Below are 288,358 nucleotides of genomic sequence, written 5' to 3'. Positions count from 1 at the left end.
CCTTTACAATCACCATATATGTAGAGCAAACGCACCTTCTTCCGACGCGCGAGAAGCCGTGGGGGAGGGGGAGGGAAGGGAGGCGACGTTTAGCTGCGGCACCAAGTGCCTATTTATATCACAGGCTACGGCAACAGTCACCAACGCCGCACGCATTTTGAGCGAACGCGGGCAAAACGCCGATGGCGTCGACAACAGTTGTGCGTGTTGCCGATGCTGCTGCATGTCCAAGTTTATACAGCTGATAAAGCTAATATCATTACTCCGTATAGCTCTCTACAAGTTTGCTATCGCAATTGATGCTTCGCCTTTCAGGTGAAACTGCGACCACTTTTTTAGTGCTCATTTATCATCACAAGAAAGTTGGTATGGCACCGCTTCAAGCGTTCAAAGACGTTATGCGCATGCCCTTTCACGCCATGGGAAATCATTCACCGAGCTTATGCTTGTAGTGACACTAACCAGCGTTCGCCGTATAAAACAAATCGCACCTGGAGCACGTCGAGCGTTCCGCGACTACGTTCGCTGCGGGCCGTTGCCATGGTAACGAAACGTTGTGGTTGTTTTCGCTTTTTATGGAACGCGGGCCTCTTTCGGATTGCATTGGCTTGTCCATCTGAACATGAAAACTATGAACCTTTCGCAGGCCGGCCCAATTATCATGGTGGACATTACGAACTCCGTCGCGTCTGCAAGGGTATTCGTTTGACGGGCACTCGAAAGAAGTGTCGTAGCTAGACAGAGTACCTAAAAAAATTCTGCCCGTTTTTTGAGTAGCATGTGTCTCCCGCTGAGGGACGTGTAATGTGTGTTCTCAGAAAAAAAAAGGAAATGGCTGCGGCTTCGTTCAGCTAACCCTGGATATGGAAGGCGAAAGCTTGGTTTAGCCTGGTTAAGTCTTGGTTTCACTTGGTTAACCTTTGATTTAGCTGTAATTATTATACTTCGGTATACACTAATCATTATTGCAGATATAAATTATTAAGCCGACAGGAGGAGGAGGAAACAAGTTTATTAAGAGAAATTTCAGGCCTTTGTAGGTGGCCGTTTGTCTGCGGCGACCTCTTCCGCCCAGGCAATGATTCCTTTTTGTAGCTTTTCTTCTGGGGACCGTATTAGTGGCTCCCATGTCGTTTCTGATGGAACTGGCAGAAGATCTCTGAGTGGGGGAACGCCCTCGCATTTCTCAGAGGATGCGACTTTGGTTTTCTATGGCATTTTTGTCGCAGTTTTTGCATATTTGCTCAACCTCCCCATCTGTGATAATAGCTAAGCGATGAGGAGTGTAAGGGTGTTAGTTTGAATTCGGCGGGTGATAGTGGCCTGCACTCTCGTAAGGTTGTTGTATGGTATGCGGTATATTCTCCTGTGCTCTTTATATAGATTGGTAAGTTCGTTGAAGGAAGTCACTACCTCTCCCATCGGGGGGTCCGGTTCGAAGGAGAGTGTGACCTGGTTTGTTAAACCTCGGGCCACTTCGTGCGCTTCCTCGTTACCAGGATTTCTCGAGTTAGGGGGAAGCCAGAGAAGATTGATTTTTGTTATGTCTTCCTGATTGAAGTTTCTCTGAATCTTGGCTGTATTTAGTCCCACACTGCCCCTCATATATCACTTCAGATAACTTGTGAAGCTGAAAATACCGCTCTTAGAGTCGCTAGACAGTAAGGGTAGTTGGGTTCATGATGGCCAGCACTTTGACCACTTCTTGGGCCACTTTGATTGATGCGGCTCTAGTTGAGGCCACTTTTATGATTATAGACTCTTCGTCCACGGAATTCGGGGTGTATGGGTCGTGTCCCTGGATGGTGGCATCGACCAAGACTGCGGTTTGGTCTTGCTCGTGCTTTTCGCGTAGTTTGTCTGATCTGGCTTTTCTCCTGGCGTCGTGCCTGCCAGCGAGGGTGTTATTAGGTATTCGCTTGATGATTACGGTAATGTCTGATTGCGGGAGATAGTGTGTGCTCTGCCTCGCGTGGTGTATATGAGTTTAATGTTTAGTCTACTTAGGATGTGTAGTCCCATCATTGTGTCTGATAGCCGTGTTATTTGTGCTGTTTTGTGTGATACGATCAGCTCATCTTGGGTGTTGTGCACTCCAAGTTGGAGGAGCTTCTAGGTGCTTGTAGAAACTGGCAAACCTAGGGCCCATTTGGACGCTTCTCGAATTATAACCTCGAGTTTATCTTTCTCTGATTTCCTGAGATGATAATAGGGGAACTAGTAGACTATGCGCCTGATTAAGAATGCCTGAATCAACCTACAAGTCCAAGCGTTTTGCGAGCCGAAGGGCTCGCGCTTCCTCATTCTCCGACGCTAGCTTCGCGCGCTTGGCATTCCAGACCCTCTCCAGTGAAGCTGTTCGCGGTGCGATATCCGCGGGGTGGTCAGACTCCGGTCAGACGCCGGCCGAGCTTGGCGCGGTGAGTCACGTGATGCGTTGCCACGGCTACGGCGCAGCTGCAGTCAAATGAAGGTCAAATTGCTGGCGGCGGCGAAACTCGGCTCGTCTAGATTAGTTAAGCTCTCGCTTTAAAAATTAAAAAAAAAAATGTAGACTTGGTAAAGCACTGCCTCTGTTTCTTTTTGTTTTGCCGAGCTATTTCGTGCTCCGCGAGTTCTTGGCAAAGTTATTGCATTTAAAAAATATTTACGAGTTTCTTGCGGAGCTCTCTGAAGGCAGTCGTTGCATTCGTATTAAAGCAATGCCGTTACGGTGAATAGAAACGCCCGAAAGTATTATATGCGTGTTTTCACAGTCGCATGGGAGAACTGAAATATTGACCGAGTTTATATTTAAAGAAATGTGCAAGGGTAGACATATGTTAGTAGTGATGTGCAGGTAATTGTGCAAGAGGGTTAAAATATTTAAATCCCAATGAAAATTGCTGAACGCTCGCTTCTTGGGGTTAATAAACTCTTACCTTATTTCACTGTTGCACGGAAAAAAACAAAAGTTACGACAATATTTTGAGAAAATCGTGATGTGTACCGAAAGCCTGCACTGTGCAGTTCGATTATTTTCGTTAGAAATGTATATTTTGAACCAATATCTTGATAATAGAAGTTTGAAGGAGATATCAAGGGCACTGAAGATCCGCCGTGTCATACTTCAGCGGATAATTGCTGAAGTATCGCACAGTCTGTTCTTGCAGCTGGTGATTGTAGATGTGATTCTCTTGGCTTTTGGAAATCATGAATTATGATATTTTATACCTTTGATGGCCCCCATTTTTTCGCACAGATACAACTGTCATAGCCTTATGAAGCGATGATTACGTGGCCAAATCACGCACACGACCAGAGACGCCCGCGTCCATAAATGTCACTGCGCTCTTTGCATCCGTGGCTTTAAGGAACCACGTTATATATATAACAGTTACACAACATATATATATATATATATATATATATATATATATATATATATATATATATGTCGCTGTAACTGCGTCGCGGTCGAATCCAATGGCGCGGAGGGTAAATTTGACCAGTGTTTCGCGAAGACGGCAAACGTGCTGCATCAAGATAGTGTGTGGTACATTTGAAACCACATACGAGGATCTGACCCAGGAGAATTTGCAAGTACACATCACTGTGCCCAAATAAAAAATTCGCGGATCACAAGCACATTGGGAATCGATTTAAGCGACGCTTTGTATGCTGTTTGGTTTGATTGAGGATAATTATCGGTGATGTTGGTCGTAAATGTGTCATTTCTTCAGTGTTTAGTGCAATACGAGAGAGGTGAGTTGATGTAAAACGTTACATTGCGTGCACCAGTGCTGTTTGTCTGCGTTGCCCACAGAGCACACAGGAAGACGTGTTTGCTTGAGGCATTGTTGTGCGTGAATGTTCTTAATGTCTGAGAGGGTTGAGCATTATCATTGCCTCACATGGCACATCGCTTCATCGTAGAAGTGTTAAATTTGAATTGAATTATGGGGCCGTACGTTATTCAAATAAAAATTATAACTGTATGTGTGCGTTGGACACATACATTCGCGGTTTACACCATGTTTTGCTGAGTAGCGAAGACACTCCTGCTCTGCGCGACGCTTCTTTCGGGGCTTAGGTGTTTTCCACACTGAGTGGACACTTCGAAGGGATTTTGCTGTTGCGTGTTTACGTGCTTCTTTTGCAGACGGGGCCAACACGCTGCTTAGACGCCAGCTCAAAGCGCCCAGTTCAGGCTATGGACGACTGTAATGTGTACGTTATCACAGCCCTGCACCTGAGTTTTTCAGCGAAGCTGTACACCTCTGGTTGGTCGGGAAATGCCGTGGGGTAAGCACAAAACGCCATACCCCATACCACCTGTGCGATAGCTTCGCCGAGCTGGGGGGGAGAGAGTGAAAGCCGAGTATAAAGACAGCATCGCCCAGCATAGCGGATGCGAGGTGGAGACGAGGATTGAAGGAATGTGGTGGTGGGACGCGTAGAGCTGCTGCCATAGAGTTTCTCACCGTAACACCTTGAGGGTAATCTGGCGCCACCATCTATGCGAGTTTTTTAAAGGGCGATGTGCCGTGGTGGGAATGATGGGATGTGTGTTCTGCGAGGCTTGTGTTGGCTGGTGTTGTACGAGACTTCGTCTAAAAGGGCGATATGGCTAGACAAATGCCATGTTCTTAAAATAAAATCTGCAAAACGCTTTCATTCGACCCATAATAAACCTCTCAATAAAATTTAAGCTTTACAATGCAGAACCAAGCGAAGGAAGGCAAGAACAGACGACAAGTTGCTCGAAAGCGAGCGAGAATCTTTTCGCCTGTCCTTGCACTTTAGCGGCCAGCTGATACTTTTTACGTTTTTTATAATTGTACATCCACTAGTAAGTCCTCAATATAAACAAAACATGTTTTTGTCTAATAATAAAGCTAGGACAGCTTTCTACGTGCTGTTCCAGCAGAAAATAAAACATTGTCACAGACGTAACGCTGCTAGCCAGGCGCGTCTTCAAGGCTTTCTGGCTCTACGAGAACGATGCCAATCCGAAGTCACAATATACCGTCATTCCCATGGATACCACAGCTACGGTGGCTAGAAGGGGGAGGTGAGAGCAACGGCGGCGGCGGAGTGTTGCAAGCAATCATGACAGCAGCGGCGGCGCTGCAGTCGACAGCAAGATCGCTCCCCGGGCACGGAGGCACGGCGGTTGGTGCGGCGACTTTAGTGTTAGGCCGTTTTTGTTAGCAATTGTGGTCGCAAATTTGACATAACTAGCCTTAAGCTAATGCATATCGCACCCTTTTAATGGAGGAGACAATAAACGACCAGCAGCTATCCTCTGATGAGTGGTTAAGTGTTAAAGATGCATTAGATTCGGGCACGTCACGGCCGGCACAAATATTTTTAGCTGGTGTCGGTCGCACGCGTTCTACATGCTTTCCCGAATCGTCGGGAGTGAAAAAAAAGTTATTTCAGCTAATGCGAAGAATATTATGCCAGTGGTGTGGGTGAAAAAAGCTGCACCAATTGCTAGGCTCGCAGTGAAGAGCTCCTGAGGTCATATTACTGCGCCGCACTGCATCCTGCTCGTCAAATTATTTAATACCAATATATGATGCTTTAGAAATCATTCCACATAGGAGTTAAGTAAACAAACTTATTTTAGTAGCTAATGTGATGAACTAGAACGGTGGGGACCATGAAGAATACTCAAAAGGACGACAGACAGCACTTGATTATATGACCCAATATACAGGGTGTCTCAACTATGATGCAATAAGATTTAAAAATATGCAAATGCCCCGTAGCTGTACAGAACCAAGGCACTGTTGTTTGCCGTCGCTTTTAGATACTCAGATTATTTTTGCATGCCGCCTAATTACATAATTATTCTTAATAAATAATCAACTTATCAAGTATAATTACATGAAAAGTGTCAATGTGAAAATTGCAGAGCAACTTGAAAAACAATCGTTACCGCTTTCTGTTGCTCAATACGTGCTACATAAAAGTGTTTTTCCGAGCGTGAAAGAAGCCCGCGAATATACGCAAAATTGCCGCGCGACTGGCCGCACGCGGCCCTTGGCTCAATACGTGCTACATAAAAACACTTTTATGTAGCACGTATTGAGCAAAACAAAGTTGTATCGGTAGTTTTTTCAGTTGCTCTATAATTTTCAAATTGACAGTTTTCAACAAATTATGATATTCTAGAAGTTGAATAATTAGGACTAATTATGTAATTAAGCGGAATGCAAAAAATAATCGGAGTACCTACAAGCGACGGCAAACAACATTGCCTTGGGTCTGTCCAGCTACGGGGCATTAGGATATTTTTAAATCTTGTTGCCTGATAGTTGGGACACCCTGTAGATGATTCAACGGGGGTTCGAAGTGCAGCTCGGAGATCTTCGAAGTCCTTGTATGCACGGGGCACGAGCCGCTGCCACGCTTTAAGTGCCTTATTGTCATCAGGCACCGAAAAAAAGGATTTTTTTTTTCTGCTTTTCGAGCAGAAACATAGCCTGTTGTGCTGCCCAGCGCAAAACAGTGCGTCTGTCGTTTCATGCAACTTACCATGGCTTCTTACGGCATGGCAACGTGTAAAAATATTGTTACCCCAAGGAGGTAAAACTGCACAGCGTGAATGCGAACAGAAATGAGTCGTGGAGCTAAAAGAACCAAACAGAACCATGCAAACCGAGTGCACTCGCTAGCTCCGGCAGCAGCCAAACTACAGCGGAGGCATCGAAGCGTCGACGCGCGTGCCACCACTCGGCATCATGAATCACTGCAACACGCAGCGGGCTCTCCGACGGCTGCGTTGCTCCCCCCGCCCCTTCTAGCCACTTTGCGCATATGCGCATACTTTGCGCATATGAAGCGGAGCGCCCTGCTTTGAATCCTTTCTAATGCTAAGTTTAAATATTTTTGATGCGGATTCCATACTATGCTACCGTATTCTAATATCGGTATAACCAGGGTTTTATAAGCAGTTAATTTCACCGAGGTAAGGGCTGTCGCTAGCTTTCATCGTAAAAATCCGAGTTGTTTGAACGCGCGTGCGCAAACGTTATTGATATGTACGTCCCACTTCAACGATCTTGTTATTGTGACACCTAGATATTTGACTGAGTCTACTCCTTCCAACGAAGTATTCTTTAATTTATAGGTTAAATTTAAGGGCTCTTTTTTACGTGTTACAGTCATACACAGTTTTCTGTGTGTTAATTGGCATGCCCCATTTTTTGCACTAGGTAACGATGTTTTGTAGAGTCTTGTTAAGCTTTGTCTATTCGACAGTTTTAACAGGTGTGTATATGACGCAGTCGTCCGCGAAAATCCTTATTGTAACCCCTGGTTCCATACATGTATACAAGTCATTAATATATACAAGAAACCCAGAACCGATCCCTGTGGTACACCAGAAATAACGTCCAGATAATCTGATTCAACATTATTTACGGAAACAAACTGAGACCGATTCGAGAGGTAGGCTGCAATCGTTGCAACAATCTTGGGATTATTACCAATTGATTTGAGTTTGAAGATTAGTAAAGTGTGTAGACGTGGTCGAAAGCCTTCGAAAAATCGACAAAAATTGCGTCAGCTTGCAGTCTTGAATCGATTTTTGCGGCAAAGTCGTGCATAATTTCTAAAAGTTTCGTAACAGTTGAAAGCCCTAACCTGGAGCCGTGTTGTCTGAAGTATAATAGGCTATTTTCTTCTAGTTAAGTTACGATAGCCTTATTTATTATATGTTGCATTAGTTTACCACATGTGCTGGTTAGGGATATTGGCCTGTCTAGAAGCTGCTTGTTTCCACCTTTGTGAATTGGCACAATTTTTTCGCACAACCCGTCCGCCAGAAGCACTGCCTTTTCAAGTGATGCATTGAAAATTTTATGCAGGAAAGGGAACAACTGACCCGCGTATCACTTGAGGAAGGTGCTTGATAAAGTATCAGGGCCAGGGGATTTTTAACCTCTATTTGTAGCAGCAAATTCAAAATGCCGGACTCTTATCAGGATTTCAGGCATTCCCGAATTGTACTCGGACAAGGGCATATTGGGGACGTGGGCACGGGAGAAGACCGACTGAATATATGTATTGAATGAGTTAGCGATAGTCCAAGCATCCTCAACCACTACACCGGCAATGTCCAATTTGATTGCACCATTTTCCAGTTTTGAAATATACCGCCAGAATTTCCGCGGCTGATTTGTCATGAACTCAAGTAAAATATTAGAAAAAAAGTTGTCTCTCGCGCTTCTTCACATTTCTTTTAGTTCTCGTGAAAGCTGGCTAACCATAGTGGAATTATGTTTTTTCTTGCGCATCCTTTGCACCCTTCTTTTTAGGTGTATGATAGTTCTTGTAATCCACGGCGTTCTCCGCTTTATTTTTCTGAACTTGGTAGGAATAAAATTATTTTCCTAGTGTACAATCGCCCCTTTTAATTTTAACCATAGGTCGTTGGCGTCCAACGTATTATCGTAAAAATCATCGTCCACAATTCCTAAAACATCAATGATGCTTTCATCATTTGCCCTTGTGTAATCCTTAACCAAAATTCTGGTGTCAGTACTAGGGTGCCTTGCACCCGTGCCAAGATCGTCAACCGTCAATAAAATCATTTTATGGTCGGATATACCCGGTTCTATGCTAACTTCAGCGGTTAAAGGTGCGGACACAAAGGCAAAGTCTAGCACTGAGCACATTTACTCTTCAATGCGTTATGGTTCATGCACAAGTTGAGCTAGCGAGAAACTCTGCATGATATAAAAAAGGTCACAACTTTTTACTTCTTTACTGCCAATTAACAAGTTATCCCAATCAATGCCTCCCAAGTTAAAGTCTCCAGTGAGAATAATTTGGTTCTTTGGTTGATGTGGTTATATAAGAAGTCGTATAGTTCTTCAAGGTAACTGTCCGGAGCGCCTGGTCGTCTGTAGACACCGCCTATTAGTAAATTAACATCGTTTACCTTTATTGTACACCATGCGCTTTCATGATCAGCGATACCGGTTTCTCGGTGAAAAAACAAGTGCCGCTTAACAGCAATGACAACGCCTCCACCACGACCGTGCCGATCTGTGCGTATAAATGCATAGGAGGGAGGAACCACCTCAGAATCATGGATATCTGAGTTCAACCACGTCTCTGTAAGTATGATTACATCTGGGCCGTACAACTGCAGTAGTTCCTCAAAATTTTTCAAGTTTATTGACAATGCTTCTCGCATTAAAGCTCAGTAACGTCAGCCGTTCAGTACTTTGTATTTGTCATTCATTAGAAGTGCTAGCATTCGCTGTCACGTGGGGTTTCGAGCCGTGTAATGGCTCAATTTTGTTCCGATCGTTATTCCAGACGTACAGGTTTTCATTAATCCTTAATTTGTCAAAGTGTAGACTGACTTTATCGCCGTTATCCCGACTACCTGCCACGGCTTTCCGTAGCTTCTTGCGTATTTCACGAATGTCAGCGGAAAAATCTTCAGAAATTGAAATTTTCTTTCCTTTCAGTTTGAAACAATTGCGAAGAACTGCCTTTTTTTCTGTAAAATCAGAAAAACGTAATATGACTGGTCGATCTCGACCTGGCTTTTTTAAGCCACTTCGGTGCACACGTTCCACATTTCTGACCAGCACGTCTAGAATAGTATGCAGTATATCTTTAGTTACAAACGATTCCGAGGCTGCAGGATTTCCTTTATCGTGCTCTTTGATGCCATATATGACGAGGTTATTGCGTCGGCTCCTATTTTCCAGGTCATCAATTTTTCTACATATCTGAGCAACTGAGCACAGTTGCTTCACACTTGTCAACTTTCTCGTGATATTGCTGGAGTGACGAAAGGGTCGCTTTAATTTGTGAAAGCCTCTGCTGCACATTTGACAGACCAGTTTCTAAGGTCGAGTGCGAAGTGCGGATTTCAGTTGCAGCCCGCAATATTTCATCTAGTTTATCGGGGCCCGCATTTCGCTCTACGTCACCACTCAGTTGCAATAGCATGACATTGTTGCGAAATGATTCCAAACTAAAAAGCAGTGCGCACTGTGGGCTCGGCAGCACTACCAGACAGACATCATTGCTCTTAACGCAGGCACAAAAACACCATTTGTTACCAACCTGTACGAAGAACAGTACGAAGTAAGTCATAGTGCTCCGGGTGGTGCCACCAAGCCCACTGAGTCGCGCGTGGCTGCTCGGCTTCCATTTAAGCTGGTCCACCGATGTTCCAGGGGTCGCTGGTGAGCCAAATGAACGATCCAGGTGTGACTCAGCCGGCACGAAATCCATTTGACGTGAGCGCATCGGAATCAATGCTGGCGATAAGCCCAGTGCAGCGGAAATGGGTTGTGGGATCGACGCAGTTGACGCCATCGCCTTTGCCGAAACAGAGAAGGAACCAGCGCTGCATCCACGCAACCCCAGCTGGATTTGTACGAAGAACAGTACGAAATAAGTCATAGTGCTCCGTGTGGTGCCACCAAGTCTACTGAGTCGCGCGTGACTGCTCGGCTTCCTCTTAAGCTGGTCCACCGATGTTCCAGGGGTCGCTAGTGAGCCAAATGAACGATCCAGGTGTGACTCAGCTGGTACGAAATCCATGTGACGTGAGCGCATCGGAATCAATGCTGGCGATAAGCCCAGTGCAGCGGAAATGGGTTGTGGGATCGACGCAGTTGACGCCATCGCCTTTGCCGAAACAGAGAAGGAACCAGCGCTGCATCCACGCAACCCCAGCTGGATTTGTACGAAGAACAGTACTAAATAAGTCATAGTGCTCCGTGTGGTGCCACCAAGTCTACTGAGTCGCGCGTGACTGCTCGGCTTCCTTTTAAGCTGGTCCACCGATGTTCCAGGGGTCGCTAGTGAGCCAAATGAACGATCCAGGTGTGACTCAGCCGGTACGAAATCCATGTGACGTGAGCTCATCGGAATCAATGCTGGCGATAAGCCCAGTGCAGCGGAAATGGGTTGTGGGATCGACGCAGTTGACGCCATCGCCTTTGCCGAAACAGAGAAGCAACCAGCGCTGTATCCACGCAACCCCAGCTGGATTTGTACGAAGAACAGTACGAAATAAGTCATAGTGCTCCGTGTGCTGCCACCAAGTCTACTGAGTCGCGCGTGACTGCTCGGCTTCCTTTTAAGCTGGTCCACCGATGTTCCAGGGGTCGCTAGTGAGCCAAATGAACGATCCAGGTGTGACTCAGCCGGTACGAAATCCATGTGACGTGAGCGCATCGGAATCAATGCTGGCGATAAGCCCAGTGCAGCGGAAATGGGTTGTGGGATCGACGCCGTTGACGCCATCGCCTTTGCCGAAACAGAGAAGGAACCAGCGCTGCATCCACGCAACCCCAGCTGGATTTGTACGAAGAACTGTACGAAGTAAGTCATAGTGCTCCGGGTGGTGCCACCAAGCCCACTGAGTCGCGCGTGGCTGCTCGGCTTCAATTTAAGCTGGTCCACCGATGTTCCAGGGGTCGCTGGTGAGCCAAATGAACGATCCAGGTGTGACTCAGCCGGCACGAAATCTATGTGACGTGAGCGCATCGGAATCAATGCTGGCGATAAGCCCAGTGCAGCGGAAATGGGTTGTGGGATCGACGCCGTTGACGCCATCGCCTTTGCCGAAACAGAGAAGGAACCAGCGCTGCATCCACATAACCCCAGCTGGATCTGTACGAAGAACAGTACGAAGTAAGTCATAGTGCTCCGGGTGGTGCCACCAAGCCCAAAAGACTGAAGCGAGATCTAGGGAAGCTGAAGTCAAGCATCGCAGAAGAGAAAGCCCGGAGTTTAGATTAAGGGAAGACAAGAGTTCGTGTAGGCGAAGGAATGAATATCTGGATACTTGTGAACGTGCCCGGTTGAATTCATCGGGATACTCCGCAGAACATGGTGAAGAAATCCTGAGTGCCAGGAAACTAAGTGTGTAGTTTGCCACTACTTTAATAGGCTTTCTCCAGCTCCACTGGTCTCTGGTGTTTGCGGTAGCAGAGCCACGCATAATTTTGACAGCGAAGCTGTATTCCTCTTGTTGTCGGAAAAATTCTAGTGTAAACACAAAACGCCACGTTAACGAGTGAAAGCACACAGCATATCTTTCTTTGCAACCAGGTCTACAGCATATATATATATATATATACACTTATATATGTATACTTAGTGATGCGTCACCACACTTTCATATATAAAAGGCAGACCCATCTAGGATCTCATTCAATACATTATTAGACTGCCATGGGCAGACCACGGAAATAAAGACACCAGACGAACAGCGTGAATACAATGCTCGACCATGTCTGTTGTTTGATACAGCTTCGCTGGACATTCACGTTCGCAACGTGAGATGGCGGCCATTTTTTTGCTGTCCCACACGGAAGTAAGCACATCAGGTGCAACACGCATAAACTGTGACACGCTGGCGCTGCTGTACCGGCCGGGAAGGATAGATGGATGGATGCTATGAGCGTCCCCTTTGAATCGGGGTGGTGGGTTGCGCCACCAAGCTCTTGTTGTTATTAAATGATGTTATTAAACATTTATTGGCGAAGATTTCCTACTTTGACAATATCTATCTATCTAGCCGCCTACGATTTGTGCTCTCATGGTCGTTTCGTTAACTTGGTATGTACCAAAATTGCCATACTATGACAACAGTATATTACGAACATCAATGATGTCGTGACGCGAATGTTATGACGTGCCTGTCATGTAGGTCATGAAACAGCCGCCTACGTCTTGGTGCACTCATGGTCGTTTCATTAACTTGGTAGGTACCAAAATTGCCATACTATGACAACAATATATTACGAACATCAATGATGTCATGACGCGAATGTTATGACGTGCCTGTAATGTAGGTCATGAAACAGCCGCCTACGTCTTGGTGCACTCATGGTCGTTTCGTTAACTTGGTAGGTACCAAAATTTTCATAGCATGACAGGAGTGTATGCCAAACATAAATGATAGGTCATGATATAAATGTCATGACATGCGTGTCATGTAGGTCATGACAATGATCCAGCGAAAGAGATTAACACTCAAAAACCACTGAAATAGGTTCGGACGTGGGTACAAAGTGAAGGAAACACTAAAGAATGCTGGTAGAAGTCATAGTCATGAGCATGACTCAACAAAAATGACAATGACTCAGCGAAAAAAGATTAACACTCAAAAACCACTGAAATGGGTTCGGACGTGGTACTAAGTGAAGGAAAAGGCTAAAAGTTGATTGTCGAAGTCATAGTCATGAGCATGACTAAGGTTTTTGCCTTAAGGTCTCTTAGGTGTAGCTAAAGGGTCTCCTGAGGACTCATGACTAGAGACCGGATTTTAGGCAAATGCCTTTTTTTGTTCCTTGCGCTCCTATCACCCCCGTTTGATATATGAGCATGAATTAGAGGTTAAGAAGGGCTTTTATAGTGTTTTATAGTGCCTATAAATGCCTATTTTGGTGTTTGTGCCGAAATGCCAGAAATGCCTATAAATGCCTATTTTCAATATCGGCGCCTATATGAACACTATTTAGCCTCAAGTTTCGCTTTCGAGTCCAGTTAGAGACCGTTATTCATGTTACCGGGCAACATTGACTGTTCGGAACACTATGGGGTTCAACCTAGTCCTTTAGTTCAACCAACTCCCGGAAAACAACTGCTAGCAGCATTGAAATTGGACGCGCCGGCCACCATACGCCGCCGCGCTGACATTGCGCAAGCGGTTGGCGAATGCGAAACCGCGGAGAGCCGTCAGCGGAAAGAAGAGTCAAGAGCAAAAGAAGAAAGAAAAATGTGATGTGCACGCGGCGTTTGTTTTGTTTGTAATTTTTAAGGTGTTTACCACCGTCGGGCCTTCCTTCTCAGCGTACGAGATCATTCTCAGTGACAAGAGGCACAATTTTGAATCCAAAAATCTGAAGATGGTGGTAGTTTGCTATTGTTTCCACAATCTTCACATTGATTCTCAAAATACGTTCCGCGTGCTCTCCAAACAGATTTCTTCAAACATGTGCACTTCAAATGGGTGCAAGTGTATTTAGCAGTGTTGGGACATCTTGCCAGCACGATTCGGATAATGTCATTGTAAATGAGAAAATTGCTAGGAGTTGTACCTAACAGTCCTCATGTAAGAACATGCTAAGAACTGTAAGAACATGTAAGAACATGCTAAGAACATGTAAGAACTTAATAAATCGTAGTCTCTCTTGCATTTGCTATTTGTCTGTTTTTGGTGTGTCTTAATTTAATTGCGTCAGTCAGACGTAAAGTATCGTTCTTTTGATAATTATTGCCAGGTTTCAAGTATTCTTTTTCATGCCTGTTTCACTATATGCGACGCTCGAATACAGTGGCCATTGAACATGAATATGAGTAGTGTGAATGAAGCCAATTGATCGTCATTAGTCCAGCAGTTTTATGGGACAATTTCACGGCTATGTTCAATGTTGGCGCCTTTGTGCCATCGTAGACAATAACATTTCTTGTTTGCATACCGTAGATATAGGCGCCGCACGTCTTCATTTGAAATTATTTGCATTGACGTAAAACTTTATTGTGCCTATATTTACGACGTTTGAGGCCTAAAACGTTATTTTGCCTGCCTATTTTTGGCGCCTAAAACGCACTTTTTTAATGCCTATAGATCCGGCCTCTACTCATGACATGAATGTCACGACATGCGTGTAATGTAGGTGAATAAAGAGGCGCCTACGCCTCGGTGCTCCTATGGTCGTTTCGTTAACTTGGATGGCTCCCCGCACACTGCTTCGCATAACGTCGATTCCAACAGGGAGTGTGATCTGCCGGCTTTTTTGCCAAATGTTCTTCGTTTATTTTTGAGAAAACACACAAATACAAAAAATTCCAAGCATCAAGCTTTTTCAACCATTACTCGGAACTCTGTTTCTGTACGTCTCCATTGTTTGTTGTCTCTCTACTTTTCTGCCACCAAACCTCCAACCGCCTCTTACTAATCTCAATAGCGGACATGTTTAATTTCCCCCTGATATCCTTGCACGCAAGAGTTTCAAGGTCGGAGAAGCCAAGAGTGGCAGCTGTATAGATTTCTTCATATACAATAAAACATGTTCCATGGTTTCCCTAACTTTACCGCAGCAAGCACATGCATCTTCACACTTGGTTAACCTCGCATTATAACTACGCGTTCTAAGGCATCCTGATCTTGCTTCGACAAGTAAGGAGCTTCCCTTTCAGTTATGATAAATTGCTTCTTTCCTGATTCCGTTTTTTTCAATTGAGGTAGTTAGTCATAGCAGGTTTCTTTTCCATTGCCGCCACCCATGACATTGTCTCAGCTACTTTCCACGGTCATCGAACGAGACATGTTCACGTTTATCTGTGCGCGCGTGACACCGTGCTTGTGTATTTAGTTACTAAATGAATATTTACAACTTTATACGGTTCGTTAAACTACTATCTTTGCTTCGTATAGCTCTCTACTAATTTGCTATCGCAATCGACGCTTCGCCTGTGGGGCGAAGCTGCGACATTTTTTTCGAAGTTAAAATAGCGATCGCAAAAGAAAATCAGTGTTGCAGGACTTCCAGGCTTACTATTGAATACGGACAACCTTTTCTTTCTAATAAAGGCGTAAGGTTTAGTTGCGGAACGATAGCGCATCTACCATGTCTGTGCAAGACAGGTCTGTGCGAAAGTGAAACTGCGTCTGCGTGTTGACATGGCAAATTATTCATCGTTCAGCACGTACCGGCGTTGTGTTCCTAGAAATTGGTCCTCTCAATCTATCTGTTTCTGTGATTGGCACAGCCTATATTATTAACGGCAAGCTTCTAATAGATTCGTTAAGGAGGTTAGCGAATAGGATGGAGATCAATGACAGTGCCACAGAGGTTTCAAAAGCAACTTCACTTTTATTCGTCTAGAATAATGCAACCAATATATAGGACCAAACCTAACTTGTTTCGATGGATGAAAAGTACTATGGCCAGCACACAGTCATAATGTACAGCAACATATGCGACACCTTTTTACAGAATCATTTGCACTTCCGGGTGACACCATGTATTCATATCCATCAGTAATCAGACAAGACATTGTCCAACATTAGCATTTAGAAAACATTAGACTTACCAATTTAGCTTCGCGTCGGACACTCAGAGCCTGTGTTACGGAGAGCGAACGAGCATAGCACGAAGTTTCTTCGCGGAGCGTTCCGCATTTATCGGCACGACGAGACACAGCGCGTCAGATGCCACAGCCGGGAACGTGCACGATAACAAAAAGCCTCCACTCACACGTTTCGCTAATGAACGCCGTGCGCTAGGCCACGCAAAAAATTAAGTGAAGCGCCCGACATACTTTGGACAAACACGCTAGGAAAAAAAATCGTATGAAGCCGCCGCGTTCAAGTGGGCAATGCCATTCCGCAAGACATAATAGCTGGTTTGCACAGTTTTGCCAAGCTTTGAGCCCGAATCACTGGTTGGTAGGGGTCACCAAGAACGAACTAAGAAATTGGGAAATAGAAACAAAATTAACAGTTGTTGTTCTAGTAGAGGAAAAATATTTGAAACGGAACATTTAATCGTATGGCAGATTCGGAGTGAAAATCCTCCAACATTTTTTTTTTTCGCATAGGTTTGCTCGGTTCAGTGTTTGTCCCCCCCTCACCTAGTGTTGCTTCAATAGTGCACAACTAACTGATACTCGTATCTCTGGTGATAGGTTTTGGCACGCTGTTCGTTCCAAGCTTCGCGAACTGTTCAGATGGACCTTGACTACACTGTACCTCACAAGTCGATTGCAGCAATGCGGAAGCTGCAGGGCTCCTTAGCCTATAGGAAGGCCTCTCGAGATGTGTTCATCCGCGTCGCGTCGTCTGCTCAGTGACTACTAATTCGCGGTATACGACGTGCACACGCAAAGGTCCTAACACGTCACGCATTGCTGTAACGTATTGACACGTGTACTTGTTCATCCTTCACCGGTAACCGCTTTTCACATTCTAACAAATGTTAAACGTTATAACTCGGCGCAGGACGCATCTGCATGTATCGGAAGTTTCTCGAAGGTTATTGATGCTTCTATCCATTGTCTGTTGTCACCGACGCTTATGTATTCTGATTCTATGAGCGACGCCAATTGCCTAGTACTTCCTTGAAGACACGCGGGCACAAGGGCTTACCCTGGAAGCTTCGATGAGTCATGTATAAAAGCCGACGCGCTTTGCCGCTGATCAGATTTCGACGATCACCGACTGTATTCGCCGCTATCGTCGTGCTACGAGTGCAATTTGTTTTGTGGGCACAGGTTCGCCAAATAAAAAGTCCGTTTCGTCATTCACAGTATTGCGAATGTTTTCTTCACCATCAATACTACGTGACAGTATTTTCTATCCAACAAAAAAGCCGGCAGATCCCGCGCTCTGTGGGAATCGATGTTATGCGAATAAGCGTGCGGCGAGCCTACCAAGTTAACGAAACGACCATGAGAGCACCACGACCGTAGGCGGCTGTTTCATGACCTACATTTCACGCATATCATGACATTCAGGTCACGAGTCCTCAGGAGTCCCTTTAGCTATGCCTGAGAGACCTTAAGGCGAGAGCCTCAGTCATGCTCACGACTTCGACCGTCGCCTTTTCCTTCATTTTCTGCCACAACCGAACCCATTCCATTGGTTTTTGTGTTAATCTTTTTACGCTGAGTCATTTCCATTTTTGCGGAGTCATGGTAAGGGCTATGACTTCTACTATGATCCGTTAGTGTTTCCGTCATTTAGTACCTACGTCAGAACCATTTTCATTGTTTTTCGAGTGCTAAACTTTTTTTGCCGAGTCATGCTCATGACTATGACTTCTACCATCATCCTTTAGTGTTTTGTTCCTTTAGTGCCCACGTCCGAACCGATTCTAGAGGTTTTTAGTGTTATTTCTTTTCGCTGAGTCATTGTCGTTTTTGCTGAGTCATGCTTATGACTATAATTTCTGCCATCATTATTTAGTGTTTCTTCCACATAGTGCCCACGTCCGAACCCATTCCAGTGGTTTTTGAGTGTTAATATTTTTCACTGAGTCATTGTCATTTTTGCTGAGTCATGCTCATGACTATGTCTTCTGCCAGCAGCCTGTAGTGTTTCCTTCACTTAGTACCCCGGTCCCAACCCATTTCAGCGGTTTTTCAGTGTTAAACTTTTTTCGCTGAGTTATTGCCATTTTTTTACAGTCATGGTTATGACTATGACTTCTACCATCATTCTTTAGTGTTTCCTTCACTTTGTACCCACGTTAGAATTCATTCCAGTGGCTATAGAGTGTTAATTTTTTTGTTGGGTTATTGTCATTTATGCGGAGTCATGTTCATGACTATAATTTCTGCCACCATCCTTTCGTGTTTCTTTCACTTAGTCCCGTCGTCCGAATCCATTCCAGTGTGTTTTGAGTGTTCTTTTTTTAGCTGAGTCATTGTCATTTTTGCTCAGGCATGCTTATGACTATGAGTTCTACCAGCATCCTTTAGAGTTTCATTCTCTTAGTACCCACGTCCGAACCTATTTCAGTGCTTTTTGAGTGTTGTTTTTCGCTGGGTCAATGTCATGACCTAAATGACATGCATGTCATGATACTCATGTCATCACCTATAACTTATGTTCGTCATACACTCCTGTCATACAATGCCAATTTTGGCACCTACCAAGTGAACAAGACGGCCATGAAAGCACCAAGACATAGGCGGCTGTTTTATGACCTACATGACACGCATGTCATGACAATGATTTTATGACATATCACTTATGTTTGCCATATACTCTTGTCATAGTATGCCAAGTTTGGCACATACCAAGTTGGCGAAACGACCATCAGAGCACAAAGTCGTAGGCGGCTAGATAGATACTGTCAAAGTACCAAATGCTCGCCAAGGGAGGCTTTGCATATAAAACAACGCTCCAATATCGTCATTATTCAGACAGTTACGCCTGGAACTGTATTCCGCTACTGAAGGATGTCACCCGTGTACGCCTCGTACTTTCGGCAGTGCTGCAAGCGACTTGTTAGAAAGGATACAGTCAGTCCTTAGACATTCTCTCTTAACAGGCTTTCCGTGACAGTAAATAATATTTCCTCTATAACGTACGTTAATTACATGGACAGGAAGAACAGTGTCTGCAAAATTGAGGGGTGTTGTTTCAATCAAGCCGGTACTTTGTGTATCATGCCTGTAGTGCAGCCGCACTTTTTATTGCGATAGCAATTATATGGACACTAAAAAGCAGATTTCTGCCGTCGGCATCGCCGTCGCCGTGAGGTGCCGTATGACGTCAATGGAGATGAAGTCGTCGCCGCGCGCCGAACGCTGTATGTGCGAGTGAAAGGGCGCGAGGGGCGCGCGCTTTCACGGGGAGTGAACGCACGGAGGAGAACAAACGCGCGTTCTGCGCCGTGCTCCCTTAAGGGCTGCAGAAGTAGGCGTCTCTTTCCTCCTTTACAATCACCATATATGTAGAGCAAGCGCGCCTTCTTCCGATGTGCGAGAGGCCATGGGGGAGGGGGGGGGCAGGTGGAACGAAGGGAGGCGACGTTTAGCTGCAGCACCAAGTGCCTATTTATATCAGAGGCTCCGGCAACAGTCACCAACGCCGCACGCATTTTGAGCGAACGCGGGCAAAACGCCGACGGCGTCGACAACAGTTTTGCGTGTTGCCGGTGCTGCTGCATGTCCAAGTTTATACAGCTGATAAAGTTACTATCATTACCCCGTATAGCTCTCTACAAATTTGCTATCGCAATTGATGCTTCGCCTTTCAGGTGAAACTGCGACAACTTTTCAGAAGACATGGTTCTGGATATTGCCAGACCTGAATGCGGGAGATATTCATGTATCCTGATCGGATCGGTGTCAGGACTGCGGACATTTTAGCTCAATTTCCGACAACGCTGCAAAATCTGGGATGTTTGTTAACAATGGACTCCTTATTTCTGTCGTGAAGCTGGCTTATCCACAGAAAGGCTGCCTGTAAGGAGAAGTCCGCTTCATTCCCTCGGACGGTCGCGGTGCCCATAGAAATCCCATTTACGAGGACAGATGCTAAAACTTTGTTTGACGACATCATGCGCTCCGCTAGGACAAGTTACGTGCCTCACCTAGACCACGTTCGTTGCCACCTTCATTTATTTGATTTCGAGCTTAGATACATAATACCACGCCACATCCAAGGAATCCACGCTAGCCTTTTACATAGATGGAGACTTGGCACAGCACTATCGCCACCTCATTGATCATCCGGGATGTCCTGAATGTTAGAAATGCAGCACATGCTTTGCGCGTGCGCTTTGGCTTAATCTTAGCCCTTTCAGACGTTAATTAGTTGTGTTGATTGAAAAACATACTTTCAGCACATTTCTTAGAATCATAAAAAGCTTACAGCTGCGGAATAGATCCGCAGTGATCAGTTCTTTAGTGAGTCTTGTCATGCGAAAACTCACTGCAGGAACATGATATAAGCGAACATCAAATATGTCATGTCGACCAGACTTGAAAAGCACCTATGCAGCCATTAGATAAATATGACTTGCGCAACACATTGTGAAAAAACAATGAAAGAATTGAGCCCGCTACATGCACTGACATACTCACAACAAGCAAAATACCCAACCTCCATGCTCATTTTACTAAAACAATTTGCCGTGTAATTCAGCACTACTATTTCAATCAAGAGCGTTTCAAGATGTACTGGACGCATTTCAAATATGCTTACTTTTAACACTGCTTTCCCTGTTGATGCACTATCCAGGAGTACACAATTGTGTACACGGCATCTGAAAGGGTCAGGCATGCATCGACAACTGTCTAAAAACATTTCTTTCGGTCATGGGGAAAATACTCCGCGTGTCACGTAAGCATGGCCAATGCTGCATTAGTGAGAAAAAATGAAATGAATGTGCAACTGTAACAGGTGTTTCTATAGTCTTCTTCCATCTTCAATTCATGCTCTTATCGTCTCCAGTATCCTCCTCCAATTTTGTTACACTTGCCCCTTATCCCAGCGATGAAATGCAGGCCCTTTTCAATCATCGAGTTTACATTTTTGTACAGAATTTGTTTCTCTGTACTCGCGGACAACTTTTTGTGGAAATGAATGAAAACTACAGGAGCTTCCGCACATGTGTTACTGCAGAGTTATCCGGGTCTGAGTTTGACAGCACTTTCGGTGCCTAGGAAGAGATACTGAATCAGCGTACCTTCCACGTGAGACGGTTTCACATTTTTTTATATGTGGTAGAGAAAAATCGGGAAGGATGCAACGCTATTTCTTTCTGTTGATCAGCCTCAACTAATGCGAATGAAAATGTGGCACGCTTTATTGCGATTAGCATTCTTTACCTACGTCAGACAGTTGGAATGGATGGATGGATAAATGCACGCGTGGATAGATGGATGGATGGATAACAGGGGGAGGGAAGCGCAGTCGAGGACGGCAGAAAACTAGGTGGGGTGATGAAGTTAGGAAATTTTCAGGAGCAAGTTGGAATCAACTAGCGCAGGACAGGTGTAATTGGATAGCACAGGGAGAGGCCTTCGTCCTGCAGTGGACATGAATTTAGGCTCATGATGATGATGATGATGGATGGAATTATCCCTCCTTGATGGATATTTCTTCATTTATTTTTAATACATACTGCGAACACGAAGTCCATTCAGGGTGGATAAAATACAATATTAGAACACAAGTAAAACAATGTCAATACAACAAAATGCTGCAACAATACGGCAATAATGTTGATACGAAAAGCAAACAATCGTGATACAAGTTTCATAAAGGCAAGTCATTCCAGTCATTATTGGTGCGTGAAAAGAAGGAGCATTTAATAGGTTGGACCGGGTAAAATAGGGGGTTTGAGCATTTTGGTGATGTTGGCGAGTAGGTCTTGTTACTACCGGACTTACATACAATGTCGGGTCGAGTGCCAAATTGTTAATTAGTAACTGAGAAAGGAAGTCAAGCCGTAATTTTTTTCGACGCGATTCAAGTGTAGGAATATTATTATACTTAATTAGTTTAGTTGGCGAGTCGCTTCCGTATGGACAGATCCATACTTATATACTCGTATGGATCTATCCATACGAGTATATACGCAGAGCAGCCCTTGATGGCACGAAATTGCAGGCTGTGAAGCATCTACCATTTGAAGTTCTTGTTAACTTAATCTTGTTTCGTATGAAGTTTATTACAGCCGACGAGGTAGGTGCAGTTTCGCTTCTAGTTCCGTTTAACCGAAGTTCACAAAAAGAAACACTTTGTTTAAATGAAGTTTGTTAACATTGTTTCTATGGGTGGCCAACCAAAGTTGGCATCGTCGTCCCGTTTGTCCGACAATTCCGTTTAAGTGAGTTTTGTTTATCCGGAGTCTACTGTACTTTGTAATTACCAGCACATACTATTATGACCTTTGTTTCAGGGTCTGCAATACCTTTACATGAAATTATGTATATCTGACACACTTTGGAGTGTACTTCATAGTGTCAGTTGGTGGATGTTGAAGTTGCTGTGGGGCAAGGTAAGAACACGTTTTTATCGTGCGCTATATTGCATCGAATAACGTGACGCACATCTATTGACAGTGTATATTACACCGTAAAACCAGGCGTCAATCTAATAGATAAGTTTTTATCATTTTTGCCTAGCCATCGACGTCACACCTACAAGAAGTTTCTATAGCTGTGAGCCAAGAGAGAAGGAGAAAATCCCGATTGTGAAAAATAATTTAAAAGGGTTCCTCAGAAAACGCCATTACATTGGCTGCCGTGTGCAGTAGGTGACGGCCCGCCTTAATTTGTGGGTAAGTGCTTGGAAATAGCGCTTCCAATATATTTGCCGTCATTTAGTGCAGCACTTCTTACAGTGTACGTGGTAAGCGAATCGGCTACAGCACAGCCGTTCGGGCCCCGGAAATCCTGGAGCACCGCTCTGGTGTCTGCTACCAGACGCGCCCTTCAGACCAGCCGTGTTCAGGTTGACCTCTCAGATTTTATGTAGTTTATCAAACTTTCGCTACCTCGAGACAGTTTACAGACGTGCTACCCACGATATTGCTTGTAGTCGAGAGAGACAGTTTGGTAGCGGTAAGCGTCGTAATGGTGCATGAGCCAGGAAATGGCTGCCAATTTCTGGCTGCTGAACTGATTGCGAAAGCAGCATCTCATAAGCGCATGCGCTGAGAATGTAACACCCGATTATAATGCGAAGCAGTCGGTAGCTACGTACCCAGCTTTTTTTTTGCGTCTTGGTCGGTCGTCGGGGTGGCTTGCGAAAATGGTGTGTATGTCGTGCTGGCGATAAGACAAAATGTACGAGTAAATGTCCGAAGAGGAGGAGACATATTGCAAACGGTTATCGAACCTGGGACCTTCCGCTCTGAAAGTTGACGCTAGACCACCTGCGCCACCACGTCACGTAGTGATGCGTGAGCGCTGAACTAAAGAGCATAGTTGGACTAGTCAGCGCTGTTGCTCTTGCTGCGACGTCGTTTCTGGCACAAGAAACACGAAAACGCGACAGGGCTAGCGCTCTGTCCAGGCTTTTCTTTTTTTACGTTAAAAAGTGTTTTTCTTGCAAGAAACTAATGACCTCTAGCAGCATTTAGTCACAGGGCCTTTGCAGTTTGTACAACAGAGATCTGAAACAAGAAAGTCGATGAAGGCTTTATCGACTATAACGGCAATCAAAGCATAATCGAAGCAATCGAGCATGAACATGAGTACTTATAGAACTTTGAGTTGTCGCGGATGTGGACTTGGCCGAGTGACAATGAGTGCGAGTAGACGGTAGTATATGAACGTGAGTTCATAACTGTTCGTGTGGGTAGACCTAAGTAGGAACGTGAGTAAACCCGCGGTAAGTAGGCCCCCGCTGCGTCGACGCTTGCCGCCACCGCGCGCTCTTCGCCCGACGCGAAAGGCATCGCCGACTAGTCACCGGTGCCTCCGGCGAAGATGACGGTGGCCTTCCGCGAAGGGAGCGTGGCGGAAGCTTCCGCGCTCGCCATCTCGACCTCGCCTTCGTCCCGTTCCTCAGTAAGGCTTAACCGGGCCAGCTCCTGGCTCTGTCGGTTCACGAAGTTGTCCTCGTACGATCGGTGACGATGGGGCATCGCCGCGGCGGTCAGCGTCACCACGGTCGTCTTGCGCTGCATTCGAGCCGTCTTGGCGGGCCTGGCACCGGAGCAGCACCTCTTGATAGGGCTCAGCTCGGGCGGGGCGCCCGAGGAGGAGCCGGCCTCGCGCAGGTCCTGCTCCAGGTTCCAGCCTCGGAGGTGCAACTCGACGCCCCTGGTCAACAGCCGAGTGTCTGGCGGACGCACGTCGGCGCTGTCTCCCGACGCAAAATGCCTGCAGCGGTGAAGGATGTCATGCAACTGTGTATAACAATAGGAGCTGTCTGGTCGGGAGTCTATATTTTAACCCTGTAATGCAGAACGTATGATATTTTCAAGTAGTAGTGGCGATGAAGAAAACAGCAGCGAAACTGTGAATGACGAAACTATAGCTTTTTATTGGGCGAGCTTGTGGCCAGGAAAATAGGCTACACCCAAAGAACAACGATAGCGGCGAACAGAGTCGGCGGTCGTCGAAAACCTGCTCAGAGGATAAAGCGCGTCGGCTTTTATACTTGAGTCATCAAAGTGTTCCGAGTAATCACTGGTGCCGGCGTGTTTTCCAGAGAGAACTGCACAATTCGCATCGCGCATACATGCAATCAGGTTACAGAATGTTCGGTGAACATGCAATCAGGTTACAGAATATTCGGTGACAACAGACAGCGGATAGAACCATGGATAATGAAACTTCACTCGAGAAACTTCCGATACATGCAGACGCGTCCTTCACTGAGCGATGGACGCGCCGATGGAGGCGTTTCACCGTCTAACGCTTGTTGGACGGTTAAACGTGCTCACCCGAGAAATATAAACAAGTAAACTTGTCAATATGCATGCTACTCCAACTTAATGTACCTAGTAATACCCATTTAGGCATAGGAAGCCTTTTCGATACGCTGGAGCGAGGTCCGTTTAAATAAATATTAAACTTATTAAACTGATTATGCTTTGCTGAAATAATATTTCACGTTTCAAAACTGTACAGTTGTACTCTCTTTGGTGAGAAATAAACGTGCCCAGTTACGCTCATTTCCCTACTCACAAATGGCCGAATTACCGGACAAGATCTTGTAATGTGTGACGTTGCACTGGTGTAGTGAAGCTCCTATTCAGGCGTGATAATAAATGCAATTCAACTACATTCAATACATTCAAATAGCGGTTTTGAAACAACAATCAATAAGGTAATTTGTGTTTTTAATTCTGGATTTTGCTGGGTTAGATGGTTTGTATTATGCTGTGTGTCCAGCATAACTTTCACGAGGCCTGCATATGGAAACGACGAGGGACACCGCTGTTGTCTCGTGCGCTTTCAGACTCCACAATGAATAGAGCCAACTGTCCCAACGAAGACGACAAAGGCCTAACTATAGTTGTACGCGTGCCGGCGCGCGAAAGCTCGCGCCCATGCCTCTCACGCATGCGCAGCTGTTACGGGACCGATCGAACGCGTCGAAGCGCGGCGAAAGCACCGATATCCTCTCCAGGCAAATATCGATGCTCTGGATGCCTCACCAAAATACGAAGCGATGTCTACCAGGACGAAAATAGTGGTGCAAGTGGGCGCGCGCTGGCGCGCGTTTTGGGTAGGTGCAAACCGCCATTTCAAGCGAGGCACGGCAAACATTAGGCGCGCGGGCACGAGCCTTTGCGCGCCGGCACGCGTACGTGTAGTTTGGCCCTTAGTGGTGACAAATGACAGAATCTACGACGACGCTGTGGCGGCTCACAAGATGTTAAGCAGACAATGTATTCTATAGATGACGCCAAGGCTGTCTTTTCTTTTTTTTACCCTTTTTGTGTCATTTTTTTTTGGGGGGGGGGGGGTGCTGCACTTGCTTGTTCGGTGTCTATCCGTGCTGGATATACAGTGCAACTGCAGTTGCACTGTATATTATATATATATATATATATATATATATATATATATATTGTAAGCACATTTAACGTACTTCATCGTTCTCATTTGTATATAGCCATCATCATCCCTGTTTCTCTTCTTCTTCGTGTTTGAGCCGCGGCCGTGCCGGTGGAATAAACGGGTCTGCCAGTGCTGCCTGTCCTGGTCGTCTTCCGTCTTTCAAAGTGGTGGAGGTGCCGCTTTCGAGAAAACCGCTTTCGCCACGCCGGTCAGACTTTATGAATTTAATGTAATGCCATTTGGCCTGTGCAACGCTCCAGCCACGTTTGAGCGTATGATCGACACTGTTCTTCGTGTCCTTAAGTGGAAGACCTGCCTCTGTTATCTGGATGACATCGTTGTTTTTTCTTCCAGCTTCAGCCAACACCTGCAGAGATTAGACGAAGTCCTCCAATGCCTTTCAGATGATGGCCTCCAGATTAATACTAAAAAGTGCACATTCGCCAGCAGAAGCATCAAAGTGCTGGGTCACGTCGTTTCAAAAGACGGCGTCCAACCTGACCCTGAGAAGATTGCTGCTGTGCTTCAATTCCCTTGCCCATCAAATAAAAAAAACATTGCGCAGCTTTCTCGGCCTGGCGTCTTACTTTCACCGTTTTATACGCAATTTTGCTACAATAGCAGCTCCTCAACATAAGCTCCTGGTCACCGGCGCCTCTTTCACATGGTCCGAAGACTGTGAGTCAGCATTTCAAGCCCTTAAGAAACATCTCACTTCCGGACCGGTGCTTCGCCATTTTGATGAGAGGGCACCCACTATACTCAACGCTGACGCAAGTGCGCAAGGCATCGCAGCAGTGCTCCTGCAACGGGGTCCCGCGTCTAAAGAGCAGGTTGTGGCGTATGCTAGCCGGACCCTTTCGCCATCTGAACGGAACTACACGATCACTAAGCAGGAATGCCTGGCTATTGTTTGGTCCATTCAGAAGTTTCGCCCGTATCTCTATGGTCGCCACTTCACCATCGTCACCGACCATCATGCTCTGTGTTGGCTGTCATCTATGAAGAACATGTCAGGACGCCTGGTACGCTGGATACTGCGCTTACAAGAACATGATTTCACGATAACGTACCGGTCTGGCAAATGTCATCATGATGCAGACGCACTGTCTTGATCCCGCTTTCGCCTTCTATCGATCGTGCCCACTCCCCATCTCTACCACGTCGCTCTGACGCTACGCCTGCCGCCTACCAGCTCACGCTAATGTCACTGGATCAAGCTCAACTTTCTTCACGCTCCGATTTATCTTCCCTTCAGCGCGCAGACTCCTACTGTCTAACTCTCATTGATCGCCTTCGCGGCCTAACTAAACCACCCAATAGCCGCTTGCGACGCAAGCTTCGACCTTCAAGATGGGGTGCGTCATCGTTATATTTATCATCCTACGGGTAACAAGTGGGTCCCAGTCATACCTCGCTGCCTTCGTCTTCCAGTTTTAGAAGCATTTCATGATGACGTTGCCGCCGGCCACTTAGGCTTCCACAAGACCTACGACCGCATCAAGACCCGCTGCTTCTGGCCTGGATTGTCCACAACGGTAGCCAAATACGTTGCCTCATGTGCGTTGTGTCAGCACCGCAAACGCTCCACATCCCCGCCTGCCGGTTTTCTTCAGCCTCTGCCATGTCCGACCGAACCTTTCGAGTGCGTTGGAATTGACTTATACAGTCCCTTGCCGTTGACGCCCTCCGGTCACCGCTGGATCGTCACAGCGGTAGACCGCTTAACAAGATACGCCGAGACTGCGCCTCTTCGATCTGGTGCTGCTTCTGAGGTTGCTGACTTTTTCCTGCAATCCATAGTCTTGCGCCATGGTGCTCCTCGCGTTCTTTTGTCCGATCGTGGCAAAGCCTTCATGTCCCACGTCCTCGAGGAAGTCTTGCGGCAGACTAATACGAAGCATAAAACCACTTCTACATATCACCCGCAAACCAACGGCCTTACTGAACGCTTCCACCGAACGCTCTCTGACATGATTTCTATGTACTTACGTCCTGACCACACAAACTGGGACAACATCCTTCCCTGTGTTACATTCACTTATAATACTGCGACACAACGAACTACCGGTTACAGCCCTTTCTTCCTGGTGTATGGACGATCTGCCTCCTCCGTCTTCGACACCGAATTCTTTTTCTCTCCTGCTTCGCCTAACACCTCCCTCCCAGAAGAGTTTGCAGCTCGACTCGCGCATTGCCGTGAAATTGCTCGTCGCAACACCGCCGCTACCCAAGAAGAAAGAAAACGTCGCTGCGACAGTAAACGCCGCGACATCGCCTTCCATCCTGGAGACCAAGTCCTCCTATGGACGCCGGCTCGAACCCCTGGACTTTGCGAGAAATTCCTTCACCGGTACATTGGGCCCTACACAGTCCTACAACAAACTTCCGCAGTGAACTATCTAGTCACTCCGCTTCACTCCGTCAAGGACCGCCGTCGTCGTAGTACAGAAATTGTTCACGTCTCCCGCATGAAGCACTTTATTCCCCGTTCAGCCGATCTTTAGATTTCGGCCAGGTTGGCCGCTTCCACGAGGGGGGGAAATTAGTGTAAGCACATTTAACGTACTCCATCGTTCTCATTTGTATATAGCAATCATCATCCCTGTTTCTCTCCTTCGTGTTTGAGCCTCGGCCGTGCCGGTGGAATAAACGGGTCTGCCAGTGCTGCCTGTCCTGGTCGTCTTCCGTCTTTCTATATACATATATATATATATATATATATATATATATATATATAGTAGTAACTGGATTTTTCAATGGGCCAAGCGTATTTAGGAAAGTCAGAAGCACAACTTCGCGGTTATCTTAGGTTTATTATTTTCCCAACAGTTTCGGTCGGTGGACCGGTGAAACACGCTTAACAGCGACCTTGCCCTCTGCTTTGTCTGGCACGACCAGGTCTTGGGGTCTTTCCTTTAACTCTCCATTCTTTTTTTTTTTTTTTGCATGTTCAATTTTGTCGTATATCTCTCTATCTCTCCTTTCTCACCTTTTTTTGGCGCCTTCTTTCTCTGCCTGAAGATATAAAAAGACTGTTGCAAGATTTTCCTGTATCCCTTGAAAAAGGTCGGTCCACCGACCGAAACTGTTGGGAAAATAATAAACCTAAGATAACCGCGAAGTTGTGCTTCTGACTTTCCTAAATACGCTTGGCCCATTGAAAAATCCAGTTACTTCTACAGCAATGGCTGCCAACTACTCCACTTCCAAGCGGTTATCTCTTCGCTTTCCTCGCATTCCGATAAGTTGTGCCATAATCGGAGACTCGACCATCAAGTACGTCCACGAGAACTTCAACCCCGTCGAACCCGGAACACCAGGTTTCGTGTGCTACAGCGGCGCAAGGTTCCGCGATGTTCCAGGTCTCCTTCAGCATGTGGCACCAACAGTGCCGAAACTGGTGCTCCATGTGGGAACCATAGACATTGCGGATAATGGAGCGACGCAAGCCCTGGAGGAGCTGACACAACTCGTGAAGAATATTCGCCAACAACGACCACAAGCAGAGATCTGCCTGAGCCTGCCACTGCCTCGAGCCCTCAACCGCCGCCGCCACGGAGCGAACAAGCGGTTCGTCCACTGGTTCAACAGAGAAGCGTCCCGATATGTGAACCAGGTGCGCCGCCTCTGCCACCGAAGAGAGCTGGGACGCGGGGTCTTCTATCTAGACCACGTCTTCCAAGAGATGCCGCCTTGGAGGGTCCTGGCCGCAGACGGTCTCCATCCCAGCTTTGAAGGCGTGGCGATGCTGGCGCTTCATTACAGACGCCTGCTGACCACCAAGACAAGCCGCTGGCATCCACGCCAGCAGACTCTACCGCCAGCCGGCATGGCGACCACCGCGAGTTCCGGCACTCCACAGCGTGCCACAAATGTCGACTCGTCGCGCACACCACCACCCCAGGCCCAGAAGTCCACCACCCCTCCAGGACCGCCTCAGATGGCCTACAACCTGCGAAGCTTTGCGGACGTCACTCGGCGACCGACGCAGCCACGGCAGAACTGACAATTTCAGGGTTCAGGTACGGTCCGCTCCCCTAAACCACGGTCACGTGCATTTCAGCAAATCAGGAAAACGATTGAGAAACGCGTAAAGTACAATCTTCACAGCACGACGCTTAAGTCATATGCAGCTTCTAATTTGGTACCAAAAGGCTTGTGTCTAAAGCTAAATCCGGCAATGACAACACTAGATCGGCATGAGCGGGCACAGTGGGACAAAACACTCCATGAAGCGTCGCTTAATCTCATGAAAATAATTATTGACCACAGTGAACGCAAATCTCACGAACTTGAACAAGCTGAACACTCACTGAAATGCAAATCAGATCTCAGCGAAATAGAGGGAAACGACCTAGTTGAGTATGAAAATAGGAAAATAGGGGAGACAAAAGAGCGTAAGCGTCGGAAGTTAGAGCGGGATGGCATACCTCAGACGATTTCCATCAGCGCGAACGTCCCTGCGACCACCACAAGTAATAACAGCGTAGAAACAACGGTAGTTAACCTTTCATCTGCCCGGTTAACGGCCTCCGAAATTAGTCTTCTTGCTAAAGGCCTTACATTCTGTCCGGCAAGCGGTAAATTTAATGAGTTTCAGTTTTATCAGGATTTGGATAATTTTGCCAGAAATCTTCGCTTGCGGGAATATTTTCATGATAAACCCAGCCGAACAGCATTCCCCGGAGCATCAGGAACAAATTGGTCACCACCAGATCAGAGGGACAGATATTTGGAAATGTATATATCCGCCGTCCAAAAAGATATCATGAGAGCATGCTCAAAAGTGAAACCCTTTCGACAAAACTTGTCGTACGAAGAGCGCAAATCGTTGGACTCACTGAGCCGTCGATCAGATGTTGTAATTAAACCTGCGGATAAGGGTGGCGCAATAGTAATATTGGATAAGGTCGACTACCTGAAAGAAGGATATCGACAATTAGAAAATAAGGAATTCTATACGGAACTCACAGAGGACCCCACTAAATTGTTCGAATCAGAAATATGCCGCGAATTAAATTCACTGCACAAGGAGGGGAAAATATCTAAAGATATGCTTAAAGCAATGCTGCCGATTCAGCCAGCCCCTGGTCGTTTTTATTTGCTACCCAAAATCCACAAAACTAACCACCCCGGTCGCCCTATTGTCTCAAGCAACGGCACGGTAACAGAAAGAATTTCAAGTGCCTTAGACTTCATAATTAAGGACATAGTCCCGACCATTCCATCTTACATTCAGGACACCAACCAATTTCTTCGCACAATAACTGGACTAGAGATCCCCGAAGAAAGCTTCCTGGTGACAATGGATGTAATATCCCTATACACAAACATACCACAAGCAGAGGGCATTGGCGCGACAGTCAACGCTTACATGAACGCAAACACGCCTGTAAGTCTAGACGAGGACACGCTGTCAACGCTACTGCGGTTAGTACTAGGATACAATAACTTTGAATTTGACGAGAAACACTTCCTCCAGATAAGCGGAACGGCAATGGGCACGAAGATGGCTCCTAATTATGCGAATATTTTTATGGCATCACTTGAAGAACCTTTTCTTGCGGCCAGACCTTTGAAGCCGCTCATCTACAAAAGGTTCTTAGACGACATATTCTTTATTTGGCACCACGACGAAGAAAGTCTCCTTAAATTTGTAGCAGATTTTAATTCAGTTCATCCGTCAATCGCTTTCACTTACAGCTATTCTAAATCAGCTGTAAACTTTCTTGATGTCACGGTACAAATTAAAGATAATCGCATATTCACAACCTTATATAAAAAGCCAACAGACCGCCACCAATATCTTCATTTCAAAAGTAGCCATCCACAACATTGCAAGAAAGCCATCCCGTATTCACAGGCCCACCGATACCGCCGCATCTGCTCTGACGAGAAAGACTTCCAATGTCATGCAAAGGAACTCAGAACGGCCCTGGTGGCGAAGCACTACCCGGAACGTATTGTTGATGATGCTATAAGCCGAGCACAAGCCTTAGACAGAAATGAAATTTTGACTGGCTCAAAGCCCCGCCATCCGAAAAACCAAACCAACCTTATCCTCACCTACTCATCTACATTACCGCACGTGAACAACATCCTAGCCAAACACTTTAATATCATTCAGCAGAGCACACGTTTGTCTTCAATTTTCACAGAGCCACCCCGAGTTGTCTATCGCCGGGGAAGAAATCTAAGAGATATCCTCGTCAGAGCTAGGACAACCACGGTTCAAAACATAGAATCAGGCTGCAGACCTTGTGGTAAACCCCGCTGCAAGGTCTGTAAGCACATGACTTCAACCTGTCTTGCTAAGGCTACTTCCTCTGATTTCGCATTCAAAATTAAGGAACCTCTAAATTGTGACAGCAGCAATGTGATCTACATGCTCCATTGTGAAGTCTGCGACCAACAGTATATAGGCCAGACTGGAACCGCGTTCAGACTCCGTCTAAACAACCACAGAGCTCACACCCGCGCACTACCACATCTCCCATTCTCAAAGCATATCAGTCTGCCTGAGCATTCATTTGATAAAATACGTGTCACTCTTCTCCAGTCAGGCTTCCGCTCTTCTCGTGAACGGGAACAAAGAGAGTCATATTTTATCCACAAATTTAGAACAATCACGCACGGCATAAATGAACACATGGGAAACCTCTCGTTTCTTTGTCCATAAGTTAAATTAGCTAAAATCAGAACTTAATCCCCGCATGGGCAAGCCGAACACGTGTGTGATGTCGAAAGAATGCCCACTACCGCAGTGGGGGAGCGGACCGAACCACCCACATTATTGTGCCTTGCTTTTTAATTTCATGCTTATTTTGCCACGCTGTTACTATTATATTTGCAGGTTATTTCTTCTTGTTTCGTGTTTCTCGTGTTTTGCCCTTGCTTTTCAATTTCAACTTCATGCTGATTTCGCCAGGCTGTTACTGTCATATTTGCAGGCTGCTTCTTCGTATTTCGTGTTTTTCGTGTTTTGCCCTTGCTTTTCAATTTCATGCTGATTTCGCCACGCTGTTACTACATTTGCAGGTTATTTCTTCTTCTTTCGTGTTTCTCGTCTTTCGCCCTTTACTTTGTCTGGCACGACCAGGTCTTGGTGTCTTTCCTTTAACTCTCTTTCCTTTAACTCTCCCTCTTTTTTTTCTTTCGTTTTTTTTTTCATGCTCAACTTAACATGACAGGCGTGTCCATCAATTGTGCATGTGAAACACGCTTAACAGCGACCTTGCCCTTTGCTTTGTCAGGCAGGACCAGGTCTTGGTGTCTTACCTTTAACTCTCCCTCCCTCCTTTTTTTTTCTTTTTTTTTTTTGCATGTTCAACTAAACATGACAGGCGTGTCCGTCAATTGTGCATGTGAAACACGCTTAACAGCGACCTTGCCCTCTGCTTTGTCTGGCACGACCAGGTCTTGGGGTCTTTCCTTTAACTCTCCATTCTTTTTTTTTTTTTTTTTTTGCATGTTCAACTTTGTCATATATCTCTCTATCTCTCCTTTCTCACCTTTTTTTGGCGCCTTCTTTCTCTGCCTGAAGATATAAAAAGACTGTTGCAAGATTTTCCTGTATCCCTTGAAAAAGGTCGGTCCACCGACCGAAACTGTTGGGAAAATATTAAACCTAAGATAACCGCGAAGTTGTGCTTCTGACTTTCCTAAATACGCTTGGCCCATTGAAAAATCCAGTTACTTCTACAGCAATGGCTGCCAACTACTCCACTTCCAAGCGGTTATCTCTTCGCTTTCCTCGCATTCCGATAAGTTGTGCCATAATCGGAGACTCGACCATCAAGTACGTCCACGAGAACTTCAACCCCGTCGAACCCGGAACACCAGGTTTCGTGTGCTACAGCGGCGCAAGGTTCCGCGATGTTCCAGGTCTCCTTCAGCATGTGGCACCAACAGTGCCGAAACTGGTGCTCCATGTGGGAACCATAGACATTGCGGATAATGGAGCGACGCAAGCCCTGGAGGAGCTGACACAACTCGTGAAGAATATTCGCCAACAACGACCACAAGCAGAGATCTGCCTGAGCCTGCCACTGCCTCGAGCCCTCAACCGCCGCCGCCACGGAGCGAACAAGCGGTTCGTCCACTGGTTCAACAGAGAAGCGTCCCGATATGTGAACCAGGTGCGCCGCCTCTGCCACCGAAGAGAGCTGGGACGCGGGGTCTTCTATCTAGACCACGTCTTCCAAGAGATGCCGCCTTGGAGGGTCCTGGCCGCAGACGGTCTCCATCCCAGCTTTGAAGGCGTGGCGATGCTGGCGCTTCATTACAGACGCCTGCTGACCACCAAGACAAGCCGCTGGCATCCACGCCAGCAGACTCTACCGCCAGCCGGCATGGCGACCACCGCGAGTTCCGGCACTCCACAGCGTGCCACAAATGTCGACTCGTCGCGCACACCACCACCCCAGGCCCAGAAGTCCACCACCCCTCCAGGACCGCCTCAGATGGCCTACAACCTGCGAAGCTTTGCGGACGTCACTCGGCGACCGACGCAGCCACGGCAGAACTGACAATTTCAGGGTTCAGGTACGGTCCGCTCCCCTAAACCACGGTCACGTGCATTTCAGCAAATCAGGAAAACGATTGAGAAACGCGTAAAGTACAATCTTCACAGCACGACGCTTAAGTCATATGCAGCTTCTAATTTGGTACCAAAAGGCTTGTGTCTAAAGCTAAATCCGGCAATGACAACACTAGATCGGCATGAGCGGGCACAGTGGGACAAAACACTCCATGAAGCGTCGCTTAATCTCATGAAAATAATTATTGACCACAGTGAACGCAAATCTCACGAACTTGAACAAGCTGAACACTCACTGAAATGCAAATCAGATCTCAGCGAAATAGAGGGAAACGACCTAGTTGAGTATGAAAATAGGAAAATAGGGGAGACAAAAGAGCGTAAGCGTCGGAAGTTAGAGCGGGATGGCATACCTCAGACGATTTCCATCAGCGCGAACGTCCCTGCGACCACCACAAGTAATAACAGCGTAGAAACAACGGTAGTTAACCTTTCATCTGCCCGGTTAACGGCCTCCGAAATTAGTCTTCTTGCTAAAGGCCTTACATTCTGTCCGGCAAGCGGTAAATTTAATGAGTTTCAGTTTTATCAGGATTTGGATAATTTTGCCAGAAATCTTCGCTTGCGGGAATATTTTCATGATAAACCCAGCCGAACAGCATTCCCCGGAGCATCAGGAACAAATTGGTCACCACCAGATCAGAGGGACAGATATTTGGAAATGTATATATCCGCCGTCCAAAAAGATATCATGAGAGCATGCTCAAAAGTGAAACCCTTTCGACAAAACTTGTCGTACGAAGAGCGCAAATCGTTGGACTCACTGAGCCGTCGATCAGATGTTGTAATTAAACCTGCGGATAAGGGTGGCGCAATAGTAATATTGGATAAGGTCGACTACCTGAAAGAAGGATATCGACAATTAGAAAATAAGGAATTCTATACGGAACTCACAGAGGACCCCACTAAATTGTTCGAATCAGAAATATGCCGCGAATTAAATTCACTGCACAAGGAGGGGAAAATATCTAAAGATATGCTTAAAGCAATGCTGCCGATTCAGCCAGCCCCTGGTCGTTTTTATTTGCTACCCAAAATCCACAAAACTAACCACCCCGGTCGCCCTATTGTCTCAAGCAACGGCACGGTAACAGAAAGAATTTCAAGTGCCTTAGACTTCATAATTAAGGACATAGTCCCGACCATTCCATCTTACATTCAGGACACCAACCAATTTCTTCGCACAATAACTGGACTAGAGATCCCCGAAGAAAGCTTCCTGGTGACAATGGATGTAATATCCCTATACACAAACATACCACAAGCAGAGGGCATTGGCGCGACAGTCAACGCTTACATGAACGCAAACACGCCTGTAAGTCTAGACGAGGACACGCTGTCAACGCTACTGCGGTTAGTACTAGGATACAATAACTTTGAATTTGACGAGAAACACTTCCTCCAGATAAGCGGAACGGCAATGGGCACGAAGATGGCTCCTAATTATGCGAATATTTTTATGGCATCACTTGAAGAACCTTTTCTTGCGGCCAGACCTTTGAAGCCGCTCATCTACAAAAGGTTCTTAGACGACATATTCTTTATTTGGCACCACGACGAAGAAAGTCTCCTTAAATTTGTAGCAGATTTTAATTCAGTTCATCCGTCAATCGCTTTCACTTACAGCTATTCTAAATCAGCTGTAAACTTTCTTGATGTCACGGTACAAATTAAAGATAATCGCATATTCACAACCTTATATAAAAAGCCAACAGACCGCCACCAATATCTTCATTTCAAAAGTAGCCATCCACAACATTGCAAGAAAGCCATCCCGTATTCACAGGCCCACCGATACCGCCGCATCTGCTCTGACGAGAAAGACTTCCAATGTCATGCAAAGGAACTCAGAACGGCCCTGGTGGCGAAGCACTACCCGGAACGTATTGTTGATGATGCTATAAGCCGAGCACAAGCCTTAGACAGAAATGAAATTTTGACTGGCTCAAAGCCCCGCCATCCGAAAAACCAAACCAACCTTATCGTCACCTACTCATCTACATTACCGCACGTGAACAACATCCTAGCCAAACACTTTAATATCATTCAGCAGAGCACACGTTTGTCTTCAATTTTCACAGAGCCACCCCGAGTTGTCTATCGCCGGGGAAGAAATCTAAGAGATATCCTCGTCAGAGCTAGGACAACCACGGTTCAAAACATAGAATCAGGCTGCAGACCTTGTGGTAAACCCCGCTGCAAGGTCTGTAAGCACATGACTTCAACCTGTCTTGCTAAGGCTACTTCCTCTGATTTCGCATTCAAAATTAAGGAACCTCTAAATTGTGACAGCAGCAATGTGATCTACATGCTCCATTGTGAAGTCTGCGACCAACAGTATATAGGCCAGACTGGAACCGCGTTCAGACTCCGTCTAAACAACCACAGAGCTCACACCCGCGCACTACCACATCTCCCATTCTCAAAGCATATCAGTCTGCCTGAGCATTCATTTGATAAAATACGTGTCACTCTTCTCCAGTCAGGCTTCCGCTCTTCTCGTGAACGGGAACAAAGAGAGTCATATTTTATCCACAAATTTAGAACAATCACGCACGGCATAAATGAACACATGGGAAACCTCTCGTTTCTTTGTCCATAAGTTAAATTAGCTAAAATCAGAACTTAATCCCCGCATGGGCAAGCCGAACACGTGTGTGATGTCGAAAGAATGCCCACTACCGCAGTGGGGGAGCGGACCGAACCACCCACATTATTGTGCCTTGCTTTTTAATTTCATGCTTATTTTGCCACGCTGTTACTATTATACTTGCAGGTTATTTCTTCTTGTTTCGTGTTTCTCGTGTTTTGCCCTTGCTTTTCATTTTCAACTTCATGCTGATTTCGCCAGGCTGTTACTGTCATATTTGCAGGCTGCTTCTTCGTATTTCGTGTTTTTCGTGTTTTGCCCTTGCTTTTCAATTTCATGCTGATTTCGCCACGCTGTTACTACATTTGCAGGTTATTTCTTCTTGTTTCGTGTTTCTCGTGTTTTGCCCTTGCTTTTCAATTTCAACTTCATGCTGATTTCGCCAGGCTGTTACTGTCATATTTGCAGGCTGCTTCTTCGTATTTCGTGTTTTTCGTGTTTTGCCCTTGCTTTTCAATTTCATGCTGATTTCGCCACGCTGTTACTACATTTGCAGGTTATTTCTTCTTCTTTCGTGTTTCTCGTCTTTCGCCCTTTACTTTGTCTGGCACGACCAGGTCTTGGTGTCTTTCCTTTAACTCTCTTTCCTTTAACTCTCCCTCTTTTTTTTTTCTTTCGTTTTTTTTTCATGCTCAACTTAACATGACAGGCGTGTCCATCAATTGTGCATGTGAAACACGCTTAACAGCGACCTTGCCCTTTGCTTTGTCAGGCAGGACCAGGTCTTGGTGTCTTACCTTTAACTCTCCCTCCCTCCTTTTTTTCTTTTTTTTTTTGCATGTTCAACTAAACATGACAGGCGTGTCCGTCAATTGTGCATGTGAAACACGCTTAACAGCGACCTTGCCCTCTGCTTTGTCTGGCACGACCAGGTCTTGGGGTCTTTCCTTTAACTCTCCATTCTTTTTTTTTTTTTTTTGCATGTTCAATTTTGTCGTATATCTCTCTATCTCTCCTTTCTCACCTTTTTTTGGCGCCTTCTTTCTCTGCCTGAAGATATAAAAAGACTGTTGCAAGATTTTCCTGTATCCCTTGAAAAAGGTCGGTCCACCGACCGAAACTGTTGGGAAAATAATAAACCTAAGATAACCGCGAAGTTGTGCTTCTGACTTTCCTAAATACGCTTGGCCCATTGAAAAATCCAGTTACTACTATATATATATATATATTATATATATATATATATATAGTGCAAAAGAACGTCACCGGGGCTCGGATGCTTGCGGGAGGAGTGATGTGGAGGAAGAGGAGGTGGGCAGATAGCAGAACAGCTGGCCCAGGAGCGGGTGGACGTTATCTGCACGTTATCTCATTAAAAGTTATTTTTGTATTTTTATATTTTTGTAGTTATTTTTGTTATTTTTGTTTTTTTTTGTAGCCGGGGGACCTTCTCCGTCGGCGTCACCGCCTCTGGGAGGCGGCCCTGAAAAGTTCGGAGCTGGAAGATCAACTCTGGGCCGTCCGGCAAGCCGAAGATGTCGCCCGAGTCCAAGGACTTCGAGCCGACGCCTGAGGCCACTAAAAGCAAAGTGCCAGCACTTAAAATAAAGTTTATTTCTTCTTCTATAATCTTTTAAGCACTCTGGGACACGGGTAGCTCAGTAACATGGGACATTGGTAATTCTTGCTCGCCATATATCATATTTTGCATGATCGTACTTTCTCGGGTTCATGTTGCGCACGGCTATGCTGTATGCACGACGAGCCATACGTTCCGCAAAAAGAACGCGCCATATAGTTCTTGTTTGCAATTTCTGCAAGCTTTATATTCACGAGTCTAGCTGTTCGTAATTTGGCCGACGGGATTATAATCTCCAAAATTTTCCAACTGGTTCCTTTATTCCCAGCATGCATCTTTCTGGTGCGTAGTTCGGCGAATGGGCACAGTCGTAACGCACACACGTTCACAACATCATAGAAATAACCAAATTTGACGCACGACAGATTGTACTTAGAACCGTGGTTGGTCCACGTAAACCGAAATATGTGCAGAGACACTTTCCAACCCTTCGCATTGCTTGTGTCAGGAGGAACGCCAACAGGCTTCTAGCGAGTTACCCAAAACCAGTGCCCAGAAAACATTCCAACAAATGCAGACAGTCCGAATGCACACGTGTCGAACCCCCCTATAACGAACTGCTTCGTTAGCTAAAATAATTACACATTTCGAGTAACTTGTCACTTACAATGCTAGAAATGTATTTAGAGCAGCCGGAGCTATGCGCAGTAAGCGGTAATGTTGGTCGGCGCCTTTAGCTTCACCTCCACTTCGAGAAGAGAACTCTGGATGCGTCAAATTGTAAGGTCATTTCCTGTAATGTTGCATTCGATCATGTCAAGCCTCTCGTGGGACGGTCGTGCAAAGCCTGCCGACGGGCGCGCGAGAAGTCCACGCACTCCGCCGACCCCAAGCTAAAACACTTTACCCAAGCCAAAAAAAGAAGGCTCTTTGCACCCGAGTATCCACGCCACCAGGTAGCGCTAGCATCCGAACACTAGCGCCATCTCTTGCACTACTTTGACACTACGCTGACTCATCCGGCGGCGCGCAGCTACGCCGGGAAGCCGGATTACAGGAGATGCGAGAGCCAAGCGGGGAAAACAACATCAGGCGGCGCTAGGAGAGTCGAGCGTCCCCACAAAATTCGCCACTCTAAATAAATTCCCGCGCCCTAGCGGCCGCGTCGAGAACCAATCGATATAGGCTCAGCCGCAGGTTATCACATTACAGCGTGCGCTAGAACGTTGCCTCGTAGTTCTCAAATCGTCGTGATGCCGCCGCGCACGCACAAGCCCGAAAAAAAAAATAATGTCGACATAATTTAGCTGCGTGCCATTATGCGCGTGATCGCCATGTAAAGACAGCAATTCATCACTCCATCATTTCCGAAAGCAGCACACGACGCGCAAGTGCTTTCACTTTTGTGACGCACGCTACGCACAAACACTTCCCTTGGTGTTTATAAACAAGATCCGGGATTTTATGGCGTCTTTGCGGAAGAACTCTCCCCTAAAAAGTGAGAGTGAAAGAGTCAACAACAAAATCAAACGGATATCACCGCTCGCTTCGGAGCTCGGTTTAACCCGTATCTAAAAAGATGTCTCTCTGTGAGTGTATGACGTAGTGCGTGACGTAGTGTGCGCCTGGTAAGGCGACCAAGGGGAAAGGTTAGGCGCCCCTCGGCACAATCGCGATCGTGCCTCTGTTCATCATTCCAGTGTAGAATTTCACTTCTGTTGTTGTAATGGGGAAGCCACGTTTACGGGGGTATGAGCCATTGCTTAGGGCATATGTTCGTCTTACGTGACGGACAGATTTAAAACAGAGGGAACATGCGAATGTATGTGCGTAGTTATCGTCACGATGACCACCGATCAGGACAATAAATATGTTCCGACCTTTGTTCGAAACTCTGTGTCACCTCTGTGTCATGCGCTAAACAGCTTCGCTGCTCATCCACCTTCACAGAGTGGAATGGCTCATGATTTTTTTAACCTTCGACTGGCTTGAAAAACGTGTGCATGCACAGTGGAACGATTTCCGCGGTTTTGTAGCTGAAATTCTTGAGAACGATCAATCGGCAGCAAGGATTCTTTCGGCTTTGATGAAACATCTCGATTCATCGCCGCAAACGAGAAACGTGAGCCCAGAACCAAGCGAAAGAGTCACCGTGAAACTAGATGTCGAAGCCATCTTTGTTTATTTGGACAGTGTTGCCAGCACAAGTAACGGATTCTGGAGTTGGCAACAGCGTCTGACAGTTGGATACATTCAATGTCCACCTTTTTTAAAGCAAGTTATTGAGCATTACTGTGGCTAGAACATTTGTCGGCTCGATATACGTATATAAAGCATAGTTTGTTGTTAACGGGTTTGACTGTACGACGTTCTTTGGTAACCACATGTACATTGAAACCGTGCTATTTGTCCGGTAACTCGTGAAAAAGATAGCTCGATGGACTGCTGGCAAAATTTAGAATTGGGTTTCAAAGATTATGGAGGCTTATATACATTTTAGTTGTACTTCTCATATGGGGCGTAGAAGAGTCTTTAAAACAATTTCCATGGGACCGCCCATCATGCGAAAATCGCAGGCTTACCCTGGTAACAGCTTCAGGGAAGTAAAGGGCATGCCTTTCACAAAAGAAGAATTTTTGGGAGATTTCTTCCCAAGCACCACTTTCGAGATATACGGCATGAAACTGCGCATATCTCGAAAGGCATGAAAAATGCGCTGTTTTTCCACTCCCTTTCTAAAGAAAACGCTATTTCATGCATAGAAGCACGAAAGTTAATAGAACACGAATGCATTTTGTCATACACCTTGAAAATTAATATCTCGACACTGGCGTAGTCTTGAGTAATTTTGTGAGTAGTGTTATTTAGTGCTAATCTGTTAATTATTCAATTAGGTATTTTGATTTTTCGTACAAGCAACGGCTTCCTCATCGAATAATTAAGATCAAGTGTTCGAATTTGGCCGTTGCCACCGGCAATTTCAAAAATTTGGTAGTGCTAAAAACAAGAACCGTGGACATGAGCGGCTGGACTTGTTCACTCGAGCATAGCTGAACACATTGCTTCATTATCGCATGGGTTTTGGACAATCTGTACTGCGAAGAGCACTCACGTAGACCAAGAGGCGGAAGCGTAGTACTTGAGCTGCGTAAAAGTCACGCAATTGTCCTCGCCGTGTCAACATGCGACCATGCGCGTCTTGCAGAATTTAGTTAGCCTTTCAGAATCGCCAAGAAGTAGGTATTCCGGCCAGGGATAATGTGGACCAAGCGCCTTCCCGTGCTAGGAAAATCGCATTGCTTGTTGTAATCGCGCTGCGATCGGAACTTTACAATTTGAGGGTAAACAAATATGAGTTGTAATCAGCGTTGTTAAGCAAGTATAATAGTGAAGTGAAAGCCCACTACACACTGCTGTAAAATTCACTGTTCATTCCACTGTTCAACGGACACTGCAGACAAACGTGAGACGTTTCGGTAAGGTGTTTCAGTTTGCAGCAAAACCTAGCGGAAGTTTAGCGTCTTCGTCTCACTTTAGCGATACACTACAAAAAAAATATGACAGCACTGTTTGTAGAGACTGATATACAGGTCAGTATTGTTATAACGCGCGTTTACTCACGTAACACATTCTATATGTGGCTGTATATGGTGGCGTTATACTGCCAAAGCTTTTGACAAAACTTTCTAGCGTGTCGGATACTCCAGTAAACGCCATTGCGTTTGCGTAATACCGGGTTGCCAGATACTGGTAGTTGCCAGATACTGGTAGACATCTTGCGACGCTTTTTCTAATCACATCTTGTTGCCAGAGTGTTACTGTCGAAACATAAGAAGATATTTAAAATTGCGACGTGTTCACGATTACGCCGCTGCCAAAAATTTACACCAGCAGCGAAGTGGAATAATCTTGCTCACTGCAATTATAGCTTTGTGTTTGTCTGTTAGAGCTTTGCGTCCCCAGATGGCAGTACCAGCCCGGTCGCTCACGCTTAGTCCTCTGGCATCGCGGTAATCCGGAAACATCATTTTGTTTACGTGGATACCGGATACGCTGAAACTCTCTATTACCTGAGGCGTCTGTGAGGGTCCGGAAATCGCCGGCGGCTGCTGAGACGGGGTCGGCGCTCGGGTTGAAGGCGCGGTGGTAAGCGCTGTCTGGGTCAGGGAGGTCAGCTTGACGTAAGCCGGTGAGCACATGGAGGGAAGAGGTGCCAGTGGTTCGTCGTGGCCTAAACCCCCCGATTCAAGCAAAAATATGACGTACGCCCAGAACATGTCCATTGGCTCCGTGCTGACGTGTTCGCAGAGGTTGTTAGGGCCTGCGAAAAGCGCGCCACCAAATAACAAGATGGTTTTGTTGACCGAGATTTTGCGTCGGGCTCGCTGGCGATTTCGATATGATCTGCGCTCTTCTGGCGAAGGGAAGACTTGAGCGGTCGTTGCCTTACAGAGACAATGAAGTGGACTATTATGTTGCGTTAGTAAACTGCACTTGTACAACAGAAATACGACCGCTTCTATCACGAGAGAATGCTTGGAAAGCAAAAGAAAGAAGAAATTGCATATCTCATGCCTTGTTGAAGATGATGTAATTCGGAAAGGAATAAGTACACCTCATTCTAAAGGAACCGATGAACTCGAACCAGCAGGGTTCGAAAGCTCCACCGACATGGCTTGTCCGTCAAGCAAATGCTTTGAATTTCGCGACGTCCCCTTGACGTACTGGCTTAACTTGGCGAGGCCTTTGAAATCAATCGATCGTTTTCAACAAAATATTGCGCTATAAGGAAAACAGTTCACCATTCTTCTGCTTCTGCGCCGATACCTATTGCCTTTTGCGTTTAGAAGAACCGACATTCTTTAAAATTTACGCCTAATAAAGGCAGGTGCAAGTAAATGAAGATGCAAGAACCTCCGAACCGACAAACATGTTCCCCGCACCACTATCGCCTGACGAGTTTTTTGGCAAATAAATAAACTGTATGCACGGATATCAAACAAATTCCATGTAATCACCGTTATTCCCGCTGTCGCTTAACAATTGTAGCGCCGGAGTTGGCCTCTAGTAATTTAAGCAAGAAACTGCAAGCGAGGACTCTTATCGGCAACTTACCTCCGGCCACCAGCAATCTCCGCGAGTCCTCCAGCACACCGCCCTGCTGTGTTGGTTGTGCCAATAGAACATCTACGAAAGTCTGCAGCCGCAGCTGGAGCTCTTGGTCCTGCTGCTGCTGCTCCTGGGAGTCTTGCAGTGGTGCCTGCAGAATGTGCAGCAGCTGCTGCTGCTGTTGTTGTGGCGGCTCTTGCAAGGACTGTTGGATCCCGGGCTGCTGCTGCTGCTCGTCTTGCTGTATATGCACGAACGGCTCGCCCGACAGCGACCTCCACGGCTTCTGGAAGCGATCCACGACGGCCTCCTCCATCGCCGCCACTGTTGGCTTCGACGCCATCGCCGCAGTCAGGGATGTGGTCGTTGTCGCAGAGCAAGCTGGTGCCGTCGGCTGCGCGTATTACGGCGGCTGCTGTTTCAATCATACAAAGACCTTGCAGCGTGCACCACGGCTCGAGCTCACATTGAGCCAAGAAAGACGCAAGCATTCGGGCCGAGGGCACGTGCAGTGTGATCAGTCCTGCAGCCTACGTACCGGTTACTCTTTTCTTTCGCGCTCTACGAGCCGTGGCCTAGCATATCCTGCTCCCACGGGAGTGACATCTTCCATTGCGACAATCTAACGCGCTGGACATTACCGTTCCGGTAGTCACCACTACGATCGCACACAAGTACATCTTCGAAGACGTTTTCCTGCCGAGGATCTACTAAAGACAGGAATGCCCTCTTCCACATCTAGTCGCGACCATCACCGACTCGTCGCAATTTGTCCGTGATTCAAAGGTTCTTTTTTTCTCCATCTGAAAACTGTTATGATACCATTATCCATATGTTGAATACCAACCACTATCATCGTCTACAATCAAGCAGGTTTGAAGCATACAGTCCTACGGCATTGGCGGCGGTGTCGCCCACCTTGAGGCATCACCGAAAGCACGTACCGGTTGTAAGATCATGCTGTCCCACACGCTAGGTGGCGCGGCACAGGCGATGACACTTGGCTTCTGCAAGGCCTGCTTCTCCGTTCTCCCCGGCGCCGGCCTGGACGCCTCGTCGTCCCGCTGCTCACCTTCGTCGTCTGTTGGTAGAAACATACGCGGCAGTCCTAGGGGCATTGGCCATTGGCGTGACCTGCGGTCAGACCCGACCAAACAGTAGAGAGTTTCCCACTAAAGTTGCCAGCCTCCGAAGAACGCACGCAATCACATTTGGAAAGCATCTTTGAAAGTCAGTTTAATCCTGAAAGTGTGCTTGCTTGCTCAGATTTCTCGGGCACATGCTTACATCAGTGCCTCCGTATCTGTGGACAAAGAGTCCATTTCTCTAGTTCTATCAGGTGAAAGCTTCTTTTGTTTGTATGAAAGAAGGGGAACCGAAGGGCTCGATTTTCTTTATCATTACCACATAAAGCCGGCGGGAGCCGAACCCGCAACCTCCGCATTATGCGACCGTTGCACTACCAATTGTGTGTGGCGGGTTCGGCTCCCGCCGGCGACAAGTAATCTTTCCGTCCACTATCATTTCCATTTTCGTCACTACTTTTTACATTCCAATTTCAACCACACCTAATTTCCCCGATGCTTTCCTTGGCTTCATTGCCTATTGGCTTTATCTGTCTTTTGCTTGTTCTAAAGTATGCTCTACTAACACATTTGTACATGTAACATGTTTGTACAATATATTTCCACTAACATGTTCAACAGCACGTGACGGTTACTAGACTTTATTTCTTTTCATTCCCGATTGTGACGTCATCTAGTGGCATCTTGTTTTAAAAGTGCTGCGAGACTAATGGTAAATCTTTGAAAAAATGTCGCAGTTTCACCCGAAAGGCGAAGAATCAATTGCGATAGCAACTTAGCAGAGAGCTATACGGAGTAAGGATAGTAGTTTTATCAGCTGTATAAACTTGCACATGCAGCAGCACCAGCAACGCGTAGAACTGTTGTCGACGCCGACGCCGTCTTGCCCGTGTTCGCACCGAACGCACGTGGCGCTGTTGACTGTTGTCAGGGCCTCTGGGGGCGGCTCGGATAGAGAGAGAGATAGTAAACATTTTAATAAAAAGAAAAGGTAGTAAGAGTGTGGGAGGGACCCCTAGTACATGGTCCCTAGAACCATCTTAGCGACAGCACGGGCCCGTTGAACTAGGGCCCGGCGGACCTCGGGAGGCCCGTCGTGGAGGGCATCCTCACACAGCTCTTTGGTGCGGAAGGGGTGCAGGATGACTGGCAGGGGAGGGAATAATTTTGCGGCGCACTCCACCGTGACATGGAACGCCGTGGGGGAGCTGCTACAGCCCGGGCAAGAGTGTGCGTAGCGGTCAGGGTAAAATTTATGCAGGGAGAGGAGGTTGGGAAATGTGCGTGTTTGGAGTTGGCAGAGTGCCACCTCTTCCATTTGCGAGAACGACAGCGGCGGCAGACCCATGGTGTCTATAGCTCATGTATAGTATTTTAATAAGTCTCTGTGTGTGAGTGGGGAGCCAACCTGATCTGGACTTCGATCCTCGTCATGCCGGGCAGCTCGGAGGGTAATTTCTCGAGCGACCGCGTGTGCGCGGTCATTACTCGGCATTGAGGCATGGCCAGGAGTCCAGAGCAAGTGGATGCGTTGTGGGGCAGATGTGCCTGTGTTTGGTGACTGGTGTAGTATGTGGAGAGCCACCTTGGAGAAGCCGCGTCCCGTCAAAAAGGCGCGGCATGCTTGCTGGGAATCGGTTAGGACATGCACCTCCCCAGGAATCTGGAGAGCCTGTCGCACAGCAAGCGCTACTCCAAGGACTTCTCCGTGTCCAGGTGTAGAACCCCGCAAGGAGGCGGCCGTAATAAATGTTTCAGCGCCATCCAGCACTACCGCTGAATACCAGTTGTGGAACCGCGCAGCATCCGTGTATAGGCGATTTGTCTCAGGGATATCACCGAGCTTGCGCAACAGGTAGCGTACACGGGCGTACCGGCGTTCCGCGCCATGCTCAGGATGCATGTTTCGTGGTAGTGGGTGCACCTTTAAGTCTGTACGGACCCAAGTCGGAATAGTGATGGCGATGTCCTCCTCATAATTGTGCAACACTGGATGTCCCAATCTCGAGAGCAGGTGCCGCCCAATGGGCATGAGCAAAAGACGTTGTCTTTGAATGGCCCACTGAGCTTCCAATAACTCACCGAGAATGCTATGCGTCCCTAGGGCTAGGAGACGTTTCGTGGCGGTGTAGTGTGGGAGGCCGTGGGTGAGCTTGGTCGCCTTTCGCAGCATCGTGTCGACCCGTATCTGCTCCGACTGCGTAAGTCTGTGGAAGGGAAGGTAGTGTCTAATGCGACTGATCACGCAGGCCACCATCAGGCGCAGTAGGTACCATTCCCGTAGACCTGAGCGCCTGTTGGAGACGCGCCGAATTATGCCCAAAGTCTGTTCGGTCTGCCGGGACAAGAGAGATACAGTGTAGTTCGCCTTCCCGTTCGCCTGAACGTGTAGTCCAAAAATGCGAGCACGGTCTACATGGAGGACAGGAACGCCATCCACGTGCACCGTGATTTCGGGTGGAGGGGTAATGCTACGTGCGCGGATGAGAACAAGCTCGGACTTTTGTGGGGCAGAGGACAAGCTGCCCTATCGTGCCTAAACGATGACGATGTCTACGGCCTGCTGCAGTCGATCCTGAATGGTCCCGTCTGACGCTCGCGTCATCCAGATCGTGATGTCGTCTGCGTAAATCGCATGTGCAACATCGGGGATCTGGTCGAGCTGCTGAGGTAGTCTTGCGAGGGGGTCATTCCACGAGAGATCAACACGGGTCCAAAAATTCGTATTTTAGATTTCATTCAATATATTATATTTTGTGGGCATATCACTCGGTAGTACGAAAGTGAACTTGCATTCTTTGAGAAATGGATACTTTAGGAGAAAAAAATATTGAAATTCTTCAGGTGGAAGGCGCCATTTACATGCACCGGGCATTCTCGCAAATTCAAAACAATGTCAAATACAAACTATTACGGCTACAAAGAATGCATTTTCTTGTGTAAAACGTATATGTAAAGAAGAGTCAGCAAAAGTTGTTTGAGGCTTCTGTGCAAAACGGAAGTGTTTAAAAAAATTCTTAATTTGCTACACTTTTCGAAAATTGCTATATTTACGAATTTTTATCTACTAAACTAATGAATGTAGACTTTTAAAATTTGGTGCGCTATGAGACCTTAACCTGTTTAACGATTGTGCTGAATATTGTTGCTGTAGCACAAATTTCCATTTTTACAGTTTGCCTCAAATGTGAAGTATTGAAAAAATGAGCACTATTTAAAAATCAAAATAAAAAAACCCATCGTCAATTTTTCTCAAAATTTCGTAAACAGCTGTCCACAGACACTGGAAAAAGAACATTAAAAAACATCTTGCATTATTTTGTTTTTAATGACAATATATGTGGTAGAAATGAGAGCTTCGCTGGGATGCAGCAAGGTGCTAAGAAATAGGGACATCGGGGTAAAAAGAACGTCCATTAGCCTCTGACTTGCCTAAACTTGGCCATGATTGCGACACAAGGGCAGTTTTGGTAAACTAGTATTACGATTGCAAGCACGTAGTTCTCGAATGCCTAACTTTCTGACGTAAATTGTGCTACTGGGTCATCGTTCGCGCCCATATTAGTGCTTTCAGATGATGCTCTTCTGAAAATCGTCTCTTTTGAACGAGTTGGTAGAGTGTAGCAGAATGGGGAGTGGGTCCGTGGGAGGCGGTGGCAAACAGGTGGTAAAGCGAACTACGTTGAAATTTGCTGGCGGTGTGGCCGCCGCCTTAAGAGGAAGCTTTAGCTTGGGTGCTCCTATCTAAATACATGTAAAACGAGAATTCGTTTTTCTGGGAAACCACTGCACCACATTTGATGACGTTTGTTGCAGTTAAAAGAATAGTGAAACTCTAGTGGCTGTTGGTTGCGATTTTTTTATTTAAGTCGTCAACTACTTAATAAAATTGACAAAATAGCAGAGCTTCACAAAACGAAACTATCAAATTTACAACTCTAACTCAGCAATGAAACATGATATCATAATCTTGTAAACTGCACCGAATAGAAAATCTAAAGTGTACAACATTGCTATATTCCACATGGCTTTAAAATAGACTACTATTTTGTGTGTAGAACTTGTGCAAAATCCTTGTAAACTATGTAACAAATTCACGTAAGAATCAAATTGGCATATCAAATTTGTCTGCTTTGAATGCTCTAACAGATGCCGTTCACAGGTCTGCGATATCTTTTATATAGGTGCAGAGCTACGAATTTGTAAACTTCGTGCTTCTATTTTTTTCAAACTTGCCAATTCTTAAAAATTACAGTTAAACAATGCAGGCCAGAAATCGACATTTCGCGTCCGACAGTCACTAGAATTTACCTTTCTCTCTCATGTGCAACAAATTTAAGTAAAATCGGCCCAGTGGTTATCTCAGGAAATCGTTTCTGCGTTTTACATGTATTTGAATGGGCGGCATCGGAGTTGGGCCCGACCGAAAGCTTCCTCTTAAGTGGAAGCTTTATTAGATTCGCTTCATTAGATCTGCGTGATCTGGCCCTCTGGATCAGTTGGTCTGATTGAAAATGTGGAAAGAGCCGCCATTACTGCAGCGCTTCGTAAACTAAGCATGCTATCATCCTTTCGGATTTGCCAGCGGTGCTCCAACAATTATCCCGTGCATTGTATGGTAGCAAGATCGGCCGACAGTCATTGATGTTAGCTAAGGAGCTCAGCAATAGGCATTTCATTCTCAAGTTTCAGTGGATACCGCCACATGTTGGACTTGCAGGCAATGATGCAGCAGATTAAATTAAGAGTGCCAATGAATCACCCCTTATATAAAGACTTCTCAGCACTTTGAATATCACCTCACCATCCAGGAGTGGTTCAAGGAATCCGTCACGCAGAATCTATACGCTGTTTCATAGAATAAGAACTAGTTCCGCCAACACCCCCCCCCCCCTCCCTGTTAACGCGGAACAGTTCATCTGTGCCTGCCAATACTTCAATAAAAACAGAAACGCCCTGCTTGAGGCTTCGCACAGCAGACCATTATCCTTAAGAGTGTGCGGAACAGGTAATGTGCCCCAAAACACATAAGTTTCGGAGAGAGGATGTGTCACGCCTCTGTCCACCTGTTCAATCCCCTTTTTAAAGAGGCGGTAGAAGAGAGCAACCGCTGGCACTATCTGCCAGCTAAATAAGCCCTAACCAACACCATCGCCCCCCCCCCTCCCATCACCGTATCTTAGGTTATACTGTATAATGACGTTTCCGACGGAGCCATGGCGAGTACGAAATTTTTAGAGAATTTTACCTGCCGTAAATTTTGTTACTTGCGTATATGCACAGGCAGTTCACCGTTAAATCCGAAATTATCTGCGCTGCAAGCTACGCACACTTGTTAAATAAAACGAGCCATGTAAAGGTTGCTCTGTCGACGTATCTTTACTCACATTCAAGAGAATGAGTATTGTACTAAACGGTATTTTATGCATAAGTATTGACCATAAGGGTAAAATTACCCTTGTTGCGCAATCCTGGCCAAGTTTAGGGAAGTCAGGGGCTAATGGACGTTCTTTTTACCCCGATGTCCCTATTTGTTAGCACCTTGCTGCATGCCGGCGAAGCTCTCATTTCTACCACATATATTGTCATTAAAAACAAAATAATGCAAGATGTTTTTCAATGTTCTTTTTCCAGTGTGTGTGGACAGCTGTTTACGAAATATTGAGAAAAATTAACGATGGGTTTTTTTTATTTTGATTTTTAAATAGTGCTCATTTTTGTCAATACATTTGAGGCAAACTGTAAAAATGGAAATTTGTGCTACAGCAACAATATTCAACACAATCGTTAAACAGGTTAAGGTCTCGTAGCGCACCAAATTTTAAAAGGCTACATTCATTAGTTTAGTAGATAAAAATTCGTAAATATAGCAATTTTCAAAACGTGTAGCAAATTAAGAATTTTTTTAAACACTTCCGTTTTGCACAGAAGCCTCAAACAACTCTTGCTGACTCTTCTTTACGTATACGTTTTACACAATAAAATGCATTTTTTGTAGCCGTAATAGTTTGTATTTGACATTGTTTTGAATTTGCGAGAATGCCCGGTGCATGTAAATGGTGCCTGCCACCTAAAGAATTTCGATATTTTTTTCTCCTAAGGTATCCATTTCTCAAAGAATGCAAGTTCACTTTCGTACTACCGAGTGATATGCCCAAAAATATAAAATATTGAATGATATCTAAAATATGAATTTTTGGACCCGTGTTGATCTCTCGTGGAATCACCCGAGGGTGGTGTTAAGAGTGGGGGGCAGAACTGGTCTCTGTGGGTTGCCGTGACCTGTGAGGCGAATCGTATCTGACCGATGTGGTCCTATTCTAATGGTGGCTGTTCTGTCCCGCAGAAAAGAGGGCCCAGGACGCGGCCCGAGCTCAAGGCATTCTGGAATGATTACGCCTCTCCAAAGCTGTATTTACACATTAAATATGTTTATTCTCTCTCTCTCTCCCGCAGAAAAGAGCGAATGTAGTTATACATGCGGCCGCCGCAATGTGATTCTGCAAGATTTCGAAGAATCAAATCGTGTGCCACGTTATCGAAAGCTCCTTTTAGATCAAGGGCGAGGATGGCTCTCGTCTGGGCACGGAACGGAGGGCCGATCACTTCTTTCTTGAGCTGTAGAAGCACGTCCTGCGTGGAGAGATGTGCCAGGAATTTGAACTGTGAGTTGGAGAAGAACGACTGTCGTTCGAGAAAAGGTTGCAGTCGCCGCAAAAGCATGTGTTCCATTACCTTCCGATGCATGAAGTAAGGGATATCGGCCGTAAATTTGCTATGGCTAGGGGCTTGCCTGGTTTGGGTATTAGCGAAATGCCAGCATGACGCCATGCCTGTGGGAGCGTGCCCTGGCGCCAATGATCATTGAATGGGTTTGTCAGATGATGGAGGTCTGAATCACTGAGGTTTCGAAGGGTGGAAAATCTGATACGATCTGCGCCTCGGGCCGTGTTTCGATGGAGATCTTGAAGTACCACGCGAACCTCATCGATTATAATGTCCGCGTCGAGTTCCTCATTAGATTCTTCTGCGTGCGGCAATTCGGATACTGTTGAGGTGTGCCGGTAGGGATGAATCTTTTTTTCTATGTCTTTGAGAAGAGCAGCCCGATCGTCTCGGTACTTATGTATTAAGGTGTGAAGGCGATGAAATGTTTGCGTCCTTGTAATGGAGGGATCTATGAGTGCGCGAAGTATTGACCATGTTTTCGCGGTGGCTAGGGTGCCTGAAAGACGCTCGCAAAAACCTCGCCACTTGTTTCGGACGAGTGTCTCAGCATATTCTTGTGCCTCCTGCGAAATTTGTGCGATACGCCGGCGAAGCTTGCGATTGAGGCGTTGTCGTTTCCAGCGTCACGTGAGCCCCCTACGTGCCTACCACAGACTGCAGTAGGTTATGGTCCACGTCCGGGTTGTGGTAACCAGTGTGCGCGTACACGCATCTAGGTCAGCAGAAGCGGACTCGAGCCAATGCTCGTATCCTAGACCTTCAGGAAAATTCTGTCGATGCTCCCTGAACCACGTCCAGTCCGTGATGCGCACTTTCCGCTCGGACAGTGAGCACTCTGCAGTGGTAGGGTAGTGGTCAAGATGTCTAGATGTTCGTCGAGAGCGACCATGTGCAATCACTGATCCTGTATTTTTGGAAAAAGTAAGGTCAGGGCACGTGTCACGTGTGACGCTGTTACCCAAACGTGTTTGGTGCCCTGGGTCTGTATGTAAGGTGTATCTCAAGGTACATAGAGTCGAGTTCCATTGGCTTCAGATTTGCGGTACCCCCAAAATGTATGCGGGGCGTTGAAGTCACCGCACACGAGAAGGGTGCGCCCAAGGCGTCCAAATTCTGTTAGAAGGCGATGAAATGAGTGTGTGTGTAAGCGGGGAGAACTGTACACGTTAAGTATGAAGAGACTGCAACTGTTCTTGCCCTGTGCAATGATTTCAAGAATTAGGTGTGGGATATCGATGTTTATAGTGTGATAGTTGCACGTTAAGTGTTTTGATACCAGGGCTACTACGAGTGGAGAGGTACGCTTAAAAGTGGTGAAGCCGGATAGAGAAGGGGAGCAGTTTAGTTCCTGTAGGAGGATAATATCAGGAGGGTGTGTGGACATAGCAGCGTACTGTTGCAGGGATGCCCTTTTCCGACGATATCCTCTGCAGTTCCACTGCCAGACCACGATCTGCTGCTTGCTAAGGGTCGCCATCATCCTCGTGAGAGGAAGCCGCCGGGCATGAGTATGGATGCAATCTTCTTGCACCTGTAAGGGGTGTCTGGGGACGCGCGGACTTGGAAGCCGGCAGGGGTGCGCCTATGGAATCCAAACGGGAGACTAACTCTTCGAATAGGGCGTGTCCGCTCTTCTGATGCATGTATGGCGCTTATGATCTCCTGCCGGAGCGCTAGAGACTCGTGCCGTGCGCTCTCTCTAGGTGCCTGTATTCTGGCATTTGTGCACTATATTGCTGCATCCAGCTGTGCCTGCATGTGAGCGTGGCGCGCTTCCATGTAACGGCGTAGGCGCGCGATTTCGGGGAAACGATCGGTGTGGGTGTTCGGTAGGGGAGTAGAGGGGGACGTCTTGTGGGGTGAAGGTTGGGGGGAGCAAGCTGTCGGGGATCCCGCGGGCAACTTACCGCCCGAAGTGCCGCCTTGGCATTGGTGCTCTCTGGGGCCCGGGGCTGCTGATGGTCCGGGGTAACTACCTATGTTGCCGGCTTGCTTAGTAGCGCCTTCTTGTAGGGCTACGGGGATACCTGAGATGCCGGGGCAGTTTGACGCTTCACCTGGTTGCGGGCGGAGGACGACTGGGAGCGGGATCGGGAACGGCCGGGACTTGGAGTTTGCCCGAGTCTTGGGGCGGGATCTGGACGGCGTCTTTGAACGTGACCGGCCAACTTTCTTGAATGACGTTCCAGAAGCAGGGCTTATGGCTGATGGAGGAGCCGCATTGGCGGAGGCCTTCAATTGCCGCTGTTCATCTTCGATGGCTTTTTTCACCCAGGCTCTGTTGAAGGGTTGGCACCTGCGTTGCGGGCGCTTCGGTTCAGTTGTAGGATGGTCCCCTCCACATGATTTGAACCGGGGAGAGCATGGGTGTGATGTGACGGGATTCTCGATGCCGCACTGTTCTCAAATAGTGACGTCCGGTGTGGAGCAGTAGTCGGCTCGGTGTCCCAATTTGAGGCACGTTTTGAAGACTGGCTGGCGGGGACGGTGTGTGTAGCAGCGGAGCTCTGCCCCAAGAAATCGAACGAAGCGTGGCACAAGTAAGCCCTCGAAGGTGACCAGTGCATTATTCGTCTGACCCATCATCCGGGCCTGTAGTATCTGGATTCCAGATGCTTGCATCTCTTCTACCAGCATATGTGAGGGGGTGCCTGGTTCCACTCCCGGAACGACACCCTTGCACGAATCATCAGGGGTGGATAGATATGCAGACACCGGGTAGGTGCGTTGGCTGATTGACAGTTCCTGGATATTCCGCAGGGCGTCTGCGACGTGCGATGATGGGGTGCGTATTACGGCCAGGTTTTATTCTGGCCGGGTCCTTAGGATGAGGTCTCTCTGGTAATTTGGGCTCACTGCGGCCGCTGTCCAAAGCGCGGGGGCCAACGTTGGTTGGGCCATTTATCAAATCTGACGCCTCCGAGAGGCCGGATGATAACTTTTTCATCTCGGAGGGGCAGAGGAGGCAGGCGCTTTGGCCCGCTCTGCCTGGGCTCGGCGAAAGGGTGTGCAGAGGCGTTCTGACGGAGCGAGGCCGTTTCGTGGGCAGCTGCGGGCCACCTTCCAGCAGGCTCCGTTGTAGGCTCCATATTCTATGGTGTCCGTGTCAATGGCTAAAGGTCGGGAATCCTCGTCCATGCCCTCCCCCGGTTGCGAGTCATTCGTTTACTCTGTGATGGGAATGCTGGCAGCGTCGCGGTGGCTCAATGCTCCGATAGTTGCTGCCTTGTCGGCGGTTGTGAGCGTCTCTTCGGCGTCGCTAAGCATTGTTGGCACCGTTTGCTCGTTAGAGCACTCTGAAACAGTGCATAATAGCGGTAATGACGTTAGACGCTGCCTTGCTGCAGGGCCCTGGTTGGCAATGTCGTCAGTAAGAGCGCGAGGTGGAGTGGTGCCTGCCGTGAGCGACATGCATCGATGTAGCCATGCCTAGGTTGAGCAGACGCCAGTTCCGTTAGGTTTATTCGGGCGTTCCCCGCGTCGAAATCTTTAAGGCTCGTGAGTTGATGGAAAATGGACTCACAGTGACTCCAGTGGTATCGGGTAGCGCCGGTCCACTAGGTGAGTCGTATGGTGTGGATGAATCGGGCACCGAAGTCGATAAAAATCCATAACACAGATCCGAAAGAGGAGCCCATGCGAAAACACGTCCGCACACCATGGCCTCCTAACGGGGACCGCGGCTCGGAGGTTTTCGACAAGATCAGAGCGGGAAACTCGTCGAGCAGCGTCGGAAGTCTTTACCACCTTCTCACCTCGCAACTTTTTTATATAAATACGCATTTGGTGCCGCAGCTAAACGTCTTCTCCCCTCCCTCCCTCCCGTCCCCCACGGCCTTTCGCACAACGGAAGAAGTCGCGTTTGCTCTTTATATATGGTGATTGTAAAAGAGGAAAGAGACGCTTAATTCTGCAGCCCTTCAGGGAGGACGGCGCAGAACGCGCGTTTGTTCTCCGTCGTGCGTTCGCTGCCTGTGAAATCGCGCGTCCCTCACGAGTGAGAACCAAAAGACAATGAAGCCAAAGAACGCATCGGGAAATTAGGTGTGGTTGAAATTGGAATGTAGAAAGTAATGAAGAAAACGGACATGAAAGTGGACGAAAAGATAACTTGTCGCCAGTGGGAGCCGAACCCGCAACCTCCGCATTACGCGTGCGGTGCACTACCAATTGTGTGTTGAAGTCTGGGACCTTACGGATCATAGAAGCGTATTCATTGGTGTGAAAAATAGTTTTACCCGTTGGTTGACCACAACGTCTCTCCTTTCTTAGTCTAGTGGGAACCACTACGTTTAATAACACGTCTAACTACAAGCGAAGCCTAAGCGCAGCCGAGGGTCTGTAGCTATCGCTACTCGTCTAGGTTTAACCAGAGCTAAACCACAGTCAATGTTTTCTTCTTCTTCTTTCTGGGGTTTTACGTGCCAAAACCAGTTCTTATTGTGACGCACGCCGTAGTGGAGGGCTCCGGATAATTTTTGACCACCTGAGGTTCTTTGACGTGCACAACAACGCGAGCACACGGGTGTTTCGATTTTCTAGAGATACACTATGACACCATGGTCTGTAGGCCGTTCTGTGGCTGTTGTTTGTCGAAGTTAACTTTATTATTGACCTCACCGTTCCCCTCCGTGTTCATCTACCTGCATATCTGTCTTTACCGATGCATACACTGTTGACAGAACTACGCATTATGTCAGAGCGAGAAAAATGCAGCAAGAAGTAAAACATTTTTTTTCTCACTATCCGCAGCTAATTCTTCTGCGTGTGACACCGGTCGAACCGAAGGGCCACAAAAGAATTAGTTGCGGACAGCGGAGAAGTCCTTCACCAGCCGGCAGTCGTTGCTGACTGGCTGATTAAACCACACGTGGTTTTCACTTTACTGAAAAAAATTGCCAACATAGAGTCCAGACGGCGACTGCTTACGCATACCCGCACACACGCACACACCCACCCACCTGATGCTGTAGTTGAGGCCCCAGAAGAAACTCCTGGGCCGAACCATCCCGTACATTCCGGACGTGGGGCGGAGCTTCTTGAACCACTTCTGGTATAGCGAGTGACGCACCGAGCTCTGCGAGGGGTATCGAGGTGCCATTGAGCGAGAGAGACTTATTGTCACACCCATTCATTCACCTCGCTAGCATCCCCGGGCGATTTGCTCGCGCTGGGAGAGAGGTCAGACGCATTGCTACCGACCTCGCGTCACTCGGCGTCAGCTCCCTGCGCCTCGTTCGGCGAGGAGCTCGAACGTCATCCTTCGCCAGAGCGTACTCGTGATTATGGGTTTGTCAGGCTTTGCGCCGTTTGCGTTGCGGCCCAACCTCGTGAAATATAGACCACACTTGGCATACGCGCTTGACGTACGCAGGAACGGGACCATATTATATCATATATACTAGTATGCTCTACTTGGAATTCCGACCAATGATAGAGTAACATTGTCCGGATAACCTATTTTGTGTAATTGGCTCACGCAGCCTGGACGCTGAAAGTGAAAGATGACAGATGAGAAATGACAGAAAATGACACACACGAAGGGAACCCGAAGTTTAACGTTCCAGCTACTTTGGATTCCCAAAACAGTACTCAAACTCCTTAGAACATTCATATCCATTTTTTTTTCTTTTCACACTTCTAACACATAGCCTTTACGTCAACAACCCTCCCACCTCCATCCTGGTAAATGTATTATTAAAGTTCTCCAGTAAATCTCTCCCATATAATGTGGAAATGCCCCATCAAATAGCCCCCGCCACCTCAAAGCATTAATTAGTAGCGAAGAGCTGTGGGAGACTGCCCTGCGCAGCTCCGATCCCACCCTGCAGGAGCGAGTCCTGAGGTGGGCTGAGGAGGTAGCGGAGGCCTACCACGACTGGTAGGCCGACGTCTGGCAGCAGAAGGTGCTAAGACTGGAGCACACAGCCCTCCCTCTCTCCCCCCCCCCCGGCCCCTCCCCTTTCTTAAAGAGGGAAATAAAAGTTTATTCATTCATTCATTATTAAAGTTTGCACCACCAGTCAAGACGTAAATTATCACAGTCATAGGCCTTCTTTCTGCATTTCTTTATATTTCCACTTGCTCGCCAGCTTATTTGTACACATAAGTGCTCGTTGGCTTATCTGGCTCTAGGCCTTTCGTATTAACGTACCGACCCGTTTACAGCAGCATACATCGAGGAAGTGGCGGGCAGCAGAAAGGCGAAGGTGCCGATCAAGCGATGCCTTTCGCAAAAAAAAAGTGTGCAGCCTTCAGTGTGGCCGCGCATGCGCCAGGAGGTGCTATGCGACTACGGAAACTTCTGTTAGCAGCGAATAACGCAGGTTTCCATGCATGGCGTATAGCACCGTGTAACGCTTCTTACAACCTATCAGAAGTTACTCCTATCTGCTGTAACTCAAGTCCCTGTATACGCTTAAACAGAAACCAAGCATATCCAGGAACTTTAGCTGTAACCGCTTAGCGAGCGATAAGTGGCAGTGAGTAGTAGTCATTGACAAACGCAGCCAGCAGCTAGTAGCATGCAACGCTGTAGGCGCTGGGTTATCCCACGATGCGCTATCAGCACTACACGGCCATATGTAGTGATAATAGCGCACTTTCGTTTGAACGAAGGAGAATACAATTCCTTTGATTCTAATTTCATTGATTCTTTACGCGCTTTGGGGCTTATCTTGACCCTAAAACTGGATCCGCATGGTCAGACTTATGGCCCGTTCAGCCCGCTGACAACAGTCACGTGGCTGAGCTGTAACGAATCGCGCCGCTAGCAGCTCGTCTGCGTCGTTTTTGTGTGTGATGTGATTAGTTGGCGCTGAGCTACGTCATGCTCATCCACTGGCTGAATCGGCAATCCATCCGGCCGTGTGAATCCAGCTTAAACAACGATCGCGCGTGCGTTTCCTGTATTAAACAGTATGCGCTGGCTACTTTCCTGTCGATACAATCAATGTCAAACGTTTGCACTCATTCCACCCGTGACCTAAAAGTACCGGGCGGGCCGCGTTAAAGAAAGAAAAGGCACGAAATATCAATGACGATTGTTGTATGACGATTCTCACTGACTTGAAAACCTATATTGGTAGTATGTCAAGTATGACGGCCGGTATCTCTACTAAATCACATGAATTTTCATAATCTATGAAGACCATATAGAGAGGTTGATTATACTCCACCGATTTATCGCTTACCCGATTGATGACATGAACATGATCCATCGTAGAATATCACTTCCAGAAACCCGCCTGCTCTGTTGCTAGACTTACGTGTTGCCCTTATTCTATTAGAAATTATCTTGGTGAATATTTTATACAATACTGAAATTATGCAGTCATAGAGGCATCACGTAATCAAGGAGTACAGGACGGATACGTGAATATCTACGCCAATACCTACAAAGATTCCTAAGCTACCTTGGTTCTCCACAAATAAAAAAAATATTGCAGTGGCTTAGCTCGGCTATGCCAGGATATACGTAGCGTTAGCAAAGGTTCAGCTGATTATTCTTAGCTTTCCTGGTTGTCTAGATTGTCAAGGATTAGCTTGATTGTCATGCTTACTGCTGCTCCAATGACACACGCGCCACGGTTTCAGCCCACTGAGGCGTCGCCGCTAAACTCAACGTTTCACGCATGGTACTACTCAGCGGCGTCAAGTCTTTCATGTGCCATAGTCTTTCGCACACGTCGCACACATATCCAAACGGATTGTTTACGAAGTCCGTCTGGAAGGTCCGAGTCGCACTGGCGCTTTCGCTGAGTTTCACAGTATATTCAGTCGATCGGCGAGCCTTGACGTCATCGACGACGTTTTGTTGTTGCTGCAGGGGTGGTCGGGCACGTCGCTCAGCCTCCTGGCGACGCCGCTTTGCTAGACGATCGTCCGTTTGCTCCAGTGTCTCCGCAGCACGTTTAGCCTTCTTCTGTTCATTCCTCCTACGCTCAACCGCTAATTGCCAGGCAACTACTTCGGGATCCGATGAGTCAAGCTTCTCCGTTCTTCTGCGCTGTTGAGCAGCATTTGCGCTCTCCTTCTCCATGGCTATACCACACTGGCAAACGCCAGTCAGAAGCGCAGCGGCTCCAGCGCAGTGTCAGACGGCGACTGCACAGCGAGCGCGCGCCGGCGCCAGTGCGTCTACCACGGCTACGACGTCACTCCTCTGAAATGCGCAGACCGGCGGCGGTGAGTCGCGCGCGGCGGCGGCGGAGTGCGCGAGAGGTGCCGGCTCCGGTGGCTCCGGTGCGCAAGCCGTGTGACATCACTGATCCTTGCGCATGCGCAGCACGGCTCTTGATGTGCCGCGCGAAACGGGCTTGGCTAGGCCATTGTAGCTCACGCTACAAAATAGGAAGTTGCCTACCAAGAAAGGGGTCTGGCAAGGAGACACAATCTCTCCAATGCTATTCACTGCATGCTTACAAGACGTATTCAAGCTCTTAGACTGGGAAGGCTTAGGAGTAAGGATCAACGGCGGATATCTCAGTAGCCTTCGCGTTGCAGATGACCTTGTCCTATTCAGCAGCAATGAGAACGAAGTAAAACAAATGATTGAGGACCTCAACCGAGAAAGTGCAACAGTGGGGTTGAAGATTAACATGCAGAAAACAAAGATCATGTTCAATTGCATGGTAAGGGAACAACAATTCAGAATCACCAGTCAGCCCCTAGATTCTATGAATGAATCAGCTTATCTAGGTCAATTATTCACAGGGCACCCTGATCATGAGAAGGAAATTAACAGAAGAATAAAACTGACTTCGAGTGCACAGGGCAGGCACTGCGAAATCTTGACTGGGAGCTTACCACTGTCGTTGAAAAGAAAAGTGCACAATCATTGCATGGTGCTACCGTATGGGGCAGAAACTTGGAGGGTAACAAGGACGCTCGAGAACAAGTTAAGGAATGCGCAAAAACCGATGGAACGAAAAATGTTAGGCCTAACGTTAACAGAAAGGAAGGGAGCGGTATGGATCAGAGAACAAATGGGGATAGCTGATATTCCTTTTCACATTATGAGGAAACGATGGAGCTAAGCAGGCCATGCAATGCGTAGGATGGATAACCGGTGGACAATTAGAGTTACAGAATGAATACCAAGAGAAGGGGAGCGCAGTCGAGGACGACAGAAAACTAGGTGGGGAAAACTAGGAAATTTGCAAGCTCAAGTTGGAATCAGCTAGCGCAAGACAGGGGTAATTGGAGATCGCAGGAAGAGGCCTTCGTTCTATGGTGGACATTATTTATATAGTGATGGTGATCATGACGATGATGTCAAGCATTCTTGTCTTTTAGACTTGTTAAATCTACGCAGCTGAGTGCGCTTCTTAAGAAGTTCACCATGTACAGGTTTTCACCGACTTAGAAGCTTCCTTCACTATATCAAACTCTGTATAAGAGCTCACTGTTCTTTCCACACATTTGAAGGCTGTGGGTTTCGCTCAACTCAAGTAATGATGAAGAGATCACCTCATAGCGCTTCCGCAAACACCCGGATGTCAAGAGATGCGGCACATCATTCGAATAAATTAAAATTGTAGATGTTTAACCGCGCAGACATACAACATCAATGAAGTCACCAACTCACAGCTGATCATTTCTCAAAGGTCACTAATACGAATACATGCGCATGCATATCACAGCAACATACTTTTCAAGAGATCACGTATGCCTATCATTTTGCTTTCTCTTGCTTTTTCTAGTCTTTGATCACTGGTCTTTCTTTTATTTAGAGAAAATGCAAGCGATCGATAAAGAGGCAGGTGGACGAGTTGACGCGAGTTAAATTACTCCAGCCGGCTGTTCCACACAATGGGAAAGGGAAACAAAAATCCATAAAGGGCAGTTACGGATTACTTGCAATTAAGAATACGAAAAGACAGTGGGGGCCCGAATGTATCCAAGTATGTGCACGGCTGCGTCTATTCCCACCTGCAGCTACAAGGTCTATGCATCTAAAGTGTCCGGATAAAAGAGAAGCAGATATTTCGAAAACGCCATTTAGGGTGCGCACACATACTGCAAACACAGATGGGGGAAGTGGCTACCAACAACAGTGACTGCAATGAGTGCGATAGTTGGTTACTTCGCTAAGCACGATATGCACAATTAGAATGGAAATATGCGTTATCGGTTTCCGCACACTGCCGCGACTCGAGACCCATGCGGTGTGTGCAATCCAGACAAGGGATACTGGAATGCCACGAAACTGTTTTGGATCGCACCGATGGCTTTAAACTTTATCTATTATGCATTAGGCCCAATGCAGGCATTGGACTTATGAAGAAGACTGAAGCCGTGGGGATGCTATCAAGTTGCGGAGGATTGCTTTACTGGAAACTAAGCAACCGAGTCGCTTACCTTCCAGCTGCTGATGCCCTTCTCGTCCTGGAGCCTGTAGTAAGGGTATCTGTTCCTGGAAGTGAGGCATGTCACGTGATGTAAAAAGAAAACAATATAGAATAGGCTCGGCTCATTTTCTGCACAAATAATGATGCTTACCAACTGCGGGGTATTGGCCAAGAAGGGGGGTTAGATGGGAGTTAATTGTTTTAAAGATAAAAAAGACACGATATTTGGAAATAGTGCAAACAACAAGAGACTGGTTACAGCAAGAGTGATGGTAGAGCATAAAACGTATTGCTTATAAAAAAATGAACCGCTAATTTATCACACCTAATTTCGAATAGAATGAGCGATATCGACAAGGATGTGATCATTATTTCAGGAAATGAACATGGTTGGCTAGTCAGATAATCATGTTGAGACAGTGATCTTTAGTTAGGGATTCTGTTATTGGTACTTGGTCAGTCGGTGGTTACATAGAAAATGCGCTCGCGCCAAGTGTACCTGTTGATATTATCTGCCGGCACGGCATCCAATAATACTAGAGCACTGTTTGATCGTACGCCAATATATTCGATGTAGTACACTCTATACACATAAGCTCGAGCGGATAAGTTTCCTATGTACCAGCACACACACACAAAAGAAAGTGTACCCCGTACAAAAAAGTATAGTTTGCTGGGGCAGTTCGCGTTCTATTCTAGAGGCAAGCAGCGCAAATAGAATACTAATGTATAAAGTAAAGCAGACACAGCTCTACGGAAGACATACAGGCATTGGGTTCATTTTCTTTTTGGTCGTGTGATTTCTTCGCGCTGCTTTACACAAGCACAACTCACGTGACATAGTATCTAGGCGAAAACGAAGCCCTCTTTTCTCGGTAAAGTCTATTTCTAAATGCACGCATTCAAAAGATTCTTAGTTTTTGGTTTCTTTGTCTTATTCGTTTGCAAATCAGATGACGGAGATAGAGAGCGAGAATGGGAAGATTGTTCGTTGCCGGGCTTCTTCTCCTGCAAGGCGGCTGACTCGGCTAGTTGTTCATTCACATCGAGTTCGAACAGCTCAACTCGAGTGTGAACAGCGTGCCCGTGTTGACCCTCGCGCTGTTCACCATTGATTATGCTGCAACCGAGCACAAGGTGAGGCGTCTGAGAAAAGGCAAGCGTTCAAGTGGGAACGCGGCGACTCACTGCAGTGCGGCGTAGACGTGCGTCACTCGCAGCATCCGGTGCGGGCTCTCGTGTATGGCCTGTGCGACGAGCTGGACCAGCTTGACCGAGGGTCGGCGCACCACCGTGCCCAAGGGCAGCAGCGAGGACCAGCGGCCCGATTGGGGCTTGCACACGACGCGCTCGTCGCCGTCGACCGCCCCGCGACGGCGCCGGCGCACTGGGGTCGGTCGGGGAGTGCGCCCTCCTGCAAAAACACACACAGTCGCCGAGTCCTTTCGGCATGTATACGACATTGCTCTGCCAACACAGCGCGAGAGCGTTCCACACACCGGCGGAGAAAAAGCAGGATGCGCAGCATTGTGTTACTCTTTACATTGCCCGTGGATTGTCTGTGGGCATCGCTTGTAGCCGCCATTTTTCTTCCCATGATTGTGTTCATATTTACGTATACTTGGAGCAGTGATTATGTAGATTTTATGAGACGGACGCAAGAAAGGTTACCAAACGGACCGTACACTCACGGAGGGTTTATTTCGCTAAGTGAGACAGAAATGTAAGTGCACCGACAAAGGGTCAAGCGCCTTGTCAACTTTCTTGTGTCTGTACCGTACACGCTACCGTTATTGCTTTAGGTATGAACCGGCTATCCCCCAAGAAGACGCTCTGCTATAGACACTGTTCAGTGTACTTGGCAGTTGGTCGCTGCTCTGGCAACGACGCCTGCTTAGGGACTCACCGTGGCGTCGATGCGGTGGTGGGGTAGGCGGCTCCTCACAGCTGTCATACGCGTGGTCGCTGCACGAGGCTGCCGGCACGCTGCCCTGCTCCGGGTAAGCAACGGTCGCCGGGTCCGGAACGATCTTCGAGACGTACATGTCGGCCTGCTGCTCGATGGTCGACTCGCTCTCCTGTGGTACAACACGGAGGGGGGGGGGGGGTGGAGCCCGAAGAAATCAACGCATGTCCCACCACACTTAAAGGTGAGTGAGCAAAATTTGCACCCGATCTGGCACAGCCATGAATAACTGATAGCGGCATAGTACATCCTGATAGCAAATTGTGGTAGTAGAGTAGTTCATGAAGTTTTTCCATCTGTTCAGACGTACAGTGCTGTCCAGTGTAAAATGAACAGCTCCATTGCAGCGAGAGGGCCAGCTCTACCTGCAAGTAGCGGTGGCAGCTATGTCGATTAAAACGACAGGCTTGGGTGCCCAGAAATATGCCAGCGCTAGACACCACATGTGATCTGCTGCAGAGCTGCCCGATTGTGCATTTGCTATAAAAAACACAAAAAACGCGCGCTGAATAAATGTTCTCTTTAGGAGTGGACCACTTAGTGGCTTAGTAAGGACTCCGCTGGCTTTTGCTTAGCATAAATGTAGCAAGCTACACATTTTTCTCTCGTAGTAACAGAGTCTGAACTGCACATTCTGCAGTCTCAAGGCTCGCTGTCATGCGGAGATGTGAAAGGGGGCATAAGGAACTTTCACACTATGTTTTTTCTTCCGCACCATTAGGTACAATAAAACAAAAACGGAAGGAAAGAAGCGCTTCGTCCTATGGCCTACTACCATTATATGTAAAATGGGTGCGTCTGTTGAAAATTTATGTATAACAACATTCTTCCATCTCTAGCATCATTGAAAGCAAGCACACACATTAGGTATTTCATCAAGTTTTAACAAGCTTTTTGTTGCGTGCACAGGTAGATAAACGTGAACTCTAAAGAAACACGTATCCTTTCACCGATTCTGTTTCTATTTATTTTTAGAATAGAATGTTCATTACTGTTACAGAAAATCAAGACGACCATTCGCTTTCTTAGATTCCGCATTGGAAGAACCGCAATGGCACGTACGGGCGATGCTGCGGATTAGTATTGTCTTGCATTTGTGCCAATTTAGCACACACACACATAAAAAAATTTTGCAGACATTATAGGCAGTTATATGATTCAGTAATACTGTAGAGTAATATCATTTGTAATGAACAAATCATCCGAGGACACCTATGCACTTCCTATAAGTTGTGAATGCGAAAGCATTACAACTTACATTACAACATTACAACGCTGGACGGTCCTTCGTGTTATGAAGTCCTCGCGGGCAAGCGAGCACGTTGAGGCGATTGGCGCTTTTCGATGTGGCCTTCCTGAGGTGCAGTTAGAACGCAAGTGAGAGCTTGCGCGGACAAGGAACGCGTGCATAGCGCAGTCTTCCGAGAGAGAGAGAGAGAGAGAGGGTGAGGTGGCATCCAGGCGATGCCCTCTCCTCTCACACAACACATGGCATGCTATCGCGATAGGAGGCATTCCCTTTCATCCGGTCTGCTCCATGAAGGCGCGCTGAGACATGGCGTCCCAGCCAGTGGGAATTTATATGACGCATCGCTCCTACAAATTACAGGCGCTCAATGAGGAGACGCAGCTAACGGGCCAGAGTGAGCACACCTGCTTTACATGGGCTCCGTCTGCAACGACCATCTTGCGCGGACCAAGTCATCGCAGTACCATCATTTTGGTGCGGATTGGGAGATATCAAGGTGCGGAACCGATGGATATAATTTTCAAGGCCGTAAGTGCTACTCTCAGGCAATAATTGAACTTTTATTGGTTGAAGTAGAGGCCACCGAGCTAAGCCTGCTGCAATATGGGTCGCGCCATAGAGAATACAGGGGCGCGCTAAGCCTGGACGAGGTTAGGCTTAGATACGGGAAAGAAACGAACCGATATAGACCGACTATGCCCTTCCGGCAGACCAGGTGGGTTTTAAACCATTTCGCTCGCCGCGAACGAGATTTTCTACATCGAATTGCAAGAATTTTCAGCAAGAACAGACCGCGCGAGTTCCGATCTACCGTGGACGCATGATGATATGAACTTGAACTCTGAGCTAGCCTTGAGCTAGCGGTACTTGAAGAAGTTGTAGCGAGGGAACGTAACTGGAGTTCCTGCGACTGCGGAGATTTTCGGAGAACAGCGAAACGTGAGTCATCATGACGTTACTTCCGACGTGGAAAGGAATGCACTAGAAAACAAAGCGGTAGAGAAGCCGACCTTCCGAAGAAGACTGCCTCCGCAACCGAAGAATGACATCAAAGTGAGAAATAGGCATAAGATAGCACTAATTTTTCGGAATTTCACCAACCATGAAGTGGCGCGAGCTGTCGCAGCAGCGTGTGGCAACTACGACCTCCTTATAATACCTCCTTATAAGGCTTCGCATCGGCACGACGATCATCATTGCTAGCACACCCAGGGAGGAAGCCGCTAACCTCTTGGGAAGAATGACCGAGCTGACCCTTAGCAGCAAGTTGTACAATGTGAACGCGTGCGTGACTCCTCCGGACGCATTGGTTCGTGCAGTCGTTCACGGCATCCAAGCGGGTACTCCACCCGAGGTCCTTATGGCCCAGCTTAGGGTCCACACGCACGGTGTCAAGATACCACAAGCCAGAATGTCAGGAAAATCTAAGACTGAGGTGATCACTTTCGACAGAAAGGTGGTATCGAGTTTGTTACTACTGTTACTACTACTCTACCGCCCCACAAGGCAGATCTGCGACGTCTGCCTGAAGTTGGGGCACCACTCGGACGTTTGCCCAACACCGGTATTGCGTACATGCCGAAATTGTGGACTGGGCAACCCTGAAGGTGTACGTAATTGTGCGCCCAAGTATGCGCTGTGCGGGGAAACGCACCCCAACGGTGCTCGTAAGTGGAGAGATCGCCTGAAAAAGGCGAGACGTTTGCCCATTATTGACCAGAAAAATGGCGACGAGAGGAATTATCGGCGCAGCCGTAAGGACGACAGGGATGGAGGAGACATGAGGCGGTGGTTCAGCTCCGAGGGAAAACCTCGGCGAGCCACTGCCGGTGCTGATCCAGGTTCCGGTCGACGTCGACAACGAGGCGCCAGCAGAACGACGAAAGGGACCCGAAACAGGGGAAGGAAAAGAAGATCAAGCAGACTCGCAAGGTAAGCTGGGCTGCAAAAGCAGCCAATCTCACTGCTACGGCCAACACACAAAGCACACAAACCACAAACAATTGTAACGAACGCGCAAGTATTAGGTGGGAGCTGGAATTTGCGCGTGCCAAATGCAATGAGTTGACCCGCACGTAGTCGAGCTAATGTAAGCCACGAGAGACAGGGGATCTAACGCAGTAGGCCCGGGAAGAACGTACTCGTACACCGAGGTTCGGAAGAAGGACACCAGGGAAGACATGCATCTGCCACAGTCAAAACCTCCGAGGGTCGAACAAACGTCAGCCGACCTCATGCAAAATATTCCGCTAACAATACAGCTGTTGCAACAGCAGGTACAGCAGCAGCAAGAATGAACGCAGTCGCAACTTACCCTGCTGCGTGAGGTGCGACTTCAATTTCAACTTTCCGAGGTAAAGAGCGCGGTGAGAAAGAAGTACCACTCAGAGAAAGTCGAGGAAGAAGCGTATAAAAGCATTCATTCAAAACAGCGAGCTAAGCGAATCAACCCAGTGCTGTCAGGACCAGCCATAATGGCCAGACACGTTAAGGAGGACACAGAAAGACTAGAAATGTGGCAATGGAACTGCCTCGGCTTCCGTAAGAAGCAGATCAACTTGAAACAATACGTGCAAATAATCTTCGTCAGGTGCGATATCATAGCCCTGCAGGAGACTGGCTGCTCTGCTAGTCTAACGGTGTACGATGCATTCTCGAACCAGACAGAGGGAAAAGCTACCACCCTGGTAGCGAAAGCGATGAGGTGATTTAACACCCGATGTTAGACTCGGACATCGAGCACGTGCTAACCGAGATCATACCGCGCAAGAGAGGCGAGGGAAGCGTATTCGTTCTGAACGTGTACAGCCTGCCCAGGCAAAAGAACCCTGACTTCAAGATACTGATCAAAGGAGCAAGCACGGCAGCTAATAACAACAGCTTGGTTATCTTAACAGGCTCTGCGCAACACAAGAGCAGCGGATATGTAAAGGAAACAAGCAAGGGCAATAATATTGCTCAAGCGGCCCCACACAGAGACGTGGAACTAGTGAGGTACTTTACGAAGTTGTCTAGACGTGGGAACAGTGCCAGCAGATATACGTGCCCACACCTCGCCTTTGCAAAGAACAACAACGAAGTGTGTTAGCAAAACACGGAACATCGGCAGTGATCACTTTATCCTTTAAATGTCCATCGCCACTGCGGGAATCCGGAGAAAATTCGAACAGGCGAAAATAACGAATTGGAACGCTTTCAGACAATACTGCGAAAAGGATCCGATTCAAACTATCGAGAAATATAGCAGAGGGATCCAAGCGGCCTACGAAAGGGCCACAAAGGCAGGGAGAAGGACGGACACGACCCCTGAAATTGGTAATCGTCTTCTCCGCCTATGGGAAGCTCACAGAAGCATGACTAAGAGGTGAATTAGACAGAAAGGCGACAGAAAACTAAATTTAAAAATCGCTGCGGTCACGGCCGAACCAGAGCAATACGAGCAATTTCTCTCTTAAGCAAAACTGGGGCCAACTCAGTGACTCGCTCTAGAGAATGCTGGGGACTGCCAAAACTTGGCCGCTGCTGAGGAACATCCTCGACTCAACCAAGTCCAGAGCAGAAAACAAGTCTCAGCAGAAAATTGCCCTCAACTACCCGCGTAGTGATGCGGAGTTACTAGACAAAATCAGGTAGCGGTACTTTGGGGTCGCGGACACCCCCGCCATCGCGGAACCGCATCGAGGCGTCGAAAACAATAAACTCGACCGCCCCATTATGCAAGAAGAGGTGTATGCGGCGGTCAAAATGACCGTCAAGAACATGGCAGCACAAGTAGTAAAGATAGACAACGCTATTATAAAAATTTATGTGCGGAACATCTTAAGTGCACCACGAATTTCCTTAACGAGCACTGGGAGGTGGAAAGAGAAGCTTGTTAAATTTTGGTTTGGTTTGGTTTGGTTTGGTGCCTATAGATATAGCACAACCCACTACGGGGCATGGGCCATGAATCGGGCGACAGTGGGTATTAAAAGGATGAATACTTAAATATGATTTTCTTACTTAAGGATGAAATATTCAATGAATTCTTATCGTTAATAATAATTTTCATACTATAGTATCTTAAAATTTGAAGTTAATATTTTTTTTTCTTGTTGTAGAAAGTAAAACACTAAAATTAGCAAAGCAATCTCCTTGTTTCCAGTACAAAATTAAATATGGTATCACATACGTCCCTATTTAAGTGTCCTAGTTTGGACGCCCCCAGAGACAGATAGGTAGGGTAAAGGCTAGTCAAAGTTGGCGGAGGGGACCATCTAGAAGTCGTTTTCTATGCCCGGTGAACCTACGACACTCTATAAAAGAATGGTGCATAGTTTCTGGTTCATTACAATAAAACCATTGAGGGGAAGGTGCCAAACAAGACCTATGAGCATAGAAATTAAGCCTTGGTATTCGGCAACGAATCCGCGCAAATGAAACTTCAAACTTTCGTGTTGGACACCATCTGCTGTTCCAAGGAAATCTAAAGTACTGAAAATCGGAGTTATTTTATGCACATGATATGGGATGCTCTTCTTAGACGAAAATATTTTTAAAACTTGCAGTAGTGACGTATGCCGAAGATCTTAGGATCCTCAGTACCGGGTCTTTAAGAGATGCCGCTGCTAGTGCTTCCGCTGACTCGTTTAAAGTGAGCCCCACGTGCCCTGCCACCCATATCAGATGGATGAGGCATAAATGTTAAGGAAGGGATGAATCAAATTCTCGGAGAATGATAGATGAATTGGGTACTTATAAAGCAGAGCAAATAGACAAGGCGTCGGTAATGATTTCGGCTGAAAAAAAAATGTGGGAAGTTTTCGTAGAGCTAGGATGATCGCCAATAATAGTAGCATAAAGTCGGGTAGTCGAAGAGACAAATGCCAACTTTATGTTGCCGAAAAAATGCCCACTCCTGCCTTCTCTTCACTGACAGAAGCATCTATGATCATCATCATCATCAGCCAATATTTTATGTCCACTGTAGGACGAAGGCCTCTCCCTGCGATCTCCAATTACCCGTGTCTTGCACTAGCGTAATACAACTTGCGCCTGCGAATTTCCTAACTTCATTTTCCCATCTGGTTATCTGCCGACCTGGACTGCTCTGCCCTTCTCTTGGTATCCATTCTGCAACCCTAATGGTCCACCAGTTATCCATCCTACGCATTACATGGCCTGCCCAGCTCCATTTCTTCCACTTAATATCAATTAGAATATCGGCTATCCCCGTTTGTTCTCTGATCACTACCGCCCTCTTCCTGTCTCTTAACGTTAGGCCTAAAATTTTTCGTTCCATCGTTTTTTGTGCACTCCTTAACTTGTTATCGAGCTTATTTGCTAACCTCCAAGTTTCTGTCTCATATGTTAGCAACGGTAGAATGCAATGATTGTTCACTTTTCTTTTCAACGACAGTGGTATGCTCCCAGTCAGGATTTGGCAATGCCTGCCGTATGCACTCTAACCCAATTTTATTCTTGCTTAAATTTCCTTCTCATGATGACGGTCCCCTGTGCGTAATTGACCTAGATAAACGTACTGCTTTACAGACTCTAGAGGCAGACTGGTGATTCTGAATTCTTGTTCTCTTGCCAGGCTATTGAACATTGTTTGTCTTCCGCATATCAATCTTCAACCCGATTCTTACACTTTCTCGATTAAGGTCCTCAATCATTTGCTGTAATTCGTCTGCATTGTTGCTGAGTAGGACAATGTCTTCTGCAAACCGAAGGTTGCTGAGATATTCGCCGCTGATCCTCACTCCTAAGCCTTCCCAGTCTAAGAGCTTGAGTACTCCTTCTAAGCATGCAGTGAATAGCATTGGAGAGATTGTGTCTCCTTGCCTGACCTTTTTCTTGATAGGTAAGTTTCTACTTTTCCTGTGGAGAACCAAGGTAGCTGTGGAACCCTTGTAGATATTTCCTAAGATATTCACGTATGCCTTCTGTACTCCTTGATTACGCAATGCCTCTACGCCTGCTGGTATCTCTACTGAGTCAAATGCCTTTTCATAATCTATGAAAGCCATATAGAGAGGTTGAATGTACTCCGCAGATTTCTCGATTACCTGATTGATGACATAGATATGATCGATCGTAGAATATCCCTTCCTGAAGCCAGCCTATTCTCTTGGTTGGCTGAAGTCAAGTGTTGCCCTGAGTCTATTGGAAATTATCTTGGTGAATATTTTATACAATACTGAAAGCAAGCTAATGGGTCTGTAATTCTTCAATTCTTTAACGTCTCCCTTCTTATGGATTAGTATAATGTTGGCGTTCTTTCAGCTCTCTCGTCCACTTGAAGTTGTGAGTCATTGCGGATAAAGGGTCGCAAGCTTTTCAAGCATGGCATCTCCTCCATCTTTGATTAAATCTACTGTTATTCCATTTTCTGCAGCAGCTTTTCCCCTGGTCATGTCTTTCAAGGCCCTTCTAACTTCATCGCTACTTATAGAAGGAGCCTCTGTTTGGGCACTGTACAAAATGAAAGTAGCCTGGCTGTTTTGGGCACTGTACAGCTCAGTATAGAATTCTTCCGCTGCCTTTACTATGTCATCGAAATTGCTGATGATATTACCATGCTTATCTTTCAGTGCACTTATCTTGCCTTGTCCTATGCCAAGCTTTCTTCTTACTGATTTAATGCTGCGTCCATAATTTACGGCTTCCTCAATCTTTCCCACGTTATAATTTCGAATATCCCTTACTTTCTTCTTATTGATCAGTTTTAACAGTTCAGCATATCCATAATATCTATGGATATTACTGCATTTATTAGGAGGTTCTCGAAATGACCATCTAACAAACCTTTTAGGTATTGAAAAGGCAGGAGCTTAGCGTTATTGGGAAATATATCATCCAACTCAACGCTTACTGTAGCAGTAGGTAAATTTTAAAAAGCCGCATCACGGATTGATATTTGTAATGGCTCTAATGCCTTCTGCACAAAAACTACCTGGGGAAAATGCACTCTGGACCATTGATCCTCAAAGAATGCAGTCGATTCTCGAACAAATGCATAGTTTGTTCAATTATGTTTTGACTGTCAGTATACGAAATCGAGTTTGAAGATAAGGCAGGTGAGTTTCATGATAAAGAATATTATTCGCTACAAATTTTGGAAGGCCGAGATATAAACATGGCGATTCGCGTTTTAAAAGAACTAGAGGGCGTAACATATAAGTAGGACCTCCAGAAAATAACACGCATACAAACTCTCGAATGGGGCAGCCAGACATACAATAAATCAAAAACAAGTTCTCCATGAGCATTCCAAAACCATTGCTGCTGACTCTTGGTAATGAACTAACAGCGCGTGCTCATTTAGATGCGATGTATTCTATGTGTGTCTGCCAGTTAAGCTTTTCTGTGTCAATCATTCAAAGATATTTTAAAGATGGTACCTGCGGAATAATTTCCTGGCCATACGACAGTGTTATTCGGACAGGAAAAGTTAAAGGTGTAGTGGACAGTCTGCTTCGCGTCCGCAAAAGAACAAAAGCTCGACATCATGGTGCCTCGGTATTCGGCTTTAGCCACAGGGACGTGTTTGATGCCGTTTGTGATTTCATTCAATCAACAAAACGAATAAAATTTTAAATCAATACTTTTACAATTAGAGATATAGCATGACATTTATATTATAAAAAGTGCAGTATAGGAAAATTATTCTGTCTTTTCTGATTACTAAATTGCACTGTAACAGTAGTTTCAAAAACCGTATCTAAAAGTTCAGGTGCCCAATTGTTGGCCAATCCCCCGGAGTGGGTACGAGCCATGTGCTGAAGATATCATCATTATCATCATCATGGCCGCCACATCAGCTTAGTTGCCAGAAGAATAAATTGTTTGCTTGTTCCGAGTCTTCTGTTCTCACAAGTTGGTGACCTCGGACGCTTCCCGCATCGCAGCTATTCGTCCCGCCGCTCCTTATCGACGCCTTGGATTCGAACTCCCAAGACATTGCCACACCTTCCATCGCCACACTCAAGCTTCCCGAGTTCTCGCCCGCAGATAGTGAGCTCTGGTTTCTCCACAGCGAAGCGCAGTTCCGCCGTCACCGCATCGCATCGCAGGCTATGTCGTGAGTGTGCTCAGCCCGAACACCACAGCTTTGATCCGCCACGTTTTGCTCACTCCCCCACCCGACAACCCCTACGACATCCTGAAAAGGGAGTTACTACGACGCACGACCAACTCCGAGTCGCGACGCATTCAAAAGCTTCTATCATCGGAGGAACTTGGCGACCGAAAGCCGACCGAGCTGCTCCGCCACATGGCCCTGCTACTTGGAGGCAATTCATCTTCAACGGACTCAAAAATCATCCGCGAGCTCTTCCTTCAGCGTCTACCGAATCAGGTACAGATGATTTTATGTGCCTCACCTACGGCAACGTCCATTGAAGACTTAGCAACCACGGCAGACCAGATCATGGATACTTCCCATCATTTCGTATCTGCCATCGACCGTTCTCAGGCGCCAGTCTCGAGTCCGTTACAGTTAGAGCAGCGCTTTGACGAACTCAGCGCCTCAAACGCACAGCTTGCTTCGCAAGTGCATCAACTAACTACTGCGCTAGCTACCTTGCGTTTCTTTGCGGGTAGAGACCAGTCACGTCATCGCACGCCCAACTAAAGCAACTCCCGCTATTCCAATGCCACTGTTTGTTGGTACCACGCCCGATACGGCACTCGTGCACGTCAGTTCCGTCCACCGTGTAACTTTTCGGTCGGGCCAGTCACTGATGACAGCAAGTGCTACCGGCCCTACGTCAAGCCGTCTTTTCTATTACACCGACCGCGTAACGAAAGTTCGCTACCTTGTGACACTACCGCAGAAATTTGTGTGCTTCCGCCTACCTTTGACGACCGAATACGACATCGCAACGACACGTCCTTTCTCACTGCGGTGAACAGTTCTAATATCAGAATGTATGGCCAGAAATCAGTGACTCTTCATCTCGGACTGCAGCGTCCCTTTCGTTGGCTGTTCACCGTCGCTGACGTCCGCGGCCCCATCATCGGTGCCGATTTTTTGTGAAAGTTCAACTTGGTTGTCGACCTACGCTAATGCCGCCTGCTGGACTCCATGACAAACCGGTCGGTACAAGGCATCACCACAACTGCACCGCCCTTGCGTCTCCTACAAGCACACACCCAGGTATCGACTCCTTAGTCCACCATCCTAAATGAATTTCCACAGTTATTTCAACCCCCCCTCACCTGATCGCCCAATCCTGAACAAGGTCACGCACCACATTGTCACGAAAGGACCACCAGTGTATGCCCGACCCCGCCGCTCAGCACCTGACCGCCTGAAAATTGCAAAACAGGAATTCGATCACATGCTCGAGTTTGGTTTCGTTCGGCCTTCTGCTAGCCCTTGGGCGTCCTTTTTACACATGGTTCCAAAGAAGACAGGTGATTGTAGGCCATGCGGAGATTACCGCGCGTTAAACAAAGTGACGATTCCCGACCGATATCATATTCCTCACATTCACGACTTCATCGCTTCGCTTCACGGTTGCTGCATATTCAGCAAAGTGGATCTAGTTAAAGCTTACCATCAGATTCCTGTGGAGCCTTTCGACATTCCTAAAACCACGATCATCACTCCAATCGGCATGTTTGAATACGTCCGCATGACCTTCGGTCTCCGAAATGCTGCTCAAACATTTCAGCGGTTCGTTGACCAAGTGCTACGTGGGCTCACTTGTTGTTTCGTCTATTTAGACGACATTCTCGTTTTCAGCCGACCTGCTACAGAACATGAATCGAACCTGCGTAAGGTCTTCGATCGTCTCCGTCAATACGGCCTCGTTATGAACGTCTCGAAGAGCGAGTTTGGCGTCGATTCCCTCAATTTCCTCGGGCATCGAGTTGATCAACGTGGCATCCAGCCCATCTCACTCCGCATTCAAGTCATTAAAGATTACCCTCAACCATCGACCACAAAGAAATTGTGGCAGTTTCTGGGCCTCATCCATTACTACCGCCGTTTCGTTCCTTGTTGTGCATCCATCTTGCAGCCGCTGCACAGTCTGCTCTCAAAAAAACCCAAGCAAACACGAATCTACTATAGACGAATGCTCCCGAAAATGCTTTTGCCACTGCCAAAAATGCTCTCGCTTCCGCCACTCTTCTAGCGCACCCGAGGCCAGATGCGCCAATTTCGGTTATGGTGGACGCGTCCGACATAGGTGTTGGCGCTGTTCTCCAACAGCTGGTTGACAATGCTTGGCAGCCCATACATTTCTTCTCGAGGAAGCTAACATTGCAAGAAACTCGCTACAGCACTTTCGGCCGCGAACTCCTGGCAATCTACATCGCAGTCCGCCACTTCCGTCATAACCTCGAAGGTCGCCGGTTCTTAATTCTCACCGACCACAAGCCACTGATTTATGCTATTACTTCCAACAGTTCTTCGCACACGCCATGTGAAATTCGCCAGCTTGCCTATATTGTCGAGTTCACCAGCGGCATTCGACATATCAGTGGTGCCAACAGTCCCGTTGCTGACGCCCTGTCACGGATTGACATCAACGCATCTCAAGTCTGTCGTTCCGGCATCGACTTCCTGCGCCTAGCTACTGCTCAGCGCACAGACCCCGAACTTCCGACACTCCGAACTGCGAACAACTCCCTGCCCTTCGAAGAGGTCTTCCTACCTGGCTGCGACTATACCGTCATTTGCGACGTGTCTACAGGTCGGCCACGACCGTATGGCCCACAAGAATTCCGACGACAGGTTTTCGACGCTCTACACTCCTTGTCGCACCCAGGAGTGCGAGCTACGCAACGTCTTGTCACCTCCAGCTACCTTTTGCCCCGTATGAATGCTGATGTCCGTTGCTGGGCGCGGTCGTGTATCCAATGCCAGCGTGTCAAGGTCAACAGACACACCGTGAGCACGCCGGGTCATTTTCCACCACCAGACGTTTGTTTTGGCCATGTTCACGTCGACATTGTGGGTCCGCTACCACCGACCGCGAACCAACGCTACATACTCACTTGTAACTACAGATTTACCCGGTGGCCGTAAGCAACGCCGCTAAGCAACATCGCTGCAGAATCTGTTGCGCAGGCTCTTGTGCACACCTGGATCACTCCTTATGGCGTGCCACACACCATAACGAAAGATCGAGGGAGACAATTCGAATCGTCCCTCTTTCGGGCTCTCTCCCACCTTCTAGGCTTAACACACATACGAACTACGGCTTACCACCCCAGTTCCAACGGCATGGTGGAACGCTTCCACCGTCAACTGAAGGCATCACTGCGTGCGCAGGACTCAACAATGCCATGGACAGAGCGCCTGCCTCTGGTTATACTAGGTCTTCGCACCGCAGTGAAAGAAGACACACAGTGTTCATCTGCAGAGCTGGTTTTCGGCCCGACACTGCGCGCACGCGGCGAGTTCTTTGCCTCGGCACCGACATCAGCTGAGCTACACTCTTACGCCGACCGCCTGCTAACTACTATGGCTACAGTCGTACCACCGCCGCTTCATCGGGATTGCAAAACCGTTCATATGAGCCCATCATTACTTGATACCAGCCATGTCTTCATCCATCACGATGTCACTCGCACTCCACTACAAGGACCTTACGACGGACCTTTTAAAGTCCTCAAGCGCGATCCTAAGTACTTCAGTCTCCTTGTTAATGGACGCAAAGAGACAATATCTATAGACTGTTTGAAGCCAGCTCACATGGACGCTGGCAACGCCATCTCCAGCACATAAACCGCTCGACGGCAATGCCTTCATCGCTAGGGGGGGGGGGGGGGGGGAGCCATGTAGTGCACAGTGTGCTTCGCGGCTGCAAAAGAAGCAAAGCTCGACATCATGGCCGCAACATCAGCTTAGTTGCCCGACAAATAACATGTTTGCTTGTTCCGAGTCTTCTGTTCTCACAAGGAACAAACAATGATTGCACTTTTGTTGCTATTTAGCGACATTTGTATTCCTTTTGGCGAAATTTCAACGTGATTCAAATACGGCTTCCAAGTTTTATATAGCCTATTTATATCATTTTATACCGAGAAAAATGCGATAATATCAGCGTATACCTATACATGTACGTCATGAGGTGTAGCGAAGTGATTTGGCAAGATATTAAATAATGCGGGGGAATGTACTGCACCTTGAGGTACGCCCATTCTCTGTAACTGTGAGAAGAAACACCGTTTTCGTAGTAATAAAATGCTCATCCGCTTAGAAAATTTTGAATCCATTCAATTATATACTGATGAGAGATTCACACTTTCGAGTCTGTTGATTAAGGTACTGTTGTCGACACTGTTATGCGCCTTCGCAATATCTAATGTAACTAAGGCCACGTACGGGTTGTTGCAGCGAGTGAGTTGAATTCTACTCTCCAAATCAACATGAGCACACCAAATTGAGCAACCAATGTACTGCACCTTGAGGAACGCCCATTCTCTGTAACTGTGAGAAGAAACACCGTTTTCGTAGTAATAAAATGCTCATCCACTTAGAAAATTTTGAATCCATTCAATTATATACTGATGAGAGATTCACACTTTCGAGTCTGTTGATTAAGGTACTGTTGTCGACACTGTCATGCGCCTTCGCAATATCTAATGTAACTAAGGCCACGTACTGGTTGTTGCAGCGAGTGAGTTGAATTCTACTCTCCAAATCAACATGAGCAACCGGGCTGGAATGCTTTCTGAGAATCACTTAATATTTCGTTCTGGCCTATCCCCCTATCTATGTGACCAAACAGAACTCTCACGATTCACTTTACGAGATTTCTGCGGACAACCTCTTTCTGAGGTTTTACGTGCCAAAACCAGTTTTGAATATGACGCACGCCATATTGGAGGGTTTCGGATTAATTTTGGCCAACTGGGGTTCTTTAACGTGCACTACAACACAAGCACACTTGTGTATTTAATACATGTTACTTCACGCTTATGGAAACTGTATGAAAGGATCGTTTTGGTCAGGCTGCAAAATTACATGGAGGATAACGACCTGACGCGTCACACGATGTTTGCGTTCCGGACCAAGCTATCAACGCCAGACATTCTAATCCCCATCAAGGAGAAAGTTCTGACCAAAATTCCAAAGTATGGAGAGCACGTCGTCATGACCCTTCTGAAAGGGGGCCTTCTAAAACGTTAGCCGACCATAGGGATGGGGGACCTGAGGTCGGGCACGTTCAGGCTGCCCAACAAGGGCATGGCGCGAGGGTTCCTGATATCACCCCTTCTGTTCAACATCGCAATGGTTGGCCTGGCGGAGAAACTGAACACCATATACGGCATTTGGCATGCAATAATGATGTGGATGATGGAGGGCTGGCTGGTACTCAAAGAGAGATTCCAAGCAGCAGTCGCCGACTATGTAGACGGTTATGCAAGGGCAAAGTTGCTATTCTGCTCGCCCGAAAAGTCGGAAATAGTTACGGTGCCCAGGCCCAGACAGGATGACAAGGTAGACCTAACAGTCACGATGGCCGGGGCCGCAACGGGAAGTACGTAAAAATAATAAGGATCGTGGGAATGTTGATTGAATCTAACCGGACGGCGGATCACACAACCTGACTGCTGTCTGGTTCTGCTGCCCAAATAACAAGAATGATTACGCGCATCTCAGATAGAAGAAATGGATTTTAGGAAGAATACACCCTCAACATGTAAGAGCGCTAGTGGTGAGCAGAGCCACCTACAGCTTCCCCTACCAGCACCTAAACAAAAGGGAAAGTGAACAAGTCGAGCCAATCCTCAGGAATGCTTATAAGACAGCGCTCGGTCTGCCAACAAGAATGGTAACCACAAAACTACTAGACCTCGGCACAAAAGTACCTATGATGAACGCAGGGAGGTGCAGCTTGCCTCTCAAAAGGTTAGATTTTATAGCGTACCACGGCAGGATGAACCCTCCTCCAGAGACTAGGTCACCAGGACAGCATACGAGATTGAACGTACGGTAGGCATACTGGACGAGATCAGGTCTACATTCAAGGTGGCTCCTATTCCTAGCACATGTATTCTGTCGGTTCTCATGGCATGTGCAGAACCAGGGTGGAACCCATAGCCAGGATGTACCATAACAGAAAGAACACCGTGTACGTAGACGCTGCTACATACGTTAATGGGATGGACGCAGTAGTGACGATGATGTAGTCAAGGAGGCCGCTGTCGCTCTAGCGGTTGCCTATGGTGACAGGTCCGGGCGTTCGCTAGTAATTATCAGTTTGTCAGGGCGCCTGCCGGGGATTCACTAATGATACAGTAGGCAGGAAAGAAGCGAGAACCTTAATGGCTGTTGGCGAAAGTAAAGAAAAACACCGGATAATTTGGGCCCTGCGGCATTTGGACATTGCCGGAAATCTCGTGGACGATCTTATAGCACGAGGATATGCCAGCCAATAGAGATCAGAATCCAGAGGTAGAGAAGCGGTGACGCGTAGCTACGGGAACATTTTGGAGTACTTCTGTGGAACTAGAAAGCGATATTCCTGCGAAGCAAAAAATTTACACGCAGCAGTCAGTATGGTGACGGCGGCTACAAACAACTCCATATCCATGTCTACTTATTAACCTTAACATACATCGAACCATACACAGAAAAATTTGTCCCTGGTGTGGCGATAAACCCCCAGTGTACCATACAACATGAGGCTGCGCAGTCCTGCGAACCGGATGACCAGATTTGGCTGGTTGAACGCCCCATACCGGCAGCTAAGGCCGCGGGAGTTTTGGACAGGGGACCCACCACAGGCTTTCTGCAGAAACCCTCCTCTCAAACAAATAAAGTTTATCCTCTCTCTCTCGCTCAATGAACCAGTCGACGCTTTCGCATCGAAAATTGTTTAGCTACATTGGAAGAGGCGCTGCCAAATTGAAGTCCTCATGTTGACACTTACCGCGGTGACGCTCTCCAGCGGCACTTCTTCGGCCGTTTCAGATTTAACGCGGCCGCCGTACCCGGTTCTCAGCGGGGTAGCAGCAGCAGCAGCAGTCGCGACGAATGCTTCTGCGGCGGCACGCGCTTGGCGAGTTGGTCCTCGCTTGGCGCCTGTATCGCCGGTTGCCTTGCGGACGCGACCTGCAAAAGGTATCGATGGGCGTGCGCACAAATGTGATTGAGCCTTCTAGTTGAGGTGTGATGGACACGCGTCTGCAAGTTACTTTTCATGAAAGAGCGTAAGATTGGGCGAGTTGGTATTCCATGTCTTGTACTTAATAGCGCATAAAAAGGGGACGAGGCACAGATGGACGACGCGGACATGGATGGATGATGGACGACGCGGACATGGACGACGCGGACTGTGTCCGCGTCGTCCATCTGTGCCTCGTCCCCTTTTTATGCGCTATTAAGTAAAATACATTACTTTTCATGTTGTCAGAAAAGCGCGCAGCGGGAAAGGCGGCAGCCTCTCCTCACGCGTAGTGGCTATGAGGTGAAGCAAGCTTTCAAGGCAAAACTTGCTTTCTTCGGTTTAGATGTGCTCTGAACAGCCGTCCGTTGCCTGTTCAACACACTTCTCCCTACGCTCGAATACCACGGCTTTGCAACATTCTCTGATCGGCTCGTTTTAATTATATAGTGCGGAGACCATCACAAATAGTTGTCAACGTCAGTGATGGCTATTTCCATCAAAATCGGCGAATGGCGAATCATAATGGCGAATGAGGACCTATACACACACACACACACACACACACACACACGCGCGCACGCACGCACGAGCACACACACATGCGCACACGCACACGCACGCACACAAATACACACACGCACACACATATACACACACACGCACAAACACGCCCGCGCGCCCGCACACACGCGCATGCGCGCGCACGCACAAACACACAAAGGGGGAGAGAGATAGAGAGTGGCGCCTTCTTACCAGCAGCTTCATTGGGACCACCGGTAGTTTTACTCTGTAGTAAGTACGATCAAGTTGCTAGAATATCTGCTTCACTCAGAGAAAGTGCTTTGTGTTATTGGGTGGCATATTTATGCAAAATAATTGTTCAATTCCACTTCACTTCTCGGAAATGAAAATTGATGATTCGAAGTACTTTCGCAATACGATGGCGGCAATACGATGGCGGCAACGGCGGCGGCAGAATGTTGCAAGCAATCATGACAGCAGCGGCGGCGTTGCAGTGGCCAGCAAGATCGCTCCCCGGGCGCGGAGGCACGGCGGTTGGTGCCGCGCGTTTCGTAGCGGGCGTTTTTGTTTGCAATTGTGGTCGCATATTTGACATAACTAGCGTTAAGCTAATGCATATCCTACATTGTTAGTAGAGGAGACAATAAATGACTAGCAGCTATCCTCTGATGAGTGGTTAAGTGTTAAAGATGCATTAGATTCGGGCACGTCACAGCCGGCACAAATATTTTTCGCTGGTCTTGGTCGCACGCGTTCTACATGCTTTCCCGAATCGTCGGGAGTGAAAAAAAAAATGATTTCAGCTAATGCGAAGAATATTATGCTAGTGGTGTTGGTAAAAAAAGCTGCGCCGATTGCTAGGCTCGCAGTGAAGAGCTCCTGAGGTCATATTACTGCGCCGCACTGCATCCTGCTCGGCAAATTATTTAATACCAATATATGATGCTTTAGAAATCATTCCACGTAGGAGTTAAGTAAACAAACTTATTTTAGTCGCTAATGTGATGAACTAGAACGGTGGGGACCATGAAGAATACTCAAAAGGACGACAGACAGCACTTGATTATATGATCCAATATACAGGGTGTCCCAACTATGATGCAACAAGATTTAAAAATATGCAAATGCCCCGTAGCTGTACAGAACCAAGGCAATGTTGTTTTCCGTCGCTTTTAGATACTCAGATTATTTTTGCATGCCGCCAAATTACATGATTAGTCTAAATAAATAATCAACTTATCAAATATAATTAGATGAAAAGTGTCAATGTGAAAATTGTAGAGCAACTTGAAAAACAACCGTTACCGCTTTCTGTTGCTCAATACGTGCTACATAAAAGTGTTTTTCCGAGCGTGAAAGAAGCACGCGAATATACGCAAAATTGCCGCGCGACTGGCCGCTCGAGGCCCTTTGCGTGTATTCGCTGGCTTCTTTCACGCTCGGAAAAACACTTTAATGTAGCACGTATTGAGCAAAACAAATTTGTGTCGGTAGTTTTTTAAGTTGCTCTACAATTTTCACATTGACAGTTTTCATCTAATTATAATATTCTAGAAGTTGAATAATTAGGACTAATTATGTAAATAAGCGGAATGCAAAAAATAATCGGAGTATCTACAAGCGACGGCAAACATTGCCTTGGTTCTGTCCAGCTACGGGGCATTAGGATATTTTTAAATCTTGTTGCATCGTAGTTGGGACACCCTGTAGATAATTCAACTGGGGTTCGAAGTGATGCTCGCAGATCTTCGAAGTCCTGTCTAAGGCCTTGTATGCACGGGGCACGGGCCCCTGCCACGCTTTAAGTGCCTCATCGTCATCAGGCACCGAGAAAATAGATGTTTTTTTTTCTGCTTTTCTAGCAGAAACATAGCCTGTTGTGCGTCTGTCATTTCATGCAACTTACCATGGCTTCTTACGGCATGGCAACATGTCAAAATATTGTCACCACAAGGAGGTACAACTGCACAGAGTGAATGCGAACAGAAATGAGTCGTGGAGCAAAAAGAACCGAACAGAACCATGCAAACCGAGCGCACTCGCTAGCGCCGGCAGCAGCCAAACTACAGCGGAGGCATCTAAGCGTCGACGCGCGCGCCACCACTCGGCATCATGAATCACTGCAACACGCGCCGCGCTCTCCGACGGCTGCGTTGCTCCCACCTCCCCTTCTAGCCACCGTATACGATGTACATTACATGTACTCGGATATTGAAGCATTTAACTGCACCCCCCCCCCCCCCCCGTTCTAAATGCGAAACGAACCCGATACTCGTGTGTTACAGAGGATTTTTTAGGCTGACTAGGTATCAAGCGTTGCCACGCATTGTTTATAAGCGTGGATGTAATAGCTTTCGAACGTGGCTACTGGTTTACCACGCTCGAAACGTTTGCTTCAGATCGACTTCGACGAAGATAAACGGTTCCTGACTGCAGTGCAAGGAAATATATGCTGAGACAGAGTTGTCTAGGTCACGCTCCCTTTGTTTTAACAGTAATAAACAGCAACACAGGAGAAAATTTATATTTTAATATTCGACATTGACAAGTCGATAGATATTTATTGCAGTGGTTTTCTCGCTACATTATGTTATTTTTTACACCACCGCCTGCATTGCGGCGCTCTTCGAGTGGCATTTTGCTCGGTTCTGCATATTTCTGAGCATCGCCTCGCATTGTTTGCGCAAGGCAAACCGCTGGGTAGAAAGCAAACGCGTCACGTCAAGAAGCTTTTCGATCACATTATGGCATTTACGCAGTTCGATGATACCGCAAAGTCTCTCAGCTTTGTGATATCATCAAGTTCACGTAGTGGGAGTGAAATTATCGCGCATTATTCGGTGCAGCCAGACAGCACAGCGCTTGCTGTCGCTCTTTCCGCTTAATTGGTATCGCGAAAAGCGCTTTCCCGGGCTCCCGGTGGTTGCTGCACCCGAAAGCGCAGCACCCGGGCGTTACCTTTCGTTTTGTGTTAAGTCCACGAAAGTTACATATGCCCTAAATTAAACAAAATGCTAAATCTGACCTCGTCGATGGCTCATATGCTCGGCGTGTGCGAGCGATGCCTTTGTCTGCTTGTCCGCTCCGGCGCGGCGTGGACCATCTATGGCGGAAAGTGATCACCTGACGGCAACTGACCAATCGGCGAAGAGAAGAGGCTTGCGGTACGTTCCAGCTCCCAGTGACTTTAGGACCCGTGGGCTTTACGCGCTACGCGCTGTAGTTTTTTTTTGCGTTCAGTTTCCACGCAAGGCACTTAAAGTGTATTTACCTTCAACAGTGTGGTGCTGCATGGGGCTTACCCATCTCTGAACGTTGTCTTTGTGCTTGGGCAGCAAGAGAATGCAAAAACTACCGCGTCAAACTCATCAGCGTGGACTAGCTCCGGTGCTAGAGTTCGGAAAATGCGGTAACTGTGCGTGCGTAGAAACGCGCCAAATGAGCCCGCGAAAGGAAAGAACGTAAAAAATGGTATTCGCTGGGTATGCACAAGCAATAGCACCATGCTTGCAAGAATAAGAGTAACGAAAAAAAGTTAATTACTCGCGAAGTCAAGTGAAATACTTACGCGCGTGCAGTGACCGCTTCGCTCACCACTACGCGCTTTTCACTCACGGTCAGTAGTGGTTTAGAGCCATATGCATATGTATTTATTCATGATTCTTTTAGCCTCGACAATACTTTATTACGAACAGAGCGCAGCGAGAAGGTGTAATGGAAGCAATAGAAAGAGCAGAGACGGCCCTAACGCCGCAATATTGTTGGCTTATTTCGCTTCCGCGATAGCGTACACGAACAATTCTTGCTGTATACGTTATCTCTTCAATATAAACTTCGCGCACGATGTACCTTAAGGTTCACCGTGAGCGAAGCTTGTTTCAAATTCAGAAATTCGAAAGAAAAGCCATTGCAGCCAATAGGTAAACAAACATAAAAAGTAGGTAAACAAATATATCTTTTTCTACATTGAAATGATTAGATAGCTACTAATGGCCTAGCCATTTACTCATTTGTTATGTAAAAGTTATTGCTGCAGTAGCCTTGTTTTAATAATTCGTGAAACCTCTCTGAAATAACCAACATGTAACTTCTCATGATATCATAGTTACTGCTTCACGTGCGATTTTTTACGTAAACTAACAAGCATTCATGGCGCGTGATGACGTTTGTGCTTGCATTATATTGAGTGGAAAATCGTCTCGAATATTACAATCTTTAATGCACTACAAATATCGCTATTGATTCTACATATCCCTAAAATAGTTACGCTCAATAACAGTAAAACATGAAAAGTTTATGTTCTGGTGATTAGTTGCCTCTACAAGTACGTAGTTATGGATCAGTAAGTATATTTGCTGTGTACGAACCAGCGAGCATACGCAATAAATATTCCTAAAGTTACTTTCATGTTAAATTTCGCTTAGTGTTTGCGCTCTTGCAACACAAGAAGGCGAAAGACGAGTTGCAAATCCGTAATGCATCACGTTCGTTTTCCGATGTTCGCTCGTAATTATGAAATGAGGCTTACGTACACAATGTTGCACTGTTAGCGTTTCATTTATTTTGGTTTGTCTTGTTTTTCGCCGCCGTATATTTCTCGCGTACCTTTTACCTACATGTCGTGGTAGCTCAGTGGCTTTGGTAGGTTGGACTGCTAACCTCCATGACGCGGGTTCGATTCCCGGCCACGGCGGCTTACATTTCGATGGAGGCGAAATCCGTAAAACACCAGTGTACATAGATTTAGATGCACGTTAAAGAACCCCAGGTGGTCGAAATTACCGGAGCCCTCCACTACGGCGTCTCTCATAGTCATATTGCGATTTTTGGATGTAAAACGCCGGAAATTATCATTAATATTATTACCCTTTACCTGTGATCTCAGTATTCCACGATATATGGGTAAGTTCAACACGTTGAGATCGAGATTGGCATTCAACACGTTCTTATCGTCACACCCACACCATCAGAGGGATTTGTGGCCGAAGAATGCGGGTTTGCGCCACTCGTCATATTGTTATCGTTAATCGTGACGTGAATGCCAGTATGTCAAGTTACTAATGCCATGACCCATCAGTCATCTTAGTCACACATGTGTGCCTTTCCACGCTATACTTTGGTATATATACCGAGTGAACGAGACGCGAGAGTTACGCGCTTTGCATTTATTTTTGGTACCGCGGCCCCACCGGCGGACACATTCCGCTTCCCAAGAGCCTGTTAAGTATTTCGCCCTAATACAGAAACAGCAGAGTGCGGGAGGCAGTCTTGAAAAACAAATCGAATGCATGAAATAAAAGAAAGAGATCGAACGATAGGGCGTAAAACCGTAAGCATGAGCTAGCCATATCTGCCACGTTCTCCTGGTTATCATCGCGATCTCCCGCTTATTTTCTTCTGCAGCACGTTCACGTTGCTCAATCCATGCATAACTAAATGAAGTAAGTGCGCGGAATGCGTTGCTCAAACAGCCGCGTAAGCGCGGACCAAGCGAGCTAGAAGGATATAGATAAAATACCCGTATTCACAGTCGGCAAGCGCGTTCTCTGCGGGGTGAGTCATGGCGGTATTACCTTGCAGTGCCGTGGTACTTAATATATCCCAAATAATCGCGATGTTGGCTAATAGCAACCAAAATTTAAGGCTCGTAGCAGACACCCGCCCCCTTGGAGCGGCTTCCGCAGCGGAGAAAGCCCACGGGTCCGGTACAGCAGCGCCGCGGCGCGAGAGTTCACAAGAAAAGGTCCTCGCTCCTCAAAAAAAATTAAATTAAAATTAAATTATGGGGTTTTACGTGCCAAAACCAGTTCTGATTATGAGGCACGGCGTAGTGGGGGACTGCGGAAATTTGGACCACCTGGGGTTCTTTAACGTGCACCTAAATCTAAGTACACGGGTGTTTTCGCATTTCGCCCCCATCGAAATGCGGCCGCCGTGGCCGCCGTGGGCTCGCTCCTCAATTTGAATCTTATTCAAATTGAATTTGCAGGAGACTTCTTTGTGGGCGTGCAAAATTACCAGATGGTTCAAACGGGCGTGTCTAGTCGTCAACCGCGAGTACATTTTCAGTCGCCGAAGGCAAGAAAAGGACCTCTCGGATGTGGTCGACGAGACCGGTATGGCCAACGCAATTTTTTTAGCCTGGCCATTTCCGGCAAAAGGCTTCGGAGGTGTTCGCCCTTGCTCCCCGTAAACATATGCACGACGTACTCGGATGTCATCAGGCTACATAAATATGAGCTGATGATGATGATGATGACGATGTCCACTGCAGGATGAAGGCCACTTCCTGCGATCTCCAATTATCCCTGTCTTGCGCTAGCTTATTCCAACTTGCGCCTGCGAATTTCCTAACTTCATCACTCGACCTAGTTTTCTGCCGTCCTCGACTGCGCTTCCCTTCTCTTGGTATTCATTCTGTAACCCTAATGGTCCACCGGTTATCCATACTACGCATACATGTCCTGCCCAGCTCCACATTTCCCGCTTAATGTCAACTAGAATATCGGCCATCTCCGTTTGTTGTCCGATCCACACCGCTCTCTTCCTGTGTATTAACGTTAGGCTTAACATTTTTCGTTCCATCGTTCTTTGTACGGTCCTTAACTTGTACTCGAGTTTCTGTGTTAACCTCCAAGTTTCTGCCCCATATGTTAGCACCGGTATAATGCAATGATTGTACACTTTTCAATGGTAAGCTCCCAGTCAGGATTTGGCAATGCCTGCCGTATGCACTCTAACCCAATTTTATTCTTGCTTAAATTTCCTTCTCATGATGACGGTCCCCTGTGCGTAATTGACCTAGATAAACGTACTGCTTTACAGACTCTAGAGGCAGACTGGTGATTCTGAATTCTTGTTCTCTTGCAAGGCTATTGAACATTGTTTGTCTTCCGCATATCAATCTTCAACCCCACTTTTATACTTTCTCGATTAAGATCCTCAATTATTTTTTTTAATTCGTAGCCAGTGTTGCTTAATAGGACAAAGTCATCTGCAAACCGAAGGTTGCTCAGATATTCGCCGTTGATCATTATTCCTAAGCCTTCCCAGTCTAAGAGCTTGAATATTTCTTCTAAGCATGCAGTGAACAGCATTGGAGAGATTGTGTCTCCTTGCCTGACCCCTTTCTTGATAGGTAACTTTCTACTTTTGTTGTGGAGAACCAAGGTAGCTGCGGAATCTTTGTAGATATTTGTGTTCTAATAATAAATAATGAATGAATTTCCCAAGATATTCACGTATGCCTCCTGTACTCCTCGATTACGCAATGTCACTATTTCTGCTGTTACTTCTACTGAATCAAATGCCTTTTCATAATCTATGAAAGCCATATAGAGAGGTTGATTGTACTCCACATATTTCTCGATTACCTGATTGATGACATGGATATGATCCATCGTATAATATCCCTTCCTGAAGCCAGCCTGTTGTCTTGGTTGGCTGAAGTCTAGTTGCGGTTATTCTATTAGAAATTACCTTGGTGAATATTGTATACAGTACTGAAAGCAAGCTAATGGGCCTATAATTTTTGAATTCTCTAACGTCTCCCATCTTATGGATTAATATAATGCTGGCATTCTTCCTGTTTGCTGGTACACTTGAAGTCGTGAGGCATTGCATATAAAGGGCCGCAAGCTTTTCAGGTATGATCTCTCCTCCATCTGTTATATAAATCGACTGTTATTCCGTCTTCTCCAGCCGCTTTTTCTTGGGTCATTTCTTGCAAGGCCCTTCTAACTTCATCGCTAGTTATAGAAGGGGCCTCTGTATCCTGTTCATCACTATACTTCGAATGAAAGTAGCTTGGCTGCTCTGGGAAATTTTACAGATCAGTATAGAATGCTTCCGCTGCATTTACTATGTCATCGAAATTGCTGCTAATTACCCTAGCTGCATATCTTTCAGCGCATACATTTTGTCTTGTCTTATATGCCTAGTTTTCTTCTCACTGATTTCATGCTGCATCCATACTTTACGGCTTCCGCAATTCTTCCCACGTGATATTTTCTAATATCCCTTACTTTCCACTTGTTGAAGTTTTGACAGTTCAGCGAATTATATCTGATCTCCTGCATTTTTGTGTACATCTTCTTAATCGTCTTTTTCATCCTCGAGCGTTCTCTGTCTACGTTGTACCGCTACCTATGCAACTGCTACATGACGTGCCACTTGGTGTTATAATATGTAGCTGCAATGCAAAGTGCGCACTTATCGACGCTACGCGGCGCGCATCTCACATCACGTGACTCACTCTCACGAGTGAAGCCGACGGGAGCGGACGTGTCGAGTTGAGGTGCCATTTCAGCGCAGCAGGAGCAGCGTGCTAAAGAGATAAGTTTTGTTATTTATATTTCACTTTTTGGTTTTTTTTCAGGAGGGTTAGCTTAGCCAAGTAATCTTTATAAATTATTTTAATGCTTTTTCACGTTCTTGGTCTTCTCGCTTAGATAAAAGTAGGTAAAGAATAATTGTTTTTTTTTTTTTGCTACATCTACGCCTTGTTAGTACGAGATGATGGTTGGTATTAGGGGGAACCCACGCGTGCGTTGTTCTGAGTGCGAGCGTTCCTATGCGCTGGAAAAAACGCGGTTTAAGTCAGCACGCGAAGCGAATGGTGCAGATTTTATCCGTAGGATGTGTGTGCTAGGGTCGCGGCTAGACCGCATAGAGCAAGACAAGGATAAGTTAGCTAAGCGGGTTGGAAAGCTAGAAAAGGAACTTAAAATTGAGCAGAAGCAGAGGAAGGAGGCAGAAGAAGAGCTAGCTAACGCAGAAATCCAGCTGAGCGCCACCATTCTGCAAAGCAATGATGAACGCATCGAGGCGAACACCGCGAACGGAGCTGGCTCCGATGCGAGTGCAGAGACAGCCGAACCCGCCACGCCGGGAAGCAGTGGCGGAAACGTCAGTGATAGTCACGAAGGGGATACCACTGACGCGGCCGGGGAAGAAAACAACGCCAAGGGCAAGGATAAGAAAGGAGGGGAGGGCATTGTGACTTCGGGGGCAGCTTTTGGCGGTGAGGGGAAAGGAAAGCGTCGAGTTGTCTTAGTTGGGGATTCCAACATGCCTAAAGTAGAACCGGCGATAACAGAGAGGGTAGGTGCAGGCGAACGAGTCCAGGTTAGCGCGCTTCCGGGAAAGCCGATTAGAGAGGTGATAGCGAAGGCCAAGGAACGCATGTGGTGATGATGATGATGATGATTTATTGGCATCCCCTTTGAAACGGGGCGGCGACAAATAGTCACCTAGCCTGCTTGATTTAATCAGGTATACTATACATGTTCTTTATCTTGCATTTTTGTATACCTATCATTATTTTTCTTTTTCAAAAATTTACCTTGTACCGCTGCCTATGATTTTAAGAGATCAGGTCGCATCCATCTTTTCCCTACTTTTTTTCCACCAGTACTCTAATCGTCTCTTGCTGATCTCTACGGCTGATCTGTTTATGTTTCCTTCCACTTTAAACCCAAGCGCTTCTGGGAGTTGCACGTTACCTACGGTTCTCGCTGGGTGGATCCCGTCGCATTCCATTAGGATGTGCTGAGTGGTCTCTGGATCTTTACTGCAGCATACACATGTCTCATCTAATTCCGAATATTTGTTCCGATATGTTTTCGTCCTTAGGCAACCGGCTCGAGCCTCAAATAGCAAGGCACTGCCCTTTGTGTTATCGTACAGATTTTCCCTTCTAATTTCTTTCTTCTCATTCTTGTAAATCTCCATTGTCCTTTTCGTTTCCATTCTTTGCATCCAATTCACGGTCTCTATTTCTCTCACTTTCTTTCTGATGACCCCTGGTTGTCTATTTACAGTTTCGATTGTGTGGGACACAATGGAGGAGAGACACCTAGTGGTGATAATGGGTGGAGTGATTGACGTACTGCACGGACAAGGAACAGGGATCACAAAGGGGTCACCGACCTGCGGAATGTTTCAAAGGAAGTACAAATCACGGTGTGCACGGTGCCAGAGGTTGAAAGGCAGGGTTATGAAATTGAAAGGGCAGTTCTTGCAGTAAACATGGAAATTAGGACTCTAGCTAAAGCCATGAATTTTACGATCATTGACATCAACCGAGAAGTGCACCGAGCAGGCCGCGAAGACGCTTTTGTGCGTGACGGGATACATTTTAGTGAAAGTGTAGCAACACCGGTCGGACGTCGATTCGCGGCACGAGCTGTAGCTTTTTTATGCGGGCCCCAGGCAATCAGGCAGGAGGATTAAGTATTGAACATAGCGAAACAGCAGTAAAGGGCAGAATTAGGTGACCAGGGGTCACGAAAACACGCAGAAAGGATAAGAATAGAGAAGGCAAAATTTGCTACATTAACATGCAGGGTGGTCGCAAGCAGGAAAAATGGCTGGAAATTCAAACGCAATTGAATGATGAAGCGATTAGCGTGTACGCCTTGACCGAAACGCATCTACGAGATTTGGAGCAGCCGCCTGTTATTGACAACTTTGTATAGGAAGGGTGCAACAGAATTACCGGGTCAAGGAAAGGCGGAGGCGTAGGCGTACTAATTAGGTGAGGTCTGAAGTGGCGAAGGGTAAACGAGACATGTAAAGAGCATTTATGGATTAGTGGGACATGGCAAGGTAAAAAGACGTGGCTGGGAGTAGCTTACCTATGGACAGGTAGTGATAGCAGAGACAAAAATAAGGAATTGGTTGATTGCATTAGAAGCGATATTAATGAGTTCAGTAAATCGGGCCAGGTGATATTAGTGGGAGATATGAACGCGCACATGGACGATTTAGACGGATATACTGTTTACAACGGCTCTCTAGTGCTGGATCTGTGTGATGAACAGAACCTTATAGTAGTTAACAGGGAGAATAAGTGTCATGAACAGGTAACGTGGCAATGCGGCAACGGGCAGTCATGTATCGACTACGCCTTAGTCTCAGAAATGGTCTACGAACAACTAGACCAAATGATAATAGACGAAAATGGAAAAAATAGCCTGGGAAGCGATCATAGACGTTTAGCATTAAAGTTTGGGCGAGATACCAGCGCAGAACATGAACCAATAGCCTCAGAGTTTTTAAAAATGAATGACGAGCAAATAACAGAGATCGCAAACAACATAGAGAAGAAAATTGAGGCTTTTCCTACAGCAGTCTGGGAATATAAGGAACTGGTGAAGGTTATGCAGCATGAAATAAGGCGGACACGGCAAAACAATTGTTGGATTGGAAAGAGGAAACCACGTAAGTGGTGGAACAAGGAAATTAAACAAGCTATAGAAGAGCGTAAAGAGGCATCTAGGGTTCATCGAGAAGCCAAAAAGTTGGGATTACAAGAAGAAGAGGTGCTCCTTAGATGGAATACATACCGAGAAAAGAAAAGGGCTGCGAGTGAGCTCGTGCAAGAGAAAATTAAATGCGCAAGTGAACGTTGGGTGCATAACATTCACAAAAGAGACAAAGGCGCTCAAAAAAAATTCTGGAACCATATAAAAGCACTCGGAGCTCCAACTATAAACTCGCAAACGGCTTTAAGGGATGAAGACGGTAGCATCTATGAAGGCGATGATGCGCTGCGGTACATCACAGACGTTATCAGGCATAACTTCGGCACGGGAAAAAGCGTAGTTCAGACAACAGATCCAGCAACAACAGAGAGGCCTGAGAGATCAAAATTTTGCATAGAAAGTTTTTATTGGAAAAAGGCAGCAGAAAATGTCCCTAACAACACGGCAGCAGGACCCGATGAAATCCCAATACCAGCTAATGAAAAACCTCGGTCCAAAAAGCAAGGCACTGCTGACTAATGCCATAGAGCAAGTGATTAGAACAAAGAATATTCCCGATGGATGGCGTGAAAGCAAGATGAATCTCATCTACAAAGGCAAAGGAGATAAGGATCACATGAGCTCGTACAGGCCAGTTACAGTAACGTCGGTGATATATAGAATGGCAATGCAAGCCATAAAATTAGAACTGTCGAAGTGGGTGGAGGAAAACGGTGTATTGGGGGAACTACAGAATGGGTTCAGGCCAGGCAGACGCTTAGAAGACAATATATTTGTACTAACTCAGTGCATACAGAATTCAGTAGCTCAGAAAAGACCTTTATGGATAGCATTTCTATATATTAAAGGAGCTTATGACAACGTAGACAGGGAATTGTTGTGGGATATTCTTCAATACGAAGGCATAGATGACGATTTCGTGGAGCTGCTGAGGGAGATATATCGAGACAACCAAGTACAAGTGGTATGGGAAGGCCGAAAAGGAAATGAAATGGTGGGAATTCACCAAGGATTGAAGCAAGGATGCCCTCTGTCAGCATTGATGTTCACGCTTTACGTCAAGGGCATAGAAAGACGACTGGAAAACAGCGAATTAGGTTTTGATTTATCCTACATGCGTAATGGACAAATGGTGCAACAGAAGGTCCCTGGACTGATGTACGCAGACGACATTGTGCTACTAGCGGACAATAAAAAAGATTTACAGATACTTGCGAATATCTGTGGGAACGCAGTGACAAATCTAGGCCTTAAGTTTAGCACAGAGAAATCAGGGATTATCATCTTTGATGAGCACACGGGTAACTTCGTGGTGTCAATTCAACAGCAAGTAATACCCATAGTGAAGCAATATAAGTACCTCGGCGTAGACATAAACGAAGGAAAGAATTACTCAAGCAACCACCAAGATAATCTGAAAATAAAGGGGAAGCGGAATGCAGCAATAATGAAACACAGAGCACTATGGGGCCACAATAAGTATCGGGTGGTGCGTGGAATCTGGAAAGGAGTAATGGTGCCAGCGCTAACATTTGCAAATACCATTATATGCTTAAAATCGGATATATTGGCGGGTTTGGAAGTTAACCAAAGATCAGTAGGCCGGTTGGCTTTGGGGGCACACGGTAATACGACAAATGAGGCAGTGCAGGGTGACATGGGTTGGGCCTCTTTTGAAGTCAGAGAAGCACAGAGCAAAATTAGTTTTGAAGAAAGGCTCAGGAACATGGATGAAAATAAATGGGCGGCTAAAGTGCACAAGTATCTCTACATGAAAAGCGTGGACACAGAATGGAGGAAGAGGTCAAGGAAGTTGGCAACCAAGTACAGGATAATCGAAACTGTAAATAGACAACCAGGGGTCATCAGAAAGAAAGTGAGAGAAATAGAGACCGTGAATTGGATGCAAAGAATGGAAACAAAAAGGACAATGGAGATTTACAAGAATGAGAAGAAAGAAATTAAAAGGGAAAATTTGTACGATAACACAAAGGGCAGTGCCTTGCTATTTGAGGCTCGAGCCGGTTGCCTAAGGACGAAAACATATCGCAACAAATATTCGGAACTAGAAGAGACATGTGTATGCTGCAGTAAAGATCCAGAGACCACTCAGCACATCCTAATGGAATGCGACGGGATCCACCCAGCGAGAACCGTAGGTGACGTGCAACTCCCAGAAGCGCTTGGGTTTAAAGAGGAAGGAAACATAAACAGATCAGCCGTAGAGATCAGCAAGAGACGATTAGAGTACTGGTGGAAAAAAAGCAGGGAAAAGATGGATACGACCTGATCTCTTAAAATCATAGGCAGCGGTACAAGGTAAATTTTTGAAAAATAAAAATAATGAGAGGTATACAAAAATGCTAGATAAAGAACATGTATAATATACCCGATTAAATCAAGCAGGCTAGGTGACTATTTGTCGCCGCCCCGTTTCAAAGGGGATGCCAATAAATCATCATCATCATCATCATCATCATCATGTGACAAGTGGCACGATGCGATGCTAATGGTGATGATGATGATTATAATGATTCATTGGCATGCCCTTCGAAATGGGGTGCTGTCAAACAGTCACCTAGCCTGCTTTATTTAATCAGGTATTCCATACATGTTTTTCATGTATGTATGGCGCAGGCCTGTCACTTTTTTTCTTCCGCAAGACAATCCAACCATTCACGGCATGGAGGAAGCAAACCCCAGGAGAGGCCCTGGCCAGCACGAGCGTATTGGAGACGGTGTGGCGGAAGTCACGTGCTGTTTTTCGCAAAGGAGCACTGGGACGGGTACCCCAAATGTCAACGTTGCCATGACAACCGCGCTCCTGAAGCTTCGCTGCTGCTCTCGGTCTCTGAAAAGTGAGGTAAGATTTTTCCGCCGGTGTCTTTCCCGCAGCACCTTTTGTTGGCGAGAAAAGCTGACTTTGGGGTTTGGTGTGTAAGCTTGAAAGTTGTGTTTTGGGTCTGTGAATATGAGTGTCGGCCAGCAATAAATACACTCAAGCAATCACGGCGCGGGTCTTAGTTGTCTTCTTCAACGTGCCACGGAAAAACACAGGAGCGCGTCTGCTTCACGAAAACTGCTACAGAAGTTTTGTAGGCTTTGTTCTGACGCGCGTCAGCAGCACACACTTCCGACGGCTCGTAACAATGCAAGTTCAAAGTTCGCGCCTATCAGCTCCGGCAAGCTGCAGAACCCCTCCCTGATTGGAGGCGCAAAGAGAGGTGGCACACCAATATGGCTGCACTTCCGGCTTCAAAAAAGTGACGTCAGGGCCTCTCCTGTTTTGTTTCCTTCCTCCATAATTCACGGCCAATAATCCGCCATAGTGGATTGGAGCCTGGCGATAGCTGCAACGGACACCGGCGGTGGACAACATCGCCAACCGAAAGGTGCTATTGGAATGAGCCCATAATAGCTTACGCTGTAAAACGCGATAGGCTTGCTTACACAGGTAGTCTTCGTCCGGTTCCTCTTCGCATTCCATGTAGTTAACCTCCTTCTGTTGCCGTCTAGGGTAGCGGATATCGGCGGGAGAATCGCTGCCTGTAGAAGCTGTAATGAATAGAATATTAGAAGGGTGTAGGACGCCTGTTTTTTTTTTTTCGGTGTAACCAAAATTTTGAGTGCATTAAAAAATACAAACAAGTTGCGAGCTCCTTGTGAAAGTTATTAGCGCATGCGTAAACGTTCTCATCTGGAAGCGTACATACAAATCAAAGTTAAGCTCTCTTTGATATTGGCATACGTTGCTGACATGATAAATAACCAGGTTTATTTGCGGAAGTATTATAAGTTAACGAAATGCTGCCACTTAACTCTTGTATCTATTGCTTTAGGGCGCATGTTGTATACTCGCTCAGTTGAAACGAGTAAGTCTCGAGGCGGGTTCGTTTTAAAATAGAGTCATCACCTTAGCACAGGATGCGAGGCATCTGTCACCGTGATTTATCATGAAGTATATTGGGTGTCCCATTTACATTCGTCCCTCAGTGAACAAAGAAGGGTGATCCGGAAAGTATTGTATGAAACGCCAACGTATTTCGACTCATACGCTGTCACGGCTATACATGCCTGAAAAATATCACATGTAAGGCTCTGTCAGGTTTTAGTCAAATTTAATACGTCTTATACAGCTGACTGACTTCAGCCGCCCACTTGTAGCATGTATCCTGAAGTAAATTTATGAAGGTGACTTGGCGAATTTCTCGTTACGTCACTGTTCTTTTTCATTTGTGCGCAACTGGTGCTTGTCTTAAGTGGTTCTTCCGAATGTACTAAATTCCCTCAATGCCACATACGAAACGTGGATATTATGTAAAATTTAAAATATCAAAATAAGCAGCTGGTATAACAGCTATATAGCTCTGTGGTATACGCATATGCGCACTTTTATTATCCGGTACAGCACATAAGAAGCTGTTCCTCGTGGACACCGAGCAGCAGTTCGCGGCTTCGAATCCCGGCTGAGGCCGTTGCGTTCCGGTTGCGCCAGGCATATTTGGCCATGATGCCAAAACAATCGTTTACTGGTAGCTTCAGGCTCTCATTAAAAAACATTCCAGGTGGCCACAACCTGGAGGCCTGCGCAATAACGTTCTACATATATAGTTCGTTGCGAAGCTTTGTGATGTAAGGACGAAATTCCTAATCAGTGAATCAGCCAAACAATAAATCAAATTTATGACGTCAAAGTTGCGCCACTTCAGCGGCACACACTCACAGATTGGCTTGTCAGTCGATTCTCCGTCTCTGTCATCGCACTCGGCGTAGTTTCTCTTCTTTCGAGCACGGCTAGGCCGCTTGCAGCCAGCGTCGCTTGCGTCGGCGCCTGCAACAAAGTGCGCGCACTTGGAATTATTACCGTGCAGGTAAATTCGAAAGTGTTTTAGCACGCGTCCATATACCCGAACTCCGATACAGCCACCGTCTAGCACAGCCGCACGCCAGTTTTGAGTGTGTCAGCTTAGTTATGCCGCGACTGCACCTGTCGCAGTTTAGCTGCACAAACCTGATATGCGACAGAGACTGTAGCGGTATGCAAAAACAATCTTAGATTACATTAGTTTAGCGTGAACTATCGCACACTACAACACCCAAATATACAGCCGTGGACTAGGTATTTTAAATTTTCATAGGAAGGTGAAGATTTGAAGCAAACAAAAACGGACCAGTGTGGCAAGCTATACTGTGGGAATGCACAGTAGATAATGGGATCTCTTGCATGAACACTGGAGCAGTTACGCTTCTTCGGAGACAGTCTCGCTATGTTTTAGACCTCACGTTCTCTGGAACAAACGTTGTCATGTCATTGTGGTCAACGATTGACTGCGCCATAAATATAGTGACCACCTGCCTCCTCTTCTTTTTTTTTTTTTAAGTAGTAGGCCCGTTAACCTCTCCGGAGCTTCATAAGAGGTTTCATTAATTAGGCCCGTTTTAAGACTTGTTTGAAAGCAGCGTTTAATTCAATGAGGCATAAGAGCTGAAATCAAAAGGCTGATAGTTTATGCTCAGTATTGAAGGATTCCCGAAAACGTTCTGAATTTGCAATGCACTCGAGTGAAATCGATAGCCCTAGTAAATGGTGGAATGATGACTGCACTAGATAATATTGGCGGAGAAAAGTTGCGTGGAAAAAGCTTCTAGACAACCAGTGTCCGACAAACTGGAACGATTACAAATGCAGAGCGACCACCTTTAAACGTAAAGTTTCTAAAGAGAAAAGCCGAGTATAACATCACGAATTTTGATTTATTCTCCCAAACACGCCACAAAGTGGCATTGTTCAGCTTTCTGAGATCACGGAAGATGATTCAACCATCAAATATTTCTGACTCACTTGTTCTCACGCCGAGTGAACTTACTGAGTTCTTGGAACAAATTGATAAAGCCGCTTTTCATCTTGTCTCCCTTGTCGGCCTTTATTGCTTGGCTCTGTGGGTGATTTCGAGGAGGTGTCATTAGCAGAATTGGCCTCAGTGGTTGTAAGTTTCCCCGCTGCTATACCAGGTCCGGATGGGGTGGCCACCGCAATGATAAAAATGTTGTATAAGGACTATCCTGATGACTTGTTGGTTCTTATTATTCAACCTATAGAGAGGGCTTGGATATCATTTCAGCGGAAACTCGCGAAAGTAACATAATTGCTCAAAAATCAAGGTAGCGGATACACACTGGACAATATTCGGCCTATTTGATTAACTTCAAACCTTGTTATAAGCTAATTGAAAGAATATTACACGTCCGAATCATGAAGTTAATGAACACCAGAGAACTGCCGAGCCCTTTTCCAAATTGGTTTTAGAACAGGCTTGTTGGTGTGCGCACGCAGACATAGAGAGCCAAATTCATCTTGCACGGCATCACAGACAATGTGCTGCACTGGTCACGCTAGATGTCGCCAAAGCTGATGACAGTGTCGAGCATTTCATATTGTTGGACAGAATGAATGCACTAGATCTTCCCGAATACTTCATAAGATGGACAGTCGAGTTCTTGAGGAGGAGAGAATTCTTGTGTTTGGAATGGTTTCACTTCTAGAAGATTTAGACCCGGGGTGTGCCTCAAGGGGACGTTTTGTAACCCCTGTTTTTCATTATAAAGGGTATCCTAGCTATCACGCAGCTCGATTTTAAAAAAGAGGAACGGCGTTACGCGAAGCAAACCTAGTGCGTATTGTTTACAGTGCAGTGGAGTAGCCGCCGCTAACTTTTTCGTTGCTGAGATTTAATTAGCTAATCGTAATTAATTATCTAACTCGAGAAGTATTGCCTTAATTATCAAAGTGTCAATGAGAAAATTGAAGAGCAACATGAAAAACTACGGATACAGCTTTCTGTTGCTCAATACGTGCCACATAAATGTGTTTTTCAGAGTGTGAAAGGAGTCCGCGAATACACGCAGAATTACCGCGCGACTGGTCGCTCGAGGCACTTTGCGTGTATTCGCGGGCTTCTTTCACGCTCGGAAAAACACTTTTATGTAGCACGTACTGAGCAACAGAAAGCTGTATCGGTAGTTTTTTATGTTGCTCTTCAATTTTCTCATTGACACTTTGATAATTAAGGCAATACTTCTCGAGTTAGATAATTAATTACGATTAGCTAATTAAATCTCAGCAACGAAAAAGTTAGCGGCGGCTACTCCACTGCACTGTAAACAATACGCACTAGGTTTGCTTCGCGTAACGCCGTTCCTCTTTTTTTAAATCGTGCTGCGTGATAGCTGGGACACGCTGTATTCCTTAGTAATATTCCTTGTCATGCTGACGTAAACATAAAAATCTAGGCAGATGATATTGCATTTTTTGCTTCTTCAGACGACATTCAGTGTTTTTACAGATTATTGCAAGGTTATCTTACCATACTTGAACAATGGCTCGAAGGAATTCACCTATCTCTCAACGTTAACAAGAGTTCTGTACTGGTCTCTCCGATAAGGAGTTTAGTGTATCTATCTCTCTGTTACAAGAACGAATTCATCCCTCAAATTGAACAAACCAAGTACCTTGGGGTGATTTGTGACAGTAAACTCAATTGGCTACCTCATATTGAGCATGTTACTACTAAAGGGGGCCGTGCCCTTGGAATATTATGACAGCGGAGGAATAATCGGTCGGGAATGCGAACAGACAAGCTACTAATGATATACAGCATGTATGTAAGGCCAATATTAGAATTTGGGTGTGTTCTCTTCTCTGGAGGCCGGTGCCGCTTACAAAATTCGTCCTTTATTCTAATAGAACGGCATGCATTCCGCCTTTGCCTTGGCCTCCCCACATTCGTATCGAACGCTGTGCTGTACTTGGAAGCGCGAGTGCCTTTGCTAGTGGCTAGGTTTCGACTACTAAAAGTCCAAACCTTTCTGCGACTGCATGGGTCACATTTTAGAAGACAACAGACAGTGTTTATTAGTCAGCCCTCTTTATTTTTAATGTCTATTAGCCCCGTTTTCATACGCCACAGGTGGTTCCTGCGCAGGCACTACTCGAGCCCTTGAATGTTAAACTCTATCAAATAACTATCAAAGTCTACTAGCGTCCCTCTCGAAATTATTTTCGATAACATCTTCCCGAATAATGCGAAATTTTTATCTTCACGAATTCTCAATGACTTGCTGGATGATCACTTGAGTCATATTCAGATCAACGCTATATTAGCTACCGATGCCTCAAAGAACAACGAAAAGGCAGGTGCAGAAATTTTTCGTCATTCGCTTAATTGGTCCTATTCAATTAGAATTCCTGATTTTACTCCTATCTATACAGCAGAATTTTAGCTGTAGTTTTAGCACTACGCAGATTGAACCCCTCTCATTCATCAGTAGCTATTATCACCGACTCTCTCTATGTTCGTCGCTTGCAACGCGTAGTGACTCAAACATTTTGCGAGCATTATATTTCTTGGCCCCGTCTCATTTGCATTTGCTTCGCTTAATTTGGGTGCCTGGGCACAAAGGTTTGCCTTGGAATGAATGTGCGGACACATTAGCAAAGGCTTCCCTGGGTGGTCCTATAAGTACCTGTCGTTCCCCCAACCGCCTATATCACTGCCGCTAGGTTTAGTAGATTAACTATTATGAGCGTGATATATAAATCCAGTGTGGCTTCGCATTTTTACTACCACCACCTAATATTACATTGGAGCCGTAAATTCTGCCCAACACGCAAATTAGACATTACACTAATGAGGCTACGCTGCCGCATATCGACACTAAAGCTTTACACACGTAGGGCTGGTCTGGCGGCATCTCCTTTGTGTATACAGTGCGGGGAACCAGAAACTATTGATCACTTCCTCCTGGCATGCCAGCGATTTTCCTCAGTAAGAAAAAGGCTGCTCGACGCCCCTATCAATATGCTTGGACTCAGCATGAACGTCCCCGTATTGCTTTCGTCTGAGCTCCCACATTGGAGTAGAGTCACCCGAAAGTTTGCACTGCAATGCAACACTTTATTCATGATTCCAATCGCCTGCCTTCCTAAAACAGTAAATTACAATAATTAACTATTTTTTTCGATTCACCTTAGCATGAAGACTGTTCCACTTTGAACACAGATCATAATGGATCTTACCCTAATATTTCTGGGGTTTTTTTCTAAACTTTTCTAATCCATTTTCTCCAAACCGCCCAATTCTTGACCGATCCCTCACGCTGAGTATGCGTCATTTGTACTGTGGATCATCATCATAAAAATGGTCGAACAAGGGGTGTCTCACGCTGGAGCCAACACCTCGACAGTGGGTCTCGCGACTGCCGTCCAGGCAGGTCGTGAGTAACGTGAAAGGATGATCTTGAAACTTGAAAGCGAAAAGCTTTCCTTAATTGGCTCTTTCCGCCATTATCGTGGTCGGCCGAAAGTTCTCCGCCGATAGAAGGAGGTGATGGTAGCGTTGCAGGGAAGAAAAGAGGGGTTGCCACGGAGGTGTACACAGCGGAGAGGAAGTTGCAATGGTCAACGGGGCAGAGGGGCAAAGTATCGTTAGGGCCTCCAGATGTTAGAAACAACCGAAGTATTTTCACAACGAGCAATGTGTTAGAAAAGTCACTCAGAAGTGTTAATTTGCAAACCTGCTAAGGGGAATGCTTACTCTTGTGGTCGATTGTATCGCCAGCGACGAACTGCTTGTTGTCCGTGAGGAAGGCGCGCTCTTTGACGGGAGCCGTCAAGGTCTTCTTGCGTGGAGCGAGTTTTACTTCACCACTCTTTTCTTTGCCCTTGGCGCCAGTTTTGGGTGCCTGTTATTAAGCACAAAAATAAATATGAATAATAATAGGAAGAAGGTACACCTACATTAACGTAAGTATTGCATATCAACAGAAGGATGTCTTCCGAAAGCCGTATAGTAAAAATACAGGCCAGTGGAGGGGGGCACAGGGCAGTCATGTTCAAAGGGGTCATCGGAGTTGAAAGATATTCTATACACTGCATATAGGGCTGCTACGAAACACCAGCCTTTCAGATTCGTATTCACGGAATAAACATCTGTTGCGCGCTACCAAAAAGTTGACAGTCGTGGGTGTGAGTGCCTCTATCTTAATTAAGGTGCCGTTAATTAAGGCACTCTAACCCACGACCTTTGTTGGTGGCACAATGTGGCATGTTGGCACCATGGATTTCGGTGCCAATGAATTTTGGTGCCATAACGCCGGGCGTCGGATTTTTCGACCCATGAAGGCTTTCGCGCGCGACGTCGACACCAGGTTCTGTATACACCTTTCTGCCGTTTACATATATACAACCTGTTGCAGCAGCTGCTTTTCGTAATGTTGCAGTCAGGCGCAGAAGAAAGGTCCTGCATCATGTGCTCTAGCAACAGCCCAGAATGAATTACGGCAACGTCCGAGAAATAGAGCTCTGCATGGTTGGAAATGCGATTGCCAGGCGCATGTGTTGGTAATGCGCCGGACTTGTGCGTGCATCACACGTGGCCATATAGTTCACTGTGCTCGAATATGTATTGTATTGTGTAAAAAGCAGTTATTCCTCAGAATATATTAATTTTGGTGGGTTCATTGCATTGTATATGACTGATTCTTTAGTCGGATTTCCATTAGATGTGTGCTTAAATCGTTGCACAATGTAGACATTTTTTTTTCTTTCCTGCTTCGTACAACTAGCGCTGCCATATTGTACAAATAAATAAATAAATTAATTAATTAATTAATGTCACCGTGTCGTCCGAAAGGTGAAGCACTGATAACGATAGCAAAGTATTAGGTCTGTGGTTTTATCGGCCATTTAAACTGCAGTAAACGTTCGCTTACTAATTAAATTACCAAGCATGATGTCGAGCGCGCACAGGCGAACATAAACTTATCTCACTCGATGACCGCCAACACTCGATGTGACAATGGGGGCATGATGATGAGAACCAGCCATTGGGAGCGAACGATTCGCGCTGCCTCTCGCTCAACGCCTCTTCAAAACTTGAGCTTACGCAACCTCCAACTCTAGGCTCTCGGGAAGACAGCGCACATGAAGCGACTAGCCATCTATGGTATCCCAGTGCTTTGCACCTGCCGCTGATCACCTCCAATATAGGGCGCGGGGGCCACAATGCGCTCAGCCTCACGGACAGCCATGCGGAGCCAAGTCACGGTTAGAGGAGCAGACGCCCGCTCGCCTGCCTCCCCCCCCCCCTCCCTCCCTGGCTCCTTTTCGCGAGCTTTATCACGTTACTGCGTGTTCGACTTGATGACGTCACACCCGCTTGATGGCGTCACATCCAACATTGGACAAGCGAGAGGACGGCTCGCATCAGGCCACCGTCTTTCTCGGCTCACGTGCCCACTCCTGTGCACGCTTTCCATCGCAGACAACGGATGAGGCTTGGGACGTAGTCTTACCGCACTTGGATTTTATACGGAACCTCACGGCGACGGTGATAGTTCACCTTAAAGGGCCCCTAAACCACCCAGAGGTCGAAATTTAGTTGTGTTGCAGTTCTGCACCGGTCCACAACGAACACGTAGCCGCGAGAATTTTTGCGCGTTTGATGACCGCGTTTGATGATCGAAACACGGTCCTCACTCGTTTCGCTCTTTCCTTCGCTACTCTCCTCGTCGGCTGGTCTTTCCTCCTCGCCGAGTGCTCCTCCAAATGTCACGTGACATACGTCATCGCCAACGCGCTTTTCAAAACATCTTGCGGTTAAGGCACGTCCACGCTAGCGGACATACTAGCGGCAAATGTACCGACGGCGAACCGGCCTCCAGTGCCGTAGAACGTCTGCCGCGCGAGAGGTGTCCAAAGTATACTGCAGTTCCGCCGGCGCACCACCCACCGCACGACTGACGGGCCAGTCGCCGACCGCGAAGCTGCACGCCTCCTCCACAGGCGACGAAAACATCGGCTGCATGCAGCTTCTGTTCCAAGCAAAATAATTTCCACTAGATAAAGCGATGCATAAATTGTAAATTTTATGAAAAACAAAATCCATGGTCTAATGTTAAACACGAACGAGAGCTCCGATACTTGTCTAACTCAGCTACCGTGCACGGCTAGCGACGGCAGACGACCGGCTCGGCTGTGCTCACATCGCAGCTAGCCGACGGCGCCGCTATAATAAGCGTATTTTCTTCTTTGTGTACAATTATTGTGAAGAACAACAATGGAGACGAATTACAGCAAATGATTGAGGACCTTAATCGAGAAAGTGTAAGAATTGGGTTGAAGATGAATATGCAGAAGACAAAGATAATGTTCAATAGCCTTGCAAGGGAACAAGAATTCAGGATCACCATTCAGCCTCTAGAGTCTGTAAAGGAGTACGTTTATCTAGGTCAATTACTCACAGGGGACCCTCATCATAAGAAATAAATTTACAGAAGAATAAAATTGGGTTGGAGTGCATACGGCAGGCATTGCCAAATCCTGACTGGGAGCTTACCACTGACGTTGAAAAGAAAAGTGCCCAATCATTGCATTCTACCGGTGCTAACATATGGGGCAGAAACTTGGAGGTTAACAAAGAAGCTCGACATTAAGTTAAGGACCACACAAAGAGCGATTGAACGAAAAATCTCAGGGCTAACGTTAAGAGACAGGAAGATAGCGGTGTGGATCAGAGAACAAACGGGGATAGCCGATATTCTAGTTGGCATTAAGCGGAAGAAATGGAGCTGGGCAGGCCATTTAATGCGTAGGATGGATAACCGGTGGACCATTAGGGTTACAGAATGAATACCAAGAGAAGGGAAGCGCAGTCGAGGTCGGCAGAAAACCAGATGGGGTGGTGAAGTTAGGAAATAAGCGGCCGCAAGTTGGAATACGCAAACGCAAGACATGGGCAGTTGGAGATCGCAGGGAGAGGCCTTCGTCCTGCAGTGGACATAAAATATAGGCTGATGATGATGATGGTGATAATTGTGAAGAGCGACAGCAACGGTAAGAAAATATTGTGGCTGGTGAGCGTCGGCGATTCATTCCAAAGCGCCGTCTGCGTTAGCATTGAAGTGGACCGGAGAAGGCCTAGTGACGATATCGGCGCCGTCGAGCAATAGGCGGCGGTGAGGCTGCCGCACAAATGGGTCCCGGTCTCATCCGCTCTCACCCATCCCGGTCTCATCCGGGGGGAGGACTGACCAGCTTTCCGAACCTCACCCATGTTTGCATATATATATATATATATATATATATATATATTGCCTTTAATAACAGTTACACTGGAAACTTCGCGTGACTTCAAAAGATTGTTCACTGAAGTGACGAGCTTCAGCATTTACAAGACCTTAGAGTGGAGCACTGCACGGGCCAATGTTTTCAGCCCGGGCCCGGCCCGGCCCGTTTTTACCTTGGGCTGCCCGCCCGAGCCCGATCAAAACTTTTATGGCGAGACCCGGGCCCGCCCGGGCCCGGAAATAATCTACGTTACCCGCCCGGCCCGGCCCGCCACCCCTTTACCTTAAGCCCTAGCCCGGCCCGAGCCCGACTCGAAACCGGCCGGAACCCGGCCCGAGACCGAAAAATAATGTTTTTCAGAGTTGAGACGCCCGAGAATAACTCGCTGCACGTTACATGCACACCACCAGAAAGCCCGAGCCCGGCCCGGGCCCGGGTCAAAAAGCACACGCCTTGCCCAAGCCCGGGAAAAAAACTGTTCTACCCAGCCCGGCCCGTGGGCCGGGCCGGGCCCGGGCTTTCGGGTAAGCCCGAGCCCGTGCAGTGCTCTACCTTAGAGTAGGAGACAGTTCAGTTATACAGCCAGAGTCCCCTCGCACCACCAAGAATGGCGTCTCTTGGTTGAGCCATGCGACAAGCGGGTTCAGTTAAACACGTTAGGGAGATACATGCGTTTTGTGCGTATTAAGTAGCATAAGTACTCATCTATGAAAAAGCAATGTAACGCCTTGTAAAAGATTTAATACAAAAAATACCATCAAGAAATCTTTTACCTGACGAAAGGTCAGTCATTGAGAAGATAAGACTTAACATATATAAACATTAAACGATATATAACAATTTCTGAACACAACTTATGACTAGGATTATTAGCATAAGTATAGTGATCGTTCGTGCACGTGATCTGGAAATGAAGTGGTCGGCAATCTTAATCACATTGATTTGTGGGAGAGTTCTTTGTGGGCGTGCAAAATTGCCAGATGGTTCAAACGGGCTTGTCCAGTCTTCGACCGCAAGTACATTTTCAGTCGCCGAAGGCAAGAAAAGGACCTCTCGGATGTGGTTGACGAAACCGTATGGCCAACGCAATTTTGTTAGCTCGGGCCATTTCCAGCAAAAGGTTTCGCCGGTGTTTGCCCTTGCCCCCCGTAAACATCTGCACGACGTCCCCAAATGTGTGCAATGATGCCGACCTTTGCTGGCTTAAAATGTCAATCAGCATATCTCTGTGCAAGATCAGGCGTACTGGTTCAAGGTCGTCACGGTAGAACTACGTTATATATGCCTCGTCTTCCTTCCCTATGACAAGCTGCTCAATGTGGGACTTATGCTGCCACATATCAGGTGGATACCTGTTGTTTAACGAAGACAGCACTGTGTCAAGTACTTCATAGAACCTCTGGCGGTACATGTCACTCGCTGAAAGAAACACGTGAGCTGAGGAACCTTCTTGATAGCGGCGTGGAGTGTTCTTTCTCCTAGCGGCTAGAACACACGGGTCCTCAACTTCTACTTTTCCTGCGTCTGCCATACATATGTGGGTCACGCGCTTCATCTTGGAGTTAATCTGCGCCGAGTTCAAGCTTGGGCCATCCGAGATGGCTGGTCCCTTCGCGTGCGCTGTCTCCCCGCGCGCATAGTGTTCTTTCCGCTGGTGCTTATACGGTGGAAAATACGCTTCCTTTTCAGCGTCAGACGGGTTCTGGCGAAGTACTGATAAGCGAGGTGCCCACTACTGGTTTTGTCGTTGGTGCTGATGCTGTGTTTGTAGCCGGTGCACATTGCAACGTCCGCAGCCGCGGTAGAAGCAAGCTCGACGCCTGTTTTCTATTTCTCCTTTTATTGCGACAGCAATTGTATCAGCACATCAGGCAAATTATCGCTGTCGTCGCCATGATATTTCGTATATAGTCCAAAAGCCATATGAGTGAGCGACCCATACTGTGGGTGCGAGACAAAGCCCGTAACTCTGAGCCGTAACACTTGATGGACATTATCTTCCCACGCCCTCAATATTCGGTTTAGTTGGAGGTAACGTGAGAAAATGCACGCATGGGGAGGAGAGCACGTGTCTTCTCATCTAGACTTGCTGCAGCTGAAAATTACTGTGTGCGGTTGACGCTTACGCGGCCCGCGTGCCGTATCCAATTGTTAGTAATCATTGGGGGTGCATTGATCAAGGGCTAGCAGGGTTAGCCGCTAACTTCATGCATGCTGTCTTCCTTCTTGGGCTGTTTTTCCGCGCCCCAAGTGTTGCAGGTCGCATAGCCTAAGTTAAGAGACAGGGGTAATTGGAGATCGCTGACAGAAGCCGTCCTGTAGTGTACATAAAAATATGCAGATGATGATGATGCTGAATGTAATTTTTGAAGTCGCGGTGAATCGCATGGCTGTACGAACCGTTCGCCCCCGCTGCCGGTGTTCATCATAAAGCCAGCGTTGTGATAGCGACTGCTCGTGGTCATCCAGCGAGATATTTACACGCTTACATGGTCGGTGCATTGCACGGTGTTCTTTATTTTAATTAGTAATTAAATGTTACTAAAATTCATATAGGCAATATAACCAACATACAGACTCGTGTGAGGGCCGCACTTTTTTGCGACAATTTTGACGAGCCTTACATGGGACCGGGCCATTTTATCAAATTTTTCCAACTACGAGTATGAAATCCGCCGTAAACCTCCGCGATCGCCTCCTCGCCCCATCTATAGTTGTGTACAACTTTAGAAGGCAGCGGCATTTTCCCCTCAAAGGCGGATGCACACGAGCATCCACCAATGGGCGTGCACTCTAAACTGACGTCATGACCCCGCCGACAGTGGACTTGGCAGCCCGCGCTTCGAGCCGAGTCGCGTCAGCGGGACTATTTTTTTAGTCGCGGTGGACATCGGCTGCTGCGCTTCACTGGTCAGGGCGGGGCGGCTCTCCCTCTTCTTAAGTTATAACCGACTTTTTTTTTATATAGTTGCGACGCGCGAAAGTACGCTGCGCGGGAAATTTCGCAGTGGAGCGCGATCGGAATCAGCGGTGAACGCGATTTCTTCTCGGTTGGATTAAAAAATATATATATTTGCTTTCAAGTTGGGGGTGCGGCTCTTACACGGATTTATACGGGAAGAATCTTTTTCGTGTAATTGTCCTATGCTTCGCTATCATTAATACTGCTTCGCCTTTCCGGCAAAACTGCAGCCTCTTTTTTTTTTTTTTTCTGAGTCCTAGTTGAAGATCTGCTGCGTATGACTGCTATTGATTCTGATTTCGAGTGAATCTGGCTTGGCCTGACTTTGGTTACTAAGGTAATTATATATATTTATGACCTCTCCATGCACGTTGCGATGTTTCGATCCTCAATATATGTTGTATATTATTATAGGGGTTTTTTTTTTCATGAGTCACCAGCATTACCTACAGGAAAGAGAAGCAATGCTGAGGCCCATATCATTCACGTGTATTTCACACACCGTTGATAAAAGACTCTGCCGAAGAGGTCACTGAAGTCTGCAGGTATTTTTCAGTCTCAAAAAAGTTCGCAAAGCAATCTGTAGCGAGTTGAACATACAGCAACATATTGATTCTCTAGACATAGGCTATCCATATCATTAGAAATAATTGTTAGTTGGGTACCTTTTTCTCTTTCAAAATATAATAAATTTTGTGCTGTGTACACAATGAAATATAATGTGTCTGTGCATGGTGTTCACACTGTAAATTAAATTAACATGTTGAAGTGAAAAAATACGGATGAGGGAGCCGTCATTGGTGCTTCTAATGCGCTAGTTTTTTCTATTGCCAGGATGTTCACAAATAAAGCGAAAGTATGAATAAAAGCCGTGCACGTCCACGTTAACAATGAAGCAGTTAGCTTTTAGCCACAATAACATTTGAAGGGAAAATGTAAGAGGCAACCAAAAAAAAACAATAAACGATTTGGGTAACAGGACTCTGGTAGGGACATTTTAGGAGCGGGGGGGGGCAGCGCCCCCCCCCCCCAGAATACTTTGGAGGGGGCTCGAACCCCGGAGCCCCCCCCCCCGTAATCGGCGCCTATGCGTGGTTATAACGCGGACGGGCCTTAGCCGCAGCGTTTCTCGGCTACCCGTTGTTGCTGCGTGCCGGCCCGTGCTCATGCGAGGCGTGCCGCTATGGACCTTGTGTTGCGCGCACCTTTAGAAAGGCCAACACTGTCGCACTCTGTTCGCGCAGCTAATCATACCGTCAAGCACGACTGTGTTGGAACGCGACCGATTTGGCACTTGCGTGGAGGGTTGTAATTACCGATTTTCAAGGGCGCACAAGCGAGCAACACGACAAGGAAGAGCGGGGAGCGCGCGTACCTGCTAGCAGACAAACCGGAAATCGTAGGTTTTTGCTCGACCAATCGACATCGTCGCCCTCGTTGACATCACGACGACCGCTGGGGATACCGGAAAGGCTCGGAGAGGACGACGGCATTGTTTTTTTTTTTTTTTTTCGTGGCGCGCCCGCGGCGCGTAGCGCTGCAGCGTTTGGCATCGTTGATCGTGACTGAATTCTGAACTCGATTCGTGTGTTTACTTGAAATCTTTAAAACAGATCGGAGGTGGTTTAGGTTCATACAATTGCTGTGGGAATAATATATATATATATTTTTTTTTAATCTGAATTTCCTTCTCTCTTGCCCACACAAGCGGAATATAGCATAGCCCAAAACCAAAGCACCCCTTTTTCGAACCTCTCCGTGCCTTTCTCTTCAATAAGGTTTGCACTTTGGTGTGCTTTGGTTTTGGGCATTAATCGAATAAACTTGTGAAAATCCTGAAACTGCGGAAGCTTTCAGACAGAGAATTTGCATTAACCAAACAGCACAATTGTTTCAAATTAAGTAATTTTGAGCTCTTGGAAAAACAAACTTGGGAGTCTGCGCCCAAGTGCGAACATCAAGCCTTCGATGTCTATAGTAAGTCAAGAAATACGGATGCCATTCTCCGCGAGCACCTGTGTGGTTTTCTCGAGGAACTGGATTAGTCCGTCGCTTCAAGCTTGCAGTGCTTTCGCTTGTCATAAGATTTGAAATATAATCAGTTTGGAAAGGGACAAGACTTACAGGGTTGCTAATTTCCAAATTTTACCCGCCGTGGTGGCTTCGGTGTAGCGCTGCTAAGCACGAGGTCGCGGGATATCAAATCCCGGCCGCAGTTCGATCGGGGCCAAATGGAAAAAAAATTGCGGAGGCCACGCTCCGCTGTGCTGAGTACGGTGAACGCCACTACCAACGCCACCCAACGCCACCTAGGTGGCGTTGGTAGTGCTTCTTGATGCCAGCGTCCCTTCGAATGCTGGCATCGAGGCGTCGTAGTTGCTGAGACCACCGAAGCGTTCACTGTCGGTGCGCGTTAGTGTCATAATGCAGTACTTCTCTTTTCTGCTCGTAGGCGGCGGCACCGCCCCGAGCAAGAGCGCGGGTACACGGAGGAGTGTTAGATATATAAGGCGCGTCTGTGTAGCTCTCTGCAAATGCGTTTGTGGCGCAATGGGTTAAACGCTCGGCGATCTATCGTCGCCGACCGAGAGGTCGTGGGTTCGATTTCCAAATTTTGCATGTTTGTGGAACTTTTTCTTCTGGTTTCTTTCTTTGTATTATGTTCTATGACGTATTTCCGTGACGGAAATACGTCAGTGAAGTCTTGGTGGACCCCGGAATAAAACACTTTCGTGTTAAAACAAAAAAAAACATCAGCTCTTCCCCTGTCGAGAAAATGGGGATAAGCGAAGCTTGTCGTTTGTGTATCTGACCGTCGTGGTGATTTACTTTTTTTTCTCTGTCTCTATCTCTCTTGATCTCTTTCGCTCTCTCTTTCTTTGTTTCTCCCTTTGTGTGTCTCTCTCTCTGTCCCTGGTATGTGCCATTGAGCTTGGACCCTTTCTGCACTATCGTCAGGATCAGGCCACTTTTCAGCGTGACACCACCACCACCACTTGTGGGCCTATAAAGCTTCGCTTAAAAAAAGAAAGAAAGCGTACCGTCCAATTTTGGCCACCCCTGCAGGTGGCCAAAATTAAGCCGGAGTTCCCCCACTATACGGCGTGCCTCATAATTATATCGCGGTTAATTTTGGCACGTAAAACCCCAGAATTTATTAATAAATAATTTCCGCACTTGTGCTAACAGTTCATCCCAAAAGGCAGAAGAAAACGCGCTTAAGAACCGTGTCCTTACCTGTGCGGTGTTGGCCGGCTTCTTCGGCTGTTGCTTTTCGCTGCGCGATTCTGGAACCAAACAATCGTTTTACGATACGACAAAGAAGAGAAAAAAACACACACACAGAGTATAGACATCTCCCTGTTTGCAAACAGCGTGACGTCAGTGCGGGGGCCCCTCCCCAATGCCGCGCCTCCGAAGCGGGCGCTGGTTGGCAAAAAACGTTCGTGCGACCTGTTCTCTCTGCAGAAGAGCGCTGCTTGTATATCAACTGCCGCGGTCGTAAGCCCGGCATATTGCAATTTTTTGAAGTGACAGCATTTACGAACTGTGCTTAGGAAGTATAATCGTCCCCGTTTTACCGGTACAACAACGTAGCGTTGTTGCCAAGTGCATGGTTCCCGTAAATCAGCGTGTGGTGATTTCGTAAAAGTGCGCCTCTTCCATAGATCAAACATTCACAAAAATGTATTACTCCTCGAAAACGAACATTTTATCACAGATTGTGCACATTTTCGCGGTGGCAAAGTGCTACTTCGCTAAATGACTGGTCTTCGAACACAAATTTGCATTGCATTGTCGTGAATGCACTGATTTGCGCCCCATTTACACTGTACCAAACGATATGCAAGATGAAGTTCGTCTACAACTACACGGCGGCTCAGTGGAGCCGTACCAAGTAGCAGCACCTAAATGCAGATGAGGGAGAAATGCAGAAAAAACTTATTAGCCTGCTTTAGGAGTATGGTAAGATACCCTAGGCGGACAAAATTAATCCGGAGCCTTTCGTTACACTCTCCCCCATAAGCCGCTGTGCAGCTTAGGGATTAAACAACACAATTTAATTTTAATTATTAGTCTCGGTCATGTGAATGTACAAATCAAAATCTGGCATAAGTACATGATCCGTTGCGCGCTAACTTCGCAGTGTCTGCTGCACACTTTGCTGCTGTCAACTTTACAAGACCCAAGTTTTGCATGTTTATGTGCATCATCACGGCATAAAGTCCGTACCATGAAGGTGAATGCACCAATAACAAAAAAAAGAAGTTCAATTTCACTTAAGACCCGTGAGATCTGCGTTAAATCAGGGTCGTTAATTTCAGTGGTTTGCCCTTAGGGCATTCCCCGTGGTTAAATGTATACACACAGCTTCGGCAGCGGTCAAAACATCGTAGAAGTTCATTCGTAGCCATGCCTTTCACTTGATAATTTTTTTTCTGCACACAGCGCGAATGGCCCCGAAATACATGCGCTCACTAATCATCGCGTCTCATTCACTCTCACCTGTCCAATAATTACGGTTCCTTAAGTTCTACTGGAGCCTGATCACTACGACTGGTTTTATTACACGCAACACGCGTCCACAGTCTCGCAAGCGAGATGTATTGCTTATTGCGTAGTACAACACGTGCCCGCACACACACACACAATGTGGTCCGTTTCCCTACGCTAAGATGAGCCGATATCGTCGCTGTTCTCGCCGCACACTTTTCCACAAATGTGGCACACATCCATGGAAAAGCCGATATTTTTCATTGCACAGTCCATCGCAGACCACCACCAAGTGGTTCATGTTCGCAAGTAAAAAAGGCCAGCGTCGCCACATTTTCATCATGCAGTTTACCACACGCCGATGATCTCATACACACATTGATGCTAATCTGGCTGGCAAGAGAATTGTGGAGGTTCACGTAAAAATAAAAAATAAATAAAAAATTACACCATCTTCCCGTAGGGGAACCCTGAGTAGTATGCGATGCAGCCATGGGGTCGACTCAAGTTCCCATTAGATTTCAGTTCGTCGTTTCCGTTAGGTTGAGGTACGTAGCTACCGGCTTCGCAAGCCCGGAGTTCGGGATCGGCCTGTCGCCGCTGCCGTTTCGTGGCAGCGGCTCGAGCCCTCTTCTCCGCGGCGCCGTCCACGGCGCTGACACTGGCGTTGACGCTGGCGCTGTCCGTGGCACTCATCGCGGCGTTGCGGGAGGAGAATGAGAGGAGCGGAGCGCGCGTCATTACACCACGAGCTACAGTGGCGCCCCCCAGCGGAGTGTGCAGGGCCTACCGTCGCGCCTCTAACCTAAGCTGCTTCGCATTATCGCGCGCGGAGCTGCAGGTGTTGCCATTCATTGAGCAATCCGGAGAGGAGAGGAGCGTCGGAGAAGAGATGAGATGAGACAAGGAAAGGAGGGGGAGGAGGATGCGCATGCGCAGTGCGGGTGTGAGCACCGCACGGCGGATGGATGGAAGGAAGGAGTGACATAGCCCCGACCATAAGCTGCTTTGCATCTAAAAAATACAAACACGCGCCCACGTGGCGCCCACCTACACCAACTAAAGGGCGACTGCACCACGCAGAAAGCCGGCGGCGGCTGTTTTTTGCCAACCAGAGTCACCGCACGTGCGCCGGTGACGTCATGATGTGACGTCGCCGGTGCGGTGTGACGTACCCCAGGAGAGGTCTATTGGCGCCACGTTTACTGCAAGTTCTTCATATTTATATTTGTATTTGCGCGCGGGCACTTGGAGATATGTTTCATGACAGGTGTAGCCGCAGTGTAAACAAAACAAAATTACGTTAACTGTACAGTGGATGTGCTAAGGATATCCAGTGGATGTCACTGGGGTAGAAATATAAAATATATTTACTCGAGAGAAGAATGGTTGCCACGGACGTGATTGGCGGACAATAATCTATACGAAGCCTTTACAGGTTCCTCATAAAACAAAATGATCGAATAGATACATTTATAAAATGCCCGCAGCAGTTTGCCCTAATCAGTGTAGACGAATGTCCTAAGAGGCCGCAGGCATTTTTGGGGCGACATGCTAGGAACGCATCGGTGGCAAGCTTGAAACAGCTGCGCGAGAGTTAGCGGTGCACATTCACATTTTCGAAGTACATACGAGATAAAATACTCACGAGCGCTGCTCTTGGCCACTCGATTTGGTGCCACCTGCTTGGACTTCATAAATTCCGGCATGGCCGGTTTGAGGTCTGAAAAGTTCAATGTTATGAGTAAAAAAAAGAAGCAAGTGGCCAAGGCTAGAGTTCCAAATATGGCATTTCATGGGAAGAAGCTCCTTCGAGTTCGCTTACCCAACGCATTCATAGCATCGTAGTCCCTTTTCATGTTCGCGTATCGCTCCCTCGTCAAATCCGGCATCTCTGCCCACTCTTGGTCAGTGAAGTAGCAGCGGAGTTGGCGCAAAGATTCCTTTTCGGACATTGTTTAGCAGATATAAAACAACGCACGGAACAGGAGCACCGACGGGAAGCTGCTAGAATGGGTCGTCTGCTCGGAGGTTCGTCCGTTCGCGCCAGAAATATAACGCCGATAATCACACTTATTCTGAACAAAATTTGTTATTAGGTTTCTTACAGCTACTTTTTTAATACCTTAAATACTTTAATACTATAAAATTATTAGCGCGAAGTAGTTCTCGTTGTAGCCACTAGGACAGGTATCCGCAGTCGGAAGTAGAGTGTCAAACAGGACGCGGCAGTTTCGCTTTTGTCTGGACGTTGCGTTCTGTGGTTGCACCGGTTGCACTTGGTAGGGGCATGGGTAAACTGGCTGTACGTACGTACGTACCTGAACAGTGTTAAATAGCTCATTCATTGAAAACATTTCCAGTACCTGCGCAACCGCGATGTGCTAAAACTCGGTGCTACCAACTGTCGTGGTCAAACCCATCTACTGCCTCCTTTGTTCTTCATCGTATACAGGTAAAGGAACCCGACCGCATAATACCGTGCTTGATTGGCAGTGATGTCTTATCATCATCGTCGTCTTGTTTTTGCACGTGTTGCCCTCGCAGATGTTTTGGTTTTGTAGTTGCGAGCGGGGGGCACCGACGAATCACGACTTTGACGGTTCGTCCTTGGGAGTTCCTTCCGCGTCACCTAGTACTACAGGAAACAAAACAAATGAAAGAACGTTTGCGATTCTCCGTCCCAGTGCATATTGTGTGGTGCTAACGATGAGGCTCCGAACACGGGGAAATGCCTACTCCTTCGTGTAGCGGGCTGACTGCGCTGTGGCCGCACGTCCCAGCCTTGCAGGACGTCGCTTCAGGACGCTCTTGACAACTAGCGCAGCTAAAGCGGGTGATCATCTGTTGTGTTGTTGATGAGCTCGTCGCCCGAACTGCTCTATGAAGAGCGGTAATTTGTGCCATGGTGCCAACGAACGTCTCGGAGCCTCGCGGGATGTCTTGCCCGTCGTCGCCTTTGATGCCGGCTGAGGACGGTTGCAGGTATGTCAACCTCCCAAGTTTCGATCTGTATAAATAGCGAAGGCCCGTGGATTGCGGTCCAGTGCTATACCAATGCGGCAAACTTTGTAGATACTCGTGTGTCGATCGTTCGTAATGAGCATTGAACGCATGCGCTGCAACTCGGGTATCGAAGCTCCTTCACGGGTCCGACGCGCTGTTAATTAAATGTGCGACAGTTATGCGTGCGCAAATTGTTTTTTACGCACTAGCAGTTGAGCGAGTTTTTAAATGTGCACCGCAATGAGTGTGTGCAAAAAAGCCGTTACGTGAAGCTTCACGATTAAACCTGGCATGTTCTCTAGCTTTGTTTCCCGTCAGCGTCAGTGTTTAAAAATGTTTTGCATTGGCTTTCGTGACCAAGAAATTGCCCCTTCATTTAGTTTTCGTATGTGAGCGTTTATGCAATATATTGAGAATTCTGTGAAAGTGTGACAGAAAAGCACTGTGTGTGCTTTTGATCACTTGAACCTGTAGCACAGGATTGTAATTTATTCATTTGACAGATCCCCTGATGAGCATGGAGCGCAGCCAACCTTGCAGCCACCACCACAGGTAAGAGTGCATTGCACGGACAACTGCGTGTTGCCTTGAAGCTTGCTCAGGCAGTTGAAGAAAAGACAATGAGCAGTAAGGGGGCTGGAGGGCAGAAGAGAATAAATAAGTCAGAAATGGCAACATGAAGAGTACTCTGTTTATTATAGGCAGGCTTGTTACATAATTTGAGGCAGAAGAGAATAGAGAAGTTACAAATGGTGCTACGAAAAGTACACTGTCCGTTTATTATGTGGGTCAGGAAAAGCCTTCGTTTATACATATATATGCATAAATGAGTTCACAGTCTACGCTTTTGGAGGTGAGAGGTGTCTAAATGGAAACACGTATTGTGTGTTCACTGTATACAGTGCATAAGCAGTGAACTGGGGCCATGAGAGTGACAGTGACAAGATGCAATTTGTTTGTGCATAATGATGACGAAATGACTGGCTATGTTTGCTGCTGAGTTGTAATGCAGGTATATGTAGTGAAAGATGTCTATATGTTAAGTGGAACACTTCCACATACAATTCTCACAAGAATTCCAATGCAAGAACTTTTTCTTTTGCCTATTGAGAAAAAAGTCTGGGCCTTACATGAGTAAATACAGTCATTGGTGTCTGAAGGAGTTATTCAGATAGGAACAGCTTATTAGACACAGCTACACTCAAGGACTATGAGAACTTGATTCCAGCCATGGCTCAACACTAGTAGTCCGAGCTTGACTTTCTCCTGGGGTTAGCCAGAGAGAGCGGTCTCGTGCTCAGACTCTAATCCTGTAACTGAGGCCCTGTTTATTTCCCTCTCCTCAACCCCTTCCGTAAAACTTATGCGCTTCCTGTGCTCTTCAGTCCACTAAAGAATATCACTACCTGCATAGCTGGTACCAGCGAACTGACCGTGTGACTAGCCCGTTGTGAGCACTTACAAAATTGACGGGCAGGAAGGCAAGTCACTGGTTCGACTCTTCGATGGTGGCACGTTGGTTTCCCAGTCCTTCGCACAGTCACTTCTACAGAGCATCCTATACAGCATAGAGAGCAGAGACCCTGGTACACACGTAGCATGTTAACTTATTCTGTTTAGCTGACGATCCTAGATTTAAGGGAAGGGCAAGGCCTTCTGCTTAACAAGTTTCTCCATCTGGTTAATCCTTTATGGATGAGTGCTGCCTACAGGCAAAAACAAAAAATTTTTTTTTTTAAGTTCCGGTTTTGAGTACACAGGTTATTGGCTAAATGTCTTTGTTGTTTGTTGGACTAGACCAATGAAAGCAGAGGATGAAAAAGAACTTTGTCCTGTTGAAAGCCTGGTCAGACATGAAAAATTGATGCAACATGCTCAGCTTCAGTACAGACAAGTATGTAGAGGAAATGCAGTGTGCACCTCTGTTTCAAATCTGACAAGAACTGTCCTTGCAAGCTCCATGTGAAACCATAGGTGCCTTGGGGCAGTGGCATAGCCAGGTGGAGGGGGGGAGCATGACCAGGAGCACTTCCACCCCCCCCCCAAAAAAAAGAATTTATGGCTATGCCCCTGTCTTGGAGTAAAGCTGATTTTGATGTGCTGCCTGGAGTTGGCCCGCAAGAAACAAACCTTCTGCTGATAAAGATTCCGTTAAATTTTTGTTTGTTCGTTGACTATCCTTATTCTCAATGTATTTTGCAAATTGCGACAACAAATACATTTTTCGTTCGGATATTTTTATGTCTTGACCTTAAGAAGAAGCTTGAGCTCGGGCCCAACTTCGATGCTGCCAATGCAAATACATGTAAAATGCATAAATGCATTTCTGAGATAAAACTCATGAAATTTGGTGCAGAGGTTATAGAGAAAAACGATTCCTCCTTTGCCATGTATTAAAATAGGTACCCCCGAGCTAAAGCTTCCTCTTAATGGGGTCCAAATTTCTGGAGTCCCCCACTACAGCGTGCCTCATAATCATGTCGTGGTTTTAGCATGTAAAACCCCATAATTAAATGATTAAATTACCCCTACGCTAAAGCTTGCTCTTAATGGAGTTAATGGTTTCTTTTGTTGTTGGACCTTTAAAGGGACCTTGTGTTGTACCTTGATAGCCTTCGTAGAAGGGGAGCAGGTTTCAACATAGGGGCGGAATAGGCCTTCAGAAAATGCAGACTGAGCATGTCACATGAGCTGATTGCCAGCCTAATTCTCCAGAAAGTCTCATGAATACCTGCCAGCTTTCTTGAATCATTTGTGAAGTTTATGAATTTGTGCTCGTATTAGCAATGTTGCATCAAGTTGAATGCATGATTGTTTTTTACAAAAAGGTTTCACTCGTTGGTCAGCGAACCTTCCATCCGAAGTCTTCTGATGATGAATGCAAAAGGGGTGCTTACATTAAGCAAGTTTACACGGACAAGTTCCTGAAGCTGTCACTAGAAATCTAATATAATCTAACGGCAGTGTGTTGCTTATCACTATTTGCTATGCCAAGTTTGTGGCTGCTTTTGTCATGCGTTCAAAGTTCAATCATCTTTAACAAAACTTGTGTGCTATCCCCTCTTTCCCCCTCTTTTTAAATATCATTTCAATGATTGAATTATAAGGTTCCCAGATTAGCAGGTATGCTCTTGATGCACAACATGAGGCTTCTGACTTCTTCCTGCTTTGCATCTGTTTCACGTTTACATGCAACAGATGATGTTGTCGAAAACTTGCTTTTTAACGGACTTTTCATCGTGCGAGTCCTTTTTAAAGCTCTTCTGTGCATGACTTTTCTTATTGATTCTTTTGCTGGTTGTCAGAAATTCAAGCAGGGCAAGTATTTTTTCTGTTCACACTTTATTTACTTTTATTTTGATCAGTGGTGGTGACTGCCTGCGCCGACACTGGATGTTCTAGAGCTTCTACCAAGGGCCACAATATCGCAGCAGGTGAGTTGTGCATTCCTGACTGTGATTCAGTTTCAGAGGAGACAACCTGTGAACTTAGGACAACTGAAAGTGGAACAAGTTAGTGAGGAGTCATGGGGGTATTGAAAGGCAGGTGTGCAAACACAATCATAAGGAAACGTTCGTTCCATTCTCATCACGTCCGTTTTGCACAGCTGCCTATCAGCACGAAGAACCTCTGCAATAAGGTGTGCAATGGGGTGAGTTGGTTCAAGTTCGTGATGAAAGCAGCTGCAAAAGAAGTGCGTAGGCGTTAGTCCAGAACTTGTCCTATGCACTTCGTTTATCTGTGTTGCCGTCCCTTTTGCACCGTCTTTGTAATGAAGATGAACTTCTGAACACTTGTGTTACAGCCACCACATTACAGCAAGTCTTCATTCAGTGGTGTTACCCTCTGCTATCTGCCAAGAGACATTTGGGCAGATGGGTTGAGGGATAAGCAATAAAGAATAATCAGAATGTGACCTTTCAGTCAGAAATATAAGAAGACACTTGCCCTTTTTATATGAAGCAATGCGCTGAGTATATGTGAAAGTAGATTTTCTTGACGAGACTTAACATACTAACCGAAGATAGGGGCATGAAATCACGTGAACAGCTCGTGGTGTCTCATATTTCAAGAAATGGTTTGCTGCTTTTTCAGTGAGGCAATCTTGGAGAGAGCGAATTCAACTTAACTAGCAGACTTCTTTAAATCTATGTATTTTGTCTGGATATCAACATATAGCGTCAGGGTGTCTAGTGCCCTGGAAATCCTAGAAAGGTCATGGAATTATCAGCAAACTTTTCGTTTTACGGACATTGAAAAAGAAACAGAATTTCTTGGGGGTCCCTCGGCAACTCTTATGGATTCTAAAAAAACCTATGTAGAGAAACACATCTGGAAATCCATAAGAGCTTCCTTTGCAGCTGCGAGCTACTCTTATATGAATGACAAAACAGTGGATTCTAGGATAAACGAAACTTACTTAAATAGAAATGCCTGATAAGCGGTACAGTGGTATCAACTTTGGTTGGCCACCTATGGACTTAATTTTGGCAAACTTCAGCTAAATGGAACCCATGTTTTTGTGAACTTCAGGTAAATGAAACTTTAACCAGAACTACTACTTACATCATTGGCCTATGGAATAGCAGAAGTCCGCCAAACATGTAAAATCGGGATGCTATAAATCAGGCAGTCGAAGGAAAGCTTATGCAAATTAAAGATGTCAAAATTGCAATGGTGTTTCCATCATGAGGACTTCATTATAATGATCCTTGAGCAGGAAGAGATCACTAAGGAGTAGGTAGGATCTCACAGTCGGGCTGCACTTACTGCTTTGCTCACCCTGCCAGGTTCACCTCAGATGATGCCCTTGTTACTTGCTTTGGAGATGCAGTTGAAAATATAATGGGTGAAATTTGTGGCAAACACTATGGTTCTATTGATGAAGGCATAAATATTACTGTTACAATGCGTGTTACTGTTCGGACCTGATGGTAAAACATACAGTTGGAAAGTCTGCAGTGCCATTTTTAATGCGTGGAGTGCACATAATTATCGGGAATTTTATCGCACTTGAACACAACCTTGTGCAAAGAAGCTACAGCGAGACTGCATTCAAGTCACATTTTTTCACCATAGTCATATCAAAACATTCTGATGCTTTTCAATTGAAACGAATCTTGGCAATTTTTGTGCCGTTCGCTTAATTGAAACTTTGGATAAACAAAACTTCTTTCTCTTCGAATTCCCTTTAAGTGAAGTCTATTGTATTTATATTTCACGAAACTGTATGTCTACGACTAAAAACATCCAGGTATTGCCAGTGATGGTGCAGAAGGGCCAGGTGTTCCACTTACCCCTGTCCCGCCTCGTATCTTGCCGTCTGTTGGGTGCAGTGGCTACACTGCTGGAGCAAATTGTGTAAGTGCTCCATCTATCTCTCACTTTGCATTTAAATACCAACTGAATAGAAATTTCAGTTTGGCTAAATTGGTTATAATTGAGTAGTTGTATGCTAGCAATGGTAATCTTGGCACACCTGCAGGTGAAAGGTAGCGATGCACTTATATTGAGACAAGCGTTCTCCATATGCGCCTTTTTTTGTATCTCAGCTCTGTTCATGTTCGTGGTTCTGTTCATTGGTGCTGGCTGCAGATTGGTTGGCTCCGAGTTTTTTTTTTTTTGTAATGGTTATTGGACGCAACAAAGTTATGTTCCAAATGCGACATTGTTATGTCAAGACTATCTTGTAGTTCTTCATCTGTGCTTTTGTAGAAGAATGAAATGTTTGCTTGCAGCCTAATTTTTCTGGTTGTGTTCAAAAGAGTGGAGAAGGAGCTGTTGCCGCTGGCAGAGTCCCTCTGCCGGGACCCTGATCCGGACTTTCGGGCCAGCAGTCTTGTTAGCTGGATACTCTCACTCGGTTCGTCGGGTGAGTGTCTACTGCTTTCCATTATGACGGAGTTCAAGGGACACTGAAGAGAAAAGTTATTTCAGCTGTATTTACAAATGAAGCTGTGCTAGCAAATTAGCTTTTGTGAATTACCCTCAATTTAACGACGAAAAGACAATGCCACCCTTATTGTGAGAAGAGGCCAGGTATGGGCCGGAGAAGATGTAAAAGTGGAAGACGGGTTGTGATGCTGCCTTAAAGTTTCTGCACCATCTTGCCATGATATCATGAATTTTGACGGCATCTGCTCAGGCCTAGTTAAATATTTATCAGTAAAGATGGACTAAATTGTATGCTAAACCACTCAAGCGCTGAACTTTCGAAAAACACTAAAGCACCAAGTTTACAAACGCATAACTCGGTAATTAAAAACAGATATTGCAGTTCTGTAAATTGCATCTGTCAGAGCAATCAGGATTGGACAAATATCATGCGTGAGTTTGCAAGCTTAGGTGAAATTAATGCAGCAATAATGACGATTTTGTGAAAGTCCTACTCGCATATCAGTGGTAAATTATGCATTGGTGTGTGATACTACATCAGTTTTGTCTGCTCTAGATATCTAAAAAGTTGCGCAGAAATGCGATGCACGTAACGTTTTATTGCCGAGTTACAGAGTTGTAAACTTAATGCATCAGTTTTCTCTGATTTCGCAACCTTCAAGAATTTTTAAAAAGTAATTAGATCATTTTTAGAATGTAATTAGATCAGTCAATCAGTCAGTTTTATTTTTCATTTAACAATGGAGGAACGAGGGTGAGGAAAAAGCTTCAAAGTGAGAGTTTGAAAAATGCTGACCCCCGGCAGTAAATGATAATGAGGCAGGGCAAAAAAATAAATACATGCCATAGAACAAAATAAAAAGTGATAAATGAAGGTGCGGCATGTCATCATGCATAATATAAACACCACAGACCCATGTATCTAATGAATGCTTAGACTTACACTGTGCAATAAATATATACTGTGCATACTTGTCAACGAGAACTGAGCTATGGCAACGATGACAATATAAGTTTAGTACAAGTTCCACAAGTGCTTTAACACATCAAAGTAAAAAAATTCACAAGCTGTCAACACAAGGAACCTTAATAATGCACTCAAGTTATTACTATAAAAGTGAAATAAATTCCGTATTTCGACGATTCTATTGACGCGCCCCCGAATATAATGAGCACCCAATTTTCATAGGTTTATAGTAGGAAAATAAAAGTGCCACCTGAATGTAACATGGCGCCTGATGTATAAAACAAAAATATAGCATGCCCCTCAAGTTCGAAAAAAAAAGAAAAAAACATGCAGTATTTACCTTCACAGAAGGGAAACTGTTGAATGAGCTTACATAATGCAAGCAGCGCGTCGTCACCACTTACGCTTCGTTGGCCACAGAAACCAAGCACACAGGTGAGTTATTGCCGAGTGATCGCATATCAATCAGCCTTGTCAAAGTGTGTGGCCAAGAGTGGTCCTGGCGCTTTGTGCAGATAGTGATCTTGGCACTGCACCAGAAACGCTGGCAGCCGTGTACGCCAGCGCACCTGATGCCGAGCCATGGGAAGGCGAGAAAGTGATCCAGTGTAATCTCATTACTACAAACACCACAATAACAAAATTTTAAGATAAACAAACTTTTCAAAAATCCCCCGCCGACTGCTTATAGTCAGTTCCAAGAACTAATATTCCGAAATCTGGGGATTCTTAGATTTCTATGTATCCTTTACGGCAGCCGGTACAATAGGCTAGCAGACAACAAGGCACAAAAAGCAGACACCGCAGCATGTGGGTTTGGAAAATCAGAGACCATGTAGTAGGAAAAAAGAACGCCGGAATGGGACTTGTTTTTTTCTCTATTGTGGAAGCGACGATGCATCAGGTTTCGTGAGTGCATGCTCTACCCAGACAAGTGTTGCCTAGCAACGGAGGTGTGTTTATTCTTCCGTTCCCTTTTCTTTTTGTGCATGCCTCATCTTTCTTTCGCACTTGTTTCTGCGGCTGTACCAGCTACGCACGTGGAGAAATGTAACCTCCATGCTCACGGGGATGCTATGTGGTCACACTTTCCAGGCGGTGTCGTTTACACAGCACTTACACTTTGGAATAGTTGAGTTGTCTGCCTCAAGCGATACAGTTGCGGTGTCCACGGCAAGGAACGCGAAACACATCAAACAAAAAGAAACAGTACGCTTTATAATCAACATGGAGCATTTCGTTGTCGGAATTTTTCTCAGCGTCAGTGTCTCTTTTGCCTGCACCACTCTTTATACATACAGTGCTGCGGTGGTGCATGGCGGCAGAATCTATAGAAAATAGCAACAGTGTGGGCTGAGAGCCAACAGCGATGTTTCGGGGATAGCTCATATGGTGACAACTATGGGTTGATAGGTAAAATAGTTAATTTTGTGGTTTTTCACTGTAAAGACCTTTCAGAATAACGAACAATTTGTCGCAGTCCCCTGATGTTCATTATATTGCGATTTCACTACTCACTCCACTGCGAAAATTAGAGGAAGACATGGAGCTAAACAGGCCACATAATGCATTCAGCAGCTGACAAATGACCTATTAGGGTAACAGTATGGTTGCTAAAGGCATGGAAGTACAGCCCAGGATGGCAGAGAACTTAGTGGCGCGATCAAATTGGCAAGTTCGAAGGCATTGGATGTACTTGGCTGGCACAAAACAGGAGTGAATGGAAAGAGGCCATTGTTGCACAGTGGACATGATGTAGTCTGATGATAAGGATGAAGCGATGTGAAGCATGTGTTCTTCAGTGCTGTGTTGTGGTTCTGTGGTTCCAGGCTGGGAATGACAAAGCAGTACCTGCTGCCTTGTCTGACAGAGTTGTCCTGTGATGCAGACAGCGCAGTTCAGCGCGCAGAGCTGGAGGCTACCGTCACTATGCTGGGCCTGCTGGATGACGGTATGTTTTTCTCACAACGGTTACTGTCACGAACCCTTTTAGCTCTCAACACATCCATGAGTTCATAATAGCAAAGTTTGTGTCATTATTCATTTCATTGTGTCTTCTGTACTTTTTCACTCCTTCTTCAGCCAACTTTCACGCTTCATTCAGCTAACTTTGGTACTCTTCTGCTTGTAGTTCCATGCCGGGACCATCTAGTGTCGTTTTTTCGGTGGAGGCAGCATTCCACTGTAGAATTGTCTTTCCTGGCTACACAATTCAGACCCCTCTGCCGTCTGCCAACAGGTGAGAAAGCACGTGGCTTTGACACTCTTTGGTGGGCGAGTGTGGGCCCAGGCCCCAAACTTGACACAACTGTCACAGTGAATGGAGGCTGAATGCTCTGTATTTGGGGCAAGGATTTTAGAGTTATGGGACATTACATTTACACATAAGCATTGATTACGCACGGCTAGAGTTCATGCCGGGTGAAGCTCTCGTGTCGAGGTGAACTAATGGCTCGCGATCATCACAATTCGTTCTTTGAAACGGCCCTTAGCTGAAGACCATGCCGGGATGCGCGCACTGCACTGGTGGTCACAAAATTACATAGCCCAGCCTGGCACTGCAATCCTCATGACTGGCTCACGAAGGCATCCAGAGCTGCAAGCTCCAGGTTAGGACTAAGAGAAGATGGGAGCCTTAGTCCAGGAAATGAGGGCTCGGGACAAAACCGGAAAGCGACTGGAACCACTGGTCCAATGAGACGCATGTAAGAAAGAGACGCAGGCACCGCTCTTACTGGAGACGGCTCTCTGGACAAAATCCGGGGCACAAGAGGCTGCTGTCATACAAACTTGCCATGACTCTCCAGATTTTAGAATGTTTGGGTAGGTGGCTAATCCTGGCGAACCTGACAATGAAAGAATGCAGACGGCGTGTTCTCTTTATCGTCTGCACTGGCCGCACTCCACCCGCGCGGAGTCGTGATCGAGTTACATGATATGCGGTCCTTTTGTCTGTCACGCAAATTGACCTTGCGATTACCCATCTGCCATAAAGTTGAGATAGCCCTTCTGCATTTTGGAAAAAAATTGGATAGCAAACAAAACTATTGCCATAAAGCACTGGTTCACTATTAAACTGAGAACTTCATTTGTTTTCAGTACAACATAATGTCACTAATTCATTAGCTTCATAGGGAAAAAAAGCACTTTATTATATTCAACAGACATTGTATTGATAAAAAAATAATTTCCAGACCTCCATATACTAGAACTGAGCTCTAATTACGGCTGGCATATGGCTTTGTGGTTCCCTTTAATAAGAGTGGGTAGGTATATCTTGGTTTCTATGTACCTAAGTTACTGATTGTGTGCTACATTCTTGTTATGCAATGCTGGGAGACTCCCGAGCATGCGCAGTACCATATTTTGTTGCCCAAAATTTGTAAGCATTAAATTTTGTGAAACATATTTCGATATTCGATATTTTTATTTTTTTATTCGATTCTATATTTGATTTGACATTTACTATTCAGTATTTGCACACCCCTAAAAACAACACTAACTAGTACAATGACTATTTGTAACTTGCTGTCACAATGTTCAGTAATGGAGCAAACATTTTGATAAGGGGACTTGGTTATTTTCTTCTACAGCTATTGCTGTTGCAGTGGCCATTTGTCCCACATCCGCAGCCCGTTTAAGTGCAAGGCTTATTTTATTGCATAATAGTGGTGGCTGAAACACGTGTTATCTTGTCGCCCATGCTTCCGGAGAGCCTGCTGTCTCGTATCAGTGCTCTGGTAAGCCAGTGCCAGTGGGTGCTTCGGAGTTGGCTTTTGGTTTCAGACACTTCCAATTAAAGGGTCCCTAAAACGGTTTGGACAAATTTTGTAGATGCGTAGGGTACAGCTACAGTAAAACATTCGCATCACAATTTAAGTTAAGTCTCTCATATTAAGAAAGCTACGGACGATTACAAGTGGCCCTCCTCCCTAGCCATGCATTTCCTCCTCAACTCGTTCGCCGAGTGATCGGGGCTAAGCTCCGCCTTCGCTGGCTCTGCATCATGTTGTGTCATGCTTTTGTCTATTTCCGGTTGTCTTGGAGCCAGCGCGCGAAGGCTCTCCAACCTCTCCGCTAGCCGCCCGCCCGTCGATCCCCAGCAAGAGCGATCAAACAGCGTGTGTTGCGAGCATTCTGTCGCAACGCCGAGCGTGTCCAGTATTCCGGTAACCACGGGCGAGCTGGGTGTTTTGACGGATAGCCAGAGGCGTAAACAAAAGCCCCTCCATACCGCTGTGATGAAGGAGCTTCGTAGACATGCGTGAGCGGCCTGATCGGCGTGCATGATCCACCCATCTGGAGGCGCAGAGCTTAACCACCCAAATACAGAGGTAAAATTTCTGTAACCAAGTGTAAAACATTTTAAACATATAAAAAGACAATGTGTTCAAGATTACGCTCCTGCCAAAAATTTGAGCCAGAAGCAAAGTACAACAAACTTGGTTACTGCTGTATTAGCTGTGTGTTTGGTTGAGCTTTGTGCCGCCAGGTGGCTGCACCGTGCAAGCAGTTCACGTTTGCGCCTCCGTTCATCACTTAAAACGAAGTAAAACGGCCAGTACACTTGCTCTTGCAATACCGGACACGCTAAACTCTGTTGTGACTGTAGCATAGCAGCGGCAGCCTAGCTGCCGTCATGCAAGAAGGGAGACGTTGCCGACGAAGTGTTTAGCCGAGAACAATGCACAAGAGTTTATTGCACGCATATATAAAGCAAAGGGGAAAGGGGGGGCATCTGTCGAGCGAACATAGAAAACTTGGCGCATGCGCATTGACAGCACGTATTTGACGCGGTGGTTTGATACCGCATTTTACATTTCTTCCCTCTTAAAAACGCTGCACTGGCTTGCGTGATCTTGTGGAGCGTCGAAGAGGTTGTGTGGTTACTTTGTCCGCCTCGGATGCCATGAGTGTTGGAACAACAGGTCCCTGGTGGTCCACGTCTGGAAACGCTTCTTGGGGTGAAGATTCCCCCGCGTTGTCAGGGGTTCGCACATGGCTGTTGGCAGAGTGGCGGTGCACTCGGTGTAATGTGTCTGCTGATCGTGCCTGGGTCGGTGCCCGGTGGTTCATCTTGAGCAGATTAAGTACGGGCACGCACTTGATCGCCGCACGATTGCTTGAGGAGTCTCCACTGTGACCATCCGTCCTCCCGATGTCGCTGTTAGCCGTCCTGGTATCCATTTACCATTTGACCCGTAGTTGCGGACATGTACACCGCAGTCCATTGCAGGCAACCACTCGTCATTTTCTTTTGAATTAGCCACAGTCGACGCAGGGAAACAGGTGTCCAGGCGCGATCATATCTGGTACCCCAGCAGCATTTCCGATGGCGACTTTCCAGTTTTCTGGCGAGTGCTCCTGTAATTGAGCAGCAAACTGACAAGGTTATGCTCCAGCTTTCCGCCTCTCATCTTCCGGAGACCATCCTTGATATTCCTGACTGCCCTCTACGCCACTTTGTTTGACTGCGGGTGATAGGGGGCGGTTCTTAGGTGCGTAATGTTGTTCCTGTCAGCAAGCGTTGCGAATTCCTGGCTGCTGAACTGCGTTCCATTGTCGGATACGAGGGTTCTTGGTACACCGAAATGGCTAAATATATCCCGCAGGCAGTCAGTGGTGGTTGCTGAAGTAGCCTGGTTCAGTGGCACCGCTTCTATCCACTTAGTGTAGGAATCCACTACCACAAGAACCATTTTGCCTTGTATTGGCCCTGCAAAGTCGACTTGAACCCGCCACCATCTCTCCTGCGTTTGCGGCCAGTTTAATGGCGGGCGGCATAGGCAAATTGTCAATGTAATTGTGGCATTGTGCTGCCGTGAACTCTATTTCGCGTTCCTGGCCACCAGAACAAAGACCGCGCAACTGTTTTCATTGCCGAGGAGCCCTGATGCGTTTCAGGTAATAATTGTAACAAGCGCTTCTGTGCCGCAACAGGTATGACAACACGATGTCCCCAGTACACGAGGTCGTGTGCTAGAGATAGCTCCAACTTGCGATCAGCAAAGGGGACTAAGGAAGGGTCAACCCGTTCTGCACCTTTCGGCCACCCAGGGAACACGTTTTGCTCTACGCGAGCTAAGGTTGAGTCATTGGTGGTCAGCTCCTTCAGCTCGCGTTGTGACTATCCCTTCATCCAGGCTTTTCAAAGGAAGTACGTACTCTTCATGGTCAGGTTCTGTAACAGAATCAGAGCACCGCAGCGGTAGTCTGCTCAGTGCATCCACATTCAATAGCAGCCATCCTGGAGCATATTCGAGCTTGTAACGGTAGCCTCCTAGGTAGAGGGCCCAGCGTTGAATGCGAGCTGCGGCCATGGCAGGCGTCTGGCGGTCGGGCCTCGGCAGTCCTAAAAGTGGCTGGTGGTTGGTAACCAGGACGATCTCTCGACCTAAAAGATAATCCTGGAATTTAGTCACTCCAAAAACAAGTGCCAGTGCTTCACTTTCTAATTGAGAATAATTTCTTTAGGCTTTTGTCAGGGTTCTTGAATGGAACCCGACTGGTCTGTTGGTGCTTCCAATTGTGTGAAAAAGAACAGCGCCTATCCTACGAGCGGATGTGTCACATTCCAACTTCAGTTGCCTTGATGGATCGAAATGCACAAAGACCTCGGGGTCCTTAAGACACTGTTTTGCCTTCCGAAATGTAGATTCCTGTGCGGACTTCCACTGCCACCGCACATTTTTTTCTAACAACTGGTACAATGAGAACAATGTCTGACATATTTGGCCAAACTTTTAAATAGAATGAAATCATCCCAAGGAACGAATGCAGCTCACTTAGGTTCTCGGGACTAGGAGCATTTATGATAGCATCTACATTCTTCTCAGTTGAGTGAAGGCCGGCTCGGTCAATACGATGACCAAGATAAGCGACAGATGGCTGGCTAAATTTACACTTATCGTATCTAAGCTTCATGCCGTGGTCTCTGAACTGTTCTAACACACTTTGCAACCGTGCTCTGCAATCTTCAATGCTTTCCGAGACTAGAATGTCATCCAAGTAAGCCTGAACGCCAGGTAAGCCAGACAGTATTGTATCAATTTTGCTTTGGAAAATTGCTGGAGCGGAGGAAATGCCAAACGGAAGCCTATTGTTACAAAACAGGCCTTTGTGAGTGTTAATAACGCAAAGCTTCCGAGAGTCCTCGTCCAAAAGCACCTGGTTATATGCATCCCGCAAGTCGAGCGTACTGAACAACTGGCCTCCTCCTAATGACACAATGATATCTTGAATTACCGAAAGCGGGTACTGGGGCTCCGTGGCGCAAGCAGGATTTAGAATGGCTTTAAAATCGCCACAAATTCTGACTGAGCCATCCTTCTTAAGAATGGGTACAATGGGCGTTGCCCAATTCGAATGCTTCACTGGAGATATTACACCCAGCGACACTAACCGGTCAAGTTCTTGCGATACTTTGTCACGTAGAGCATATGGAATAGGTCTCGCCTTACAGAATTTGGGAACAGCGTTACCCTTCAGCAGGAGGCTGGCTGGTGGTGCCTTGATCAACGCCAAGGTTTCCGAAAAAACGTCCTGGTATGTGTTGCAAATGGAATTGATGCTGTGGCAGTTCACTTGACTCGCCGTCGCCTCGCCTTCGCACGTGACTCGTAGTACCGGAACACCCCCTTGTTCCAGGAGGATTAGCAGATCTCGGCCGCACAAGCTTGGTCCGGGGTAGTCTAGAACCACAAGGGAACAGTCAACAGAAATATTGTATTTCACACAAAGTTGAAGCTCGCCCATCACCGGCAATCTTCCATTGTAGCAGGATAGCTTCACATGCGAAGGCTTCAAGCTTGGTCAACATTTGCGATGTTTATCAAAAAGCTGTAGCGATATTACGCATACCGGGGAACCTGTATCTACTTCCATGGATAAATCCACGCCTCTCCAACTAAACGTTCGTCGAATTGATGGCTCAAGAGCATTCTTTCGTCCAAACTTGCACACTATCGCTGCTGTCCTCTTCCAAAGCAGCGTCTTCCACCACTAAAGCTTTCGCGTGAGGGACTCGCCGATTGGTGGCAACTTCGTTACCATTGCGGCTGCGACACATTTTTGCCAGATGACCCCTCTGACCGCAAGAGTAACACCGGGCTTTAGTCCATCTGCAGCTGTCATGTCTAGAACTGCCATACCTTCCGCACTCCAATCGTTCTGCGCTTCCCATGCTTGAACTCGATGGTAGCTTGCGACGTGCTTCCACTTTAAGCACAGGCGGTACGTCTACAGACATTGTCCTGGCGTCTTTTTTGGCTATATGCGTGCAATATGCGTTTATTGCACGCATATTTAAAGCAAAGGGAAAAGGGGGGGCATCTGTCGAGCGAACATAGAAAACTTGGTGCATGCGCATTGAGAGCGCACGCGTGACGCGGTGGTTTGATACTGCATTTTACAACAGTGGCAATCCTTCGATGTGAAGTGACGGCCGCAAACGCGTAGATGCTGGCGCTGTTTGGATACCGACCATCCGATGCGCTGCAGCCACTCTGCTCGTCTGTTGCCTTGCAGCGGGGCACGATGTCGCAGCTTAACATCTCGCCAATCGCTATGTTTGCAGCCCACAACGCAACAAGGGCAAACCATGGTGCTCGCAAAAAAGAAAGAACAAGACCAACACTGACCACACAGCTCTCGTCAACACGGAGCACATTATAACACAAGCAGACGACACTTGCTGTGGGCCAGAAGTGCTTTTAGTGTAGTGATACATCTCCTTGTGCATTCTCTTTCTGTTACTTTCTTTTTATAGAAAGAAATTAACTAACATCTCAACTATTACGAACATTTGTTCACCATAATGTTAGAAAAATTAGCGATGATGGGCCGTGGGCAGTCAATCAGATAGCTGGCCCAGTGACGTGTTATGGTCAAATCGTGTCACTTGGTCTAAAAACTCAGCCGATCGGCGTGCTGCGATCGGTAGCGATGTACGTTTTTAGAACCTTACAGTAAATTACATGTCTTACGTGGAGCAATTAGATGCATCAATTAATGATCAGAAGGACCTACTCTAACGACTCGGTACATTTGTACAAGATCGTCAAAATCGTTTCAGGATCCCTTTAAGTTCACTGGAAGGAACTTGGCATCGCTGAGCTCCGAAGGCGTAGCCTTAGCGATTAGGGGGGCACCACTCCGTTGCAGCCTTTCAGTTTCCTACAACAATTACATGAGGGACTGGGGTGCTAGGGTCCATCGAAACTGCAAGTATGGTGGTTCAGCGTCCATGGGAATGATAGGCCAGCACATGGATTTTACTAAACTTCATCATTGTGGATTCCTATGACATTGTGTGTTTGCAAATTGACAATTTTGGAGAGTTCTGCGAGGATGAAAAATGTCAGGATGCGAGAGAGTTGGGAATCCCTAAAACGCTTTGCTTTGTGCTTTGATTTGGATAAGGTGTGGGGTCTCACATGTGCTCTTGGGACAAAGGAACGACAACACAGTAGTGCATACAATCAAAAGGGCATTTATTGCACCTTTCATACACTAATGCCTGCTAGCCGAATTACTACCCATAGAACATTCACATGGGCGCGCAACAAATCAAGGAAGTTCGACTCACCGCGACTGGATAGCGAGCGAATATGTTCGCCCCATGCTATGACACCATCGCCTAGTCATTCACGTGTACGGTCACACGAACGATGGCAAGTTCGAGCAATCTGTGTTCATCCATACTGGTGCGCTGCTCCTAGCCTCACGAGACGGTCTCGCGAAGCGTGGATCAGCGCACGCACGGAACGTCCGCATCGCTCACTGATCCCCAATGAAGAGGAAGCACCTTTTCCCTTTTGTGCCCAAGTAACCCCGCCATTAGGGGGCATTAGCAGCGCGACACTCGCGCCATCTCTCGAAATGCGCCGCAACCACACTGGCCGTAAAGCCACGCAGTGAACCCGGATTACAGGAGACGGTAGCCATGAGGGGAAAAAACATCAGGGGATGCGTGAGAGTCGCGCATCCCAACGAAGGATAAAAAGCATTAAAACTGAAAAACTTAGTGTAGTTTCTTACAAGCCTTCTTGTCGGTGGCATTTGACAGGTGCCGTCTCACGTAAGCCTGTCTTCCAGAATTGTGGAGAAGGATGGCTGGCTTGTGGGGCTCTGCCGATAGTTGTCCACCACCGGATTGTGTGTATCCAAGAGCAGTCCAGACAGAATGCCCACTTCACAAGCTGCCGGCTCCCGGTGTCGTTGGACTTGCACCCACTTCTTTCCTGTCGCTTCACGATTGCTTCCTCCCCATTCACCTGCCAGTAGGTGATGCCATGCCTAGCTCGAAAGCGACTTATCCACCCGTTGGAGGCGGTGAAGTCGTCAATCCCAAGAACTTTGGCAACTTCGAGTGCTTTCTCCTTAAGCACGCTGCCGTCGAAGTTAACTCCGGAGGCCCGTGCTTGTTTAAACCACTTCAATAGCGCCTCCCCCAGCTCCCCATGACAGGCTCCACGAGCTTGCTTTGCTGCGCCGCTGAATACCATGGCGTTTGTCTCGATCTCTTTCCGCTTCGACACAACGGTATTCACAGTAGACGCTGGCAGTCCAAGTTCATTCGCTATGTCGATTCGCTTCCTCTTCGGGTTCCTGTCAGCAGCCGCTAGGATATTCAGCTTGTCCTTAATCGACAATGGCTTGCGCTTCCTCGACGCCATGCTCGGCTGCATGCTACCGCTACCGACCGCAACTGTCACGAATTGCGCACTACTAAGCTGCGTGTAGCCTTGCACTAAACCTTGCGTCAGCCACCACCAGCAGAAGCGGTGCGACTGTACAGCTAATTTTAGTGCGGCTAGTGCGGCGGAGCCAAAAAAATAACTGCACCTGCGCGTTAGAATCAAGTATGACACTAAATCTGCGGTACCATTCGGAGAACCCAAAACTTGCATGCGGTACTGGCGCAAACAGAAGGAGAGGATTTTCGCAAGCAAAGCAACACGGTAGGGTTTCAGTGGACGGAAACAGAGTGTCTATTCTGTGACGTTCCAGCTGCCACCAGCAGAAGCGGCACGACTGTACAGCTAATTTTAGTGCGGCTAATGCGGCGGAGCCAAAAAAAAATAACTGCGCGTGCACGTTAGAATCGAGTATGACACTAAATCTGCGGTACCAATCGGAGAACCCGAAACTTGCGTGCGGTACTGACGCAAACAGAAGGAGAGGATTTTCGCCAGCAAAGCAACATGGAAGGGTTTCAGTGGACGGAAACAGAGTGTCTATTCTGCGACATTCCACTTCAGTGATACAATCGCGTTGGCAGCCTATCTTGAAAGCGATCTGCGACGGGGAGTCCGCCGCGTGCTGTTTTTGCCGCTTAGTAGTTCGCGTTGAATTGAGGGCCAGGTTGCGCAAAGGTCATTTCGCTCGCCGCTGTTGCCGCGCTTCATCACTTCGGGTGAACGAGCAATAAAGAGAAGTCGCGGAGGGGGGAAATTGAGCACTGCAGAGAAGCCGCACAGCGGCCGTCTGCCACTTAGTGCTTCACAAGCACATGAGAGCGACCTTTCTGCACACCTGAATGATAATTTTTCGCTGCAGAACGTGTCATACGACTGCAGTCTGCCGCAATGCTGAACGTTGCTGCCGAATAATCGTATTTTCCAGGAATGTATTAACCGGAATCTATTAACACATGCCTCTATGGGGTGATGTTTATTTTTCGCGATTGTGAACGTAGGAGCCAGGAAATCGTATTAAGCAGCAATGTATCAGCAAGGTTCTACTGTAGTAATTTTTGAGATCGAATCGAATACTAATGCCCTTCCCCACCATGTTGTATCTATAAATACTCTCCGTACGTTCATGGCTGATCTTCTGTTTTGCCAAATTACCCTTTTTGTACAAAATCATCATTTAACGTGTGCTTTTCATTGCATACAATGTATCTACTTTTTTTCCTCAAATGTTTCAGTAGTTATTATGCTGCATTGTCCATTTCCAATGTTTATTCTGTTTTGCCAAAATAATTCTTTCGTATAGAAATTCATCATTTATTGCATGTGTTTGTTTGCACAGTGTACCTACCATTTTTGAAATGTCTATCCCATTGGTTATTACGTTGAATTATTCGCTGCATGACGTGCCCCACCCCTTCTGTAACACCCCCTGATAAGGGGCGTTTAAGGAAATAAACTGAAGTGAACTGAATCGAATGAGGCCAGAACCACATCAAATATTGAATAGTTTTTGAATAGCTTTCGCATAATCAACAGCCATTGTCCCAATTAACATAAAGTGGTGTTCACATCCTAGTATTCGTGAAGTTAGCACATTTCTGTCATTACATAGCACGTTATGAAGCATTGCTTATTAAAAGCACTAATGGAGCATTAGGAGCAAACAAGTAGTTTATTCGCATACACAGGACTCTTAAGAGAGTGCGAATAATCGCTGTATAGCCTCTAAACTTTAGCTACCTATAAGTGACCTAGCCTGCTCTATTATGCATATTCTTATGTTTTATGGTTATACTACACCCATAGGTGTGGAAATTTAACATACTGTTGCTACAATTTTGTTTCATTGGGTACAAATAATCTTTGAAAAGTATTTAAAAAGCATCCAAAAAAATATTCGCATTTACGAATAGCGAATATTTCATTCCAAGACCAAATCGAATAAGACACTATTCGATTTGTTATTTAAAAGTTTCAAATATTCACAAACGCCTAGTTAAAAACCTTCAAGGCACATAATTAATTGCACATGTAATCAGCGATGAGATGGAAAATTATAACCTTAGTAAGATAAAAGGCCAATTGCAATGAAAGCTTGCTTTTATCTAAATTGTTGATAAATGTGTAGCATATAGTACAGGAGAGCGTGTTCATACGTAAAAAAAACGCCACAAAGACGTACTAACCGAGAAAACTTGCGATCCGAAGTCACTAAATAATTTGTCAAGCTCAACTGTAGTTGATATCTACGTAATTCGATGCATGGCACAAATTATTGCTGCACAAGACGAGATGCACATTATCTTTCTTGCATTGCATAGTGTTTCAAGACAGGAACGGGGAACTAAAATGCAATTGAGCTGGTTGATAACATGGGAATACGTACAATGTCACTAGAGTGAAACATGACTCTCTTCGCGCCACCTTTAGCAGGGAACGGCAGTCCATTTTGGTTATTGCCTATTAAAGGCGTGCAGTACGTTTCCAATGGCACTATGCCCCATGCACTGTGAAACAGATAGGTGAATAAGCTTATCGCAAAAGGTTGGCAGTCTCTGCAGGATGCAATGACCTGGGAGGAGATTTGCTGGTACCGTAATACGAAACTGAGTACGCGCCAGCATTATCACACGAGACAGGCAGGCGAGTATTGTGGGGAAGCGGGTGCGACGGGCAGCTACTTTTCTCGATTGCACACGCCTTGCGCTTTTTCTGATTTACACGGGATCTAGCAGTCGAAAAACGTATCATACGATTGCACTTCGACGAGGTACTGAATGCTGTTGCTAAACGATCGTGTTTTCTCATTACGTATGAACCGGTGAAATTTAACTCTCTTGATTCATTAGTTGTGTTCTCGATTGGGAACTTTGGGGACGGGAAATCTGTACGTAAAGGGACCACGTATCAACAAGGTTCTTCTGTACCAGCAAAGCCATCTTGGCAATGCTGCAGGGCTGGTGAATGTCTTATTTTTTTTTATTAGCAGCACTTAAATAGCACTTAAGCAGACAATGTGCGCACCTGGTGGTTAATGGATATGACGCAAATCCCAGATAATGGTCTCTGGGATTTTCAGCGTGCCGCCAGCGTTGCCTAATCTATCAAGTCACGCTGAGTAGCTACACTTGTTCTGAACGTTGCGGATACTGTGTCATTTTTGGGGAGCTGAATAGCAGCATTTTCATCCAGTTTCGCTTTAAAAAACATATTTTCGCAAGTTTTTCATGACTCATCCGTTCGTACTTCAAGCGTAAAATTTTGCATGAAGGCTGCTCTATATATGTGTTTCCGGAAACTATGCATTTTAAGCTGTCCAAAATTTAGTTGCAGCTGGCCTTTAAGCGACAGGAGGAAGGTGATATTGATTGGATATTGCATCAGTGTCTGATCTGAAATCCTATTTGAGATACAGTCGTCGACGGATTTTTTGGACTCCAAATATTTGGGCTTGTTGGATATTCCGGACTTTATAAATGCACTGTCAGGGTTCCCATAGAGCTAATGCATTTTTGCGACCCATTTTTCGGACGAGTTTAGGCACCAAAGTTCGATTTTCCGGACTAAATCGTTTGTTCCGAGCCACGCTACCTGTTCTTGGAGGCCGCCATGTTGGATTTTCGCCGACTTGTCCAGGCCTGGCTTTCAGTGGCCCGCTCCGTGACCTCCCAGATAAGGACACGCACGACGTGCGCACCATCCTCTCATCTCGGAGGCCATGTTCACTCTTTCTTAGCTGTTCTAAAGCTGTAGGGGACCAACACTTTTTTTTCTTTCTTTTTTTTCGGTCACCACTAGCAATAATCACTTTCCGAAATTCGTTTTTATTACAATTTTTTGTTCAAGTTTGTTTGCTATTTTGCACTTGGTGTCTGCGCCTCGGAGACGTGTGCGGCTTTGCATTTGCGTGATCGGCGCCACATCCTGTGCCTTCGCGAGAGCCAAGCGGTGCGAAGCGTGGCCTCTGCAATCAGGTCTGGTCATCCCATTTGGCCAGTAGCGCAGTTGATAAAGCCCAGACCACACGTATGTTTGTGGACGTGCGTAAGCTCGCATCTACGCACCCTGCACCTGCCGCGCCTAGAAAGGAATGGTGGTTTGCATCCACAAATACGCGCGACAGCGCGTGCCCACTGGCCTCACTTGTTGACGCCTTGGCAGACGCCACTTCGTATTTCATTGTTGACAGTGTTTCAAAATGCTTCGATATCTATAAACGTAATTGTTATATTTCTAGAGCTGTTAGATAAGCACAAAAAGTGAAGAAGAAGCACTTTCTTGCATGGTATAAATCTGCTTAACTGAGAGTTGAATGTACCGCGCCGTTGCTGCATAGCCAGGCGCGCCGATGTGAGGCAGCCCAGGCACGCAATAACTGAGAGGAGCTGATCATCGAGATTGCGCCGCGTTTCGACGCGTACGAGCTGTGCCGCACCGTCTGCGCATGCATGGGCACGCGGACGCGAGCTTGCGCGCATTTGCAAGCGTACGTGTGGTCTGGGTTTAAGTGTAATCTTGCTAACTTCGTAATGGCTCAGGAACGGCACGCAGCCTCCCTGATCAGCTCCGACAGCGCCCCGTTGCTGATTCGTTACGTTGTGATTCGTTGGTCCTTACGGAGTTAGCAAAGTTACACTTCTCTGCTAAGCTACGCGCCGAATGGGACGGCTGGAGCTGATCGCAAGGGCCACGTGCGAAATAACGGGGCTCGTTTATTTGACCTCCATGTCGATCTCCGTTAATGGAGATCGCCAATGCCGTGATGCTCTTGTCGGCTGTATGCAGAGACGACATCAGTGTTGTGCAAATCCAAGCAAATCTGATCTCCAAGCATAGTATTAGGCAGGGAATTATTAAACATCTTTTATACCACTCTAAGCCAAATAAATTTTCTTTTTTGGAGTGAACGAGTTTTTTGGACTGTTCGATTTTTCAGACTATTTTTCGGTCCCCGCAAAGTCTGGGAAATCGGTCGGTGACTGTATAGGGGTTAGGGGTAGGTTTTCACTTTCTAGAGTGGGGCTAACTGGTGGTTTGTTCGCTTAACAGAATTGATGGTACTGCATTCATGGTTCTTTTCACAACGGCACCATTTTAGCCACTGTTGATTGTGCAGTGAATCGTTGCATATTTTCAAGACATAGCCTTCACGAGGATCGAAACTGGAATGGTAGCCCTTGTGGTTTGAAGTAATTCATTTATACAGTGTATGTTTCCTCTCTTTCCTCTTCTCTTACTGCTTACCAAATGCTCAGCTCTGCTGAGGCGCTATAACGTAAAATTATTCCAAACTTCTGACGTCAAATTTACGTAACCACCGACGCAAGCATCGGGCGGTAACCTGCAGCGTTGTCTGAACAACCCAATCAAACACTCTCCTCGTTTATAGGAGGTCACATTTGTCGCTCTCAAAACCAATAACATTGTCTACACTCAGCGGTTTTTCTTGTCTAATTGGCTGACAAGAGGCGAGAAGCATGCTCTAGTGGAGAGGGTTTCGATGGGGCCGTGCCAGCACAGTGAAAATAGATAACCACATGAAGAGGGTGGTGCCGGCTTCTCCAATTGGTCCGCTTCGCCTTACTTAGCTTGCGGTGGCTGGTCGAAAATCGCGGCGGCGTGCAACGGAAGGATAAGAATGCTGCTAAAATGGATCCTCAGCAAGGAAGAGTTGGCAGAGTGATGTATACATTCCAAAAGGGCTCAATAACGTTTTACTGCCATGCAGAAAGGTTTATCATGCGCATATAAATACATGCTCACCGGCAGTTGCGAGTAGTGAGGGCCTGAGCGATCGGCGGGCAGCCATCTTCTATTCCTTTCAGAACGGGGCAGTCTGTGCCTATTCAGAAAAATTTATGTTTTGTACGGCATATTAATGCATTTTTTTCACGTACACGTCACTTTGACGTGGTGAGTTTTCACGGTTTTGTGAGGTCACGTGACAGACAGGCGAAGTGGGCGTAGCGAGAAAACAATGTACCAATAGCAGAGGGCTAATGGTGAAAAGGTGTTGAATCAGGAATGATTATTTTTCTTTTGTGTGGTTTAATCATGCATAATTAGTGTGTACACATTATATCAGATGGGGAGATATCGCGGTTTTCGTGACATCGCGTGACAGACACGCGAAGTTGCGAGTGGCCCGAAAATGTTTTGACCAATCGTGGAGGCTGATTGCAGAAATTGGAATCAAAAGAGTTTGGCATCATTTTACGTTATAGCGCCCCTGGTGAGGACAAGTCGAGAAGGTAATCGCAAATTTCCTTACCTTCTTTTATTTGTTTTTCAAGCTCTGAAGGAGTACTGACAGAAAATTTTTATTTCGTTTTTGGGCAGCTGTCAACCCAATAATTACACTGTGGAGCTTTAATTATTAGAGAGCGCCAGTAATTAATTGCATTACATTACCTTATGGCCCAGTGTTTCTGGCATTGTGCCAAGCTCACTATCTTCACAGCGTGCTAGGAACGCTTTCAGATGTCTGTCGAGTCACACGAAATCTTGCGGAGGTGATAGTATCACTGAAAGTGATCTCTTGAGCACATCATCCCTTAATAAATATTTTAATATATGTATTTATTTATATTGAAAAACCTAGAGAGCCACTAGGAATTACATAGGGGTGGATGAGTAGAGCATTGTTTTCATAATTTATGTCAGAACAGGGAGTTTTAGCATGTCCGGTATTCCGGCAAATGCAGGTAATTAGTGTGGATTGCCAGATGAGTGGGGGCGTAAAGTTGAGTGGCTCGAGTGCTGCAGGCACCTGATAGTGCAGAGTAACGTAGTGCTAATATTGCACTAACCAAGTATATTCTACTTTGCTGCTGGCAAATTTTCGACAGTGGCGGAATCGTGAACATGCTTATGCTGCTTTTGAAAGATTACACCAGCAGGGAAGAATATACTTGGCTCTATGTTTGTCTAGTTGAACTTTGTGTCATCAGGTGGTGCCTCCAATCTGGCCGCTTACATTTACACTCCTGCTCATCAGGCAAACCGCCCTCACATGCTGGAATACCGGATACACTAAAACTCTCTAGCGGCAGTGTTATCAATAGCACATGGCTATAGATTGGTTAGCGATAAAAGACACTACAGTACAAAAATCAAGATGTGGTGCAAACTTCGTCACTGTCAAGGCAAGCGAGAAAAAAAATTAACATAGGAATCAGTAATACTAAATACACATTAAAGTATTTCCGAACAGAATACTACAAAATAGCTAACTAGAAGAACTGATTGCATAAATAAATAAATATACTGTCGAACCTGGATATATCGAACCCACAATAACAAATTATTTTGTATAACGAACTGCAGTAAAATCCCCTTGAAAATTTTTGTATAAAATTTGTATTTTATATATGAAACTTTTTTTGTGATCCCCTTCATATTCGATATATCCAGGTCCTACTGTATTAGGTAGGTAAAAAATGATAGTGCAGAAAGAAGTTACCTTTGCTCTGCAAAGTACTCCACCATGGGAATGACTGTTGCATGATGCATTCATCGCCGGAATCTGCTGCACATTTCTCACTGTGGTGTGCCATTTTGTCTTGGCAGCTCATCAGAGTTTTGCTTACACTGATTCCCAAAATGCGTGGGATCTCCATGATCCTTTCTTTTTACTTTGAACTTTCAAGGCAATCATTTCGTGACAGCGTTCTCTATTGCTTATTTTTGTGCCTGTCTTGCATCCCAAGTAACCACGGACATCCGGGCAACGTCCGACGGACGTCCTTTTTGGATATTTTGGACGTCCGTGGGATATCCGTGAATGTCCAGCGTACGTCCAAGGGACGTCCCTGGGAAATCCAAAGGTAACCGCTTTGGTCATCCGTAGGACATCCGACATGGATATCCAACACGGATATTCACAGGACCTTCAAGGTATATATAGATTTGTGTGCGCACACCTTGAAGCATGAATAGTGGAATGCATTCAAGCACCTATATATTGTTACAGAGCGACGAAGAAGACGTTTGGTCATGACTTGAAGAAGACGACGCTCTGGACTTCGCGAGCTATGATCTTGTCAGCCGCTGCCATACTTGTAAATACAGTGTAAATATATTTCTTGCTTCTTTTCCCCGTAACATTTTTGGTGGAGGTGCGGGCTCAAGGACAAGACGGATTTACGCAGCGGGCGCTCCTTGGCTGCATCTACCATGCCAGCTCAAGGCGAGGATGCTTCGGGCTCGTCGGCCCCCACGCCAACCGTCATTCTGGCACAACCGCGTGACCCCGGCTCCTTTTCCGGCACTGACAACACGGATGTTGAAGATTGGCTTCAACTTTATGAGCGGGTGAGCAAGAGCAACCACTGGAACCAGACCGCCATGCTGGCTAATTTGATATTCTATCTCGCGGGGACGGCACGCGTCTGGTTTCAGACCCATGAGGAAGAACTTACCACCTGGGACATTTGTAAACAGAAGCTCACGGATTTGTTTGGCAGGCCTGTTGGACGTCAGCGCGCCGCTCAAAAAGACCTCGCTTCGCGTGTCCAGACGTGCACCGAGTCCTACCTCACATACATTCAAGATGTGCTCGCTCTGTGCCGCAAGGTGGATCCGAGGATGTCTGAAGCTGATAAAGTGGCACATGTCATTAAGGGCATAGCAGATGATGCCTTTCACCTCCTTGTGTTTAAGGATTGTTCTACTGTACAAGCCATCCTTACCGAATGCCGGCGATTTGAAGAGGCCAAGAGCCGTCGCATTGCCCACCCATTTCCCCGCCTCCCCAACACGGCTGCTACGTCCACCTGCGAAGACCTCCGCAGTCTGCCTACGCCCAATCGCTCTGATGACATCGTCCACATCATCCGGCGTGAAATCGAAGCCGCATCTCCTATGCCAACCCCAACCCTTGGCTCCGACAATTGCCCGGCCACCGTTTCCCTGATCCAGACCGTCGTACGCCAGGAATTGGCCAACGTTGGCTTGACCAACGTCTGCTCCATTAATCAGCCTGACTACGTTTCGTCCACCTCTGCCATGCGCCCTCGAAACGTGAATGCCCCTCCGCGGTATCGCAACCCGGCTGACTGGCGCACTCCAGACGACAGGCCAATATGCTTCACTTGTGGCCGTATCGGTCATATTTCACGTCACTGCCGCTCTTCATGGAATTCGACCCCTTGGCCATATCTCCCATCCGACCGTCCTCCTCGTGCTACTTCTCGCTTCCCACCGCACACGCAACCAGTAACTCCTGGCGACACTTCTCGGCCCATCCGTTCTAGCCGCTCTCCTTCGCCACATCGCCGCTTCTCCCGCTCGCCCCCATCGCGTCGGTCACCGTCCCCAAGCTCCTTCCGGCGCATGCTTTCGGAAAACTAACGGGTGCAGCACCTAGAGGTGATGCTGCTATACCGACCCGACGCCAAAATCCTCTTCTGACCCTGCCCACACATCGTAACCGCGTCAAAGTGAACGTGGATGGTGTACCTGTTACGGCTCTGATTGACACTGGCGCGCATGTGTCTGTGATGAGTGCTCAGCTTCGCCATCGTCTCAAGAAAGTCCTCACTCCTGCCCCGTCGCCTGTGCTCCGAGTCGCCGACGGGGGAACGCCGGCCGTTATTGGCATGTGTCCAGCTCATGTGAGTGTCGCCGATCATCATACTTCTGTTTTATTCTATGTCCTCGAACACTGCCCTCACGACCTAATCCTGGGACTTGACTTTCTCTCAGCCCATTCCGCCTTGATAGACTGTTCTGCTGGTTACGAGATGTTACGAGAAAGCATCTTATCAACTTCGTGTTGGATGATGTCTCGCTCAGTAGGAGAGACGCGGTAGGGTCGCCGATGGATTGGACTCGCATCCCCGGTGTTAATGCGATGTTTGACAACAGATGTTTGCCCGAGAGGATGGTCTCCAAGGTCGAATAAGTCCCAGTACGAGGCAAGGAGGCAACGTAGTTCATTGGCACATTGGGGCGGAAGGTCGGGCGCAATCATTTTCGTTAGGGCATTCAAGTCTGAAGGGGCAGGAGGCACAGCAAGAGGTGCACACGAGGAGCCGTCAGCAGTTAAACTCGAAATGTGGCAGTCTCGGGCCGGCGTGATTTGCACAAGTGATATGCCGCGCGGGAGAACTTGTGCACAAAGTCCAAAGTTCACTAGCGGAAGACAGGACGTGTTCTCCGTAATGGTAATGACGGTGTGAGGAAATGCGACGTTATGCGAGAGCAGGACATCCGGATTAGGGGTTACGATGTAGTCACCGTCTGGAACGGGCGGAACGGGTGAAACACCTATGTAGGAAACGGCAAGGTGAGGGAGGCGAATATGCTCTGTGGAACATAGCCGGATCGGAGCACTATCGAGGGGATCAATAGCAACAATATATATATATATATATATATATATATATATATATATATATATATATATAAATGCACTGGTCGGGTGCTTCAGTGCATTTCACTGTCACTGCTCTGCTGTAACTAAACGTACAAAATAGGCCCACACAAGCTTCAAAACACAATCAATATTTTATTGCTAGCCTAAACTTAAGTCCAAAATGCACACATGAATAATGTTCATAACAACAAATATACTCGTCGATAAAAAAGAAAGTTGACACATCCGGATATCATGACTGAAGCTAGGACAGCGCGAATACATAAAAAAATCAATAGAAACTCCTTTCAGCATGTTAAACAGAGTAACAAATATGGGAAAGACAACACCATTAAATGAGGTGTCGTTCGATTATCACATTTACTTATTTGTACTGTCAAACCCTACGACGATTCATTACAGGCACAAGCTTTAGAATAAAGAAAAGAACAGTTACAAGCAAGAATATACGTGGCAGAAACCACAAAATGGCAGCACAGTACATAGTGTGCGCCTACCTCCTGCTCGTCGCGCGGGACCCTGTCCGGCACACGCGTGTCACATTGCTCCCAAGCAGGGAGCGGCTTCCCGCTGGCCGACGCGCGCCTTCGCGCACTTTCTGGAGCCTGCACATTCAGTTGCGCGGTACCGACCGGCAAACACCACGTTTGCACTGCTAGGAAATAAACAGTTGTTTCTTTACGAACATGTGTTGACTTGCTACTCGGGCCGTTGACTGCTGGCTGCCGGTGCGAGATCCGAAGTCCTCAAATACAGCATTTGTGTGCAGTGGCGCTTTCTTTCGCGTGTATGGCTTTTCACTCACTCTAGGGCTTGATGGCACCTGCAAACAAAGCACATTCCGTTATTGTAATGGCTAAAATAGAGATCGATGTAGCCGTCATACCACAACAGCTGAGCAGGCGACTTCGGGAGGCAGTGAAGATGGCAAACGAACCGACAGTGCACCGGCCGCATGGGCACTTCGCCGCCATTGAGACGATGGCTTTGCCTCGGATTGGATTGGATCGCAACACGACACTGAATCGTCGCACAGTGTGCTTTGCCATGGGTTTTTGACACATCAACGTCAATATAGTTTGTTGAAACATTATTATTAATATATAAAATTAGACAGTGAAACAATTACTTGTTTTAGGAGTAAGTGGTGTCGTAAAACTAAACATTTTGGATGTGTTTCCAGCTTCCAATGAATTCAATTAGCGAAAGCGTAGTAAAAGTATAGCCTTAGAGATTGGCAACTACTACATGGCGCCTGTTTTATTTTTTGCTTATGTAATCATTCATGCAGCCAGCGAAAACATAGCCTTTGAGATCTGTTAGGCGGCTGAGATCAAGGTCGCGAGTTCGATTCAGGTCATGGCGGCTGCATTTCGATAAGGGAGAAATGCAAAAACGCTCGTGTACTTCGATACAGGTGCATGCTAAGGAACCCCCAGGTGATCAAAATTATTAGATCATGGTCCTGGCAAAATAAATTCGAGAATTTGTCCCAGTTACAAGTTGGAGGGCGGGGCTCATAATCGGCCTTTCCACAATGATGGATAGTTTTAGTACACTCGCTCCATGTTCCATAATTAGTGATTTCTAGTGGGCGATTCAATGTTCTGCAAGTTTTCCATAAACATAATTTTAAATGTTACTGTACTCATGATCTAGGCATGTAATATAATAATGTCAATTGCTGTACGGAGAAAAATTGCACAATTTTTATGCTAGAGTGGGTTTGTCCAAATATTAAATTTTCATAATTGTCATCTTAAGTTGCAAGGATAGGTCAGTTACTTGTTTTGCCTTGCAAAAAGAGCTCCAAGCATCTGATAGAGTGCAGAAACATGCAAATATTAATTACAAACCTATACAATTTCCAACCATAATTTTTCATATTAGGACATCAATCCATCCATGTCCTAACTTATGTATGTCCTAGGCATGCACATTTATGTACAGCCATGACGATCAAAATCGGATGTCCCCTGGGCATCCGAACGGGATATGGACGTTCCTTGTACGTCCTATGGACATCCGTGCTGGATATCCTGATGGATGGTCATTCGGACTTGTTGCGGATGTCCCACGGATATCCGTGGTTACTTGGGATTTTGCTGTGGAAAAAGTGGGGCTGTAATTCCAAATATAAGGCTGGTATTAAGTCAAAGGCCATTTTGTGTGTGGTGGCGCATGGAAATTGTGCTGCTGGAAGGCATTTCTGTGTTGACGAAGTTTGCGTGCATTACTGGCAGAAGCAGTACGACAAGCTGCTCACTTGGAATCCCACGTCGCATCTTTTGTGAGCTGAGGACCAGAAAGCTGTGACTGCTTGCAAATGGTGGATGTGCAAATTTAGTGCAAAGCTAAGTTATCCACAGCTCTTTCTTAGTCGTTACCTTCTCACTTTCAACTTTTCCTTTTTCAACAATGCTCCCATGAAATTCACCCTGCAAATTAAACCCCCCCGCCCTTTTTAAAATTTGCTTTGTTTTTTAAAAGGGAATTCAATTGCAAGAATGCTCGTTTGCTTAAATTTTAGTGCACGTTAAAGAACTTCTGTTGGTCAAAAGTAAACCAGAGCCATTTAAGCATCCTTCATAATGCTCACTGTGCAGTTGCTCGCCGAAAAATCCAACACTTCAAAGAAAAATTTTTAAATAAACAATTCATGAGAAAGTACAAGAAGTAGCAGTTTGACTTAGCAGGCCACTGCATTCTTTTTACGTTTTAGGACCTGGTGCAGTTCGTTACTGCAGAATCGTTCGAGGCCGTGCTACTACCCGTGTAGCAGAGATTATGTGGAGACCCAGACTCATCAGTGCGCTCTGTCATAGCTGGTGCAGTCATTCAGGTACGATCTGTGAATGACTCTCACCTGTGCTATTTTGGACTATTAGTTCCTACCATGTTGACTGCAGTGCATTAGAAATTAGCAACATCAGCTTATCGGAACATCCCACTTGCACAGCCTTAGAAGTCAGTTAAAATGGCTTTGATTACAGCCTTAGGGTTACAGCCTTAAAGCTCAATTGACATGGCTTTGCTCTTAGAGCTTTGGTCTTAGCCTTAGAGCTAAGTTGGCATGTCTTTGAATACAGTCTTAGAGCTCGGTTTGCATGACTTTGATTACAGCCTTAATTTTTACAGCAAAGACGTTTAGGGGATTTCTATAATGATTTTGGTATGGCGGTGTTGGCGTGTGGCGGCATGATTGGTATCAAATGTCAGCCACAGAACAGCCAGTAACGCAGCCTGCATGACAGCCCAGAAGTGGCCGCATCTCCAAGCCGTCACAACGTGCAGCCAGGCACAGGTGCCAGCTGAACCACCACACCATACAGTAACATGCGTCAGATAAGCGAGAAATATGGCATCCTTGGCTGGAGTCGCTTTGGCACTGCGGCAGTGGAGCGCTAATTACGCAATGCACTTCTCAAGTGTCACGTTCACTACGTGCCAGATGAATGCGCGAGCCATTAAATCTGAGTGTGACTGTAGTGCCCTCTGCGAGAGGCATGCTGAATTCAAAGTTCAGCAAATGACAATTTACAGCGGTCAGTTGTCACTTACACATGTCATGATTCACAGCAAGAGAAACGAGTTCAAGCTTTTATTGATGCCCTATGCTTAAAACGTCAACTGACAAATGATTCTTGTCATTCGAATGATTCTTGGAGAACTGGTTCAAACTGTGCCCTCAGCACCTTACATGTTCCGAAGTGCCTTTGAAACTGAAAACAAACAACGAAAACCAACGTTGCAGTATCATACACAAAACCTGATGCTGCTCCTTCGTACCTCCTCATCATCGTGAGATGCCACAACATCGGTGGCGAAATTGGCCACCTTTGTTGGCTGCTCTCGTCAGTGCTCCTGGTTAGCGGCAATAATCAGTTGTGTCATGTTTGCTGTCTGATGAACTACTGCATTCTGGCAGCAAAAGCAGCTTCGTGCAAGACGAGGCTTCCATCGTAACCTTGCCTGCTACAAAGTCGCGCCGGAACTGAACGGCCCACTCTTTTCATCATCTGCTGACATGCACTGCACGACAGGATCACATCGTGCTCCACCGTTGATCTCCACGATGCCGTGCACTCTTCTTGTCCTCACCCCAGCCGAATGTACACCACGACACACATGGGGCCCATACAAACGTGCGGCACCACACGAGTTTATGAAAATGGCACAAGTACCATCAGCCAAAGATGCCAATAGTGAGGCATTTGAGAACGCTCGGGACTGCAGAGGAAATGTAGCAGATGTTGTGAAGCATTATCCAAGTTTTGGGTAGATTTTGGCCACTGACAAAACAGACCCCTGACTTCTAAAGGGTGTGTGAACTCGCTTATACAGCTTTGTTGTCTTTGATGTATAAGTTGCTTGTGTTCGCATACATTTGCGAAGGTTTGTGTTGTTTTTTTCCTGTCATTATTTTTTTAGGGTCTTCCTGTCCCCGATTCCTCACCCTTGGCCTTGCATTTGCAGCTGCGTTTGTGTGTCTTCACACAAAGTACAAGGGCAAGAATAACCCCATCAAACTGCTAAAGTACAGCTTTGCATTCTTGCCTCGTCATTCCGTTTCATGAACAAACATCAAATGCCTTTTTCAATGCTCAGGAACCTCTGCCTGTCATTTGCTTTTGAATGAAGAGAAACAAGATTGGCAACCAATGCAGGTAATAAAAACAATAAGGGGCCACGGCATCATTGGATGGCCATGCCTCTTGCTGACCCAGACTTGCAAGCTGCTCACGGAGGGTCTCCTGGCAGAGAGTCTGTCGGGCCTGGTGCAGGCCCTGTCAGAATCTCGTAACCGCTGTTCTCCCGGCTGTTGTGGCTGAGACAGGTGCTGCACGGTAAGTGCCTGAGTGATCTACAAAAACCCATGTTGTGCTGGTGAGCTCAAGGTCGCCGGTTTTGATCCTGGCTGCGGCGGCTGCATTTTGATGGGGGCAGAATGCAAAAACCATTGTGTACTTATTAGATTTAGGTGCATGTTAAAGAACTCCAGGTGGTCAAAATTATACTGGAGCCTCTCTACTACAGCATGCCTCACCATCATATCATGGTTTTGGCACGTAAAACCGCAGAATTGTTTTACCCATCTTTTCTTTTGTACATGTCTGTTACACCCTGCCACTGTCCGATGTATACAGTGGAACCATTCTTGTTGATACAATCCTGCGCAATACATTTTCGGGACGATAAGTCTTTTTTTTGTGCGTTTCCCGATAATACGATTTGTAGGATAATACATTGGACGATATGATTTTCTGATGAATGCTTTATTTTTCAGTTCTCGTGAAGATCATGTCACATGGCGCACAATTTGAGACGTGCGTTCGCAAGCAGCCACGTGTAATTTGACCATCTGCGTCCGCGGCAGTTTTCATTTATTGCTTCAGTATTCCTTTGTGATGGCAGTGAAGTAGCTTTTTATTGAAATTGTGTATAAACACACTTTGTTATATTAAGGTGCTAATTACATGGTGTTCGATGGACAACAACGTATGAAAAGTTATACTTCAATATATCAAGCGTTTTGTTACTTTGAATTTCTTAACAGAGGTTTAACTGTACAACTACAAGATGACAACAACGGCAGTGGAGACATCATGGTGGTGTCAACAACAGCGTGATGGCACATTGATGATATAGTGCCAGTGGCATGAATTCATCATCTATGACACGTGCAGGAGGATGAGAAAAATGATGGCATGGGATGACGACCTAAGTGCCATCACAGTAAAATGTTACATGTGGTATTTGTATTGCATAACAAACACACGATAGATGGATAAAGCCTCATGTGAATGTCACAGCAAAACAGAACCGGCTGGATAGACACGGCTAACCCTGTTTTGGGCTTTCAATTGTTGTCGTAGCACAAAGTGCTGAATTCTGCCGACTTTTTATTTTCCTTTTTTTTATTAGTATTATTTTTTTGCACCGCAGCAGCACTGCTGCCTCCTGCTTACAAATTTTCATGCTTGCATGGACCATGGTCTCAGTAAAAAAAATTTATTTGACACTTTGAAGCAGTTGTCTATAACTATGGCTCAACATAATGTTTGCATTTAGTCAACCCCTAGACTGAATAGAACAATAAAGCCCCGCAAATTAATCACTTGTGAAAACTCCTGCACGTTCTTTCTCTTTCTGTGTCCTTCTAAATTTTGTGATCTGATACCAATATGCTGTTGAGGCTCTTTGTCATTTGCTTAACTTTTTCATTTTCTTGGTAGTGCTTTTTTTCAGGCTCATCACTTGTAAGGTAAGCATCTGTTTGCTTGCCTGTTCGTTTTTTCACCATCTTGTGATATTGCAGCGATGGCAAAGGGTGAAAAATACTGGTGATGGTATGTCTAAAAAAATGTCACTCTTAATTGCGCAAAATTATGTCCACAAGGACAAGCAACGCTCTGATCATGACAGTGGCAAGCGCTCTTGTAGGTTTTCAAATCTAAATTTGCAGGTCAAGTCTATCTGTTAATTTTGCATGTCCCACCGTACATTCTAGAGTAATCAGTGTGCTCGTGTACAGCCTTTGTCGAAAATGCGCAGGCTGTGACTCAGCCACTGCTTCAGTGGGTGTGGGGTCGTTTTGGGGCACTCTTATTGTTGGCACGTGCTTAGGCCGAGGTTTCTTTAGCATAAGGAGATAGCCACTCTGGCCATTGAAAACCCATAGATGAATGAGTTGTGCCATACGCTGAATAGTAAGTTCACCATTTGCTTTAATAATTTCTCTTGCACTTCTCTGCTCACCGGTGTCGCTTGTCTTGGCACCTGGTCGAAAGGCTGTTGCCCCAGCAGGGATGCCATCCCAGCTCCACAAATGTTGCGGAGCCAAGTCCACTTACCACCAAACAAGCTGTTACACATTTCTGCAACCACAGTGCACCGCATGTGCATGCGGCCAAAACATAGTAGTACATCACATACTGGAAGTACAAGGTGCACGTATAATATGTAATTTGATGTAACTGTTCGTTCACAAGCTGTTGCTGTAATATGTGAAATACTGTATTTATTTGGATATAAGGTGACGTTTTTTTCCCCAGAATCTTCGTGCTCGAAGTCAACCTTGCCTTATACGCGAGGCTGATAGATTCAGTTACTGTTTCAACATGGCGGCAGCAGTGGCACATTTAGACGGCATTGCAAGTTCTAGCAACTAATAAACGTTGGCAGGTCACGAAGTACTGTACTTTTGTGCCTATAACCCACACTGAGAATTCGTAAAATGTTACAGTAAAGGCAGGGTGCGGGTTATTGGGAATTTTGCCTTGAGGTGTAGCTTCACGGCAGTGCAGTGCATGCTGCTGTAAAGGCGCACCGCACCATAAGGTGAAATTCATGCTGTCATGAAATCACACCTCAAGGCGAAATTCGCTATGACCCACACTGGTATTTCTGGCAATCCTCACCTAGTCTTAATAATCCATTGGCTACTCTATATCACCTTATATTAGTGTGCTTACTTAAGTTCTTTTCTCAGGTCCCCCAACTGCACCCCCACCTTATAAACATGACTGTCTCATAATTGAACAAATCTGGTTAGCGATACCATAGAAAGCGCCGCAGTTTCAAAAACAACTGCTTTGCAAAATGCAGGGAGTGAGACTCCTATGACCACACTAGTTGTGCAGTTTCCGTAGCCTTGCCTGTTATCTGTGAAACAGTGTAGTTGGCATGACTTGGCTGGGACTACACAGGGACCGCTACCATGTCGACTGGCCGCTGCCGAGAGTCTAGTGGCTTTCCTGCAGTGCGGCACCAGTGGTTGAGAGCAACTCCTCACGGACATTACTCGAGGTGCATCGTTCATTCCTTAACTGCCGATTACGAAGTAACTCATCGTCAAAACGAACATCCTCTGGAGCCAGTAACGAGTTAACCTGTCGTGAACTTTCTGCAGTTTTTGCGCATTTGTATACCATGTGCAGTTTCTTGTAATTTTGAAAAATAAATAATGCCTAATGTCTTCTGCTATTTTTTTCTCCACTAAAAATTTAATAGGCATTCCTGGTATCGTATTCTTTTAGAAAAGAATTGGCTCAAAATATGCAAGTCTAAAAAAAACAAACTCCACACTTCTAAAAACTTTTTCAAAATTTGTTACAGCAGTTAAATTAATGGACAACTGCAATAAAATTTTGGACCGTGTAGAACACCTAGTTTCATAGAGAGTAGAGATAAAGCAGCCTGCATGCAAATTTTATCATTTGAAATATAAGTGCATCTGTGACAAAAAGCTCACAAAAGTAATTGCTGGTAATGCAGAAGCAAAAAAAATAATACCAGTGTATTTTGCAGCATGTTTTATTGATGGATATTTTGAAAGTGGTATGATACCAATCTGAGGACTTCAGTAAAGTATACATAACTTTACTACAGCTTTACCTCAGTTTCATAGCTGCAGAATGTGCTGTAAAGGGACTAATTCGAAAGTTTGTTAGTGAATCTTCATCAGATTCTTGGACATTGTGATCTGTCGTGCAAGTAATGTGCGCCTCTTCTGAACACCTGAAGCCGAATTGTGCTGTATGCTCCATACAATTTTTAAATATCTCTTCGAACTAAAGAATAAATAAAGCAGGTATATTATATGTGTTTTGTGCAGTCTGAAACAAACATAGTCCTGTAGGCCAATGAAAAAATGTTTGTTCTAAGAAGAGAGAACTAGTCGTCAAGCATGCCTTACATTTTCTCTCACAACCTACCCTGTGGTTCCTTGATGGTTAATAAGGTCTCATCATCATTATCTTGTCTGTGTGCAGACTTGGCGGAAGGGTAGAGCTGCCGCAGCCGACTCATGTTTGTGCACCTCTGCGCCCACGTCCAGGACAGTCGACTACTAACGCAGTGGCAGTTTTTGCAACACCTGCACCGACTGCCCGGTCAGGAAGAGTGTGTGTGTATGTGTGCGGCATGGGACTACACCACACGGACACCTTTGCGACCACTTTCTGATCCATTTGCGACACTACATTGCCATTTTTGTAAACTGCAGCTGAGGATTTCGTGGAGAGCATACGATGTCAGGCAGGTCACTGCCTGGAGCAACTGGAACCTCGATCAAAGGCAGAGCAGCAGTCAACGACCTCGAAGACTCACCCGGCCAGCACTAGGAGTCCGCTCAAGGTGAGGAAAGCTATGCTGTGCTCTGAAAGTGCGTGCAGTAGAACCTTTCATTGATATGTTTTAAAGGTACACTACAGAAAAACACTCAATCAGTTTTGATTCACAAAGTATTCTTCGAAAACTCAATTTTCTTTTATTTGACAAGAATGCGTTAATTATTTACAGGGAGAATCAAGGTCAAAGTTACATTTCTTAAATTTCATGCCGAAACTTCAGCGCCGGTATGTCGGTGGGATATCACGAATTTCAAGGTATTTTTTCATATGCAAATCTCGCTAGCTCAGTAAAAGTTTGCGAAACTTGCCAAATTCAATCTGTATCTCCTTTTTAACACAATTTACTCCATTTTTACTGTTAAACAATTAACTAGGCATTAGTAGAAGCCATCAAAATCCGTGATGTCACAGTGTGCTTCTGTGGGAACTTCAAGGCAGTGTCATCACCTGTTTTAAACCGAATACCTTTTTGTCATTTAACACGAAAGTGTTTTATGCCGGGGTCCACCAAGACTTCACTGACGTATTTCCGTCACGGAAATACGTCACACGAACATACACGAACATAATACAAAGAAAGAAACCAGAAGAAAAAGTTCCACAAACATGCAAAATTTGGAAATCGAACCCACGACCTCTCGGTCCGCGACGATAGATCGCCGAGCGTGTAACCCATTGCGCCACAAACGCATTTGCAGAGAGCTACACAGACGCGCCTTATATATCTAACACTCCTCCGTGTACCCGCTCTCTTGCTCGGGGCGGTGCCGCCGCCTACGAGCAGAAAAGAGAAGTACTGCATTATGACACTAACGCGCACCGACAGTGAACGCTTCGGTGGTCTCAGTACTACGACGCCTCGATGCCAGCATTCGAAGGGACGCTGGCATCAAGAAGCACTACCAACGCGTTCTCGCAGAAGCACTACTAGGTGGCGTTCACCGTACTCAGCACAGCGGAGCGTGGCCTCCGCAATTAGCTCTGAAAATGTTTCTGAAGTTGATCGCGGAGGCTGCAATTACGACGCGCTGTACGCGCTGATTTGACTCGGTGACGATTCAATTACGTGCTTTGTCTTGCGCGTTGTATTAGTGTGTCAGTTACGTGCTTCGTCTTTCGCGTTGTGCTAGCGTGTACAGCGTAGTGCAGCTTCCATATGCACGACGGTTGCTCATGGTCATCGACGTTGGTAGTCGTGATGGAGGAGACGTGCCACCAGGCGTCAGCGTGGGTGCATCAACGCCTAAGGGCGCTTTAGCCACAAAACACCAATAGACATTATATATCAATGTGCAATAAACATTACATTACTTCTGTGAAGACACGTTTCACTTTCGTGTTCTATACCGATTCCTATATAAGAGGGATCAACCACATATTTTTTTTGGCCATTTTCATGGTTGCTTGAAGGTTGGACTCGGCAAGGAAAACGTTCATTTGTTTGCTTGCTCGTTCTTTCTTTATTTCACTCACTCATTCACTCACAATCATTGTCAATGATTTCTGCACAGCAATTTCTTTTTATTGCTTTATGAGCAGAAAATACGTCATAGTGGCCTTGAAAAGTTCCCTATCTCTGGCGACGGTCGTCCGGGTGTTGTAACTTGAGAATCGAATGTCTGAGCACATGAGATTTTGCCATTTTTGTGCCTGTGTGTGTAGAACAACAAAGAAAAATAGTATGCACTAACCGTTTGGTGAGCAATGAGTGACTACGGCTTAAGCGGTGAGCCAATAAATGGGGCTCAATGGGGGCTGGGTAGGGGAATCTTCGAGGCTATGTTTAAACCACAATTACATATTAAGCAGGTACGCATTAATGAGGTTTGACTGTAACTTGCGACTACAGCTGAAATTTTATCTGTAGCGTTCCTTTAATGCCATGGCATTAAACTGGGCAGTCATAGTCTTCAATGCTGTCGTTGACCCGAAGCTCGCTGTGCCCCCATTGGTTTCTCACAAACATTTTGCATTGCTACATACCCCACCATTGTTCCTCTGCCAGTCGGGGGCCTCTTTTTGAGTTTTAACAATCTTCACTTTTCAGCACAGAAAAAGTTATTGAAACTTCCTAGGTTGTGCCTTTGATTTAATTATATAGCAGAATGCAGTCATTCTTTACCGATAAGAAGTTAAATAGAGCTGAGTACATTCTCTCTGCATCAGTGGCATCACATCGCGTTAAGCATACTTAGGGGTAATTTCACCACCAGCCTTTGCTACTTGCTGATTTGCTATTGCAAAATCCTCTATAGTGTTACTTTAAGAGGAAGCTTTACCTCAGAAGAGAGAGAGACAGAAGAAATGGGAAAGGCAGGGAGGTTAACCTGACGGGAAGATCCTGATTGCTACCCTACGCTGGGGAGAGAGGGGAGGGGGAGGTACTATAGGATCACCTGTCTAAATGCATGGTAACGGAGAAACGCTTTTGCTCAGTATCCACTGTGCAGAATTTGATTAGGTGTGTCGCATATAAAGGAAAAATTTCTAATTTGCCGACTGTAGGAAGTGGATGATACAGTAGACTTTCGTTAAAGGGATACAGACACAAAATCTGAAAATTTTACGAGAATGCTGAAAATGAATCCTCAGTGTGCGATTACACCGAAAAGAAGTAGTCACTTGGCTCATTTTTGAGCCGATGGCTTTATTTTTAGCATTTTCGTGAGCGCGCGCCACACCACCCGACCCGCGAGAGTTGGAAGGCATGATGTCGTGACACCATCGTCGGACAGCCGGCCGGCCATGGTCATTTGAAGGGCACCATCGCCGCCATCACGAGCATGGATTCGAGTTCTGGTGCCTCTACCAGCGATAAATACACGTCTGAAGACGAGGCCCATTCCAACTTACCAACAAATATAACCGCTTACGGTTACGAGGCTTCCGCGTCAAGCAACGAAGAGCAGGTGGCTGTGGACGTGCCGGTCAGGTTTTTGCGAACCATAGCTCGAAGATCTCGCTCTGCACCAGACACTTGGACAAGAATTATTTGTCATTTCCACTGTACACTTACTTCTCCAAGAGCTCACCCAGGCAAAGCAGCTGCGGAGTACTTCAACACTGCGTGGATGACTGAATAGTAGTTTATGCCGTCGGCATGAGCAACTGCAGAAAAAGTCTGCAAGTGAGCAAAAACAGTACCGACCTCTTTTCGCCTCCGCTTTTTAAACGCACCGCTGATCCTTTCTGCCTTGCGTTTTCGTGAGAAGACCCAGGGCACAGCGTCAGCCTTTAGGCATTGCCGAGGCGTTTCAGCCCAACCGGGCTGGTCACATAACCATCGACGAAGTAGTCCGCGCAAATGAAGTCATTTTTAGAGGTCTCAAGACTGGGCGTGATGGCTGACAGGCAGGTATTCAAAGTTTACGCACCTTCTTATCTCTAGGAAACGTGTGCGACCACGTGTCACGTCCGATGATGCTGTTATAACAGCCTTCAGTGCAGCAATGTCTGGGCATTTCCTTTCGCCGCGACGACCGTGGAAAAGCCTTTGTTAGATGCACCACCTGTGTGGAGCGCCAATAGGAATAATGTTTCAGACGGACCACGTGCGAAGATTGCCGACGGGGATAAACACTGCAAGGGACCAACACCCCACGAAAGACTTCGACGGCTGTGGCTGACCTTGGCCGCGCGTGGTTATGACGTCAAATTTGAGCTTCTGTCAGCGGCTGCTTGGAGGCAAGGCGCATCAGAAAATCACAAGAAAACGTTGTTTTGCATTCTTTTTTTCAAAGCAGCATGTTGTATTCGTCATTTTCGACAGTTCAACTTTTGTTCCGACGAAAAAAGCCACCCGCCAACTTTTGTGTCTGTATCCCTTTAGTTCAACTGTGGTTAATTCGATTTTCTGGCTAATTCGATCCCGACCAAAGGTCCTGGCTGGGGCCCATAATTTTCTATGGGCTCGAACTTCCGTTAGTTTGATCTCAAAATTGTCCTTTGCCGGATAATTTAAACTCGATATGTCAAGTTCAGATGTGTTGCAATACTTATTTATATGAGCGTTCAATACATTCTATGTACGTATGTACATATATTTGTTCTTTAATTACGCGTCGTGCACCGAGAAGTGTAGAAAAACCATCTTTGTTTTGTGAAAGCAAACGGAAAAGAAGGCGGTAAGAAGAAAAAAAAACAGAAAGTCAAGGGAACGTTTAAAGCCATCAAAAGAGCGGGGTTCTATCTAAAACTCCGTAGGCTTGTCATTAAACTTATTAGGCGTCTTGATGCTCGTACTGTGACCAAAGACAGCACATGTGTTTCTGTAAACTAAGGAACACATGCTATGTCCCGTAACAGTGGCACTTTTTCCTGCTTGGTATGGTTCACTTCATGTCATGTCTGTATTGCGGTGAAGCTAACTTAAAAGACAAAGACTGCCATGTGAGTCAATGGCATGCTTCGGAGTTTTTTTTTCAGCATTTTTTAAAATTCAACCCATTGCATAATTCTACCCGTTTCGTCCGTCCTGTCGGAAGTCGACTGTACGTATTGCAATGCTGTAAACTGCACCTTTTGAGACATCTGAAGTAAGACAAAAATAATGTATTTATTGATTATGTAGGGGTGGCAGTTGCCTAATTTTCATAACAACAACATTCAAAGTGTGCTAAACAGATGACGCATGAACCTCTTGGTTAGCGGATATGTTGAAAGTCTAAGCACGTCGTCTGTGAGATTTTTCAACGCTGTGCGAACCACCACGGACACCTTTTAATCTTGACGGTCATGCTGAGAAGTTGCATTTTCTCACTCATGTGTCACTTCCATCAAGTGTAACAGTGATGTTCTCTTTTTCAGGTTTGGTATCAAAAATGTCTACTTTTGCAACCTTTTCTTGACGCGTCTACTCTTATTTCAAACGTAAAATTTAGCACTGAGGTTGCTCTATACCTACAGATTTCTAGCTAGGCTTTCTTACGCTCTCTAAAATTTTGTTCAGTTAGCTTATAAAGTGGTGTTGTTGGTGCTCATCAGTGCTTTTGTCTAACACTTTGCATTCACAGACCATGGCCCTCTGCGTTCTCAAGGGTTCTTCATTGGAGCATGATTCTTCTTCAGAAGTACCAGTTAGACATGAAGCTCCATGTTTTTTTTAGATAAATAGTGCCCGCTGGCCACATTCTCTTCCTTTCTTATATTTTTTTTCTTTATTTCATTAAGGGTATACTGATAGTATTATGACAAGGAAGTCTAGCACGGCTATGGACGACACGAAGGACGCCGACAGGAAGACACAACAGCGTAGGTTTTTTCCAGGCACACCAGGAACAGCATCGAGCCCGAGCCCCACTTCAGTAGCGCTGGCGATCCGGCTGCGAAGCTCTACACGACGCACTTCTTCTTCCTTACAGTATGAAATGAATGAAGGCAGGAGAAGCACTTGTACACCGCGTGAACTTCAAATGATTTATTTATTCTGCAAAAAGCATGAAATATATTTACCAGGTAAGACCAAGACAGCAAAGTAAAAGGTCGGTTGACCTTGAAAACTCGCAGCAGCTCTGTGGTCACGCAGACCATGCCGAAGACCCATATGCCACCATCTTTAACACCACCATAATTTTGGCGGCTCGGTGGTGGAATCAAGGCCGCCTCATGGAATCATGAGGCGGCCTTGATTGTACTTTTGCTCGCCACAAAGAAGGCACTCGTCAATTTGTGCTATGTTCCCGGGGCCACCGAGTGGACGTCGCGCCAGCAGCTTGTCCCTCGCGACCTCATGGGGGTAGTTCCTCCAGTTGGCGATGGCATGCTTCGATAGAGGAAACAGCCATATTTCTACGTTTTTGTTCACGCGGTACGTGAGCCAAATCATGTGCTGCCTGGAGAGGTGGTCGTTCGGATGGCTTAGGTGATCCGTGTTGGCAAAGTAACTTCCTTCGCCTCTCTGCCAGAGCAGTGCAGCGGTACCGTGTAACTGCGAAAACGGCTTTCGGCACCTGTTGCACCGGAAGGCAGCGCAGCGTTCATTCTGAGTCTTCCTATATAATGTGACCACTTCGCCTTCGTAGCTTGGTTGGTCCGGGTTGAACCCCAGGAGCTCGCTGGTGCCCCAGTACTCTGATGACGACGCTGGACCTGGCCTGGGGCTGGGGCATGGTGGACAAACAGTGCTTGAAGCCGGAGAGAGCCGAAGCGATTGCACGAACTTTTCCTTCGTAGCCCAGTCACACCAGTCTGTGCTCGGAAACATAATTTGCCCACTACGCTGACTCCGCAGACAATGGCCTTCACCTAACTCATCACACAGCCAGCGCACTGATGTTTTGGCACAACAAAAATGAACGACATCATGCCCTGTGGGAGGCATGTAGCTCTTGTGCGCACACCCACCACGGTTGGGCCACACCCAACTTATTTTTTGGCAACAGTGATGTGGTGCGAAACTGAGAGGCATCAACAATCTTGACCGCTGAAATAAAACATGCACAACGCATTGTCATCGGTGATGTACTGAGCACAACTATTAAAAACAAAGCGTCAACTCTCACGTGCTCATACATATATCTTCTTAGGCTGTGATGGCTCCACAACTCGGTTCAATGTCTGCATTGTGGTGACGCAGCGCACAGCAAATAATTATCGGCACGCCATTGTAGCTGCTTGCAAGGCGTCAATGCACCGTGGTGGATGATGATCCTGAGCAGTGCGTAGTGTGTTCCAACAACAACGTATTGCAGTTGTAGTTTGAGATGGCTGCTCTGTCATCGCTGATGTATCGGAGCCACAGTGTCGTAAACACGTTCAATGTCGAGAAACGCTCGCTTTTCAAGACCCAGTGCGATGGCATTTCTTTATCACAAGCACGGCACACTAAACAGTAGCAACACCTTCCTGTGTTCGAAGTATAATTTCCTAACCGCACACAAGAGCCCTCACTCGCCAAATTGCGATTGCTGCGCTGTGGTTACGATATCGTTCTGCGATCGCTGTTAGCAGAGGCTATGGACAAGTACATTGGAGTGAACAACACTCTGAAATTCTGCGTGCATGAGCATGGAGACACCTTCACTGAACAAGCGATGGCAAGCGATGAATTGTGTCGCTGGGCAGCATGCTCTTCGCAATGCATCGCGGAGGCTTCGCGCACGCAGATAAACTGGTATATTTTCACTGTGCTTCATCACTGCAGACCCTAGAATACCGTACAACCATTTTGCAGCGACAGCTGTTGCTCCCGTCTCTATGGCTGGAGTGTCGTTCCAGTTGGTAAAGCGGCGGCCTTAATAGCCGCCTCAGTGAAGCGCAGCGCTGCATTGCCATTTCCCTAATAGGCAGGGAATGGACGGATCATTGTCATGACTGACTTCATCGAACATATCAATACAGCGCCCCTGGCTACTGCTCACCGTATGAACTCCCTCGTGCGTGCGACTGTCTAGAATGTATCTGCTTCTAAGCTTTCGCCTCATTGTTGCCACTCACGGTAAAAAAAGTGCAAAATTTAATAATTTGCTCAATCTCTATTTCGCATCACAAATTTATAGCATTCGAAATGAAAAACCGATACTTCAAGAAATGTTAGTTATTTTATTTGTTGTATTTTAACGTATTCGATTGAGGGAAAGTGTAGGTGCAAGAATGCACCGCATGTGCCCTGTTCGCATTTAACGGAGGATAGAAAGATAATGCCCGAAAGAGGAGGCATGCCCTTGAGACGCCCGCGAAAGGCGTGGCAAGCGGTTCACGGCAAGTGTGCAGATAGACAACGGGACAGTGACGGTATTGCTAAATGTATTGGTGATGACGCCGCACGGCGCTCAACTAAAGGTTACTGCTTGTTTTACTACAGATTGCCGGAGCTGGGCATTCCGATGTTTTGGGAAGAATCGATCTTCGTCACATACATCGCCATAGAGAGCAAATCCCGGAAGACTTAGTTTTGGACTGGCTGCCACCAGGAAGCTGGGGCCCATCATCAGCTCTAGGCAATCTCTCGGCTTCTTGCGATACCGCCTTTGGTATAAAAGAAGACTGCCAGCCACCCGTCCTTTCACTTGGCATTGGTGACGACACTGTGTGGCGCTCAACTAAAGGTTACTGCTTGTTTTACCACAGGTTAGTGCCCATTGTACATATACATTTACATTTGTATTTATATAGTATCGTCGCCAATGCCAGGTTTGAGTTTGTGTGAAGTTTGAGTTTGTATTTGCTTGATTCGTGCACCTGGCTGCTGTATGGTAGCATTGCCGATATGGCTAAGGAACTCGCAAAGCTAAAGGAAGAGATAAGGGGTGAATTGCTCAAAGAAATTAGACAAGAATTCAAAGCTTTCAACGATGCATTGGAACTTGACCCCAGGAATGAAATCCGGGAGGTGCGCAATGAGCAGTGCCAAATGAGTAAGAGCATTGACTTTTTGCATGAGTCAATCAAAGAAATGAAGCAAACGCTGGATTCTGAGCTCTTAAAGAATGCAAGTCAGGCAAACTAAAACGACGAACTACGTGCTAAAGGTGCTGCACTGGAAAAAAAAGCAGAACTTGAAAGACGACTCACACATTCGGAGCAGTACTCACGAAACGCTAATCTGGAAATACAGGGTGTTGTGAAAAAAGAAGATGAGGACCTTGCTATTACAGTAAAACCCCAGTGATACGAACCCGGCTGGTACGAATTTCGATGTGATATGAATTCGTAACATTCCCCGGCCGAAATACATTGCTCACAATACGAAAAAAATTGGCTGTTATGAACGTGTTGCTGCGCCGCTGCAGATCATATGAACACATGAGCAACAGCGGCGGCGGCCGAGCCAGACTGGCACAGACAAGCCGGCACAGCGAGATCTGGGCGGCATCCATAGTAGCCAAGCAACCGACTACGTCACGCGGCTGCGCAATCTCTCATTGGTCCCCACGTCGAGCGGACCGGACCAGATCACAGCCTAGCCTATGCTTAGCTAGAAAGTAGACGAGGACCGCTGCTGCAACGACGACCGAGGCGCAGCCCTGACGGTCAAAACACTCCCTGCACTCAACGTGCTCAGGCGTTCAGTGGCATGCGAAAACATTCGCAAGATCACGTGCACGCACTTATACACCTTTCAGAAGGTGATTGTTGACGATTTGGGCAAGAAGAAGACATCCCGTTGATACATTTTTCAAGGGACTGCGACAAAATAAGAGAAAAAAAGCCGCAGTTTCGCCCGAAAGGTGAAGCAACGGAGCAGCAGCAGCGAGCGAATTGACCTTTGCGCTGTCTCTCGCTTCAACGTGAATAAACGTCGAGGGCACAGTGCATACGAAGATACTGGCACTAGGCGCACTTTGTCAACATCGCAGATCTTTTGACGATAAGGTCCGTGCGGGTGTGCACGTTGCAGATCGGTTTCAGGATACGGCACCCGAGCGGGTGCGTCGTATCTGCAACGTGCCGGTCGCTTGTTCCAACGCATCGGTCACTTGTTGCAATGTACAAGCTGGCTGCACCGCTAAATTTACGTGACCGCCACATTCAAACGCAACGTAACATGCAAGAACATTATAGATTGGCAAAGTATCACGGGGAACGCCCAGTAATTCGAATGCGAAAGCATTTGACGTGGTTAATTCAAACATACCGCGCACTGACAATGCTCTCAGCAGCGCGCCAAATCACGTGGCGGCGCCTCTGACCGGCATTGCTCCGACACCGCCATCGAGTAAAAGCTTATTCGAGACCCCACAACGCCTCGCGGAGAAAAAAAGAACCGCGGCGTCACGGCAAGGTCGGCGTTTCTGCGTGGCACCGGAATACGCATGTACATGCCGACATCAGCCAACGCTGCAGCTGCAGCGCAGAGGGAAGCAACGGCAGAGGCCCAGTCCGGCCAACGCTCGCTTCAACGGCAGAAAACGAAACTTCAGGGAGCGAGCGCTCGGGCCGGCGGGAGCGTACGGAGGCAGTCGAAGGTAAGGGGGCTATGAGGGTGTTGAGAGGGAGGGCGAGGGGAGCCACCCAAGCGACAGTTGCGGAGGCCAAATCCGCTTCCCTGCTGCCCTCCTCCCTCACCTGCGACGATTCCTGCGGGCACCCGTCGCCGTGTCGCCTCTTCCTCTTCACAACCACAATCTCTCTTGCTGTGCCTGCGCTGCCTGCTCCCTGAAGTTTCATTTTCTGCAACGGACAGTTTTGTGGCCCTCGCTCGATATGTGCTTTCGCGCCGCGATATTTCACGAATCGCACCATTCGTACATGTGCTATGGTGCACGAATATTTCAAAAATAAGTCCTTTTAATCCGAACAAATTTTTGGGCCCCTTCGAGTTCAAATTATCGAGATTCGACTATACATGCAAGTCATTGGGATTTAGGTCGGGACTGCGAAAATGCGATGTAGCAGCCCGGAAAACGCAGCAGCGAGGAAGGTATCAATTGGGTTCCACTATTAGAAATGTTGTCTGGTAAAAATAAATTCATTTTTCTTGATATTGTGTATGTTTTGATGATACGAATTTCATGTGATACGAATATTTCACGCGACCCTGCGAGATTCATATCACCGAAATTTTACTGTATATTGTCTGATATAGGCAATGCGATCCATGAGCCTATCAGTTCATCTGACATTGAGTGCTATCACCGTGTTCCAACTCGCAACCCGGATAAAACAAACATTGTTGTTCAACTTAAATCTAGAGCCAAACACGACGCTGCCTTGAAAAAAGCAAAGAAAACAAGAATCACGAACAGAGACCTAGCATTAGAATCTACGTGCCCCGTGTACGTAAACGAACACTTCTGCCCGCCGCTAAAGAGCCTGCTTGGCATGGCAGTGAAAATTAATTATGAACATAAATTGAAATCTGTGGGGACCAGCAACGGGAAAATCTATGCAAGGGAAAATGATAGCTCTAAGGCTGTGAAAATATCGGAAGAGCGTGATCTTGCTAGGATTAAGTCTGCTGTTTCTGGCACTACTGGGAACACTCGCTGAAAATGGCCATGGAATATCATGATTTCATCTTGCCGCATCGTTTGCAGTTGCAACAAAACTCCAGCATTTCCGTTCTGCACTTGAATGCTCGATCTGCAGCCAATAAACAAGAAATTATTAGTAATTTTTTTAATCTGTTCTCTTTCAAGTTCGATATCATTATGCTAACCAAAACATGGTATCATGACAGCAGTGTTAGGCTTTACCTTGATGGCTAGCTATGCTGATTTTGTTTGAAATCGAACTGATAGGCGAGGAGGGGGTGTAGCAATCTACGTCGCGTCAGGATGGAAATGCGAACATGTATCAGAATTTTGTGTAACATACGACTAAGAAATTTTAACGCTTAAGCACTTATCCGATATAATGTTGGTCGTATATCGCTTGCCAAATGGAAATATTTATGGCTTTCTGAATCTTTTTGATAATTTACTGGAATATGTTGCTGCTAATGAATTTCGGCTTGTCTGCGGGGGAGACACTAACATTAATTTTCTTGAAAATACAGCTGCCACATTAGAATTTACTAATAGACTTAGCTGTGCAGGATTTGGTAATCTAATTAGTACACCAACTCGTGTTACGATGTCTTCGTCTACATATCTTGACATTCTTATCACGAATATTGGCACTGTTGTAGAGCATGCTGGAACAGTGGCGTCGGACGTCAGTGATCATTGCCCTGTGTTTATGACATATTTTATCAATGTGAGAAAAAGTAGTGCTTAGTCAAATGTGTTTACAATACAAGGTATGACTGATAGAAATATGGATCTTTTTAAAAATGACGTTTGCAATTAGGACTGGTCTTTCCTATACGAAATAAGTGATGCAAATGCCGCGTATTCCAAGTTTCTTTCTGTGTTTCTCCAAATTTACAGCACACATTTCCCTTTCAAAAAAATTACGCAAACCAAAAAGATAAGAAAACCTTGGATTACGCAGGAACTTTTTAAAAAGATAAAACACAAAGATAAACTCTGCCATAGATTTCTTACTACACGCGTGCCTGAGGCCCTGACACTGTTCAAAAAGTACAGAAACAAATTAAATACAGAACTGAGACGTGCTAAGAATGCTTATCATGAGCGTCTGTTTGCAGACGCCACGAGTAAACCTTCTGATACCTTGTGGAGCATTATCAATAATCTTCTTGGTCGCAAAAAGCATTCTACCTCACCAGACAAGATAATCTACAATAACAATGAAATATCAGGTTTAGCACTCGCAAATCATTTTAATAAGTACTTTGCAAGTATAACCGTGCCACACCAAACGGAGCAAACTCCGCCCGATACTTCATCATTTCTTTCCATTTCGAACAGTCTATTTTTAAATCCCGCAAGTGAATCCGAGGTATTTTGCATTTTTATGAACCTTAAAATATGAAAGCTCTTGACATTGATGATTTACAGATAAACCTATAAAGTATGTTTTAGAATACATCACTCCAGCTTTAACGCATATATTTAATCTAGCTTTACAGTCTGGGGTGTTCCCAGAACAAATGAAAATGAGTAGGGTAACTGTACTTTTTAGAGGCAACAGAAATGATGTATCAAATTCCTGACCCATCTCAATCATACCAGTGTTTTCCAAAGGATTAGAAAAGATTATTTTTTCTTGCGTGTCAAATTTTTTCGACAGACAAAACGTTCTATCTTGTGCTCAGTTCGGCTTTCGTAAAGGCAGGTCAACGGAAACTGCTTTGCTCACTCCTAAGGAACATGTACTAAAAACATAGAAAGAAATCTCTTCACTTTGGCACTATTCATCGACTTCAGCAAGGCTTTCGATAGTATAATAAAATTTTGCTATGGAAATTATCACAGAATGGTGTTAGAGGTACTCCATTAACATTGAGTCCTACCTTAGTGATCAGAAACAATCAGTTTGCATAAAGCACGACAAGTCGTCTTTCCTTCCTTTACTAAATGGCGTGCCACAAGGGAGTGTATTAGGTCCTATGCTTTTTAATACGTTAATGACATTATTAAAATTGATACAACTGTAAAATTTATCATATACGCCGATGACACTATTCTTCTTATTTCTGGTCCCAATTCACATTTTTTATTGGAAAAATGTAACGATCTACTCACTCAGCTATCTGAAGTGTCAATTGCTAATTGCCTTAAAATAAATCCTACGAAAACTAAAGTAATGTTATTTCGCGCAAGAAATAAAGCTCTTACTGGTAATCAAACTCTAGTGTGTGCTGGTAAAGAAATGCAAATTGTTGATGAACATAAAATATTAGGTGTCACTTTTTCTTCGCACCTTACCTGGGATAAACATACTGAAAATATCTGCAAGAAATTGTCTGCAATCACAGGTGTTTTGCCTCGATGTCGATGCCTTCTTCCAGCCAAAGCAAAACTAAACATTTATTATGCCTTATTTTTTTTCACATTTAAATTATTGTAGCTTAGTGTGGGCGACCACAGGAAAGACGAACATTATGAAAATCCTTTCTTTGTAAAAGAAGGTGATTCGGCACATTGACAACATGGGTTTTCTGGACACAATGCGGCCAGCTTTTCTAAAACATAAAATTATTAAAGTAGGACATCTATACACTTTTCAGCTTCTAAATTCTTTTTACTTCTCAAATAATGCTTTCAAAAATTTCTTGGTGTCTGCTGCATCATTGACATCTAAATTAATTTCTGCCAATACGAGAAATAGCGACATGTGGCATGTGCCCTGGTTTCTTAATAAATATAGCGTGCAGTCATTACAACCTAAGCTACCATATATAATAAATAAATATGAAGGTACATATATTTCCTCATCCAAAGAACTTCGAATGCATTTTGTAAACATGTGATCACTGATTGTTTATCAGAGCCCATTTGTGTTACCAATTTGTAACCGTTACACACATATATTTCTTTTTTCAGATGTATTGAGATGTTATCCCGTCTTTGGTCTGTAGATTATCTTCGTATCGTCCACTGGCAAAGGCATAAAGTCTGTGTTTCCTATAATGTGGCATGTTTCCCGCAAAAGATTTTGTTGCTCCGGCTTGCTGCATTCGTTGTTGGTCTGCTTTCTCGGCTGTGGGTTTTATATGCACCTGAATCGTATTTCCTCTCCTCTCCCATGTGTACCATTTTTCCTGGATGTTTATTGCCTTTCCACTGTTCTCGTCATATGTCCACTCTGCTTCCAGTTGTTGCTGAAACCCACATATATTTATTTTTTTAGATGTATCGGTACGTGGAATTACCGTCATTTTTTCCTGTTTGAAAGTTTCACGCCGCGCTAACGGAGCTAACCCTACAAGAGTAAGTGGCCAGCCAAATGCACGTGACCCGTGGCTCGTGAGCTGCCGCTCGCTCTCTTCGAGAGCGACTCGGCGTTGCCGCTAAGTATCAGTGACTGACGCATCCGACACAGCAAGAACTGCACATGAACTGAACCAGGAAAATAACAGCGTATTGAAATGCATGTGGATACGATACAAGAACATCAACAACTGGAAGCGGAGTGGACGTATGACAAGAACAGTGGAAAGGCAATAAACATCCAGGAAAAATGGCACACATAGGAGAGGAGAGGAAAGCCGACTCAGGTGCATATAAAATCCACAGCCGAGGAAGCAGACCAACAACGAATGCAGCAAGCTGGAGCAACAAAACCTTTTTGTGCGAAACATGCCACATTATAGGAAACCGAGACTTCCGCCTTTGCCAGTGGACGACACGAAGATCATCTACAGACCAAAGGCGGGATTACAACTCTCCAAATGGACATTGGTGGCAGTGACACATGCCATGGGCCGAGCTAGCAAGTTGTCCCAAAAAGACTTCTATGACAACATCCAGATTCAAGTGCAACATGTCGAGAATATAATCATCGCAAGTACACCTAACAAGACATAGCCTACGACTGCTCCTCAAGATTACCAACATCCAGCTTGGAGGATCCATTTACGAAGTTAAAGCAAAAGTCAAAACACCAGAGGGCATCAGCAATGGCGTAATCTACAACATCCCGCCAGGAACGAGCGAAGAAAAACTACTTCAAGGGCTACGGGTATCCGCAAGATCCACGGTTCTCGCAGCACGCATGCTGGGAAGATCATCAACAGCCTTTATCTACTTCGACGGACCGCACGTCCCATACAACATCATATATAAATGCTGTGACTACCGCTGCAAACCATACAGGAAATTCGTGCAATACTGCCGAGCCTGCAGGGAACTAGGGCACCGGCAAGATATCTGCCCGAAACCCCTTATCAACTTCTGTTATATATGCTCGATGGAAAATCGACAGGAAGATCATGACTGCCAACCCAGCTGTAAAATCTGTCAACAACCCCTTGAGACAGCAAGAAAGGAGTGCCGACATAAACTCAAACCAAGTCCACCACCGTACAAGATTAGACTGCATTAGGAAAACAAGAACCAAGAGCAGCAACGCAGATGGAACTCAAATTCCGACTCCGACTTTCCGGCACTATCCGAATCAAGCAGTAGCTCACTACACAGTCCACGAAGATCCAGAAGTGACTCCAAATCAACAGTCAAGCAGACGAAAGAACCCGATCAAGATCACGGTCCGGATCACGTACCTGCAACCCACAAAACCGAGTCACGTATGCAGATGCTGCAGGGGGAAACACGAGCACAAGAACCCACGGAAACCGAACGAGATCTGCGAGCACAACTCCAAAATCAAGAAGCCCTCATTGACAAGCTTATACAAAGGTGCAAAGAACAAGACACCGCCAAACAAGCCTAGAAACCTCAACGAATGCCCAACATCCCACCACTCCTTACGGAAGAACGAATCAAGGAAATTGTAACAATGGAGGTCCGGAAGCAGATACAGGAGGCCATGACCACTTTTGCAAAGGAAATAACACAACAACTCCAGCAACATATCACCACTCAGCTTGCCCCTATCCATGCTTCCCTCCAAGACCTCAGCAACTTCATGTCCTATGCCAAGCAGAACCACGTAACGAAAGCCACAGTAGAAAAGTTACTCAACAACACCGACACGGCTCGCAAGAAAGCACGTAAAGACCTCCATAATGCTGCCAGACCAGAGTCCATGGCCTGGGGCGATAACGATGTTGATCAAGATGGCGAGTAATCCCAAGAAGAGATTCCCACAACTTCCAATGAAGCTGTGGCAATGGAACTGTCGCTCTATACGAACCAAAAGAACAAACCTCCAGGAGCTGACCAAACAGGAACAACCAGATGTCATCGCTATCCAAGAAATTTATCAGACCAATCTAAGCATACAGGAATATGATACACACACCGGATCTCAGAGAACAGCCATCCTGACGAAGAAAAGTCTCACCACGCAAGATCACACAATCCAGGGAACAACCGTGGAACATACCCTAGTGGAAGTGCTACCTGAGAAGAAGACACACCAAAGTCTATACGTCCTATGCTTATATAGTCCACCCAGGGATCCATTATCCGATTTTGTAAAGTTCATCATGGAAGCCAGAATTCTATCTAAAGGCCATAAACTTGTAATTATGGGGGATTTTAATGCCCCCCACACAGCATGGGGTTACCAGCACACGACCAAGAAAGGAGCCCAAATGCACGATTCGGCACAACAGAATCACCTCACCCTCTTGAATGATCCTAAAGACTCGAATAGGCAACAGTGTATCCAGGGATACAAATCCCGACCTCACCTTTACAATAGGTATCTCCAAGGCCGAATGGACCCGACTGGAAGAAAATCTCGGCAGCGATCACCACATCCTTCAGCTTGAAATCCTGCACCATAAGAAGCCGAGCAGAACCCGAATGGCAACGCTGTTGGGCTGGAAGGCCTTTAGAAAGCATGACATAGAAGAAAACAAAAAATATTGAAGAGTGGCTCACCGAAGCGCTCAAGACGGCAGAGCAGCACACTAAAGTCATCCAACTCACAATGGACTCACCGGCCGTAGACTCTCATCTCCTACATCTTTGGGATGCCAGAAGAGGCCTACTGAGGCGTTGGAAAAAGATGAAACATAACCGCAAACTGCAGAAACGGATCGTTCACATAACAAAGCAAGCCGAATACGGACATGAACTCAGCAGTCAGAACTGGCACAAGCTTTCGACCAACTTCAAGGCACACTCAGCACAAAGAAGGCCTGGCATATACTGCGAGCCCTTCTAACTACCACCAAAACCAAGACCCAACAAAGACATGACCTCAAGAAAATCATTCACTCCCATCCAGGAACTGAGAAACAAATTTTGGAAGAAATCAAGCGTAAACTTGTCGGAGACAAAGCCCCCAAGGTCTCCGATCCCTGACCGTACAAAAGCGAACTAAACCTGACCCTCGACAGCCCTTTTACAGCTCCTGAACTCCACGCCGCTCTTGCCAAATTGACCCGTAACACGTCGCCAGGAAATGACAAGGTGACCAACAGCATCCTACGAAACCTCCCAGACAAGGCCCTAAATGCACTCCTCGACTACATGAATAACTGCTGGGAAGAAGGTGAGCTCCCGGCAGAATGGAAGCACGCAGAAGTCATTATGATTCCAAAACACAACAAGCCACTACAAATCAGCAACCTAGGCCCATCTCCCTGACTTTCTGCGCTGGAAAGCTTCTCGAACACATGGTTCACGATCGCCTCACCACATACCTTGAAGACTCAGGACTCATGCCTGGCACAATGTTTGGCTTCTGACAGCTCCTCTCAGCACAAGATATACTCTTACAGCTCAAGGAAGACCTCTTGGACTACCTAGAACGCCACAAAAAGTTCTCTATTTTAGCAATAGATGTAAAAGGAGCCTTCGATAATGTGAAGCATGATGCAATCCTCCAGAATCTCCAAGACACAAACTGCGGAATCCGGACCTACCAATACGTACAGGACTTTCTCAAGGATCACACGGCTACGGTGGGCATCGGCAACATCCGAAGTGACAAATTCGAAATGCCCAACAAAGGCACCCCACAAGGGTGAGTCATTTCACCTTTGTTGTTCAACCTCTCTATGATTAAGCTCCTGCAACAACTCGATGTCATCAAAGGTTTAAGCCATGCAATATACGCCGACGATATAATGTTATGGACAAAAGCATCGACAACCGGCCGACAGCAAACTACCCTCCAAGAGGCAATCGATCTGATAGAACAGTACCTCTCAAGGTGCGGTCTCCAGTGTGCCCCCGAAAAATCAGAGCTACTTATACTCAAGGCAAGGACCCAGGGAAGACCACCAGCCTACGTCGCCCCAGATCCCAACGTCACACTCAATGGAATCGATATACCTCAAGTTGACTCCCTCTCGTCCTTGGCCTCACACTACATAAAGATGGTTCTGGTGCAGCTACACTTCCGAAGCTTCAAAAGACCCTAACACAAGTAACTCATCTCATTAGGCGTATAACCACCCAAAGAAGAGGACTTTAAGAGCAAGAAATCATCCAAATTATCCAAGCACTCCTTATGAGCCGGATCACATATGGCACCTCGTATCTACTCCTCAAGAAAGCTGAAATTGAAAAACTCAACATCGTCATCAGAAAGGCAATCAAGAGCACACTAGTACTGCCCAGTACGACCTCAACCACGACACTACTCAAACTTGGCTTCCATAACACCTGGGAAGAAATGAATGAAGCGCACAGGGCCAGCCAGCTGGAACACCTTAAGCAGACTCAAACAGGAAGAGCAGTACTTTGCAAGCTCGCATACAGCGAAAACTTTATAGCAGACTCAGACGTGAAAGCCCGATTGCGGCCACTTCTCCCCGACTATCTCAGTCGCTCCAATACTTCGAAACATGCATGCAACACACCACAAAGACAGAAGACAAGCAAGAGTTTGAGCGCTAAGCAAGAAATACTCAAGGAACCCCAACATGAGATATACAGATGCGGCAAAATACCCAGGTAGAAGAGCCTACGCAATTACTGTGACCAACAATGAAGGGAATGAGCTAGTCGCTGCCACCATACCAGCCAGAAATCCAGAAATGGCGGAGGAAGTGGCCATCATCCTCGGCATCGCCACATGCAAGGACACAGTAATCATCTTGAGCGACTCGCAAACTGCATGTATAAACTTACAAAAAGGCCAAATCTCTGCCGCAGCCGTGAAAATTCTAAAAGAGCTAACAAGATGCCAAGAACTACCCGAAACCTACGTCGTATGGACCCCAGGCCACAAACACGTGGCAGAAAACGAAGCAGCACATGCTGTCTCTCGAGAGCATACCAGCTGGGATTTCCTGCCGCACGGGATCTGGAAGTCGACGAGGGTGGAGGACATTCCCATCAACTACTCCATAATACTGCAACATTACCGACTCGAAAGAAGACAATATCCCTTACCACATCCAAAATTAAGCAAGGAAAAGGCCACCGCAGACTACAAACGAATACATATGTCCATGGAATTATCATGCACCAGATGCACTCCACTAAATTCTCATACCTATGCTGATATTGTGATGTACAAGACACCCTCCAACACATGGTGTTGGTGTGCCCACACCGTGAGAAAAACAGTCAGGACGATGTCTCAGATTTGATACAGGCCACCGAAGAAATGTGGGAGGCAATTTAAACGGCACAGAGCCTGGAGGATCAGCGAAGTCTGGTGGACTGGGCCCGGGCTGCGGCATTAGCCAACGGCTTTCTGGACTGAGAGAGCCACACACTTTCTCGCTGTTTCTAACAATAAACGTTCATTCCTCCTCAGATGTATCGAATATATTTTTTCTTAGTTTCTTTATTAATTTTTCTGTCTTGTTTCTATGCATTTATGTAATTTATTTATCTTGAGTGTCTAACAATCTTACTATTTTTGATGTAGCCACCATGTATGCCTTGTAAAAGACCATAAGCCTAGTCAAGCTGTTTACCAACAGCTTTTAGCCTATGATGTCCACCGGAAATCTTATATTTCTGGAAATAAATCTGCATTGTGTTGTATTGTAAATTGCGATAATATGCTGATAACAATACACGGCGCTGGCGCGTTTTGTTGCGCAGACTGCTGTGCTTGAAGCGCGGAAGCACTGTGCCGTGCAGGATGCGCTCTTGTTGTGATACGCGGCTTTATCTCTACATTTTTTTTGCATGCTGTTTCGCACGTTCCTTGCTATCTCTGTTCGCTCGCTGCCATCGAGCAAACTCGTGCAAACGAGAAACTCGGCACATCCTGCATAGCACCACTGGTCGTCTTCCGCCATGTTGCAGAGTGAACAATTTGCTTGAAAACCTACTGTTCTCTACCAAGTGTTATCACATCACAATATAGCTGGCATAAAATATAATATTCATTCTTCATTTATATACATTATGCTTTAAAAGTACAAAATGGTAGAATAAACATTAAACCATGCATCTCGTCACCTTCCCCCGTCCAGCCATCCCTAGTCCAAGATCGCGTCACTACGAGGTAATAGAGCCAGATTAAGGCTCTCCACAAAGGAACTTCAATCTTTCTCAAGGTTGCTCATGAGCAAATGTACTGCGCTATAATGTGCAGAGTGCCGAACCCCAATAGACAACTCCGCGGCTTCCGTGATGCATGACAACACGCTGTAAGTTACCTGGAAGCTCTCCTTGTAGGTGAAGCACAAACGAACCGTTTTGCCTCTTGTCAAGCAGCAGTGCCCTCGCAAAAAATTTGTGGCTGTCACAAATATACTGTGTTCTGATGGCGGGGTGCAGTACATCTTTGTAGGAGTCTATCCAGAGTCATACACAAAATACCGCAGAGGTATCATCTCACCGATAAGCCCAGCTTCAATTTAGGATGAATTCGCCCGCTTGCAGGTGCACAAGGTATAACAGCAGTTACTGATCAGTGCTCGGTCACGTTCAAGTGAAAACCAATCACGCACGTTGCTTATGTCAACATTATTTCGATATTATATATGGTATTGCTACATCGTGTGAAGAGAAGTATTTTGCAGAGGAGCTGTTTAATACAGTCGTTCACTAGGCTGATGACTCTGAATTTTTCTCGCGTGCAGTGGTAACCAGATCGCATGTGTCGAAGGTCAGTGAACAATCCTTGAAGCATATGCAGCACAGATACTATGTCAGTCATGTGGGATTTGATAAGACTGTAAGAGCACGTTAAAAGTAAACTGTATCTTCGCATGCATTTCGCGCAGGGTGCAGTGGTTATATTGTGCGTTAATATCACCCAAAATAGCCTATATTTGTTTGGAACGTTCTAGACTCCATTTTAGATATACACGATCACGATTCTTAAGGCCCTGTGGCATGCGGAACTCGCTTATTAAGTAGTAAGTACGAACAAGTCTCTACAACTGCTGCTCATATATATGCAGATAGCATTCTGAGAGCGCCACACAGTAATGAACATAAGAGCTGATACGTCACTCCTAAATTAAAGTAGAGCGTATCATACCCCAAAAATTAAAAAAAAAGATTGCTTGATCGCAGAAGAGCTGTACTATGCTTTTAGTTGAGGAGAGGGGTCTGTATCGTTTAGAGAAATATTCACAGATTTGCAGCAGTATAGCTGCGATAACATTGTTCATTTTTGTGCTGCTTTTACAATGCAGTTGAAAAGAGTCATTAGGGTGCCGAATGAAAGCCAATGTGAGCACCATTCTCCAGGACTAGGCATGCTGGACCGTGGATTCACCTGCAAGTTCTTTCGCCTCCTTGGACGGCAAACATGGCGCACCAGGCCAAGCTCCGGTATAAAAGGTGAGGTGAGCCAAGCTCCAATATATAAAATTAATGGAAAGCCACCTGTTTGTTTTATGACACTTCAAGTTGGCCCTTTATTCTGCACTGGGAGCTTACTTTGGTTTCTGTTCGGAAGGCAAGCAAGAGAACGCTTATTCCACCAGCAGTGGTAACCAGTACCATCCCTTTTTTTCCCTGAGAATTATTATTAATCCTTGTCTCTAACACTTCCCTCAACACTATATAAGCATTCAACACGGGGATCAGAAATTAAGGGTTCTCTATCACGGGTTCTGTATTATCGGCCAATTTGTGAGTGCATGGCATAATTATCGGGGTCATAATTGTGCCGATGGAGATGCTGATGATCATAATGTTTACGTGAAAGTTTAGTACCAGACTGGTTTGCCACTAGGCAGACATCAACACTACTAAAGACAAAACAGTGTGATATATATTAGAGGCTCCCAAGCTTATAGGGTGCCCCAGCCCGTGACCCTGAGCGCACACCCTTTAATGTTGAGGCACGGGCGTTTTTCAACGTCGAGCATTTGACCCCATTGCAGTTACAGCATCAAATTTGAAAAGCAATGTCTGATAAATATAACCAATTCTACCCGCCACCGTGGCTCAGTCAGTTAAGGCGTTGCGCTGCTGAGCACGAGATCGCATGATAGAATCTCGGTCGCACCAGCTGCATTTCGATGGAGGTGTAATACAAGAACGTCTGTGTGCTTGCGCTGTAGTGCACGTTAAAGAACCCCACGTGGTCAAAATTAATCTGGAGCCCTCCACTACGGCGTGCCTCATAATCAGAACTGGTTTTGGCACGTAAAATCCCAGGAAGAAGAAGAATAAGGAATTCTTACGATGCGTGCATCTTTTACGCGTTTAACTGTAGCCGTAAAGTCAAAACTTGCTCTCAATCTAGTCGCTTCCTATTCAAAGCAGTAGCCATAGCGTAAACATGACAGACGCAAGAACAAAAATAACAGGACAATTGCTGCTATCTATCTACATTGCGAAGAATAGCCTTCATCCTGTCGCCTTTCTTGTCCATCGTTTTAAAACAAGAGTTATTGTTTCAAGTTGTAATTGAACAATGAGTCGGAACTTATGTAAATAATTTGCCCGCTCGACATTTACTGCTTAGCCAATCTTCCGAGCTGTCATCAATCCAATTCAAATTAAGGGGACATGTGGGTCTTTGATTGAAAAATTTTTAAATCTTTATTCGGTTGAGCTATGGGGCTGTAAACTTCTACATATATGTCATTTGATGTGTTTATTTCAAATATGAGGTCCATTTTTGTTAATCTCTTTTGGTTCTAATTTTATGAAAGTTTCCCTTAAATATCTTCTGCAAAGATTTGCAAAATATCTTGTGCTTAGCTTTCGATAAATAGGGTATCAATGGCTTCTCTATGGTTAAGGGAATGCCGTAAGATCAACCTTATTGCTCTGCTCTACCTAGAACATGAGTTGCGACGTTTCAAATTTTAAACTCGAAGTAGTATTTTTCTGGTGCTTAACTTTGAAATCTCACAACTTGTGTTCTAGGTAAGGCAGCGAAATAAGGTTGGTCTTACGGCATTCCTTGATTCATACAGAAGCCACTGATACCCTGTTTAGCGACATCGAAAGAACACGTTTTGCGCACCTTAGCAAAGAAATATTTAAAGGAAGCTCACATAAAATTAGAAACAGAGGAGAGAACCAAAATGGACTGCATATTCAAAATAAGCACATATCATTACATATGTAAAGAACCTTTCAGCACCATATCTCGAAGAATAATTTTTTTTTCTAGAACCCACTTCCCGCCGGAGTGCGCCTGGGGGAAACATCCATCTTCAGGCCTACAAGCTCGCGATCAACAAAAGAACTCGAAAACATTAGTGATTTATAATTCAGCCTTCCTTATTTGCATGAGATGAGTGAAAGCGATAAAATTTTTCAGGACATACGTTTGCCACTAACTTTACCAATTAGTAAAAATTCAGGTCTGACTAGGTGCTAGGTGGTAGCCGTACGTAGCTTCGATGTTTAATACAAAGCTCTAAGGCACTAGAATACAAACTGAAAACCAAGAAAGCCGATTTTGTTTCGTGCATGCGCAGTGACGAGACCTGTTTTGTTTCTACGGAGCACCCTAGGCTTGGGTTCCCCTTTTCGAAAAATTCCTTTCTGGGCTTTATGGCGAGTTTTCAAAACGTGGACAATATGAAGACTGCGACAAAACCGTTGTGCTAATACATTATAATGGTGTGGGCTAGAAATACACGCAACACTCTTCTTTTACTTCCACTTTTATTTTCATGTAAGGTATTCGAAATGTGATAAAAAAGTCGCAGTTTCGTCCGAAAGGCGAAGCATCCATTGCGATGGCAAATTAGTAGAGAGCTATACAAAGCAAGGATAGTAGTTTAATGGGCCGTATAAAGTAGTAAACACTTGCTTAACCAATAAACAGACAAGCACGGTGTCACGACTACACGGGTAAACATAGAAACATCTCACTCGATGACCGCAAAAACTCGCTGTGATAACACCAGAGTGAGAAAGCACGCCAGCAGCAGCGGGTCAATTGACCTTCGTGCTGTCTCGTCTCACTGGAACTCGAACTAAACGTCGACAGCACGGTGCGTACTAAGCTGCCGGCACTCGGCGCATGCATTATTACCCATCGCAGATCGCTTTGAAGATGAGGCAGGCGCGGGCACGCACTTCGCCTACATCGCACATCGCTTTCAAGATATGGCAGCCGCACTGTGAGCAGCAGCTGTCTGAGAAGAACGCACCCCCCCGCCCTCCCTCCCCGTCACCTCGCCCCTGTGACTCACGCGCGAAAGAAGACCGCGTGCTTCCAGCCTGCCTTCCTACCTCGCGTGACCTCACGTGCACTACATTGAGCAGCGATTGCCGGCTCACCCTCGTACGCTTTCACTCGCATACACAGTGCACAGCGTGCGGCGACGGTTTTATCGCCGTTGGACTTTATACAGAACCTCACGACGACGACTGCAGAAATGCCCTTGTAGTGTCCATGTAATAGCTATCGCAGAAAAGGGTCGCAGTTTTGACCAAATGCCAAAGCATCACTTCTGATAGCACCGGATAGTTCTATCCGGTGTATAAACGTGGGCCCATTCACTTACTAACAAAATTAAGAAGCATGGTGTCAGCGCACATAAGCAAATGTCAATAGATTATATCCGGTGTATAAACGTGGGCACATTCGCTTACTAACAAAATTAACAAGCATGGTGTCAGCGCACATAAGCAAATGTGAATAGATTACAGCCAATGACGGCAGACAACCGCTGTCAGAACGCTGGTGTGAGCAAGCGAAGCTTGCTCGCCTGCAGCCGTGCAAGTACAAGTACACAGTTGCTAGCAGAGTAGAAGCCGCATTCCCTCCCTCCCGCACTGCCTTCCCGCTTTCTCCTTGCACCTGGTCGAAAGATACACAGTTGGTGTCGCAGCACGTCGCCCGCCCTCCCTCCCATCCCCCCAGGGCTTTTCGCGAAACGGAAGACGTCGCGTATGCTCTCCGTGAAAGCGTGCGTCCCTTGCGTGCTTTCACTCGCACATACAGCATATGGCACGCGGTGATTTTATCACCCTTGGACTTTATATGGAACCTCACAAAGACAGCGACGCCGAAGGCAGCAATCCGCTTGGAGTGTCCATATAATTGCTATCGCAATAAAAAGCAGCAGTGTACGTCTTACGCTGACATTAGCCATTTAGCAGGGCCACCCATGGCAATTTTGCTTTAAAGGAATACGGACACAAAATCTGAAAATTTTACAAAAATGCTGAAAATGAATCCTCAGTGTGTGATTACACCGAAAAGAAGTAGTCACTTAGCTCATCTTTGAGCCGATGGCTTTATTTTTGGCGTTTTTGTGAGCCTGGACGCCCAACCCGCGGGAGTTAGAAGGCGTGACGTCACGACACCCTTGTCGGATAGCCAGCCGGCTGGCCGCGATCATTCGAAGCGCGCCGATGCCGCCATCGCGAGCATGGATTCGAGTTCTGGTGCCTTTTCCAGCGATGAGTACACGTCTGAAGACAAAGGACCATTCCAACTTGGCAAGAAATATTACCGCTTATGGTTCCGAGCCTTCCGCGTCAAGCGACGAAGAAATGCAGGTGACCAGTGGAAGTGCCGGTCACGTTTTCACGAACCGTAGCAAGAAGATTTCGCTCTGCACCAGACACTTGTTCAAGAATTATTTGTCATTTCCTCTATAAACTTGCTTTTTCAAGAGCGCATGCAGGCGAGGCAGCTGTGGGGTACTTCAGCACTGCGTGGATGACTGCAAAGTAGTTTATACCGTCAGTGTGAGCAACTGCTGTGAGGTATCAGTACCTTCGAGACTCTCACGACCATTTCGCCAGCCGCCCTACAGATGGCAGCACCTGTCTGGCGTTCTCCCCAGCTTTTCCTGCTTTTAGCCTGTGGAGAAGCAGAGCTGTGTGTGTGTCTGCTGCGCTGCCATGTAGGACTGATCTCGTGAGTCGTGCTCACTAGCCTTGTATTGTTTTACTATGCTTTGCCAACATTTTTAAAGGTATTACTGCCTTCGTGCAAGCCTCGGGTATCTCGCCCCAGCCTCGCCCTCACACTGCTCAAGAAGGCTGCAAGTGAATGAAAACAGTACCGACATCTTTTCGCCTCCTCTTTTCAAACGCGCCGCTAATCATTTCCGCCTTGCGTTTTCATGAGAAGACCGATGACACAGTGTCAGGCTTTAGGCGTTGCCTTTTGAGCGGCTTTTCAACACAGCCTGGCTGGTCACATAATCTTCGTCAACGATGTGGTCCATGCAAATGAAGTCATTTTTAGAGGTCTTCAGGCTGGGCGTGATGGCTGACTGGCAGGTATCTAAAGTGTACGCACCTTCTCGTCTCCGGGTAACGTGTGCGACGGCGTGTCACGACCAACGATGCTGTTATAACAACAATGTCTAGGCATTTCCTTCCACTGCGACGAACGCATCAATAAGAAGCGACGACCGCGGGAAGGCTCATGTAAGACACACCACCTGCGTGGAGCACCGACGGGGATAATGTTTCAGACGGACCACGTGCGAAGATCGTCTAAAGTATCTTTGCAGTTGTGTCATCAGGACCGGGAGAACTAGATGGCTTCAAGTTATCGATAAAGTTTAGCTATGCCTTCAGCTGAAATGAAAATTGCAGGCATCTGGCTGAAATAATGGCTGTGAGTGCAGGGTACATTAAGGACTGGTTCGTGAGTAAAAATGGAAGAGAAGTAGGTATTCATAACATCTGCACAGCGATCAGCAGGGATGTTTGAGTCATCTTGGTCATGTAAATTGATATTTTGTGCCGAGTTGTGATTCGGTAAAAGTACCTTCCAGAATCTTTTGGGGTTATTCCGAATGATATTCTGTAAGTCTATGAAAAAATTTCCTTTCCGAGCGCCTTAAAATATTCATCTCTGCTCATTTCCCTAAATAAAGTTTATTCCTCCTCAGCACGGAAGCATTCAGAGTACCTGTCCCATTTGGATTGTGAGTCTACATTTTTGGCAGCCCAAAAAAGATGCTTTTTTAAAATTTTATAGACATCGAAGAGCGCTTGAAAACCAGTGCTTATCAGCATCACCACGAATGCAGATAAGAGGTACATGTGATTCTATGAGTGACAGTATTTTTTTCTTGTAAAGCAAACAGCTAGTATTAATTGTTCGGGTATTGACCCTTTTCCCAGCGCTCCCATGGGCGCTATCATGTTTGATCACGTGGTGACACGTCCATTGCTTGCCTCAGCTGCCTCTGTGTTTACAATGCAAGCACGTGATGCCGGTGCGGTGCAGCAAACCTCCGTTTCGACGCATATCGTAGGCAGTGACTATATGGACGGCACGAAGCTTTGGCCCTAGCTTTAAAGGACATGTAAGTGCTTTCAGAGCTCATTTCGCCTTGTCCAAACGGCGCGAGCAGCTTATAGGGTGCTTGTACTAAAAGCGGAGCTAGAAATGTATTACAACCTGTCCAAATTTTCAGCTTATGAATTAAATCAGGATCACTGTGCTCGTTATTTATTTGGCAAACATTTTCAAGCACCGGCTTATCATGTTTCCGACTCAGTAAGGCTCCTCAGTGCGGCCACTATTTGATTGTTTTTTTAGCCTAATCGCTCGCAGGTGTGTCCGGCTGCAATATATTTGTTCTTGCGGCGCACAAAGCTTGGAATGCAAATGTTCTGTACTTTGTGGTAGCTTGTAGTGAAGACGTATTATCGCTAGGCCCTGGCTTACATGTGGACCGTCACGAAAGTTCAGCTTCCAACATTCTTGTCTTGTCGGTGCAGTCGCCCTCACTCATGCTTCGGCACATTGATTCAAGTGTGCACCCATTCACTTATTATTGATACGCAGGCGATAGGGCTGGTGTAAGTTTTCGTGCCAGTAGGGGTAGGTGTGTAAATAACGTGCGAGAAACTTACTATGCCAGTAAGTGGCATTACTTCCTTTTGTAACGAGTGGTACTCACTCTTAAGTGCCGACATTGTGGAGTTCAAGTCCTTTCTTTGGAGGTTAGCTATACAGCGCTGGCCGGTGAATTATCTTTTTTTTATCCTCTGGGAAAGCCAGCATCGCGAAGGACCGGCAACACAGGCAGTCCTTATGTAGCAGCGGCGACACAGGTTGATTCTATTCTTTAATATGCGAATCAATATTTTTGCAGCTAACTACCGTGCACGTCTTCCCTTTATTGTTACACATTTTGCAGCGTTAATTGGGCACAGTGCATTAGCGAACACCCACTTGCATTTCCGACTGCTGATCAAACAGCAGGCCAGAAGCAATAGTGGTTTCGTATTCGTGCGCATTCGCTGAGGCAGCGTATGGCACCCCGCCCAAAGCGCCATCTCATTCCTCTAGAGCAACCTGCTCAGAGAAAAAGGTCAATAGGCACTTTCACTGAACTGATGAAAAAACTCTCCCAGATCCTGGTGAGGTTTTCGCATAGTCGGCTTTGTTATAGTCGCGAATATATTTTAATGATGGCTTGCGGGTAGCGATTGAAATGGCCAAATTAAAAGAATAGCAGGTTGTGATCACTAAGGCCACTAGTGCACAAGAGAGACCGACACAACTCTGGTTTCGAGACAAATACAAGATCAAGAATGTTGGTACCACGCGTTGAATTTTTAATAGACTGAACAAGATTGAAGGTAAGAATTCTAAAAATTTTTTTGACTGGCGAGCACATGCTGACAACTGCTCCGAATCGATATTGGGATAATTAAAATCTTCACAGAGGACAAAGTTAGCACGGCGATAGTGGGGCTGCAGTGTAAGAGGACAGAATACAACTCATCAACAAAAGAACAATGAGAATCTAGCAGACGGTAGGAGGCGATAAGTATGGTTATAAGAAATGGAAGAGACAGGTTAATGCACACTACTTCGATGCTACAATGCACGGGTACTAAACATGAATCTACCGTTGTTTTAACAAGAACCAGGACACCGCCTCCTCTTCGGCCAACTCTGTCAAATCTGTAGATGCTGAACAATTTACTGTCGTCGAGGAGTTTATTGTCTTGAATGTGTACGGTAAGCCATGACTCGCTAAGGATTGCAATATCCGAGCAGTTATCTTGGAGAAGGGCTTGTATAGCTTCCTTCCTTGGTAAGTAGCTGTGAATGTTCGTTAGCATGACAGCCATATTATGATAAGATGGGGTGACATGTGAACTTTGCAAAGGCTCAGCTGGCGTAAGATGAAGCTTGGTAGCGGGCAGTGACCGCTATGAAGAAAGTTCGATAACGCAATTCGTAGCAGCATTATATATGTATTGCTTCTTGTCGATCAGCAACTTGTCATTACGTATTTCGGTTGATAACGTTGATACCGACCAATAAGGGTTGATGAGGCTTGGGTCGAGTCCGGTAATGTTGATAACAACCAATAAGGGTTGGTAACGGTCTGATCCAGTCCGATACGGTTGATAACAACCGATAAGTGTTGAAAAGGGTTCATGCTGGTCGGGTCTAGCCCTATAAGGTTGACAACGACCGATAAGGGTTGATAAGGGTTTATACTGGTCGGATCAGGTTTCATAGCCTTGATGCTGACGTGAAGATGAGCAAGTGGCACATCGCTTACGCATGCCTATACAACTTCCAGAGGAGTTTCTCCCGTGGAGGTCTACGTTTATCCTCTTAGTTTCTTCAAATAAAATTCAGTTTAGGGTCAACGCTCAGTGCTTTGACTTGATTTCTGTGTGTTGTCTTTCTCGCGCGATGCAGTTATTATTGAATCAACTATCTAACCGGTCTTGCGGTTCTTCAATTCAGCACTGAATTGTAGCAAAGTCCGACTGCTGGATTTGATGTGCTAACTATATAATTACACCACTGTCCGTGCAGTTTCAAAATGTTGCCTTGCCTTCAATGTTGTTTCGCCTCTTGCGTATTTTCTGTGCGAGCCCGAGTAAGCAAGTGCAGCTGCCGACGGATTAGTGCCACAATCGCACAACCATCTGTCTTGTCCTTGCAGGTTACCACCACTCAGAGTAGCCAGCACCAAGGTCGTGATGTCTCCGAACGCCACCCAATGGCGACAGGATGCACCGGCAGCCTCGCTCAGCATCGCAACAGTGTCGGGCGTCTGCGGCTGCACCTGGTACCACCTATCACGGCAGAAGATGAGTGGGTCCTCCATGTGGCTGTGACTGCCACGTGTTGCTGTGTTGTTTAAGCTGTGCAGATGGCCGCGCGGTCGTCGCTGCCTCTTTGACCAGTGGCGTTTACAAGAGACTACCTTCGCTGGTATTGCGGCCTGACTAGATGACTGCAGGCAAGGTGTGGGCACGGGGCCATCAAAATACTCCTGTTCTACGCCAAGGCTGCCCGAGTACAGTGCTTACAAGCGCTGCCGGCTAGTCTCCTGACCTCTAGCACTGGCTCTGACGGTGAACCAGTGGAACACTTACGTCTCCATTTCTCGGAACAGTGGTGGCTTGATCATCGATGGGCTGCTCTTGCTGCCACTGGCAGTGATTCAATGGCTAACGTTCAGTATTCATGCGTTATGTTCAAGTGAATTCATATTTTGTTGTGCTGTGAAAGTATTGTTTTGTATTTCACGTTCGTTTCTTTAGCCATGTGAGCCATTTTGTGAGCACGCTTTCAGTGTGTGATGAGAAACCATCCTAACGAGCATTGGAATATGTCTTATACACTAATGAATGCAATTTAGGTAATCAAACCTGAGAAATTTTTTCCTAACCGTACAAATGCTCCATTGTAGCTTGGTTAACATTCGCAACAAGACTTTATTTCTTGGGAGTTGGTCTTTCTCTTGAACGATTCTTTGGCAGAGTGCACGGTATAACACGAACCCTACTTCGCGATTAATATGTTTGCCAGTCCTATCTATGAGGTAACCAGTGAAATGTGTTTTTCTGTGGAGAATTTGTTCAAGAATTCTTAATGAAACAAGGTTATTTGTTTTGGGGAAACACAGCGTTAGCTTAGTGGCTATGGCATTGCACTGATGAGCTTGAGGTCGTAGGTTCGATGCAGGCCAGGGTGGCGGCGAGGGCTCGGCAATGTTTCCCTGTGCCATTAAATACTAAAAAATTTATCTTTGTGCTGTTTGTTGTCTTACCTCCCAGGGTGCGAAAAGAGCCGAAGGATCAGCAGAGAGCTCACAGAGGTCTCTTCTTTTATCATGTCCTGTTCTTTTTCTTTTTCCTTGCTTTCACACGCGTTTGATGAATTTGATAACAGAAATATGAGAGCGCATGATTGACAAACTTTCGTACGCTTGAAGCGTTTGTCCTGGATAAGTGAGTATAAATTTGTGATGTGCTGGGAGTTTCCAGCCCGCGGATGCGATCAAAATGGCATGAAACAGGGTCTATCGGCAGTTGGGCGAACTCCTGTGAGTGAGTTAACTGACCTTTTTTTCATGTAAAAACAGCTTCAGAACCATCATCATCATTGTTTGCATATAAAGACTAGATGCAGTGCAAGACAAATGCCTCTCCAATTTTTTTTTCTAAAGAACTGTATCCTGGGCCGAACAATGCGCTACTACAGTGCCAGAAGTTTTCTCATTTTGTTTAACTATCTTCAACCCAAATTTTGCTACAGACTTGGAAATTGAAATTCTATTCTCTAATAATAAGTTGACTTCAAGCCAGTTTTTTCCAAAGCGACGTTTTACAGCCAAGCTGTTAAGGGCTAGGTTCCCCAGAATCGTGTTTGCGTGTAGAAAAAAAATGTCGCAGTTTCGCCCGAAAGGCGAAGCATCAATTGCGATAGCAAATTGGTAGCGAGCTATTAGGAGTAGGGATAGTAGAGTAGTTTTATTCGCTTTCTAACTGAATTGACAGGCATGGTGTCATCGCGCACAAGCAAACATGAATAGATCACACTGAATGACCGCAGACGACGACTGTCAAAATGCTGGTGCGGCCGCTGCAGCGGGCAAAGAATCGTGCGGTCTATCGCTTCAACAGAAACTGAGCGGTGAATGGACAGCGCATAAAGGTCAGAGCCGTGTGGAGACACGGCCGGGCTCGACTGGCGCGCACGCTCGCTCGCTTCTTAAGAAGCGTGTGCGCGCGCCAGTCGAGCCCGGCCGTGGTGGAGATAAAGAGACGGTGCGGGCGACGGCCACCACAGCCAGTGCAAGCGTATTTGTTGGCAGAGTAGAAGCTGCTCCCCCCGTCCCTCTCGCGCTGCCTCCCCGCTTTTTTTTTTTGCTTTCGCGTGGGCGATTGCGTTGCCAGTTCTCCTTGCGCTGGGTTGCAAGATAAGCATTTGGTGCCGTCTTTTTCTAACAGGGTCAACAACAGCGTTTAGCCGTTTCGTGATGTGGAGATCGCGCTAGCACTCTTATCAGTTTCCTTTTCAACTCACAATGGCCCGGCTGCATGCCATTCGTTCGAAGGGAGAACGCAAGGAGCGGCTGCATGCCCAGAAGCGTAAATGGGCACCCAAATGCCACGAAAGTGTACGCAGCAGAAAGTACATTGAGTGGTTCAGAAACCCTAGTCTAATGAGGTTTTTGGCTAAATACGCCGCGAACAGGAGCAGAGGGCAATGTGATCGGCTCCGGCGGGCCAACACCACGGAAAACGATCTCTCCAAAAAAGCCAAGTGCAAGCGCGAGTCCCACTACGGCAGGATGCCACACCATTGGAACAGTTCCTGGGTGCGACGGCGAGGTTCCGAAGGTAGTTGATTGAGAACCTGTTCGGCGCTGCATGTGCAGTATGCGACTGACTCTGTGTAAAAAAAAGGAGTCTTCGCAGTATAAGGGCGGGAAGGGGAAGTTTATTTCCCGAAGAACTGTAATAACGCGTCCATACTGGCCGTTCGAATCAGTCCAGAAGCACCAGATCTCGGGCGAGCCGCTCCCGCTGAGTGCGCTAGTCGCCGTCGTCGTCCTCTTCCGCTAATATTTAACATACTCCGGGGCCTGAGGTGGCAAGTTGTAAAGGGTACAATTTCTGCACAGGTCGGATCATCTGTGAGCCACTGGGTATTTTAACTTTACATGCACGGACGTTGCCATCATTACTTTGGATGCAGTCATGTACTACACCAGTCTTCCAGAACATTCTGGGAGCTTTGTCTTCGTGAATAATCACATCACTTTTACTCATGCTATAAGCTTTTGATGCTTTCCTCAAGTGAACGCTTCGAAGTGTCAGTAGATATTCACGAAGCCATCACTTCCACAGTTGTTCCATTATTAGGTGCCTGTGGACCCACAAACTGAGCAGCTCAGTCTTTCTTTCTCCCTGTTCATCCGACGTTTTAGGATTAGACAAGAGACGGCTGCCTAACAAAAAATGAGACGGGGTTAGAATGTCTGGCTCTTTAGGAGAAGAGTAAATGAAAGTTATGGGTCTGGAATTCACAACGACTTCTGTTTTGGTCAGCAGAGTGCTCAGTTGTAGGTCAACCGACGCCCTTCCCAATGACTTGCAAAGGCACATCTTCACAATCCTAACTAACCGCTCCCAAAAACCACCCCACCAAGGAGCTCTCTCTGCAATAAATTTACAAGTTATGCCATGGGTAGAGCAATACTGGCTGACTTCCTCTTTCCTCAACAACTGGTGCATGCTAGCTAGCTGACGTGCAGCTTTCTTAAATGTAGTAGCGTTGTCTGAGTAAACTATTCACTGTGTTCCATGTCTTGCACAAAATCTTTTGAAGGCCATGAGGAAAGCGTTTGTAGTAAGTCCAACCACATGCTCAAGGTGAATTGCTCCAACTGCTGCACACGTGAACAGCACTATGTACACTTTAACGCCACTGCAATCTTTCACAAAAACTGGCCCTGCAAAGTCAGCTCCCGTAACCTCAAAGGGGCGCGAATTGCACACACGATCACTGGGAAGAGGGGCTGCCGGTGCACTCGCAGCCTTGAGTCGGAAACGAGCACAAATCACACATTTTCGGAGCACTCTCTTCGCTGCTTGTCGCACCCAGAACCGGGCGCGAAGTTCATTTAATGTGTCATTGACACCACCATGAAGCACAGTTTTGTGACCTTGCAAAATGATGAGTCGCGTGACCGGGTGGTTGCACGGCAGCAGCACAGGCCTCTTTTCGTTGTATGTGACATCGGCGTTCTGAAGGCGAGTTCTAATCCTCATGATGGCCTTTTCGTCGATAAAGGAATGCAGGTCTTATGGACGACGTCTTGTCGAGGTATTGTCCCACTTCAAGTTGGGCTCTTTCTTTGGCATAGGTATCTGTCTGCATTTGCTTGAACCAGATGTTCTCAGCTTCTTGAACTTCAGTAGCTGTAAGTGATCCTTCTGTATGCGACGTTGGTGATCTACAGTTGTCCACGAAGCGTTTTACCCATGCTGTCACTCTTACCATTCTTAACCAAGAACTAAATCGTTCGGCACTGAAAATTGGTTCTCTTATCACGCTCACCAGTACAGGAACATTTGTTCGTAACTCGGAAGAAATTTGTTCGTCTTCCGGTTCAGAATCTTGAGTGTCAGATGTCGTTGGCCAACTATTTGCCGCATGTAGAAGCCAGTTAGGTCCACAGCTGGCTATTTCGAAGGTTTGTGAGCGAAAGCCCACACGTCAGCAGATCAGCCGGGTTTTGTGTTCCCGGACAGTGATGCCACTGGTCTGGATCTGTTACTTGACGTATCTCGTTAACTCTGTTATATACAAATTGCTTCCACTTGGTTGCCGTGCTTTGTATTCAACAAAGCGCTACAGTTGAGTCTGTCCACAGGTGCTCTTCTATTTTCCATTTCCTCGACTCTAGAGCATCCCGCAAGAACTTTAGGACTCTAGAAGCCAGAACCGCTGCTATCAATTCGAAACGTGGTAATGTGATCCGTTTGGACCTACTCTACACTTCGAAAATAGAAGCTGAACATTAACATTACCGCATTGAACTTGCATTCTCAGATAAGCTACGGCACCGTAAGCAACAGAACTGGCATCAGCAAATACGTGAAGCTGGGAGCTTGAAGGTTTGTCCAATCATAACTTTAGCTCACACCTGGGAAGTGAAAACACTGGAGAGCATTTCAGCTCATCGGACCAAGTTCCCCATTCGTGTCTAAGTTGCTCAGGCATAATTTCTTCCCACGCTGTATCGTGCTCCCACAATCTCTGAAAGAGGACTTTCATCCTAATGACGAACGGGGATAGCCACCCTAATGGAGATTGAAAATCCGTGCGGTCGTCTGAAGGACACATCTCTTGGTGTTGTTCTTCTTTTTGAGAATCTGCAACAGAGACTCCATGTTTAGAATAAGCTTGTCAGCAGCTGTGTCCCATAGCAAACCAAGAACTTTCGTAGGAGCCATTGCTGAAACAGTCCAATCTATCAGTGATGTACTTTCTTAGCTCATCATCATTGGTGGACCATATTTGCAGCTTCATGCCCGCTTTGCTCAGGATGAGATTTGCTTCTTTATAAAGACGGAAAGCTTCTTTTGAAGAAAGAACTCCTGTGACAAGATCGTCAACGTAGAAATTCTTGGCAAGTTGCATGGCAGATGATCTCAGCGCAGGATCGACGTGCTTGAAATGATACTGAGCATCACTGTTAAGAGAAATGGACTTGCTGTAGTTCCAAATGGCACTCGTGTCATCCTATGCTCCACTATTTTCGGCACATGTTCACTTGACATTGGCGTGCTGTCAAACCATAAAAGCCGCAAGGCGTCGCGATCAGGCTCTTGAATGCCAATTTGAAGAAACGCCTTTTGTACATCTGCAGTAATTCCAATCTTGTGTAGCCTGAAATTCACAAGCATTTTAACCATGTTGTTGTTGATCTTGGGTCCTTTTTCTAATAATTCGTTCAGAGACGCTGCTCCATGCGTGTGTGACGAGGCATCGAAGACCACCCACAGCCGTGTCGTCGAGGATGATTCCCTGATAACAGCATGGTGGGACATGTAGTAGCATCTCTCTGCCGCATCTTTTCCGTTGACTCTTTCAGCGTGATTATCCAGTTCATACTGCCTGACTGCCTTGTCGTACTGCTGAAGAAGCTCCTCGTTACTACCAAATCACCGCAATAAACTGTGTAGGCGTCGAACCGCAACACTTCGGTTGTCTGCTAGGTATGTGTTGACAGATTTCCACGGTAACGCTACTTCGTACCTTCCGTTCTTGAATGCTATGTTCTCCGTGAATTGCCGGACCACTTCATTTCCATGCTCGTCGTGGGTAGAAGGGTCAGAAATGCCTATGCTGTCTAGATCCCAGAAGTGCTGTAAAGTTTCAGACACGTCAGTCTCTGTGCAACTCGTGCGAAGGACGCAAACATGTGCGCAGACTTCTTTAAAAATGCAACCATCACATGGTACAGGCCCTTGAAATGTCCAGCCAACCTTGGTGTTGATCGCAGCAAGTCCTGTCACTTCGTCGTGAGACCAAACATCGTTTAGCACGAGCTTCCACATTTGGTCGGGTCCAATGAGCAAGCTTATGCCGACTTCTGTTTTTAGGCCAGGAAGTGATACAAAGTCAACAATAAACTTCTTTTCATTAGCCAGCTTCTGCACAAATGACTGTGACTGTGGAGGTTCAAGCAAGTGATCACAGATAAAGGGAACCTCCAAAGCCTCGATTTTGTGCTTGGAGCTGTCAAATTGGCTCATCAAAGTCACCTTAACCAAGTTGAGCTGCTCTTTTGGCGCACCGCTCGAACCACCGAACGCTTTCACTTCAACATCTACCTTCTTCAGTGTTGGCAGGCTTAGTTTTCTGGATATATCTTCTCTGATAAACGTTCTCTGGCTCCCATTGTCCAGGACCCCTCTTATATAGCAAGAATTGCAGTCACTTAGAGCCCATACTCGGAACGTCTGCAGTAATGCGTCATTTTCAAATAAATTGCTTGTAGGTGCCTGTGCGGCAGCATGCAAGCTCGCGGTTTGTCGTTCACTCGGTTTCTTCTTGCTAGCGTAGTTGGGGTCACAAACAGCTGTTGCGTGCTTGCCTTTACAGGTACAACGCAATGGATGTTGCGTCGGCAATCTTTCGAGCGGTGGCCTGATATCGTGCACTTCAAACATCTGCCCGACTTGGCCAAAAGGCTCTTCTTCTCCTGCAGGCTTATTGTAGAAGTGCACGTTTCCCTAACGTGGGTGGGTGAAAGGCAGAAAAAACAAGTACCTTTCGTCTCGCTGGATTCTTTGTGTAACACGGAGGCGGTAGGCGTGGCACAGGTCTTCCTGTAACGCCTTCCATTGTGCGTCTCGCGAACGCAGGAATCCTGGTGACCACTTTTTTCACGGGCTTCGACCTCCAGTCATAGGTAATCTAATAGCTGGCGCACCTTCGTCTCTGACGACTGGATCTCGTCGGGCTTTTGTAGTAAGCTCTGTCGCTTGTAGTGTTCCTCCACAATGTCATTGGGGATCGCTTTCGTTAGAATCTCGACGAGCATCGCAGCGTATGAAAGCACCGATCGTCCAAGAGCCTTGAGACTTCTCACGTTAATATATACTATATCCAGGAGATTCCTCATAGTGGTCACGTCAGTAGAAAACCTCACTGGTCTCAGCATTCGAAGATTCTCCAAGTACTTCTGCTCGATGATCCTCACGTTGCCGAAGGGGTTGGTTAGAATTTCGATAGCATCTGCATATGATGCGTCCGTCACTTGAATTCCCTCAATCGCTTTGGCTGCTGGTCCAGCCAAAAGGGTTTTCAAGTAGTGGAAGCAGACGATGTTCGTTAAACTGGCATTTTCGGGGACGGCATGCTTGAACATGTCCCAGAAGAGCTGCCACTGTTGCACTGTTCCATTGAAGTGAACCAAGTCGCACTTCGGAATTTGAGAAGCACCGACAACTGGTGTTGAGGTATCACTGAGGGCACGATGTCCTGAGATCGTACCTGAAGCTGAGGCGTTATTAGATGTCGGTAGGCCTCAATCCGCGGTCACTTGAGACTGAAGCTGTTCGATGTGACAGAGAAGGGACAAGGTTGCTGCCGCGTTGTCTTCATAATCTGCAACCGAGATGTAGTCTTTGGATGCTTGCTCGTCCATGAGGTAACCCTCCAACTGCTCGTTGAGCACCCGTAGTTAGTCGTTGCAGTTCTTCAGTCTGTCATGCAGCACTCGAAGCACCGGAGCGCTAAACTGACTCGATTCCATGAGTTGGCTTGCCTCGTTTCGGAGACATGTGTGCAAAGCTTGTTGGGTCGCTCGCTTGCCCTTGATCCGCTCCATCTTCGTTGCCGACGAAGTCCTTTTCGTTGTCGGGTCGCTTGGATCACAGAGTCCCGGGTTTCGGCACCAGAAAATGTAAAGCAAAGGAGTCTTCGTAGTAGAAGGGTGGGAAAGGGAAGTTTATTTCCCAAAGAACCGTAATAGCGCGTCCATACTGGCCGTTCGAATCAGTCCAGAAGCACCAGATCGCGAGTGAGCCGCTCGCGCTGAGCGCGCTAGTCGCCGTCGTCCTCCTCTTCCGCTAATATTGAACACTCTGGTTGGCCCACGACGTGTCTACGATCGGCGGCGTGATGAACGTGAACCAGCTAAGAATCAGCAAGATACGGCCGCGGGAGCATTGCGGCAGTGTCTCGCTTCCTCCGCTGACATCTACAAGCAGCCGATATGTAGGATGTGCCGGGAATCCCTGCTCAAAGGCGCGGTGCCCCTGTTCACGATCGTGAACGGATACATATACCCAGCTGTACTTAATTCCCAGCATAGTACACCTTCGCTGGTCTTCCATCTCCACCAGAGTGGAAGGGCTGCCAGTTTTTTTACTTAGACACTCTATGTTCTTCGTCGCTGAGTACGATGGTAGTCGCGACATTTGAGCGCCAAAGCCACGCCTGGGATCACGCCCGAAAAATTGCGCCACAGAGCCGAGCTGTACTTAGTAATTCCCACTGACCGTAAAGTACATGCGATACTCAAGTTACAGCAACTATCACGTGTCACATAGTTGCATCGCAGCACTGAGCCGAAGTAGAAGTGTGTTGGCAGCTCTTCTCAGGCGTAGTACAATTTTAAGAGAAAAAGAAGACTGCCCATCGGTGATGCGGCGAAGTTTCATTGTTCGTTAGAAACTCCTCGATGTGGCTTACTACAAAAAGAAGGTGTACTCACCTTCTCGTTATTGCAGCTTCAAGCTAGCTGTTCATTACAGCTATGCACAGAAGGGGTAGGCGGCGCCGCTTTCCACTTCTCCATTCGTTATGAATGCTCTACGCTGAAGTTTCTAAGGCAGGACTATGAAAAGGAATGTAAGAGAAAAAAGAACAGGACACAGTAAAAGTAGTCAACTCAGTGAGTTCTAACCCGGGCCCTAGGCTCCCTGCGCACTCTAGGAGGCACGGCAAAAACGACAACAAGAAGAGAAATTTTATAACATTTAATAAAACTTGGCAACATAGTCGAGCTTTCACATGTTGAGGGAGGTCGCGTTATGCCACAAAAATGCACGCACCAATGGTCCGAAGGAAGATAGCCACTGGGCTTTGTTTTGAAGTGGTAGCACCGAGCTATGCCTGAGCGTGGCACAAGGGCCAAATTTTAAAATTTGTCTCGCTTAAAACAAAAATCAAAATGAGATGACGACGGAAATAAAACTCCAATAAGCACGCCTATATCTAATGCAATTAGTCTCTAATTTTTACGAGGAGTACTTCATTGCGAAAATCATGGATGGAAGTGAACCAAAATCGAAATTTTCGTATGTTTACTATGTCATTTCAGAAAATACTTATAATTTATTATAAGCAGCAGCTAAGCGTTGAAAACGAGTGGAAGAAGCCGAAGTGCAGAAGCAGCAAAGCGCTGATGCAAGACGGCGCATTACCAAGTGTGCAGCAGGTTTCCCCATTCACATGTTAGAGGAGTGTAACATGCTGCCGAACTTCCTTTGACAAGTTACTCTACTCTACTTTGAACGAGAAGAAAGGGAACCGAGGGGCCCGATTTTTATTTATCATATCATAAGAAGCCAACAAACAGTGACACCAAGGACAACATAGGGGAAATATCTTGTACTTACTATTGAATTAAAGAAATGATAAATTAATGAAAATGGCTGAAGAAACAACTGGCCGCAGGTGGGGAACGAACCCACATCTTTGCATTACGCGTGCGATGCTCTCACCATTGAGCTACCGCGGCGCCGTTTTCCCATCCGCTTTCTGGGGTATTTATGTCTTACAACTAGAATTAACCCTGGGAGTGTTAGCCAGTGCCACCACTCGCAAAGTTAGGCGGCAGATGTGGAATATCCTTTCTGCCGCAGGCGTCACGAGTATGTGATCTTTTTTGGGCGAAGGCAACTGGTCAATAAACCCACATATGCTACCTGAAGGCATCAATGTTGCCGGATTCGAGCCCTCCTTATGTAATGAACGAGAAGAAAGGAGAAAACAGGACGCGGTAAAAGTAGTGAACCCTGCGAGTTCTAACCCGAGCTCCTGCTCCTTGCGCACTCTAGGAGGCAGGTAAAAAACGACAGCAAAAAGAAAAATTTTTAACACTTAATAAAACTGTGCGACACAGTCGAGCTCTCAGGTGCTAAGAAAGGTTACGCCACAAAAGTGCGCGCGCCAACTGTCCGAAGCAAGACAGCCACTGCGCTTTGCGGTGAAGTGGCAGTACAGAATTATGCCGAGCGTGGCATAATGGCCAAATTGAAAAATTCATGTCTAGCTTAAAACAAAAATCAAAATGAGATGACGACGGAAATAGAACACCAATAAGCAGCTCTATATTTAATGCAATTTGTCTCATATTTTTATGAGGAGTGCCCCACCGCTAAAATCGTGGACGAAAGTGAACCGAAATCGAATGTTGGTATGTTTAGCATGTTATTTCAAAATACATAAATTTTTGACGGTTATATAAACTTAGTGTAATATGCAGTTCTTGGAAAACCAAGTGAAATAATTACAAGAAATAAATAAGTAAATCGTACTTTTGCCAGGAAAAAATGATCAATTTGCTCAGGATTCAGGACTCCTAAGGGACCTTTCTTGTCGGAAGTTGCCGATAAGCATCTTTACATATTGAAGACAAATCTTTGTATAGGTTCAATATGCGAACTTCTGAAGGATCCTAAAATAATTCATATTGTAACGCCTTGGTTCAGTACCATTACCTTCCACCTCGGTAAGGTTTTTGCCGGACTGGTTCAGGATATGCTGCAGAAGGGTGTTATTGAAGAATCGTGCAGCCCTTGGACAGCACCTGTCATTTTGGTTAAGAAGAAAGACGGCTCTTTGAGGTTTTGCGTTGATTATGGACGAATAAAGGCCCTCACTAAAAAAGATGTATATCCACTACCTTGGATTTATGATGTCATCTATTGTCTGCATTCGGCTTCCAACTTTTCTTCACTAGATCTACGATCAGGGCCTTGGCAGATCCCTATGCAACCTGCTGACAAGGAGAAGGCTGCATTTGGGACGCCTGATGGGCTGTATCAGTTTAATGTTATGCCGTTTTGGGCTTTGCAATGCCCCCGCTACTTTCGAAAGATTTATGGACTGGATTCTTTGCGGTCTAAAATGGGAGGTATGTTTGTGCTATCTAGATGACGTAGTCATTTTCGGGCATACTTTCGAAGAGCATAACGGCCGTTTAAACCTCGTTTTAGACTGCGTCGAAAAGGCCGGCTTGGTTTTGAATTCTAAGAAGCGCCGGTTTGGCAAACGACAAGCATTAGTCCTTGGTCACCTGGTTGACAAAGATGGTGTCAGTCCAGACCCCCGGAAAATAGAAGCAGTCAGTGCCTTTAAGCCTCCTCAGTCACTAAAAGAACTCCACAGCTTCTTGGGATTATGCTCCTACTTTCGACGGTTTGTGCCCCGATTCGCAGACATTGTTTATCCACTGACAAGTCTCTTGCGAAAAGACAGCCCATACGAGTGGACACCTAAATGCCCCGATGCGGTATTCTCTCAACTCAAGTTTCTGCTGACATCATAACCCATTCTTCGTAACTTCGGTCCGTCGTCCTTCTGTTCTTCCTTTCGCCTCAACCAAGGCGTTACAATATACTATATATTCGAAAGCAAGGTGTCGTTGAAACGTCAGTTTATTGAATAAAAATATTGTCACTTGTGCGTCAACATCACGTTTTCTCATATATTATGAGACCGAGACCGACAAAGCTGTCAATCGCTTTTATTCCAAAAAGGAAGCGCCCCAGCTCATGCGCGAAGAAGTAGAAGAACAGGCATGATGATGATGGCTATGTACAAGTGAAAACGACAAAGTACGTTAATAGTGCTTACACTAACTTCGATACTCTGCGTTCGGTCTGGTCTGGCTTCGTCTGCTGTCCTGCCTCGGGTGTGATCAAGTATCGTGTGGCGGTTATATACTGCTCTTTTAACGTCTCGATTGTTCTTTTGATTCATTTATTGTTCTTTTTCTTCACCTTTTGGATTATTGTGTCGTGAGTGTAAGCAAGTCAGACTAACCTGATGTCTCTTTCTTCCCCCGGTCAAGGGCATTCCCCTTGGCTAGCTTCAATCTCTCCCCGAGAGTGGCCGATAGACTCATTTTTACGCAGTGGCAACAAAAGTGTCCATGTGGCTCTTGTGCCTACAAATGGGGGACCGACACAGATGAAGAATCTGAAAGCAATTCAGGTGGAGCTTCGAAAGGCCTCCTCCCAGTTCCGAAAGATCAACGAGGTCCGCCAGTTTGCTCGCGGTGGTATTCTTCGCTGCTCATCGGACCAGGAGTGCGTTCGAGACCTTCTAAACTGTTCTGAATTGGCATTGAATCCGGTAAGCCTGTTTATTCCACCACACCTTGCATGCTCGAAAGGCTTAGTTCGTGGGGTCGACGCGAGCCTGGACCCCTCAGAAGTACTTGACTTATTTCCAGTTGCTGGAGCTGTATCCATATACCGATGTAGCCGAATTATTGAGAACAAGAAGTCACCTACGGAGTCAGTGATTGTTACGTTCGCGGGAACAGTTCGTCCAACTGAAATCAAGGCATGGCCCCTGATATACAAAGTAGAGCCACTTTCCGCAAGACCACTACAGTGCTTGAAATGTTTGCGCTACGGACACACTATAAAAGGATGCAGATCGGTTACTCGATGCCGCCTATGTGGAGAGAATCACGACAGCACAGAATGTAAGTCTCAGGAAGAAAACTGTTGCCTATGCAATGAAGCACACGCTGCAGACTATTCGAACTGTTCTACAAAGGAGCGAGAATTAAGAATACTAGAAGTGGTGGAACGCAGACGTTGCTCACGTAGGGAAGCAGTTACAGAAGTTCAGGGAAGATCCCAGGGCTATGCAGGTGTAACAGCTCGTCACACCGGTAGTATGGATGTTTCTCTATCCAAGGCCATAGCAAACGCAGTAGAGAAAGCTATGGAAAAGGCTATGGAACGACTTGCAACAACTCTTCTTGAGTCCTTGACACAAATGATGACTAGTCAGATGGCGCACGTCATTGGTGCAGCCTCTACCCAAGCTCTGCATACCAGGTTGCAAATGTACTAAACCTAACTCAAAAACAAACATCATCGTCAAACTCGTCAGCTGACTCCCCTTGCGCAGGACCTTCTACTCATGTAGAATGGACGGAACCGGAACCCCTAACGGAAGAGTATGAAGACTACCAGGATATAGACATGGAACACAAAAGTCTAAAACACACACGATCTCCTCCCCACAAAATTCCTTCAAAGTCAAAAACTCAAAAATATGAAAAAGTGAACCTTTCCAAGAAGGACTTTTTGAAAGAGACTATTTTGGATCAGGCGGTTTCCGCTACCATTCTATCTTCACCATAGGCTCTCTAAAAATCTTGCAGTGTGTGATGAGGTTCTTTCAATAAATTACTCGCTACTGAGGCAGAGCCTCAGAGCATGAAATGACGAAGCCATTCATTACCACAACAAGCCATTCATCAAAGAAAATACCGTGAAAAGAGAAAAGGAAACTCAGTAAACTAATCGCAAAAACAAAAGAGGCTTAAGTCTAGAAGGAAAGCATCAAAGTTAGAAGGGGCCTACAGTTTCATGGTTCACACTGGAGCTGTGAGATGAACTAGAAGTGGCGACAGAGGTGGAGCACGAAGTGGAGTAGCAGTGGCAAAACTAGAAGCCGTCGAAGCAAATCCTGGTCGCCACCAAGCGAACATCAGGGATCCAGTAATGCAGGAGGAAGTTCCGTAAGTTTCACTGTGAGGGAACCTGGATAGGTCACCTTAGTACGGTAGATATCTTGTCACCGGACAAGAAGTCCAGGGGCTTCACTTCTGCGACCGGTACAAGGGCTTCATTTCTTCCAATGTCGGTCGGCACCTAATCATCAGGCAGCATGGATCAACACTGCTGTGAAGACAGGCATAGTGGAGACGGGTAACGGCTAGACGCCCTTGTGGCGTTCGCCAGCCGGAGTTCGGGCACGGCGCTGGAGACGCTGGGCCGCCTGGGTCGGACGCCCTTACAACGTTCGCCAACCGCAGGCTACAGGAAGAAGTTGGTTGTCGTGTCGATCCCACGTGGAAGCCTGGAGCGGCCTTGGGCCAGGACCTCGACTGCCCGCTGTTGTTGTTGTTGTTGTTCACCTGAGTGGTTGTGGCGCATACCCATAGTGGGGGATTGGCCATGAATCAGGTGGTTATATTCGGTGCATAAAAACAAGAGAATTAACGAATAGAATACTGGAGATTAGAAAGGAAGATTTTGTGAGAGGAGAAGAAAAAAAACTAATTAATAATAGGTTAAAAAGAAATAAATGAATAAAAGAAAACTGTTGTGGGAAAGGTGACAATAAGTTTAACATGGTAATCGATTTGATTCAATGATATAATTTTGGATTGCCAAGCAAGCATTTCTGTGGCTGAACCCAATAATAGAGGCTCCAAAAGATAGAATTACAGGTTCCGATAAATCTAGGCCAATATTGCGAGGCGGGATTTCCAGTAGTCTTTTCCTTATTGCAGAAAAACGCCTACAAGACAACAAGAAATGGTCTATTGTCTCCGCTTCGCCACAGAATGAACATAATGGTGAGGGGACCAGACCAGACCTGTGTAAATAAAAGTTTAACATAGGGATACGACAGCGCAGCCTTGTGATGGCCACTTCAATTTTTCGGCTTTGGCAAAAGTCTCTGTGCCAAGGGTATAGAAGATGTCTGTATTCCAAACAATTGGTTAGAGCAGAGCCTGACACTGCCTGCATAATGACACTCCTGCGAAATCTAGCAGCAATGACATGAGCAGTCAAAGGACAATACGGAAAAATTGGTCCGGTTATCGATGCCTTGGCTAGTGAATCTGCTATTTCATTTATAATAAGTCCTTTATGGCCAGGCACCCAAATTAAACGCAAACTTCTCAAATATCCAGGTATCGAATGAAATGTCCTCAATACGCGAGAGTCACAAGAAGCAGTGAGGGATGAGCACAATGATAATGAATCAGTGACTATCACGGCAGACGTAATTGATGGGTCTAATTTGCATAGAGCTAGCACCACCGCCATGAATTCGGCTAAAAATATGGGTACAAAATCTGGCAGCTGAAGAGAAAATGTCCAATCAAGAATAGGGGAAAATATACCCACACCTGATTTTTCCTCACATTGTGAGGCATCTGTCGCAATAACAATGTTTGTTTGCAGGCTCTGCAGATGATCTTGTAATAGACCATCTAGAATGCTATGTGGAAGTAATTTTGAATTATTAGGAAATATGTCATCTAATTGAATATCATTGGTAACAGATTTGTAGGGAATCGGAAGTACATCACAGATGCGCACGTCCAAAGGGTCAAGTAAATGTTGCGTGAATGTAATTTAGGGAGTATGTGAACGCGGCCAGTTTACACAAAAAAACCAATCAGGTTGGGAAATGAATATTGTTTGAGAACGTCTCACTGGTGATTCGTAAATTCTCAAAAACGTCTGTACTGTCAAAAGACGGAACCTACACGAAAGAGGAGGAACACGGGATTCGAGATAAAGAACCGAATTTGCAACAAATTTAGGAAGCCCTAGGCACAAACGTAATGCTTCTCTTTCTAAGAGGATCAAGGGGCGGGAAGTGTAAGCTGGAGCTCCAAAGAGTGTGCAACCAAATTCTAATAGAGGGCGAATGTACATGCAATATATCATTAGAAGTGTATCTCTTCTCAATCCTATTCGACGATTGCTCAGCCTACGCAAAATGCCAATTGCACGGGTACCTTTTCCAGTCACATGATCTATGTGTGGCCGCCAGTTGAGAGAGGAGTTATAAATTATTCCAAGGTACTTAACCGATTCTACCTGTGGTATGTCTTGTAGGTGGTAAGAGAGAGAGAGATATGCACTGGGTCATGTATCGGAAAAATGAGAATGGCACATTTGCTGGTATTGAGTAAAAACTGGTTAACATCTAACCAGCTCTCCAGGGCACAAAGGTAAGTTTGCAGTCGTTGATATAACGTATGAATGTCATTTGCAGATGCAAAAAACGCAATATCATCTGCATAAACTTAAGTTGTGACTTCTTCATGATGGGGAATTGCGCTCATGAGAATATTAAAAAGCGCCGGGGAAAGGACTGAACCTTGCAGTACTCCTCTCATTTGTTTACACCTAGAAGACGAAAAGCCGCTTTTGTAGCAGTAGAATTCTCTTTCACTTAAAAATGAATGAATCCACGCTATTATATAACCAGGAACACCACAAGATGTTAGCCGATTTATCAAAACTGTGTGTTCCACGGTATCATGTGCTTTAGTGATATCAAGCGTCACTAAGGCAGCATACTGCTTATGACGTCGAGCAAGTTGTATTCGGCTTTCTAAGTCAACATGGACATGCCAGATAGAGCATCCAGCCCTGAAACCAATCTGACATGGACTAAGAATTGAATTATCATTTACAAATTTCATGATATGAAGGTGAATAAGCCTCTCAATTAATTTTACTACATTTCACGTAAGTGCTATAGGCCTGATGTTCTCCATTGTATACCCTCCCCCTTGTTTCTTAAGTATCATTATTACTTTGGCAAGCTTCCACTGCAAAGGAATCCAAGCATTTTTAATCGAATAATTTACCACGTCTAAAAGAATGTTCGGCGATTCCTTTAACAATATTTTTAGCATTGCATTTGTGATTCCGTCAGGGCCAGGTGCTGTATTTGGCACGCATGCTGCAGTCTGATTGAGCTCAGATAATGAAATTGACGTGAAGCCATCCGCAGAGTCTAAAGCATAATGAATCGTTGGAAGCCGGGCTTTAAATCGATTTTCTAAACCTTTGGCAATCGCTTCTAAAGAGGAGCTCATTTCTTGCGGGGTCAACGATGGAGTCTAATGTTCACAGCGTTGGTAGCACCTTTCTAGTACGAAGAAATGCGAACAGAGCTCGCTTGTTTTTTTATTTTTATAGATAATCGTAATGCCTAATATCATATTCATCCTTGGCTCAGTTAACAGTACGCTTAAATACACCAGCGTGGAACTGATAATTTTTCCAATTTGTCGGGCATTGATTATGGAGAAGTGTTTTCCAGGCTGCTTTTCATTTCTTTTCTATGGTCTACTCTGAGCCATAGAAATTTCCAGGCACTGAGTTGATACACCAAGCTATTCTCCTCTAAAGGCGTGGACTTCGATGAAGCCGACGGATAAATGGTAAAGAGGTATGATTCTTCAAAAGAACAAATGTTGTTCTTTTTGTTAAACGTTGTTAAACACAGAATCTACCACTTCCAAAATGAGAATAAAATTTAGCATTTTTGTACTCGTACCTTATAAGAAGGCCCGAAGTATGTACCGTTAAACCAGGTTCTTACATTTCTGTAGTTTACCCAGAAAAATTATCATACATGTTTACAATACATAATTGCACTTTCACCTCGCATTACGAACTTTTCACCTTGCGGGGCAAACTGGCACACAGCTGCCGCCACGTCTCAATCTTGGTACCAAGCATGACGCATGATGAGCTATTCCAGCACATCCCTCTTTTTCAAGATCAATTTGCCTATAGGCAGACACCAAGAAAGATCTGCCACAATGTACCACAATGCCACATTTTAAACAAGCAACAAAATAGTAACTGTACACTGACATCATTCATTCACACTTAGCCCTTTCAGTTGCTTCGCAATTCTTCGACGCCTATGTAACCAACAGCTACTGTCACGCTCTGCCACCGTCCGACTTAAAGGCCCCGAAGCCATGTTCGACTTTTGTGCCTTTGATTGGAGAGCGTGAAAGAGTGTCAGCACTGATAAGGGACCTATCGTATACCTTGGATCTGCCAGGCACACATGTCACATGGAAGCGATAGCACATCAGGCATTGCCGGCATCGCTGGCTTCTTGGTGGCATAGCATCAATGGCCATCTGACCCAACAGACACACCAATGATTTGTGGTAAGTTTCAAAAACAGTCTTCCAACCCAGGTAAGTATACTCATAAAATCATTCGGCTGCCCAAGTCAGCGCGAGCATTTCTTTGTCGATCTGGGAGCACCTTTGCTTGGTTTTTGTTAGCGAATGAGATACAAAAGCAGCTGGGCCATGGTGGAGTAGAAGCTTAGACGTTGCACTTCTGAGCCCGAGTGCGAGGGATCAAATCCCGTGTACTTTAGCCAGTGTACTTTAGCCAGTCGCTCATCGTGGTGACCATACCATGTAATCATGCTGTGGTCAGCATTAATGCATGCGATGTAATCATTGCATCATTGTCATCCCATCGGCACCATTTCACAACCATCATCACGTGGCCATCACGCCGTCGCTGTTGCACCATCATCGTCATATTATCGTCGCCGCTCTTTGCGCATATTTACATCGTCTATACCTTTGAGAAATGCTTCGCATGACATTAATAATCATCAAGAATGAATTCTGCCTTAATTTTATCTGCCAGGTACTCTCTGTGGTCCCATTGACAACGATATCATTTCTAGCTAGCTCAGAGATGTAAAAATTACTGCTCCTAGTTATCAGCTATAACCTCTACACAAAAGTCACTAAAAATTTGTGGCCACGAAAACTCCTTAGTATACAGCACTTTTGAAAGTGTGATGAGAAGTGCATTTTAAGCCCTATACCTGTATTAACGACTTCATTATAATTCCCACATACCTGCAAGCAGTAACTGGCTACTTCGAAGGTCGTGCGTACAAAGGCTAAAATTCCTTGATATCATCAAATTCACTGTAATGTGGATCTTTATAATTTATACCAACGTTGCGTTCATCCCAAAGGAATTCTTCTGATTATGACAGTAGCAGCTACAACAGTCCATACTGTTTCACAAAACAAAGTTTGACGCCAGAGAACTCGCTGAAGTATCCATATATATTTTAGCCCCATAACGTTAAGAACAAATTCCATTCGATTTTGTTAAAAAATAATTAACGCTTTGCCGCAGTGTTCTTCAGATTACAGAAGGCCAGTAGCTATTAGTTTACACAGTTCACCAAAACAAAGTTTAAGATAGGAGTTAAACAAGCAAGTTGTACCGAAATTACACCGTAGGACTCCGACAGAAAGCGTAATTATACAGCGCACTGCAGGGAATTAATCGCACTCAGACCGATGGTAGTTACTTTTGAACTTGTCCCACATCTTTTCCAACTACAGATATATATCCATTACCTAAATGCGATTATATAGGTTCACCTGGGCTCTGGGCAGAATAGTTGGCTTAAAGAATAGCCTAAGATGTTATTAAGCTGTTGATTGTATATTGAAAATAGCAGTTAATAGAAATAATAATAGAAACTAGAAATAGTAGAAATAGAAACTAGAAATAGTAATAGAAATAAATAATAGAAACTATAGGCAAATATCTGATTTAATTCATGCCCTATTGAAAACTGCCTTAGCATTACTCATTATTAAGGCAAAAGCCTTAAGTGGCTCGTTGCGCGATGGTATTGAAAGAGTCGCGGCGTCTAGTCGAGTGGTACAAAAATAACGCCGCATATCCACCAAGTGAATGATGATGAGTGGGCGAAACACCGGCCGGGGGATCATTCGGGCAAAACGCCGGAAGCTGGCTTTCAGTTCCGGAAGACGGGGCGTGGCGTACATATACTGTACATATGCATATATATATATATATACACTCTACAGCGCTTATATAGCCCTTGTGCACCGCAGCGCCCCTAGCTACGGACGAGAGAGAGCGCGCGTCGGGAACGAGAGAGAAAGAAGAGAAAGAGCACAGCTGCGCCTCTAGCGGGAGCGGCGAGTACTAACGTGGCTACGACACGGCCGCCTGGATCGGCGCGCGCGGCGGGGTTGCTACGGCTAGAGTGTACTAGAAGCTTCTACGGCCGTCCCATTCGACGCGCCCCCCATTGAAAACATGTAATTGAAGTTGCCCCGCGGCAACAACAAAGGCGGCGCTGTGCTCCCACCCCTCTGCTGACGGCATCGCGGCCGTGGAGATGCTTGGAGAGATGCGCATTTGACATCGTGCACGTGGCGAAGATGGATTAATTGTTGGCCCAAAGTGGACTGACAGCTGCAAGAAACTGCACGAGAATCAAGGCACGTGGTGATAGATTCTTAAGCCGGCTTTACACAGCGAGGGTGTTTCTTTGTAGCATAATGATGCAGCTAACGCATAGGCAGGGTGTTTACGCGACTTTGTGTGGCGCATTGCATTCGCCTTGAGACATGTATTCTGGCGAGTGAGTTGCCGCTGTGCCTAAGCGCTTGCCCTGACCACGCTTGCCATTCTTTTCTTGCGCTCGCTTTTCCCTTCAAAAAGAAACGTATTTCGTCATCGTAGTCACTGTATGGCTACGTACGTTCTCGGGTCGAGCGCTGTGTTCACAGAAGTCTTCATATACAGACATCACGGTGGTAATAATAATTTTGCAGTACATTTTCTCCAGCCTGATGTACCGGCCGAATTAATTATTCGGGGCCCTTGCATGCGCGTCGCATTTACAATGTGAAGTTCCCGCGATACATCAGTGGTGCTGAAGCGGCTTTTCCATCAAGCCTCGAACTACTATATGTTACTTGGAAGTGTTGCTGCTGAAGGCCCTGTGTAACTAGCATATATGCTTTCATATGCATTTCACATTGTTGTATCACATTGAATTGAGGCAAGTGATTTGTTTTTATAATCTCGCCTGAAATTCTGCGTGTAATTTACTGTATTTTTCAGAAACATGCCGTAATGCTGCGTGCCGTGCTACAAGTCGAGCACCAAGAAAAAGCTTGGTCTAAGTTTTCACGAATTTCCAGTGAAGGAAACTGGAGCAGTGGAGCTTTAATTTGTCCTCACTTAGAGAGCTGCCCTCTTTTTGCTTCCGAGGCAAACGAAGAACATGCATTCAAGAGCAGTGATTTCTTCATTAATTGCAAGCAAATTTATAAAGCCCCTACTGTCAAATATTGGCGCAGTCGTTACGGACACAGCGGCTTACCGCAAAAAAACTAATGAGTAAGCCACTGAGCCGAAAAGTTCTCCGCGATTGAAGGAGTACTGCGAGTGCACAAGCGCTGTGTGTTTGCTATCGTAAATAAATAGTAGGTATTGTGAATGTGTTATGCTGGTTATTTCGCCATGAATATAAACATGGCATTCAATTATTTACTGGTGGCTCAGAAAGTTGCTGAAAAATTTCTGTCCGTGGCTGTCGACTCAGGTAAGCAGCTTGATACTTCGTGCAGGAAGACGCGCGATGAATTCGCAATAAACACAATAGACAGCGCATTCGCATGTACAGATGCAAGACTGCCGCGACTTTAACTCTCCATTTAAAAGTTCCGAGTCATATCTCTCGCTTTCCAAAGCGTATTTTGACAGTCAATTGGTCAAGCTGGGGAAAATGCAAGTCATAAACAAAAGTTTGCGGGCTGCGGATTCGCGAAAAAAAAAATCTTGGTTGCCTCGTCAGTCAGCTGGCATTCCTTCTAGCAGATCGAGCTCGAATGCCTTCTCTCGCGTGCAGGCTTTCCATTGGCATGCTGCGCTTGAGCGCGCGGAAATAATGTTCCCTCAAAACTTTGGCTTACGAGTGTACGCGTTTCGGGCAGCATCATCCTGAAAGAGGCTAGAGTGCAAAGAAGAAAAAAAAATAGCGTCAATGGACATCGGTTCTTTTGTGTGCCTTTTTGTTCGGCACAACTTCTCGCGGTTTCTTATAAAGCGATATTTTCATTATAGCGCGAATTATAGCGCAAATCGTCTCGCGCACAGCCGTAGCAAGGGAGTTGATGGATGGATGGATGAGGCTGAACCCTTTAAATCGGGCGGTGGCATACGCCACCTAGCCATGGCTATTAACATAATTTGTACTTTGTGGTGGGTGAAATTTCACCCCTGCCTTAATTTTATCCACCAATCAGATAACCTCTGTTTGGTTATTTCTACCCGCTTAAAGTCTATTTTGCCTTCACTGTCCCTAAACCCCAATGCTTTGAAAAAATCAGCCCCGTTGCCTTGCACTGTAGGGTTAAGCCCCTTACAGAAAAGTATGAGGTGTTCAGCCGTTTCCTCTTCTTCTCCACACGCACAGCACAACGTGTCTATACCTTGGTACTTGACTCGGTACATCTTAGTCCGCAATACTCCCGTCCTGGCTTCAAACAACAAAGAGCTTCCCCTAGAATTATCGTAGATATTTTCTTTGGCAATTTCTTGCTTGAAAGTTCGGTATGTGCCCAGTGCTGATTTCGTCTGCATCCCTGTTTTCCACAGACCCCTCTCTGTTTCCTTAACCTTTTTCTTAACCGCTGTTTCCTGGTTTGCACCCCTCCTGCAGTCCAAATATTTGATTGACAGTTTTCTGGTCAGCTTCCTCCATTTTGTATCAACATTCCTCATGTACAAATAACTGAAAACTCTCCTTGCCCACCGCTTTTCTGCCATCTCTCTCAATCGCTCCTCAAATTCTATCTTGCTGCTGGCTTCCCTGCCCTCGAATGACGTCCATCCCATGTCACCCTGTACCCCCTGATTTGGTGTATTTCCGTGTGCTCCCAGAGCCAGTCTACCTACCCCTCGCTGCTTAACTTCCAACCTTGCTCGAACCTCTGATCTCATGCACAGGACTGCATTGCCGAAAGTCAAACTAGGGACCATCACCCCTTTCCAAATCCCTCTCACCACTTCGTACCTATTGTAATTCCACAGTGCCCTATTTTTCATCACAGCTGCATTTCTGCTACCTTTAGCCGTCACATATTTTTCATGTTCCGTTAGGTACTCAGCCCCATTGTTTATCCACACTCCAAGATATTTGTACTTATCCACCACCTCCAGCGTAACCTCCTGTATCCTATGCTCGCTGCCCTGATTATCATTAAAAGTCATGACTGCCGATTTTTCTTTACTAAACTTCAAACCTAAGCTATCTCCCTCTTTACCACAGATGTCCATTAATCTCTGCAAGTCTTTCTTGCTGTCAGCCATAAGTACAATGTCATCTGCATACATCAGTCCTGGTAATGACTGTTTAATCCATTCTCCCTGCTTGAAATAGGAAAGGTTGAAGCCAAGTCCGCTCCTCTCTAATTTTTTCTCTAATCCTTGTAAATACAGCATGAACAACAGAGGTGACAGAGGGCACCCCTGCCTAAGCCCCTGCTGTATCTCTATAGGCCCAGATACCTTGTTTTCCCATTTTATAAGCACCCTGTTACTTTTATAGATATCTTTTAAAAGATTTCTTACTCCATCTTCCACCTCTAGAGTGCCCAGTATGTCCCACAAATCCTTTTGGATTACACTGTCATAGGCTCCCTTGATATCCAGAAAGGCAAGCCATAGGGGCCTGTGTTCCTTTTCTGCTATTTCAATACACTGTGTCAATGAGAACAGATTATCTTCTAACCTTCTTTGTTTTCGGAACCCATTTTGTAGTTCCCCCAGCACCTCCTCGCTCTCCACCCATGCATGCAGTCTGTCCTTTATAATCTGCATCACCACCCTGTAAACCACTGACGTCACTGTTATGGGACGGTAGTTGTTTATGTCGGCTTTGTCCCCCTTTCCCTTATATATCATGCTCATCCTGCTCAGTCTCCACCCGTCGGGGGCTTTACCGTCCATTATCATTTTGCTCACTGCCTCTCTTAATGCTTTCTTAGATTTTGGGCCCAATGTCTTTATCAACATAATTGGGATGCCATCAGGACCTGTCGACGTGCTACTAGGAACCCTCTTCTCTGCCCTTTCCCACTCGCTTTGTGCCAGTGGAGCCACTGCACTGACTAGTCCATCCTCACCTGATTGAGCACATGCTATGTTTCGTTCTTTAAATTTTTCTGTCATCATTGTTCTTATATGTTCCATTGCCTCATCTCCCTCTAGTCGAACACCTTGAGCTGTAACTATAAACCTCTGCTCTAGGCTAGTCTTAGTACTCAAGGAGTTGAGATGTTTCCAAAATTTCTTCGCTGCTTTTCTATCCTTTTTGTTTACTTCTGACAACCATTGGCTCCCCTTTCTTCTGATCTTCTCATTGATCAAATTGGATGCTTCCCCTCTACAGTTTAAGAAGTTGTTCCATTTTCTGCCTACATCAGCTTCTGGTTCACCCCTCTGCTTTGAATATCTGTGTTCCCTGGATGCTTCCTGGCGTTTCTCTATGGCCTTCTTAACCTCCTCATCCCACCAGCTCTTGGGTTTACGTCTTCTGTTCCCTTTTGTCCTGACTCGTACCTTAGTAAGCTCTAGCTCAAATAGTCCTGTTAAATTTGCATATGTCCATTCTGTTTTTGTATCCTGAAATTACTTCCTCAATTTGCTGGGTTGCTATTTCAAGCTGCTTTTCCGAGTAAAATATCCCACCTGGTTGTTCATCTTGCCTCCTACCTACTTTCATTTCCCTTCTAAAACTCACCTTAATACGTTTGTGATCACTACCTAGACTTCTGGAGCCATATTCATCTATGCTCATTACATTTAGCCTATCGTGCATCCTATGTGACATTAGTGCATAATCTATCGTCGACTGCAGGCTCCCTACCTCCCAAGTTATGTGCCCTTCACACTTCTCAGTACTGTTGCATACAACTAAGTCATGCATTTCACACATATCCAGCATCATGTTGCCTGTTGAGGGGTGGGAGCCGCGCGCCGCGGTGCGGCGAAAGCAGCGGCCACGCCCCTTTCCGCAATTACACCCTCTCCGTCCGAATGGGACGGCCGGAGCAACCCAGCCGCGCACGTCGATCCAGGCGGCCGTGGCTACGACGGCGCGACGAGGGGCAAGGCTCGACCCTAAGGTATGGTGGTTCTAGCCACCATACCTAAGGAGCTTCGCCCCTAAAAACAGGTGTTGCGTCGCTGACGTCAGACGGCGGCGGCGCCGTTTGTGGCGACGGTCGACTGCGAAGCGAGAGAACGGTGATGGAGGACTCGCCCGCAGCTACGGTGGCAACGCAGCCGTCGGAGAGCGCGGCGCGTGTCGCAGTGATTGATGATGCCGAGTGGTGGCGAGCGCGTCGACGCATAGATAAGCGCCAATCACTTCTCTACTCCTGCGTTCCACTGTCGTGCTCGGCGCGGCCAGCGCGATTGAGGCGCGATCTCGACAGTGACGCCGCCTACGTCGGATCTGCCGTAGCAGACGACAGCTAACACGCTACCAGAGGGAATCCGCTGAAAACTTCGATCGCGCCGTGCGGAGCAGGTTTTGAGGCGCGATTTTGCTTCGTCAGTCAGTAACTGGCCTTAATAATGCTGTTTCGGAAGTAGCAACGCGACGATGCGAGACGGCGCAAATACCAAGTGTGCAGAAAGCGTTTTCGCTCACGGGATGGTAAACAAAAAAAAAAAGCCTTTTGCCCTCGCCTTGTCGGTTGCGGCAACTGAAGGCGCGGCAGCACGCCATCACAACAAAGTTCTTGCCACTAACACGTTTGATTCGTTTGTGCGTACAGCACTTTCGTCGCGCAGGTCTGAGAATGGCGGTCGGAGCGCGCTGGCAAGAAAAAAATATATACAAAGGCGTAACGAGTGCTTCCACGTGACACGGATTGGCCAAAGGGGGAGCGGAGGAGGCTGGGGCGACAGGAGGCGGCGCGGAGGAAACGCCGGGGTTACTCATACTGCTTGCCTACCGCGCCGCCGGAACGTCGGCCAGACGCCTTGTGGCGTCGCAGACCCTACCCCGCAGCAGCATGGAGCTTTGACAGGCGTTTCACTCTGCTGCATCTAGTTTTCATACTCGGTGATGCAAACAGTGATTTTGTCAACAAAATGTAGTCAACTAAATGGAGAAAGCGTGACAGAAACGATTCGAACGACGCAACAAAGACGGTGCGTCGAGCAGACGACAGCTACTCAGCCTGGGAGCTCGCCTCAGCCTATGGGCGCTTGCCCACTCCGCCTTTCTATACACCCTATCGAAACTACGCACTTCTCTCGTGTCGAGTTGGCATGTTTTTTATTTTGCGGCTCTTCGTCACTGCTTGCAACGACGATGATGCTAAGCCTGCTAGCATACACCTTGCTGGCGATGCACGACGCGTAGAAGCATTCGCCAAAGCAACGACGCCAGCGGTGGCGGGGGGTTCGTCCTGCAAGACCGCGAGAAGCTGGGTCACGCCACTTTGTCAGGTCACGTTGTGCTTCACATGGTGCTTGTCGAAAACGATGGGGTGGGCACGCACCTATTCGATGAGCATTTCCGATGTCGCGACGAGCGCGTAGGACTTGGCCGCCATCTTTCGAATTTCTCACTCGCGCTCCGATTGGCCCGCGGTGAGGGAATCCGGCGGCAGCTGCCGCAAAAATCGGTCCAGGAGCGATCGGCGCGGAAAGGGCTATTCCGGCGGATCTCGCCGCCGCCGAACTGGGTTCCGCGCCGCTCCAGACGCCGAATGTCTCAGTGTGAACGCGCCCTTAGGGGTGCCTCGATGCCAGCGCCGCCGTTCAGGGTGGTGCCAACCTTTGACCGCCCCCGCGCCGCCGCTTTCTCGCTGCGACGCCATCTTGAGTCACAGCGAGCGGTTGCGAGTGCTTATTGCCGGTGCTTAGTTCGAGACACAGTGCGCGCGGATGCTTCGCTGACGCTTCTCCTTGCTGGACAGTGTTCAGACACATGAATGACAAGCTTGTCAAGTGCATCGAGTCGACATGACGGGCTGTTGTGTTCCCAAGTGCACCGGATCGACGCGTAAAGGGCTTCGTTGTTTACGCTTCCCCCGGGACCCTGAGCGAAGGAAGAGATGGGAAGCCCAAGTAAAGCGGTATCACTGGAAGGCAACGGATAGCTCCTACATTTGCGAGGTAAGTGTCAAGAAAGTTTAGACTATCGCATCGTGTTTTTCATAAATAAGAAAGTATTCTCTGATCCTCGCTCACGTACCTACGTTCGCTCACGAACTAAGCACTGCACCGATGCTGAGTAGCCTATGGTTTGCGAGCGCGCGTCGCATAGGCTTTTGCCGTTTTGATCAGCGCAGTCTATGCGAGTAGTACCCTTATTTTAAGAACTGACGAAAATGCTTCGCCGCGAAATAGCCTTACATTAGCTACAAATCGTCATGTAAACCACCTATTTTACTTTTTCACGGGAAGCACACATCGTGTGTCTCTTGTTTCTTTTTTTCCCTGAGTTTCTTTTTTCACTACTGGTTATTTGGGACTAAAGAACGCAGTGCTTCTTCTGGGGAGAGTGGCTGTTGTGTACGTGGCAAGCGAAGCATTGTGATTTTCTCTATTCTCAGCAGATATCTTGCGGATCTCAGGTTGTTACGTTATATAGCTGAGTTTTTAGACGAATATATTTGTAGCAGTGGCGTAGCCAAGGGGGGGGGTTGGGGGGGTTCAAACCCCCCCCCCCCCGAAATTTTTTGCCCCCCCCCCCCCCCCACTAACCCACCCTTTTTTCTCGTCGCTTCGCGCTGACATATTTCAAGAAACCGGTGCTACTTTCACACTTTCATTCCTGGGCGCTTCCGTTTGGGTTGGTAATTTACAGCGAATCATGTCTGCATATCGAAAAAAACTGTCACGGTGTTTGTCAAGGCCTTGACACTCTGTGAGGTTTTGGGCGCGAATGTGGCGTCCGCATTCTGAAACAACAAATGCGCAACAAATGCGCAACAAATGAAGCAACAAATGCGGCAGCCGCATTTTAGATGAAGGCGAAAATGCTCGAGGCCCGTTTACTTAGATTTAGGTGCACGTTAAAGTCCCCAGGTGGTCGAAATTTCCGGTATACATTTCCGCCACTTCCCTTCAGGTGCCGGTTAGGCCGCGTTCGCGTAGGAACTTGGTCTCGAAGCTGTCGGAAGCGGCAAAATCTTGCAAAAATCCGCCCGCCTAGGCGGCAAGCCAAATTGGTCTCGGACCGATTTTTTCGCCATGGCGAAGCGGAAACGCGGCGGAAAGTCGTTCTGCTCGACCGGAAGCTACACTAGCATGTAAACTTCCTGTCGTAACATTGAACATGGCACCAAAAGTGTAGGCTGTAATGCTGATCGACGCGATCAAGAACCACCCCTTCCTCTACGACAAGAGTGGCACTCAAACGTACTGTCAGCAATACTCGCGATAGTATTCAACGTCGCGCGACAGGAGGTGCGGCAACGAAGCCTTGGCGTGACCCAACTTCTTGCACTTTTGCAAAGCCAGGCGAAGCCACCACTGCCGTTTCCGAGGTTTTCTTGTCTTCCGTTTATTCATTGTCGATTTCTAGAAAACAAGTAGGTAGAAGTATAAAAGCCATTTCTTCTTCCACTTCCATGGAAGACAATAGTTAGGCAGATTCCTCGTTGGCGCTCCATAATTCTCCTCGCACGTGCACGGTATGTTGCAGAAGTCGCAGGGTGCTTTTCTCGTCGCGACGATAGATTGGGAGCGTAGGTCTCACGTAGGACGCGCAGGCTTCGGCGAGCCCCAACACAAGGGCCAGCCCGGGTTTTAGCTTTGGTGTTCCCGTTGCCGCTTTCGTGTCCTGGAGGCGCCGAAAATAATACGAAATGATGAAATGTTATTACAACTTGTAAATAAAAGCTATTAAAGAAATATAATCACGCCTATAGGCAGCAACCTGTGACACAGCGCTACCGCGCCCATGTGAGGAGAATTACAGAACGCCAACGAGGAACTTACCGAAGGTCGCAGATGACACGCGAAATTGCGCAAGATGATCACTTTTGATGACGGGTGGGTCAGTGAATGAACATACCGCTCGAAATAATGCGATAATGAGCGCCACCACGCCGACAAACGTACGCAGACTAGATGGATGTGGACGAAAGCGGCAGCGCGGCCGCGGTGGTAGCAAAACAAATGTGAACTTGGAGATGCGCGGAAAAGATTTTCCGGCCGCTTTGGCCTCTCCACCCGCTTGCCGCTTCCCAAATGTGAACGTAGCCATAGTCTGCAGCGCAAAACGTCTCTCGTTTGCGATTGCGCCCCTACGGAAGGCTGGTAGTTACTGTTGTGTTGCTGAATCCCAAACCAGCAATTACGAAAGGCTGGTAGTTGCTGTTGTGTTGTGGAATCCCAAACCAGCAATGTACACACGAAAGGGTTGATGCCAGCAGTGAAATTCCACCGACTCGCAACAGAATGCACGAAACAGACAGCCGACAAGCATGAGTTACTGCTGTGCGCAGTACAGCGTAAGTAAACTCTTGTTGCAGGCGCTGACAGTTCTCGTCGGAGTTCCCGCGTCCAGAGAAATTCATTATGTGGACATGCACTGAACAAGACCGGAGTTCATTCCTGCATCACTAGTACACCAATCAGTCGAGATTCTGTGAGGTACAGGGCCGCTTCCTGTTTGCACCGGCGTAAGTGAAGCAGAAATGAGTTGCACGCACTACTTCAAATGCGTACATATGCCATATCTATGGTGTGCGGTGAAATATCCTGTACAATTCTGAATCTGTTGACGTAAAGGCAAATGACGGCTGCACGCTCGCACACAGCGGAAGACACAGCGGCCCATGCACTTGCCGCAGGAAATGCAACCCTCTCGTATGATGGAGCAGGGCGACGAAAGCTTCGAAAAAAAAAAAAAACCTTATGCATTTTTGCGCGTATTTAAGTTTTCTAGCGCAAAGACGCAGCGAACAAGCAATTGCTATGGGAGTAGGTATAGCCTGGTAACACGTGCATTTTCACATGTATAGCCGTCCTTGACCTGTGAAACGCACTTCGCCCCGACGAGGACGACACCATCTACGCTTAACGGGGATTAACAATTAATGATGTCTTCTCCGATCGGGCGGGTCGTCTCAATGATGCGTTTTCGAAGACTGGTCCATTCAGTGGCGCGATGAGAGACGTTTGCTCCAAACGCACACTGTACCTGTCGTACTTACTGTATTTTGCTGAGCTTACATTACTTTTTACTTAATTTCTTCACAAGCACACAGTGCCACACACACACGCGAGGGGGGGGGGGGGGGGGTTCCCATGTCTTTGATATACATGCATAGAGTGTGCTTAAACTACCGATACTTATTATCGATCACGTCACGTAGTGGAAAGCAGACGCTTGCCTCCCCCCCCCCCCGGTCGGGCCGATGAACCCCCCCGAAAAAAATTTCTGGCTACGCCCCTGATTTGTAGCGTGGTGCTCGTAAGCCGATGGTCATTCGTGCTCATTCCCGATCGTAGTGGGTACTGTGACGGTCTTTAAAATGCCTGTGCACGGTATGCTCAGGTGTAGTAGAGTTAAGGGGCATCATGGGACAAAATGTTTCGGCGCTTTCTGGCATGGTGTCTGTTGGAGCCTGTGCATTTCTTCGAAACGTGTGAAGCGAGGTAATACAGCATTACTTCTGCGAAAATTTATTTTTAAGCAGTGTAATAGGTTCTCTAGCTGTATTTACAAGGCAACTTTTCATATCAATAATCACTTTTGTTGTTTTACTTGCGCTTAGAAACACTTTGAAGAGGACCAGTACGAGAGAAATCGACAGGATGGGCGCCGTCTGTTAAAGTCAACAGCCTTACATCATCATGGACTATATTTTCGAAGTGAAAAACATTGCTAATCTGTATTTGACTGTCTTAGTTTCATTTACGGTTTTTGTACGCGATATGTATGCAGTGTTGTTTATTTTTTCAATGTAGTGATCAGTGTTCTAATGGTTATTTATAAAATGTTCTGTACTCACCATCGATGTGTTTGGCTGATGCGACGTATTCGATGCTATAGCTGATGTATTCTGGCTGGATATCTTGATTAATATTACCCGCGGTTGCGTTTTCTTTTTTGCATTCTTGTTTTCGATTTATATTGTGTGTAATAAGGTTGATGTACTCACTTGAAACCCCCCCCCATGTAATGAATAAATTAAAAAAAAAAAAACTCTCACTATCCCGAGTTGTGTGTCGAGCCTACCTTGCGAATTTTTTTTTTATCTCGTCTTTCAACATAACCTTCAGGCGCCACACAGTACATATAATTTTTCATGTACATATCTCTTTCATGATTGATTGTACTAGACATTATAAGTAAATGTATTTTGTGCATCGTTTGGTTTCTTGTGTGTACTACGCAAGATTGACACAGACAAGTTACGTTACATGTTTCTCTACAGCACTAACTAAACCTTATTTTCACATCGCAGTTATTTTTACACCAGCTTAATCCTGTCAGCACACAGTTTTGTGGGCAAAAAAAGCAAAATTGCGCGTAGATATCGTCAAATAATTGCAACGAACGCGAAGAGCACGCGCAACGCAAGGGAAAGTAACCGCCGTGCGCGAGTGGCTGGCTACGGTAAAGCAGGCGTGACGTGTAAACCAAAATACAACAGCGAAAAAGAAAAACTTCCACACACAGGGGGTCGCAAACCTTATATGCCAAGCATCGAAGCGCAAAAAAAAAATAGTGCGTATTTCAAACATACACACGGCATGTTAAATGTAAATTGAATTAGGCAACTTGGGGCATGTTCCCGGCGCCATACATTTACGTCTTGGACCTTCGACGAGTTAACGGCTATTGGTTATAAAGATGTGCAGATGCGATACCGATAAAAAAATCCTCATCAAGGCAAAGCACTTGGAAGTGCGCCGCGAGTAACAGCATTTATGAACGCAAGCGCAGCTGAGTCTCAGCTCGTGTGACTCAATATGGCGGCGCCAGCGGGGTTGTCTCCACCCTGGACGGCGGCGCTGGGCATCGAGGCACCCTAGCCGGGGTGTGCGCGGTGCGGCAACATCTAAGAATGGCGCAACATTTTATATAGAGTGGCTTTACGCTTAGATGCCTCTGCTGTATTTTGGCTGCTGCCGGGGCTAGCGACTGCGCTCTGTTGGCTTGGGTTCTGTTCGGTCCTTTTAACGCGAAAGCGTTAAAGGGACACTAAAGAGAAACCGGAAGTGGAGCTTAAATGGTAGATTATCCTTTCACGATCACAGCCATACCATTCTTACTGCAAACAGATGTTTAATAAGCGAGAAAATAGCGAAAAAGTGAAGGATAGGTGCTGACGCCCCTTCGAAATTCCCGCACTACATGTTCGTGACGTCGGAGATTACAAATGCAGGCCGGTTGCGATTGGTCGAGAGCGATTTATCGCTGTTAATAAAACGCAAAATGAAATACACCTTAAACGTACATAAACAGGATTTGCCAACTTTTTAAACCGTTTCATGCGAGGAAGTACAAGTTTAGCACAAAATTAAATAAATAAGAAAAAATCGCATGGAGATACATGCGGCCGTGATAGTTTCGTAGTATCGTTTTTCGTCAATGCATCCTTGCGCGCGCCTGTTCCGTTCTATGGTGTTTGGCTGCGTGTTGCGTGGCTCGAAAAACGTTGACTTCGCGGGAAACAGCCAGAAAATGCCTCGTGTGTGTAGTGTTGAGGGCTGTATAAATGGCCCAAGGCGCTTGCTCAGGGGCTGCGGCAGTGTTCACTCGATTGTGTCCTTTCATGTGGTGTCGCGCGGAGAGCCCCGGCTCCCCGGCGTTCGCAATGGCTCAGTGCTCTGCCGATGATAAAACGGCAAAAGAGCCAGAGAAACCGATGGTGTGCTCTCTGCATTTCTCGCCCTCGGATTATGTGTATAATCTTGCCCTCGGAAAGTATCTTGGCGTGCCCCAGAGGCCAGTCTTTTCTCGAGCAGCTGTTCTTAATGCGGCCTTCATCAATCCCCCTACCGGTGCCCCTGCAGCAGCAAACTGGCGGCTCGGTGAGTGGTCGGTGTCATTAAATAAAGCCACGAAATAACCATACCGAGTACGTGCGCAACTTTCTACGCTTGTTCTGTCGGGGACATCGTCGCCTGGCGGACCGGACGCTTCGTCTCCGTCGACGAAAACGAAGCTCTGCTTTCCGCCGGCGCGGCCGGCGGCTCACCGCCATCGCACGCGGAAACACCTACCGCTCGAGCACGGAGGGCCATTTCGCGCTCCGTTTCACTTAATATCGCTGAAATGCAGTCCTGCTTCCCTGGCGAGCTCTTCGTTGCAAGTTTCAGGGGCAGCAACGGTATCCATTGCGGCGAACGCAAACGCAGCGACCATGCATGCAGCCATGATGCATCCAGCGCCTCGGCCGTTTACGCAAGCGGTGACGTATCATGGCGCATTCTGATTCGCTGAGAGCAATGAAATCTGTGACGACACTGCTTCAGTGCCAAATCTGGGGTGAGAGAAATTGAGGAAGAGATATTTGGTTTTTGTTTACGAATTTCTCCGCTAATAACTCATATTTTTGCAGCCAACAAAAACTGCATGCATTCCTGAAGGTCCCTCTTTTATTCCAGCTGAACTTCCTGTTTCTCTTTAGTGTCCCTTTAAGGGCGCCGTGTCGCAGAAAATCTGGCGTCGGCGTGCATTCGGCGTCCGTGGCGCAGAAAAATCATCCCCAGCCACCCCGACTGCGCAGGCCCTCCGCGTGGCGCAAGGTGTTATCGAAGAAAAAAATCATCCTGAACCACCCCGACCGCGCAGGCCCTTCACGTAGTGCAGGGTTTTGATGAACAAGAATTGAATTTCTCAGTGAGATCCGCCAGAAAAATGGTAAAGTACGACTTAACCACAACCTAACAGGCATGGTGGCGTCGGATTGTAATTTGAATGTACGAGAAAACATAATTCTGTTATGAGGAACCTCAAACACACACCCCTTTTCCAGCATTTCTACCCTATCAACACGACGCACTCGGGTAATTTAATTGCAAAAATGCTATCCAGATGGTGCTCGCATCCTCGGCAAGTCAAATTGGGACTTCGCCTGCCTAATGCGTTTTGCACTCGCGCGCACGTAGGGGCATTAGCAAACAATAATTAAAATAATAAAAAATGTGCTTGGGCCTTCACATTTTAATGTGAAGGCCCTAGCTCAAGGCACGCAAGGTGCATTCAGCGGCAGGTCACGCGGCAATTTTGCGTGTATTTGCAGGCTTCTTTCACACTCGGAAAAACGCTTTTATGTAGCACGTGTTGAGCAACCGAAAACTGTATCGGGAGTTTTTCATGTTACTCTACAATTTTGTCATTGATACTTTTAATCTAATTATAATATTTGAGAAGTTGAATAATTAATAATGACTAATTATGTAATTAGGCAGAATTCAAAAAATAATCTCAGTATCTCCAAGCGACGGGAAGCAAAATTATCTTGGTTCTGTTCAGCTACGTGGCATTTGCATATTTTAAAACCTTGGTGCAAGATAGTTGGGACACCCTGTGTATTGCATTATATATTCAAGTGCTGTCTGTCGTCCATTTGAGTATTCTTCATGGTCATCACCATTATAGTTAATCACATTGACGACGAAAATAAGTTTGTTTACTTAACTCATCTGTGGAATGATTTCGAAAGCATCATATATTGGTATTAACCAGTTTGACGAGCAGGATGCAGTGCGTCGCAGTAACATGACCTAAGGAGCTCTTCACTGCGAGCCTAGAAATCGGTGCAGCTTTCTTTACCCACACCACTAGCATAATCTTTGCATTAGATGAAATCTTTTTTTTTACTCCCGAGGATTCGGGAAAGCACGTAGAATGCGTGTGCCCGAGACCAGCGAAACATGCTTGTGCAGGCCGTGACATGCGCGAAGCGAATGCATCTTTAACACTTAACCATTAATCAGAGGATAGGTGCTAGTCATTTATTGTCTCCTCTACTAACAAGGTACGGTATGAATTAGCTTAACGCTAGTCACGTCAAATATGCGATCGCTAATTAAAGACCCGCTTCGAAACCCGCGGCACCAACTGCCGTGCCTCCGTGCCCGGGGAGCATATCCCAAGCAGAAGGGGGGTGCAGAGCTGCAAGCCTGTTGGCTCTTGCCGCATGCAGGCCACTTCCGCCAGCATGGCGGCGCCCAGCGCAACGTTGGCTTCCGAGACTTGAGGTATAGTGTTCTAGAATTCTAGTACACTGTACTTAAGATTCGTTTCGTGACGCTGGTCCGGCGACGCGCGCTGGAGAGCGGCCGCTGTTCAGCTGTAGCAGACGATTAGTCGTCCGGCCGCCGACGATGCGAGCGTGCGTTCTTGGACAAGCGGATTCTGCTCCCATTTGTGCCCCGGTGCCGCGGCGGAAGCCGTGGTGCCGGGCGCTGTCGCGAAGCGGCGTCGTTGGGGTGTTGCAGAGCGCAGCGTAGCAACACCTAAAAAATGCTGCTCCAGTCAGGTAGACTGCTCTCTCCCTGATAGTGAGATTATATTTGGATCATAAATACAGCGATGCGTTTATTTAGGAATAATATAGATCCCTTAACAGCAGCCACAGTTGTGCCTAGTCACCACCAGCCCAGCGTGTTCTACACGCCGCCAAACAGAGAGGAAGAAAAAAAATGGAGACACGTCATCGAGGCGAGGCCCCGCCCCTGCGCGGATTTGTTGTGAAAACAGTCGCACCCAGAAAAACATCGTTGGCGCGAGTCTGACCCCGCTATACGAGCGGGCGAAGCTGCAGTTAAGCGTCGAAAACGAGCGGAAGAAGCCGAACTGCGGAAGCAGCAACGCGACGATGCGAGACGGCGCATTACCAAGTGTGCAGCAGGCTTTCGCCTTCACGTGTTACAGGAGTGTAACATGCTGCCAAACTTTCTTTGTCAAGTTACTCCATTACTCTACTTTATCGCTTTTACACCTGTCCTTCACACCACAAGGAAACATCCACTCGGCACAATGAGGACAACCTTCTCACATTAAAATAGTTTTCTTTTATGATTTCAAGTACACTCAGTTACAATATACAAAATTGAAGTAGAATAACAGATAAAAAATTGCTCGGAATACATTCACACAGAAAATACGCTGTTCATGCTGCGCCCGCTCAAACACCAACACCTCAAGGCGTCGTCATCCGCTGGAAAGTGTTCTACACAACGGCACGAAACAGCCACCGCGGAGCCAACGAAGACACTTCCGTACGCGTAGTCCCGGCGCGGCCGATGGCAACGACGCCTGCCAGCGCTGCTGTCCCAGCGGCCACTGGGACAACGTCCGCAGGCGTCAGATACACTGCGACGCGTTAGAGGTTGCGTTGAGGGGGCTGACAAATGGCACTAGCCACGAGGTGCCCTAGCGGAAGTTCCTCACCGCTGGAAAGACGCCGATAACGCTAGTCTGTCCATTAAATTATACAATATGACTGCCCTCTACCAGATGACGATGGTGTTGGCGTGCTTGTCGATGATACATGGACGGCACGAGACGCGACGTGACTGCACTTGTCTGTGGACCCTCCGTCCAGTTGACCTCCGCGTAGCGTATGTAGCTCCCACCGGCATCTCAGATGTCGCAGAGGTGTTGCTCCCAAGCCTTCACTCCAGAGATGGGGAGTGTAGATGGCTGCTTGCACCACCGGTTCCATCTCAAACGGCGGCACATGGCTCGTGGTGATCTCGCTGCCATCAGCCGTTGGCGTGTTCAGGAGAACAGGTACGTGAAGGAGAGTGGCCCCACCGGTCGCGTCGCACATCACGCTCTTCGGCTCTTCCAATGCGCTCGACGTAATAAGGGTTAAGCGCCTTTTGAAATTCACGTTTCGCGACGAAAGTTTGTGCATATTTCCCGGCTGCGTGTTTCCATTTGCGACCAAGCCCTGTGCTCGACCGCTGGCGCCGCCATGCGCCGCTCGCGCATATCATGTTTCTAGGTGGTTTCTTTCGCCGAGGGCGCTCGAAAGCAATCATATGGTTCGCATGAATGCGTGCTTTGGAAGGGTGGCTGTATGGCCTAGTGGTTTCGACGCTCGCTTAGAGGCCAGGCCTACGCGGGTTTGAATCCCGCGTTGGCTAGAAACTTCTTTTTCTTGGTATCACGCTTTTCTTTTTTTCCCTCTCTGTTTGGCGCCGCGGTCGGTTGAACCGCGGTGCCGCGACGGAAGCCGTGGTTCCGGGCGCCGACACGAAGCGGCGGTCGTTGGGGTGTTGCGGACCGCAGCGTAGCAACACCCCAAATAAACAAATACTGCTCCAGTCAGGTAGACTGCTCCCTCCCTGATAATGAGATTATATTTGAAACATCAAAACAGTGATGCGTTTATTTAGGAATACCATCGATCCCGTAACAGCAGCCACAGTCGTGCCTAGTCACTACCAGCCCAGCGTATTCTCCGTTCCAACGGCGGCGGCTAGAAACATGGTGCGTGCGAGCGGTCGAGCACTGGGCTTGGGCGCAAATAGAAACACGCTTCCTGGCTGGTATTGTCGCCCCGCCCTTTTTTTAATTTCTTGCTCTGAAGATATTGTTCACACGGCAAACGTGGAGAATGGTTCATGAAGTGGAAAAATGTCATCCAACCGTGTTGTAGAAAGCTACAAAGGAGGAGAAGGGGGCGGATTAATAGAGAGAGATGCAACTTTTATTCGTGCCAGCAATCACGAGGGCGGCCGCAGCCTCCCTCCGCCTAGCAGACAGCCGAGATCCCCTGGGTCTCAGCGGCTGCCTCGGCTAGCTGGACGGCCCAGACCTGGTCTTGCTGGTCTGAGCTGAGCAGCCGGTTCTCCCACTGCTGCCGGTTTTGAATTTTGCGGGCCTCGAAAGGAGCCACCTTCGAGCATGCCCATAGAATATGTGGCAGATCCGCCCTACCTTTGCACAATTTGCATTGATCATTATTTTGCCCTGGGTAGAATCTGCTGCAGGCCACCGAGTTAGGATACGTGTTTGTTTGCAGGAGGCGCCAGCTTCTTTTCTTAGCAACCCGTACGGGTTTGCTTTGCAGCTTAGTGCTACATTCGGGTGGATGACAATCATCGTCCGCCATGCGTGAATCCGCGGAACTGGGGCCAGATTCACAAAGATTTCGTTTCATAAGTGCTCTTTGCCATTGGCCGGCCGCCTTAGATAATATGTGTTGCACCCGGATTGGCTGAAATTCTTTCTTACGAACAATTCTAGCGTGAGAAGGTTTTGTGAATTCGGGCCTTGATTTGCCATTGCGTGCATGTGCTTTGAGTTGTCGATTAATTCACCCTCGTGCTACGATGTGCTAGCACCCTGGCTAGCTAAGGTGGTAGAATGACGGCTCCCGAGAGGCCTTGGTCTCGGGCTCGCATCCTTGCAAGCATGAAGTATTCCTCAACTGCGAAACTTTCTTTCTCAGAAAGTGTAAGTGTTTTGTTTGTAGGTTCGTGCTTCATTCTTGGTAGGTGATAATTTCCTCTTTTATCGTTTTTTAGGTGAAACATCCACCGGCTTCGAGTTTACTGGGTTTGTTTTCTTTTCGTTAAATCTCTGAGTCGCTTATTTAGCTGACGCTTAAATGGTGTTCTGTGACTGCAGATCACGCATCTCTACCTGTATCCAAATATAGAGAACAACAGTTTTCGAAAAGCGCGAGCAGTCCAGCAAAGCAACAATGCCATACGGCAATATGTCTTCGTAGGGATTCACAGAAGAAATTGGCGTAACAAGCTAATTGCATCCGTCATCATGCAATTCTATCACGACCCAAGTTAACGCACTTGCCAGGAATTATTAGTGAGTACATTTGACACTTGAATAGAAATAAAATAAGACATTATTTGCAATACGGTGAACAAATGGAAGAGTTTGCTTTAAGTGAATTTTGACAGTAGCGCAAAGGGATGGCGGCACAGAGGAAACTCAGCACACACACAAGCACTGGGCCAACAACTCGCACGTCATCGCAAACTGCAAGGAATAAATACGCCCTCATGCTATGAGCATACGCCAAAACATTTGACGCGACAGAATCCGCAGTCAAGCTCGATTGACAGACGGAACCGAAATGCAAAATTCGAGGTTTTTCTTTATGTGGAGTCTCGGTGATTTTGCATGCTTTGTTTATTCCTGTGCCTTACTCTGACATGTGTTCTTTCAAAAAGGGGGCCTACAACTACATGGCTATGCGCTGACAGATGTAATGAAGGTGTGGCCTTGAAATGGTTGTGCTGACGTAACCTCTCATTAAGGCAGGCGTCAATCTAGCCAGTCTACATTTTTGCAAAGGACAGTTGAATCTTGTAGACCACGCCGCAAGCACAGGAAACAAAACGATTGGGATTGGTTTACAGTGCATAGGTTTTTCCTTGACTGACCTGTCTTTTGGTTTGATAACGGCACAAGGCTCTCCCGACTCTCCCAAGGGCTCGACAGACATCTTAAATCAAATCCGTTGACAATATCTTAAGGCCGATGCAAGAACCCGTGTGCATGCATAAAGAACTACTGCTAAATCATTCATCTTGCTAGTCTTGCCTTCGCGTAAAAAATGCCGAGAAAGTGACAGCTTCAGTGCTTTTTACAGTCTAGAAAAAGAAGATGAAGCACAATCCGGGAAGCTGGCGGTCTTCAGGCGAGATAATTGTGTTCGAAGGTTGTGCAACATATGTAAAACATGTAAACATCCGGAAGAATGTGACTGCAGCAAAATGCCGTACAAAGCACTAAGCAGAATGTGCCATATTAGAATGCTTGTAAATTAATGTGAGTGGTCTCCCTGATGTGCTGACTTTATGATTTCAGTGAACAGTCGCGGCAAGCCTGATGAGTCAATAAAAAGCAAGGACCCCCCCCCCCCCCCAGGTGTTTATCAGATAAATTAAAGCTGTATCTCGTCTTCCCATTTTTCATTCTGGATAAAGATTGCTTAGGAAAATAGGTAGTGCCAAAAAATGTTCACGTTTTAGATCCGGGAACTGTTCAGAGAGTAGTAATTTGTAGGAATTGATGAGAATTTCTAAATTGTACCTAGCCCTTCGCGATGTCGTTTGGCTGCAAATCAATTAGTTTTACTTAAAAGAAACCTGACGATTCATCCACGCTCAAGCTAAATGGATTTTGGATTATTTGTAGTTCCTCGTTCATGGCATCAAGGTCAGAGAATCGATCGCAGAATTGTGTGATCGGATCGTCGAGGACTCTAACAGCAAACAGGGAAGGAAATGTTGTGTAAGCCTCCGCGCTAATCCTTGAACAGCAGTAGAAATGCTCCCAATTTTGATTTCGCACCTGGGGTGCTATGCAGGATGCCCCGAGTTTGGCGAAACTCGGGATCTTCACGAGCTCTGGCGACGCCCCAAGATCAAAGAACAAATGGTAACAAGACGAAGTTTGTCCATCGGCACGCCTCCAGTTTCATTGGTTAATCTAGATTCACTCTGGGTGGCTGTTATCCCTTGGGCGTTGCCATATGGGCGGTCGACAAACTGGGGCTCACGTGATCATACGGTCGGTGCATGGTCGTGCCTTCTTTCACTTGTTTGTCGTTCCACCGAGTGCAATACAGGCACAAGCAAGTTATAAAATAAATTCATTTAGTACAATAATATTAGTCACATTAACGTGGGTTGTAAGCATTTTAATGTTTCCACGATGTACACGGAATGTGTATTAGACTAATTTGTATTTAATACGTTTCGCGTTATGCCACGAGGGGACGCTCGCCCCCCTCTTTCTTTTTCTGGATTCGATTGGCACGGCTCGATACGTGCTTGCTCCAGCATTTCCGAGCACCGATTGGCGTGCGCTTGCTTTTCTCACTGGGTTTCCAACAGATCGCTCGTTGCTCCTTTGCTCTAGATTGGATTGGTGCGGCTCGCTACGTGCTTGCGCTCCCATTTCCGAGCAGAGATTGGTGTGCGCCTGGTTTTCACACTGGGCTTTTAACAGATCGCTCGTTGCTCGCGCTAAAGAAAAGCTGCGAGTAGCGCGCGCATCCAGCTACAAGACGAAGTGAGCGTCGGCTAGCGCATAAGTGGTTTGCCGCGCGCATACCGTGTAAGCATACAGGAATGCCGGAAAGCACACATACAAGGGTCAGAAAACTACGCTTTATTTTCTTTTACTTTGCGATACACCTCCATACTGGAAAGCGTCGAGCGATGGCTTCTAACAACCGCAGGAAAGAGTCTTTGTAGTGTCTAGCCCGAGCGATCCGTGGCTTCTAACAAACGCACGAAAGGGTCTTTGCAGCGCACGTGGATGTTGACTGCCACCACATGCATCCCAGGTGGGACTCCAGCATCGGTGCAGTTACCCTGTACCCATCGCTGACGAGGGAGCGCTTCGCTTTTTGACAATAACTTTCTTTTTTTTGCGTGTGAACGCTCGTGATGGGGTCCACAAAGTTCACGCTTTGGTTGACTGTCTACCAATGCGGATTGAGGCATAGCCCCGTTAGCATCCACTAAATTTGGGATACATTTGTATGAGGCCAATTCGTCACTATGAATAATGGTCCCCGGTTGAACATTGGCTGCAATAATGGCGCCTAGCGTCGCCGCCTTTCGTCGGTCGACTTTGAAAGTCGCAGCACCCCTCTGGTCGCGCAGAACATGCCGAAGACCCATGGGCCCCCAACTTTAACACCGCCGTAATTTTGGCGGCTGGCGGAAAGTTGTCGCCCGTCATTAGGCGGCCTCGATTGTATACTTTTGCTCGCCGCGAAGAAGGCACTCATCAATTTGCGCTATCTACCCGGGGTACCAAGTGGAGGTCGCGCCAGCAGCTCGTCCCTCGCGACCTTACGGGGGTAGTTCGTCCTGTCGGCGATGGTGTGCTCCTATAGAGGAAACAAGTCGCCGGTCATCTTCTTCAACCGCCATATGTCTACGCTTTTGCTCACGCAGTACGTGAGCCAAATCATTTGCCGCCTGGAGAGGTGGTCGTTCGGATGGCCGAGGCGGTCCGTGTTGGCGAAGTAACGTCCTTCGCCTCTCTGACCGTGCAGTGCAGCTTTACCGTGTAACTGCGAAAACTGATTTCTGCACCTGTTGCATCGGAAGGCAGCCCGGCTTCCATTCTGAGTCTTCCAATATAATGTGACCACTTCGCCTACGCAGGTTGGTTGGCCCGGGTTGAACCGCAGGTGCTCGTAGGTGCCCCAGTACTCCGATGACGACGCCGGACCTGGCCTGGGGCTAGGGCGCGGTGGACGAGCAGCGCTTGAAACAGGAGAGAGCCGAAGCGATCGCACGAACTTTTCCTCCGCAGCCTAGTCACATCAGTCTGTGCTCGGAAAGCATAATATGCCCGCCACGCAGTCTCAGCAGACAAGGGCGTTCGCCTAACTCGTCACACAGCCAGCGCACTGACGTTTTGGAAAGGCAAAAACGACGCTGAAACTCTACGTCGGTCATGTAGCTGAACGGGTCCAGATGGTCATATTGACGCTTGCCGCCGCTGGATGCGATGACACAGGCTGCTGCTGCCGCCGCTATGCTCCCGAGTTTAACTCGTGGGGGGTTTCGCGATGTACGAGCTTGGCCCGAGTTCGCGTGTCAATCAAAACCATAGGTCACGCCCCGAGCGAGGCATGTAACTCTTGTGCGCGCCCACCACGGTTGGGCCACGCCCAACTTATTTTTCGACAACAGCGACGTGGTGCGGAACTGAGAGGAATTAACAATCTTGACCGGCGAAATAAAACACGCACAACGCACTGTGATCGGTGATGTACTCAGCACCACTATAAAAAAAAAAGCGTCGACTTTCGCTGCCTTATGCATATGTCTTCTTGGGCTGTGATGACCCCACAACACGGTTCATTGCCTGCGTTGTGGCTCCGTAGCGCACAGCAAATAATTATCCGCACGTCACTGTAGCTGCTTGCAAGGCGTCGATGCGCCGTGGTGGACGACTATCTTGAGCAGTGCGTAGTGTTTTCCAACGACAACGTATCGCAGCTGTCATTTGAGATGCTGCTCTGTCAATGATATAGTGCAGCCAACACGGTCAGCGGTCAGCGCAAACACACCCAGTGCAATGGCATTTTGTCATCACAAGCACGGCACACTAAACAATTGCAACACCTTCCTGCGTTCGAAGTCTAATTTCCTAACTGCACACAAGAGCCCTCACCCACCAAAATGCGATTGCTGCGCTGTCGTTACGATATCCATCTGCGATCGCTGTTAGCTCAGCAGCAGAGGCAGTCGGCAAGCACATTGGAGTGAACAACACACTCAAATTCTGCGCACATGCGCACGGAGGCACCTTCAATGGGCAAGCGGTGACAAGCGACGAACTGTGTCGCTGGGCAGCACGCTCGTGTTCGCAATGCATCGCGGAGACTTCGCGCACGCAGATAAACTGGTGCATTTTCATTGTGCTGCGTCACTACGGACCCAGAATACCGCACAGCCATTTTGCAGCGACAGCCGTTGCTCCCGTCTCTATGGCCAAAGTGTCGTTTCAGTTGGTAAAGCGGCGGCTTTAATAGCCGCCGCAGTGAAGCACCAGCGGTGAACAGCCATGCCGCAGCGCTGCGTTGCCATTCCCCTATTAGACAGGGAATGGGCAGATCGTTGTCATGACTGACTTTATCGAACATAGCACTGCAGCGCCCCTGGCGACTGCTCACCGCATGAACTCCCTCGTGCGTGTGACCCTCTAGAATGTATCCGCTTGTAAGCTTTCGCCTCACTGTCGCCACTCGCGGCAAAAAAGTACAAAATTTAATAATTCATTATATGTCCGTTTGTCATCACAAATTTACAGCATTCAAAACAAAAAAAAACCCGATACTTTAAGAAGTAAAATGTTGGTTATTTTATTTGTTGTATGTCAAAGTATTCGATTGAGGGAAAGTATAGGTGCAAGAATGCACCGCATGTGCCCTGTTCGCATTCGACGGAGGATAGAAAGATAATGCCCGAAAAAGGAGGCACGCCCTTGACGCGCCCGAGAAAGGCGTGGCCAGCGGCTCACGGCAAGTGTGCAGATAGACAGCGGGACAGTGACGGTATTGCTAAATTGCGATAATACGGTGACAACAATACGCGGCGCTGGCGCGTTTTGTTGCGCAGTCCTCTGTGCTTGAAGCCCGGCAGCGCTGTGCCGCGCAGGGTGCGCTCATGTTGTCATACGCGGCTTTATCTCGACTTTTCTTTTTGCCTGCTGTTATTGCACGTTCCTTGCTATCTTCGTTCACTGGCTGCCATCGAGCAAACTCGGGTAAAACTCGGGTGAACGAGAAACTCGGCGCATCCTGCATAGCACCCCTGCTTCTAAAAAAATTGTTGTTTTCTGAAGCATTTTAGGTCCATGTACAGGTCATGAATGAGGTGTGCCCCTCCTTGCCGCTACATATTGAACTTGCTCATTTGGTCCGCCAATTTCCAGAGGCCGTCGTAGCTGGACATTTCTGCCTCGGGGCGATACTTCAGTGCAAGGAACTTCTTTTTAAAGGTTAAGGAAACGAGATAAAACATTTCCACACCTCAGCCACAGAACTGCCGTGTGATACGTCATGTCTGCGAACTCACATTGCATCGTCCTTAAAAATTCACGGAACTGGCTGTGATTGAGCACATCCGACCACATAAGCTTAGCAGTAAAACAGCAGGTTTCAAAACACAGGACATGTCCGCCTATTTCCGACAGATTCCTCTGCTGGTAAATGATGCTGCGCAAAACATTCATTTTGAGACTCTGCAAACTTCTGAAGCACTTATTATTTGCTGTGCGAGTCCTTCTTTAAAGGGCCCCTAAACCACCTCATATATTTTTTGAACATTGCAAGTAAACAGGCGCATCGAGTTCAGAATGCCGTCACGATCGGCGATGCCAAACGCTGCAGCGCTACGCGCCGCGGGCGCGCCACAAACCCCAAAAAACAATGCCGTCCTCCTCCCCTCGCCGTTCCGGTAACCCCAGCGGTCGTCATGATGTCAGCAGGGGGAATCTGGTGATGTCAACGGCGGAAACGATGTCCATTGGTCGAACAAGAACCTACGACTTCCGGTTTGTCTGCTAGCAGGTACGCGCGCTCCCTGCTCGTCCTCGCCGTGTTGCTCGCTTGTGCGCGCTTGCGCATAGGTAATTACAGCCCGCAACGCAAGTGCCAAATCGCTCGTGTTCCAACACAGTCATGCTTAGCGGTCTCATTAGCTGCGCGAACAGATTGCAACAGTGTTGGTCTTTCCAGACGTGCGCGCAACACAGGGTCTATAGCGGCACGCTTCGCATAACACGCGCCGGCACCGCAGCAACAGCGGGTAGCCGAGAAGCGCCGAGTTCACGTCCACGTTACCGGCCGCACGACGTTTGCCATTCGCGGGCCGCCGTTCGACAGCGGTTTTGCTCGCGAGCGACGAGATTTCCTTGCCGTACGTAGAGAGGATGAGACCGGGACTCATTTGTGCGGCAACCTCACCGCCGCTGATCGCTCGACGGCGCCGATATCGTCACCAGCCTTCAGTGATATATCCACTGCCACTCTTCCCGCCACATCCCGCGCTCACATAGCAATCAAAAAAGGAAGTCCTTCGACGCTCCACACGAGCATTGATAACTCCGTGTGCATCAGACCTCCCGTCCAATCTCTCCTTCCGTGAGGAACTTGCGTTAATAGAGAGTTTTAGAATAGGGGCCCCAAAAGTTTGGGGCCCCAAAGAGCTTTGCGGGTGTTAGCGTTGGGGCATGCAAGAGTGAAGAGTTTTAGAATAGGGCTTTGCGTTTGCGAATTGCGTCTTGCGCTTGCAGCGCCACTACGGTGTCAAAAAAAACTATTATAAATATTAAAATAAACTATACCATTTTATGATAGGAAGAGTAATTTTGACTTTCGTGGTTTTGCGTTTAATTACAATTGAGGTTATTGTATTAGCAGCAAGCGATTTGTTGCGCCTAATTTTGAGTAACCAACTTGACGTGCCTTCACCAGCCAAGCTAATCCACGTTAGGCCTACGAGCGATGAAATGGACACTCGAATTCGAAATCAGTGGCGTCTAATGAATCAATCTTCATTACACACGTTAGTTGAGAGAAAGCGATAACCGCAGTCACTTCTCCTAGCTTACTAACTTCACGCGTTACCAAGAATCAAGCCGAGTTTGGTACTCGGAGAGCCGCCGCTTCGATGGGTGCCGCCATGTTTGTTGACGCAAAACTTTTGGGGCTGCTTTTGGGGCTCCCGCTAAATCGGTGAAATAGCGTGCCCAACGCAAAACCCAAATGCAGTTAGCGTCTCGCGCATGCGCAGTGGTGTCGACGCTATTTCTTTGGGGCCCCAAAACGTTTGGGGCCCCTATTCTAAAACTCCCTAATCCATATTAGGCGTTGCAGCTGCACTGATGCCAGCTGCAACGCCTCTATGGGCTCCGGACCGTAGGCTTCCCTTCGGCGAGGCCTGTCCCTGTGTTCCGCACCATGTATCCCTTTTAGATTTCATCTAACGTAAACAACTGTACATGCATATACGTATTCTTACGCGGAGATGTCAAAAAGGGTTTATATACAATAGTTACAAGTGACAGCGAGTGGCCCCACAACAACAAAAATGGCGGGCCGGGATACAGCTAGTTACACAGAGCTAACGCGTCCTGAATGTACACGACATATGGTTCAGTTGATGTTTGAGCCCGGCACGAAAGTTCCTTCTTGGCGGCTGGCTTGTGTCAGCTGGCTTCCCGAAGAGCTCCTGTACTTTGTGCTTGCAGGTGTCCCAACTAGTCATTTCCTCCTCGTTTGCTTGGAACCAAACGCAAGTGCCAAATCGCTCGTGTTCCCTTGAGGTAGTAGATAACGTTAGCCAGCATGATGGTTGGGTCCTACCGGTTGTTCTTGCTGGCTCGCTCGTATTTCGTTAACCAGTCTTCGACGTCCATGGCGTCCGTACTGGAGAAAGTACCAGGGTCCCGGAGTTGGACCAGGACAACCGATGTTGCGGCAGCTGAGGCTGAGTCAACTGGCCTAACAGTCGACACGGTCATATGGCTCACAAGATGTCCGCTGTAAAGTTCCGTGGTGTCTTGCTGATATACCCCGCATCTCCGCCAAATATGTTACGGGGAGATGTCGAAAAGGGTTTATATATACAATTTTGAATAGTAAGAGCGAGTGGTAGCACAACAACAACGATGATGATGATGACGATGATGAACCTCTGTCATGGCTCGCACCCACTAATGGGGATAGGCCAAGAATCAGGCGGCAGTGGGTATGCGAAAGAAAATTCGTATTTGAAAGCAAGAAACGCGAAGTAAAAGAAAAAAAACAAAGGCAGATGTTGAAATAACTAGATTACCATGCTCGTCCTCTTTCTCGTATGCCATGCCACTTCTATTTCGTCCGACGGATAGGTGCATGGCTCATAACAGTATAACTTGCAGCACCAAACGCATCATACCACAAGGCAAACTTCCGAGAAAAAAAAATGTGACAAATTTTGGTTTGCCCCAGAACAAGCTTTACGTGGTCAGAGTTATTTCTGATTCTTTAAGGATGTCTTCCCCTGTTACCGTACCATGCAGGCTGTAGACTGAAGAAAGGCGCTTTATACTATAAACAGATAGTCACACGCTGTCGTTTCGCTGGCGAAAGTTGAGCATATACATCTACAGCTCTCTGGGCCGAGCTAGCCTGGGCGAAGTCGAGAAAGCTTCAGTGCGTCTTCTGACGAGTTGTTTGCCACCGGACAATCGAAAAAAAACAAGCTCTTCTGGTAATCTATAACATTTATTAGGCACGAAAACATCGCCACTTGCATGCAGAGGTCATAAATATGTATGATTCACTCAGTAACCAAAATGAGGCGAAGCCGGATTCACTCAAAATCAGAATCAATAGAAGTCATGCGCAGCAATGCTTATACTCGGACTCACAATAAAAAAAAAGAGAGAAGAGGCTGCAGTTTCGCCGGCAAGGCGAAGGAGTATTAGTGATAGCGAAGCTTAAGAGAATTACACGAAGGAATATTCTTATCGCATACGTCCGTGTAAAGTCGACACCTGTCTAAGGGCTGCACCCGTTTAGAGGCCGCAACCACTAATCAGTGGCCGCAACCGCAACTTGACAGCCAAGATTGAAGAAAAAAAAATCCAACCCAGAATCGTTCGGTGCGCAGATTCGAATCGTGTTTAACAGCGAATTTTACCGCGCAGCGTTCTTCTTCGCGTCGCTACTGGGGGGCAAGAGGAGGCGATCGCAGAGGTTTACGGCGCATTTCTTACTTGTTGATGGAAAAATTATATATAGATAAATTGGCCCGGTGCCACGTAAGGCTTGTCAAAATGGCGGCAAAAAATTTCGGCCCTCACACGAGTCGATGGGTTAGGTATATCACCCATATCAATTGTAGTAAACATTTACTTACTGATAAAAATACCAAGCCTCATGTAATGCACGGATCGTGTAAACCTGTAAATATGTCACTGGATGACCACGAGCACTCGCTGCTGCAACGTTGGCGTCATGAAGAAAGCTGCCAGCGAGGGCGAACGGTTCGTACAGCCGCGCAATTCACCTCGACTCCGAAAACTAGATTAATCATCATCATTTGCTTATCTTTATGTCCACTACAGGACGGCCTCTGTCAGCGGCCTGCAATTACCCCTGTTTCTTAGACTACGCGATCTGCCACACTAGGGGCGCGGAAAGACAGCCCGGGAAGGAAGACAGCTCATGAAGTTAGCAGCCATCCCTGCTCGCCCTTTATCATTGCACCCACCAATGATTACCAACAATTAGATACGGCGCGTGCCGGCGCGCGAAAGCTTGCTCCCACGCGCCTCACGCGCTCGCGCTAAGGCGTCGCTTTGCGTCGGTTGGAGGAAAAGGGCGGGCAACCACTGGACACAAGCTCCGACTCGCGCCGACGCTCGTTCCTCGGCTGCGATGCACTGTTGCTTGACCATTTTGTCTTGAATCGTCCAAGTGCGGCATAAAACAGCCTGCTGTAAACTGAACTTGAAACAATAAGTTAGTGATCTGTATGCTCTTACAGATATAAAAAAAAACACGTGTGATTAATGAAAGTACGCCTGCCGCAACGGTTTCTTCATACCTTTCGAGTAACAATATTACACAAGATAGCGACATAAGTGATTGCGTTCGCGTCGTCGTCTGCAAGATCGCTTTGCAAATACCTGCACGAGCCAAGCTTGTCACACCAATAGCTCTCGTACGATTTCATTTTTTTAGGTTATTGCACAGCCAACTATGTAAGAATTAGGTGTGCAAAGTATCATTGAGAAATATGTATTATAAATATAATTATGCTTGTTGGTGCATGAAAGAAACGCGAAAGTGGGTTCTGAGAATATCAGCAAAAAAAATGAAACACCTCTGGCGCTCACAAAAAGGACATTTAGAACAGCTAAATTTTACCACTTTCGTAGCTTGTCTCCAGATTCTTGTTTCTGTCTAATCTTCCCAATGGAACATCTAATGAATTTTTCTAGGTTGTTCTGAAACATCAACACCTCATCGGGAGGCCTTCACATTGAGCGGCATTGAGTTTATTACTAGAAATGTTTTCACTCTGTTAAGGCCATGTTCTATTGTAACTGGTTTCAACATGCGAAGTGTGTCTTTCTCGACATTAAAGAAATAACATTCCATCAAATACTACAAGCTTGACAATCAGAGGGTTATAACAGGTATCTTTCGTTGCCCTTTGGTAAGGCCGTACTAATAAAGCACTTATTTATTTATTTTATTTATTTATACATACTGTCAATCCCAATAGGGATTATAACAGGAGGGCAAAAGGAGACAGGGATTTAGTACAAGGAAAAAAAACATACAAACATGGTACAACTAGACGTCGTCCAATCTACAGAAGCAAGTTATACCGCAAATTCTACAAAGGTAAATTGTACAGACAAAATGACATTGGCACTTGAGTTAAATGAGAACAAAGGCAACAATATGAAACTGTTCTAAAATTGTGAGGCTAGCAAGTCGCTTTCGATTAGTTCAGAGAAATGGGCTAAGGATGTGCTACTGGTAATGGAGAGGGTCAGGTTATTCCATTCTCTGATCGCCAGAGGAAAAAACGAGAGTTTGAGGGCATCTGTGTGGAATCTGTAAGAAGCAAGTGTGTGAAAGTGTTTCTGGCGGGTAGTTCTTGCTTCGGATTGCTTAATATAACGAGACTTGTCTATATTTAGGTGGTTGTGTAACAGTTGGTACATTACCTTTAAGCTTGCCAATTTCGCCCGGTTTTGTATGGTTAGTAATCCCGCCTTCTTAAGTAGTTCTGTATTCTTAGGTATTCAAATGTAAGGGGGCATATCATTTGCATAATATCAAGAAATATATATAAACAGTTTATTTTCACAATTAATAAACTTGAAGTCACCGCACACACAAAAAAAGAAATACCAGTTTGTTTATTGTTTTCAGCCTACAGTGATGTTTTGATTGAAAAAGGCATTCGATTTGACTGTGAGGTACGTAATAATTGCTGTGCCATATAATTTATTGCACAACACTGGACATGGCAGCCAACCGTTAATAAATCTCACAAAGATCAGGCAAATAGCGTTTTATTACACTTAATTGATGCTTTAGAAACATTTTCACACTATAACAATATTGCACAGAAGCTACTGAACTAAAATAATATACTAGTACATATTTAAAAATCGATTTCATACTACAATAACAATAATAATAACGAATCAATCAAAAGTTTATTATAAAGCCCAGGAACCGCTAGAGGGCCTTCGTACTGGTGCACTTAAAAATCAATATGCGAGACAAAATGTACAGAGAACACGAATGTGGTAGACAAAACAATGTGAGAAAGAGAAACAAATAGGGAAAAAGATAACGAGGAAGCGTAAACGGCAGTTACTCACACAACATGATTATCTACATATGTGCAATACACAGGGAATGAACTCTGAAATTTATCAATGCGGGCACAATTCTTATTATTTGCTTTTTGGAGTCTAGACATTTAATGGAACAAGACCAGGCAGAGAATGCAGAATGTTACATGGTATAAGGTTGCAGCGCGAAAAATTGCACAGCTTTGGGGAATGTGTAATGCCATGGACCACCTTATACAGGAGCGAGTGAGTGAGCAGCAACTTCATTGAGTGAGTGAGCAGCAACTTCATCAATCGAAGGGGTGAGGTTTAAGTGAGTTTAGAGGTGTGAGTTGAGGTACATTTGAGAGGGTTGGACTATGGTCGCCAGAATGGCAAAAGTGGTGGTTGAAGACAGATATCAATTTATTCTGGACGCGTTCAGTGAGGTCAGAATTAGATTTGCTCGTTGCGCCTCAATATTTGAGTATGTCTCTAACACTGTCTAATTGCGTTCCGTGTTTCCTCGATCGCACGGCAGGCTCGAAGGCAGAAGTTGTTGGGAGAAAAACTCAGATGCGCGCGAGCGGAGCGAACCGTAAACAAGCACAGGGTGACAGACGAGGGATAAGTATCGGCGAAATACCGACGTGTCGCGTATTCACACACACAAAAAAAAGTTATAGTCTAAATAGATTCCGGCTCACAGCGAACACTTATTGGTACGCACTTTTTCAGGTCAGGTGCCTTATTATATGTGTAAAAACATTGATTTAGGCACTGTTTTGCCTTCTGCTTTAATTCGCCGACGTCACCTTCGTAGCCTATCTCGTCTGGCCGCAATGACTCCTCGCGGGCTGCGTCGACCACATGGTGGGCGGCGTTCGCCGGCTCTTGGTTGCATGGAGTGTGGTGTGACGAATTCGCGACGGCGCTTCGCGCTGGATTTTTGGTCACGTAAAATTCGTCGCGAAAGTTCGCTGCATGAAGGTTGTAAGGCGCCAGTACCCCTTGAGCCCCGTCTCCCGGTCGCAAGATACGCAGTTGGTGCCGAAGCACAACGTCGCCCCCCTCCCTCCCATCCCCACATGGCCTTTCACTCGACGGAAGACGTCGCGTTTGCTCTCCGCTGTGCGTTCGCTCTCCGTGAAAGCGCGCGTCCCTCGCGCGCTTTCACTCGCACATACAGCATACGACACGCGGCGACAATTTTATCGCCCTTGGACTTAATACGGAACCTCACTGCGACGGAGACTACGACGGCATAAATCAGCTTGGAGTGTCCATAGAATTGCTATCCCAATAAAAGTACTTGCACAAAAAATTTCAGCGTGTTTTTTGTAGGTAGCTGTCGACTTCTTAATTGCGGTTCGAAGCCTGATCTTCTTTGAATGGGGTACAAATAATTATTACAGAACCCAATATACGGCGCTTTCAGAACTCGCAAGCGGAGCATGGCTTCGGAAGTCAAAAAGGCGATTCATCACGTTACCGTAAGCACGGGTGCGGCCACGTGGTATCGCAGACTACCCTCACCAGTCAGCCCGGTACGGTGATTAAAGGTCACGCATTGACCGCCTCGCCGAAAGTTCCCCCAAATTGGCCCTTCCAATGTTCGCTTCTCTTGGAAGCGTAGGGGGTTACGCAGTCCCCTCTTGTCACGTCAAGCGCCTATTGGACTGATCTTTGGCATCACGGTAATATTGTGTGTAAGCGTTACTGGTGTTTGGTACCACGAAACCGCCACAACAGGGACGCTATAACGTAAAATGATTCCAAACTGTCTTGATTCCTAACTCCTGATGTCAAATTTACGTAACCACCGACGCAACCATCGGGCGGTGACCCGCAGCGTTGTCTGAACAGCCCAATCAAAAACTCTCCTCGTTTATAGGAGGTCACATTTGTTCGCTTTCAAAACCAATAACATTGTCTATACTCAGCGGTTTTTCTTATCTGATTGGCTGACAAGAGGCGAGGAGAACGCTCTAGTGGAGAGGGTTTCCATGGGGCCGAGCCAGCACAGTGAAAATAGATAACCGCATGAAGAGGGTGGTGCCGGCTTCTCCGATCGGTCCGCTTCGCCTTACTTAGCTTGCGGTGGCTGGTCGAAAATCGCGGCGGCGTGCAACGGAAGGATAACAATGTCGCTAAAGCGGATCCTCAGCAAGGAAGAGTTGGCAGAGCGATGTGATAAGCCTGCCGAAAGGGCTCGATAATGTTTTACTGCCACGCAAAAGGGTTATCATGCGCAAATAAATACAGGGTGTTTCAGCGAGCACTTTCAAAAATTCTTAAAGGTTGCTTGTGGCAGATAGCACAATTATAGTTCATGAACTGGCCTACTTGAAGAGGCGGGCATTACTTGCATAAGAAATTAAAATACATAATCGAATAATTAACAAAAATTCACTAATTAAGTTTTAAATTATTACCTAATGGCCCATATTGCAATTTACAAATTGTAGCTGTGGAGTTCGCAAGGCGGATCCACTTGGGACTAATTCTCGGGAGGACACCAGTTTCGAGATATTAATAACCGAACTTTGCGGAGAAATGCATTAGCGTTTCAGTTAGTTTCTGAACAAAATGTCGCTTTATCCATTGAAGCACAAAATTAACTGGAACGCCAATGCATTTCTCCGGAAAGTTCGGGAATTAATATCTCTAAACTGGTGTCTGAAGCCAAAGAGCCCATTTAATCGTCAGCACAATTAGCGAGCAAGATATTAATCGAAAAAAAAACCGTATGTTCGAAACGAAAGAACAGTTTGTCCAATGAAAGCCTGTAAATAATTAGTGTGAAAAATTGTTTATTAAAAAAAGACGAATTTCTGGGAGGAACAAATAGGTGATCAAAGTGCCCCGAATTTCGAGAATATGCAAATACAAAAGCTGTACTTGTTCTTTACATTTATTGTTTTACAATTATGTTTTTTACATTTCATCGCTTTCTTTTTTATTTCCACAATGGAGCACTAGCAATACAGTACAGCGGATACGAGAAAGAAAACGAAGACCAGGAGAGCATGCCAACGTTCTGTCGCGTGTCGCTCAGCAATCCCGTCCCGAACCACGTCACCCTTCCGCCAGTTCAAGACCACAAGCGCCGTGGAAGAGCAAATGAACGTGAAGCGTGGTGGGGCGTCCTTCCTTCCCGTAACTGCGTGTCTGAGCACGGCAACGTCTAATGGCGGCGAGATCCCCACGAGGCCCCTGTCGTCGTTCGAGATGGGGCCACTGGTGCAAGCAGCCACCCGATTTCCCCATCTCGGGAGTCAAGGAGCAACACCTCTGCGACATCTGGCACACCCGCGAGATCTACAGACGCTGCGCGGAGGTCAACGCGATGGACGGTTCACAGAAAAGTACCGTCACGTCGCGCCTCGTGCCATCCACGTGCGTATCCTCGACGAGCACGTCAACACCATCGCCATCTGGCAGAGTATCGTTGTCTGGCAGTGCAGGGGACAGAGTAGCGTCATCGGTGACCTTCCAGCGGTGAAGAACTTTTCGCGAAGGCAACTCGTGGTTTCAGGTTTTTGTCATTCCCCTCAACGCTACGTCTAGCGCCTGGTGCTGCCAGTGACGCCGGCGGACGTCACCCCAGTGGTCACTGCGACAGCAGCGTTGGCATGCGTCGGTGCTGTCGGCCCCGTCAGGACTACGGGTGCACCTGTGTGTTCGCAACTTCGCTGACTCCGTGATAGCCGCTTGGTGCCGTTGTGTGGAGACCTGGCACCGTGTGACGACGTCTTGAGGTGGTGGTGCTTGCGCGGACGTTGCACGAATAGGCCAATATTTTACGTACATTTGTCGGGCCAATTTATAACATATTTTCTTTTCGTTGCATTTTTAACTATTCCAATTGTGTGTACTACAAGTAATAAAAACGCATTCTTCAATGTAACAGGTCGTCCGCATTGCACCAAATGGCTGTTTCTTGTAGGGTCGAGGGACAGTAATGGAAGCAACAATTACTAATGCGGTTAGTTTCAAATAATTAGCGATGCCATGAGGTTTGAACGACGCATCAATTGAATTAGAAAATGTATGCTTCCTTTTATAAGTGCCCATTTTCATTATAAGTTCAAGTGTCTATTATTATTTCACGCAATCATTTGAGTCGTTTAAACTCACAAGAGTCTAGCAGCACTTGAGTAGGAAGGTCACTGACTATGATCAATTTCAATGTGTGTAATTTCCTACCTGCAGCTCCCTGTGTATTTACGCTTCCTGTTTTTCGGTGAATTTCGGTGCAACTGGCTGTTAACTTAAAGCTATGACTGTTTTTTAAATGACATATGAAGCATCTTTCTACTGGCCTTCCGTTGCCTGATGAACACTGTGTTTATCAATTTTATAGTGAACATTGAATAAAATTGTTTTGTAACGTTATGGGGCGAAACAAAAAAGCTATAGATTTTAGCGATTCCTTTGTCGCCGATGTCATTTACTGCGCGATAGATTAATGGGACAAGATATGGCTACTGCAGCTGAGACTGCGATCTTTTGAAGAAAAGCTTCTTTGGAATGAAGGCGAAGTTTAACTAAACAATAAAGAAGCGCTTTACCACAGATTTACTTGAACCAAGCAGTCTCTGCCAGCATCCGTGATCTTCGAGAGTGCCGGTAATTGCTTGTGGCTGTGGCAGTTGAAATGACACCGGTAATTATAAATGTAAAGATAAAAATGAACTTTCATCACACTTTTCAACCAATCTGAATTTTCGCGACGATCAATTTTTCGGGATTTTTGTAACAGGGCCCTAATGTATAACGATCAGCAGCAATTTTGCGCGTATTCGCTGGCTAAAAATGGTGACGTCGGTCATGCAGGTTAGTAAGCCGCAGACAGAAGAAGTGCAATCCAGTATCCAACCCACGATTCGATCTCGATTCCAAGAGGTGCGGGTCGAGCACCGCTGCCATGGAACCCCGCGGCTACTTTCACTGTCGCAAGCAATGAACCAAGTGTGGAAGGCGCTGCACAAGTCTCGCTAATATGCTGAGTACCGATGTTGTTAGGGGTCATACCTGCACTACACAACGTGTTTCACACCTATTAGTGTTGTTAGTTAACCTATTTATTTAGATAGTTTAGTTGGTGTATTCATCATCATCAGCCTATATTTATGTCCACTACAGGACGAAGGCCTCTCCCTGCGATCTCCACTTACCCCTGTCCTGTGCTAGATGATTCCAACTTGCGCCCGCAAATTTCCGAACTTCATCACCCCATCTGGTTTTCTGCCGACCTCGACTGCGCTTTCCTTCTCTTGGTATCCATTCTGTAACCCTAATGGTCCACCGGTTATCCATCCTACGGATTACATGGCCTGCCCAGCTCCATTTCTTCCGCTTAATGTCAACTAGAATATCGGCTATCCCCGTTTGTTCTCTGATCCACACGGCTCTCTTCCTGTCTCTTAACGTTAGCCCTAAGATTTTTCGTTCCATCGTTCTTTGTGCGGTCCTTAACTTGTTCTCGAGCTTCTTTGTTAACCTCCGTTCAGCCCCATATGTTAGCACTGGTAGAATGCAATGATTGTACACTTTTCTTTTCAACGCCAGTGGTAAGCTCCCAGTCAGGATTTGGCAATGCCTGCCGTATGCACTCCAACCCAATTTTATTCTGTAATTTTTTTTCTCAGGATCAGGGTCCGCTGTGATTAATTGACCTAGATATAAATGTACTCCTTTACAGACTCTAGAGGCTGGCTGGCGATCCTGAATTCTTGTTCCCTTGCAAGGCTTTCGAACATTATGTTTGTATTCTTCCTATTTATCTTCTACCCAATTCTTACACTTTCTTGATTAAGGTCCTCAATCATCTGCTGTAATTCGTCCCCATTGGTGCTGAATAGGACAATGTCATCTGCCAACCGAAGGTTGCTGAAATATTCGCCGTTGATCCTCACTCCTAATCCTTCCCAGTCTAAGAGCTTGAATACTTCTTCTAAGCATGCAGTGAATAGCATTGGAGAGAGTGTGTCTCCAATACAGTGTTGCCAGGTCCGACAAGGCGGTGTAGCCCAAAGCTAGAGATATTGTAGCCCAAATGTAGCCAAACACAAAAAATGAGCAAAAAATTTTGTAGCCAAATATAGCCACTTTTATTTGCAGTTTTATCTGTATAAACATTTTCACATTTGACTACGGCAGTCCTTTTTTGCACCACACATCGCAACAAAATGTCCGTGCCACCGTGGCAGCCGACCCTTGACCTCAACAACAGCGACATCATGCTGGCACACAGATTACTTTTTGGTTGGCCCCGGAAGCTCTCAAGTTCCAGTGAATCGCTGCAGAGGGCGAAATCACAGCGCGTTTATTTTATGGCAGATAGTACTAAGTTATTATTTTGAGTAATTTAGAGTAATATTAACTACGAGTTCTGCGTTTATTGGTCTGCGACGGCGGCGCGCCCATGGCTTCTTTTTTTATGAGCCAGAACGAGTCTTTCGCGCTATGGTATCTCGCGTTATGTGTCTGATCGTCCGATCTCGTTTTCTTGTTTTTTTTTTCGTTTTTTTTTCTTTATTTAGTTGCCTTGGCCCGGATTAGCTGGTACACACTCTATATGGTGTGCATTTACATCAACCTGGCAGCCATTTTAGGTCACTAGCATGCCTTGAACATTCCTGAAAACAAGTTTCAGACAACAGATGCCACTCGCTGTCTGAGTCGGTGTACGTAAGCGAAGCTTTAAAAGATTACTGCGCGAAACGGCACACCAGTGTAAGAAGCGCGCAGTCGTTTCCGGCGACGAGTACGTCCCGAACGTAACTCGCTCGAAATGGTAAAAGCCGCGACGGCGCGCAAAGAGCAAAGGTAAATGACAAATTGATAACAGTGGTAATTCTGTGCAAACCGGTTACTGTCAAAAAGCAAACTATGTTAATGTGCTAATAATAATTGCTGGGGTCTACGTGCCAAAAACACGATATGATTGGGAGGCATGACGCAGTGGGGAACTCCGGATTAATTTTGGCCACCTGGGGTTCTTTAACGTGCACCTAAATCTAAGTACACGGGTGTTCCTGTATATTGCCGCTATCGAAATGCAGCCGCCGTGGCCGGGAATCAAATCCGCGTCCTCGAGCCAGCAGCTGCCCGGGACACTTCACCTGCTAAGCTAACACGATGGGTGATGTTCACGAGACGTGGTGCACTGATGTCATCGTGGCAAACATGTTTCGATATTGCATATGTGACGTTACGGGCAAACCATCTATAAGTAAAAGCACCAGGACCCACTATTGAGCTGGGGGTCTTGCTCTCATTCTTTTTTGTACTTTGTCGCATACTTGGCCCACTTCCCCATAGTTCGATTCTCCTCTCAGGGGAGGATCCTATCTTAAGTCCAACCTATCGAAATCAATTTCGAATGTAAGCACGAACAAAAATTCATCTCGCAGGAAAAGGAAAATGGCAGTGAAGCTTAGCGTGAGAAACGTGGAGCAGAGAGAAACGTGGAGAAACGTGAACACACGGGAGCGTGTCTTCTATACCCATGCTTCCCCGCTTTCATATCGGAGCCACGATTGCCCGACCCTACTTTCTTTCTCTCCCTTTCTGAGCATAGCCATGTTAGTATAGTGCACTGTGAAAAACCCTCTACTCCCAGGCTCATCCCGATGCCCGGGGATCGGTTATCTGACGATGAAGCGGGGTGTAAGTTTAGGTGCATCAAATGTCAAAGCCACCGGCTCGGACAACAGTGCAGGGAAGGGGGAGGTGGGGGAGCATTTCGCGCAAGCACACAGGCACAGCCGCGCTGCCGGCTCAGCCAGCTAAAACATAGCCTTCGAGATTTCTTTCTACTTGATCAGAGCCACCTCTGGAGCGTGTATTATGGCGTCACTTAAAGCCCAAACAAAGCAGAGTCGCAAATTTTCAGTAGCCCAAATATAGCCACCTAGCCAACTTGTCCAAGTCAATGCCAAAAATTTTTTGTAGTCCAATTTGGTTTTACAATGCCAAACATTTTTTGTAGTCCAATTTGGTTTTACATAGCCAAACGTGGCAACACTGCTCCAATAAAGCATTTTATTGCGTATTATAAGACACCGAGACCTGCAGGGGCTTTGCGTGTGAATGGACTATCCTCCGTCTAGGACCCCATTAGGCACGGCTGCCCGCGCGCTCCGCGGACCAGATCGAGCAGGCTTCGCAAAACCATTGCTGGACACCAAGGCTGTGCTAGGGTAGGTTGAGGGTTACGAAAATGCGTCACGGCGCTTCGTCAAGCGGACTTTCCGTCTGACGTTCTATAGCGGGTTTTCCTTTCTGGCGCTCGCGGCGTGCTTTCTTGCGATAATATTGCCTGAATGGAGTGTTGAAATTCAGTGCTGAGTATCTCGAGTGAACTACGATTTTAAGCTTTAAAATAAAGGGAGACGGGGGGATGCATTACCATGTGACGGCTTCGAAAATTATACGCTAGAAACACGGGCCACAAAGTTAAATTTAAAGTTAATGAGCTTTTTTTTGTACTTAGTCGTCTCAGCCTTACGTCATTAGAGGCAAGATGTATCCGCTTAGCCTTATATGCTAAAAGCCCTTTTATGAATACTGTGTGCTCTAAACAGAAACGAACAAACCAAGACAATATATTTTCTAGAGAGTTTGATTTCTGAAAAAAAAAACTGTGTTACCGCAGACCAGAAGCTGCGGCAGCTTATGCCAACGGAACAGTGATAGTAGTAAAGCATATTTTTTCAAGTATATGGCATTCAAATGCGTATTACCTATAGAATAAGAGTACATTTAGTCAGCATGGACGAAAAGGCGAGAAATATTTATCAACGGAGAAACGCGACACCACACCATCCCCCCCCCCCCCCCCCCCCACAATATACTTCGCCGACCAACCACATCATCTCAACTTTCAGACGCACAAAGCTCTCGCACGACAGCAAGCGCGTCTAAAACAAACCATAGTTGGCGTTCCTCGCCGAACGCCAACTACGAAAACGAGAACGAAAACAAGCGAAGGAACCAAAGAAAGTGATTTGCTTTCTTTGGTTCTAAGGAAGAACCAATTAAATATGGTTATTCAAAAGAATTATATACGCTTGAAGGCGTATATGCGTTGCCTTGAGTATATTAAGCGAAGCTTTATATAGGCTCATAAGTTTCGGCGGTGGTGGTGGTGGTGTCACGCTGAAAAGTAGGCCGATCCTGCTGATTGTGCAGAAACGGTCTGAGCCTAATGGCACATACCAGCGACAAAAAAGAAAGAGAGAGAAAGAAAGAGAGACAGAGAGAAAGAGAGATGGACAGAAAGAAAGAGAGAGAAAGAAAAACAGAAAATCACCAGCCCTTCCTTTATGTTTAAAACGTTTATGTTTTATTGCCGTGACATGTCGTGAACTTTACGTTACCCTGACGAATGTCAGATACACGCACGACAAGCTTCGCTTACCCCCATTTTCTCGACAGAGGAAGGGCTGGTGATTTTTAGATAGCGTCTGTTGTTCCGTTGCGCATTTTCGTAGGGACCGAGTCGGCAACCGGTACATCGACAGGGGCATCGGACAGGTGCTGCATATGTACACGCCGATACTCGACGTTTGTGTTGTGCTGTGTTGAGCCATGTCGGGCGATGACGTAGTTTCCTTGAAACGAAAGTTCTCAGTAGACCTACATATAAACCACGCATGCATTAAAACCCTCAGTTTAGAATGGCTGTACAAAGCACGAAAATCGAGCTGTCTAAGTTGGTTGAGAGAAAAATACCGACTAGATTCAGGTTATGCCGACGCTTAGAGGACATTATCTTTGTTCTAACTCAGATTGCAATGGCTAAGCGTACACCAACATGAATAGCTTTTCTAGATGTTCAAAGAGTCTTGCAGAAAAATGTTCTGCGCCTTTTTTGTAGGTAGGCCCGTCGACTTCTTAATTGCGGTTCGAAGCCTGATCTTCTTTGAATGGGGTACAAATAATTATTGCAGAACCTATTATACGGTGCGTTCAGAACTCGCAAGCGGAGCATGGCTTCGGAAGTCAAAAAGGCGATTCATCACGTTACCGTAAGCACGGGTGCGGCCACGTGGTATCGCAGACTACCCTCACCAGTCAGCCCGGTACGGTGATTAAAGGTCACGCATTGACCGCCTCGCCGAAAGTTCCCCCAAATTGGCCCTTCCCATGCTCGCTTCTCCAGGAAGCGTAGGGGGTTACGCAGTGCCCTCTTGTCACGTCAAGCGCCTAATGGACTGAGCTTTTCACATCGCGGTCATACCGTGGCACCGTGTGTAACCATCAGTGGTGTGTGGTACCATGAAACCGTCACAACCGGTAACAATAATAGGGACATGCAATTCCGCACTGTAGTTGGCGCGCTGTTTGAACTAATTGCTTAAAAGGTAACCTAAAAGACAACTCGGTGGAATGAGCCCAGCTTGTGGATCCCTATATTTGCGCAATGTTACAAATAAAGACTTATTAAATTTGCGTTTTCTTATGAAATGCACAAACACTAAATTCCTGACAAGTGCGCCAAGTGTAAAAAATTTTATTAAATTATGGGGTTTTACATGCCAAAACCAGTTCTGATTATGAGGCACGCCGTAGTGGGGGACTCCGGAAATTTGGACCCCCTGGGGTTCTTTAACGTGCACCTAAATCTAAGTACACGGGTGTTTTCGCATTTCGCCCCCGTCGACATGCGGCCGCCCTGGCCGGGATTCGATCCCGCGACCTCGTGCTCAGCAGCCCAACACCATAGCCACAGAGCAACCACGGCGGGTAGTGCGCCAAGTGTATTAACTGTGTTGGTAGAATTACATGGTGACGGATGCAATTTGCTCGTTACGTCAATTTTTTCTCTGAATTCCTATGTGAGATTACCGTATGGCATTGTCTTTGCTAGATGGGTTTTCGAAGACTGTTATTTTGCATATTTGGATGAAATTACAGATTTGAAACTAAGCATGATCTACAGTTATAGAGCGGTTTAGGCGCTAGCAAAATTAGCGTGCGAGATATTAACCGGGAAAAAAATTCGGGGTAGCTTGCACTAGTGGCGCAAGGCTAAAGACACAGCGGAGCTGATCCGTTATTAGCTGATCCTGGCTATACGAAGTGATAAGTTATACGAAGTAATGCCAAGTCGTCGTTTCGCAGCAGCTTCTTCGGCTAACCATGCTGGGTCCAATCGGCGTCGACGCTTGCAGTCTCGCTTAGCATCGCGCCGCGATTCTTGGAAGCGGCTTCTTCCTCGGCAGTGCGAACCTTCCTTGCTCTGTTGCATGCACTGTTGTCCCCATGACTCAGTCTGGCGCGCCGCCGCCGCGCGCCGCCTTTCGTATACGGAACGAAGGAGCGCATGCACTGTTGGCCGCGACGTCACGTCTGCTCACGGCGCCTGCGCAGTAGTGCGCAGCTGTTGGCGAAGTCATAGGGGAAGTGGGGCGAAAGCTATGCACAGTCACGGCCGGGCTCGACTGGCCGTGACTGGCCGTGACAGCGAGCGCTCGCGCCAGTCGAGCCCGGCCGTGGCACAGTGTACGGGCGGCGAGCGCAGACGCACCGGGAAGGCGTTACGGCGCATGCGCAGTAGAGCGCAGCTGGCGGGAGCTCGGCGGAGCTGTATTTGTGTCGTGCGAAGCGAGCGCGCACCTCCGCCGGCGGTTACTAGGCAACGCGAGGTGACGTATTCGCTCCGCGGAGTTTTCTGTTTACGTCAGGTAGATTACGCTCGGCATAAACAGCTCCGCTTTGAAAAAAAGAAGAAAGCCGTATGTTCGAAACGAAAGCGCAATTCACCGATGAAAGCCGGTAAGCATTCATTGCGAAAAATAGTTTAAAGAAAAAAGACGAATTTCCGGGAGGAACAAATTGGTGAAAAAGTGCGCGGACTTTCGGGAATATAAAAATAAAAAAGCTGCACTCTAATTGTGTTCTTTACATTTCATTGCTTTCTTTTTTTTTTTCATTATGGAACATTAGCAATTGAGTACAGCGGAGACGACAAAGAAAACGAAGACGAGGAGTACGTGCCAACGTTCTGTCGCGTGTCGCTCAGCGATCCCGTCCCGAACCACGTCACCCTTCCGCCAGTTCAGGACCACCAGCGTCGTGGAAGAGCCGATGAACGTGAAGCGTGGTGGGGCGTCCTTCCTTCCCGTAACTGCGTGTCTGAGCACAGCAACGTCTAATGGCGGCGAGATCCCCACGAGGCCCCTGTCGCCGTTCGAGATGGGGCCATTGGTGCAAGCAGCCACCCGATTTCCCCATCTCGGGAGTCAAGGAGCAACACCTCTGCGACATCTGGCACACCCGCGAGATCTACAGACGCTGCGCGGAGGTCAACGCGATGGATGGTTCACAGAAAAGTGCCGTCACGTCGCGCCTCGTGCCGTCCACGTGCGTATCCTCGACGAGCACGTCAACACATCGCCATCTGGCAGAGTATCCTTGTCTGGCAGTGCAGGGGACAGAGTAGCGTCATCGGTGACCTTCCAGCGGTGAAGAACTTTCCGCGAAGGCAACTCGTGGTTTCAGGTTTGTGTCATCCTCCTCAACGCTACGTCTAGCGCCTGGTGCTGCCAGTGACGCCGGCGGATGTCACCCCAGTGGTCACTGGGACAGCAGCGCTGGCAGGCGTCGCTGCTGTCGGCCCCGTCAGGACTACGGGTGCGCCTGTGTGTTCGCAACTTCGCTGACTCCGTGATAGCCGCTTAGTGCCGTTGTGTGGAGACCTGGCACCGTGTGACGACGTCTTGAGGTGGTGGTGCTTGCGCGGACGTTGCACGAATAGGCCAATATTTTTACGTACATTTGTCTGGCCAATTTTTAACATATCTTCTTTTCATTGCATTTTTTACGATAGCAATTGTGTGTACTAGAAGTAATAAAAACGTTTTCTTCAATGTAACAGGTCGTCCTCATTGCGCCAAATGGCTGTTTCCTTGTGGGGCCCGTGAGGGACAGTAATAAAAGCAACAATTACTAATGCAGTTAGTTTGAAATAATTAGCGGTGCTATGACACTTTTCAATGACCCATCAATTGAACTAGATAATTTATACTTCCTTTTAAAATTGCTTATTTTAATTATAGAATCAACTGTCTGTCAATATTTTACGCAATCCTTTGAGCCATTTCACTCACGAGTGCCTAGCAGCACTTACATGATTGCATTTTTAGTAGGAAGGTCACTGACTATGATCAGTCTGAATTTGTTTAATTTTATAGAATTCCCTGTTTATTTACACTTTCTGTATCTCGGTGAATTTCGGTGCAACTGGCTGTTGAACTCTAACCTTAGACTTTTTTTTAATTAACTATGAAGACATAGCTACTGGCCTTGGGTTACTTGATGAAAACTGCGTTTATGAATTTTATAGTGAAAATCAAACAAAATTGTTTTGCAAAGTTAAGGGGCAAGACAAAAAAAAGCTATAGACTTCAGGGATTCCTTTGTCGTTGATGTCATTTACTGCGCGATAGATTAATGGGACAAGATAGCGCTAATACAGCTGAGACCACCACCTTCTGAAGAAAAGGTTGTTTAGAATAAAAGCAAAGTTTAACTGCACAGGTATACAGTATCGAACAAACGATTGGATCTCGATTGCACGAGGTGCGGGTCGAGCATCGCTGCCATAGAAGCTCAAACGAGCTTCTCGCATCGCCTTTCCTCTCTACAACGCTCCTGCCAAGTATAGGCACGCTCTGAACCACCTCCCTACACGGCGGGTAAGACAGCGACAGCAGCAGCGGAAAAGTCGAAGGAAGTGGCAAACAAAGCTTCGTTTTACAACGCCGGTACGCCATTGATTCACTTGGCAGTATTTACCTTTAAAGTTAGCGTTGCCGCAGTGCAGCTCTGTCGTGCAAAAGAGCAGGTCACTTTTGCGGGACGTGGCACCTGCTCCTTAATTCACACACGCGCATGTGTCGTCTCCAGTCACAGTACGAGCACCGAGGCGCCTAAGCTTACTAGTAGGCCTTCAGTGTTTTAGACAGACCTCCGCTCTTTTGTTGGCTTAAACGTCCACTCGGCTAAGCTTTTTTTCCTTGCTTTTTTTATTGCGTAATCATTTCTATACCTACCCAACGATATATGAAGCGAACAGTGCATACATTCATTGAAATCCCCCATACAACACACAGAACAGCATAAGTTCCAATAATGAACAAGCTCAAAACAAGCATCCGAACCATCAATAAAGCATTGCATACCCCCCTCCACAGTTGTAGTGGTGGTTTTCCAACAGGTCCCACACGAATTGCGGGCGAAATGAAAACTCAAATCGCCACAGCAACGTCAGAAACAGCTCTGAATCGCTGCCAGTAAGCTTATTAGGCGTCTAGGTGCTCGTACTATGACCGGAGACAGCGCCTGCGTTCCTGTATAATTAAAATCGCGTACTTTGTACCGTGACAGTGGTCCCTTTGAAATCCTAATATGCTTCGAAGCATAACATGGCTGTACTGCGGCGAAGCTGACCAGTAAAGTTCGAATAATTCGACGAAGGCAAAATTCGAGATCGAAATATTGAATGTTTGGCTTCATAAAGATGTTTGGGCGCCAGGGCCTTCGGTCGAGATCGAATTAACCAAAAAATCTAATTAACCTAAGTCAAACTAACGACTCTACTGTATAACAAAATCATGTTAGTTTATTGTTGGTGTGGTTGTGCTTTGATAACTTGAGGGAAATGCGAAAGGTGAAGAAGAAATGAAGCGTTTTCAACAGCTTATGACGTTGGAATGACTACTTGTGGTACATTACATTTATGGCATACTGAGCATCCTTAAAGGGGCACTAAAGGCAAATAGCAAGTCGACGCGGACTGTTAAAATACCATTCCTGAAACTGTGCAGCGCTTTTTTCGCTCCAAGAAAATAGTTTACGAGAAAATTGCGTCTGAAAGGTCCGCATACCTTTAGCGCAATTCAAATCGCCCGCCCCCGAGCGGAGAGTGGTGACTTTGCATGAACCATCACCGCCCTTAACTGCCGTCGGTGAGTAAAATGACACCCGATGACGCCGCCGCGGTTTTCTGCGCAAAATGCAAACGCGCCGCTATGGGGAAACCATAGAGCGTTGCATTTGCCCCTGCAGCTGATCTTGGTCAAGTGGCGTGGACCGCTCGGGAATCCCACGACATCACATCGACATGGCATTCTCTGCCACTTGCAGTTTGTGATATTTTCGCGAGCCACCAAAAACAGCGCAGCTCTTCGTGACAACGAAACTACTGAAACGCGAAAACGCGGGCGGCGCAGGAAGGAGAGTGAGTGAGTGAGTTAAGTAACTTTATTTAGGTCCAGAGAAGACGCAGGGTAGAGCCCGTGTCACCCGGCTAGTCCCACGTATAGGGACCGCCAAGCCGATCTTGACGGCCCGATCGCGGGCACTCCGAACGGCCACGGTTCGGTCATTGAGTTCGGGGCTGCCCAAAAGTGCAGCCCACCTATCCTCGCTGAAGGCGGAGCCGATAGCTTCACACTCCCACAACACATGGTTAAATGTTGCCGTTAGTCCACAGGCAGGGCAGTCCGCACTGGGATACCTTTCAGGGTATATAGCGTTAAGAACCGCAAGGTTAGGATACGCACGAGCTTGTGAAAGTCGAAGGGTCACGGCCCGCGCCCTGCATAAGACAGGGTGCGGGAGGGGGAATACCCGTATTGACAGATAATAATGCTTAGTGATCTCATACGTGAGCAATGGTTCCCCACGGGGTAGACGGACTGCGGAGGCGGCGCGGTCAGTGAGTCCTGGCGCGGCCTGGTGCGCGCTCTCGTTAGGGTTAGCAGGAGAGCTCTCAGTCGACCCTAAGTGAGCGGGAAACCAAATGAGAGAATGTGGAGAGATACTTTCCAAGCTTTGGAGAATGATCCGCATGGGCCTACCAAGCCATCCCGGTTTGGTAGGCCTTAATGGGCGCCTTGGAATCGCTATATATTGCCTCTCTGCGACCATGGCTTGCACAGCCAGCGCGATTGCAACCTGTTCGGCTACCAAAGGCTTCGAAGTGCGTACCGCAACGCATCAAGTGCTCCTGGAATTAGAGTCGACGATGGAGACGGCGAACGCCTCTTGTTGGACATATGCCGCGGCATCCACAAAGCTTGCCTCAATGTGCTTTTGACCGCCTGCGCGTCGTTGTCAAGTGTAACGTCTATGAGTGCCTGTTTTTTTTTTTTTTTTTTTTTCAATTATATGGGCACTTCAAGCGCCTTTCTGCGGACGCCGTCGCCGTAGTCGTCGCCATGATGCTCCGTATTAAGTGCAAGGGAGATAGCACCGTTGCCTCGCGCCGTATGCTGTATGTACAAGTGAAAGCGCGTGAGGGGAGCCAACTATCGCGCCTCAATTCGGTGCCCGCACGAGAAGAGATCTGAAAGAAAACACGCCGTCTTCCGTTGCACGAAAGGCAGTGGGGGGATGGGCCAACAGAAAGAAGCGGGGTGGGGGGGGGGGGGGGGGGGAGGGGGCGTTGTTCTCTGGCAGAAACTGCGGATTTCGCAACCGCGAGCTCAGGACACCCATCTTCGTGGCTCAATCTCGCGCGCACAGGGCGGGAAGCGGGAAGACAGCGCGGAAGGGAGGGGGGGGGGGGGGGGGGGGCGGCGGCGTTTACTCGGGCACCATCTGCGTACTTCGCACGGCCGTGCTTATTCGCGCGCGCCTTATCTTAGCCCATACTTTGGTGCGGGCGGTGTTCGTGTCGCTGCGTTTGCTTTGAAGCGATACACAGCACGAAGGTAACTTCGCTCGCTGCTGCTGCCGCACTTCCTGGTGCCAGCGTTTTCACAGCGAGTGTCCGCCGTCATCGAGTGTGATGTCTTCACATTTGTTTGTGCGCGCTGACACCATGCTTGTTAATTTAGTTAGTAAGTGAATACGTTAAAGTTTATACGGCCTATAAAACTACTATCCTTAGTAGTTAGACAAAATGGCGTTTTCTTTAGTCAGAATGTCTCTAAGCGCCCTTATAGTGACATTCCGACTAATAAAACCGCCATTATCCATAAAAGTAAGATTGCAGGTGCGTGGACCTGCAATCTTTGTTTTACCGGCTACAGCTTACGTAACTACAGCAAGATACTGAAAACGAAGCTTACAATATGATTTAAACAAATTATTAGGGGCCACAACTCCGTTTTTGCTTGAACATATATATACCGTGGTGTCCTTCCCGGATATTGAAAGTTGCATACACACGTTACGCGGTCGTATCCCACAATTCAATTTATATCTGCATAGCGCTTAAAAATTAAATTCTTGGGGTTTACGTGCTAGAACCACGATACGATTATGAGGCACGTAGTAGTAGAAGACTCTAGATTAATTTTCACAACGTGGCAAATTTGGAAACTTGCAGTTGGAAATTTCATACAGCAGATTACGTTGCTCTATGCAACGGTCGCAATTTTATCTACATTGAGCTGGTCTGATGATGTCCCCTTATGCTGTACCTGTCATAAAATTGTATCGATAGACAACTTTCTTTCCTGGCGACCATAATTTAACCTGGGAATTCGAGGCGAACCAAAGTTACACTTTGCCAGGATTGGTTAGGGTTAAATATTCCAGTAATACTATCATTTCGGGCATCGACACTAGGCTGTTGTAAAAGGGATGTTGGTTGCACTTTGTTTGATTTCTTTAGCGCTTCAAAACAATTACTATGCAAATTTTTTTCAAGCTTTACGTCGGTGTTCACAATGATTTATCTGAAAGTACTTCGCCAAATTCTTTATTAGCGACGTCTCTATTCTCTCCTTCATTGTTACCTAATTCATAATTTTGTTTCATATAGATTTACTACTCATACGCCTACAATTATTTATTCTGATCTTTCCTTTTGTTTTGCTTTTTCCTTTATCATATAAGAATAGTAAATTAATTTCGGCTGCCTACTGCCGTCTAATTTTTGGCCTATATCCCCATTGTGGGTACGCGTCATAACTACGCATCATCATCACCCCTCTTCATTATCATCATCATCAATTTAGCGAGAGCCCCACGTGGCATGGTGGAAGCTTGCTCGCGCTTCGGAACACGCTCTCTACCCTGGTCCACGCACTTCACAGAAACGCGAAGAACACCAGCCAGCGCAGGATCAGCCATGGACACCGATGAGCTAAGTGGGGTCGGAATTGGCCTTATCACTGACGGCGGGGCTTCCACCTTCTCGGCAACATCGTCGTCGGACAGAACATCTTCGTCAATGTCCTCAGCGCGTCTTCGTCGGACGTGCTGCCTCCCCAGTTGTCTGGCCACCTACGACGTCCTCCAAGAGAACACGGACCTTCTGGTCAAGGCGTGGAACGTGGCTGAGGAATTGGCTTGCTGCAGCTACGCAAGACAACGGTCGATACTCTTCAACGCTAAGTACGATCAGCATTTCATGTTCCTGTGCGGAATCATGAACACATCGTTTACCGACCAAGGAGTCCGGCGCCAGGCAGAGGTCGCGTGCATCGACGCACAACACCGACTGATCCACAGGTACTGGTCAGCTCGATGTTTTGCTTGTCAGATCTTAAAGTGATTCCCTGAGAAGGGCTTTTTTTCAGGGAACGGGTCACAAGTTTTTTTTTTTTCTTCAGTACTGATCCACAAATAGCATTGCCTGTGGTGTCTCAAAATAGCGGTTTCTCACTAAGGCCTACACAGACGATATGGCATTCGCAGTTACGTAACATTTGCATGCAGTATTTATCTTATTAACACTATCAATGCCCTATGAATATTCTCACCAGGGAACAATACGATGCTAACCGTTGCGCTTTTGCTGTTTGATAAACACCTTATTATCGCTGCAAACTGATTAGTCAGATAAAAACATTTAAGAGGTGCGTCGGAGACAGTACACATTGTACTGTTTTCAGATTTCTGCTCAGCGCATAAATTTTCAACATGCAGGTTAAGAGGATTCGTGACATCTCACGCTTGAACAACAACATCATGTGATTGTGGCAAGCGTATTCGCGTGTTCAAAAATTCCTGAAACTCTGGGTTAGTCGTAATAAATTTCGGATCAAACAGAGCACGATGACTGCCCATTCCCCTGCTACGTAGATGTGTCGATCACCTCAATGCTTTATCGCTGCTTAAGGCTTGACCGCGTCTCTGTCTTAGGGACAATGTGCGCTGCTTCAATGCACTTTTTTCGCAGCATGAAACACGTCTATTGCGCCTCGTATTGTTTTTTTTCTTTGTTTCCATCGGTGATCGTTTTCAATTGTCCCTTTTGTTACGTTGGGAAGCCACGCAGTCACCTGTGCGCTACGAGAATGCAACCTACTTAGTTTTCCTCACGGTCCTCTTGAGCAAGTGACAGTACTTTTTACTATGACCTTATATAATTTTGTAGCGTTAGCTACACTGGCCTAGCCAAGCCCGTTTCGCGCGGCACATCAAGAGCCGTGCTGCGCATGCGCAAGGATCAGTGATGTCACACGGCTTGCGCACCGGAGCCACCGGAGCGGGCACCTCTCGCGCACTCCGCCGCCGCCGCGCGCGACTCACCGCCGCCGGTCTGCGCATTCCAGAGGAGTGACGTCGTAACCGTGGTAGACGCACTGGCGCGCCGGCGCGCGCTCGCTGTGCAGTCGCCGTCTGACACTGCGCTGGAGCCGCTGCGCTTCTGACTGGCGTTTGCCAGTGTGGTATAGCCATGGAGAAGGAGAGCGCAAATGCTGCTCAACAGCGCAGAAGAACGGAGAAGCTTGACTCATCGGATCCCGAAGTAGTTGCCTGGCAATTAGCGGTTGAGCGTAGGAGACAACCAGGAAAGCTAAGAATAATCAGCTGAACCTTTGCTAACGCTACGTATATCCTGGCATAGTCGAGCTAAGCCACTGCAACTTTTTTTCACAATGATTATTGAACCGACTTTTAAACTATTACTTTAATCGCAAAATCTTCAATGAAAAAATTGTCGAGCCAATTGAGAAATATCGAAAAACATATTTGCGTGATAGCTGCCGTGGTTTTATTTGCTGGGCTGCAAAAAAAGCGTGCGAGATTTCAAGAACGACCAGGTGACGAGGCGAAATTATTGCCCTCTAAAATGCTACCAGCGAATGATCAATGCTGCGTGCAAACGGAAAACCTCGAAGATACCTTAAGCAATGGAAATTGATCGATTACAATGGCCTTGGCTACCACCTTTGCCGAGACATATTGCGTGTTCAAGCAGTGAGGCAAATTGAGCCATGGGAAATGTCACAAATAATGCATGGCTATTGTTGGATTCGGGGGAAAACGGTCTCGGAGTCTGGCGTCAAATTCCGGTGCGCTCTCCAGCCTACGCCACCGGTACGTCTCGCATCGGGTAGCTGGCCTACGCTACCGGGGCGTCACACGGAAGCTTAGCGGGCCCACGCCGTCGTCCGAGCTGACTTGACCAGGGTTGCTCTCTTTCGTGATGAGCACGAGGTGGAGAGGTAGGAAAAACTGAATAGGGGGTTTATTTACACAGGAAAGGCAAGCTCACTTAAATAACTCGTACTAGCCGTAGTACAGAGCGCAGTACAATGTAGTATGTCAGCGCTACTACATCTGAGCAGACCATATCGTTCTGGGAGAGCACCATCTACATGTCAGAGCAGATGGGAGAGCACTACAGATGAGCCGCAAACGTCCGCTTAAACGCCCTCTGTCGTCCCTAGATCCCTAGGCTAGGGAAACCTGCGGGCACAGCTTCCTCCAACCGGAGCGTCGAAAGTCACCGAAGGTTCCACCTCGAGGGCGAGGGTAACGCACAATCACTCCGGCGCCTTTTCCCCTCAACACACTTTGAAAACTAGCCTCAGGCGTACGCGGCTCACCGAGGGGACGCTCGTAGACTGGAGTTCTCACGCTTAACCCAATCTGGCGTGTCTCGGTTTCTGGGATGGCCCAGCCACTAGCGGGTTCGTTTGTCGAACGGCCTTGGCGGCTAGCACCAGCCGTGGGGAAGCGGCGCACGCACTTTCCCAGGCATTCCTTGGTGTCAGCGTCGTGGTCGGCGGCGAAGTGGCATCCAGCAACTACGTATTCGTCGAAACGTGTCTCGCCATGGTATCGCCGCTGGTCTTTCCCGTGGGACGTATTTTCAACTCCACGAGCCGATTTGTCGCAGGAAAGCAGGGGAGGGTTGAAGGTCGCTGCCTCCGCTGGCCGTTCGTAACACTATTCTAAAACATCTGGCAGCGTTATTCCTGTTGACAGACAGTGTAATGGGCGAAGAGGTTTAGGCAGTGTATGGCTATGCGTCGCAAAACGGTGTGGAAATCCCCTATCATTTTTTATTACTGCCTATTTTACTCAATTAGTCTATTCCGTCTGAGTGGAGCACCGACCCCTCATTCGTAGCATGTTAGAGGTCATTTATGTTGGCGCGCTCAAACGCCTAGTGACGTCGTACATTTTAGAGCGCATATCTTATTGGCCCGTCGCTACGGCGAACGTCGGCGACGGCGTAACCGAGCGATCAACCACAACAGCGAAATATGAAGGACGCGAGCCGCGAATGGCGGAGGCCAATGAGGGCGGCCCCTTCAGTGACGTGCGCACGGGAAACTGATTTCATGCGGACTCGACCGACCGCTCGATGCGTATTCGTATCTGGTCTCAACCGGACCGCTAGTTTCGTACTATCATCTGCTCGCGTCAGCTCTCGCTAGCGCTTGTCTGGTTTGCTTGGTTTGATCTCGTTGGCACTTGTTTTGATTGCCATGATTTGCGATATTGTTATCTGACTTTATGTGGGACGCGAATTGCTTAGTACTTTCTGGAATCCAAGCGGCAACAGCGATTACACTGGAAGCTTCGACGAGTGATGTATAAAAGCCGACGCACTCTGCCCGATGATCAGACATACGACGATTCCCGACTCTGCGACATGTCTCTCTCAAATTATTTACTTCAGTATATCGCGAAATGAAAGCACGTATAGAGCGGCTCTCAAATTTTGCATTAGGGAGTATCGTTATCATCGGTGAATGTTTTTTTGAAAATCTGGCACGCTTTCTTTGCAGCTCAAAAAAAAAGTGTAAACCATAGCAGCTATCAACACGGAAATTATTTTTTCTTGCATATTTCTCTATTTGCTCTACTACTCTCGAATGAAGAGTTTTCGTTTGAAACTATAATTTCATAGTAGCTTGATTATTCATTGTTAATTATTTACCTAAGCTCGCACAAGAACATGCTTTGACTTGTTCAACAGGAAAGTGAGCAATACTAAATTAGTTGCATTCACGTAACGCACGGGTAGACTTCTTTAAGCTTGACACGGGTTAGCTCAAAGATCCTTTATAAAGTAGTCTCTTCTGCTGATGCAAATGCACGTTACTGGAGTTATGCACTTTACAGCTAGCTATTCTGGAGAACCATTTCTCTGCGGTAATCTTTGTATATGTTCACACATTTGCCTTCGAAGCCTATCTATGTGCCCCTCTCGTGCAGTTAAAGCGCGCAAATAATGGCAGCGTTCCGCCCCGTTCGATCTCAGAGAATGTGATAGGTTTCTTTCCTGAAGTTGCTATAGGATTCATTAGGATTATCGCATTTGCTAAGGCAACAGCAAGGATTGAGCTGGTCTACGGAGTCCGCTTTACCGAAGCCTCTTTATTAATGACTATTTATGCATAACAGCAAGCATATAGTGGCCACGTCAAATTGATATTTATAGTTTGTACTTTTACTGAAGGCACCGTGAGTGCACATTTAAAGTTACTCCCAACTGTGAAAATACGCGGTTCATCATGACACCAATGAAGGATTTGACCTGCACATACTCCTACAAATTCACGGCTGTATTTAAGGAGCTAATATTTTGTAAACATTCATTATTCTCTGGCCCGCGAATTTCTAGACGAAGCACAAACTTTCAGAAACGACGTTTTTGAAATCTGTTTTAAATCGAGTATTGCTTCACGTCGGCTGCACTGACGCGCTCATGCAACGGTAGTTCGCTTGCTTGCTTTGTCGCCTTTAATAAAAGTCACCTAAATTTTCGCGAACAAGAGTACGTATCTCACTTTAAAATAACTGGTACACTGACGCTTAGGGAAACAACGTGCTCCAGATGGCTGTCCCAGAGCCTGTAGAATTAAAGAGGCACTTCAACACTCTTTGTACAAGGTAATAAAACATTCTTCGATCTCTATGCCTGACAGCCCGTAGACGCCAGCCATTGGGAGGTTGGTCTCGATCGGGGGTGACTCACGAGCAACTGGGGTCAACTTTTGTGAGTCGTCACAGGCAACTTTTGTGAGTCGCCATCGTTGAAGTGTTACCTTAGCCCCGTCTTGTGCACAGAAGAAAAGGTAATAAACGATCCATGGGTAGGTCTTTGTCATCGGTGTAAACGCCAGTTGTGAGGCAAGGTTGTATAAGAGAGAGAGGGAGAAGGTAGGGATTGTACTATTCATATCTCCATTACAATAACATTGTTTTAAAAAATTTTCGTTGATGGGCGTCACAGTTCCTCCTCTGTGCTCTGAATTTTAAAGAACAATGTGTCACAGGGCCCCTTTCTAAACCACATTGCGATTTGATAGACAACTGTAATACGAGTCGCCGGATAAGAACAGCTGCACAACCTACTGAACAAGGTGTTTTATAAGCCCATGGTTTATGTAAATGCCTTTCGAAAGCAGTTTAATTCATACCCTAATCATGGCTTCTTACCTATATGGGATACTGGTCATGAATTATGTGAATTATGGAATGAGAACATGGACTCCTTCTGACATTTCCCTGTGTTTCTCTATTCTTGCGGTCTTAGCTGACGTTAATGCTTAAATTGCATGGAGCATATATCGCAAACACGCGTGTTCAGATGGTTGTGAACGCGGACTTTACTCTCTTGAGTATTCACAAAGGCCAGGGAGCTATATGTTCACTAATTATACTTTAAATATTCACTCGAGAGCAAATGATGCAATGTTCATAGTGAAGTCAAACAATTGCGAAATTATGTCTGCTTAGGAGAAGTCCTAACAATAGGGCAACATTGTAAGTTTTCCTGGGGTCTGAAAACACTAATAAATGTCTAGAAATGAACATCTGCTTATATCAAACACTATATCGTTCCCATTCTGCCATGTTTTAACACAGTTTCGCACCTGATTAGATGTCAAGTAAGTATAAGCCAGCTTGTCAAGCAACAAGTGCAGTTTAGTTTATCTAGCAATTTAAGGAAATACCACGCAATTCTAGTTAAGTCACCCAAAATACTTCCTCGAGCAGTTCGCAACATTCTCAACTGGAACGTCAATGTACGCTTTAGCAGATGTATAGGAGCGTATACATCAAAAGTGATGCTAGTTACCAGGATTTCTTCTTAGGATATGATAACAATACCTCTGCTTGACTTCATTTTCGCAGTTTTAAAATGTTTCCACTGTATCAGAAAAGTGCTTAATAGTACAGGCGATATTTTTATAAACTTGTTTTAAAAAAGAAGTGTTATTAGGTAGTTCTCAAGGCATTTCTCCATGGCTAGCCAAACCTCAACGTCCAGTCATATTCTAAGACGTTTTTTTTTTAATTTTCAAGATATACAAGAATAATTTTGTATTAGAAGGCAGCATTTTGCACCGGGAAAGCTGGCCCCCAAAGATACTTTTTGTGTATAGTGTTATACAATGGTTGTATAGCCCTTTTGTACTGCTGCCTTACGTTTTTTTGTTCTTCCTTCCGGAGTGCAGTTTTCAGCCGACTGCCTTGCTCAGAATGATCGCGACTCCGCAGTACCTCTGCATAGGAGACCTTCACTGCACCGACAATACAAGTCTTGCAGAGTTAGGCGGATGCGACTGTGGGGTGAGCTGTCACTTCTTGCTGCTTGTGACTACTATCTGCCTGCAAGTGAGAAGCGGCTGTCTTGCTATTTAGTCTATCCTTCGAAGCATAGAGTTCCCACACTTAAATCACGAAGATACCAAGAGACTAGTCCAACGGTAGCACGTTACCATCATTTGGTTGAAAGCGCGATGCCCTGCCTTTTAATAGCGGTGAAGGACCCTTGGCAGGGAAAATGTGGGATGGTAGACTCCCCAGTGTCCGAGTGTGATGCATCCGCCAGCAATCTCGGCTGTTGGAAAGAGGGCATCGATCGCTTCAAATGAACAAATTCTGCGAGTAATGAACAAATACTATATTCATTCCTTACTAAATAAAATGATGCATGCGCGCCCACATTGCGAGTAGAATGTTGCGTAAAATGTCGTCGTACTCTGTAAAAGAGGCTCCACAAAAGTATAAAAAGCTTAGCGTATTTCTCAAAGGCTATCACGACATGACAAGACATGACTATCACGATAGTCATGTCTTTGAAATACCATGGGTATTTGTATCATTACGCTTCAATCACCAGAAACAAAAACAAAATACAAAAAACGTGAATTAGCGCGGGTTCAAAAAATTAATCCCACCGGCTATGAATAGGATGCGCACTAACAATTTTGAGAAGGGTAGCAAATAGGCCTTGTTGGTGCGACCTCTGTAAGCCCACCGCGATAAAGAGGTATATCGTCCGCTACTAACTTGTACGCTCCGTCGGCCGCTGTTTCTTGCGCAACAATTGCAATAACTCGAACCCTATACTCCACGACAGGATTGTATTGGCAGCAAATAAAGGTTGCGTTAAAGTCTTAATTTCTGAATTCACAATCGGTTTTTAATAGGACGAAAGAAAAATAGCATCTTAGAATACAAAACCTCTTCTACTGTGTCTGAAATGAACGCTCAAAAGGACACAATGTAAACACGAGAAAGTAACCCTGCTCCTGGTCGTCTTCCGCCATCTTGCAAAGTGATCACTTTGCTGGAAACCCTACTGCACTCGACCACGTTTTACTGCGTCCCAATATAGCTGGAATAAATTATAACATACATTCTTCATTTATTTACATTTGCTCTAAAAGTACAAAATGTTAGAATAAACTTTCAACTATGCATCTCGTCACCTTCAACCGTTCAGCCATCCCTAGTCCAAGATCGCGTCAGTGCGATGTCAGAAGCCAGATTGAGGCACTCCACACATGAACTTCAATCTTTCTCAAGATTCCTCATGAGCAAATGTACTGAGCTATAGTGTGGAATGTGCCGAACACTAATAGCTAACTCCACGGCTTCCGACATTCAAGACACACGCTGTAATTTGCCTCGAAGCTCTCCTCGAACTGGAAACGAACCGTTTTGCCTCTCATCAAACAGCAGTGCCCTCGCAAAAAATTTGCGGCCGTCAGACATATACTGTGTGTTCTGATATCAGGGTTATGTACATCTTTGTAGGAGTCCATTCGGAGTCATGTACGAACTACCGCAGAAGTATAACCTCACCCATAATCCCAGGTTTAATTTAGGATGAATTCGCCCACTTGCAGGTGCACGAGGTATACCAGAAATTACTGATCAGTGCTCAGTGGCCTTCAAGTGAAAACCAATCACGAACGTTGCTTATGTAAACATTATTTCGATATTATGCATGGGGTTGCTGCATCGTGTGAAGGGAAGTATTTCGCAGAGGAGCTGCTTACCGCAGTCGTTCACTAGGCTGATGACTCTATGACTTTTTCTCGCGTGTAGTGGTAACCAAATTGCACGTGTCGAAGATGGATGAACGATCCCTGAAGCGTATGCATCGCAGATACTAGAGCAGTCACATGGAATGTGATCAAACTGTAAGAGCACGTTATAAGTGAAATGTATCATGACAAGCATTTCACGCAGCGTGCAGTGGTTATATTGTGAGTTTACATCAGCCAAAAATAGCCTATATTTGTTTGGAACGTTCTAGATGACTCCGCTGTAGATATACACAATCACGATTCTTAAGGCCCCATGGCATGCGGAACTCGCTTTTTAAGTAGTAAGTACGAGCAAGTCTGCAGAACTGCTGCTCATATATATCCAGTTAGCATTCTGTGAGCGTTACACACTAAAGAACATAAGAGCTGATACGTCATTCGTAAATAAAAGTACAGCGTATTATGCCTACGAATAAAAACAATTACCTGATGGCACGATGACAGCTATACTATGCTTTAAGTTGAGGAGAGGGGTCTATGATTTAGAGAAATATTCACAGACATGCAACAGTATCACTGCGATAACAAGAGTCGTGTCAGATTATGGTGCTCATTTTTGTGCTGCTTTCACAACGCAGTTCAAAAGAGTCATTGAGGTGCCGATTGGAAGCCAACATGAGCACCATTCTCCAGGACGAGGAGTGCTGAACCGTGGATTCACCTGCTTGTTGTTTCGGCTCCTTGGACGGCAAACATGGCACAGTCACTTCAAGCAGCTGCTTTTGGAGGCTATACGCGAGGTGAGCCAAGCTCCGGCATAAAAGAGTCATGGAAAGCCACCTGTTTGTTTCATGACACTTCAACTTGGCCCTTTATTCTGCACTGGGAGCTTACTTTGGTTTCTGTTCGGAAGGCAAGCAAGAGAACGCTAATTCCACCAGCCATGGTAACCAGTAATATCCCCCTTTTCCCTGAGCATTATTCTTAACCCTTGTCTCTAACACTTCCCTCAACACTATATAAGCCTTCAACACGGTGATCGGAAATTAAGCGTTCGCTATTACGGGTTCTGTATTATCGGCCAGCTTGTGAGTGCATGGCATAATTCTCGGGGCCATAATTGCACCGACGGAGATGCTGATGATTGGCGTGTGCAAGTTTGCGTGCAAGATTAGTGGCAGACAGGTTTTCCACTAGGCAGACATCAACACTACTTAAGACAAAACAGTGTGATTTATATTAGAGGCTCGCAAGCTTATAGAGTGCCACAACCCGTGACATCTTTGGGTTCTCGATTACCATGAGCGCACGCCCTGTAATGTAGATGTACGGGCGTTTTTCAACGTCGAGCAATTTACCCCGTTACAGTTAAGGCGTCAAAATTGTAAAGCAATGTCTGAGAAGTAAATATCATGAAGTCTTACGCTGCGTGCGTTTTTTACGTGTTAAACTCTGTAGCCGTAAGGTCAAAACTTGCTCTCAAGCTAGTCGGCTCATACTTAAAGCAGTAGCCGTAGCGTAAACATGACAGGCGCAAGAAAAAAATAACAGGACAAATGCTACAAGCTATCTTCATTGCGCAGAATAACTTTCATCCTGTCGTCTTTCTTGTCCATCGTGTTAACACAAGTTATTGTTTCAAGTTGTAATAGAACACTGAGCCAGAACTTAGGCAAAAATATCTCTGTTGGACGTTTACCGCCAAGGCAATCTTCGTTTTCCAATCGGAAGCAACTCAAAGCAACTGTCGTCATCATCATCATCAGCCTATATTTATGTCCACTGCAGGACGAAGGTCTCACCCTGAGATCTCCAAGTACCCCTGTCTTGCGCTAGCTGATTCCAACATCCGCCTGCAAATTTCCTAACTTCATCACCCAACCTGGTGTTCTGCCGTCCTCGACTGCGCTTCCCTTCTCTTGGTATCCATTCTGTAACTCTAATGGTCCACCGCTTATCCATCCTAAGCATTACATGGCCTGCCCAGCTCCTTTTTTTTTCTCTTAATGTCAACTAGAATATCGGCTAACCCCGTTGGCTTTCTGATCCACACTCTGATCTGATTGTGCGGTCCTTAACTTGTTCTCGAGATTCATTGTTAACCTCCAAGTTTCTGCCCCTTATGTTATTACCGGTACAATCGAAATATTCGGTCATCAATCCAATCCAAATTAAGGTACGCCAGAGGGAAACAGCCCACTTCAGGCCTGCATGCTCGCGATAAACAAAAGATCTCAAACACATCAGTGATTTATACTTCGGTCTTCCTCATTCACATGAGATGAGTAAAAGCGATAACATTTTTCAGGACGCGCACGTTTGCCTCAAATTTGTCCAATTAGTGAAAAATCAGGCCTGACTAGGTGCTATGTGCGGTAGCCATACGTAGCTTCGATATTTGTTAATGCAACGCTCTAGGGCAGTGTACGAACCGAAAACCAAGAAAGCCGATTTTGTTTGCCGCATGCGCAGTGGTGAAACCCGTTTCGTTACTACGGAGCACCCTGGGCTTGGGTGCCCCTATTCGAAAAATTCCTTTCTTGGCAGTATGGCGAGTTTTCAAGACGTGGAATATGGGAAGACGGCGACAAAACCGTTCCACTAATACGAAATAATGGAGTGGGCTATAAATACACGCAACACTCTTCTTTTACTTCCTCTTTTAATTTAATTTAAAGTATTTGGCATGTGATTAAAAATCGCAATTTCGCCCGAAAGGCGAAGCATTGATTGCGATAGCAAATCAGTAGAGAGTTATACGAAGCATGGATACTAGTTTAATGAGCTGTATAAAGTAGTAAACACTCGCTAAACAACTAAATAGACAAGCACTGTGTGACGCGCGCACGAGTAAACATTAAAACATCTCGCTCGATGACCGCGGAAACTCGCTGTGAAAGCGCCGGAGAAAGCGCGCCAACAGCAGCGGGCAAATTGACCTTCGCGCTATGTCTCGTCTCGCTTGCACGCGAACTAAATATCGAAAGAACAGCGCATACGAAGCTGCGCCATTCGGTGAATGCACTTTATCCCCATCGCAGATCGCTTTCAAGATACGGCGGCCGCGCGGCCGCGCTGTGAGCAGCAGCCGACTTCGCAGAACGTACCGCCCTCCCTCTCTGTCGCCTACCCCGCCACTCGCGCGCGAAAGCAGACTACGCGCTTCCGGCCGGCCTTCCTACCTCGCGTGCGCTGCATTTAGCGGCGATTGCCGGCTCACCCTCGTACGCTTTCACTCGCATACACAATGTACGGCGCGTGGCGACGATTTTATCGCCGTTTGACTTTATACGGAACCTCACGGCGACGGCGACGCCAACGGCAGAAATGCGCTTGGAGTGTTCATATAATTGCTATCGCCGAAAAAAGTCGCAGTTTTGCCCGGAAGGCGAAGCATCAATTGCAGTAGCACATTAGTAGACAGCGATACAGACTAATGATAGTTTTATCGGCTGTATAAACGTGGGCACATTCGCTTACTATCTGAATTAACAAGCATACTGTAGCGCGCGCAAGCAAACACGAATGATCGCAAACAACCACTGTCAAAACGCTGGCGTCAGCAAGCGCGGTGGCAGAAGGGAGCGAGGGTTCGTGCAGTCTATCGCTTCAACGGAAACAGCAGCGAAAGCAGAGTGCATACAAAGGTAGGAGCCGTGTGCAGATCGCTTTCAAGATAAGGTGCGCGCGACCGCCTGAAGCCGCGCAAAGTACAAATACGCAGTTGCTGGCGGAGTACAAGCCGCACCCCCTCCCTCCCGCGCTGCCTTCCCTTTTTCCTCTCCTTTCGCGCTCGAAATTGAGTCGCCAGTTTCCCTTGCGCCCGCCCGGTCGCAAGATACGCAGTTGGTGCGGCAGCACATCACACCCCCTCCCTCCCACCGTGCCATTCCACCACGGCCTTTCGCGCAACAGAAGCCGTCGCGTTTGCTTTCCGCCGTGCATTCGCTCTCCGTGAAAGCGCGCGTCCCTCGCATGCTTTCACTCGTTTATACAGCATACGGCGCGCGGCGACGATTTTATCGCATCACAATGATGGTGACGCCGACGGCGGAAATCCGCTTGCAGTGTTCATGTAATTGCTATCGCATATAAAAGCATTAATGTACGTCTTCCGCCGACGTTAACCATTTAGCGGGGCAACCCATGGCGTCTTTGCTTTAACCATCTTAACGAAAAAGAAGAGAACATCTTAGCGAACTTGAAGAATATAAAAAAAATTCTTGCCCACTTGGGGAGATTATGATGACAACAGACAGCGTGGCACTCACACAGCACGCTGAGTTTAGCATCGAAAAGCGACTCGTTTGCTTCTACAGTGACGTGAAGTGGAAGGCTACGGAATAATTATTGCGCTAGCAATTATATGGACACTTCAAGCGGATTTCTGCCCTCGGTGTCACCGTCATCGCCATGAGGTTCCGTAAAAAGTCCAAGGGCGATAAAATCGTCGCCGCGCGCCCTATGTGCGAGCCCCCGCGCGCTTTCACCGAGAGCGAACGCACGGCGGAGAGCAAACGCGACTTTCTCCGTCGCGCGAAAGGCCATGGGGATATGGCAGAGAGGGAGGGGAGGCGACGCTGTGCTGCGGCACCAAATGCGTATCTTGCAACCGGGCGCAAGGGGAACGGGCGACGCGATCTCCCACGCGAAAGGAAGAAAGCGGGAAGGCAGCGCGGGAGGGAGGGGGGGGGGCGACTTCGACTCTTCTAACAACTGCGTACTTTGCGACAGTGCGGGATGTCGCGCTCACCGTATCTTGAAAGCGATCTCCAGACGGCTCTGACCTTGGTATGTGCTGCGATTTCGCCGCTCAGTTTCCGTTGAAGCGATAGACCTCACGAACCGTCGCTCGCTGCGGCAGCCGCGCTCGTTCGCGCCAGCATTTTGACAGTGCTTGTCTGCGGTCATCGAGTGTCATGTTTGCTTGTGCGCACTGACACCACGCTTTTTATTTCCGTTAGTAAGCGAATGTGTCCAAGTTTATGCAGCCGATAAAACTATTATCCCTACTCCGTATAGCTCTCTACTAATTTGCTATCGCAATTGATGCTTCGCCTTTCGGGCGAAACGGCGACATCTTTTTTTTTTTTTTTGACCAGCCATGGCTTTTTTAAACTGACCTACTACACGAAGCAATCTTTTTTGTTTATTGCCCGCCGTCGTAGCTTGTTGTTTGCATATCACTGTGGCTATGGCGTTGTCCTGCCGAGCATGAAGTCGTAGATTCGAACCCGGACGCGGCCGTATTCCACTCGGGGTGGATTTGAAAAACGCTCATACATTGACTGCAGGTTAAACAACCCCAGGGTATCAAAGTTAATCTGGACACTCCCATCATGGCGTGCCTCATAACCGGATCTTTGTTCGGCTCTTAAAACCCCTGCGTTGAAATTTGTTTCTGTTTTAAATGCATAATCATTTTTATGCCTGCCCAACGAGAAAACCCGTCCATTAATCCGTCACGTAAGACGAATCGTTATAAATTAATGTATAAAAAAAACAGATGTAGTGTGAAAGAAGAAACGCTGATGGCGGTGGGTTTCGAACCTACGTACGACCCCACACTCAGAAGCCGAGAGTCTTACCCACAGGGTTAAAACACCCACGGTTGCAGATGGTGAATATATCTGAACCATATTAATGTGTTGTACCGATGGTAAAAAACAAATGTCATAGTTGAGCAGCTTGTATGAAGGCTTTCTTGAGAGATTTGTTGATGGGGGAAAAAATCATCTCTAGGCCTACATTTAGGGCCGAATTGGAGCATAATAGATATCAGCAAAATTCTGATTTTACGAAAATTCAATCCCCACGGCGGCCGCATTTCGATGGGAGCGAAATGCGAAAACACCCGTGTACTTAGATTTAGGTGCACGTTAAAGAACCCCAGGTGGTCAAAATTTCCGGAGTCCCCCACTACGGCGTGCCTCATAATCAGAACTGGTTTTGGCACGTAAAACCCCATAATTTAATTTAAAATTCAATCCCAAACACGTCACGTCCCCGATCCGTTTCGGTGGTCACGGGTTGCGCCTTCCCTTGGGGCGTTCCTTCACCGACAGAAATGCCACCGGTCTTTGAGGGCTCATGCTCGCCACGTCGCGCAACCCAGTCAGTCAGTTGATAAGAAGTGATGAGGGGTTACATGGGTCTCATCACGGTTGATAATGGCTCGACGCGGATGGATAAGGTGCTACTCGTAAAAAGCGATAAGGGCTTGTAATGGTCAGAGCAATGCCGGTAAGGTGGATACGGATCAATAAGAGTTGATAATGATTGGATTATGTCCGATGAGCTTGATAAGTACAGATAAGATGGAGAAGAACTGTGTAGATTGCGATAAGGTTGATACCGACCAATAAGGGTTGATGAGACTTGGATCGAGTCCGATAATATTGATAACAACCAATAAGGGTTGGTAACGGTCGGATTTAGTTCGATAAGGTTGATAACAACCGATAAGTGCTGACAAGGGTTCTTGCTGGTCGGATCTAGTCCGATAAGGTTCATAAAGACCGATAAGGGTTGATAAGGGTTAATTATTACTGGTCGGATCAGGCTTCATAACATTGATACTCACACCGGGCTGCGTGGAGATGAGCTAGTGGCACATTGCTTACGCATGCTTAGACAACTCCCAGAGGAGTTTCTCCCGTGGAGGTCTACGCCTTCGCCTGTGTAAGAAAATTCAGTTCAGGGTAAACGCTCGCGGTGCTCTGACTTGATTTCTGTCCGTTGTCTTTCTCGCGCGTTGCAGTTATTATTGAATCAGAACTATCTAACCGGTCTTGCGGTTCTTTAATTCAGCTCTAAATTGTAGCAAAGTTTGACTGCTGGATTTGATGCGCTAACTATATAATTACAACACTGTGTGCGCAGTTTCAAAATGTTGTCTTGCCTTCAATGTTGTTTCGCCTCTTGTGTATTTTCTGTGCGAGCCGGAGTATGCAAGTGCAGCTGCCGATGGATATATCTTCATTAGTGCCATAATCGCACAACCATTTCTGTCTCGTCTTTGTAGGTTACCACCGCTGAGAGTAGCCAGCAGCAAGATGGTGATGTCTCCGAACGCCACCCAATGGCGACAGGATGCGCCGGCAGCCTCGCTCAGCATCACAACAGTGTTGGGCGTCTGCGGCTGCACCTGGTACCACCTGTCACGGCAGAAGATGAGTGGGTCCTCCAGGTGGCTGTGCCTACCACGTGCTGCTGTGTTGTTTAAACGGAGCAGATGGCCGCGCGGTCGTCGCTGCCTTTTTGACCAGCGGCATTTACAACAGACTGCCTTCGCTGGTATTGCGGCCTGACTAGACGACTGCAGGCAAGGTGCGGGCACGGGGCCGTCAAAATACTCGTGTTCTACGCCAAGGCTGCCCGAGTACGGTGCTTACAAGCGCTGCCGGCTAGTCTCCTGACCTCTTGCGCTGGCTCTGACGGCGAACCAGTGGAACACTTAGTCTCCATTGTTCGGAGCAGTTGCGGCTTTATCGTGGACGGGCCGCTCTTGCTACCACTGGCAGTGATTCGATGGCTAGCGTTCAGTATTCGTGCGTTATGTTCATGTGAATTCAAATTTTCTGATGCTGTGAAAATACAGTTTTTCTTATTTCACGTTCGTTTCTTTAGCCGTGTTAGCCATTTTGCGAGTACGCTTTCAGTGTGCGATGAGAAACAATCCTAACGAGCATCGGAATACGTCTTATACGCTAATGAATACAATTTTGGTAATTGAGTTTGTTAATTTTGGTAATTGAGTTTGGTAAATTGAGGTTGTGTAGAATTTTTTTCTCTAATCGTACAAGCGCTCCATTGTACCTGGGGAACACTCGCAACAAGACTTTATTTTTTGGGAGTCGGTCTTTCTCTTGAAGGATTCTTTGGCACGGAGTGCATCGTATAACACGAATACTACTTCGAGGTCAATATGTTCTCCGGTCCTATCTATGAAGTAACCGGTGAAATGTATTTTTCTCTGGAGAATTTGTAGAAAAATTCTAAATGAAACAAGGTTATTTGTTTTGGGGAAACACAGCGGTAGCTTAGTGGCTATGGCATTGCGCTGTTGCGCTTGAGGTCGTGGGTTCGATGCCGGTCACGGTGGGGGCGAGGGCTCGGCACTGTTTCCCTGTGCCATTAACTATTAAAAAAATTGTCTTTGTGCAGTTTGTTGTCCTACCTCCCAGAGTGCGCAAAGAGCCGAGGGATCAGCCGAAAGCCCACAGGGGTCCCTTCTTTAAAATTAGCACGTCCTGTTCTTTTTCTTTTTCCTTGCTTTTTTTTTCGTTACAAATCACACGCCTGTTTGATGAATTTGATAACAGAAATACTAGAGCGCATGATCGACAAACTTTCGTACGCTGGAAGCGTTTGTCCCGGATAAATGAGTACAACTTTGCGCTGTGCTGCGAGTTTTCATCCCGCGGATGCGATTAAAAGGACGTGAAACGGGGTCTATCGGCAGTTGAGTGAACGCCTGTAAGTGAGTTAACTGACCCTTTTTTTCATGTAAAAACAGCTTCAGAACCATCATCATCATCATTGTTTACATATAAAGACTAGGTGCAGTGCATGACCGAATGCCTCTCCCATTTTTTTCTAAAGAATTGTATCCTGGGCCGAAGAACGCGCTACTACAGTGCCGGATGTTTTCTCTCTCTGTTTAACCATCTCCAACTCAAATTTTCATACAGACTTGACTATTCAAATTCTATTCGCTAATAATAAGTTGGCTTCAAGCCAGGTTTTCCAAAGCGACATTTTACAGCCAAGCTGTTAAGGGCTAGGTCCCCGAGGATCGTGCCCACGTGTAGAAAAAAAACTGTCATCATCAGCCCTTAACACATTCGCTGTAATACTCCATTGCACTATTCAGAGTTGGCACCGAAGCCTCTTACCTGATTACGTGCGAAGGGGTCGGTCTATCATTGTTCTCCAATTAAGAGTGTCACAGCCCATGATGAATGATGCTTTATGTTGCGCTTCACCGTCGTCCTCTCTCGTGCCGTCCGCGAGAGACGCAGCGCACCCCATTCTTCGGTGGCGTCGACACCCTCACTAGCGTTTACGGGGATAGCTCGCGTCCGGCTGAAACAGTCGCCCATTGCGTTCCGCGCCGTCTCTTCTAACAGGGTCGACAACGGCGTTTAGCCGTTCCGTGACGTGGAGATCGCGCTAGCGTTCTTATCAGTTTCTCTTTTGACTCACGATGGCCCGGTCGCGTGCCGTTCGTTCGGAGGAAAAACGCAAGGAGCGACTACGTGCCCATAAGCGCGAATGAGCGCGCAAACGCCGCGAAAGAGCGTACGCAGCAGAACCCTTGTCTAACAAGAGGTCGTTGGCCAAATACGTCGCGAAGGAGAGCAGTGCCGGCAATGTGATCGGCGCCGGCGGGCCAACGCCACGGGCGACGATCGGTCCAACGAAGCCAAGCGGAAGCGCGAAGACCATCTACGACAGGATGCCACACCGTTGGAACAGTTCCCGGATGCGACAGCAAGGTTCCGAAGGGAGTTCATCAAGAACCCGTTCGGCACCGCATGTACGGTGTGCGACCGACTTTGGTTGGCCCACGACATATATCTACGATCGGCGGCGTGACGAACGAGAACCTGCAAGAAATGGCCGCGGGCGCGTTACGACAGTGTCTCGCTTCCTCCGCTGAGGTCTACAAATAGCCGGTATGTGGGACGTGCCGAGGTTCGGGAATCCCTGCTCAAAGGTGCAGTGTCCCGGTTCACGATCGTGAACGGATAAAGTACCTACCCGTACTTAATTCCCGTCACGTAGCACAGCTTCTCTGGTCTTCCATCTCACCAGAGTGGAAGGGCTGATAGTTGTTTTTTTACTTAGACACTATATTCTTCTTCGCCGAGTATGATGGTAGTCCCGACATTTGAGCGCCAAAGCCACGCCTGGGATTGTGCCCAAAAATTGCGCCGCAGAGCCGAGCTGTACTCGATTATTCATACTGACCATAAAGTACATGCGATACTCAAGTTGCAGTGACTATCACGCTTCACATAGTTGCTATCGCAGCACTAAGCCGACGTGTGCGGGAGCCCGTCTCAGGCGTAGTCCAATTCTAAGAGAAAAATTAAGACCACCCATCGTTGAGGCTGCGTAGTTTCATTGTTCGTTAGAAACACCTCGATGTGGCTTACTACAAAAAGAAGGTATTCTCACCTGCTCATTACCGCGCCTTCAAACTAGCTATTGATTACAGCTGCGTACAGGAGGAGTAGGCGACGCCGCCATCTACTCATCTATTCGTGATGAATACTCAACACGTAATATATTCTCGCATGCGCGACTTCATGCTAAATTTAAATTATGGGGTTTTACGCGCCGAAACCACGATCTGATTATGAGGCACGCCGTAGTGGGGTACTCCGAAAATTTGGACCACCTGGGGTTTTTAACGTGCACCTAAATCTAAGTACACGGGTGTTTTCGCATTTCGCCCCCATCGAAATGCGGCCGCCGTGGCCGGGATTCGATCCCGCGACCTCGTGCTCAGCAGCCCAACACCATAGCCGCTGAGCAACCACGGCGAGTACGCGAGCTCAAGTGTGCGTTTCAAAGTTTCTAAGGCAGCACTATGAAAAGAAATGTTAGAAAAAAAAAAGAGGATGCGGTAAAAGTAGTGAACTCTGCGAGTTCTAACCCGGGCTCTAGGCTCCTTGCGCACTGTAGGAAGCACGGGAAAAACGCTTTGCGGAGAAGTGGTAGCACGGAACTAAGCGGAGCGTGACAAAAGGGCCAAATTCAAAAATTCGTGTCTCACTTAAAACAAATCAAAATGAGATGACGGAAATTGAACACCAATAAGCACGCCTATTTCTAGTGCAATTAGTCTCAGATTTTTACGAGGAGTACTTCAATGCGAAGATCGGGGATGGAAGTGAACCAAAATCGAAATTTTGGTATGTTTAGCCTGTCATTTCAGAAAATACTTATACTTTTTTGACGCTTACATAATATGTTTAGTGTAATATACACTCTTAGTCCAGCCCTGGATAATAGCCTAGCTAGAAACGGCACCCTTCAACGTACTGCTTAATATAACGGCTACGGGCAGCCCGACAAAGAGAGATATACGTGACACTCTTCAAGCGGCCTCCAAACCAACTACAAACAATCTTCTCAGCTGGTTTTCAAACATTTTCAGAACTTCATTTTCTAATTACGCTAGCTGCGCCGTTACTGGCGATTTCGGTTCGATCACAGGGCAATATTTACCAGGCTGCTATAGATATCGCCTCAGACCCGATTTTCTAAGTAATGCTTCTATACGCTTGATAAATTATCGAATAAAGATAGCTTTTTCATCTGTCTGGCTGACCCACAGGCAGAGCAGTCAGTGACGGTACGTCCAAGCAGCGGCAAATGTCGTAGAGCTAAACCAGGCAGAAACAAAAAAACGCTGCCGAAACGAAAACCAGAGTTCGTTTATGAATAAAAGCGCATTCCCTGCCTTTCTTGGCTCGTCATCGTCGCGCCCAGAGTGAACTGAAACCTGGAAATCAGCTGCATGAACGGTACGACATTGCTGGTCGACAAAGCGGACGGAAAGCTTCGCACGACTGACAGTTAAAACCGCGTAGAAAAACACGTGCGCCAGGCATGCTGCCGATTCCGCCGCGTCGTCCGTCGAACCGGAAGCCGCTAGCAGACGGCGCGCCCCACAATCCCTGCGATTTCTCGTTTTACGGGTCACCTATTTGCGGCGTACACTCGACGGACCATCCTCGAGCTTAAAGGGCACAAAAGGCAAATATTAAGTCAACATGGAATGTTAAAATACGATCACAGAAACCTCGAAACGGTTGTTTCGTGCCAAGAAAAGACTTCTTCTACGAGAAAATTGCGTCTGAAGCGTCCGCGTACCTTTAGCGCCATTCAAATCACCCGCCTTCCCGAGCGAGGAGTGGTGACGTCATGGTGTAATAGTGACGTTGTGCCACCGGTGAGGAAGCGCCGCCTGCATGACTGAGCTACGGCTTTTTTGCTGAAAACGCAGACGCGCGGCCAGGAACAGAGCCAAGAAGAGCCGACGGCAGTGCGAAAGCGGCAGCAAAAGCGTGCGCCGCATTGTAAGCATGATGATCGTCGATGCTCGTCGCAATGGACCTTGTTGACGACCCTGACAACGACACATTGGCTCTCTAAGCTGGGCTCGATTTCATCGATTTAAGCTACGATGAGCGTGACATGTTGCTGAGGGCCCGCGCTGCCAGCATCGTTGCGTACTACGACGGCGGCCTCGACACCGGCTCTTCCGAGCGCGAAATCAGCGAGGACTCCAGCAATGCGACGTCGGGCGACGAAGCTGGTCACCATCTGGACGTGCCGTCGCGCGGACCGTTCGGGCATCCCGCGACATCACATGGACGTGGCATTCTGTGCTGCTTGCAATTTCAAGTGCGAGTTTAGCGAGATAGTAACAGCAGCCCAGTAATGCGCGATATCGGAACTACTAGACAGTTTTAGTTTAGCGTTAGCGTAATAGCGGGGTTACGGGAAATAGCGTTACCGTTCCGCAAACGAACTTTGCAGAAAGAGAGTTTTAGTATAGCGTGATAGCGTAGTTTACGTGCGGGACGCTATTCCATTACGCTTTGAATTTCGCATGCACAGGGCACCTAATTCTATGTGTGTGTGCGTCCGGAAAGTGCGATAGGCAGCGCAATGGAAGCCAGGAGCGCGTTGTATTTTTACTTCACATGTCCGTCGATCTGCAACAAAACAGACAAGCAGTACAAGCTGTCTACCATAGCCTCCGAAATCCTCCCATCTCACAGGCCATATGCCGTCGTCGCGCCTATCTCCCGACTTTAGCGACAGATGGCGCTCGGATCTCAGAAAAAATTTCTCTCGTTAGGCTTAGGCGCGTTCGAATCGAGAAGCGATCTCGAAAATTCCTCAAGATTAGCCATAACACTCTCGGCGAAGCGGCATGAGACTAAGCAAAAGCCGTTTACGCAGTCATTTGCTACGAACGAAGTGAATTCTACAAAAACAACGCCAAATTCAGTTCGAAGCGGGCGGCCGGGACCGCCGCCATGTTTTACGTACAATACGTACACAACGCTAACACGGTAACGTTAACTCTGAGAAATAGCGTGCGCACGGTAAACGGTATGGGTCGGTTAGCGTTCTGCGCATGCGCACTTCGATCCCGCTATTCCGGTACGCCCGCTATTCCGGTAACCACGCTAAACTAAAACTGTCTACTGAAACTCGAGAACGCGCGGCGCAGAGTCGAGCGAAAACGAAAGAAACACCACGTCGTTATCCACCACGTCGTTATCAACCAACCACGTCGAAACCACCACGTCGAAACCACCACGTCGTTATCAAGTGTAACGCCAAAAAGTTGTTTTTTTCTAAGAATCTGATAGTAGACAAATAGAATTTTCTTCCGTCTTATAATCCAACGAAATGCTCTTTTTAGTCGGAGTGGTTGAGTACTAGCAACACATTTTTTGAGGAGTTCCTTCGTCATCGGGTAAGTACCTGAATGTCTCTCGGGAGTCTCTTATCGTGCCCTGCATTTACCTCAATTTCTCGATTACTAAAGCGCTGTTCGTGATTAAATTGACGCCTTAGAGGTTCTCGAGCATTGCTTTATCACTTTAGCTTGAATTTTTATTTGCTTTTTTTTTATTTGACCTTTAGGCAGCTTCGCTAGTTCACAGGTGTATGTGCCATTGCGCTTGGACCCTTTCTGCACTACCACCAGGATCGACCCACATTTCAGCGTTACACCTGACGGGGGTGACTACTCCAGGACATCAATAAAGTTTACTACCTACCTACCTGACGCTAAACACCCAGCTTAAACAGCTTCGCTGTTAATAAAACTCACTTGGCGCGTATTCTTGAACGGGCCATATAAAATGTATTTTAATTACTCATCTGTGGCGCATACCAAGAAATTAGGCTCCGTACCGCAATTATGAAATCAGCTAACTGTCACATAAAAAAGCAAAAAAAAAGAACTGAAGTGGCAAAAATTTTTGTGACAGTGATTTTATAATATATAGCAATCCTATTCATGACGGTCTACTCTGAGCCATTGAAATTTCCAGGCACTGAGTTGATACACCAAGCTATTCTCCTCTAAGCGTGCACTTAGATGAAGCTGACGAATAAACGGTAAAGAGGTATGATTCTTCGAAAGAAAAAATGACCATTGTTAAACACAGAACCTACCGTTTCAAAAATGAGAAGAAAGTTTATTTTTGTACTCGTACTTTATAAGAAGGCCCGAAGTATGTACCGTGAAACCATGTTCTTACATTTCTGCAGTTTACCCAGGAAAATTATTATACACATTTCCAATACATAATTCCACTTTCACCTTGCATTACGAACTTTTCACCTTGCGGGGCAAACTGGCACACAGCTGCCGTCGCGTCTCAATTTTGGTACCAAGCATGACGCATGATAAGCTATTCCAGCACAACCCTCTTTTTCAAGATCAATTTGCCTATAGGCAGACGCCAGGAAAGATCGGCCACAATGTACCACAATGCCACATTTTAAACAAGCAACAAAACAGTAACTGTACACTGACATCATTCATTCACACTTAGACCTTTCAGTTGCTTCGCAATTCTTCGACGCCTATGTAACCAACAGCTACTGTCACGCTCTGCCACCGTCCAACTTAAAGGCACCGAAGCCATGTTCGACTTCTGTGCCTTTAATTGGAGAGCGTGAAAGAGTGTCAGCACTGATAAGGGACCTATCGTATACCTTGGATCTGGCAGGCACACATGTCACATGGAAGCGATAGCACATCAGGCATTGCCGGCATCGCTGGCTTCTTGGTAGCATAGCATCAATGGCCATCTGACCCAACAGACACACCAATGGTTTGTGGTAAGTTTCAAAAACAGTCTTCCAACCCAGGTAAGTATACTCATAAAATCGTTCGGCTGCCCAAGTCAGCGCGAGCGTTTCTTTGTCGATCCGGGAGCACCTTTGCTTGGTTTTTGTTAGCGAACGAGATGCAAAAGCAGCTGGGCCATGGTGGCGTAGAAGCTTAGACGTTGCGCTTCTGAGCCCGAGTCTGGGGGATCAAATCCAGGCCGCGGCCGCCGCATTTTTGCATTTCGAAATGCAAAAATGACCCCCTGCTTTACATTGGGTGCACGTTAAGGAACGCCAGGTGGTCAAAATTTATCCAGACTCCCCCTCTACGGCGTCCCTCATAATCATATCGTGGTTTTGCCACGTAAACCCTGGAATTATTAAAAGTAACTGGTCTGCGTTGCCTGTCATTTCGTGTTTTGAACAAAGCAGCTCCCAAGCCGAATTAGTGTGCGTCCATAAAAAATAATTGCTGGTGGCGTGGCGTCAGATTGCCATGCACTGCGCTCAACGAATCAGTTGTTTCAATTCTTTGAATGATTTTACTCGGGCACAGTCAGGCCACACGGTGTCGTTATGCAAATAAGCGCGCATCGGCACCGTGGATTATGCTATATGCGGCAAAGCGCCCTAAATGTTTGGCCATGCCAAGTAAACTTGCCAGTTTTGTCACGTGTTTTGGTGGCTATTGATCATTCATTGATTGCTGTGATCTTAGCTGGATAAGGCCGCATGCCTTTTTCATGCAGGATATCAACCAAAAAGGTACTTGCTTGACACCGCGTACAAGCACTTGTCTCAATTCAAGCTGACATTTGCGCTTGCTAGGCGCGAGTGTACTTTAGCTAGTCGCTCATCGTGCTGATATCCGCCGGGATACCGACTGATCCAACAGCGACAGCCAAGAGCGGCAGTGCAGTGACCTCCGTAGTTGATTCATTACTTGCGACATTCGAAATAACCCGCCATGGTTGCTCAGTGGCTATGGTTTGGCTGCTGAGCACGAGGTCGCGGAATTGAATCCCGGCCACGGCGGCCGCATTTCGATGGGGGCGGAATGCGAAAACACCCGTGTACTTAGATCTAGGTGCACGTTAAAGAACTCCAGGTGGTCCAAATTTCCAGAGTCCCCACTACGGCGTGCCTCATAATCAGATCATGGTTTTGGCACGTAAAACCCCATAATTTAATTTTTTTAACAGTCGAAACAGTCGTGATCCTGTGGTAGCTTCGCTCGACCCGCACCTCGTGGACTCGTTGTATTGCATGTTGCACCGAATTCCGTTTTAAATGCGAAGCATTTCTTTACCTAGACAGAGCTAAGGTCGGAACAAGATCACGTGCAAGGACGCGGCGATTTTGTCTCCGAGAAATGTGGGCCGCTCCCGGAGATAGTGAAGCTCGGAAAGCCACCGGACATAGTGCGAATTAAGGCGGCCCGCTTCGGCAGGTGACGCGAGCTCCGATACCAACATGCTGTCGCTGCCATGCTGTTGTCGTCATTTCATCGTCGTCATCTCATTGCCTTCATGAGATTGTGATCATTCCTTCGTTGTCAGGTATCTTTCTGCCGTTCTTACTCTGTTGCTGTCACTGTGTTGTCTGATCGTGGTCACCACGTCGTCTTCGAGCCGTCGTCGTCATGCCACTGGCAACATCGCATCGTCATCACAGAGTCACCATCATGTAGTCGGGGTCATTCCAGCGTCCTCCTTTTGTCGTAGTAATTGCGCCGCCGTCAAGCCATTGTCGTCCTACCTTTGTCACCTCACTGTCGTCGTGATTTCAGATCGTCATCCCTTTGTCGTCATACCACTGTAATCATTCTATCATCACCATCAGTGGCGTAGCCATAAATTGTGTTCGGAGGGGGGAGGGGGCTCACATTGCAGTGTGGCCTCCTCCTTATTTAATTTGTCGAGGGATCAAATACATGAATAGTGACTGTATTATCATTGCCAATGCCATTGTGTATTAGCCGCTGCAAGCGAATTCTTGAACGCTGCGCATTGCCAAGTAAAATATGTAATTTCTTTCATAAAAGAATATATCGTATGTCCCACAAATTGTGGCAGAAATAATTGATGTCAATGCTTCCATGTTTGTTGTCTATTTAATAAGTAAAGAATATATCACACGAACGTTAGACCTATATCCGTTCGAAACCAGCAATGCAGTGCATGCCGCTGATATGAAAAATGTTAAGGCCATGAAATGAACAAGTTCATGACAAATATTTTAATGAATGTTAGTCATTCAAGAACCTTGTTTACATTTTGTGCATATGCAATGGCCTGGGAAAAATTTGACGCTGTCCTTCATGTCAAATTATTGCGCAGGAGCAGCTGTCACCGGCCGTGTATTGTGAGTAATTGCACCGAAATTATAGTCGCAAGAGAGCACACATAAAAGGCAGGACTTCTGCAAAATATACATCATAAATGCGAAGATACAATGGAATGTAAGAATGCGAAGATACAGCTTGATAAAGGACAAGAAAGTGTCAATTGTCGCAGTTCTCCCAAAGCAGCACTCGCAGCCACAATTGCGCAAAAACGGCCGGGAGATTTCGGGCTCCTTTGTCTCGATCATCTAATTGCATTGTTGGTATTGCGGATGGTACAATTACAGGAAATTTCTTTACGATCACCCTGTGCTTTTCGAATCAGTGGTGCAACTGTGCTAACGCGCGGTCCATGAATGGAGTGAACACAGTTCGCCGGAAATATTCCTCAGCATATTCTGATGCAACGCTCCCGCTGTCGGACACCGGCTCGTCGGCTGGTGATTTCCACATCCATTTTTGCCAGATCCTGAACTTGTGCGAATATTTTTGAGAACGAAGCAGTCGCATTCTTCCGGTCATTTTCGATCGCCTGCTGTACCACATATACGTCATCAATGGCGGCGCTCATGTCAACGTTCCTGGTCTGCAGCTTCTTTGACAGAGGCAGAGTCTCCGTTAACACATGCTCCGCCACATGCAAGCTCACAACGAATGCCTGTGATAAAAGTTCCAACGCTAGACTATTTGCCTGAAATTGGAGTTTCACCACTGCCGTTTAATTTTATGTCTTCTGGTGCCGCGATCACCGGTTCAAACAGATTCACAAATGAAAGAACTGCATCATGCTTTTCCACCCAGCGCGTTTCACATAATCCCAAATGTCGCTGCGTTGTGTACTCAACAAACTTCAAACTTATCATTTCTCGTAAAACATCTGAGCGGTTAGGAGATTTACGGAAAAAGTTAGACGTTTCCTTTAGCTTTCCAAAACAGTTTCGGATATCTGTGATGGAGCACGCCGCACAGCGAACTAGGATGAGGGGGTGGCTGGCGCAATGTGTGTATAGTGCTGCTGGGTATTTCTCGCGAACGGCAGCTTGCACACCATTCTCTTTACCAGCCATCGAGCTGGAACCATCACACCCCTGGCCACGAAGATTATGTGTGTTAATTCGAAAGTCTAGCAGAAATATTACAATGGTGTCGGTGGGGGCCCGGAACTTTGGTCCTGAATTGGTACAAACCTAAAAACACTTCTTCGATGTCGTCGGCATCCTTGTTTGGGTACCTTGCACAAATGGTAAGCTGTTCGACTCCAGCAATATCCATCGTTTCGTCAGCAAGTATGGAGAAGCAGCCTGCAGCTTTTACTTATACAACTAGGCTTTTTTTGATAATTTCACCACCAATTTTTATAATTTGGTTTTATAAATCTGGGCTTAAATACGAGGCATTACTGGGGCAACCTTCCAAATGGTTCTTTGTCCACTGTGAACCATACGCGTACTGCTCGGTATTCTACACCGGCGAGACAAAATACTTTGCGGGGAGATTACGATAACACCAAAGTGAAGGTGAAGCCCTCAAGCAAGCGCGTTGCAATCCGTCTAGTCCCCACAGTGATGGCGGTGAGCGACCATTGGTTCTTTTTGTCGTCTCCTAGCCAGAAAGCATAAAAAACACTGCCAGGCCAAAATCCACTCGGCCAGAAAAAAAAGTCACAGGCTTGCGCGGCACACGCAGCACAGTCACAGCGTAAGCTGGTGGAGCGGCTCGAGAGTAGCTCCAATTTGGACCCCACGCACAACAGGGTCTTTGCGGCAGTCTTTTCGCCTCGTTTTGACGAGAACGATCTGAACTGTCCACCCGGCGTCGACGGCGAGCTGCGGCTTGTAATGCTCTCTGCACAGCAGTCTGCTGAGCCCGATCAAGCCTTACAGCTGTAACTTACATGTCCGGCACACTGCGTTTGCAGGCACCTAAACTAGATATGGCGCCACCATACTGGCGGAGGCTCGGGCAGCTCGGGATTGCGTTGATTTCGCCGATCGTCTGAATCGCATCTGGTCGTCTGCGCCTGCGCACACTGCGTTTGCAGGCACCTAACCTAGCTGGCGCCACCATACTGGCGGAGGCTCGGGTCGTCTGCCCTAAACGCTTGGGAGCGTTTTAGGGCATTTTTCCCCTGCCCGATAGCAAGCGCTTGCGTGACTCAGTGCTTGAGTATCTGGTCCCCACGCAGCGGAAATCGGGTACTTTTTTTCGCATTTCCGGCGATAGCGGTTACTGCGGCGTACACCGCCGGCGGCGGCACCATCGCGAACCGAAACGGCTATTAGAATGTGAGCCCATAACAGCTTACGCTGCAAAACGAACGCGCACCGAAGTGCGCCGCGCGGTGGTCGGGGCAACACGAGAAAAACACATACGCTCTGGCTGACTGTGGCAGCCCGCGGGTAGCGAAAACAAGAAAATAGAAGAGGCTCAGCGTGTCGTCGCGAACAGAAGACAAAGTATAAAAAAGTTGTCGCAGTTTCACCTGAAAGGTGAAGCATCAATTGCGATAGCAAATTTGAAGAGAGCTATACGGAGTAATGACAGCAGCTTTATCAGCTGTATAAACTTGGACATGCAGCAGCACCGGCAACACGCAGAACTGTTGTCGACGCCGACGGCGTTTTGCCCGCGTTCGCTCAAAATGCGTGCGGCGTTGGTGACTGTTGCCGGAGCCTCTGATATAAATACGCACTTGGTGCCGCAGCTAAACGTCGCCTCCCTTCCCTCCCCCTCCCCCCCACGGCCTTTCGTGCGTCGGAAGAAGTCACGTTTGCTCTACATATATGGTGATTGTAGAGGAGGAAAGAGACGCCTACTTCTGCAGCCCTTAAGGGAGCACAGAGCAGAACGCGCGTTTGTTCTCCGCCGTGCGTTCACTCCCCGTGAAAGCGCGCGTCCCTCGCGCCCTTTCACTCGTACATACAGCGTTCGGCGCGCGGCGACGATTTCATCTCCATTGACGTCATACGGAACCTCACGGCGACGGCGACGGCGACGGCGACGCCGACGGCAGAAATCTGCTTTTGAGTGTCCATATAATTGCTATCATTGGCATTGCGTAATCAAGGAGTGGAGGAGGCATACGTGAATATCTTGGCAAATATCTACAAGGATTCCACAGCTACCTTGGTTCTCCACAAGAAAAGTAGAAAGATACCTATCAAGAAAGGGGTCAGGCAAGGAGACACAATCTCCCCAATGCTATTCACTGCATGCTTAGAAGAAGTATTCAAGCTCTTAGACTGGGAAGGATTAGGAGTGAGGATCGATGGCGAATATCTCAGCAACCTTCGGTTTGCAGATGACATTGTCCTATTGAGCAACAATGGAGAGGAATTACAACAAATGATTGAGGACCTTCATCGAGAAAGTGCAAGAATTGGGTTGAAGATGAATATGCAGAAGACAAAGATAATGTTCAATAGCCTGGCAAGGGAACAAGAATTCAGGATCGCCAGTCAGCCTCTAGAGTCTGTAAAAGAATATGTTTATCTAGGTCAATTACTCACAGGGGACCCTGATCATGAGAAAGAAATTTACAGAAGAATAAAATTGGGTTGGAGTGCATACGGCAGGCATTGCCAAATCCTGACTGGGAGCTTACCACTGTCGTTGAAAAGAAAAGTGTACAATCATTGCATTCTACCGGTGCTAACATATGGGGCAGAAACTTGGAGGTTAACAAAGAAGCTCGAGAACAAGTTAAGGACCGCACAAAGAGCAATGGAACGAAAAATCTTAGGAGTAACGTTAAGAGACAGGAAGAGAGCGGTGTGGATCAGAGAACAAACAGGGGTAGACGATATTCTAGTTGACATTAAGCGGAAGAAATGGAGCTGGGCAGGCCATGTAATGCGTAGGATGGATAACCGGTGGACCATTAGGGTTACAGAATGGATACCAAGAGAAGGGAAGCGCAGTCGAGGACGGCAGAAAGTCAGGTGGGATGATGAGGTTAGGAAATTCGCAGGCGCAAGTTGGAATACGCAAGCGCAAGACAGGGGTAATTGGAGATCACAGGGAGAGGCCTTCGTCCTGCAGTGGACATAAATATAGGCTGATGATGATGATGATGATGATAATTGCTATCGCAATAAAATAAACAAGAACGTAGTTACCTTTGCTGGCTTCAGTGTCTTGACACGGATGCCTTAATTGGCGCAGGTGACAAAAAACATTGATATTCTGTTCTGTGACATGACTGCACAAATGAATCACCGCAACGTCTCATCGGACCTCGCTTCGTGTTTTGTCAACTTGTCTGAGAGTGTGTTGATTTGGCTTGTCTCGTTCTATGGTCCGATGTACTACTTTAGAAAAGTCAATGCACATCTTACGTCAAAAATGTATAAGAACATTAAGCGCATAAAGTTCCGGAATGGAGAATCTGCAGCATTTTTAATGTGTCAGTGTACCTTTCGCGTCACAACTTTAGGAGAACTTTATACCCATAAAGTTTCGGAATTGAAATCCATGCACTCCGTAGATTTCGCGGTCGCCACGAGATACCCGGACGAGCCCGCTCGCCATCAAAACACCCATGAAACTTTGTGCTCGCATGGGGCTACTTGCGTTATGTGACTCCAGGTGCATGGGCGTTGCCACGAAATCCAGCCCGAGTTCGCAATGTTAGCGCCGAAATGTCTTTTCGAGCTTGAAAAAGTAATTGTATACAAAATCCAGAATTGTTGCCGGCGCCAGTGCTTCTTTTGGTCGGCGGTGCGTGACAGTGCGAAACAATTTCAAGAGGGGGGGGGGGGGGGGGCTCATGGGGATTCAGCCCCATGAGCCCCCCCCCCCCCCCTTGGCTACGCCCCTGATTGTCATCCCATCGGCACCATTTCACTACCGGCATCACGTGGCCATCACCCCGTCGCTGTCGCACCATCGACGTCATATTATCGTCGCCGCTCTTTGCGCATATTTACGTCGTCTATACCTTTGAGAAATGCTTCCCATGACAATAATAATCATCAAGGATGAATTCTGCCTTAATTTTTTCTGCCGGGTACTCTCTGTGGTCCCATTGACAACGATATCATTTCTAGCTAGCTCAGAGATGTAAAAATTACTGCTCCTAGTTATCAGCTATTACCTCTACACAAAAGTCACGAAAAATTCATGGCCACGAAAATTCCTTAGTATAGAGCACTTTTCAAAGTGCGATGAGAAATGCATTTTAAGCCCTAGACCTGTATTAACGCCGTCATTATAATTCCCACATACCTGCAAGCCGTTGCCGGCTACTTCGAAGGTCGTGCGTACAAAGGCAAAAATTCCTTGATAACATCAAATTCACTGTAAAGTGGATCTTTATAATTTATACCAACGTTGCGTTCATCCGAAAGAAATTCTTCAGACTATGACAGTGGCAGCTACAATAGTCCGTACAGTTTCACAAAACAAAGTTTGACGCCAGAGAACTCGCTGAAGTCTCCATATATATTTTGGCCCCGTAACGTTAAGAACAAATTTCATTCGATATTATTAAAAAATAATTAACGCTTTGCCGTAGTGTTCTTCAGATTAGAGAAGGCGAGTAGCTATTAGTTTACACAGTTCACCAAAACAAAGTTTAAGATTGGAGTTAAACAAGCAAGTTGTACCGAAATTACACCGTAGGACTCCGACAGAAAGCTTAATTATACAGCGCACTGCAGGGAATTAATCGCACCCAGACCGATGGTAGTTACTTTCGAACTTGTCCCACATCTTTTCCAACTATGGATATGTATCCATTACCTAAACGCCATTATATAGGTGCACCTGGGCTCTGGAGAAAATAGATGGCTTAAAGAATAGCGTAAGATGTTATTACACAGTTGATTGTACATTGAAAGTAGCAGTTACAAAACTCAGCAAATATCTGATTTCATTCATGCCGTATTGAAAACTGCCATAGCATTACTCATTATTAAGGCGAAAGTCTTAAGTGTCTCGTTGAGTGTTGGCATTGAAAAAATCGCGGCGTCTAGTCGAGTGATAGAAAAAAAAGAAAAGACCACGTGAGCTCCTCCGAGCGAGCGGCGCGCTCCGACAGAAAAAAGAAAAACAGGTGTTGCGTCGCTTAAGCCCCAACCAGACGTACGCGTTGGAAAGCGTCCGCACGCGCCGCATCGCGCCTGGGCGCGTACGGCGTCGGGCGCGGAGACTGCGTCGCGTGTGGACGCGTTGCGGCGTGGACACCTACCACTGCTAGGTTTTTTACGCCCGCGCCGGAAGCTGGCCCCGCGTCGCCCGCGCGACGCTCCTCACGTGACCACAGAACGCCTATGACGTGACCACGCCGAACCAGCGTGACTTCCGGAACGACTCGTTGCGCGGCGAGCAGGCAAGCCCGGGCGCGTATTTCTATTTGCGCCCCCGTACAGCACTCGACCGCTGGCGCCGCGCTGCGCCGCTCGCGCGTACCACGTTTCTAGCCGCCGCCGTTGGAACGAGGAGGCGTTGACGGAGAACACGCTGGGTTGGGGGTGACTAGCCTGCTGTTAGGGGATAGGTGGTATTCCTAAATAAACGCATCACTGTTTTGATGATCCAAATATAATCTCACTATCAGGGAGGGAGCAGTCTACCTGACTGGAGCAGTATTTTTTTATTTGGGGTGTTGCTACGCTGCGCTCCGCAACACCCCAACGACCGCCGCTTCGCGTCGGCGCCCGGCACCACGGCTTCCGCCGTGGCGCCGGGGTTCAAACGACCGCGCTGGCAAACAGAGAGGAAAACAAAAGGAAAAGCGTGATATTAAACTAAAAAAAAACGAGCCAAGGCAGGATTCGAACCCGCGTACACATAATCCCGAAGCGAGCGCCGTAACCCGTCGGCCAAATAGCCACACCTGTAAACTCGGCAAGCATGCAAACCATATGATTGCGTTCGAGCGCCCTCGGCGAAAGCAACCACCTAAAAACGCGGTACGCGCGAGCGGCGCAGCGTGGCGCCAGCGGTCGAGCGCTGTACGGGGGCGCAAATAGTAATACGCAGCCCGGGCAACCTGCGTGCTTTGTGTTCGTCGTTCCGCGCGTTTGGTAGGCCGCGACGAAACGCGCAGGGACGCGCGGCATCTCGTGCATCGTTTGCGTGCGCGCCCTCTTCCTCTATCGGGCGCCACGCGACGTCGAGTGAGCGCGGCGCGTGTGGACGCTTTCCAACGCGTACGTCTGGTTGGGGCGTTACGTCATGCAGTGGCGGCGGCGTTTGTGGCAACAGCCGACTGCGAAGCAAGAGACGGCGATGGAGGGCGGTCGCCCGGCGCCTAGCGGATTGCGCGGTAGGCCTCGGAAGTACGCTACGGCCGATCGCTGCTCGCCAAGCGACAAACGAGGTGCGACGTGCGAAGCGGCGGGAGCAAGGCGTTCGACCGCGAGTGCTGCTTTCCACTGCTGAGAGGACGCAACCTAAAGTCGAAGAGAAACGCCGTTGGCGCTAGTCTGACCCCGCTATACGTGCGCGCCAAGCCGCAGCTAAGCATCGAAAACGAGCGGAAGAAGCCGAACTGCGGAAGTAGCAACGCGACGATGCGAGACGGCGCATTACTAATTGTGTGCAGGAGGCTTTCACCTTCACGTGTTTCAGGAGTGTAACATGCTGCCGAACTTTTTTGACCTATTACTCAATTACTCTACTTCATCGCTTTTACACCAGTCGCTCGCACCACAAGGAAACAACCACTCGGCACAATGAGGACAACCTTCTCACATTGAAATAGTTTTCTTTTATGACTTCACGTACACTCAATTACAATAGTACAAAATTGAAGGAAAATAAGAGATAAAAATATTGCTCGGAATACATGCACACATAAATTTGGCTGGTCGTGCTGCGCCCGCGCAAACACCAACACCTCAAGGCGTCGTCATTCGCTGGAAGGTGTTCCACACAACGGCACGAAACAGCCACCGCGGAGCCAACGAAGACACTTCCGTACGCGTAGTCCCGGCGTTGCCGATAGCAACGAGACCAGCCAGCGCTGCTGTCCCAGCGGCCACTGGGACAGCGTCCGCAGGCGTCAGAGACACCGCGACGCGTTAGAGGTTGCGTTGAGGGGGCTGACCAATGGGACTAGAGGCGAGGTGCCCTAGCGGAAGTTCCTCACCGCTGGGAAGACGCCGATAACGCTAGTCTGTCCATTACATTATATAATACGACTACCCTCAGCCAGATGACGATGGTGTTGTCATGCTTGTCGAGGATACACACATGGGCGCCACGAGACGCGACGTGACTGCACTTGTCTGTGGACCGTCCGTCGCGTTGACCTCCGAGCAGCGTGTGCAGCTCCCGCCGTCGTGCCAGATGTCGCAGAGGTGTTGCTCCCCAGCCTTGACTCCCGAGATGGGGAGGGTAGAAGGCTGCTTGCACCACCGGTTCCATCTCAAACGGCGGCACATGCCTCGTGGTGATCTCGCTGCCATGAGCCGTTGGCGTGTTCAGGAGAACAGGTACGTGAAGGAGGGTGGCCCCACCGGTCGCCTTGCACATCACGCTCTTCGGCTATTCCAATGCGCTCGACGTTCTGAGCCCTGGAGACGATGGCTCATCGACACGCGACAGAAGCTAGCGATGATGATGATGATGACAGAACATTGGCGCGTTCCGTCATTGTTTACTTCGACATCTCCACTGCAAGAGAACTTGAGAGAAAATGTGACTAATGCTCTATACATTGTTCCGGGTGGAAAAAGAAATGAAACTTAAAGGACGTAAGAAGGGTTAAGTCATTTCAAATTCAAGTTTCGCGAAATTCGGCGCATATTTACCGGCTGGTATTGGCGTCCATTTCTTTTAGCGCAAAAGCGTCAAGGGCTCCGTGTCGCAGAAAATCGAGCGTCGGCAACCGGCGTCGGCGTGCGATGACAGCTCGGTGGCGGAGAAAATCATCCCCAACCAACCCAAGCACTCCGACCGCGCAGGCCCTCCACGTGGTGCAACGTTTTGGTGAACAAAAATTGAATTTTTCACAGTGAAATCCGTCAGAAAAATAGTAAAGTACGACTTTACCATTCGGCGTCAGATTTGCCGTCGCATTTTTTACCAATAGGCGTCGGATTGTAATTTGAATGTACGAGAAAACCTAATTCTGCTACGAGGAAACTCACACATAAACCCCTTTTCCAGCATTTCTACCAGACCTACAGCCGTGCGTTCGGGTACATTACTTGCGAAAATGATATCCAGATGGCGCTCGCATCGTAGGAAGGTCAAATTGGGACTTCGCCTGCTAATTCATTTTGGACACGCGCGCGCGTCGGGACTGCAGCAAACAATTAATAAACCAATAAAAAAAGGTGCTAGGGCCTTCACATTCTAATATAAGACCACTTATATTGCACCTGGAAAAACGTCTTTCCACCAATGCATTTCTGTTGAAGCCGACTTTAAGGGGATCGGTGTAAGCTTGGTCTTTGTAAGCTGTCTTTCCCACGTTCAGTGTTGCAGTGAATGAAGCCTACTTACCGTATGCGAACGATGCGATGCGAATGGGTCCCGATAACGCTATCGCGTTCTACTCTTAAAGGCGAAGCTTAAGCGTCCTTCAATTTGTCTCTGAAGATATTGTCCACATGGCAAATTAGTTCTCCGGACTCCCACAAGAAGGAGTATGGTTCAACAAGTGGAAAAATGTCATCCACCCGTGTTGTACGAAGCTACAAAGGAGGAGAAGGGGGAGGAATAAACTCTATTTTAGTAGAGCCAATTTGTGAGACCTAGGCCTCTCTACCTAGATGACGGCCTCGAGCCCTTGGGCCCTGGTGGCATCTTCGGCCTGCTGTAGCTACAAAGGAAAACCAATTTTTCCTTCAGTGCGAAACTTAATTCCTTTCTGAGAAACCCGTACGGGCTTGCTTTGTAGCTTAGTGCTACATTCGAGTAGACGACAATTTTCCTTTTCATGAGTCATCGTCTGCTATGCGCGATTCCGTAGAACTAGGGTCAGATTCACAAAGCTTTTCTTTCGTAAGTGTTGGCCTTTCGTAAGCCATTGGCCGGCCACCTTAGTTAATAATATGTCTTGCATCCGGATTGGCTGAAATTCTTTCTTACGAACAATCCTAGCGTAAGAATATTTTGTGAATTTGGGCCCTGCTTTGCCATTGTGTACCATGTGCTTCGAGTTGTCGATTAATTCGCTCTCGTGCTGCAATGTGCTAGCAGCCTGGCTACCTAAGACGGTAGATTGACGGCTCCCGAAAGGCCTTGGTCTCGGGCTCGCATCTTTGCCAGCATGAATTATGCCTCAACTGCGAAGCTTTCTTTCTGAGAAAGCGTAAGAATTTTCTTTGTAGCTTCGTGCTATATACGGGCATGTGAGAATTTCCTCTTTTATCGTTTTAGCTTACTGGGTTTGTTTTCGTTTCGTTAAATCTCTGGTTCGCTAATTTATCTGACGCTTAAACGGTGTTTGTGACTGCAGATCACGCTTTTCTACTTGCATCCAAACATAGTGAACAACATTTTGCGAAAAGCGCGAGCAGTCTAGCAAAGCAACAATATCCTACGGCAACATGTCTTAGCAGGGATTCAGAGAAGAAATGGGCGTAAAAAGCTAATTCCATCCGTCATCATGCAATTCTACCAACAAACCCAAGTTAACGCACTTGTCAGGAATTAATAGTGAGTGCAATTGACAAGTGAACAGAAATAGAATGCGGCATTATTTGCAATACGGTAAACAAATAAGAGTTGCTTCAAGTGAATTTTGAGAGTTGGGCAAATGAATGGCGACACAAAGGAAACTGAGCACACACAACTCGCAATTTATCGCAAACTACAAGGAATA

General features: G+C 46.7%; 2 long non-coding RNA genes across 2 annotated transcripts; both read left to right on the top strand.

Annotated features, from left to right (window-relative positions):
- The first annotated feature begins 115,011 nt into the window (after window positions 1–115,011).
- LOC125942783 (uncharacterized) lies at window positions 115,012–121,602 on the top strand. The gene is made up of 5 exons (XR_007465354.1): window positions 115,012–115,752; window positions 116,277–116,325; window positions 119,139–119,207; window positions 121,028–121,134; window positions 121,512–121,602. It is a non-coding gene; the product is annotated as an uncharacterized LOC125942783 (long non-coding RNA).
- Window positions 121,603–160,785: 39,183 nt separating this feature from the next.
- On the top strand, window positions 160,786–267,937 carry LOC125942443 (uncharacterized). The gene is made up of 4 exons (XR_007465113.1): window positions 160,786–160,911; window positions 174,323–174,470; window positions 182,999–183,303; window positions 267,684–267,937. It is a non-coding gene; the product is annotated as an uncharacterized LOC125942443 (long non-coding RNA).
- Window positions 267,938–288,358: the final 20,421 nt, after the last annotated feature.

Source organism: Dermacentor silvarum, chromosome 1 (genome assembly GCF_013339745.2).
Source record: "Dermacentor silvarum isolate Dsil-2018 chromosome 1, BIME_Dsil_1.4, whole genome shotgun sequence".
NCBI classification, from domain to species: Eukaryota; Metazoa; Arthropoda; class Arachnida; order Ixodida; family Ixodidae; genus Dermacentor; species Dermacentor silvarum.
The sequence above is the reverse complement of the archived record's forward strand: the minus strand, read 5'-3'. Positions and strand labels throughout refer to the sequence as shown.